Source organism: Ranitomeya imitator, chromosome 2 (genome assembly GCF_032444005.1).
Source record: "Ranitomeya imitator isolate aRanImi1 chromosome 2, aRanImi1.pri, whole genome shotgun sequence".
Lineage (NCBI taxonomy): Eukaryota > Metazoa > Chordata > Amphibia > Anura > Dendrobatidae > Ranitomeya > Ranitomeya imitator.
The window spans coordinates 288,542,548-288,769,662 of NC_091283.1; the positions used below are offsets into that span (position 1 = coordinate 288,542,548).

The window sequence follows — 227,115 nt, forward strand, 5'->3', positions numbered from 1 at the left end:
CGAAGTTAGGCTCTCGCCAGCCCGGAGGGTTAAATGTTGATTACAATCTTCTGTTATGTGTATCTTGATCTATCTTTATATGGTTCGTGCGGCTCACATTCGTATAGATATGTTTTTAAGTGGTGATTGGTTATATGTTTTGTTTTTTCCCCTGTGATGACCTCTATGGGTTATGTGAACTGGTATATAATGAATTGGCTTATATTGCCTGATATGCTTTTTTGTCCCCTGTCCCTTGGAGTTGATGGGTTTTCTATTAAATTTGGGGTATTCCCACTTATGGGTATTGATTACATAGCCATGGATATGGCGGTATATTAGATAAAACGGTTTATTTATATATTTAAACCTTTCTCCATGTAGTTATTTCCCATCAAGATGGGTTTGAGCTATTTTTAGTCTTTAACATGGGATTGGTTGTTATCTGTGGGAGCCGCTTTTATTATGTATAGTTGGGGGACCTTAATGTCTGTATATACCTTTCCGTAAGCCCTTATGTTTGTGGACATGCGCGCTTTGCGTTTGGGAGCTGTGCTGGTGGATCTGTTGTACACGGGCTCTGGTCTGCCTGGATGTGGGGTGGCGTCTAGCAGCCGGTGGGCGTGTCTTTCGGCTTTCCATGGCGGCGCTGCATGTTTTTTCATGTGATGCGTCGCTGTAGAGCCGGCGGACATGCGCACTAGGTTTGGGACTCTTTCCCTATGCGGTGTGCCAGGTGAGCCTTTGATGTCACGGATGGCCGGTCATGTAACTAACTTGGGGGCGGTTCGACAGATGTAGGTATGGAGCCTAGATTGGCTCTATTATATGGGGCAGGTAATGTATTGGCGCCGGTGGGCATGCCTTTCGGCTGTCCGTGGCGGCGCTGCATGTTTCCTCATGTTATGCGTTGCTATGGAGCCGGCGGGCATGCATACTAGGTTTGGGACTCTCGCCTTAAGCGGTGAGCCTCTGATGTCACGGACAGCAGGTAATATGATCAGCCTGGGAGGCGGTTCAAGTTAAGCAGGTAAAGAGCCTGGATTAGCACACACAAAATTTCAGCTCACCCTTCTTGAGTAATCTCCATAGGATTTAATCAGTCCGAGCACGGAAAGTGGACTAAGAACACCTAGTGTTCGAAACGCGTTCAGCTGTATCATGGTCGTCCTTCCGTTCATTGCATTTTGCTGATTTTTGACATGCAGTGTTTCCTCTCTTTTTTAAAATAATTTGGAATAAAAACTTTTGATTTTATACATTTTCCTGAGCTGGATTCCTTTTTCATTCTCATAGAGCCTGGATTGGCTTCACTGCATGGGGCTGGTTATGTATCAGTACCCCAGATTGGACCTTCATCACAGGCATGGATTGGTGGTTTATGAGAGACGTGATACAAGCTCAGTGATAGGCAGCTCGCGTATATAATGGCCCCCATGAGCTTTTTGATAGGCTTAGATGTGACAGGCAATGTTGTTTGTTTACGTTCCAACTTCTTACATGTGTTTACTACTATGATCACGAACAGTATTGTCCACAACGGGGGATTTTAGTAACATTGTAACATGTTTTTAATTATATATGTTTCACTGTGTACACATTTTTCTATTGTTATTATGATCACCAGATGTTATGAATGTAAATTTTGTGGGCGGACCTGTCAGGTGGTAGTTATCCACTTCCTATTTAAGGCCATCATGTTGACTATTATGTATGCTTGATAAAGACCCCCTGAGGTTGAAACGTTGCACCTATGGCACAATAGTGTTTATTGTCTTCACCTGGATTGAATGCTGTCCTTCACTTCAAAACTTTACAGGCTTGAGCTGTCTTGCATTGTGAGGGTTAAGAGTGCTTCTCTTTCCAAGCAGAGGTAGTAATGGCACCGAAGTGGGACGATGAGCCCTTCGATAAGCAATGCGGGAATGCGAATCGCGACACCAATGGATCAGCACCGGCATGGAAGGAAAGTATGAGTGTTTTTATTGTAAAGAGACCAAACACAAGAAATGAGAAGGTACAATTTTCGGTTAAAAAAACAACATTCTGAAGATGAAAAAGGCTTCTCCCCTCTGTGACTTCTCTGAAGTTTATTAAGAGTTAATTTCCATGTAAAATATTTCTCGCGTTAACATAGTAACATAGTTAGTAAGGCCGAAAAAAGACATTTGTCCATCCAGTTCAGCCTATATTCCATCATAATAAATCCCCAGATCTACGTCCTTCTACAGAACCTAATTGTATGATACAATATTGTTCTGCTCCAGGAAGACATCCATACCTCTCTTGAACCCCTCGACTGAGTTCGCCATCACCACCTCCTCAGGCAAGCAATTCCAGATTCTCACTGCCCTAACAGTAAAGAATCCTCTTCTATGTTGGTGGAAAAACTTTCTCTCCTCCAGACGCAAAGAATGCCCCCTTGTGCCCGTCACCTTCCTTGGTATAAACAGATCCTCAGCGAGATATTTGTATTGTCCCCTTATATACTTATACATGGTTATTAGATCGCCCCTCAGTCGTCTTTTTTCTAGACTAAATAATCCTAATTTCGCTAATCTATCTGGGTATTGTAATTCTCCCATCCCCTTTATTAATTTTGTTGCCCTCCTTTGTACTCTCTCTAGTTCCATTATATCCTTCCTGAGCACCGGTGCCCAAAACTGGACACAGTACTCCATGTGCGGTCTAACTAGGGATTTGTACAGAGGCAGTATAATGCTCTCATCATGTGTATCCAGACCTCTTTTAATGCACCCCATGATCCTGTTTGCCTTGGCAGCTGCTGCCTGGCACTGGCTGCTCCAGGTAAGTTTATCATTAACTAGGATCCCCAAGTCCTTCTCCCTGTCAGAACATGTTAAGAACATGAAAAAAGCTTCTTCCCCGTGTGACTGCTCTGATGGCTAAGAAGAGATGATTTCTTCTCAAAACATTTTCCACATTTTGAACATGAAAAAGGTTTCTCCTCTGTGTGAATTCTATGGTGGCTATCAAGATATACTTTTTTGTTAAAACATTTCCCACATTCTGAACAGGAAAATGGCTTCTCCCCTGTGTGAGTTTTCTGATGTGTGATAAGATTTGATTTATTGTTAAAACATTTCCCACATTCTGAACAGGAAAATGGCTTCTCCCCTGTGTGAGTTCTCTGATGTTTGATAAGACTTGACAGCTGGGTAAAACATTTTCCACATTCTGAACAGCAAAAAGGCTTCTCCCCTGTGTGAGTTCTCTGATGTGTGATAAAAATTGATTTATGGTTAAAACATTTTCCACATTCTGAACAGGAAAATGGCTTCTCCCCTGTGTGAGTTCTCTGATGTCTAACAAGAGTTGATTTCTCTGTAAAAAATTTCCCACATTCTGAACAGGAAAATGGCTTCTCCCCTGTGTGAGTTTTCTGATGTGTGATAAGATTTGATTTATGGTTAAAACATTTCCCACATTCTGAACAAGGAAATGGCTTCTCATTTGTGTGACTTCTCTGGTGTGTAACAAGATGTGATTTCTGGGTAAAACATTTCCCACATTCTGAACAGGAAAATGGCTTCTCCCCTGTGTGAGTTTTCTGATGTTTGATAAGACTTGATGGCTCGGTAAAACATTTTCCACATTCTGAACAGCAAAAAGGCTTCTCCCCTGTGTGAGTTCTCTGATGTCTGATAAAAATTGATTTATGGTTAAAACATTTTCCACATTCTGAACAGGAAAATGGCTTCTCCCCTGTGTGAGTTTTCTGATGTGTGATAAGATTTGATTTATGGTTAAAACATTTCCCACATTCTGAACAGGAAAATGGCTTCTCCCCTGTGTGAGTTCTCTGATGTGTAACAAGAGTTGATTTCTCTGTAAAACATTTTCCACATTCTGAGCATGAAATTGTCTTCTCACTTGTGTGACATCTCTGGTGTGTAACAAGATGTGATTTATGGCTAAAATATTTCCCACACTTGGAACAAGAAAATCTATTCTCCACTGTGTGAATGTTTTGATATTTAAGAAAAGACTGTTCGAGGGGAAAATTATTTACATATTCTGAATGTGAAAATGTCTTTGTTGCTTTATCAGTTTGTTTTTTAATGCTTATTTTGTGACTTAGATTTTCCTCAGAGGTCGGTAATGAATCAGAAGACAGGATCTGTTTCAAAGGATCAGATGGTAGATCTTTGCTGCGAAAGGATGATGGTATATCTGGAGTAATGGCATTCACTTCAATTGTATCCTGTGGGATCTCAAGATCATCTGATTTAAAAATTGAAGATGTCAGCTGTCCCTCTGATCTCCTGGTACAGTCATCTGCCAAGAATAAAACCAATTATTATTTTTGAATAAAATCCTTGAAACTTATATTAAAATAATAAATAAAATATTTTTTTAACATTTCTTCTTAAACTATCTGTAAACATGCAAGTTATGTTAAAAAAGTTTAATTATTCACGAAGACAATGACATTTCACAGTCTGATAGAAAACCTCATAGCATGAACCAGTAGAGCGTGGTGTTCGACTGTTTGTTCATTCTGCCTCCCAAAAGTAGGTGAAAATAACAACAATAAATACTTCTACTCATCTCACAAAAAACAAGCCCCACTCTGGTCCATCATCTGCCAGAGGAAAAACAGAAGTTTCCACATTATTAGTGGCTCAAAGGCTCTTGAAAAGCAACATGATTTCCATAAACCAATTCAGCAATATCTGCTCTCCCAAAGTCAAATCTTTCCCTCACTTCTGAGCCTTGCCGTGTGCCCCAACCACATTCAACATCCATGTATTTGGCAATACAATATTGAGAAGAACCCACTTCATTTACGGTGTGTCTCCTTTAGCACAATCTGGGCACTATGTGTAGGGTAATAAAATGGCAAATGTGCCATTTTCACTCTCCAACATCCACTTGGTGCTAATTTCCAGAAAGTGGCTGTGAAGTGTAAAAATAGTCACTACTCCTAAAGATTAATTCCCTTGGGGCTATAATTTCCAAAGCTGAGCCACTTTATTGGGTTCTCTACTGCTATGGTTTTCTATTTTGTCATATTAGGACTTCTGAAAATGATGTGTCACATTTTTTACTGGATCTGCTCCTGCAATGTCTGTTTCTGCCACCAGGTGCCACCTTATTCATTCTTCACGCAGCGCTGGTGATGCAGGAGATATAGCAACCAGAAACTCTGGATGGCACAGGCTCTGTCCTTCCAATAAGATTAGGTTGCCTGGGACCTGTAGTACCATCCAGTCTAGCAGTATGGGATTGCATGGTGTCCAACTGCAGTAATCTGCTTTCTATTCTCTTCATACAGGTATATAACTCATTCAACTACTGCAAAGATCCTGCATGTCTCCAGTCATTTCTATTCTATGTCAGAAAGCATATCTAATGGTATATAGTTTCTTCTTACTCTGCATTTCCCTTAATGCTGTAAGGTCATGTAACTTTGTCAAAGAGGTTTATGATCCATGTAGGCCTGCAAAGTTGTTTATTTGTCTCTTCATTTATTGTCTCCTGCTGTCTTAACTTGGTTGATTGTTTGCTAACAAGGTAAAATAGTGATAGATCTAAAGGTACCGTCACACTATACGATTTACCTACGATCACGACCAGCGATATGACCTGGCCGTGATCGTAGGTAAATCGTAGTGTGGTCGCTGGGGAGCTGTCACACAGACAGCTCTCCAGCGACCAACTATGCCGAGGTCCCTGGGTAACCAGGGTAAACATCGGGTAACTAAGCGCAGGACCGCGCTTAGTTACCCGATGTTTACCCTGGTTACAAGCGTTAAACTAAAAAAAAAAAAACAGCACATACTTACATCTGGTGTCCGTCAGGTCCCTTGCAGTCTGCTTCCCGCACTCAGTGACTGCCGGCCGTAAAGTGAAAGTGAAAGCACAGCCGCTGTGCTTTCACTTTCACTTTACGGCCGGCAGTCACAGTGCGGGAAGCAGAGACGGCAAGGGACCTGACGGACACCAGAATGTAAGTATGTGCTGTTTGTTTTTTTTTAGTTTAACGCTTGTAACCAGGGTAAACATCGGGTAACTAAGCGCGGTCCTGCGCTTAGTTACCCGATGTTTACCCTGGTTACAAGCGAACGCATCGCTGGATCGCATCGCTAGATCGCTAGATCGGTGTCACACACACCGATCTAGCGATGACAGCGGGAGATCCAGCGATGAAAGAAAGTTCCATACGATCTGCTACGACGTACGATTCTCAGCAGGATCCCTGAACGTCACGAATCGTACCGTCGTAGCGATCGAAATGTTATAGTGTGACGGTACCCTAAGAGCAAGCGTCCTCTATATTCAGACACAGCTTGGGGATGCATTTATGTAGGGATGGCATTTATCTACATTTATTCAAAGTACATTTTTCAAAGTATCTTGCAGTTATACATGGCAGTTAGAAAGGGCAAGAGACAGGTAAGACATTTAAACAAACCTGTTCCCAGTACATTTGGAATGCAACAAATACCATATGCATTTGTATCATTTATATTCTGGTTGTTGCATTCACACACACCCACCCACCGTGCATGCATTAACTCTTTACACTTCATCCACATCGGCCCCTCAGTCCTCTCCTCTACTATGTATAGCATTCACGCTCTTTTCACATTGCTAAACTCCACAGATCCATTCAGTCCCACCATTCAACAGAAGAGACGCTTTCACAAGTCTCTTAACCATCTGCTCACTCTTTCTATCCTCCTCCTAGTCGCAGGAGATCTCTCCCAACCCTGGCCCCTCATGTTATAGTAAGTCACACACCTCTACTGCTACATTCAGAAACCCCTCAAATCTCATTAACATTCCCTGTGTGTCTTTAGTCTCTTAATTGTGCCCTTTGGAATTCTCGCTCAGTGTGTAAAACTCTCCTTCTTCCATGACTTCTTCCTTTCTGATTCTCTTAACCTTCTGGCTCTTACCGAGACCTGGATCCAGCAGTCAGACACCACCGCTGCTGCCCTTTCATATGGTGGACTACACTTTTCTCATACCTCAAGATCGGACAACAGAGCAAGTAGAGGCGTTGGTCTGCTCCTATCACCCAAATGTACCTTTCAGGTTATCCCTCAAGTACCCTCACCTATCTTCCCTTCTTTTGAGGTCCATGTTTTCAGACTATATACATCCCCTCTCCATGTGAGTAGCGGTTGTGTATCATTCTCTGGGTCCCTCCCATCAGTTCCTGGATCACTTTGGCACCTGGCTTCCATATTTTCTCTCCTGTGACATCCCAACCCTCATCATAGGAAACTTTAACATCCCCATTACTTTTCCCCTCTCCCCATCTGCTACTCACCTTTTACCTCTAACCTCCTAGTTTGGCCTTTCGCAGCTTACTAACTCTCCTACACATGAAGACGGAAACTCCCTTGACTTGTTCTTCTCCCGGCTTTGCTCAGTGTATGATTTTCCAAACTCCCCTCTCCCATTCTCGGACCACAACTTTCTTTCATTCTCGGTTAAGAACTGCTATCCTGCTCAGGTCACCCCCACTTTCCACACTTATAGAAATATACAGGCCATTAACAGCCAAAATCTTATGAAGAACTTGCAGTCATCATTGGCCCCTATCTCCTTCCCCCATGTCCTGACTCTGAACTGAAGCATTATAATGAAACACTGCAAAGTGCCCTGGATGAAACCTCACCTATACATAGAACAACTCAGCACAGATGGCAACAACCTTGGCACGCGCTGCAAAAACGTTTCCTACAGCGGTGCTCCAGGTGCCCCGAACATCTGTGGAGAAAATCCAATCTATCCATTATAAGTTTATGCTTAAAACATACAACACTGCCGTTCACCTCTCCAAACAAACCTATTTCAACACCCTCATCACCTCCCTGTCCAATAACCCTAAACGTCTCCTTGACTCTTTTCACTTCCTACTCAACCCAAGAGTGCAGGCCCCAACCACAGATCTCTGCGCTGACGATCTGGCCAATTAATTCAAAGAAAAAAAATTGACCCTGTCTGACTGGAAATTTTCTCCCAATCCCCTCATACCATGCACTGTCCTCCCTCCCCCACTGCATCTAGCTCACTCTCTGATTTTGAACCAGTCACAGAAGACGTGATCAGGCTCCTTGCATCTGCTCGCCCTATTACTTGCACCAGTAACCCTATTACATCAAATTTCCTCCAGTCCCTTTCCGCAGCTGTCACCACTCACCTAACAAAAATATTCAACTTCTCGCTCTCTCTTTTGGTATCTTTCCCTCCTCATTTAACCCCTTCACCCCCGGAGCTTTTTCCGCTTTTTCATTTTCGTTTTTTGCTCCCCTCCTTCCCAGAGCCATAACTTTTTTATTTTTCAGTCAATATGGCCATGTGAGGGCTTATTTTTTGCGTGCCAAGCTGGCGTTTTTAATGATACCATATTGGTGTAGATACGTTCTTTTGATTGCCCGTTATTGCATTTTAATGCAATGTCGCGGCGACAAAAAAAACGTAATTTTGGCATTTTGATTTTTCTCGCTACGCCATTTAGCGGTCAGGTTAATCCTTTGTTTTTATTGATAGATCGGGCGATTCTGAACGTGGCGATACCAAATATGTGTATGTTTGATTTTTTTTTAAATTGTTTTAATTTTGATTGGGGCGAAAGGGGGGTGATTTGAACTTTTATATTTTTTTTATTTTTTTTATATTTTTAATCACTTTTTTTTTTTAATTTTGGCATGCTTCAATAGCCTCCATAGGAGGCTAGAAGCATGCATAACTCCATTGGCTCTGCTACATAGAGGTGAAGTACAGATCACCTCTATGTAGCAGAAATGCAGGGTTGCTTTGAACGCCAACCACAGGGTGGCGCTCAAAGCAATCGGCCATCAACAACCAGGGGATCTGCCAGCTGACGTAGTATTCCGTCAGCTGGCAGAAAGGGGTTAAGCATGCCATCATACATCCATTACTTAAAAAACCATCCCTGGACCAAAACTGTGCTGCTAACTATAGACCTGTCTCTAATCTTCCCTTCATCTCTAAACTCCTCAAATGCCTGGTCCACTCCCGCCTTATCCGCTATATCTCAGATAACTCTCTTTTTGACTCTCTTCAATCCAGTTCCCGCTCTTTACACTCTACTGAACCTGCCCTCACTAAAGTATCTAATGATTTACTAACAGCTAAATCTAATAGTCCCTACTCCATGCTAATTCTCCTGGATCTCTCTGTAGCATTCCACATGGTGGATAATCAGCTCCACCTCACTATGCTCTGCTCCATTGGCCTCTAGGACATCGTTCTCTCCTGGTTCTCCTATCTTTCTGACTCATCCTTCACTGTATCTTTTGCTGGTTCCTCCTCCTCTCATCTTCCCCATACTGTTGGGGTTCATCAAAGATCAGTCCTAGGCCCCCTCATTTGAATACTGCCCCTATTGGACAAACAATCAGTAGAATTGGTTTCCAGTACCATCTGTATGCTGATGACTCCTAGATTTACACCTCCTCTCCTGACATCACGCCTGCCTTTTTAGAAAACACTAGTGATTGTTTTACCGCTGTCTCCAACATAATGTCCTCCCTCTATCTGAAACTGAACCTGTCAAAAATTGAACTCCTTGTGTTTCCTCCCTCCACTAACCTACCTTTGCCTGACACTGCCATCTCCGTATGTGGTTCTACCATTACTCCCAAGCAATATGCCCACTGCCTTGAGGTGATACTTGATTCCGAGCTTTCATTCACCCCCCACATCTGATCACTGGCTCGCGCTTGTTTTCTGCACCTCAAAAACATTTCTAGAATTCGACCTTTTCTTACTTTCAATGCTGCAAAACTCTTAAGCTATGTGCACACGTCTAGGATTTCTTGCAGAAAATTCCTGAGAAAAACCAGAAATTTTCTGCAAGAAATCTGCATGCATTTTTTGCGCGTTTTTGCTGCGGTTTTGATGCGTTTTTTTCCGGACATTTCCCAATGCATTTTATCGTGGGAAATCCGCAAAAAAAACCTGCAAAATTAATGAACCTGCTGCGTTTTTTACCGGGATGCGTTTTTTTTCGCAGAAAAAAACGCATCATGTGCACAAAACATTCAGAATTCATTCAAAATGATGGGATGCATATTGTATGCAGTTTTTTTGCGGTTTTATAGCGTTTTTATCGCGAAAAAAATGCGAAAAATCAGCAACGTGTGCACACAGCCTTACTATTTCTCTTATTCATTCTCATCTGGACTATGGTCTCTACTAATCGGTCTTCCTCTTACCAAACTCTCCCCTCTCCAATCTGTCTTGAATGAAGCAGCCAGGATCATATTCCTCACCAACCCTTACATCGATGCCACTGCCTTGTGCCAGTCATTACACTGGTTACCCATCCTCTCCAGAATTCAGTATAAACTTATCACTCTCCCCCACAAAGCACTCCATGGCTCAGCACCACCCTACATCTCCTCCCTCGTCTCAGTCTACCACTCTACCCGTGCCCTCTGTTCTGCTAATCATCTGAGATTAACATCCTCAATAATCAGAACCTCCCACCCTCATCTTCAAGACTTTTCACTTGTTTTGCCAATTTTTTGGAAAGTGCTACCCAGGTTTATTCGATTAATCCCCAATACCCACAGTTTTAAACGTGCCTTACAAATGAATCTCTTCAGACTGGCCTACTGCCTCAACACAATAATCTAACTATCCCCTGTGTTGCCCTTTCAAAATTTTTACCATATCCAGGTTCTTCGTATCATGTTCTCATACTCTTTATTTATTTAATAGCCATCTGCGTCTGTACTGTTACATACTTAGACTGATAACCGGTTCATGCAGCTTTACATGAACAAAATGTTAAGTGCTGCGGAATATGTTGGGGCTATAGAAATAAAATTATTATTATTCCTGCTTCAGCCAATTGGAAAACCCCACACCCTACTAAAAATCAAAGCGTATTGCCAGAAGTTGCCAGGTACAGCCTTGTTCTCCTCTGTTTCAGTCATCTGTGCTCAGCTCCCGGCTTCTGTATTTGTTTCCTGTTGTGATCCCGGCCTGTTTACTGACTACTCTTGTATCTTCTAATTTTGTATTTTCTCTGCCCTCCTGGTTGTGACCTAGCTATCTGACTATGCTTCTTGCCATGTCACACCACAGAACAGCAAGTAAATTTAGATCTCGGGCAATATTTTCCATTAAATAAGTTTCTTTAAAAAGTATTAGACATTCAAGGAGGACTTTTTATAATATTGCAAATAAAATTTAGATCTCGGGCATCGCAAAGTCGACCTTTTTTTAAAGACTACTACGAAGTTACAGGCTCACATAACTGAGGCAGGCCAATTCCAGAACGACTCATACAATATAAAAAACTAAATAAACAGACATAGAACAAAAAAAACATGTTATATCCTTAACAACAATGTATGCATGAGGAGCAAGCTCCAATACTAAACAGGACTTGCACTCATTTATGGTGGACCATTGGAGCTACTATGAGTGCTGACCAGAAGAGTAGAGAAAGTATTAGTGCTCCCCCATTTCAGGAGAGATTGTGCAGTAATCTGAATTCCTTAGGATTATAAACATAATGAAATTTATGACGTGGAGTCAATCCATGAAACCAGGGCTCGAGTCAACACATCTCCTGCAGGTGAGAATAAATGTATATTACAGACATCAGCTATGCACAGCTTAGAGATATATCATGGCACAGGTGTAATGTTTTTATGTAGTTTCTCATGACCAATTCTGAAGTTAGCCCATTTTAAATTGAAAAGTCAGGATAAAGGGAAACTCTGTTGTTATTGTACAGCAAGTCACACTTGGCCTCACTGCACATTTAATGTTACCGATCACAAAAGTGAAGTTTGGCCAGAAAGAGTGGACCTGGTCTTGTAGGGGCCATATGAGCACATTCAGCAGCACAGGAGGGAGAGAAGGTAGATTCATCTAATAAGATCTCGGGGTTCTAGGAAGCCAACAGCATCATTACCATACACTTTCTCTTAGAGGCCATTTTAATATTTTTCTTCAAGTGATTTTCTAACTTGTCAGCACGTTCTACGGTCATTTGGCTTTTTAGTTTACAGATCTGTGCAGATAACGGTCAGCGTCTTCTAATCCCAGGGGGTAGGTGGAGCCTCCAGGTTGTAACTTCTATAGAAAAGGGCTTTCAATGACCAATGTCATTTGAACCGCTTTGGGCGGAGGAACATATTGTGGTCTAGAGGCAAAATGGTGATCACACGATTGTGATACGGCCGGACAACACCACCGATAAAGCAGCCACAGCCGGTGACTGAGAAGAATCTGTGACTTCTCTATATTTAGTGGTTACTACTCACCTGGCCAGTTATAAGTAGTAATCTCCTCTTTACACCGCTCATCATCTCTCATATAGGTCTCTGTAGTATTAATATTGATCAGATCTTCACCCTAAAATAAATATTGTAAAAGTCACAGACAGATTGAGAATTCACAGCTATCATCATCTCTAATCCTGCCATCTCCATTGTTCTCATTACACAAGTAAAAAAAATATATATAATATTGGTGGATAAAACAAGACTAAGCAAATAATATTGGTCGATAAAACAAGACTAAGCACAAGACCTTCACAACTATCTACACAACATATGGGAGATCTCATGACACCTTCTCTCCATCTACCTGATGATCCTGAGGAACATTGGGATCTTCTTGGTTACAGTCCTGTAGAAGAATAGGACGGGGACATCTCTCTGGTGTTGTCATCTTACTGGACAGATCTAGAGGAAACACATACAAGGACTGACTTCATTCTTTACATACAGATAATTATAGGCCGTATGTGTTTAGTCCTGTCTATTACCTGGTGATGTGAGGGGCTGGGGAACCTCCATCATGATGTCCTTGTACAGATCTTTGTGTCCTTCTAAATACTTCCACTCCTCCATGGATAAATAGACAGCGACATCCTGACTCCTTACAGGAACCTGACACATGCAATGATACCGTCATCCCCTGATCCCTTCATAGCGTTACTGTATAATGTCCCAGCATTCCCAGCAGTGTCACCTCTCCAGTCAGCAGCTCAATCATCTTGTAGGTGAGTTCTAGGATCTTCTGGTCATTGATGTCTTTGTGTATTATGGAGTGAGGTGGAAACCCCGTGATTGGGCTCAGGGGTCTTCCCCATCCCTCAGACACAGGGTCCTGACAGCGCTCACTAGAGGTCTTCTTCACTACTGTGTAATTCTGGTTATGGAGAGACACATTAATAAACCTCACTACAGACATTTCCAGAGTCCTCACCTCTCCAGTTCTGTCCATCTGTTATTCCCATAGATAAGAATGATGTAATGTGACGTCATCAGAATCTCTCACCTCTCCAGTAAGACGGAAGAGGATCTCTAGGGTGAGATGTAATATCCTCTCCGCCATCTTTTCTCTATCCATTTCCATTCTTGATGAGTAAATCAGGAAAATTCTCTTATACAGAAGATCTTCACTGAGAGGATCCGCTATTGTAGAGACCTGAATGAGAAGATGAGCCGATGTAACATCATACAAGTCCTGTGTAATAACTAGTGTTGAGCGATACCGTCCGATACTTGAAAGTATCGGTATCGGATAGTATCGGCCGATACCCGAAAAATATCGGATATCGCCGATACCGATATCCGATACCAATACAAGTCAATGGGACATCAAGTATCTCAAGGTATTCTCATGGTTCCCAGGGTCTGAAGGAGAGGAAACTCTCCTTCAGGCCCTGGGATCCATAGGGATGTGTAAAATAAAGAATTAAAATAAAAAATATTGATATGCTCACCTCTCCGGCGGCCCCTGGACTTCACACTGCTAACCGGGAGGCTTCTTTGTTTAAAAAGCGCGCCTTTCGGACCTGTGAATGACGTCCCGGCTTCTGATTGGTCGCGTGCCGCCCATGTGACCGGCACGCGACCAATCAGAGGCCGCGACTTCATTCGCAGGTCCTCAATTCCTATAATTAGCAGTTTTGTGAATGAGAATGACGTCGCGGCTTCTGATTGGCCGCGTGCCGGTCACATGGGCAGCACGCGGCCAATCAGAAGCCGCGACGTCATTCTCATTCACAAAACTGCTAATTCTAGGAATTGAGGACCTGCGAATGACGTCGCGGCCTCTGATTGGTCGCGTGCCGGTCACATGGGCGGCACGCGACCAATCAGAAGCCGGGACGTCATTCACCGGTCCGAAAGGCGCGCTTTTTAAACAAAGAAGCCTCCCGGATAGCAGCGTGAAGTCCAGGTGCCGCCGGAGAGGTGAGCATATCAATATTTTTTATTTTAATTCTTTACTTCCACATCCCTATTGATTCGATACCGATACCCGATATCACAAAAATATCGGATCTCGGTATCGGAATTCCGATACCGCAAATATCGGCCGATACCCAATACTTGCGGTATCGGAATGCTCAACACTAGTAATAACACAATTACTGGAGATAATAAGGGGAAACATATGAGGAGATTTATTATTTTACAGTATTTAGTTTTCTTCTTTACATCTACTAATAAACCCTATATATTTTAGGCTACAGACAACAAGCAGTTTCTTCCTCGGAGTCAGCAGCTGAATACGTTCCTCATAGACTCATCTTCCATAACACTAATTCTCGTCTCATTTACCGACACTGGAATCGGCATTAGCAATACTGCAGGAGATATTCATTACACGTGACAGGAGAAATAACTACTTCATGATGAGGACGACATCTTCATCTTCTACTACGGCTCTAGAAACATATTTGTCCAGAGTCGGTCACTGACTCGATCACCACGGCCATCTATATGAAGGTTTCCCGTCTTCTCCGCACTGTAATCTTCTATCACGTTAGATCTCAGGTCTGATTCACACACAGAAGTTTGAGGCTTTTAGAAAAGATGGTTTGTAAGAACCAAGACAAGAGTTATTTGATGATAATCTCTCAATGTACAGTGGGTTTTTTTCTGGATTTTTTTTTAGCATTTTCCTGTACGTTTCCATATATTACATGAAAAACACCAAAAAAAAACAATACTGTGTGAATATTACGCTGTGTAGGAGCCAATAAAGGAGCCACATACTATAAGAGTAATACATGTTTTTTTGGTTTCCATCTTTCGTAGTTGCGTCGTTTGTATCTATCAGCGGAAAAGGAAAAAAAACAAAACATTGTGATTCTTAAGGTACCGTCACACTGAACGATATCGCTAGCGATCCGTGACGTTGCAGCGTCCTGGCTAGCGATATCGTTCAGTTTGACACGCAGCAGCGATCAGGATCCTGCTGTGATGTCGTTGGTCGCTGCAGAAAGTCCAGCATTTTATTTCGTAGCTGGACTCCCTGCAGACATCGCTGAATCGGCGTGTGTGACGCCGATCCAGCGATGTCTTCACTGGTAACCAGGGTAAACATCGGGTTACTAAGCGCAGGGCCGCGCTTAGTAACCCGATGTTTACCCTGGTTACCAGCGTTAACGTAAAAAAAAAACAAAAACACTACATACTTACCTTCCGTTTTTTTAGAACACCTCATGAATACGCATATCACAGTAGTAATAATATAGATTTTAAATATTTAAATAACTGTGATTGCTTCTGGACATAATAAGGAATGTCGCAATATAGAACACAACAAAGAAAACACATACGACAAAAGACTTCCAAAAGTACAATGTATAAGCAAAATATAAATTTTATTATTAAAATCCAATACAGGTACCACACGGAGGAGGGGAACAGAACACCCACTCGCACGTGTTCAGAAAAAGACGCCCACAGTAACGCAATTATGAATAAACATACCCTGCCATGAATAATGGCATCCTTCTATTGCGCACTCAACCCAATAGGTCTAAAGCATAGTATACCCCATACACGGTATGATAGCCACATAAGTTGGAGCAGCCATAATAGCTGATAGTTACCTATGCAGTTAGTAAATACTGCGGGCGTCGTCCCCGACGCGCGTTTCGTAGCCTTTCTCAAGGGGTTACCTTCCGTGTCTGTCCCCGGCGCTGTGCTTCTCTGCACTGGCTGTGAGCGCCGGCCAGTCGGAAAGCACAGCGGTGACTCATTACATGAGTGTGTAGGTCAGCGTTTGCAAAGAGCATAATTTAAAGAGCCACCTTTTCCTTGTGCAGTATTAGTGCTGTACAAGATGGCTCTTTCAGCAACAAACGCCTGGGAGGGGGAGGGGGTTAAAGGTTCCCTTTCAACTTGCTCCAGTGCCGGCTTCGGCCTACACTCTGCTCCTACTGCAGACACTGGGCTCTAACACCGCCAGTTGGTGCCTGGAAGTGCTAGCTGCACAGAGAAAAACACCCACCAATGTGTCAGTGGGTTTCAGCAAAGCCAGCTGTTCCCCTGCTGTGTAGCCGGCAACGTGTCCTGCAAACGCCACGCAGACACCTGAACTGAAATTAAAGGGAACCTGCCCCCCCCAGGTGTTTCTATGTATAACAGCCACCTTGTACAGCAGTAATGCTGCATTTGTACAAGGTGGCTCAATTTTTCTCCTTGCACACGTCGAACTCAACACGTACAAAATGTGTCCCCTGAGACCATTACACCGTCCGTCAGGTGTGACTTTCCTTTTTAATGACACGCATCACCCCCCTTGGTAGCGCTGCCCGTCTTCTGACATCATTGGTTGGCTGGCTGCGCCTGTGCGTCTGCCCTGCCCGATCCAACGCCCCTCGTTGTTTTATTCTGACTGCGAGGGTGTGATTGATGGGCATGAGTAGTGCATATGTCCGCCTGTCTTCACTCATCTCCTTCCGCCTTCTTCAGACTGTGCGGCCTCATGGCCGCTGAATGCGATAAGGGATCAGCTGAGGCCGCTCAGTCTGAAGCAGGTGTAAGGACATGTGTGAGAGGTGAACATATTTACTGCGCAAGGCCATGAATCCCAGCCCCGCAGTGTGAATTAATGAAAAGACACTGCGGGTCTGGGATTTATGGGCATCGCTAACCGCACCGGCCGACATGAAATGAGGTCAGAAGATGGGCAGCGCTAACAGCGCATGGCCAAGGGAGAACACAACAGCGCAGACTACTGTACAGCAAATAACGACGCTCAGGAGGCTGTGCCCAGCACCAAGGTGTTATTTTTGACACCTGTGCTGTGTCTCATTAAAAAGGCAAGTCATGCCTCCAACACAGTTTGACTGTATAATGGGCTAAATTGTATACGTGTTTCATTCAGCGTGTGCAAGGAGCAAAATTTAAAGAGCAACCTTTTACTTGTGCAGCATTACTGCTGCACAAGGTGTGGCTCTTCTAGTTTGTAACACCTGAGGGGAGGTTAAAGGTTACCTTTGAAATTGGTTCAATTAGGCTTCGGCCTACACTCTGCTCCTCCTGCTGACCTTGGGCTCTAACACCGCCAGTTGGTGCCCAGAAGTGCTGGCTGCAGAGAGAAAAACACCCGCCAATGTGTCAATGGGGTTCAGCAACGCCAGCTGTTCCCCTGCTGTGTAGCCGGCAATGGGTCCAGCACAAGCCACGCTGGCACAATAACAGACATTTTCCTGCCTCCAGTGCAGGCTTCGACCTACACTCTGCTCCTCTTTGATTCCCTGGGTTTCAACACTGTCAGTTGTCACCTGGAAGTGTTGTCTACACAGAAAAAACACTCGCTCATTTGTCAGTGGGGTTCCGCAACGCCAGCTGTTCCCCTGCTGTGTAGTCGGCAACGTGTCCAGCACAAGCCACGCTGGCACAACAGAACAAAAGCTGCCACCAGTGGAGGCTTCGGCCTACACTCTGCTCCTCTCCTCCTCCTGCTGACCTTGGGCTCTAACACCGCCAGTTGTTGCCCGGAAGTGCTAGCTGCACAGAGCAAAACACCCGCCAATGTGTCAGTGGGGTTCAGCAACGCCAGCTGTTCCCCTGCTGTGTAGCCGGCAACGTGTCCTGCAAACGCCACGCAGACACCTGAACTGAAATAAAGGGACCCTGCCCCCCCCCCAGGCGTTTGTATGTATAACAGCCACCTTGTACAGCAGTAATGCTGCATTTGTACAAGGTGGCTCAAATTTTTTTCTCCTTGCACACGTCGAACTCAACACGTAAAAAATGTGTCCCCTGAGACCATTACTGCGTCTCCGAGGTGTGACTTTCCTTTCTAATGATACGCAGCAACCCCCTTGGTAGCGCTGCCCGTCTTCTGACATCATTGGTTGGCTGGCTGCGCCTGTGCGTCCACCCAGCCCGACACAACGCCCCTCGTTGTCTTATTTATTTTGACTGCGAGGGTGTGATTGATGGGCAGGAGCATATCTTCGCCTGTCTTCACTCATCTCCTTCCGCCTTCTTCAGACTGTGCGGCTTCATGGCCGTGGCATGCGATAAGGGATCACCTGACGCCGCACAGTCTGAAGCGGGTGTAAGGACATGAGTGAGAGGCGAACATATTTACTGCGCAAGGCCATGAATCCCAGCCCCGCAGTGTGAATTTAGGAAAAGACACTGCGGGTCTGGGATTCATGGGCATCGCTAACCGCATCGGCCGACATGAAATGAGGTCAGAAGATGGGCAGCGCTAAAAGCGCGTGGCCAAGGGATAACACAGGAGCGCAGACTCCTGTACAGCAAATAACGACGCTCAGGAGGCTGCGCCCAGCACCAAGGTGGGATTTTTTGACAGCTGTGCTGCGTCTCATTAAGAAGGCAAGTCACGCCTCCAAGACAGTTTGACTGTATAAGGGGCTAAATTGGATACGTGTTTCATTCAGCGTGTGCAAGGAGCAAAATTCATAGAGCAACCTTTTACTTGTGCAACATTACTGCAGCACAAGGTGTGGCTCTTCTAGTTTGTAACACCTGAGGGGGGGTTAAAGGTTACCTTTGAAATTGGTTCAATTAGGCTTCGGCCTACACTCTGCTCCTCCTGCAGACTCTGGGCTCTAACACCGCCAGTTGGTGCCCGGAAGTGTTGGCTGCACAGAGCAAAACACCCGCCATTGTGTCAGTGGGGTTCAGCAACGCCAGCTGTTCCCCTGCTGTGTAGACGGCAACGTGTCCTGCAAACGCAACGCAGACACAAAGCTGCCTCCAGTGCAGGCTTCGGCCTACACTCTGCTCCCCTGCTGACCCTTTGCTCCAACACCGCTAGTTGGGGCTCTAGGAAGACAATCTTGAATAGGTCCACATCCTGGTTCCAGTACCGTCAGCTGGTTCTCGGCAGTGTCTTTGTCATGGGTACTCTCTCTTGCCCAGCCTGGTTCCAGCACCGTCAGCTGGTCCTCGGTCGTGCCATTGGCTCTTGCACACTTGGCCAACGCATCCGGGTTCCAGTACCGTCAGCTGGCTCTCGGCAGTGTCTTTGTCACGGGTACTCCCTCCTGCCCAGCCTGGTTCCAGCACCGTCAGCTGGTTCCGGGTAGTGTCAAGGTCACTTACACGCCTATACGTTGTCCCGTCGTGTTGCGGTCGGGTTAGCCAACTCCATCGTGCCTCCAGTTTAGGAGCTTCCTATGTGGGCTGTGGGAATTGGCAATCAAGGCTGGTTCTGTAGTGCTAGTAGGCCAAGCTCCCCCTGTAGGACTGTTGGTGTTCGGTAACTGCGGCAGCCTCGCGGCCTAGCTGTTCTCTCTTCTCCTGTGGACCTTCTGGTCCACATCCTGCTTCCAGCACCGTCAGCTGGATCCGGGCAGAGCCTTTGGCTTAGGTGCCTCCTTCTGGGTATCCGAGTTCCGCCAACGCCAAGCGGTCCTTGGTAGTGCTTTTTAGCGCGGGTACCTCCTGCTTAGTAACCGGGTATCAGCACCGTCAGCTGGTCCTCGGTCGTGCCATTGGCTCTTGTACACTTGGCCAACGCATCCGGGTTCCAGTACCGTCAGCTGGTTCTCGGCAGTGTCTTTGTCACGGGTACTTCCTCCTGCCCAGCCTGGTTCCAGCACCGTCAGCTGGTTCCGGGTACTGTCAAGGTCACTTACACGCCTATACGTTGTCCCATCGTGTTGCGGTCGGGTTAGCCAACTCCACGGTGCCTCCAGTTTAGGAGCTTCCTATGTGGGCTGCGGGAATTGGCAATCAAGGCTGGTTCTGTAGTGCTAGTAGGCCAAGCTCCCCCTGTAGGACTGTTGGTGTTCGGTAACTGCGGCAGCCTCGCGGCCTAGCTGTTCTCTCTTCTCCTGTGGACCTTCTGGTCCACATCCTGGTTCCAGCACCGTCAGCTGGATCCGGGCAGAGCCTTTGGCTTAGGTGCCTCCTTCTGTTTATCCGAGTTCCGCCAACGCCAGGCGGTCCTTGGTAGTGCTTTTTAGCGCGGGTACCTCCTGCTTAGTAACCGGGTTCCAGCACCGTCAGCTGGTCCTCGGTCGTGCCATTGGCTCTTGCACACTTGGCCAACGCATCCGGGTTCCAGTTCCATCAGCTGGTTCTCGGCATTTTCTCAGCCTTCTTGTACCTTCTGCTACATTTCCAAGTTCAAGACCCTAAAGACGACGACCCGGAAGACCACCCCTAAGATGACGACGACACCAGAGACAACAACCACTGAGATGACGACGACCCTGGAGACGACGACCCTGAAGACCACCCCGATGATGACGACGACCCTGGAGACGACTACCCTGGAGACGACGACATGGAAGACCGAGAAGCAGAAGAACAAGAGGCTGCAGAACAAAGAGCAGAAGAACATTAAGCATAACACTTAATATCAGAGCAAAATAAATTATCTAAATTATATGCAGAAGAAGACTAAGCAGTGTATGGGGGTGAGTCCATTCCTCCTCGTGGTGCCCCTGGATAAAGCCTGATGCTGCAGGCCAAACTGAACGCGGACAAATGTTACTCTTTTGTGACAGGCAGAACGGAAGGTGTAATCTTCAAACTTTTATAGATAACAACTACGGGAATGCCTGTCACAAATAAGAATATGATGAAGAAGTAAAATATGAAGAAGAATAATAGTTGAATAAAAAGAATATGAAGAATTTAACAAAAAAAAAATAGGTAGAAGATGAAGAAGAAGATGAATAAGGTGAAGAAGAAGTTGATGTCAAAGATGCTGCTGCTGATGATGAAGAAGAATGTGTGGGAAAAGTAAATAAAAAAGGTGATGGGCGTGGAAGTAGTGAAACATCAATATCTGCCAAAATAAAAAATTCTTAACATAGTCAATATCTTTGTAACTCCGAACGTCTTTAAAAAAATTAAAATTCCTGCTATTCTATTTGATTTGGCTAAACCTCTATGCCTTTAATGTCTCCGCCACCTCCCCCAATACATCCTACAATATTCTTAGTTGTTTTCCTTCATGTAGAATGAACCTACAAGGAAAGAAAGGGTTTATTTTAATTCAGATATTTTCATCCCATTGACTTGCATTGGGATCGGGTATCAGTATCGGCGATATCCGATATTTTTTGAATATCGGCCGATCCAATCCGATAACGATACTTTCCGATATCGGAAGATATCACTCAACACTAGTCCTGAGTGCTGGCGCCAGTGTCAGGTATTAAGATGCGAGACTCGTGCGAGTTTCTCATGTGTGATACAGGCCTTAAATAAAGACACGCACACGAAATCTGCGTTAGGCCGGTGTCACACTTGCGAGTAACTCACACGAGTCTCTCGCCTCAATACCCGGCACTGCCGCCGGCACTTGGACCGCTGCGTTCAGCTGCCTAGAAAGAATAGGATAAGGGGATGGCAGTACAAAATGTAGCAGAAAAATAATGCAATATCGTAGAATAATCCGAGGACCACTAGTAGTCAATGACAAAAATTATTTTATTGAATAGATATTGCGACCAGTCATATACTGCACCAACGTTTCGGCCAGTGATGCCTTTGTCAAGGTGATTATCTACAAAATAATATGACATAATGAAAACAAGCCAAAATATTCACTAATATAGAGATCAAAAAATAAACTGGTCTATCATCCACCAGAAACACATTTTAGATAATGAAAAAATGCAATTGTGTATCAATAAATATACATACATACACAAACTTATAAGTGTGTGTATATCTGACCGCAGACATATGTAACTGGCATCCAGACATAGCAGAGCCTGTAGATTATCGCCAGAGATAACTCTCCAGCGATCACCTAAATTCTAGCACTCACGGTCGGCTGACCGTGAGAACCAGCCTAGTGTGACCGGAGATAACCCCCCGGTCACGTGCACGGCAGTTCTCGCGGTAAGCTAAGTTATCGCAAGAACTTACCGTCGCTTACCGCGAGAAGTGCAGTGGACGCGGGACTTCCGGCGGTGTGACAGGTAAGGCGGCATGTAAATTAGGAGACATGCGTAGTAAGCTGCCTTTATGCAGTTACTACGCATGTGATTAATCATTAGATGCGATTTTACCGCATCTAACGAATATCTATGGGAAATTTATGGTGCGGCGACAGAGCGTTGCCACATTGTAAACAGACATGCTGCGTTCTGAAAAGACGTGCCGCATGTCCGTTTACGTGGGTCTGCCGCATGCGTGTTTTAACGCATAGTGGAGACAGGATTTCAGGAAATCCCCTCAACTATGCTGTAACATCTGGACGCTGCGTTTTTGATGCTGCGGCTCTATGCAGCGTCAAACACGCAGCGTTTCCAGAACGTGGAAATACACCCTTATAAGGAGACAACACAAACCCCCCTAAATATAACATTTTTATAACAAACCCACAATTTGTTACTCTTTAGGGTAAATCCCTATCTCACCATTGGATTAGAGCTAGTGATGGGCGAGCACTAAAATGCTCGGATGCTCGTTGCTCAGGTTGGGCAAATTGGAATGCTCGGGTGCTCAACCTGAGCAACGAGCCCAATGCAAGTCTATGGGAAACCTGAGCATTTTTGCCGCAAACCCCCCGCGGTCTTTTTAGGGTCTAAAAATGCTGGAAATCAATGGGAACACTGCTCAAATGACATGGGATCATCATGGGGATGACCCCTGGAAGCATTACTGACTCCTACTTCACTGCTGTGAACAATGTCAGAGTGTTGTGCCAATTTTACAGGTGCACACTAAAACATACAAAAACGTAACCAAAATGGATTTTCCTGGGAAATATGTTAAGGAACATCCTTTCCAGGGTAATGACTTATATGTAAGGCAAAATAAATAGTCCCCACAAAAAATATACCTCCACCACTTGGGCTATGTTCACACGTAGCGTTTTTGATGCATTTTTCAACTTTAGCATTGCTTTCATCCAACACAAATGCATTCACTGGGAAATGTCATTTTAATATTTTACAACCTTATCTGGCCGTGTGGTGTGTGACACATCATCTGACACATCCTGTTTCATTTATGAAGGAAGGACTCAGTCACAAAGCCGATTTTTATAGGGCCATCAGGCGGCCATTACTATTCTTAAAGGTCGTCCTCACTATTCTTAGAGAGCCATCAGCCAGCTATGCTTTCTTGTTCCCATTATTAAACAGTGGGTCTCCTATCCTGTTATTGTCTATGCAGTGAGTGGCAGGGGTGCCAAAAATGAGGACACACCACAATACCCTTTTGACGAGACATACAGGAGGGCCTCATGAAAAAATGTTCCCATTATAAGAAAGTGGGTCTCCCATAGTGTTTGCCTATGCATTGAATGCAAGGCCTGCTTTGCCCCAAAGTTACACGCACCCCTATCACCCTTTGAACTGAAGTCCTGGATGGCCACATGAAACCAAAGTTCCCATTATTATGTATTTGGTACTGCCACACTGTTAGCCCTTGCGTTGAAACCAAGCTTTACCTTGCCACAAAGTCAGACGCACCCCAATAACCCTTTGAACCGACGTAGTGGATGGCCACATGAAACCAAAGTTCCCATTATTAGAAATTTTGTACTGCCACGCTGTTTGCCTATGCATTGAATGCAAGGCCCGCCTTGCCACAATGTTACCCGCATCCCAATAACCCTTTGAACCGACGTAGTGGATGGCCACATGAAACCAAAGTTCCCATTATTAGAAATTTTGTACTGCCACGCTGTTTGCCTATGCATCGAATGCAAGGCCTGCCTTGCTACAATGTTACCCGCATCCCAATAACCCTTTGAACTGACGTAGTCGATGGCCACATGAAATCAAAGTTCCCATTATTATTTATTTGGCACTGCCATACTGTTTGCCAATGCATCGAATGCAAGGCCTGCCCTGCCCCAAGGTTACACGCACCCCAATAACCCTTTGAAGTGACATTATTAGGAAGTTGGTACTTCCATTCTGTTTGACTATGCAGTGAATTGCAGTGTTAAGCCTCAAGAACCTCCGTCGGAAAATTGCAGTGGTTTTGGATGAAGAAACTGCAGTGGAAAATTGCAGTGTTGAGGATAAAGAGCCAGCAGTGGAGAATTGCAGTGGTGAGCCTGAAGAACCCGGAGTGGAGAATTGCAATGGTGAGGCCAAAGAACACCTGGCAGTGGAGAATTGCAGTGTTGAGGATGAAGAACCTGCAGTGGAGAAATTCAATGTTGAAGCTGGAAAACCTGCAGTGCAGAATCTCAGTGTTGAGGATGAAGACCCAAAAGTTGAGAATTGCATTATTGAAGCAGCTGACCAACGCTACAGTTCCCACTATTATGAACTGGGTCTCCCATACTGTTTGGCTATACAGTGAATGCAAGGCCTGCCCCAAATTTGCACGCACCCCTATCCCCCTTGGAAGAAACGTGAAGGAGGGCCTCATTAAAAAAAAAAAATTCTCATTACAAAGGAGCGGGTCGCCTATACTTGTAATAACCATATACTAAGGGTACCGTCACACAGTGGCATTTTGATCGCTACGACGGCACGATTCGTGACGTTCCAGCGATATAGTTACGATCTCGCAGTGTCTGACACGCTCCTGCGATCAGGGACCCCGCTGAGAATCGTACGTCGTAGCAGATCGTTTGAAACTTTCTTTCGTCGTCTAGTGTTCCGCTGTGGCGGCATGATCGCATGGTGTAACAAAGGTGTGCACGATATTGTATACGATGTGCGCATAGTAACCAACGGCTTCTATATCGCACATACGTCATGAAATTATCGCTCCAGCGTCGTACACTGCAAAGTGTGACAGCAGTCTACGACGCTGGAGCGATATTGTTACGATGCTGGAGCGTCACGGATCGTGCCGTCGTAGCGATCAAAATGCCACTGTGTGACGGTACCCTAAGTGTATGGGCTGACAAACATTTCACTCTGGGGGGGTACACATCAACATAATGTGTAAACTTTTTTTTACTGACATGAAAAACACCCTTTAACACAACAACGTGGTTGTTGCATCACGGACCACGTTCACCCTGGTGATCTAGTGGTGCTGGATGATGAGGATCAGGAGAAGGCGGAGGACGATGACAACAGCAAATAGGCAAAATCAGGAAGCGCATACCCATGTCTGGGTGTGAAGAGGTGCATGGTAATAGAGTTTCCAAAAAAAGACACTGGATTACAGTTTATGTTTCGCTGCTCTCACTCGGAGGTGTACAGAAGTCTGGCCCAACCCAGCCCTTGTTCATTTTTATAAGTGTCAGCCTGTAGGCATTTTTAGTTGAAAGGTGGATGTGCTTATCAGTTATAATTCCACAAGCAGCACTAAACACCTGCTCTGACAAAAAGCTAGCGGCAGGGCAGGCTAGGACCTCCAAGGTGTAGAGAGACAGTTCATGCCACGTATCCAGCTTGGATACCCAAGAACTATAATGCACAGAGGGATCACAGAGGACATTGGTTCGGTCAGCAAGACACTCCCTCATCATCTTCCAAAACTTTGCACTCCTTGTGAGAGTACTCTGTGCCTCAGGGCCTGTGTGATGGAAGGGTCTGAGAAAACTCTCCCAGAACTTTGCCAGAGTTCCCCCTGCCTCTCCTGGATTGGATACCCAATAATTAAAAGGCACAGAGGAATCACGGAGGATGTTTGTACAATCAGTAAGGTACTCCCTCAGTATCTTCCCAAACATTGCACTTCTTGTGACAGCACTCCTTTCCTCTATGCCAGCGCGATGGAAGAGTCGGAAAAAAATGTCCCAGAACTTTGCCATTGTTCCCCTGCCTGTGCTGGATAGTACTTCTGTCTCTCTCGCCTGTACTCTTTGGTTGTCTAACGAACTGTGACCTCTGCTGCCAGCGTTTTCAGATGGGAACTTTTTTAATAATTCCGCAACAAGGTCCTTCTGGTACTGCACCATTTTAGTAGACCTGTCTGCCTCTGGAATAAGAGATAGAAAATTCTCCTTGTAGCGTGGGTATGACACCCAAAATTTTGAGAATGCGAGGGTCACGGGAAAGGCAGCGTAACATAAACTCAGCCATTTGTGCCAGACTACTAACAGGCAAGACTTCTGTGTCCTCACCAAGAAGACGAATGACAATGCGCTCCTCTTCCTCTCAGTCCTCAGGCCATCCACGCTGAACAGACAGAATGACAGTTGTGCTTGTAGTACCGTCTAGAGCGCATGAAAGTAGCTCCTGTTATATCTCCTCCTCCTCATTGTCACCCAATCCACGTTGGGATGAGATGAGGCTGGGCAGTGTGTAATTACCCTGTATCGTTCCTTGCTCCATCTCATCAATCTACTCCTGCAATGCATCCTCTTTGATTGTGAGCAGAGAGCGTTTCAGAACACAGGGAAGTGGGCTGGTGATGTTTACAATGGCATCATCGTCGCTCACCATCTTGGTGCAACCCTCAAATGACACAATTTTTAGCCCACAGATAAGTGAGGCGTGTGATGGAGATACCACACTTTAAAATATCTGGCCTGTATTTTGTTTTAAAAGAGTAAAATAGTGTCTATAACTAGGCTAAGACACAGCAAAAGATACAGTGATACAGTGGGTACGGAAAGTATTCGGACCCCTTTACATTTTTCACTCTTTGTTCATTGCAGCCATTTGGCAAATTCAAAAAAGTTCATTTTTTCTCATTAATGTACACTCTGCACCCAATCTTGACTGAAAAACAAAATGTAGAAATTTTTGCAAATTTATTAAAAAAGAAAAACTGATATATCATATGGTCATAAGTATTTTGCTCAGTATTGAGTAGAAGCACCCTTTTGAGATAGTACAAACCATGATTCTTCTTGGGAATGATGCAAAAAGTTTTTCATACCTGGATTTTGGTATCCTCTGCCATTCTTCCTTGCAGATCCTCTCCAGTTCCGTCAGGTTGAATGGTGAATGTTGGTGGACAGCCATTTTCAGGTCTCTCCAGAGATGCTCAATTGGGTTTAGGTCAGGGCTGTGGCTGGGCCAGTCAAGAATAGTCACATAGTTGTTCTGAAGCCACCCCTTTATTATTTTAGCTGTGTGCTTAGGGTCATTGTCTTGTTGGAAGGTGAACCTTCAGCCAAGTCGGAGTTCCAGAGCACTCTAGAAGAGGTTTTCATCCATTATATCTGTACTTGCCAGCATTCATGTTTCCTTCAATGGCAACCAGTCCTTCTGTCCCTGCAGCTGAAAAACACCCCCATAGCATGATGCTACCATCACCATGTTTCACTGTTGTGATTGTATTATGCAGGTGATGAGCAGTGCCTGGTTTTCTCCACACATACTGCTTAGAATTATCACCAAAAAGGTCCATCTCCGTCTCATCAGACCAGAGTATCTTATTTATCATAATCTGGGAGTCCTTCCTGTGTTTTAGCAAACTCTATGCGGGCATTCATATGTTTTGCACTGAGGAGAGGCTGTCGTCGCGCCACTCTGCCATGAAGGCCCGACTGGTGCAGTGATAGTTGACTTTGTGGAACTTTCTCCTATCTACAACTGCATCTCTAGAATTCAGCGACAGTAATCTAGGGGTTCTTCTTTACCTCTCTCACCAGGACTCTTCTTCCACAATTACTCAGTTTGGCTGGACGGCCAGGTCTATGAAGACTTCTGGTGGTTCCAAACTTCTTCCATTTAAGGATTATGGAGGCCACTGTGCTCTTCAGAACCTTGAGTACAGCGGAAATTCTTTTGTAACCTTTGCCAGGTCTGTGTCTTGCCACAATTCTGTCTCTGAGCTGCTTGGCCAGTTCCTTTGACCTCATGATTCTCATTTGGTCTGTCATGCACTGTAAGCTGCGAGTATGACGCGAGTCATGGCAGTAAATATGTATACTACTTACTGTAAGTAAAGGGAAGTCAAACAATCCGAGGTCAAGTCCAGGAAATGGCGCAGTACTGCAAAGGGAAGTCAGAGTCAAAGTCCAACGCACGAGCCGAGCTTAGAAAAGCCGGAGAGACAAACACAGTTACCGGGAGCAGGCACAAGCAAAGTCAGGTCACAAGCAAAGGGTTAGAGTCCGGGAAGCAAATCAAATCAGGCAGGTTCAGGCACAGAGTGCAGAGGGATCAATGTTCCACAGGCAACAGCAAGTGTACGATGGACACTGGGGGGGGGAGGAACTAGCATGCTTAAATAGAATCCTGATTAAGGAAAATGAACACAGGTGATTGCAGCACAGACCCAGCACAGACTGACAGCCCCAGCACAAAGTATAAAAAAGACAGAGAGTGGAAACCGTGACAGTACCCCCCCTCTTCAAGGGGGGGCCACCAGACCCCCAGGTTTCCCAGGAAACCTCAGATGAAAGGCCTGGACCAACCGATCAGCCCATACAGAATGAACTGGAACCCAGGATCGTTCCTCAGGTCAATACCCCTTCCAAAGTACCAGATATTGAAGGGAATTCCGGACCATTCGGGAATCAACGATCCTCTGTTCCTCATATTCCAAGCCTCAGTCAATAGAAACTGGATAAGGCGGGGCAAAAATGACTGAACAGGGGGAATAAATTCCTTCAACAATTACTTGTGCAACACATTAGAAATACTGAAAGACCGAGGGAGCTTTAACTGGAACGCATCTGGATTGACCACCTCCAAAATTTCATATAGACCAATGAATCTAGGACCCAACTTTAGCGAGGGCACCCTCAACTTAATATTCTTAGAGGAAAGCCATACCTTATCTCCCACTCTCAAGGCGACTCCTGACGAGCGCCTCCCATTGGCCTTCCACTTCTGCCGATGCTGAGCCACCCCAATGTTCTTTTTAACCCTCCTCCAAACATCCCCCAGCTCTTGAATGGTGACATTCACCCAAGGACACCGAGAACTTATCCTGGAGAACTCATCAAAATGAGGATGAAACCTGTAATTACAGAAAAACGGTGAGGTCCCCATGGACTGATTAACCCGATTGTTAAAGGCAAACTCAGCCAGCGGAAGAAACGATGACCATTGACCAATTCTCCTGTTGATGAGCGACAAAACATTTTAAAATTTGCTCCAAAGACTGATTTGTCCTCTCTGTCTGACTGTTACTCCCAGGATGATAAGCATAAGGAAAAGGACAAATGAATCCCCAGTTTACTGCAGAAAGCCCTCCAAAATCTAGAGACAAATTGTACACCCCTATCAGATACAATATTTTGAGGAATTGCATGCAATCGTACCACATGAATAATAAACAGTGTGGAGAGAGTTTCACCATTGGGTAATCCAGATAATGGGACGAAGTGAGCTTGTTTACTGAAGTGATCGACTACCACCCAAATAGCAGTCATCCCCCCAGACCTTGGTAAATCTGAAATGAAATCCATGGACAAATGAGTCCATGGCCTTTCTGGAATTGGCAAAGGTGCCAATTCCCTGGCCGGCAATGCTGTACCTCAGCGCGTGCACAAGTTTCACAAGCAGACACAAAATCTCTAATATCCTTATACATGGCGGACCATCAAAAGTGTCTAGCAACTGCTTTCTGGGTGGCAGTGACCTTAGGATGACCACTCAACACAGAATCATGGAATTCTTGCAAATGGCGTAATCTGAGATGCACAGGGACAAACAGCTTGCCTTCAGGGATATTGGAAGGAGCCAAGTACTGAGCAGTACGAATCTCAGCTTCCAGCTCAGAGGAAACCATGGCCACAACACCACCCTGAGAAAGAATGGAGGAAGGAGGTTCTGGAAGAGTCACAGAATCAAGACTATGAGACAGGGCATCCGCCTTCACGTTCTTAGACCCTAGTCTGAAAGTAATAGAAAAATTGTATTGTGAAAAAAAACAAAGACTCAATATAAGCAAGATTTTTGTGATCCGTCACCACAGTGACTGGATGAACAGCTCCCTCCAAAAATGCCTCCACTCTTCAAAGGCCAATTTGACCAGAAGCAACTCCCGATTACCCACATCATAGTTTCTCGCAGAAGGAGAACATTTTTTAGGGAAGAAGGCACATGGTTGCAGGTTAGTTAAAGTCTCAAAGTCCTGAGACAACACAGCACCCACCCGACCTCAGAAGCATCTATCTCCACAATAAAAGGCCTCTGGAGGTCTGGTTGCACCAAAACAGGAGCAGACATAAAACATTTCTTTACATTTTCAAAAGCCCCAACTGCTTCCGACGACCAAACCTTTAGCTCTGCCCCTTTATGAGAGGTCCATAAGAGGCTTGACGATCTGAGAAAATCCTCTAATAAATTTTCTCTAAGGCTGGTTTCACATTTGCGTAGGGCAGAGCTGCGGAGGGCTGCACAGTTCCTCTGCTAAGCCCTGCCCACTGCCGCACCTCTTCCATTCAGCTCCGCCTACGTCAACATGCATCCTGCATACCTATTTTCAACATTGGGTACGCAGGCCATGCGAATGTATGTGGATGCCGCGTTTCCCGAGCACGCTCGGGTGTCCTCCGAGTATTTGTCAGTGCTCGGAGATTAAGTTTTCATCTCCGCAGCTGAATGATTTACAGCTACTAGCATAAGTACTTGTGGGGGTTGCCTGGTTGCTAGGGAATCCCCACATGTAATCAAGCTGGCTAACAGATGTAAATCATTCAGCTGCGGCAATGAAAACTAAATCTCCAAGCACTAACAAATACTCGGAGACCACCCGAGCATGCTCGGAAAATCTTAAGTAACGAGTATACTCGCTCATCACTATGTTCTATCAACGGCCACAATTTCAATAGGGCTTTCTAGCTTAACTGTCCCTAATCCTAACTTCAGAACCAGAAATTAATTCATAACTATGAAATTAGCAACAGATCCGCAGTAATAAGGGCAAATGTGAACAGACTCTGATCTTGAAAAAGAAGTTCTGCATTCAACACCTTATCAGAGGAGTAAAAGGGTACCTGTAATTCTGAGTGACATCCTCGACAATCACCCAGACTTGGGCTTTTCCCGATGGTTTGGTTGCTGCAGGTCGTGCCAAGCAATCCTTTAAGAAATGTCCAGCTTGGCCACAATAGAGACAAAGTCCAAGTTCCCGCCGGTCTCTCCTCTCCTTAATCCTAGAGTTTGCAGCACCAACCTCCATAGGTTCCACCTCAGGTGCCCAAGCCGGGCCAGTTGGACAAAATGGAGCCTCTTTTTGCAGCTCGTGTCTTTCCCGCATCCTCTGATCCATGCGGATAGCCTGAGTCATGGCCGCCACCAAACAACCAGGTGGAGCATGTAGAGCCTGACCGTCTTTAAGAGACACCGAAAGACCCCTGAGGAATTGGAATCTGAGAGCTGCGTCATTCCACAGATCTTCAGAAGACCACTGACGAAACCCAGTACAATAGTCTTCAGCTGTGCGGTTCCCCTGTGTCAGGTTCATAATCCTTGTCTCTGCCACCTTGACCCTGTCAGGTTCATCATAGATCTGTCCTAAAGCATCAAAAAAGACGTTCAGGAGCAAGAGAGGGTAGGGAAAATGCCCAGGTCTGGGGACCACCCAGCAAAAGAGACATTATAATTCCCACCCGCTGTGATTCATTCCCTGCTGACCGGGGGCGCAAGACAAACAATAATTTGCAACTCTAAAAACTCTGAACTGGGATTCTGAGGGGCAGTAAGAGTACCAGAATTGAGCATGAGAGGAAGCCAGTATGTTCTGTTCCAAGGCTAAATCCTGGACAGAGTCAGATTTGCTACCGGATTAAACAAAGTATTTTTCAGACTATAAGATGATCCGGACCATAAGACGCACCTAGGTTTTAGAGAAGGAAATTATGAAAAAAAAATTGAAGCAAAAAAATGGTCAATTCTGTACTGCAATATCCCCTATCCTTGTATATACGGTCCCCTCATCCCCATTCTGATACACATGGCCCATCATCCCTATCCTGGTATTCATGGCACCCTCATCCCTATCCTAGTATGCATGGCTCCCTCATCTCTATCCTGGTGTGCATGACCCCATCCTTATCCTGTAATGATTGGCCCCATCACAGTCCTGGTTCGATTGGTCTTATCCCTTTTCTGGTATAATTGGCCCCATGCCATTCCTGGAATGCATGGTCCCATCAGGAAAGATTTAAAAAAAAAAGTACAAAAAAAAAAACCCATTGCATTCACCTACACGGCGCTCACCAGGACCGTTCATCGCAGAGAGCGGTGAGTATCCATTCTTCTTCAGTAGCGCGCATTGTCCTGCTGCTGCCGGTGGTCACGTGTGCCGATACTTAACTTAATACGTGACCGGCGGCCGCAGGAGAAAGGCTCCAGTTGACACTGCGTGCTACTGAAGAGAAATGGAAACTCACCGCTCTCTGCAATGAACGGTCCCAGTGAGTATTCTGGCAGCTGTGTTCTGCTTGTGAACAGCGCATGACGTCCCTGCCATGCGCTGCTTACAAGCATTAAGCAGCTGCTGGCACCAGAGCAGGACACTGTGAGGGAGCGCCGTGTAGGTGAGTGTAATGTTTTTTGTTTGTTTTTTAATCTTTCCTGATGGGGCCATGGATACCAGGAACGGGATGGGGCCAATTATAAAAGTAAAAGGATGGGGCAAATCATACCAGGAACAGGATGGGGCCATTTATAGCAGGATGTTAGAAAAGTGAATATCCATTGCCCTCCACAGCCATGGGCGTGGAATGCAGTGCATATTCATTTCTCTTTAGCAGCGGGCACAGAAGCTAGCTGGAGCAGCCGGCTCAAGCCTTCTTTGACCCGATGCTCCGCCGAAACCGCTCCCCCACCTCCCCACCACAGCCAGAGCCCATACATCCAGACTATAGGAGGCACCCCCAATTTTCCTCCACATTTTGGGTGGGAAAAAAGTGCGTCTTATAGTCCGAAAAATACGGTATGTAACGGATCCATAGGTGGAAAACTGAAAAAATTTTAACGGTCAACCGTATTGTGATGTGAGTCACGGCAGTAATTATGTATACTACTTACTGTAGGTAAAGGGAGGTCAAACAATCCGAGGTCAAGTCCAGAAAATTGCGCAGTACGACAAAGGGAAGTCAGAGACGAAGTCCAATACACGAGCTGAGGTCAGAAAAGCCAGAGAGACAAAAAACAGTTACAGGGAAGAGGCACAAGCAAAGTCAGGTCACAAGCAAAGGTAAGAGTCCGGGAAGCGAATCAAGTCAAGCAGGGTCAGGGACAGAGGGATAAATGTTCCACAGGCAACAGCAAGTGTATGATTGACACTGAGGGGGGGAACTAGCGTGTCTAAATAGAACCCTGATTAAGGAAAATGAACACAGGTGATTGCAGCACAGACCCAAAAAGACAGAAACGGAGAGGAAATCGTGACAGTGAGATCTTATATAGACAGGTGTGTGCCTTTCCAAATCAAGTCCTATCAGTTTAATTAAACACAGCTGGACTCCAATGAAGGAGTAGAACCATCTCAAGGAGGATCACAAGGAAATGGACATCATGTGACTTAAATATGAGTGTCTGAGCAAAGGGTCTGAATACTTATGACCATGTGATATTTCGGTTTTTCTTTTTTAAGAAATTGGCTAAAATTAATACATTTCTGTTTTATTTACATCAAGAAGGGGTGGAAAATGTACATTAATGAGAAAAAAAATGAAGAGGCTCATCTCAGGTGCTGCCGTGGCCGGCGAGTAGAGCCCTAGAAAAGCCTTACCACGCCGGGCAGCCGAGGTCGGGTGGCTCGCCTCTCCTCCTCCACGTGGCTGCTCCCCTCTCCATGGCTCATGTGACTCAGGACCTCCTTCTCGTCCCTCTCGCGCCTCTTTGTGAGGTAAAGCGGGGTGGTGACGTGGCCGGGGTCCTCCCGAAGCTCCCCGGCGTCCTCGTCCCGTAGTGCTGCCGAAGTTAAAGAGTCCATGCGTGCCAGAAGTGACGTCGACGGCGCACTTCTGGTTCGCGTCCTGAGGTGTCCACGCTGGAACGCTCGCGCTGCTTTGCGATCCAGGGGCTCCGGTGCCTTAGCTGCTACAGGGGTCGTTCTTGGGATCCTCCTTGTGGACCAAGGAGAGGAGGGGCACACAATTGACCCTGGACCACGATGTCTTCATATCCTGGTCAGGAGCCTCCAGGTAAGACGCAGTGTCTCTGTGTGACAGTTCTGACCATGGACTGCGACAAACCTACAGCTGTGTCTGCATAGCCCAGCGTTCACCCTCCTACTGTGAGTAGCGGGGCTGGTCCTTCACTGCCTAGGCATTGAGAGCTATGGGTCATTTAGTATGCCTTCTCTCTCTATTAGGGAGAAGAGGTCTCTGCCCCAAAGAGCAAATCCAGCCGCAAGTGTGGTGTTTGATTCCAGGCTTCCTTCTGCTTACAAGAAGACGTTATGCCAACCTTGCACGAATGACATATTACGTGCTGAGCAGCCCTCCTTCCTGGACAGTATTAAAACGCTCATTAAGCAGGAGGTGCAAACCTTCATGGCAGCCCTTTCCCAGTCCCCAGTGCTGCACCCTTCTCTCCCTAAAAAGAGGAAAATGGCACCGGCTGAAACCGACTCAGACTCGGATGAAATTCATACCTCAGGGTTAGAGGATATTTGGGAAAATGAGGGCTCCACATCCACCCCTAAACCCGATAGTAAAATATACCATTTCTCTTCTGAGGATATGGAAGAGCTTGTTTCCATAGTGAGAAACATTATGGGGGTTGAGGAAGTGGAGCTGAAGCACTCAGTCCAAGATGAGATGTTTGGGGGGCTGAAACCCAGAGGTAAAAAAGGGTTTCCTATTCATGAAAATGTCCAAAATCTTATTTCCCAGGAGTGGGCCCCCCCAGGGAGGGGACTTAGCGTACCCTTGGAATTAAGAAATCGCTTTCCCCTTGAAAGTAACAATTCTAATTGGGAAATCCTTAAAGGTACCGTCACATTTAGCGACGCTGCAGCGATATAGACAACGATGTCGATCGCTGCAGCGTTGCTGTTTAGTCACTGGAGAGCTGTCACACAGACAGCTCTCCAGCGACCAACGATGCCGAAGTCTCCGGGTAACCAGGGTAAACATCGGGTTACTAAGCGCAGGGCCGCGCTTAGTAACCCAATGTTTACCCTGGTTACCATTGAAAAAGTAAAAAAAAAAAAAAAACACTACATACTTACATTCCTGTCGCATCCCCCAGTGTCAGCTTCCCTGCACTGTGTAAGCGCTGGCCGGAAAGCAGAGCGGTGACGTCACTGCTGTGCTGTGCTTTACGGCCGGCAGGCGCTGACACTGGGGGACGCAGGGAAGCTGACGCTGAGGGACGTGACAGGAATGTAAGTATGTCGTGTTTTTTTTTTACTTTTACAATGGTAACCAGGGTAAACATCGGGTTAGTAAGCGCGGCTCTACGCTTAGTAACCCGATATTTACCCTGGTTACCAGTGAACACATCGCTGGATCGGCGTCACACACGCCGATTCAGCGATGTCAGTGGGAGATCAGCGACCAAAATAAAGTCCTGATCATTCCCCAGCAACCAACGATCTCCCAGCAGGGGCCTGATCGTTGGTCGCTGTCACGCATAACGATTTCGTTAACGATATCGTTGCTACATCACAAAAAGCAACTATATCGTTAACGAAATCGTTATGCGTGAAGGTACCTTAAGGTAGACGTCCAGGTCTCTAAAGTAACCAAGTAGACGTCTCTCCCTTTCGAGGATTCTTCCCAATTAGAAGATCCTATGGATCGGAAGATAGAAAGCCACCTAAAAATGTCCTGGGAAGCCTCTACTAATTTGCTCAAAACAAATGTAGCTTCTACATGCGTCACCAGAGCCCTATTTCTCTGGCTTTGCAAGTTGGAAGAACACCTCTCTCAGGGGACCCCAGAGAGGAGATCCTGGACTCCCTACCCCTTCTCCAAAAGGCGACGGGCTTTTTAGCTGATTCCTCAGGAGAATCTGTTCGGGTGGCAGCAAGGTCCTTAGTCCTCGCTAATTCAGCTAGGAGAGCCCTTTGGCTGAAATCGTAGGGGGGTGACATCACCTCTAAAACTAAACTTTGTGCCATCCGCTTTCAAGGACACCATATGTTTGGGCCAGTCTTGGATGATATCCTTGAAAAAGCTTTGGATAAGGAAATAAAATAAATAGCTTCCCAAACAGAAAATTACTAGGAAGTGTTTTTTTTTGTCCCCCTCGTGAACATTCCTCCCAGAAGGAGTTCTGGGGAAAAGGTAAGTCTGGACGGTGGAGCTACCCAAAGGGGGGTAGAGGCAAGAACATTCTTGTTGCTCCACAACAGCAGACCCCGGACAAACAGTGACTCTCTGGTGAGGGGGGGGGGTCGACTCTTGCATTTTCTCGCCCAATGGCAGTCCATATCCACAAACCAGTGGATGCTCCACACCATACAATTTGGGCTGAAGTTGGAATTCGAGAGTACCCCCCCAGTGTCTGAGAATTACCCCGTTACAGACTCCAGATTTCCAGAATTCCTTACTCCATCAAGTACAGGATCACTTGCGAAAAAAAGTAATCTCACATGTACCCCAGCAAGAGATAGGCAGAGGCCATTATTCTCACCTATTCCTCATAAGGAAGCCCTCCGGAAAATGCAGGGTTATCATAAATTTAAAAACCCCTGAATCAGTTTATCAAATACCGGAGGTTCAAGATGGAGTCGATCAAAATGGCAATCCCTCTTATTGGACAAGACTGGGTGATGGCTACGATAGACCTGAGGGACGCTTACTACCATGTTCCGATCCATGATGGGGGATCACCCATTTCCAGTTCAATGCGCTCCTGTTCGGCATATCCTCAGCACTGAGGGTGGTCTGAAAGGTTATGAGCGAAGCAGTCATCTTCATCCATCTTCAGGGAATATGTATTGTTCCATATTTAGACGACTTCCTCATCGTCGCTCCATCGATATCTCGGCTGAATCGGGATGAGTCAAAAACCCTGGAGATCCTCGAATCCCTAGGCTGGATCCTGAATTTTCAGAAGCCAGACCTACACCCTTCCCCAAGGAAGAAATTCCTGGGGATTCTCTTAGATTCAGAAAAGAAGACATCCTTCCTTCCAGAGGATCGTCAGCGTGACCTTCGTCAGAGAATCTACAGATTCAAACAGCAAAGGTCACCAACCTTAAGAGAGTCCATGTCCATTCTGGGGTCCCTAACCGTGTATTCTGGCAGTGTCCTGGGCTCAGGCACATACACGAACCCTCAATCCCACGTCATTCTACTCTCACGGAAGTATCGGAACGTTCTGTCCAGGAAAATTCCACTTCCCGGACACGTGAAGTCGGCCCTCTCATGGTGGCTGAATTGCCGAAACCTGCAGCGGGCAGTGAATTGGGATCAGCTCCCCCTGAAAGTACTTTGTACAGATGCCAGTCAAAAAGATTGGGGAGCCGTGGTGGAGGAAGCATATTTCAAAGGACTGTGGTCCCCGGACATAAGATCCAGATCGTCAAACCTGAAAGAACTGAAGGCAGTGGAGGAAGCACTAAAAGCTGCTTCATCTCTCAACCAAAACCATCATATTCGTATCTACTCCGACAAAGCAACTGCGGTGGTCTACCTCTGTCACCAAGGTGGCATGAAATATGCCAGCTTAAAATGAATCGCGGCAAGGATATTTCTCTGGGCAGAGAAACACCTATTGTCCATCTCAGCAGTGCATCTGAAGGGTTTGGACAATATCCAGGCGGACTTCCTCAGCAGGAAGGACGTCCATCCTGAAGAATGGTGCCTGAACCAAGCGGTCTTCCTATCCCTGACCTCGAGATGGGGGAACCCAGAGGTCGAATTATTTGCAAATGCTCAAAATGCAAAATCAAAAACATTTTTCTCCCTCAGTCCTGCATACGGTGCTTGGGGGATAGATGCTTTCACCCATCCATGGATTTTCAACCTGGCTTACGGCTTCCCACCAATCCCTATGCTGGTGAAAATGCTGCAGAAGATCCAGTTGGACCAGGTCACGACAATCTTAATTGCTCCAATGTGGTCAGGGCAAAGATGGTACAGCGCTTTGATGGATATGGCCCAGGAAGGTCCCTTATTTCTGCCCCAAAAGACCAACCTCCTTTATCAGGGTTCCTTACTTTACCCAAACCTCAACAGATTGAACCTTGCGGCTTTGTTACGGAGGCCAGCATCCTAAAAGCCAGAGGTCTCTTGGACAGAGAAATCCACACTCTCCAAAAAAGCATAAAACCAGTAATCAATGCCATCTGTGGCAAAGTATGGAAGTTCTCTTCCTGGTGTCTTCCCAACGTCCCTGATCCCTTCCATCCCAACATTGCTCAGGTCCTAGACTTCTTCCAGAAGGGATTAGAGCTAGGGCTTACCCCAAGCACACTGAGGGTTCAGGTTTCTGCTCTTAGTTCCTTTTTTTACCAGGACCTGGCTGGGCACCGCTTGATCAAATGGTTTATGACCTCTGCAAGCAGAATACATCCTAGACTCCCTATCCATGTTCCCCCCTGGGATCTAAATTTAGTGCTCAACAGTCTAAGGTTCACATTGCGTTAAGTGCAGTCTGTTCAACGCATGTGTTAAACAGACTGCACAACAAAAGTGCCTTTTAAAGATCGCGTTATGCGATCGCTCGGTGACGGACCCTGAAACGCTGCAGACCGCGTCCTAGGGTCCGTCACAAAATAACAGCACATCGCTAATGCATGCCAATTATGACATACGCTAGCCATGCGCTACATAATGTCAGTCAATGAGTGCGCTAACTCATCCATTACATAGCGTTAGTGCCACTATGTAACGGATGCCGTCAGTGCATTGCCATCAACGCAATGTGAACCCTGCCTAACTTAAGGTCACATTTAAACCCTGGTCTTCAATATCTTTAAAAATCCTAACACTTAAGACTGTTTTCCTTGTGGCAATTACCATGGCTAGATGCATAGTAGAATTGCAAGCCCTGTCTGTAGAAGAGCCCTACCTATCTCTGAACTCTTTTGCGTTTGGATCTCTCTTTTATGCCCAAAGTTGTCTCAGACTTTCATAGGGGTCAGGATATTGTGTTGCCCTCATTTTGCCCAAAACCTTCCAATGCGAAGGAAGAAAATTTCCACACTCTGGATGTTCGCAGGGTGGTCCTCCATTACCTTGAACAGTCCAAGGTTTGGATGATTGAACAGAATCTTTTTATTAAGTTTTCAGGCCAAACTAAAGGAAAGAAAGCATCAAAAAGCACAATTGAAAACAGGATCAAACAGGCCATCTTTCTAGCATATTCGGTAAAAGATCTCTCTCCTCCTGCTTCGCTAAAGGCTCACTCCACTCGATCAGTCTCTACATCATGGGCAGCATGAGGGAACGCTTCATCTGAGTAGATATGCAGAGCCGCCACCAGGTCTTCTGTACATACTTTCACCAGACACTACAGACTAAATTTTGACAGGGATCTAACATTCGTTAGACGAGTTCTGCAAGCTGTGGTCCCTCCCTAAAGAAATCAGTGTTGGTATGACTCCAAGGTGACTGTCATGGAAGATGACTGGAGAAAATAGAATTTGTCTTATCGGAAATTCAGTGTCTAGGAACCTTCCACAACAGCACTAATTTCCTTCCCTATCTGATACTCCTTTAGGATGATTCCTGCATTTTGGGGGTAACTATACATGCTAGTGTGTCCATAAAAAACACTGGAGATAGCAGGAAGGGGAGGGTTATTTAACCTCTTTGTGTTTCCTGTCCCCCATAAGGGCGGGGAGACATCCTCCAAGGTGACTGTTGTGGAAGATTCCTAGAAACCGAATTACCGATAAGATTAATTCTATTTTTTTTTTTTTTACAGCAAAATAGTGTCACTAACTAGGGTAGTGCACAGCAAAAACAATTGAATAGAAGCCTCTAACACCACAATTTGTAGCCATCAGATAGATGAGGCGTGTGACGGAGACACCATGCATTCAAATATCTGGCCTGTATTTTTTTTTTGCCGGCCAGTAAAATTGTGTCAATAAGTAGGCTAAGACACAACAAAATCAATTCCATGGAGGCCTAAAATAGCACAATTTTGAGCACAATGATATGTGATCCGTGTGGCGGACAAAGCCCAGTGTAAAATATCTGTCCTGCAGCTAAATATTTTGGCCAGCAAAATGGTGTCACAAAATGTATAAGACACTCCAAAAAATGTTTACAGTACTACAAAAATATGTTAACAGTCTTAACAAGGAATTTAGCAAAAAAATCCGTATAACACCTTTTATATACACAACCTCCAAATACATAAGTGGGGGAAGATGACAAATGTTGGTCACCTCTGCTGTAAACTGAGTACCCTGGTCCGAGATAATCTCCCGGGGAAATCCAACCCGTGAGAAAACCTGGAGCAGGGCGGCCGCCACCGTCTCTGCCAGTATGTTAGGTAACGCAACCGCCTCTGGATACCGTGTGGCATAATCTACCACTGTCAATACCGGTTTTTACGTACCGGTAATAGGATTTTATGGAGCCACGACAGCACCCCTACGAGAGAGGGGATCTGCCCACCTTCCGGACAGGAACCTACAGAATTTAAAGGGGCGGTCCCCCTCATCACTCCAGTTTGTGTTTCAGAGTATAAGGGACACCGCCATTGAGTTAGTACATAAACATATATACTTAAACATTACTAAATACCATCACCTTCTAAAGAGTGATTTTTTAACAAGCACACTTTCCCCAAAGGGTGCAGAAACCAGTGAATAACTACGGGGGGGGGGGAAATGTGCGGGTGCTGTCGTGGCTCCGTAAAATCCTATTACCGGTACGTAAAAACCGGTTTTCCTATCGCCACGACAGCACCCCTACGAGAGATTTTCAAAGATCCATCACCTGGGAGGGACTACAGCACTAAGTACTGTACGGCCAAAAACTAAATTGGCCTCTGAAGATAAATCAAGGCGATAATGTCTATAAAAGGTGGAAGGAGATGACCAAGTTGCCGCCTTACATATTACGTCTATGGAGACGTCCGCTCTTTCCGCCCAGGATGAGGCCATGGCTCGAGTGGAGTGGGCCCTGATGCCATCTGGTGGTGTCTGGCCTTTAGCAGTATAAGCAAGATATATGGCATCTCTTATCCATCTGGCGATAGACGCTTTAGTTACACTCGCCCCTTTCCTTGGATTCTGAAAGGAAACAAACAGAGCCCTACTCTGCCTCCATGGTTCTGTTTTGTGTAAGTACTCTAATAGAACTCTTCTGACATCTAACATGTGATATTTCTGCTCCTCAGCTGAATTCGGATTGTCACAGAGAGATGGTAAAATTATTTCCTGACTTCTATGAAATTTGCAAGCCACTTTTGGTAGGTATGCTGGATCAGGTTTTAACACTACCCTGTCCTGAAAGACCATTAAATAAGGAGGATCTTTCGACAAAGCTTGTAAGTCACTCACTCTCCTAGCAGAGGTCAGGGCTACTAGGAAGGCTGTTTTTAAAGTAAAATTTTTTATGGAGACAGAATCTATTGGCTCAAAGGGGGGTTCTGTTAAGGCTACGTTCACATTAGCGTTTCGCGCCGCTGCGTCGGCGACGCAACGCACGACGCACGCAAAAACGCGCACAAACGCTGCGTTTTGCGACGCGTGCGTCGTTTTTTGACGAAAATCGGACGCAAGAAAAATGCAACTTGTTGCATTTTCTTGCGTCCGACGCTAGCGTCAAAAACGACGCACGTGTCGGAAAACGCAACGCGAAAAACGCATGCGTCCCCCATGTTAAACATAGGGGCGCATGACGCGTGCGTCGCCGCTGCGTCGCCCGACGCTATAGCGACGCACACTAGCGGAACGCTAGTGTGAACATAGCCTAAGGCGTCTAAAACCAAATTTAAATCCCATGGTGGTAATCTAGAAATATACACTGGGTTACTACGTTCAGAGGCCCTAATAAATCGGGAAACCCATCTATTTCCCGCCACATCGCTGTTATACAACGCTCCCAAAGCTGATACTTGGACTCTAAGGGTATTTACCGCCAAGCCCAATTCTCGGCCCTTCTGTAAAAACTCCAGAATAGCCGGAATAGGAACCTTGCCTGAAAAGGGATGTTGGTAGAATGCAAGGAACTTTTTCCAAGTTTTAGTATAGATTTTAGTGGTAACTTCTTTCCGGCTATTTAAAAGGGTAGATATGAGAGCCTCTGAAAACCCTCTTCTCCTCAATAACTCCCTCTCAAATTCAACGCCGTCAGATGCAGGGATTCCACATTGGGGTAAAGGAATGGACCCTGAGAAAGAAGCTCCGGGTTGTTCGGCAGTACCCAGGGGTCGGACACAGACATTGTCCTGAGTAGCGAGAACCATGCCCTCCTGGGCCAAAAGGGGGCAATCAGGATAACTCTCGCCCTCTCCTCCCTGATCTTCCTGAGGACTATAGGGATCAGACACATTGGGGGAAACGCATAAGCCAGAGGGAAATCCCAGTGTATTTGAAGGGAGTCTATTATACAGGGCTTGTCCGCCACCTGAAGAGAAGCGAACTTCCTGGTCTGTCTGTTCTCTCTCGTTGCAAACAGATCAATAACGGGCAACCCCCATAGGTCTACTATTTGTTTGAACACCCGTCGATTCAGAACCCATTCTCCCTGACGTAAAGAATGACGGCTGAGGTAATCTGCCTCTGTGTTGAGCTCTCCCCGAATGTGAACGGCTGATAGAGAGCGAAAGTGGGCTTTGGCTATTTCGAGTATGTCTGTGGCAGTGTTCATTAGGGATCTTGACCTTGTACCCCCTTGATGGTTGAGATACGCCACTACTGTTGTGTTGTCTGTCTGGATTCTTACATGTGAATCCTGCAGAGATGGAAGCAACCTGAGTAAGGCCTTCTTTACTGCCGTGAGCTCCTTCCAGTTTGAGGACTCTTGAGCCTCTAAGAGAGACCATTGCCCTTGAGTCCAGACATCTCCTATGTGAGCTCCCCAACCTATAGGACTGGCATCGGTTGTGACAGTGTTGTCTGGTACTATACTCCAGCGTACTCCTTTTCCTAAATGTCTTCTGTTCAACCACCATCTCAGACTGTGTAGAGTGGCGGTGGACAGCCTGAGTCTTCCGCCTAATTGCCCTTGAAGACTCCTTTCTGTATCCAAGACTTGGGCCTGCAACACTCGAGTGTGGAATTGAGCCCACTGGACGGCTGGTATGCAGGACGTCAGGGATCCCAGAAGGGACATAGCGTCTCTTAAAGTCAGATCTGGCTTTTTTGTTACCGTACTGACTTTGTGCACAATCCTCTGCTTTTTCTCTTCCGGAAGGAAACACTGTTGCACTTCCGAATCCAGCAGAATACCTAGGAAAGTCTGAGTCGTTGATGGTTCGAGTCTTGACTTTTCCATATTGACTATCCAACCCAAGTCCTGTAAGGAAGATATTACATGATTTAGGTGAGTACTACACTGGCAAAAAGAATTTCCCACTACCAGGAAGTCATCCAAGTAGGGTATAATTAACGTATCCTGTTCTCTGACATAGGCCATTACTTCTGCCATGACTTTAGTAAACACCCTCGGTGCCATAGATAGACCAAAGGGCATTGCCGCAAATTGAAAGTGTCTGACCTGGTCGTTTAAGCGCACCGCCATTCTGAGGAATTGTTGATGATCCTGGTGAATGGGCAGATGGTAATACGCATCTTTTAAATCCAGGACTGTCATATAACATCTGGGAAAGAGAAGTTTAGTTGCCGTTTTAATAGATTCCATCTTAAAGGCATGATACTCTAGATGTTTGTTCAATCTCCGTAGGTTTATGATGGTTCGAAAGGATCCATCTGGCTTGGAGATTAAAAATAAAGGGGAATAGAACCCTTTCCCCTGCTGATGTTTTGGAACCTCCACTATGACTTTCTTCCGTCTTAACATTTGGACCTCTTTTTCAAGGGCCTTTTGTTGGTCTAAGGAATCAGGGGCAGTCAAGATATAAAATTCAGAAGGTCTTTCCCGGAACTCTAATTTTAACCCTGAATTAATTATACCCAGAACCCAATTGCTCGAAGTTATTTTGGCCCACTGAGCATAGAAGTAATTTAATCTGCCCCCTACTGGAAGATCATTATTAACGATAATTCCTTCTTCTTCTTGAGGAAGATGTTGAAGCATTAAAGTCCGAACCTTTCTTTTTCGGGTCTGATGGTTCCCAGTCTCGGTTTTGGTAGGGTCTTCTGTATTGGAAGCGTCTCCTGAAGGTATTCCTAAAGGTAGGATTGAAAGCTTTAGGAAAACCTTTCTTCCTATCCTCAGCCTTAGCCAGGATATCATCCAATACCGGGCCAAACAGGTACTCACCCCTACACGGTATTGTACACAGTTTAGCTTTCGACTGGGCATCCCCTTTCCAGGTCTTAAGCCATGAGGCACGGCGAGCAGCATTTGAGAGACCTGCTGATCTTGCTGCCAATTTTAATGAATCCTCTGATGCGTCCGCTAAATACGCCACCCCTTCACGTATTTGCGAAAGGGAATTCAGCATCTTGTCTCTGGGCACCTTGGACTTCAGCTGTTCTTCCAGTTGGGATATCCACACCATGACGGATCTAGCTGTACATGTGCTACAGATAGCAGGTTTGAACGCCCCGGCAGTTGACTCCCATGTTTTTCTCAAAAACATGTCCGCCTTCCTATCTGACGGGTCTTTCAAAAGGCCCACGTCCTCCAGCGGCAAAGTACCGGCTTTAGATGTTGACGCCACCGCTGCATCCACTTTCGGGACTTTCATCCACTCCGCCAGCTCATTGTCATCAAAGGGATACCTTCTTTTGGCTGATGATGGAAGGAAACCTTTGTCTTGCTTATCCCATTCTCTCTTTATAAGAGTCTTGACCGTATCCACCACCGGAAAAGCCTTACGACTCCTCTGGCACAAGCCCGCAAACATTATGTCCTGTGCGGACCTTGGTTCTTTGCTCTCTGCAACACCCATGGTAGCTCGGACTCCTTTAACTAACATGTCCATGTTGTCTACCGAGAAACAAGGCCTTCCCTCTTCATCTGAGGAGGATGGGGATGAAGATCTGGAACATTCCCCTTCTTGCAGGGACAGACTAGATCCTGGCGATATGTCCCTGCCCGACCTTTCCTGGCGGCTGCCTCTAAGGGAATAGCTTATTTCCTCCCTGATGACCGCTCTAAGGTCTGATGACCGAAGGGGAGCTTCCTCTTCTAAGGTCTGAGATATGCAAGCCTGACACAGCCTTTTGGTGTAACTGTCAGGCATTGGAGTCATGCATAGAGCACATTGCTTGTGCTTAGATTTAGTGGTCTTTTTCCCCTAAAACAAAGCACAAATAACAGACCATATCAGCACCAGGTGTCTGATTTAACACTCACCATAAGGCTGATTCCGTGAATACCGGTTCTGGAGGAGTAGGATCCAAATGTGACGCTGAGGCGCTTGCACGCTGCTGCCCCCGTACCACGCTGCTGCTGCTTCTCCCCTGCGCTGTTCCGTTCCCTCTCCATGAGGGTGCTCGGCGTCCCCTACTGAGGACATGGTTGCGCACCTCCTACCATCAGCGTCGCTCTTTTACAGCGCTGCAGCGCTCCTCCCCCGGCTTACCCCGGAAGCGTATCAACTACTTCCGGGTTCACCAGCGCCGGTGTGGACGCTGCACACCGCGCTTCACCGCGGACCAGGACGGCACTGCCCGACTCCTGGGACGCGCTCCTTATGGCCAGACGAGGGGGGGGGTCTGCAAGCAGGACACCCCCGACGCTGCTTCCGAGCCCCCGATTCCGCCGTTCCTAGAAGATACCGCGCGGAGGCATGGAGGCCCGGGTAAGACTGCTGCTGCAGGCTCCCGCCGTCCGGACAGGAACCCAAACTGGAGTGATGAGGGGGACCGCCCCTTTAAATTCTGTAGGTTCCTGTCCGGAAGGTGGGCGGATCCCCTCTCTCGTAGGGGTGCTGTCGTGGCGATAGGAAAATATACCTTTTCCCTGACGGACTGGGTTTGGCTAACGGCCCTATCAGATCGACCGCTACTCGGCTAAATGGTTCCTCCACAATGGGGAGGGGGAGTAATTTGGCCCTGCATCAATCTCCCCTCTTGCCAATGCGCTGGCAACTGTCACAGGTCTGGCAGGACTGACGAACATCATAGGTTACCCCCGGCCAAAAGAAGTTTTGTGTCAGACGATGCCTGGTGCGACTGACGCCGAAGTGCCCGGCCAAGGGTATGTCATGAGAGATTCGCAGTAACTCCTGCCTATACTTCTTGGGAACTACCAGCTGTCGTTTTATAGTGGGGCTCGTCCCTGTGTGGTGCTGCTCTGTGATCCGGTAGAGGAGTCCCTGCTTCCATACAAACTGTTCCCCTTCCAGTACCCCTCTCCCCTCCTGTGCCTTCCCTCGATATCCCTCCAATGAAGGATTCTCAAGTAACTGCCTCTTAAATTCATCTGGGGTGGCCCAAGAAATGTGTCTGGCTATAGGAATACGTGTAGGGCTGGGATGTCTTACCTGGGCCTCCTCTGAGTGTGAGTCCGCCTCCGCAGCTCGAGCTTGTCTCCGGGTGGTCACAGGATATGTCTCAGCCAGTGGGGCAACCGAGAAGGCAGACAACATGGGCCCTAAGTCATTTCCCAGCAAGACGTCTGCAGGCAAATCCTCCATCAAGCTGACCTCAACAAGGCCATCCCTGACTCCCCAGTTCATGTGAATCCTGGCAGTGGGCAGTCGATGTATAGCTCCCCCTGCAACACGGACTGCCACTATCCGGTCCATCTTCTCTTGGTCCCGGACGAGATGAGGCTTCACAAGGGTCAAAGTTGCCCTGGAATCTCTTAGTCCCTGCATACCTTTCCCATTAAGCGACACGACCTGTCGATGCTGTTGTCGATTATCTGCCCGGGCTGCCTGCACGGGGTCTACTTCATGCAGCACTTCCTCCATCTCTTCCACCCCTTGGTTAGTCGTAGCCCCCCAATGCCAGGTCAGCTTCGCCTTGGTAGCAGTGTACAGCAGCCCGGCTAAAGGTAGCTGTTCCCGCCTTTGGCCACTGGGTATGCTGAGTCCGGTTGGGACATTGTCTTTGCAGGTGGCCCAGCTGACGGCAGGTGTGGCATCGCGCCCCAGGGGGACTGTGGTAGGCCGGGTTTCTAGCTGGTCCCCCTACAATCTTCGGTGGTTTGGGGCCCTCCAGGTCCATTGGCGGACCCCTAGTGACCATCTTTGATCCGGAAAACTGAGGCCTCCTGGCATCATGATGTTCATCGGCAAGATGAGCGACTTCCTCAAGAGTCGTTGGCCGCCTGTCCCGAAGCCATTCTTGTGTCTCGGGGGTTAGTCCATTAAAGAATCGTTCTAACAAGAAGAGCTGGAGGACGTCCTCCTTAGTGGTTGCTTGGCTCCCTTGTACACACTGTAGCAGTGACCGCCGTAATTTACAGGCCCATTCAGCATGGGTATCGGTTACGCGTTTTATAAGTCCGCGGAACTTTTGGCGGTATGCCTCTGGTGTCAGCGCATACCGGGCCAAGATCACTTCTTTGATCCACTCATAGTCCATACAGTCCTCATCAGGTACCTTGCGATAGGTGTCCGCTGCCCAGCCTGTCAGCTTGCTGGCCAGAATCTGAACCCGTTCCTCCGGCTTCACTTGATGAAGGGCACACTGCCGCTCAAAGTCCTGCAGAAAGCCATCAATATCTTCCTCTGCCTCCCCCAACTGTCGGAAGGCATTATACTGGATCTTTTTGTGGCTTACTGTTGAAGGTACCTGGTCGAAGGCCAGAGCTGCCCCTGATCGCTGACTCTCCTCTCTCTGCTCTGCCATCTCCATCTTGGCTAGCTCTATCCTGGTCCGCTCGGCCGTCTTTTCCTTCAGATCAGTACGCACATCAGCCATCACCTCTCGTATGATCTCTACTGCAGGGTTTGGGCCATAGAACACCAGTATGTTCTTTACCTCCCTCTGGAATTCAGTCTCCTCCACGTTCACATTGGGGGGCGCTGCACTGACGCGTTCCATGATGGCTGCTATCAAATCCGCTTTTGTTTTGTTGCTGGCGATCAACCCTCGGGCTTCCACCAGATCTTCTAATGTAGTCCTCTTTAACTTCTGGTAGTTGTTTTCCATTCATTCCTTTCCTCCTGTAGAAGGGGTATCATATCCCGCTGTCTGCCATCAGTGTAACGGGGTCTACCAATCTGGGGTACCTCTTTCAGTACCACCCCGTGTTTCCGGAGGTCTACTCTGCTTTGGCTGGAGTCTGAATGAAGGACGCTGGCTGGAATTGCTTGGTTACATGGGCGCATATAAAAGATCACTGCTTCGCCACGTATTTCCAGTCTGATAACACTTTACTCACAGGACACAGAATATATCACACAGATACAGAGGGTAGGCCAATAGAAAAGCGGCAGGCCAGAAATACATTACAATAGCCGAAGGTGGCCGGAGCCTGACGATATTTACTGTGGGAATTACAAAGGTGGGGGGAGGGGGGGCGGACAAAAGAGGAATATCGTGTCCTCTGCCCAGGGGCGCTGCCTGTTGGTTGATGCATTAGGGACATGCATATCACATGGAACCTATTATACATACATATAACTGCACAACATATTCTGGGTGCTGAGTGGTTCCGTAACACGTAACAGCAAGGTCTCTTATAGACCTGATGACGCTGTGCGGCCAGCCAATCACTGTAATGCCACAACCAACATGGCTACGGCATTACAGTGCGTGGCAGACAATCCCTGCATGCTGATTGACTCTCAAAAGAGCGCCAAACATGCAGGGTGGGAACCCGAGCTCCAGCCGAATAATCACGGAAATGCTCGCTGCTCGCCAAGTAACACGAGTGCAGCGATGCTCGGGCGAGTACAGAGTATGCTCGATCATCACTAATTAGAGCTGATACTATGAAGCTAAAGTGACTAAACAGACTTTCTGTCACCTCCATAAAGGGGCACTTTTCCGTGTTTGTCAGAACTGTCCGAGGATTATTAGATGATAGTTTCCCCCCAATTAGAAAGGACACCTGTAGATATTGGGGTCTTTACCTGCTAAAGTTCTAGTGTGGACCCTCCACCTGCAGAGCCGCACTCCACATAGAGAATAATGGAGCCTCCAGCACCGACCTCCACCCGCAGAGCCGCACTCCACATAGAGAATAATGGAGCCTCCAGCACCGACCTCCACCCGCAGAGCCGCACTCCACAGCGAAAATAATGGAGCCTCCAGCACCGACCTCCACTCGCAGAGCCGCACTCCACATAGGGAATAATGGAGCCCCCAGCACCGACCTCCACCCGCAGAGCAGCACTCCACATAGAGAATAATGGAGCCCCCAGCACCGACCTCCACATAGAGAATAATGGAGCCTCCAGCATCTACCTCCACCCGCAGAGCCGCACTCCACATAGAGAATAATGGAGCCCCCAGCACTGACCTCCATATAGAGAATAATGGAGCCTCCAGCACCGACCTCCACCCGCAGAGCCGCACTCCACAGAGAGAATAATGGAGCCTCCAGCACCGACCTCCACCCGCAGAGCCGCACTCCACAGAGAGAACAATGGAGCCTCCAGCACTGACCTCCACCCGCGGAGCCGCACTCCACATAGGGAATAATGGCGCCTCCAGCACCGACCTCCACCCGCAGAGCCGCACTCCACATAGAGAATAATGGAGCCTCCAGCACCGACCTCCATATAGAGAATAATGGAGCCTCCAGCACCGACCTCCACCCGCAGAGCAGTATGCCACATAGAGAATAATGGAGCCTCCAGCACCGACCTCCACCCGCAGAGCCGCACACCTCATAGAGAATAATGGAGCCTCCAGCACCGACCTCCACCCGCAGAACCGCACTCCACATAGAGAATAATGGAGCCTCCAGCACCGACCTCCACCCGCAGAGCCGCACTCTACATAGAGAATAATGGAGCCTCCACCCGCAGAGCCGCACTCTACATAGAGAATAATGGAGCCTCCAGCACTGACCTCCACCCAAGGAGCCGCACTCCACATAGAGAATAATGGAGCCTCCAGCACTGACCTCCACCCGAAGAGCCGCACTTCACATAGAGAATAATGGAGCCTCCAGCACTGACCTCCACCCGAAGAGCCGCACTCCACATAGAGAATAATGGAGCCTCCAGCACCGACCTCCACCCGCACTCCACATAAGAGAATAATGGGACCTCCAGCACCAACCTCCACCCGCAGAACCGCACTCCACATAGAGAATAATGGAGCCTCCAGCACCGACCTCCACCCACAGAGCCGCACTCCACATAGAGAATAATGGAGCCTCCAGCAACGACCTCCACCCACAGAGCCGCACTCCACATAGAGAATAATGGAGCCTCCAGCACCGACCTCCACCCGCAGAGCCACACTCCAATAGAGAATAATGGAGCCTCCAGCACCGACTTCCACCCGCAGAGCCGCGCTCCACATAGAGAATAATGGAGCCTCCAGCACCGACCTCCACCCGCAGAGCCGCACTCTACATAGAGAATAATGGAGCCTCCACCCGCAGAGCCGCACTCTACATAGAGAATAATGGAGCCTCCACCCGCAGAGCCGCACTCTACATAGAGAATAATGGAGCCTCCAGCACTGACCTCCACCCGAAGAGCCGCACTCCACATAGAGAATAATGGAGCCTCCAGCACCGACCTCCACCCGCAGAGCCGCACTCCTCATAGAGAATAATGGAGCCTCCAGCACCGACCTCCACCCGCAGAACCGCACTCCACATAGAGAATAATGGAGCCTCCAGCACCGTCCTCCACCCGCAGAGCCGCACTCTACATAGAGAATAATGGAGCCTCCACCCGCAGAGCCGCACTCTACATAGAGAATAATGGAGCCTCCAGCACTGACCTCCACCCAAGGAGCCGCACTCCACATAGAGAATAATGGAGCCTCCAGCACTGACCTCCACCCGAAGAGCCGCACTTCATATAGAGAATAATGGAGCCTCCAGCACCGACCTCCACCCGCAGAGCGGCACTCCACATAGAGAATAATGGAGCCTCCAGCACCGACCTCCACCCGCACTCCACATAGAGAATAATGGGGCCTCCAGCACCAACCTCCACCCGCACTCCACATAGAGAATAATGGAGCCTCCAGCAACGACCTCCACCCACAGAGCCGCACTCCACAGAGAATAATGGAGCCTCCAGCACCGACCTCCACCCGCAGAGCCACACTCCACATAGAGAATAATGGAGCCTCCAGCACCGACCTCCACCCACAGAGCCGCACTCCACATAGAGAATAATGGAGCCTCCAGCAACGACCTCCACCCACAGAGCCGCACTCCACATAGAGAATAATGGAGCCTCCAGCACCGACCTCCACCTGCAGAGCCGCGCTCCACATAGAGAATAATGGAGCCTCCAGCACCGACCTCCACCCGCAGAGCTGCACTCCACATAGAGAATAATGGAGCCTCCAGCACCGACCTCCACCCGCAGAGCCGCACTCCACATAGAGAATAATGGAGCCTCCAGCACCGACCTCCACCCGCAGAGCCGCACTCCACATAGAGAATAATGGAGCCTCCAGCACCGACCTCCACCCGCAGAGCCACACTCCACAGAGAATAATGGAGCCTCCAGCACCGACCTCCACCCGCAGAGCCGCACTCCATAGAGAATAATGGATCCTCCAGCACTGACCTCCACCCGCAGAGCCGCACTCCACATAGAGAATAATGGAGCCTCCAGCACCGACCTCCACCCGCAGAGCCGCACTCCACATAGAGAATAATGGAGCCTCCAGCACCGACCTCCACCCGCAGAGCCGCACTCCACATAGAGAATAATGGAGCCTCCAGCACCGACCTCCACCCGCAGAGCTGCACTCCACATAGAGAATAATGGAGCCTCCAGCACCGACCTCCACCCGCAGAGCCGCACTCCACATAGAGAATAATGGATCCTCCAGCACCGACCTCCACCCGCAGAGCCGCACTCCACATAGAGAATAATGGAGCCTCCAGCACCGACCTCCATCCGCAGAGCCACACTCCACAGAGAATAATGGAGCCTCCAGCACCGACCTCCACCCGCAGAGCCACACTCCATAGAGAATAATGGAGCCTCCAGCACCGACCTCCACCCGCAGAGCCACACTCCTCATAGAGAATAATGGAGCCTCTAGCACCGACCTCCACCCGCAGAGCCGCACTCCACATAGAGAATAATGGAGCCTCCAGCACCGACCTCCACCCGCAGAGCCGCACTCCACATATATGGATGTTCTGTGCACACAGGACCTGTGATGAGGATACAGTAGGGGAGGAGTCAGGGTCACATGATCAGGGGCCTCAGTGTATGCAGGACTCTGCTGTGCTGGTTGTCATGGTGCTGGATGAGGGGAAGTTTATGTGTGGGGTCAGGAGGGGTTTACAGTGTGGATGTAGCAGAGCTGTGTGTGTGCGAGGTGTACGGAGTGGAGCCGCACGTATACAGAGCGGAGCCATACATGGTGTACGATGTGTGGGATGATGGCAGTACTGTGGAAACATTATACAGTATGTAGGGATATGGTGGTATTATGAGGTGATCGGTGTATGTTACCAGGTATGTTATGGGGGGTTTACTACACTATACACTATGTGTGGGGGATGTTACACTGCACTGTTATGTCAATAAACGATTGGTCCTCATTAGTGATGAGCGAGTATACTCGTTACTCTAGATTTCCTGAGCACGCTCGGGGTCCTCCGAGTATTTTTTAGTGCTCGGAGATTTAGTTTTCATCGCCGCAGCTGAATGATTTACATCTGTTAGCCATCCTGAGTACATGTGGGGATTCCCTAGCATCCAGGCAACCCCCACATGTACTAATGCTGGCTAATAGCTGTAAATCAAGCAGCTGAATCAACAAAAACTAAATCTCCGAACACTAACAAATACTCGGAGACCACCCGAGCGTGCTTGGGAAATCTCGAGTAATGAGTATACTCGCTCATCACTAGCCTCATCAAATAGGGAGACACAAAACTAATATGTAAATCTAAAGTGCATCATCTGGAAGGGTCTTATCCCACAAAGACCGGTGACCACAGTGACAACATGAAGAGAATATCTGCACATAAAGAACATAACAGACACTGATAATGGATGATAAAATCAGGAGCTTCTAGTGGGAGAGACACAAGGACATTGTACCCAGAGCATGTGAGTAACGACATCCTGCACCACAATAGAGTCTCCCTACTTACAGAATACAGTGCTAGAAATGGAGACAGTAAGGCGAGATGCAAATATAGAAGACATAGAAGCAGCTGCCGAGCTCTGAAAATGGTGGAGGCCCAGAAAGCAGGAGAAGGATATAAGAAGATAACAAAGCGTTTTCAAGTTGCCCTTTCCTCAGTTCGAAATGTAACTAAGAAATAGCAGTTACCAGGAACAGTGGAGGTCAAGATAAGGTCTGGAAGACCAAGAAATATATTTCTAATATTTATGCGCCAGTAATGGGGAATCTCCACATACCTTCACTTGCGGAGCTGCACACCAGATATATGGCTGCTGTGTGGGCACAGGACCTGTGATGAGGTCACAGGAGGGGAGGAGTCAGGGGTCACATGATCAGGGGCCTCGGTGTACGCATTACTCTACTGTGCTGGTTAGGCCTCTTTCACGCTTCCGTCGGTGGTCGTCCTGAGTCAGAGTGCGGTGAACCGACGTATCGATGGACGTTGTAAAAATAGTGGAAAACGAGAGAGAGACTGACTTTTCCCCGGGATCGAATATGCTTCCAGGCGTGCTCAGATGTAAAAACTGCGTCCGTCACTGGATTCTGGCGTTTCACAGTGTCCATAGGCTCCCATTCTGTGGAACGACGTATGCTGCAGGAGGTGTCGGGGCACGTTTTTCCACTGCAGACAAAAAACGTTTCATGGAACGTTTTTTTCAAAAGACGGGCCGTCAAATTCTGCAGGATCCAGTGCACGATGGATCAAACGTGTGGCCATACGTCGCAATACGTCGCTAATACAAGTCTATGGGAAAATGCAGGATCCTACAAAAATTTTTGCAGGATCCTGAATTTCGACGTATTTTGATGGGAGCTGAAAGACGGAAGTGTGAAAGAGGCCTTATAATGTTACTGAATGAGCTGAAGCTTATGTGTGGGGTCAGGAGGGGTTTACAGTGTGGATGTAGCTGAGCCGTGTGTGTATGAGGTGTACGGAGTAGAGCCGTGTGTGTATGAGGTGTACGGAGCAGAGCCGTGTGTGTATGGGATATATGGAGCGAAGCTGCTTGTGTATGGTGTGGAGCTGCGTCTGTACGGGGTGTACAGTGCTGAGCCGTGCGTGTACAGTATGTACGAAGCAGAGTTGTTTGTGTACGGACAGAAGCCATGTTTGTACGGAGCGCAGCCGTGTGTGTACGACATGTACTGAGCAGAGCTGTGTGTGTACGACGTGTGCGGAGCTGAGCTATGTGTGTACGAAGCAGAGCTTTGTTCCATCATGTTTTGATTCATTTAATAAGTGGATTTTTTCTATAAAATAATGATTGGATTCATCTGAATATTACATGCATTGTTCTCCAATATTTCCTCTCTATTAATCCTATCGGTGTATTATCGTCTTGTGTCTTTTTTCTTCTTCCTAATATTATTCTGTGTTCCGCAGCTGCAGGGGAGAATGGCGAAAGTAATGACTATCATGAAGGAGAATCTTCTCCAGGCACAGGGAAGGCTGAGGCAGTTTCAGCCTGGGAACCCCATGCTAGTGCTTATCCGTACGGTGGAGAGCAAGTTGCTAGCTAAGAGGCAAGGCCCATGCGAGGTTGTGGAAAAACTGGGTGAAGTTAATTGCAAGGTCCACAGTGAAGGAAGCCGCACCAAGTCTATCATGTGGACTTGCTAAAACCTTGGCGAGACTGAGAATCGCTGGACGCCCCTTGCTTCAAGAGTGGCCGCAACCGCTTTCCAAGAAGCAAGTGAGGGCATTTCTTGGAATTGTGGAGCACTATCTGCTATTCATTTCGAGTTTCAGTATAACAACCGCACCATTGATAGATCTTCTTAAAGGCAGCTGTTAGAAAAAAATAACACTTTCTTACTTTTTTAAGTAAGAGCACAGTGAGGATAGAAGGGAAAGCAATATTGAATTGTGTGGATAAAACAAATCTTGTTTAATGTTCATTCAAAAAAATGATTACAAAAATAAAGAAAAGTTCATAGCGCACAAAAATAAGTATTAGGTTCTAGAAGAGAAAACAATCATTCATTGGTTCTTACATATGGGGTCTTGAGGCATAATGTGGTCTGGGTTGGAGATTCTATTAAGAGATCTGTCTGAACAGGAATTAGGTCGGTTTATATACTATTTTGACCCATTGACTTACATTGGTTTCTATTTTTCCTGTCTCATAACCACCTTTGGTGATTTGCTGCTATATTCGTAGTCTCTACCATATTAGAAGAACACTAGTAACTTATGGAATATGCTTATTAGTTATTTGTATATTACCTCATTTTGAAATACTTAAAGGGAACAGGTCACCCGCCCCAGGGTTTTTTTTTAACTAAAAGAGCCACCTTGTGCAGCACTAACGCTGTATTCTATCAAGGTGGCTCTTTTAGTTGGGGGTTGTATATCTAAGAAGAGGCAATTGTGTGGACTGAGACAAATATTATTTTGCTGACACCTGGGGTATGAGGATATAAATTCCCGGTTTCCTATAAGGGAATGGAGAAACAGTCCAGTATAGGATTTCTGGGGTTTAATGAAGCAATACCGGGAGTAATAAACCATTGTTCCATATGTGGATGGATTTCTTGAGTGCGTTCCTTTAATATAAGTTTCCCTTTCCAAGCATAGCGTGATATTTATCCTGGATTATAATTCTGTTATCATTGGGGGAGAATTGTCTATCCAATATAGTGCCAACAACTTTCTGGCTAGAATAATATTCTTGAGCTATTGCCATATGGGAGTCTGGGTCTACGTCCTCTCCCAGAAGTCCTAGGATATAGATTTTAGGTTCCAACTAAAGCGATCCCCCCTTCCAGTAGTCGCCAATATTCTCACATCCCCACATCATATGCATCAGGTGGGAGTCATTGTGACCACATCTAGTGCATGTGTCATCCGTTCATGCTCCAATATTAAATAAAATACTTGGGGATCTATATTCCCTATGCATGAGGAATTTGGGACATTCTTTGTGACTCCGACATGTAAAGTTTAGGTGTCAAATGCAGCATTTTCCCCCATTGCTCCTCAGATAAGGGACCCACATCCTCCTCCCATTTTGTCTTAACTATCAAACATAGGTCCAGTAACTGCCTATAAATAAGGAATATTAGACCTTTTGTATCCACGGCTGTAGAAATGGTATCTATTGTGAGATATCTATAAATCAGTATGGCGTTTATTCTTATTTGCAGATACTGGTAAAACACCCTATACGGAAGGTTTAAATCGGCCTTTATTTGTTCATAGATCTTGAATAATCCATTCCTCAAGATTTGTGATACACCTGAGAGACACCTGTAAAAAGGCTTGAGTTACCTGCCATGCGGGTAGTGTCCTACCAACAACAGAGAGAAAGTGAGGACCTTGTGTGAGGCCTAAGGCAGCAAGGGACTAGAACACAGAGCAGAGAGGAAGGCGTCCAACCCCACCTGACTAGGGGGATTCCTGAATCGCTTCCAAGCCGGCCGGACCATACCAGTACCAGTGATCCGTTACCCTGGACTGTGGCTGCCTTACACCAGTAAAAAGGTAAAGAGACTGCTCCTTGTGTCCTCTAGTTCTTTCTACACCATCTACCATATGTCCCTACTACACCGGGAACCCTGAGGACCTCAGCTTCACCTGTGGGAAGCCATACCATCCTTGCTGCAGTGCCATCACTCCCCAGAGGACCCCTTTAGGCAGCGTCGGTCAACTCTGACCGAATACCACAGGTGGCGTCACAAACATTTCTTATTCTATAAACCCCTTTAAAATCCTTTACTTTAATTTGGACATCCAGGGTCACGGACCGGGTCGCTGCCACCGTGACCACCCCTTTAACGACGACCGGACCCGGTACCGAGTAAACCCTAGGCCTGGGGGGCGCTTCAGAACCATGGAATACATAGTGAGTAATGTAATACAGCCTGATATTACAGTAATATAATGTGAACTCAACTTATATGTCTTTCTAAGATCTCATATGAACTAAGACATTCTATATAGTGGGTGAGAGGGATATAAAACTCTATTAAGCTATAGTTAATTATATTCTTAAAGAAACAACCAAACATCTGCAAACTGTCTCTCTCATCACATAAGACAAGTTTCATTTCAGGAGCTCATATGATTGACAGGTTCCTTTCCCATCTGTGTTTATCACATCAAGTTCCTGATCCACTGAAAGTCTTCTGCAACGTGCTGGAGCGCTTTGTGGCAACGGTGGAGCAGGTGGCCAGTCAGATATATGGATTCTGGGAATGTCCAGGGCATCATAGAATGGGCTCATTTACATTGAAAAAACGTGTGACAGATCATGTCTATTGGACTCTCAGAATCTGAGCCATGATTGTCTAGTGTACGGTACATCCTATCGATCTCTAGCTCCTTATCAATAGAATCACCAAGGATATTATTGAATAATGTGACCAGTGGTTGCATAATCGCTTGTATATTGATGCTTTCAGGTATAACCCTTTATCCAGATGTTATTATGATTTTCTTTGTCATCAACCATATTCTACAGACGGTTCATTTGCTAGCTATGAAGATCCAGTGTTGTTAAAAATCGTTATTGCGCAAAAATATCTAATCAAGACTTAACCAGGTGCGTTATTCTTAAAAGAAAAATGTCATGATTTTCTGAAGAAAGTATAGTGGTTTATTGACTAGTCCACAGAAAAACCAAATTGCAGAAAACATAAAAGGTAGATGAAACAATTACAAACAGAGTGTCCATGTGTAGATATCAGCGCTTTTCTTGTTACTCATCTTTAAAAGGTAGAATGGTAAAAGTCATCTGTCTGTGTGAAGTCATCATGGCATGGAGTAGCTAACAGCTGTTGTTCCTCGTGTCTTGTCCCATGTCCATGGAGAATGATGGTGAAGGAAGGGAGGTGACCGTCCCACGTGACAAAAGGCCCCCCACCCTCCTTAGAGACGTTATTTATATGGTTTCTACAGATCACGTGTCTTCTGTATATGGAGTTAACTTATACTCTGCGCTACATACACAGAAATAGCTTTTCATAGTGTCAGCAAGAAACCATGTGCTCGGTACAGAATAAAAATAAGAATAATTAATATTTAACAATTCCCCCTTTTGAGGGTGACAGACATTGATTGGAACCCTCAAATTAAAATATTAATAAAATCTACTTTCTTCTTTGGCAAAATGATGTAATAAATAATATTATTAATAATAATATCGTTATATGTTATCAATAATATAATGATATGTAAATTCATGTTATGGTAGGCCGTGACTAATATTCATATAAAATATATATTATACTTCCCTATATTTACTTGAAGCATCTCAGGTCTGATGTCATCTGGTCTTCATATTGATGTCTTCTTGGTTCTTTTAAACAATCTTTATTATAAGTCTTTTGAAATAGGATGATAGCATGTAGATATGTAGAGACCGTGTGTCATGTGTCAATCAAAGTCCATAAATTCAAATGTTGATAAGAAAACAAAGTCCATAGATGAAATGTAGCTTTAATATCTGTGCAGTGTCACCTTTAGAGACCTGGACTTACGTTGGCTCGCCTTGGAAATCATCTGGAATCCTCATATCATCCGTGCTGGTCTTGGGACACGTGTGACGTCTTTGGTCAGCACAGCAAGGGTTACATTGACTCTTCCTTGCTAAACATAGCACCATAACCAGTCCTTAGTGCACAGGACACATGTCAGGGTTGTAGCGTCCTGACAATTACCTGAGTGTTCACCAGCTTTCATGGAAGTCTTATAGGTGATAGGAAACCACTGGAACGTAATAACACAGTTCATCTTTGATACTGTACTCATAGTCAGTGATGGATGCTGTAGTTGTGAATGGTGACACGAATTGTATTTGACACAGTCTATTATTACTCAGAAATCATAGCATTGTTACCTTGTGGAACTTCTGGATAACGGCTTTTCTTCTTGTAACTTTTAAGAATCAATTGAATTTAGAAAAATATAAAATCTTTATTAACGTCTTTAGTATCTTGATTGAAGTCTTCATTCCCTATTCTATACCAAATCTGGTAATTTCCCTAACTTATAATATCACAGCGTACCATAGCAATCAATAATATCCATATAATTATTAAATGATATTAAAATGGAGTTTATATTTGGAAAAATAAAATAATAATAATATATGATATATTATTAACCATATTCTTCATGTGATTGGACATTTTTATGTCATAGGTGTAATTTCTTTTTGAACCCATAGCTGTCAGTGTGTCTTTTATGTAACAAGTGCTGATATTTAGTATTAAAACTTTATTAATTTATGTTCAGTAGACCAATAATATGTAAGTATGTATAGCCATGAACCAAAATAAGTATATATATATGAATAAATTAATGAATGAGTGAAAGAATTGTTGTATTTAACTCAGAATTGAAATTTTCTTATATAATGAAACCATATGATCACTATATTTGATCAAGCAATATTCTTGTATTAGACATTACTTTATGAAATATAGATTTTTTCTTGAGATAAAAAAATAAAAATGAAAAATAGAAAAATAAAAATGAGAATAAAAAATAAAAATAAGAATAAGGCCTTTATATGTTGATGACAAATGCTGAGGCAGGGGCGTAACAACTGCGGTCGCAGGGGTCGCGACTGCGACGGGGCCCGCAGCGCTTTCAGGGCCCGTGCAGTCCAGAAAACAAGTACGGTAGCAGGGGAAACAAAGGACTAGGAGACAAGTCACGCACGCATCCTGCTGGCCACGCCCACAGCTTCCCCAGACTTTCAGCAGTGTGGGGCGAGTGGGCGTGTCCGTGAAGGACATGTGACCTAGCAGAACGGCTGGGCTGTCACTGACTGAAGCTGGAGAGATGGAAGAAGGCAGCAGCTGGTGAGTGATGTGCTGCTTACACCTGACACACACACACACACACACACACCTACCTGTTCTATGTGCACACACAGGACCTATGATGAGGTCACTGGAGGGGAGGAGTCAGGGGTCACATGATCAGTGGCCTCAGTGTATGCACTATGCAGGACTCTGCTGTGCTTGATTGTCATGGTGCTGAATGAGGGGATGTTTATGTAACAGAGCCGTGTGTGTACAAGGTGTACAGAGCGGAGCTGTGTATGTGTGTAGTGGAGCAATGTGTACGAGGTGTACGGAGCGGAGTCAGGTGTGTACGAGATCTACAAAGCTGAGCCGAGGGTGAAAGAGGTGAGCGGATTCGTGTATGTATGGGGTGTATGGAGTGGTGCTGCGTGTTTAAGAGGTGTATAGAGCGGAGCCGCGTGTGGACGGGGTGGACGGAGCGGAGAAGCGTGTGTGTGAGGTGTATGGGGCAAAGCTGCGTGTGTACAAGGTGTAAGGAGCGGAGCTGCGTGTGTACAAGGTGTACGGAGCGGAGCCGCGTGTGTACAAGGTGTAAGGAGCGGAGCTGCGTGTGTACAAGGTGTACGGAGCAGAGCCGCGTATCTACAAGGTGTACGGAGCAGAGCCGCGTGTGTACAAGGTGTACGGAGCAGAGCCGCGTGTGTACAAGGTGTACGGAGCAGAGCCGCGTATGTACAAGGTGTACGGAGCAGAGCCGCGTATGTACAAGGTGTACGGAGCAGAGCCGCGTATGTACAAGGTGTACGGAGCAGAGCCGCGTGTGTACAAGGTGTACAGAGCAGAGCCGCGTGTGTACAAGGTGTACGGAGCAGAGCCGCGTGTGTACAAGGTGTACGGAGCAGAGCCGCGTGTGTACAAGGTGTACGGAGCAGAGCCGCGTGTGTACAAGGTGTACGGAGCAGAGCCGCGTGTGTACAAGGTGTACGGAGCAGAGCCTCGTGTGTACAAGGTGTACGGAGCAGAGCCGCGTGTGTACAAGGTGTACGGAGCAGAGCCGCGTGTGTACAAGGTGTACGGAGCAGAGCCGCGTGTGTACAAGGTGTACGGAGCAGAGCCGTGTGTGTACTGGTTCTCGGAGCGAAGCCGTGTGTGTACGGGCTGTACACGGCTGTGGGCAGAGCCCAGCATGTGCACTGTGGGGGAGTATTGTGTGTACTCGCCAGCATCAGAATGTGCAGTGCGCATGCTCCGGAGCTGACCAGTACACCGAATACACCCCCACACTGCACAGGTCCGGAAATGACGCACTGCAGCGTCATACCAGGAAGAAACAGCACACAAATTTCAAATGGCGGGAGTGCGCTTGGAATTAGAGCGAGGGAGGACATATTACTATAGGGACATGTTAGTTATAAAATCATTTTTCTCAGCGAGTACAGGGCAGTATTAGGTCAGACTATACAACATTGCAACACAACTATAGTGTGCGAAATGAATAGGGAAAATGTGAATTTCGGTGGGAAATATTTTGGCGAAGGGGGGGGGGCCCATTTGAAAGTTCGCATCGGGGCCCCTCACTTTGTAGTTACGCCACTGTGCTGAGGTTATGTCTCAGTAACACATTCCCTTAATATTTTCCTCATGTAGATGTTGTCATAACCTTGGATCACCAAAATATTGAAATTATGCAACTTTGCATATAATACCCTTCATTAGAGGAAAAAATGACTTTTATAATATTTAATGTTATTGTACCCAATAATACCCTATTAATATTTCTTCTTTATTAAAATGTGAGAAAAAGAGGTATTGATGAAATGTGATGATGTGATCAGGATCAAAAACACATTTCCCCCTTAATATCAAAAAATATTATTTTATGAAAAAATTAATTTGTAAAAACCCAAGTGAAAAATCATTATTTTTATAACTGTCATATCAGCTTGTGCCATATATTTGTTTGAAGATGTGTACTCATCTATGTAACCATAAAAAAACACTGAATATGAAAAAAATTATAATCTGGAAAATGTTATTGTACTTATTCACTAATAATCACTAAAGAAATATATGTTGAATAATAATATTTAAATATATCTTAATATTCTAATAATTTAACTGAATCTTATTTTCTCATTAACACAAGGTGTTTTTTTTTTTTTTTTTTTTTTTCTTTTCTTACATACCATAAATCATGAGGCCTCAGTCAAACTGTGCATACACATTCCACATTCCACATACAACGCTCTGGTCACTCTTACATCACATCTCATGTCAAATTCACTCAGCAGCTGCTCATATGTTCTCTCACCTGTCACATGTGACTCACATAGACGTTCACAATACATTTCACATACAAAGAATAAAAAACATGTATATTAACCCAAAATATTGTATCCTAATTATCAATCAATGAGCATTGTAATCTATTAAATTTAGTATTCTAATATTTCTTTGAATATTCCCCAAATATTATCTAACAGTATCAGTATGTTTTAAACTATAGAAAGGACTGGACTCATTTACAAGAAACTTGAGTTGAATGTTCTAACGCTATTTCGGTACAAGCCTGTAACTAAGACCCTTTGAATGTAAGGCTAAGGAAAATTCCTAAAATTAAAAAACAAGGCTATATGATATTCCTTAACTCACAGCTGTCACGTCATGCACCATGCAGTGGAAAAAACATAATGTTACAGAAAAATATGTAGTACACACATTTTAGGTTTTTAGTAATTATTTTAAGTGTTAAATATATATATATATATAAATCATGCAGTTAATATAGCTTCCTGTGTGAATAAGACATAAATTCATGAAACAGGTATTTTTTGTTCAATCCTCGCTTTGAAAGTAAAATTCTAAGGGAAAATGAAAGATAAAGGTTAATTTCATATTTATTTCAAAACAAAATAATTTAGATATCTTATACATATGTATATATTTAATAAATGTATTTAATTGTAATTCTAAATATTTTTTACTGGAGTATATTTTAATTATTTCACTATATATATATAAAAATGCAGTTAATATAATTTCTACTTATACAAATATGCTACAGTATTTACTGTATATTATATTAATATATGTAACTGCAGAATTATATTGAAATAGAATAATTACATTAATAAATAATACATTGTATAACTCATCATATAATATAATTAATTTTTAGCCAATTCCTATCCCAAAATTTGGCTGTTTGTCGATAATCTGCTGAAATGCTAAATTTAGTAAGGTCAGTTTTAACCCTATGGACTCTTTGAAGAGCTGCTGTGATAATGGAGTGTTCAGCTGAGCTCCCCCTGGGATACTCACCTGCTTCCGTCTGTCAGTCTCCGCCATCTTTAGAGACAGATCTGAGCCTTCAGATTTTAAATCTTTCAGAGAAATTTCTTTAATAGACTCCTGAATCTTTTCATAGGGTTTGTAACAAATATGTAATTTCCTTCGTACTTCATAGATGTGATTTTGGATCAGTTTTGGAGATTTTGATTTTGGCTTTTGATAAGCTTGAATTCTGCCTGGTTTCAAAAACTTAGTAAAATGTGTTTTCCTTTCAAGATTCTCGTGTTTTCTAGAAAAATCAAGGGATTTTGCACATTCGTATAAAGAATTTTTCTGTGTAGCAATTGCACGAGATACAGGATTTAAGAATTTAAACTTGTTTACAAAACAATTTATCATGGATTGTTGATTCAAATTCGTACAGACCAATTTATAAATCCTTTCAAAAATGGCCATAAAAGTAAACGTACATTCTTCCCGGCCAATCTTCAATTTTAAAAGAATATCAAGATCTGGATAATTTTCTTTCAATCCACAGAAAATCAAAATTCTTAATCTTTCTACATCAGTCATCTTTTCGTGGAACTCATCAGTCTGCATTTTTAGTGAGAGTCTTCTGGAGAAGATTACCGGAAGCCAAATTTTAAACAAATTATTTCTCTGCACATTAGTCAAATCAAACTTATCAGCAAAACTCTCAAATATCTCTGAATTTCTGCACACATGGATTTTGTCATCATATGCAGGAATGATTTTGCATAATTTTAGCAGGATTTTCCTAGATTTAAGTTGGAGTTGGGCCTCTGAGTCGTCTATTTTTAGTGGCCCTTGTACATCTGTCCCTCGTAGATCATCTTTGTCAATTGTCATGTCTCCTTCACTTCCTCCATCTTGTTTTTCATCTTGTGTCACAAAGTCAATGTCACTTTGGGTGGTCATCGTCATCACAGATACGTGTGTCACATCTTCCTCACTCTTCCCATTACAGTCAATCTTGGGAACATCATTCGTTTCCTTAGAAATTCTTTCTACACTGTCTTTTTTGGACTTCTCTGTCACAAACTCGTTAAATACATAAACCATATGTAAAATATTTTTAAGTTGCTCTTTTTCTTTTTTCTTAGACATTAGCTTAGAATCTAAATTCAAATTCGAATTCGCTATTCTGCATTCTGCAAATAAATTAGACCAAAATATTTCTAAGCTAGATCCGTACAAACTTACAAATTCTATCTGACTTGATTTAGCATATGAATTTATCAAATCCATTTGTCTTACCTTGAAATCTCAGCTTGTAATCCCTTTGCTTTTACAACGCTGGGCTCCGGACTTCAGCACGGCTATTTTTAGCACATCTATCTTCAGCACTACCAGTGCTTGCCGTCAATCCGTCTGACACCTGTTAAAGTCTTCGTAATTCGTAGGTTCTTGTATGAGTTCTTTGTGACTTGAAGTTTTGAAGTGGAATTCCTGAATACTTGCACAATCTAGCGGAACTCTTCTGTCTTCCCCCGTGTGCAAGAAGAAGGAAATTCACGCAAAAATAGCACAAAAAATCAAAACTGGCTGGCTAGGCCAAATGTTAAAAATCGTTATTGCGCAAAAATATCTAATCAAGACTTAACCAGGTGCGTTATTCTTAAAAGAAAAATGTCATGATTTTCTGAAGAAAGTATAGTGGTTTATTGACTAGTCCACAGAAAAACCAAATTGCAGAAAACATAAAAGGTAGATGAAACAATTACAGAGTGTCCATGTGTAGATATCAGCGCTTTTCTTGTTACTCATCTTTAAAAGGTAGAATGGTAAAAGTCATCTGTCTGTGTGAAGTCATCATGGCATGGAGTAGCTAACAGCTGTTGTTCCTCGTGTCTTGTCCCATGTCCATGGAGAATGATGGTGAAGGAAGGGAGGTGACCGTCCCACGTGACAAAAGGCCCCTCACCCTCCTTAGAGACGTTATTTATATGGTTTCTACAGATCACGTGTCTTCTGTATATGGAGTTAACTTATACTCTGAGCTACATACACAGAAATAGCTTTTCATAGTGTCAGCAAGAAGCAATGTGCTCAGTACAGAATAAAAATAAGAATAATTAATATTTAACAAGTGTTTGTTTATGAGCATTTTTATGGTCCAAAACTTGTACATCATCCTCTAATCTCTGTACTTTGTCAGTAAGCTGTGACAGGTGTGGCATAGCGACTGGTCATGTGATTAATGGGCGGTATGTATCGCAGAGGTGGGTGGCCCTGTGATGGAAGCCTGGGTATGTTTTGCTCAAGCAGGTCTACTGCTGAGGGATTTGTTTCCATTGGGAAGGCTTCCAGGTGGTTGGAGAGATGGGTGGGTTCAGTCACCTACAAACCCACCCTAAGAGGCGTGTTTGAACACCTAAGATGGTTTTGTGTTGAAGGACCTGTGGTGATGTCACACTCACCTGACTGGCCATGTGACAGGTGACAGGTATCTGGGTGTGGTTACACTTATATAAAGAGGTGTGTGTAGCCCATGTGGTGAGGTGTTTGGGAGTCTGTCAGGGTGGACAAACTTCCATGTGTCCTGGCTGGACGCTGCAGAGTGGCCTGTGTGTTGGACGGTTCTACGTGGGGACAGGCGTCCTGAACAACACACAGAGACCATCTTTAGGCTGGAGAGCCTACGTGCTGGACATGGCACAGCCTGAATGCTAAATGCTAAAGGCTACGTTCACATTTGCGTTGTGCGATGTTGCATCGGAGACGCAACGCACAACGCAAACAAAAACGCAACAAAGCGCACGCTAAAACGCTGCGTTTTGCGACGCATGCATCCTTTTTTGCTGAAATTTGGACACAAAAAAAATGCAACTTGCTGCGTCCTCTGCGCCCCACGCTTGCGGCAAAAAAAACGCATGTGTCGCAAAACGCAGCACAACGCACGTCCATGCGCCCCCCATGTTAAATATAGGGGCGCATGACGCATGCGTCGCCGCCGCCGCTGCTCCCGACGCAACCACGCAAAACGCTAATGTGAACGTAACCTTACAGGTCTGAGAAAGAGCGGAGCTCTACTATGGACACTGAGGACTTTTATGCTATGTCTGTCTGATGTAAGACTGCTTACCCTTGTGTTGCTGACTTAAATGGTTTATGGAGTGAATAAACCTACATGTACGCTGAAGAGAATGTGCCTCCTGTTTCCTCCTATGCATCCGAGCGAGTACAACCCCTACAATTGGTGTTTCGAATTCGGGCAACAATCCAAGGAGCACATGTTGCAGCGCTGGCTGGTCTGAGCCAGAAGAGTGGACGGTCTTGACAAGTGCAGCGCCCCAGAGATCTGGTCGTTGCAGTAACGTAGCTCTGCCACTAAGGGGAGTGATGGTACGTCTGATGGCACTAAAGGAGTTCTTCTGACCAGGTATCACTAAGCACACACTACACTTCACACTCCGGCCACTAGGGGGAGCAAAAGGCTTATTTATTGGGCCACTTCTCACATTGGTAAAACTAGGGTCGGACAGGAAGTTAGGCAAAACGAGCCTGGGAGAGTTCCAGGGAGGATCTGTCAGACCTGGGAAATCTGGCAGGTACCTAGCGAAAGGACAGATGGTTACGGGACCGCGCCTGCACTACCTTGCGGCAGTACCCTAAGAAAGAGACAAGAAAGGAAGGATATTGTGGAGCAGTGTAAACGAGATCAGCACAGAGGAGATCCAGTAGGAGTCGGGCCGAGAGAGAGAGAGGCAACATCTTACTGAGGCGCATAGTCGGTGGCCGGAGCACCGAAGAAGTAACAGTCTCCACGCATTACTTCAAACAGCGGCAGGACAGTTAATTACAGGCTGGCTGTCTACCATACAACACCTAAGAAGGACATAGGAGGCAACGTGGGAGAGGTGCGACACTAGGGTTCCAGAATACCTCCAGGCCTACCTGTCCTAAGGGTGCGTCCTAGCCATAGCATATCTGGGGGACGGAGAGAAAGAAAGATCTAAAACGGACGAGAACAGCAGTTGTGAGGACTATCTTGAATGCTCAGCAGGGAAGCACTACAACACACAGGCGCTAGTGGGTAGACACTGATATCCACCTGAAAAGAGATCTCTGGATGTGCCCTCGGACCGGCCGGTCTCAGACAGCCCTGTTGAAAGTGCCCTGGATTGAGGAGCCTGAAACATTCAGTAAAAGGTAAAGAAACTGAACCCTGTGTCCTCGTTATTCCTCCCACTATGCACCAACACCCCTTTATTGGACGCCCCTTAGCAGGGTCACGGACCGGGTCCAGCCACCGTGACAATCCCAGAACTGAGATAGAAAGGACCGGTACTGAGTGACTTGTGGCCCTGTGTCTGGGGGCGCTCCACAACCGTGAGTAAATACTAATCGGGATCCGTGAGAACTGTTGTTCGTGGGATACCTTCGAGGAGAAGAGAGGTATCCGATAACCTGTGCGGCACCAACAGGTAACGGATGGAGATCCGTGTTATGCTGATTGGGATCAGTGAGAAAATGTGTTTGGGCTGTAAAGCTGTGAACGGATGGAGATCCGTGGTGTGCTGACCGGGGTCAGTGTGAAACAAAGAAAGAGACATTGTGTCTGGGGCACCTCTGAGCCCAAGAGGTGCCCAGGAACCCGTGCAGGTTGCCAGCAGATAATGGTCTGAAAACTGTGTGTTGTGCTGATTGGGATCAGTGATTTTTTTTGTAACAGACAGGAGTCTGTGCTATGCTGACCAGGGGTCAGTGAGAGACTGAGTTTTTTTTTTCCTGAGAGTCAGCTTGCTGTGGCTTGGTGAGGTCACGAAGTTTGCTGTGGATTGGCGGGTCCACGAAGGTGACAAGCGGCTTGCTGTGGATCGGCGGGTCCACGAAGGTGACAAGCGGCTTGCTGTGGATCGGCGGGTTCACGAAGTCTGCGGTGCAGAGCCTTGTGAAGTGTAGCTGCAGTTGCAGCAAAAAGGGGGAAAAAAAAAAGGACATTGCTGATTTAGGTTGTGCAGACTCTTAAAGGGCCAGTGCCAGGCCAGAGTCACATTGGTGTGCTGTGCGTACTGGGGCTTGAGAGTTCGGTGGGAAGTCCACAGGGTGTACCCCAGAGTGGGGTGGTGTCCCTAAAAGTGGGGTGGAGTCACAAAACAGAGCGGTGACCCCAAATAATTATGGTTGGCCAATAAGGGGCTGCGTCTCCAAAGGGGGTAGTTGCCCAAAAGGGGGTGAAGTCCCTAAAGGGGGTGGTGGCCCTAAAGGAGAAAATAGCCCACAAGGGGGTGGTGGCCCTAAAAGGGGCGGAATCTAAAAAAGGGGTGTTAACCCAAAAGGGGTGGAGTCCAAAAAGGGGGCGGCGACCCAAATAGGGGTGGCGGCGAATGCGCTGATGGACTGTTGCTGGGTTCAGTGTTCGAACAGCGCATGTCCAGAATATTGTACTGACTTTCCATCTGACAAGATGTCACAGAGTTGTTCTGTAGAAGTCAATGGAGTGTGCGTAACTGGACTTCTGGACTCAGGGAGCCTGGTGACGCTGGTGAGCGCCACACTTCCTGTCTATCTGATTCCCGGAAGGAAGATGGAAGTTCACTGCATTCATGGGGTCACTAGGGATTATCCGGTGTCCAGGGTAATCATTGAGATGCCCACGTTTATTGCCAGCCATGATGTACCTGTAGTCCCAGACTTACCATTCCCTGTTGTAATAGGCCAGGACTTTGAAAGGTTTTGGGACTTGTGGGAGGAAAGGGGAGTGTCTGATTGCTCAGAACGGAGTCACAATGACTCTAAGGGAGCCCCACCACAACAGGCGGCTGTAGTAATTCCGGATTGTGTGATGTGTGAAAAGGAGATAGCGACACCTAAGGTCGATAGTCCAGAGTTCCGGGTGACTGGAAGAAAGTGTGGGTCTGACACGTGTTTAAATGGGGAATTGCTGTTCCAGGATGATAGAGTGAGAGGGGTGACTCCTATTCATACTGTGACTCGAGCACAAAGGGAAAGGAGTGCAGTAAGGAGGAGCCAAGTAAAAATCACAGATCTTCATCACGTCGCGGGGGCCGCAGAAAGGCGGGACAAGTTATACCTTCTGAGAAGAAAGATGATGAGGAAAAGACAGGGTCAGGTACAGATAACGTTATTGTCCTTGATGAGGGGGTCACTTTATCTCTGAAAAACCCTAGCACTGAGGTAGTTAGTGATGGGTTGGGGTTAGAACAGACCTGTAGTAGATCCACATCTGCAATGCCCAGAAAGGGTGAAGTGGCTCAGTGTGACGAAGGCTCCAGAGTACCTGATGGTGAAAAGATGGAGAACTCTGAAGTTACCAAGAGTCAAGAGGTGTCTAAGAGTAAACAGACAGAGAGCCCAGGAGACACCATAGAGGTGGATGCAGAAACAGGTGGAACTTTGAAGAGGCAGAGTGTGGGTGGGCAAGAGACCCCATCTGAAAATCTAATTAAAGAGGTGATGGTGCGACATGTGCTGGCCAACAGAGAGCACGACCATGAGATAGAGCTGCTTAAAGAAATAGTTGAGCGAGAAAGGGTCCTGAGAGAGGTGATTGAGCACAGAGTGGGTGAGCTAGAGAAGGAAGTCTCTCAGCTCAGAGGTCACCTGTCAGCATGTCAAACCATAAATAAGGCCATATTAAAAGATATGGAGGTGCTCAGAGAGGCCCAAGAGAAGAATCAGCAGGAGCTTCTCCAGAGAGAAGATGAGCGTCGCTGCTTGGTAGAGGAGCAAGATAAAGTTCGCCAAGAGCTCAAGACAAAGCAGACTAATCAACAACCTCAGAAATCCACGGATGACCGGGAAATCAAACTATTGCGCTCTCCCGATCTGATCTCTATGAAGGAGCTTGAGCTGGAGAGGCTGACCAAAGAAGGGGCCTCCACGGAGGAAGAAATCCAGCAAGGGAAGTGCCTCGCAGATGGCCAAACAAAGGACATCTAGGTCTTGGAAAACTGCGCTGACGCTAAAGACGAGGAGGTCCAACGATATGACCAAGAAGGTGAGACTTCGATTTTCAAGTGCGTAATAGATGTACCCGAAGACATGCAAAAAGGGTGTGCAAGTGAGGAGGTGCATGAAGCTTTTAAAAAGGCAATCGAAGTGTATAGGGTGCACTGGGCACCTGAGACTCATCAACTGGTCATACTGTCGACTAGGGAAGTCACAGTGAAGCAGGTGGCTGTCCTGTGGGAGATGCATCTACAATGCCTCCGCACAAAACAAATGATCATGTTGAAGAATAACGAAGCCGCTCGACGTCTGGAGCTAGCAAGAGAAGCTCGAAGTTGGTTGGGTATTGTAGAAGATGTCGTGCAAGTGCCCAGAGGTCTGGTGAGGAAAGTCATTGGAAGATTTGGCAAGGTGATGCAAGAGTTGGTGAATAGGTCCGGTGTTATGAGAGTGAGCATTCCGGCTGATGATGAAGCCCAGGTCGTGGGTGAAGATGGGATGGTTCCATTCCTGGTCGTCGGATCCATGGAGAGCCTTGGGAATATCCGAATGCTCATGGGGTATCGCGTGGTATACCTGAAACAGATAGAGCAGCTAAGACGTGAGAGGGAGCAAATCAATATAGAGCTGCAAGGATTGGCAAACAGATTGCCACCACCTTCAACTCGCAGTATAGAGAGACGAAGAGGTTCTCTGAAGACTGGAAGTCCTCAAGCTGAAGTTAACAGAAGATATAGAGATAAAGGGAAGAACTGCTCTCCGAAGAAAGACAATAGGAGAGATCAACAACAGAGAGGGAACCGACGGTGGCCAGATGGAGGAATTAGAAATAGTGACTCCTCAGTTAGTTCAGGGCTCAGTGACCTAAGCAGGAGATCCTGTAGCAGAGGAAATGACAAGGGGTCATCTTTATCAAAGGGGGTGACGGAAATGGTTGACGAATGCCGACGAAAGGGTTCAGTAACAGGCCCTGACTTTGACAGACGGTTTGACTGTCAGGGATGACTGAGAAGGATCTCTGGTCGGGTAATAGAAAGTGCCAAGCCCCACGGCTTTAGGCAGAGGGGGGAATATGTGGCATAGCGACTGGTCATGTGATTAATGGACGGTATGTATCGCAGAGGTGGGTGGCCCTGTGATGGAAGCCTGGGTATGTTTTGCTCAAGCAGATCTACTGCTGAGGGATTTGTTTACATTGGGAAGGCTTCTAGGTGATGGGAGAGATGGGTGGGTTCAGCCACCTACAAACCCACCCTAAGAGGCGTGTTTGATTACCTAAGATGGTTTTGTGTTGAAGGACCTGTGGTGATGTCACACTCACCTGACTGGCCATGTGACAGGTATCTGGGTGTGGTTACACTTATGTAAAGAGGTGTGTGTAGCCCATGTAGTGAGAGTGTTTGGAAGTCTGTCAGGGCGGACAAACTTCCATGTGTCCTGAACAACACACAGAGACCATCTTTAGGCTGGAGAGCCTACGTGCTGGACATGGCACAGCCTGAATGCTTACAGGTCTGAGAGAGAGCGGAGCTCTACTATGGACACTGAGGACTTTTTCGTCTGATGTAAGACTGTTTACCCTTGTGTTGCTGACTTAAATGGTTTATGGAGTGAATAAACCTACATGAACGCTGAAGAGAATGTGCCTCCTATGCATCTGAGCGAGTACAACCCCTACACAGGCTAGAAGTGAGGGAACGTATTTAAGTTTTGTATGTGGTCTCCGGCCTTTGTATATATTGCTCTATGTTTTGTTTAATAGGGATAGATGCAATATGGTATACAAATCGATTATGGCATTCCCCATATCAGAAACCCCTGTGGCTTGGAAGGAGAGGAAGTAAATTTCCCTGTGAAGCAAACATTGCTCAGTATGTGGGCTTCGGTGAGAACACAAGGAGATTTGTTGCGCTATTTTCTTGTCAAACCGATAATAAGAAAGGAGAAATTGCTGGACTTACAGGCTTGAGCTGTCTTGCATTGTGAGGGTTAAGAGTGCTTCTCTTTCCAAGCAGAGGTAGTAATGGCACTGAAGTGGGACGATGAGCCCTTCGATAAGAAATGCGGGAATGCGAATCGCGACACCAATGGATCAGCACAGGCATGGAAGGAAAGTATGAGTGTTTTTATTGTAAAGAGACCAAACATAAGAAATGAGAAGGTGCAATTTTCTGTTAAAAAAAACAACATTCTGAAGATGAAAAAGGCTTCTCCCCTGTGTGACTTCTCTGAAGTTTATAAAGAGTTAATTTCCATGTAAAATATTTCCCGCATTAAGAACATGAAAAAATATTTCCTCTGTAACTTTGCCTACAATTGAACTGAATGTTTTGGAAAAGGGCCTTTCATTTTGCCCCACAAATTTACCTGACTCGTTTGAACTTGAGACCGATTTATTTGCTTTCTTTAGGAGGTGTCGCTTAACATCTTTTTTTTCAGATAAAAAACAAGATGCAATGAGCCCGGTTGATGTTGGGAATATTGATGTTTTTTCTCTACAGGGCGTTGGTCTATATAGTAAAAGTGAGTTCCAGCCACCTACTAAAACCTATGTAGTTGAGGCATTTATCCAGTTGGTTGAAAAAGAATTTGAGACACTAAGAAGGGCACACAGAAATCGTGGTCAACATAACCTTACCATAGATGAGAAGAGAGCTCTAGACAATCTCTCTAATAACACATCCATTACAGTCAAGGCCGCCGATAAAGGTGGGGCGGTGGTTGTGATGGATACTGTAAAATATAAAGCAGAGAAAGTATGCCAATTGGCCGACACTGATGTCTACTGTAAATTGACAGGGGACCCTACGCTGCGTTTCCAGAGAGAATTACAGCTTATAGTCAATGAGGCCTTGACTGATGGCCTGATTGACTCTAAGCTGTCTGAATATTTGATTACTAATTGTCCTGTTAGGCCTGGTGGCACTACATTGATGATGTGTTTGTAGTTTGGGAGGGGCAACTTAGTGAACTCTTGGATTTTCACCATGAGTTAAATAACATTTTTCCGGAACTCAGCTTCACAATTACACATTTTCAGGAACAGGTACAATTCCTAGATACACTGGTGTACAAGGTTGGGTCCTCTTTGAAAACTGATTTATATATGTGAAGAGCACAGATAGGAACAGCTTATTACAATTTAATAGCCATCATCTGAGGAATATGGTTGAGTCGTTACCTTGGAGCCAGATGCTTAGAGTGAGAAAAATAGCCACTGACTATTGACTCCAGATTAGATGAGATGTGCCATAAATTTTTGAATAGAGTTTACCCTGAAAATGGAATTAGAAAACATGTGGAGAGGGTGAAGGCGACATCGAGAGCTGTTGTAAGGGAAAAGAAAATCAGGGTTAGAGATAAGCGGATCCCCTTTGTGTCCACCTTTAGTACAGCCAGTGGGCATGTGAAGAATATGATTTTGAAACATTGGCATATCTTACATCAGGGTTTACCTGACATTGAAGAATTTACCCTGCCACCGATTTTGTCCTACAAAAGAGGACATAATTTAAATGATAAATTAGTCAAATCTGACATTGGTCCTACGGTGGTTAGTTTACAGAGGACTTTGGGTCCCCCGAAATGTGGAAATTTTCCCTGTTTAGGATGTGCGTGTTGTGGGAATATGATAAAGGGAGATTTTTTCAATCATCCTCGCACAGGCCAGAGGTTTTCCATCAGGGAGAGGTACACTTGTACCTCAAGTTTTGTTATTTATCTTATTGTCTGTCCTTGTGGACTTACATATGTGGGGGAGACCACCATGGAAATAAAGGCACGCATCAGCAAACACAAAAGTACCATTAGAACTAAGATGGTGGATTTACCGATACCTAAACATTTCATTGAGAGTGGACACACAGTCAGTCAGCTACGGTTTAGGGTGATTGATGGCGTGCCTCCTCTTCGTAGGGGTGGTGACAGGGTTAAATTATTAAAAAAGAAAGAACTTAGATGGATATCGAAGTTGGGCTCTCGCCAGCCGGAGGGTTAAATGTTGATTACAATCTTCTGTTATGTGTATCTTGATCTATCTTTATATGGTTCGTGCGGCTCGCATTCGTATAGATATGTTTTTAAGTGGTGATTGGTTATATGTTTTGTTTTTTTCCCCTGTGATGACCTCTATGGGTTATGTGAACTGGTATATAATGAATTGGCTTATATTACCTGATATGCTTTTTTGTCCCCTGTCCCTTGGAGTTGATGGGTTTTCTATTAAATTTGGGGTATTCCCACTTATGGGTATTGATTACATGGCCATGGATATGGCGGTATATTAGATAAGACGGTTTATTTATATATTTAAACCTTTCTCCATGTAGTTATTTCCCATCAAGATGAGTTTGAGCTATTTTTAGTCTTTAACATGGGATTGGTTGTTATCTGTGGGAGCCGCTTTTATTATGTATAGTTGGGGGACCTTAATGTCTGTATATCTTTCCGTAAGCCCTTGTTTGTGGACATGCGCGCTTTGCGTTTGGGAGCTGTGCTGGTGGATCTGTAGTATACGGGCTCTGGTCTGCCTGGATGTGGGGTGGCGTCTAGCAGCCGGTGGGCGTGTCTTTCGGCTTTCCATGGCGGCAATGCATGTTTTTTCATGTGATGCGTCGCTGTGGAGCCGGCGGACATGCGCACTAGGTTTGGGACTCTTTCCCTATGCGGTGTGCCAGGTGAGCCTTGGATATCACGGATGGCCGGTCATGTGACTAACTTGGGGGCGGTTCGACAGATGTAGGTATGGAGCCTTGATTGGCTCTATTATATGGGGCGGGTAATGTATTGGCGCCGGTGGGCGTGCCTTTCGGCTGTCCGTGGTGGCGCTGCATGTTTCCTCATGTTATGCGTTGCTATGGAGCCGGCGGGCATGCACACTAGGTTTGGGACTCTCGCCTTAAGCGGTGAGCCTCTGATGTCACGGATAGCAGGTAATATGATCAGCCTGGGAGGCGGTTCAAGTTAAGCAGGTATAGAGCCTGGATTGGCTTCACTGCATGGGGCTGGTTATGTATCAGTACCCCAGTTTAGACCTTCGTCACAGGCATGGATTGGTGGATTATGAGAGACGTGCTACAAGCTCAGTGATAGGCAGCTCGCGTATATAATGGCCCCCATGAGCTTTTTGATAGGCTTAGATGTGACAGGCAATGTTGTTTGTTTACGTTCCAACTTCTTACATGTGTTTACTACTATGATCACGAACAGTATTGTCCACAATGGGGGATTTTAGTAACATTGTAACGTGTTTTTAATTATATATGTTTCACTGTGTACACATTTTTCTATTGTTATTATGATCACCAGATGTTATGAATGTAAATTTTGTGGGCGGACCTGTCAGGTGGTGGTTATCCACTTCCTATTTAAAGCCATCATGTTGACTATTATGTATGCTTGATAAAGACCCCCTGAGGTTGAAACGTTGCACCTATGGCACAATAAAGTGTTTATTGTCTTCACCTGGATTGAATGCTGTCCTTCACTTCAAAACTTTACAGGCTTCAGCTGTCTTGCAATGTGAGGGTTAAGAGTGCTTCTCTTTCCAAGCGGAGGTAGTAATGGCACCGAAGTGGGATGATGAGCCCTTCGATAAGCAATGCGGGAATGCGAATCGCGACACCAATGGATCAGCATCGGCATGGAAGGAAAGGATGAGTGTTTTTATTGTAAAGAGACCAAACACAAGAAATGAGAAGGTACAATTTTCGGTTAAAAAAACAACATTCTGAAGATGAAAAAGGCTTCTCCCCTCTGTGACTTCTCTGAAGTTTATTAAGAGTTAATTTCCATGTAAAATATTTCCCGCGTTAAGAACATGAAAAAAGCTTCTTCCCTGTGTGACTGCTCTGATGGCTAAGAAGAGATGATTTCTTCTCAAAACATTTTCCACATTCTGAACATGAAAAAGGTTTCTCCTCTGTGTGAGTTTTCTGATGTGTGATAAGATTTGATTTATGGTTAAAACATTTCCCACATTCTGAACAGGAAAATGGCTTCTCCCCTGTGTGAGTTCTCTGATGTGTGATAAGACTTGATTTCTGGGTAAAACATTTTACACATTCTGAACATGAAAATAGCTTCTCCCCTGTGTGAGTTCTCTGATGTGTGATAAGACTTGATTGCTGGGTAAAACATTTTCCACATTCTGAACAAGGAAATGGCTTCTCATTTGTGTGACTTCTCTGGTGTGTAACAAGATGTGATTTCTGGGAAAAACATTTCCCACATTCTGAACAGGAAAAAGGTTTGTCCCCTGTGTGAGTTCTCTGATGTGTGATAAAAAATGATTTATGGTTAAAACATTTTCCACATTCTGAACAGGAAAATGGCTTCTCCCCTGAGTGAGTTCTCTGATGTCTAACAAGAGTTGATTTCTCTGTAAAACATTTCCCACATTCTGAACAAGAAAATGGCTTCTCCCCTATGTGAGTTTTCTGATGTGTGATAAGATTTGATTTATGGTTAAAACATTTCCCACATTCTGAACAGGAAAATGGCTTCTCCCCTGTGTGAGTTCTCTGATGTGTGATAAGACTTGATTTCTGGGTAAAACATTTTACACATTCTGAACATGAAAATAGCTTCTCCCCTGTGTGAGTTCTCTGATGTGTGATAAGACTTGATTGCTGGGTAAAACATTTTCCACATTCTGAACAAGGAAATGGCTTCTCATTTGTGTGACTTCTCTGGTGTGTAACAAGATGTGATTTCTGGGTAAAACATTTCCCACATTCTGAACAGGAAAAAGGCTTGTCCCCTGTGTGAGTTCTCTGATGTGTGATAAAAAATGATTTATGGTTAAAACATTTTCCACATTCTGAACAGGAAAATGGCTTCTCCCCTGAGTGAGTTCTCTGATGTCTAACAAGAGTTGATTTCTCTGTAAAACATTTCCCACATTCTGAACATGAAAATGGCTTCTCCCCTATGTGAGTTTTCTGATGTGTGATAAGATTTGATTTATGGTTAAAACATTTCCCACATTCTGAACAGGAAAATGGCTTCTTCCCTGAGTGAGTTCTCTGATGTCTAACAAGAGTTGATTTCTCTGTAAAACATTTTCCACATTCTGAGCATGAAATTGTCTTCTCACTTGTGTGACATCTCTGGTGTGTAACAAGATGTGATTTATGGCTAAAATATTTCCCACACTTGGAACAAGAAAATCTATTCTCCACTGTGTGAATGTTTTGATATTTAAGAAAAGACTTTTCGAGGGAAAAATTATTTACATATTCTGAACGTGAAAATGGCTTCGTTGCTTTATCAGTATGTTTTTTAATGCTTATTTTGTGACTTAGATTTTCCTCAGAGGTCGGTAATGAATCAGAAGACAGGATCTGTTTCAAAGGATCAGATGGTAGATCTTTGCTGCGAAAGGATGATGGTATATCTGGAGTAATGGCATTCACTTCAATTGTATCCTGTGGGATCTCAAGATCATCTGATTTAAAAATTGAAGATGTCAGCTGTCCCTCTGATCTCCTGGTACAGTCATCTGCCAAGAATAAAACCAATTATTATTTTTGAATAAAATCCTTGAAACTTATATTAAAATAATAAATAAAATATTTTTTTAACATTTCTTCTTAAACTATCTGTAAACATGCAAGTTATGTTAAAAAAGTTTAATTATTCACGAAGACAATGACATTTCATAGTCTGATAGAAAACCTCATAGCATGAACCAGTAGAGCGGTGTTCGACTGTTTGTTCATTCTGCCTCCCAAAAGTAGGTGAAAATAACAACAATAAATACGTCTACTCATCTCACAAAAAACAAGCCCCACTCAGGTCCATCATCTGCCAGAAGAAAAACAGAAGTTTCCACATTATTAATGGCTCAAAGGCTCTTGAAAAGCAACATGATTTCCATAAACCAATTCAGCAATATCTGCTCTCCCAAAGTCAAATCTTTCCCTCACTTCTGAGCCTTGCCGTGTGCCCCAACCACATTCAACATCCATGTATTTGGCAATACAATATTGAGAAGAACCCACTTCATTTACGGTGTGTCTCCTTTAGCACAATCTGGGCACTATGTGTAGGGTAATAAAATGGCAAATGTGCCATTTTCACTCTCCAACATCCACTCGGTGCTAATTTCCAGAAAGTGGCTGTGAAGTGTAAAAATAGTCACTACTCCTAAAGATTAATTCCCTTGGGGCTATTATTTCCAAAACTGAGCCACTTTATTGGGTTTTCTACTGCTATGGTTTTCTATTTTGTCATATTAGGACTTCTGAAAATGATGTGTCACATCTTTTACTGGATCTGCTCCTGCAATGTCCGTTTCTGCCACCAGGTGCCACCTTATTCATTCTGCAGGCAGCGCTGGTGATGCAGGAGAGATAGCAACCAGAAACTCTGGATGGCACAGGCTTTGTTCTTCCAATAAGATTAGGTTGCCTGGGACCTGTAGTACCATCCAGTCTAGCAGTATGGGATTGCGTGGTGTCCAACTGCAGTAATCTGCTTCCTATTCTCTTCATACAGGTATATAGCTCATTCAACTACTGCATAGATCCTGCATGTCTCCAGTCATTTCTACTCTATGTCAGAAAGCATATCTAATGGTATATAGTTTCTTCTTACTCTGCATTTCCCTTAATGCTGTAAGGTCATGTAACTTTGTCAAAGAGGTTTATGATCCATGTAGGCCTGCAAAGTTGTTTATTTGTCTCTTCATTTATTGTCTCCTGCTGTCTTAACTTGGTTGATTGATTGCTAACAAGGTAAAATAGTGATAGATCTAAGAGCAAGCATCCTCTATATTCAGACACAGCTTGGGGATGCATTTATGTAGGGGTGGCATTTATCTACATTTATTCAAAGTACATTTTTCAAAGTATCTTGCAGTTATACATGGCAGTTAGAAAGGGCAAGAGACAGGTAAGACATTTAAACAAACCTGTTCCCAGTACATTTGGAATGCAACAAATACCATATGCATTTGTATCATTTATATTCTGGTTGCTGCATTCACACCCACCCACCGTGCATGCATTAACTCTTTACACTTCATCCACATCGGCCCCTCAGTCCTCTCCTCTACTATGTATAGCATTCACGCTCTTTTCACATTGCTAAGCTGCACAGATCCATTCAGTCCCACCATTCAACAGAAGAGATGCTTTCACAAGTCTCTTAACCATCTGCTCACTCTTTCTATCCTCCTCCTAGTCGCAGGAGATCTCTCCCAACCCTGGCCCCTCATGTTATAGTAAGTCACACACCTCTACTGCTACATTCAGAAACCCCTCAAATCTCATTAACATTCCCTGTGTGTCTTAGGTCTCTTAATTGTGCCCTTTGGAATTCTCGCTCAGTGTGTAAAACTCTCCTTCATCCATGACTTCTTCCTTTCTGATTCTCTTAACCTTCTGGCTCTTACCGAGACCTGGATCCAGCAGTCAGACACCACCGCTGCTGCTGCCCTTTCATATGGTGGACTACACTTTTCTCATACCCCAAGATCGGACAACAGAGCAAGTAGAGGCGTTGGTCTGCTCCTATCACCCAAATGTACCTTTCAGGTTATCCCTCAAGTACCCTCACCTATCTTCCCTTCTTTTGAGGTCCATGTTCCCAGACTATACATCCCTTCTCCATGTGAGTAGCGGTTGTGTATCATTCTCTGGATCCCTCCCATCAGTTCCTGGATCACTTTGGCACCTGGCTTCCATATTTTCTCTCCTGTGACATCCCAACCCTCATCATAGGAAACTTTAACATCCCCATTACTTTTCCCCTCTCCCCATCTGCTACTCACCTTTTACCTCTAACCTCGTAGTTTGGCCTTTCGCAGCTTACTAACTCTCCTACACATGAAGACGGAAACTCCCTTGACTTGTTCTTCTCCCGGCTTTGCTCAGTGTATGATTTTCCAAACTCCCCTCTTCCACTCTGGGACCACAACTTTCTTTCATTCTCGGTTAAGAACTGCTATCCTGCTCAGGTCACCCCCACTTTCCACACTTATAGAAATATACAGGCCATTAACAGCCAAAATCTTATGAAGAACTTGCAGTCATCATTGGCCCCTATCTCCTTCCCCCATGTCCTGACTCTGAACTGAAGCATTATAATGAAACACTGCGAAGTGCCCTGGATGAAACCGCACCTCCTATACATAGAACAACTCAGCACAGATGGCAACAACCCTGGCACGCGCTGCAAAAATGTTTCCTACAGCGGTGCTCCAGGTGGCCCGTACATCTGTGGAGAAAATCCAATCTATCCATTATAAGTTTATGCTTAAAACATACAACACTGCCCTTCACCTCTCCAAACAAACCTATTTCAACACCCTCATCACCTCCCTGTCCAATAACCCTAAACGTCTCCTTGACTCTTTTCACTTCCTACTCAACCCAAGAGTGCAGGCCCCAACCACAGATCTCTGCGCTGACGATCTGGCTAATTAATTCATAGAAAAAAAATTGACCCAGTCTGACTGGAAATTTTCTCCCAATCCCCTCATACCATGCACTGTCCTCCCTCCCCCACTGCATCTAGCTCACTCTCTGATTTTGAACCAGTCACAGAAGACGTGATCAGGCTCCTTGCATCTTCTCGCCCTATTACTTGCACCAGTAACCCTATTACATCAAATTTCCTCCAGTCCCTTTCCGCAGCTGTCACCACTCACCTAACAAAAATATTCAACTTCTCGCTCTCTCTTTTGGTATCTTTCCCTCCTCATTTAACCCCTTCACCCCCGGAGCTTTTTCCGCTTTTTCATTTTCGTTTTTTGCTCCCCTCCTTCCCAGAGCCATAAGTTTTTTATTTTTCCGTCAATATGGCCATGTGAGGGCTTTTTTTTTGCGAGACGAGATGTACTTTTGAACGATACCATTAGTTTTACCATGCCATGTAACAGAAAACGGTAAAAAAAATTCCAAGTGTGATGAAATTGCAAAAAAAAGTGCAATCTCACACTTGTTTTTTGTTTGGCTTTTTTGCTAGGTTCACCAAATGCTAAAACTAATCTGCCATTATGATTCTCCAGGTCATTACGAGTTCATAGACACCTAACATGTCTAGGTTATTTTTTATTTAAGTGGTGAAAAAAATTCCAAAGTTTGATTAACAAAAAAAAAAAAATTGCGCGATTTTCCGATACCCGTAGCGTCTCCAATTTTCGTGATCTGGGGTCAGGTGAAAGCTTATTTTTTGTGTGCCGAGCTGGCGTTTTTAATGATACCATTTTGGTGTAGATACGTTCTTTTGATTGCCCTTTATTGCATTTTAATGCAATGTCGCGGCGACAAAAAAAACGTAATTTTGGTTTTTTGATTTTTCTCGCTAAGCCATTTAGCGGTCAGGTTAATCCTTTGTTTTTATTGATAGATCGGGCGATTCTGAACGCGGCGATACCAATTATGTGTATGTTTGATATTTTTAAAATTTATTTTGATTGGGGCGAAAGGGGGGTGATTTGAACTTTTATATATATATATTTTTAAAATATTTTTAATCACTTTTTTTTTAAATTTTTTGGCATGCTTCAATAGCCTCCATAGGAGGCTAGAAGCATGCATAACTCGATCGGCTCTGCTACATAGAGGTGAAGTACAGATCACCTCTATGTAGCAGAAATGCAGGGTGGCTTTGAACGCCAACCACAGGGTGGCGCTCAAAGCAATCGGCCATCAACAACCAGGGGATCTGCCAGCTGACGTAGTATTCCGTCAGCTGGCAGAAAGGGGTTAAGCATGCCATCATACATCCATTACTTAAAAAACCATCCCTGGACCAAAACTGTGCTGCTAACTATAGACCTGTCTCTAATCTTCCCTTCATCTCTAAACTCCTCAAATGCCTGGTCCACTCCCGCCTTATCCGCTATATCTCAGATAACTCTCTTTTTGACTCTCTTCAATCCAGTTCCCGCTCTTTACACTCTACTGAACCTGCCCTCACTAAAGTATCTAATGATTTACTAACAGCTAAATCTAATAGTCCCTACTCCATGCTAATTCTCCTGGATCTCTCTGTAGCATTCCACATGGTGGATAATCGGCTCCACCTCACTATGCTCTGCTCCATTGGCCTCAAGGACATCGTTCTCTCCTGGTTCTCCTATCTTTCTGACTGATCCTTCACTGTATCTTTTGCTGGTTCCTCCTCCTCTCATCTTCCCCTTACTGTTGGGGTTCATCAAAGATCAGTCCTTGGCCCCCCCTCATTTGAATACTGCCCCTTTTGGACAAACAATCAGTAGAATTGGTTTCCAGTACCATCTGTATGCTGATGACTCCTAGATTTACACCTCCTCTCCTGACATCACCCCTGCCTTTTTAGAAAACACTAGTGATTGTTTTACCGCTGTCTCCAACATAATGTCCTCCCTCTATCTGAAACTGAACCTGTCAAAAATTGAACTCCTTGTGTTTCCTCCCTCCACTAACCTACCTTTGCCTGACATTGCCATCTCCATATGTGGTTCTACCATTACTCCCCAGCAATATGCCCACTGCCTTGAGGTCATACTTGATTCAGAGCTTTCATTCACCCCCCACATCTGATCGCTGGCTTGCGCTTGGTTTCTGCACCTCAAAAACATTTCTAGAATTCGACCTTTTCTTACTTTCAATGCTGCAAAACTCTTAAGCTATGTGCACACGTCTAGGATTTCTTGCAGAAAATTCCTGAGAAAAACCTGAAATTTTCTGCAAGAAATCTGCATGCATTTTTTGCGCGTTTTTGCCGCGGTTTTGATGCGTTTTTTTCCGGACATTTCCCAATGCATTTTATCGTGGGAAATCCGCAAAAAAAACCGCAAAATTAATGAACATGCTGCGTTTTTTCCCGGGATGCGTTTTTTTTCGTGGAAAAAACGCATCATGTGCACAGAACATTCAGAATTCATTCAAAATTATGGGATGCATATTGTATGCAGTTTTTTGCGGTTTTATAGCGTTTTTATCGCGAAAAAAAAACGCGAAAAATCAGCAACGTGTGCACACAGCCTTACTATTTCTCTTATTCATTCTCATCTGGACTATGGTCTCTACTAATCGGTCTTCCTCTTACCAAACTCTCCCCTCTCCAATCTGTCTTGAATGAAGCAGCCAGGATCATATTCCTCACCAACCCTTACATCGATGCCACTGCCTTGTGCCAGTCATTACACTGGTTACCCATCCTCTCCAGAATTCAGTATAAACTTATCACTCTCCCCACAAAGCACTCCATGGCTCAGCACCACCCTACATCTCCTCCCTCGTCTCAGTCTACCACTCTACCCATGCCCTCTGTTCTGCTAATGATCTGAGATTAACATCCTCAATAATCAGAACCTCCCACCGTCGTCTCCAAGACTTTTCACTTGTTTTGCCAATTTTTTGGAAAGTGCTACCCAGGTTTATTCGATTAATCCCCAATACCCACAGTTTTAAACGTGCCTTACAAATGAATCTCTTCAGACTGGCCTACTGCCTCAACACAATAATCTAACTATCCCCTGTGTTGCCCTTTCAAAATTTTTACCATATCCAGGTTCTTCGTATCATGTTCTCATACTCTTTATTTATTTAATAGCCCTTTGCGTCTGTACTGTTACATACTTAGACTGATAACCGGTTCATGCAGCTTTACATGAACAAAATGTTAAGTGCTGCGGAATATGTTGGGGCTATAGAAATAAAATTATTATTATTCCTGCTTCAGCCAATTGGAAAACCCCACACCCTACTAAAAATCAAACCGTATTGCTGGAAGTTGCCAGGTACAGCCTTGTTCTCCTCTGTTTCAGTCATCTGTGCTCAGCTCCCGACTTCTGTATTTGTTTCCTGTTGTGATCCCGGCCTGTTTACTGACTACTCTTGTATCTTCTAATTTTGTATTTTCTCTGCCCTCCTGGTTGTGACCTAGCTATCTGACCATGCTTCTTGCCATGTCACACCACAGAATAGCAAGTAAATTTAGATCTCGGGCAATATTTTCCATTAAATAAGTTTCTTTAAAAAGTATTAGACATTCAAGGAGGACTTTTTATAATATTGCAAATAAAATTTAGATCTCGGGCATCGCAAAGGCGACCTTTTTTTAAAGACTACTACGAAGTTACAGGCTCACATAACTGAGGCAGGCCAATTCCAGAACGACTCATATAATATAAAAAACTAAATAAACAGACATAGAACAAAAAAAACATGTTATATCCTTAACAACAATGTATGCATGAGGGGCAAGCTCCAATACTAAACAGGACTTGCACTCATTTATGGTGGACCATTGGAGCTACTATGTGTGCTAACAGAAGAGTAGAGAAAGTATTAGTGCTCCCCCATTTCAGGAGAGATTGTGCAGTAATCTGAATTCCTTAGGATTATAAACGTAATGAAATTTATGACGTGGAGTCAATCCATGAAATCAGGGCTCGAGTCATTCCAACACATCTCCTGCAGGTGAGAATTATTTTTATTATTATTATACATTTTTATAGCGCCATTTATTCCATGGCGCTTTACATGTGAATACGGGGCAAATATAGACAAATACATTAAACATGAGCAGATAACAAGGCACACGAGTACATAAGGAGGGAGGACCCTGCCCGCGAGGGCTCACAGTCTGCAGGGGGTGGGTGAGGATACACTAGGAGAGGGAAGAGCTGGCTGTACGGCTGTTCAGTAGGTTGAGGATCACTGCAGGCTGTAGGCTTGTCGGAAGAGATGAGTCTTCAGGTTCTTTTTGAAGGTTTCTATGGTAGGCGCAAGTCTGATGTGTTGGGGTAGAGAGTTCCAGAGTATGGGGGAAGCACGGGAGAAGTCTTGGATGCGGTTATGGGAAGAAGAGATGAGAGGGGAGTAGAGAAGGAGGTCTTGGGAGGATCGGAGGTCGCGTGTAGGTAGGTACCGGGAGACCATGTCACAGATGTATGGCGGAGACAGGTTGTGGATGGCTTTGTATGTCAGTGTGAGGGTTTTGAACTGGAGTCTCTGGGCGATAGGAAGCCAGTGAAGGGCTTGACACAGGGGAGAGGCTGGGGAATAGCGGGGGGACAGGTGGATTAGTCGGGCAGCAGAGTGTAGGATGGATTGGAGTGGTGCCAGAGTGCTAGAGGGGAGTCCAGAGAGTAGGAGGTTGCAGTAGTCGAGGCGGGAGATGATAAGGGCATGCACTAGCGTTTTTGCAGTGTTGCGGTCAAGGAAAGCACGGATCCGGGAAATATTTTTGAGTTTGAGACGACAGGAGGAGGCAAGGGCTTGGATATGTGGCTTGAAAGAGAGGGCAGAGTCGAGGATCACCCCGAGGCACCGGGCGTGTGGGACTGGGGAAAGTGAGCAGCCATTGACATTGATGGATAGGTCTGGTGGAGGGGTAGAGTGAGATGGGGGAAAGATGATGAATTCTGTTTTGTCCATGTTCAGTTGTAGAAAGCGAGCAGAAAAGAAGGCTGAAATGGCAGACAGACAGTGCGGGATTTTGGTAAGCAAGGAGGAGAGGTCAGGTCCGGAGAGGTAGATCTGCGTGTCGTCAGCGTAGAGATGGTACTGCATACCGTGGGATTCTATGAGCTGTCCCAGGCCGAAAGTGTAGATGGAGAAGAGTAGGGGTCCTAGAACAGAGCCTTGAGGAACACCGACTGACAAGGGGCGAAGTGAGGAGGTGGTGTGGGGGAGGGAGACACTGAATGTTCGGTCTGTCAGATATGACGAGATCCAGGAAAGGGCCAAGTCTGTGATGCCAAGGGATGAGAGGATTTGTAGCAAAAGGGAGTGGTCTACAGTGTCAAAGGCAGAAGACAAGTCCAGGAGAAGGAGGACAGAGTAGTGTCGCTTGCTCCTGGCAGTTAGTAGGTCATTGGTGACTTTAGTTAGGGCAGTTTCAGTTGAGTGATGGGAACGGAAGCCTGATTGTAACCGATCAAAGAGGGAGCAGGAGGAGAAGTGGGAGGACAGTTCAAGATGGACGTGTTGCTCCAGCAATTTGGAGGCATAAGGGAGAAGAGATATTGGGCGATAGCTAGACACAGAGGATGGGTCGAGGGAGGGCTTTTTGAGGATGGGTGTGATCTTGGCATGCTTGAAGGATGAGGGAAAGACACCTGTTGTGAGTGAGAGGTTGAAGAGGTGTGTTAGGGTTGGGATGAAGACCGTGGAAAGGTTAGGGATGAGGTGGGATGGGAGCGGGTCAAGCGTGCAGGTGGTGAGGTGTGATCTTGACAGGAGGGTGGAGAGCTGATCTTCTGTCATGGTGGAGAAGCTGGTTTTGGAGGAGCAGGGTTGAGCAGCTAAGAGGGGCAGTGGGCGCTGTGGGCCAAAGCTTTCTCTGATCGTATCGATCTTCTGTTTAAAGAAAGAGGCGAAGTCATCAGCAGAAATGAGGGGGGAGGGAGGAGGTGCGGGGGGACGGAGTAGAGAATTGAAAGTGTTGAAAAGCTGTTTAGGGTTGTGGGACAGGGAGGATATGAGGGATGAGAAGTAAGTTTGTTTTGCGGCAGTGAGCGCAGACTTGAAGCTGGCGAGGGACTGCTTGTATGCAGTGAAGTGGTCGGCAGAGTGGGATCGCTTCCATCTCCGCTCAGCAATCCTGGAAGCCCGTCTCAATTCTTTGGTCAGGCTGGTCAGCCAGGGCTGCCTGTTAATTGTACGAGTTTTACTATGCATGAGTGGGGTGGCCGAATCGAGTGTTGTTGTTATTGTGGTGTTATAAAAAGTGGCAGCAGCATCTGTGTCATGAAGGGAAGCTATGTCTGTGAGAGGGAGAAGGGACTCAGAGAGTGATTGTAAGTTGAGATGTTTGAGATTTCTGCGAGGGTGAGTGAGTTTGTGGAGTGGGGGTTGCACACTAGGAGAGGAGAGGGACGAGAATGTCAGTAGGTTGTGGTCAGACAGGGGGAGGGGTGTGTTAGTGAGGTTAGTAAGGGAGCAGAGGCGGGTGAAGATGAGGTCCAGCGTGTGGCCATCTTTGTGAGTGGCCTCAGAGGACCATTGAGTGAGGCCAAAGGAGGCAGTCAGTGATAAAAGTTTAGAGGTAGCTGAGGTGAAAGTGTCAATGGGGACATTGAAATCACCCATGATGATAGTGGGGATGTCAACAGAGAGGAAATGAAGTAGCCAGGTGGTGAAGTGGTCGAGAAAGGTGGAGATGGCTAGTTCTGGGGGGCGGTAGATGACAGCCAGCTGGAGGTTGGAGGGGGAATAGATGCGGCCAGAGTGCACCTCAAACGAGGGAAGAGTAGCGGAGGGTGGTAGCGGGATTGGAGTAAAGGAGCAGGTGTCGGACAGGAGCAAGCCAACTCCTCCACCGCGTTTGTTGCTGGGGCGAGGGGTGTGAGAGAGGTGGAATCCGCCATAGGAGAGCGCAGCTGGAGAGGCCGAGTCAGAGGGGGTGAGCCAGGTTTCAGTGAGGCCGAGGAAGGAGAGTTTGTTGGTGATGAAGAGGTCATGGATAAATGGCAGTTTGTTGCAGATGGAGCGTGCGTTCCATAGTGCTCCAAGTAGGGGGAGCAGGGGAGTGGGGGCTGGATGAATGGGTATGAGGTTGTCGTGGTTGGGAAAACGTGCGGAGGATCGTGGCAGGGGGTTAGAAACGAGTGTGGGGATGAATTGGGGAGGGCCGGGATTTGGGGATATGTCACCAGCAATGAGGAGTAACAGACAGATCATTAGAAGGTGGGAGCAGGATAGGACATGATGCGGCCGTGTGTGTCTGGATAAAAAGGATTGTATGTGGAGGAACAGTTCTGAGGGGAAGGTGAGATGGCTGGGGAGTATGGAGGAAGAAATGACTATTTCCTTATTAGGTGGAGGGATTGCAGGAGATTGTAAGAAGGAAAGTAGTATGGCGGTGAAAGAGAAAAGAAACCGAAACATTGTAGTGGTTGGTATTCTGTTACCTTCCAGTCAATTCCAGTCCAATTCAGTCTAATTCAGAATCATAATTAAAAAGATGTAATTGAAAAGATGGAAGTTAAAAGATGATTTGCAGCAGACTGAGTCTATAGCAGACTCCTGCATGTGAATATATCCCCAGTTAAGGGCAATCAGGTGTGAATGAGGGGGTGGCTGGGTATGGGAGACCAGATGTAGAGAGTTAAGCAAAGGTCATAAAGTGAGGGAGGGGTAAGACTGACCACTCAAAGAGATGCCAGGATCACACAATGAGAGACATGAAAACAGAATAAATGTATATTACAGACATCAGCTACGCACAGCTTAGAGATATATCATGGCACAGGTGTAATGTTTTTATGTAGTTTCTCATGACCATTTCTGAAGTTAGCCAATTTTAAATTAAAAAGTCAGGATAAAGGGAAACTCTGTTGTTATTGTACAGAAAGTCACACTTGGCCTCACTGCACATTTAATGTTACCGATCACAAAAGCGAAGTTTGGCCAGAAAGACTGGACCTGGTCTTGTAGGGGCCATATGAGCACATTCAGCAGCACAGGAGGGAGAGGAGGTAGATTCATCTAATAAGATCTCAGGGTTCTAGGAAGCCAACAGCATCATTACCATACACTTTCTCTTAGAGGCCATTTTAATTTTTTTCTTCAAGTGATTTTCTAACTTGTCAGCACGTTAACGGTCAGCGTCTTCTAATCCCAGGGGGTAGGTGGAGCCTCCAGGTTGTAACTTCTACAGAAAAGGGCTTTCAATGACCAACGTCATTTGAACCGTTTTGGGCGGAGGAACATATTGTGGTCTAGAGGCAAAATGGTGATCACACGATTGTGATACGGCCGGACAACACCAACGATAAAGCAGCCACAGCCGGTGACTGAGAAGAATCTGTGACTTCTCTATATTTAGTGGTTACTACTCACCTGGCCAGTTATAAGAAGTAATCTTCTCTTTACACCGTTCATCACCTCTCATATAGATCTCTGTAGTATTAATATGGGTCAGATCTTCACCCTAAAATAAATATTGTAAAAGTCACAGACAGATTGAGAATTCACAGCTATCATCATCTCTAATCCTGCCATCTCCATTGTTCTCATTACACAAGTAAAAAAATATATATATAATATTGGTGGATAAAACAAGACTAAGCAAATAATATTGGTCGATAAAACAAGACTAAGCACAAGACCTTCACAACTATCTACACAACATATGGGAGATCTCATGACACCTTCTCTCCATCTACCTGATGATCCTGAGGAACATTGGGATCTTCTTGGTTACAGTCCTGTGGAAGAAGAGGACGGGGACATCTCTCTGGTGTTGTCATCTTACTGGACAGATCTAGAGGAAACACATACAGGGACTGACTTCATTCTTTACATACAGATAATTATAGGCCGTATGTGTTTAGTCCTGTCTATTACCTGGTGATGTGAGGGGCTGGGGAACCTCCATCATGATGTCCTTGTACAGAGCTTTGTGTCCTTCTATATACTCCCACTCCTCCATGGATAAATAGACAGCGACATCCTGACTCCTTACAGGAACCTGACACATACAATGATACCGTCATCCCCCGATCCCTTCATAGCGTTACTGTATAATGTCCCAGCATTCCCAGCAGTGTCACCTCTCCAGTCAGCAGCTCAATCATCTTGTAGGTGAGTTCTAAGATCTTCTGGTCATTGATGTCTTTGTGTATTATGGAGTGAGGTGGAAACCCCGTGATTGGGCTCAGGGGTCTTCCCCATCCCTCAGACACAGGGTCCTGACAGCGATCACTAGAGGTCTTCTTCACTACTGTGTAATCCTGGTTATGGAGAGACACATTAATAAACCTCACTACAGACATTTCCAGAGTCCTCACCTCTCCAGTTTTGTCCATCTGTTTTTTGTCCATAGATAAGAATGATGTAATGTGACGTCATCAGAATATCTCACCTCTCCAGTAAGCTGGAAGAGAATCTCTAGGGTGAGATGTAATATCCTCTCCGCCATCTTTTCTCTGTCCATATCCATCCTTGATGAGTAAATCAGGAAAATTCTCTTATACAGAAGATCTTCAATGAGAGGATCCGATATTGTAGAGACCTGAATGAGAAGATGAGCCGATGTAACATCATACAAATCCTGTGTAATAATACAATTACTGGAGATAATAAGGGGAAACATATGAGATTTATTATTTTACAGTATTTAGTTTTCTTCTTTACATCTACTAATAAAACCTATATATTTTAGGCCACAGACAACAAGCAGTTTGTTCCTCGGAGTCGGCAGCTGAATACGTTCCTCATAGACTCATCTTCCATAACGCTAATTCTCGTCTCATTTACCGACACTGGAATCGGCATTAGCAATACTGCAGGAGATATTCATTACACGTGACAGGAGAAATAACTACTTCATGATGAGGACGACATCTTCATCTTCTACTACGGCTCTAGAAACAGATTTGTCCAGAGTCCGTCACTGACTCCATCACCACCGGCCTCTATATGAAGGTTTCCCGTCTTCCCCGCACTGTAATCTTCTATCACGTTAGATCTCAGGTCTGATTCACACACAGAAGTTTGAGGCTTTTAGAAAATATGGTTTGTAAGAACCAAGACAAGAGTTATTTGATGATAATCTCTCAATGTACAGTGTTTTTTTTTCTGGATTTTTTTTTTAGCATTTTCCTGTACGTTTCCATATATTACATGAAAAACACCAGAAAAAAAAAACAATACTGTGTGAATATTATGCTGTGTAGGAGCCAATAAAGGAGCCCCATACTATAAGAGTAATACATGTTTTTTTGGTTTCCATCTTTCATAGTTGCGTCGTTTGTATCTATCAGCGGAAAACGAAAAAAAAAAACATTGTGATTCCTAAGGTACCATCACACTGAACGATATCGCTAGCGATCCGTGACGTTGCAGCGTCCTGGCTAGCGATATCGTTCAGTTTGACACGCAGCAGCGATCAGGATCCTGCTGTGATGTCGTTGGTCACTGCAGAAGGTCCAGCACTTTATTTCGTCGCTGGACTCCCTGCAGACATCGCTGAATCAGCGTGTGTGACGCCGATTCAGCGATGTCTGCACTGGTAACCAGGGTAAACATCGGGTTACTAAGCGCAGGGCCGCGCTTAGTAACCCGATGTTTACCCTGGTTACCATCGTAAAAGTAAAAAAATAAACACTACATACTTACCTTCTGCTGTCTGTCCCCGGCGCTCTGCTTCTCTGCACTCCTCCTGCATCCTGTGTCAGCGCCGGCCAGCTGGAAAGCAGAGCGGTGACGTCACCGCTCTGCTTTCCGGCCGCTGCGCCGGGGACAGACACGGAAGGTAAGTATGCAGTGTTTGTTTTTTTTACTTTTACGATGGTAACCAGGGTAAACATCGGGTTACTAAGCGCGGCCCTGCCCTCAGTAACCCGATGTTTACCCTGGTTACCGGCATCGTTGGTCGCTGGAGAGCTGTCTGTGTGACAGCTCTCCAGCGACCAACAGCGACGCTGCAGCGATCAACATCGTTGTCGGTATCACTGCAGCGTCGCTAAGTGTGAAGGTACCTTTAAGGTACCGCCACACATAACGATATCGTTAACGATATCGTTGCTTTTTGTGACGTAGCAACGATATTGTTAAGGAAATCGTTATGTGTGACAGCGACCAACTATCAGGCCCCTGCTGGGAGATCGTTGGTCGCTGCAGAAAGTCCAGAACTTTATTTCGTCGCTGGACTCCCTGCAGACATCGCTGAATCGGCGTGTGTGACGCCGATCCAGCGATGTCTTCACTGGTAACCAGGGTAAACATCGGGTTACTAAGCGCAGGGCCGCGCTTAGTAACCCGATGTTTACCCTGGTTACCAGCGTTAACGTAAAAAAAACAAACACTACATACTTACCTTCCGTGTCTGTCCCCGGCGCTGTGCTTCTCTGCACTGGCTGTGAGCGCCGGCCAGCCGGAAAGCACAGCGGTGACGTCACCGCTCTGCTTTCCGGCTGACCGTCGCTGACAGTGCAGAGGAAAGCAGAGCGCCGGAGGACAGACACGGAAGGTAAGTATGTAGTGTTTGTTTTTTTTACGTTAACGCTGGTAACCAGGGTAAACATCGGGTTACTAAGCGCGGCCCTGCGCTTAGTAACCCGATGTTTACCCTGGTTACCAGGGGACTTTGGGATCGTTGGTCGCTGGAGAGCTGTCTGTGTGACAGCTCTCCAGCGACCAAACAGCGACGCTGCAGCGATCAACATCGTTGTCGGTATCGCTGCAGCGTCGCTTAGTGTGACGGTACCTTTAGAGTATGTTTCCACGGTCAGGATTGCATCAGGATTTGACACAGGTAAAATCTGCACCTGAGGTCACTGGCAGGCCACCTGCGTTTTTTCATGCGTTTTTTAATGCGGATTTGTGTGTATTGTAAGCTAAATAATGATATACAAAAAAAAAAGAATTGTGATGTCATTTCTTGTCCAACCTCTTCATTTACATACTCCATTGAAGAATAATGTTTAGACACACAGATAGATATATAATAGATAAATAGATTAGATCTATAGATAGATTAGATAGAGCTAGATAGATAGATAGATAGATACAATAGATGGATATATATGAGATACTGTAGATAGATATGATAGATATACCGTATATAGATAGATATATCTATAAATAGCTAGATAGATAGATCTATCTATAGATAGATATATTTATAGATAGATAGATATATCGGTAGATAATAGATAGATATGATAGATAAATAGATATGATAGATATGATGGATAGATAGTAGATAGATATGTTAGATAGATAATAGATATGATAGATAAATACCAAGCCCGCTGTTTAGTAATAAACATAATAAAATGTTAATAAAGAGTTAGGCCGGGATCACACATGCGAGAAACTCACACGAGTCTCTTCTCAATACCCGGCACTGCCGCCGGCACTCGGGACCAGAGCGTTCAGCTGCATAGAAGTACATACAGCCGCACACTCTGGTCCCGAGTAGTGTTGAGCATTCCGATACCGCAAGTATCGGGTATCGTCCGATATTTGCGGTATCGGAATTCCGATACTGATTTCCAATACTTACCGCAAATCGGATACCGGAATCGGAAGTTCCCAGAATTCAAACTGCACGCAGCAGCCAATGAGGAATGATTGGAAGTGTGGGCAAATCCTGTTTAGCATGGTGGGCATGTAACTACTGGCAAGGCTGTGATTGGCTGCTGAAATGATGTCATGATGCACTATAAAAAACGCTGCCGCCATTTTGCGCTCACTCTGCTGTGAATTCAGTTAGGGACAGGACGCTGTGTTCTGACTGAGGGCCAGTTGAGATAGCGAATTGCTTCATTACGCTTTTCCCAGGCTAATTTAGCAACCGCTGTGTGTTCACCTTGCTTTTGCCTTGCAGCGCTGTTTTAACAGCGTTCTGCAAGGTCTCTGTGTGTGTGTGTGTGTGTGCAGCTCACTCTGTAGTCTGTGTGCAGCCATAGCCGGTTGTATTCAGCTCAGGGAGGTTCACACTGCCTCATACTGTTCTATCCATTGTCCTTTTTTGCTAATAGTGCAGCCTGCTGCACATTTTTCAAAAATTTCCTATTAGTGGCTTTCCAACCGTATCCAGCTAAATTGTGGAAAAACACTACATAGGATAACCTAGAGGAGGGTTTTTGGGCCTTGCAGCGCCGTTTACGGCTGTCTGCACGGTCTCCGTGTGAGTGCAGCTCGCCCTGTAGTCTGTGTGCAGCCACAGCCGGTTGTATTCAGCTCAGGGTGCGTCACTGCCTCATACCGTAAAATAAATTGTCCTTTTTTGCTAATAGTGCAGCCTGCTGCACATTTTTTCAAAAATTTCCTATTAGTGGCTTTCCACCCGTCTCCAGCTAAATTGTGGAAAAACACTACATAGGATAACATAGAGGAGGTTTTTTGGGCCTTTCAGTACCGTTTACGGCTGTCTGCACGTTCTCCGTGTGAGTGCAGCTCGCCCTGTAGTCTGTGTGCAGCCACAGCCGGTTGTGTTCAGCTCAGGGTGCGTCACTGCCTCATACCGTAAAATAAATTGTCCTTTTTTGCTAATAGTGCAGCCTGCTGCACATTTTTTCAAAAAATTCCTATTAGTGGCTTTCCACCCGTCTCCAGCAAAATTGTGGAAAAAAACTACATAGGATAACCTAGAGGAGGGTTTTTGGGCCTTGCAGCGCCGTTTACGGCTGTCTGCACGGTCTCCGTGTGAGTGCAGCTCGCCCTGTAGTCTGTGTGCAGCCACAGCCGGTTGTATTCAGCTCAGGGTGCGTCACTGCCTCATACCGTAAAATAAATTGTCCTTTTTTGCTAATAGTGCAGCCTGCTGCACATTTTTTCAAAAATTTCCTATTAGTGGCTTTCCACCCATCTCCAGCAAAATTGTGGAAAAACACTACCTAGGATAACCTAGAGGAGGGTTTTTGGGCCTTGCAGCGCCGTTTACGGCTGTCTGCACCGTCTCCGTGTGAGTGCAGCTCGCCCTGTAGTCTGTGTGCAGCCACAGCCGGTTGTATTCAGATCAGGGTGCGTCACTGCCTCATACCGTAAAATAAATTGTCCTTTTTTGCTAATAATGCAGCCTGCTACACATTTTGTCAAAAATTTCCTATTAGTGACTTTCCGCCCGTCTCCAGCTAAATTGTGGAAAAACACTACATAGGATAACATAGAGGTTTTTTGGGCCTTGCAGCGCCGTTTACGGCTGTCTGCACGGTCTCCATGTGAGTGCAGCTCGCCCTGTAGTCTGTGTGCAGCCACAGCCGGTTGTATTCAGCTCAGGGTGCGTCACTGCCTTATACCGTAAAATAAATTGTCCTTTTTGGCTAATAGTGCAGCCTGCTGCACATTTTTTCAAAAATTTCCTATTAGTGGCTTTCCACCCGTCTCCAGCAAAATTGTGGAAAAACACTACATAGGATAACATAGGAGGGTTTTTGGGCCTTGCAGCGCCGTTTACGGCTGTCTGCACGGTCTCCGTGTGAGTGAAACTCGCTCTGTAGTCCGATCTGCTCCAAAAAAATAAAAGTAAAGTTCACCAAACACACCACTTAACAGTTGTGTAGGCCACATTAACTAATAATAAAGTCTAGTCCACACTTTAGAAAATTAGTGTTTCTTATACCTGTTAGGAGGAGCTGTTCAGGAATAAGCACACTAAGGCCTTAGTACTTTTCTGCTTATCTTTATCTGTCAACCAAGATGAAGAGGGCAGGGAGTAAGGCACGTGGGTGTGGGCACGGAGCAGGGAGAGGACGTGGTGATTCTGTGCCTGCTGCGGGCACCGGTGACTCATCATCACCCAGTTTCAGCAGGGAACAGTCCTTCATGCGCAGCTTTGTAGGAGAGCGCCGTACACCGCTGCTGCGTGAAGATCAAATTGAAGCCGTTGTCGGATGGATGGCAGCTAACGCATCGACTTCAATTAGTGCCACATCATCTCAGGCACAGAGCACTGGAGACCAGCCATCTGTCTCTTCACCACCTGCCAAATTGGCCAGGCAGTCAGAGAGCCCAGGACAGGAGCCATCTCTACTTCTGTTCTCTAAATCTCTTGGCTTGGAAACAGGGGGCCAGCCAAGCAGCATTGGAGAAATGGAAGAAGAGGCAGTGTGCAGTGATGCCCAACAGCTTTGTCTCTCTGACTCTGAAGAGGCGGGTGGGCCAGTGCCTCCGGTCACCACAGCGCAGTACGCATCTGATGATGAAACTCAGGTGCCGCTTTCTGGTGCGTACTGTGCTGCAGAGACTACCCATGAGGAGCAGTTGGTGGCAGAGGGTAGTGGAGATGATGAGGTCCTTGACCCATCATGGCGTGAGGTACAGGAAGGTGGTGGGAGCAGCTCTGAGGAAGAGATTCCTCGTACGGGCCAGAGAGGGAGGGGGAAGACTGCGGAGCCTGTAGCCTCTACTTTGGCACCCGTTAGGAGCTTGTCTCTTCCAAAAGCCAAAAAGGGCGCTCCCAAGACTTGCAGTGCCTGGTCCTTTTTTGACACAGTTGCAGATGACATTTGCTTTGTCAAATGCAAGCTGTGTCATCAGAAAGTCAAAAGAGGGAAAAGTGTCAGCAACCTCAATACCACATACCACAAATATGTGGAAACATGTGCTGACCAGGCACGCGGTGGAGTTACAAAAACACACTGAAGACCTAGGCCAACCAACAGCGGCAGCTACCACCTCTTCAGCTCGTGTTGCCTCTTCCTCCAGCTCACACACAGCTGGTTCGGCTTCCTCCCAGGATCGCCATGGAAGAACCTCTGGCACTGTTGTCCAGAGACCTAGTGTAATTCCACCCACAGCACCACGTTCCCAGTCATCCTCACACTCCCAGCCTAGTCTACAGCCATCGGTAGTACAGGCATGAGAGAAAAGGTGTCCATTCTCGGCAAACCACCCCTGAGCACAGGCTCTGAATGCAGGCTGGTGGAGACTGACAGCTTCCGTGACTTGATGGCATTGGCAGTCCCACAGTACAAGGTGCCCAGCCGCTTTTATTTCAGCAGGCAAGCCGTCCCTGCCCTGCACAAGCATGTGGAGGGACACATAAAACACACGCTACTGAACGCCGTCAGTAGCAAGGTCCACCTCACCACCGATGCGTGGACCAGTCAACATGGACAAGGGCGATACCTTTCCCTCACTGCCCATTGGGTTAATGTTGTTGAGCCGGGTACAGATCGTGCGAGTGGCGCAGGACGTGTCCTGCCCACTCCAAGGATTGCAGGAATCCAGTCTGTACGCATTGACTCCTCCTCATACACAGGTTCCTCAGAATCATCGCTGCAGGAGCCGTCACAGTCCATCTCCACATGGACCCGTGAACGTTTACCTGTTACGACCGACATGAGCACAGCCGTGGCCAAACGTCAACAGGCCGTCTTGAAATTAGTTTCTTTGGGGAATCGAAGCCACACAGCGCAGGAGCTCTGGAATGCCATCAAGCAGGAGAGCGATGTGTGGTTTGTGCCAGCGAATCTCCAGCCAGGCATGGTAGTGTGTGACAATGGCCGAAATCTGGTGGCAGCTTTGGCCCTTGGCAACCTCACTCACATCCCATGTCTGGCACATGTGCTCAATTTGGTTGTGCAGAGTTTTCTGAGGGACTATCCGGATCTTGATGCACTGCTGCACAAGGCCCGCCTAGAGTGTGCTCACTTGCGGCGTTCCAGCATGGCAAGATCGCGCATTGCTGCTCTGCAGCGCCGATTCCGCCTTCCGGAACATCGCATCATATGTGACCTACCTACAAGGTGTAATTCCACGTTACATATGTTGGAGCGGTTGTGTGAGCAGCAGCAAGCAGTAATGGAGTACCAGCTGCATCAGGCGCAAAGAAGTCGCACTCCGCGCCGTTCAGACTTCATAACCACAGAGTGGGCCACTATGAAGGACGTCTGCCAGGTTTTGCGTCCCTTTGATTATTCCACGCTGATGGCAAGTGCAGATGATGCACTAGTCAGCATGACTGTCCCCCTTATCTGCCTGCTTCAACAAACACTGCAAGCGCTAAGGGATGATGTTGTGGAAGAGGTGGAGGATGAGGAGTCACCATTTCCATCAGCTTCTGGACAGTCAGCGCCACGTGGTTCCTCACAAAGGCCTAGGCAGGGGACACTTTGTGAGGAGGATGAGGAGGAGTCAATGGAGGAGGTAGACCTCCGTCCAGAGGAGGGAGTTACACAATTGTCCAGTAGTCAGTGTGTACAGCGAGGGTGGGGTGATGAAGAGCGGGCAGAGATCATGTCTCAAGCAGGGGACAGCGTTTCTGGGCCAGGTGGCAGTCTGCAGCACATGGTTGATTTCATGCTGCAGTGCCTGAGAGACGACCGCCGCATCGACCACATTCTCAAAATGTCTGATTGTTGGGTGTACACCCTCCTCGATCCTCGCTACGGGGACAACGTCCAAAACCTCATCCCAGTGTTGACCCGGGAGCGTAAAATGCGGGAGTACCAAGACACACTGGTGAATTCCATCATCTTCTCCAGTCCAACTGAGAGGAGTGCTGCTAGTGCTTTACAAAGCAGCTCAGTGCGTCAAGGCAGTGGAGGAGGCTCTGCACAAAGAGGGAGCAGAAGCAGTGCCTCTGCCCAAGGCAAGACCAGTATGGCCAAACTGTGGCACAGTTTTGTGTGCCCGCCCCAAATGTCTACACCATCACCGGCAGCTCCAGTCAGCAGGAGGCAACGGTTCCGTCAGATGGTGACAGACTACATGTCTTGCCCTCTTACTGTACTCCCAGACGGCTCTTCCCCTTTCAAGTTTTGGGTCTCTAAGCTGGATACATGGCCAGAGCTAAGCCAGTATGCATTGGAGGTGCTGGTTTGCCCTGCGGCGAGTGTCTTATCGGAACGTGTCTTTAGTGCCGCAGGTGGTGTACTAACAGACCGTCGCATGCGACTATCCTCCGATAACGTTGACCGGCTTACTTTTCTGAAAATGAACCAGGCCTGGATCTCGCAGGAATTTGCCACTCCTCTGCCTGATTAATTGGGTGTCATCCAGGTCTCCTGATGTGTTCATCTTTCTACCACCTGAACTGCAATTCCTGGGCTCGAACACCGCCAGTTGAGGCTCAGAAGTGCATTACTGCTGCACAAGGTGTGGCTCTTCTAGTTTGTAACACCTGAGGGGGGGGGGTTAAAGGTTACCTTTGAAATTGGTTCAATTAGGCTTTGGCCTACACTCTGCTCCTCCTGATGACCTTGGGCTCTAACACCGCCAGTTGGTGCCTGGAAGTGTTGGCTGCACAGAGAAAAACACCTGCCATTGTGTCAGTGGGGTTCAGCAACGCCAGCTGTTCCCCTGCTGTGTAGCCGGCAATGTGTCCTGCAAACGCCACGCAGACACAACAGACCTAAAACTGCCACCAGTGCAGGCTTCGGCCTACACTCTGCTACTCTCCTTCTCCTGCTGACCCTGGGCTCTAACACCGCAAGTTGGTGCCCGGAAGTGCTGGCTGCACAGAGAAAATCACCCGCCAATGTGTCAGTGGGGTTCAGTAACGCCAGCTGTTCCCCTGCTGTGTAGCCGGCAACGTGTCCAGCACAAGCCACGCTGGCACAATAACAGACATTTTTCTGCCTCCAGTGCAGGCTTCGGCCTACACTCTGCTCCTCTTTGATTCCCTGGGTTTCAACACTGTCAGTTGTCACCTGGAAGTGTTGTCTACACAGAAAAAACACTCGCTCATGTGTCAGTGGGGTCCCGCAACGCCAGCTGTTCCCCTGCTGTGTAATCGGCAACGTGTCCAGCACAAGCCACGCTGGCACAACAGAACAAAAGCTGCCACCAGTGGAGGCTTCGGCCTACACTCTGCTCCTCTCCTCCTCCTGCTGACCCTGGGCTCTAACACCGCCAGTTGTTGCCCGGAAGTGCTAGCTGCACAGAGCAAAACACCCGCTAATGTGTCAGTGGGGTTCAGCAATGCCAGCTGTTCCCCTGCTGTGTAGCCGGCAACGTGTCCTGCAAACGCCATGCAGACACCTGAACTGAAATTAAAGGGACCCTGCCCCCCCTGGCGTTAGTATGTATACCAGCCACCTTGTACAGCAGTAATGCTGCATTTGTACAAGGTGGCTCAAATTTTTTTCTCCTTGCACACGTCGAACTCAACACGTAAAAAATGTGTCCCCTGAGACCATTACACCGTCCCCGAGGTGTGACTTTCCTTTCTAATGATACGCAGCAACCCCCTTGGTAGCGCTGCCCGTCTTCTGACATCATTGGTTGGCTGGCTGCGCCTGTGCGTCCGCCCTGCCCGATACAACGCCCCTCGTTGTCTTATTTATTTTGACTGCGAGGGTGTGATTGATGGGCAGGAGCAGTGCATATCTTCGCCTGTCTTCACTCATCTCCTTCCGCCTTCTTCAGACTGTGCGGCTTCATGGCCGTGGCATACGATAAGGGATCAGCTGACGCCGCACAGTCTGAAGCGGGTGTAAGGACATGAGTGAGAGGCGAACATATTTACTGCGCAAGGCCATGAATCCCAGCCCCGCAGTGTGAATTTAGGAAAAGACACTGCGGGTCTGGGATTCATGGCCATCGCTAACCGCAGCGGCCGACATGAAATGAGGTCAGAAGACGGGCAGCGCTAAAAGCGCATGGTCAAGGGATAACACAAGAGCGCAGACTCCTGTACAGCAAATAACGACGATCAGGAGGCTGCGCCCAGCACCAAGGTGGGATTTTTTGACAGCTGTGCTGCGTCTCATTAAGAAGGCAAGTCACGCCTCCAAGACAGTTTGACTGTATAAGGGGCTAAATTGGATACGTGTTTCATTCAGCGTGTACAAGGAGCAAAATTCATAGAGCAACCTTTTACTTGTGCAGCATTACTGCAGCACAAGGTGTGGCTCTTCTAGTTTGTAACACCTGAGGGGGGGTTAAAGGTTACCTTTGAAATTGGTTCAATTAGGCTTCGGCCTACACTCTGCTCCTCCTGCAGACCCTGGGCTCTAACACTGCCAGTTGGTGCCCGGAAGTGTTGGCTGCACAGAGCAAAACACCCGCCATTGTGTCAGTGGGGTTCAGCAACGCCAGCTGTTCCCCTGCTGTGTAGCCGGCAACGTGTCCTGCAAACACAACGCAGACACAAAGCTGCCTCCAGTGCAGGCTTCGGCCTACACTCTGCTCCCCTGCTGACCCTTTGCTCCAACACCGCTAGTTGGGGCTCTAGGAAGACAATCTTGAATAGGTCCACATCCTGGTTCCAGTACCGTCAGCTGGTTCTCGGCAGTGTCTTTGTCACGGATACTCCCTCCTGCCCAGCCTGGTTCCAGCACCGTCAGCTGGTTCCGGATAGTGTCAAGGTCACTTACACGCCTATACGTTGTCCCGTCGTGTTGCGGTTGGGTTAGCCAACTCCATGGTGCCTCCAGTTTAGGAGCTTCCTATGTGGGCTGCGGGAATTGGCAATCAAGGCTGGTTCTGTAGTGCCAGTAGGCCAAGCTCCCCCTGTAGGACTGTTGGTGTTCGGTAACTGCGGCAGCCTCGCGGCCTAGCTGTTTTCTCTTCTCCTGTGGACCTTCTGGTCCACATCCTGGTTCCAGCACCGTCAGCTGGTTCCGGGCAGAGCCTTTGGCTTAGGTGCCTCCTTCTGGGTATCCGAGTTCCGCCAACGCCAGGCGGTCCTTGGTAGTGCTTTTTAGTGCGGGTACCTCCTGCTTAGTAACCGGGTTCCAGCACCGTCAGCTGGTCCTCGGTCGTGCCATTGGCTCTTGCACACTTGGCCAACGCATCCGGGTTCCAGTACCGCCAGCTGGTTCTCGGCAGTGTCTTTGTCATGTGTACTCCCTCCTGCCCAGCCTGGTTCCAGCACCGTCAGCTGGTTCCGGGTAGTGTCAAGGTCACTTACACGCCTATACGTTGTCCCGTCGTGTTGCGGTCGGGTTAGCCAACTCCATCGTGCCTCCAGTTTAGGAGCTTCCTATATGGGCTGTGGGAATTGGCAATCAAGGCTGGTTCTGTAGTGCCAGTAGGCCAAGCTCCCCCTGTAGGACTGTTGGTGTTCGGTAACTGCGGCAGCCTCGCGGCCTAGCTGTTCTCTCTTCTCCTGTGGACCTTCTGGTCCACATCCTGGTTCCAGCACCGTCAGCTGGTTCCGGGCAGAGCCTTTGGCTTAGGTGCCCCTTTCTGAATATCCGAGTTCCGCCAACGCCAGGCGGTCCTTGGTAGTGCTTTTTAGTGCGGGTACCTCCTGCTTAGTAACCGGGTTCCAGTAACGTCAGCTGGTCCTCGGTAGTTCCATTGGCTCTTGGACCTTCGGGTAGCCATCCGAGTTCCAGTTCCATCAGCTGGTTCTCGGCATTTTTTCAGCCTTCTTGTACCTTCTGCTACATTTCAAAGTTCAAGACCCTAAAGACGACGACCCGGAAGACCACCCCTAAGATGACGACGACACCAGAGACGACAACTACTGAGATGACGACCCTGAAGACCACCCCAATGATGACGACAACGACTCCGGAGACGACGACCCTGGAGACGACGACATGGAAGACCGAGAAGCAGAAAAACAAGAGGCTGCAGAACAAAGAGCAGAAGAACATTAAGCATAACACTTAATATCAGAGCAAAAGATATTATCTAAATTATATGCAGAAGAAGACTAAGCAGTGTATGGGGATGAGTCCGTTCCTCCTCGTGGTGCCCCTGGATAAAGCCTGATGCTGCAGGCCAAACAGAACGCGGACAAATGTTACTCTTTTGTGACAGGCAGAACGGAAGGTGTAATCTTCAAACTTTTATAGATAACAACTACAGGAATGCCTGTCACAAATAAGAATATGATGAAGAAGTAAAATATGAAGAATAATAATAGTTGAATAAAAAGAATATGAAGAATTTAACAAAAAAAAATAGGTAGAAGATGAAGAAGAAGATGAATAAGGTGAAGAAGAAGTTGATGTCAAAGATGCTGATGATGATGAAGAAAAATGTGTGGGAAAAGTAAATAAAAAAGGTGATGGGCGTGGAAGTAGTGAAACATCAATATCTGCCAAAATAAAAAATTCTTAACATAGTCAATATCTTTGTAACTCCGAACGTCTTTAAAAAAATTAAAATTCCTGCTATTCTATTTGATTTGGCTAAACCTCTATGCCTTTAATGTCTCCGCCACCTCCCCCAATACATCCTACATTATTCTTAGTTGTTTTCCTTCATGTAGAATGAACCTACAAGGAAAGAAAGGGTTTATTTTAATTCCGATATTTTCATCCCATTGACTTGCATTGGGATCGGGTATCGGTATCGGCGATAACCGATATTTTTTGAATATCGGCCGATCCAATCCGATACTTTCCAATATCGGAAGGTATCGCTCAACACTAGTCCCGAGTGCTGGCGCCAGTGTCAGGTATTAAGATGCGAGACTCGTGCGAGTTTCTCACATGTGTGATACCGGCCTTAAATAAAGACACACACACGAAATCTGCGTTAGGCCGGTGTCACACTTGCGAGAAACTCACACGAGTCTCTCGCCTCAATACCCGGCACTGCCGCCGGCACTTGGACCGCTGCGTTCAGCTGCCTAGAAAGAATAGGATAAGGGGATGGCAGTACAAAATGTAGCAGAAAAATAATGCTATATCGTAGAATAATCCGAGGACCACTAGTAGTCAATGACAAAAATTCTTTTATTGAATAGATATTGCGACCAGTCATATACTGCACCAACGTTTCGGCCAGTGATGCTTTTGTCAAGGTGATTATCTACAAAATAATATGACATAATGAAAACAAGCCAAAAAATTCACTAATATGGAGATCAAAAAATAAACTGGTCTATCATCCACCAGAAACACATTTTAGACAATGAAAAAATGCAATTGTGTATCAATAAATATACATACATACACAAACTTATAAGTGTGTGTATATCTGACTGCAGACATATGTAACTGGCATCCAGACATAGCAGAGCCTGTAGATGATCGCCGGAGATAACTCTCCAGCGATCACCTAAATTCTAGCACTCACGGTCGGCTGACCGTGAGAACCAGTAAGCTAAGTTATCGCAAGAACTTACCGTAGCTTACCGCGAGAAGTGCAGTGGATGCGGGACTTCCGGCGGTGTGACAGGTAAGGCGGCATGTAAATTAGGAGATATGCGTAGTAAGCTGCCTTTATGCAGTTACTACGCATGTGACTAATCATTAGATGCGATTTTACCGCATCTAACGAATATCTATGGGAAATTTACGGTGTGGCGACAGAGCGTCGCCGCATTGTAAACAGACATGCTGTGTTCTGAAAAGACGCGCCGCATGTCCGTTTACGCGGGTCTGCCGCATGCGTGTTTTAACGCATAGTGGAGACAGGATTTCAGGAAATCCCCTCAACTATGCTGTAACATTTGGACGCTGCGTGTTTGACGCTGCGGCTCTACGCAGCGTCAAACACGCAGCGTTTCCTGAACGTGGAAATACACCCTTATAAAGAGACAACACAAACCCCCCTAAATATAACATTTTTATAACAAACCCACAATTTGTTACTCTTTAGGGTAAATCCCTATCTCACCATTGGATTAGAGCTAGTGATGGGCGAGCACTAAAATGCTCGGATGCTCATTGCTCAGGTTGGGCAAATTGGAATGCTCGGGTGCTCAACCTGAGCAACGAGCCCAATGCAAGTATATGGGAAACCTGAGCATTTTTGCCGCAAACCCCCCGGGGGTCTTTTTAGGGTCTAAAAATGATGGAAATCAATGGGAACACTGCTCAAATGACATGGGATCATCATGGGGATGACCCCTGGAAGCAGCGTCGGACTGGAGCAACTTGGGCCCACCAGAGAAAATCATTCTTGGGGCCCACTGTGTAGCTACATAGAAATAGATACAAGACCACCAATTGTGCGGTAAAAAGCCCTAATATCAGGGTATAATATAAGGTAGTTCACGTCTTAATAATGTAGCAAGGGTTGGGGTAGCCCCCTCACAGAATATAATGTAGCCCCCCAGGGCCGTATTTAGAGTTTCTGCTGCCCTAGGCACTTTTAGCGCTGCCTCCCCTTTTGGTGAGTATGACACTATTGGCAGTGACTTTGGCAAGAATCGCTGACGTGAAAGTCGCATTTTGCAGCATATTGGGCAGTTTTTCTGCATCTGTCGCGTAACGGATCACTTACGGTTTGCGGCACTTGCCGTGATCTGGCAAATGTGGTACCATACCTCCCAACTTTTGAAGGGAAAGACGTATAACGTTTGCGGCGCGCGTAGTGCGCCGCGGCAAATTTTAGTCTTCGCCTCTGATCAGACCCATTTCACAACTAGTCACACCCATATCCACGTCCCAACTGCAGCCATTTAGCACTGCTGATCACACTGTTTTATATACAATAATTATAAGCAAACAAAAATATGGCCACACAGTGCTCCATACTGTATAATGGCCACACATGATACTGCATACTGTATAATAGCCACACACAGTTCTTCATACTGTATAATGGCCACACATGATGCTCCATAGTGTATAATGGCCACACATTGCTCCATACTGTATAATGGCCAGACAGTGCTCCATACTGTATAATGACCACCAACACATAGTGCTCCATAGTGTATAACGGCCACACAGTTCTCCATACTGTATAATGGCCACACATGATGCTCAATACTGTATAATGACCACAAATGATGCTCCATACTGTATAACGGCCACACATGATGCTCCATACTGTATAACGGCCACACATGATGCTCAATACTGTATAATGACCCCCCCCTCCTGTATGCATGGCTCATCTCCCTCCTATCCCATATACATAGCTCATATTACCCCCTCCTGTATGCATGACTCATATCTCCCCATGTATGCATGGCTCATATTCCCCACCCCCTATGCATGGCTCATATCCCCTCCCCTGTATGAATGGCTCATATTCCGCCCCTGTATGCATGGCTTATATTCCCCCCTGTATGCAAGGCTAATAGTCCGCCCCTGTATGCATGGCTCATAGTCCGCCCCTGTATGCATGGCTTATATCCCCCCCTGTATAGCTCATATTCCCCCCTGCATGGCTTATATTCCCCCCTGCATGGCTCATATTCCCCCCTGCATGGCTCATATTCCCCCCTGCATGGCTCATATTCCCCCCTGCATGGCTTATATTCCCCCCTGCATGGCTCATATTCCCCCCTGCATGGCTTATATTCCCCCCTGCATGGCTCATTTTCCCCCCTGCATGGCTCATATTCCCCCCTGCATGGCTCATATTCCCCCCTGCATGGCTCATATTCCCCCCTGCATGGCTTATATCCCCCCCTGTATGGCTCATATTCCCCCCTGCATGGCTTATATTCCCCCCTGTATGCAGGCTTTTCTCTCCGCACCCGCTCGGCGCGCCTGCTTATGTCCTCCTTCCTCCCCCCTGTCCCCCCGTCCCTCATACTCACCTGTCCGACTGCACGGCCGTGCCGACATCCCTCCCTCGCGCTCTGTCCCGACTCCTGGCGGCGGCGCCGGCGCAGCACCTTCTTCCTGCTTGAGCGGTCATGTGACACCGTTCATTAAGATCATGAATATGCGCATATTCATGATCTTAATGAGCGGTGTCACGTGACCGCTCGTTCAGGACGAGCTGCAGTGCAGACGCTGAGACCATCGCTGGAGCAGGGTGAGTATTCAAGGCGGCGGCGGCGGCGGCGGGGGAGGGGGCCCTGGAGCGGGGGGAGGCCCCGGAGCGGGGGGAGGCCCTGCCAGCAGGTGTCAGTGCCAGGGCCCACCGGAGGATTCTCCGGTTCCCCGGTGGGTCAGTCCGAGCCTGCCTGGAAGCATTTCTGACTCCTACTTCACTGCTGTGAACAATGTCAGAGTGTTGTGCCAATTTTACAGGTGCACACTAAAACATACAAAAACGTAACCTAAATGGATTTTCCTGGGAAATATGTTAAGGAACATCCTTTCCATGGTAATGACTTGTATGTAAGGCAAAATAAATAGCCCCCACAAAAAATATACCTCCACCACTTGGGCTATGTTCACACGTAGCGTTTTTGATGCATTTTTCAACATTAGCATTGCTTTCATCCAACACAAATGCATTCACTGGGAAATGTCATTTTAACATTTTACAACCTTATCTGGCCGTGTGGTGTGTGACACATCATCTGACACATCCTGTTTCATTTATGAAGGAAAGACTCATAGTCACAAAGCCGATTTTTATAGGGCCATCAGGCGGCCATTACTATTCTTAAAGGTCGTCCTCACTATTCTCAGAGAGCCATCAGCCAGCTATGCTTTGTTGTTCCCATTATTAAACAGTGGGTCTCCTATCCTGTTATTGTCTATGCAGTGAGTGGCAGGGGTGCCAAAAATGAGGACGCACCACAATACCCCTTTGACGAGACGTACAGGAGGGCCTCATGAAAAAATGTTCCCATTATAAGAAAGTGGGTCTCCCATAGTGTTTGCCTATGCATTGAATGCAAGGCCTGCTTTGCCCCAAAGTTACACGCACCCCTATAACCCTTTGAACTGAAGTCCTGGATGGCCACATGAAACCAAAGTTCCCATTATTATGTATTTGGTACTGCCACACTGTTAGCCCTTGCGATGAATTCAAGGTTTACCTTGTCACAAAGTCAGACGTGTTATGTTTGCTAATGACAGGTGTTATGAAGGCAATCCAGAAACACAGTGTGCTTAGCGATCAGAGCGCACACAGTGATCTGACAAATACCCAAAAATACAAGAACGAGCTCTGAGACGTGGAAACTCTGTAGACTGCACACCTGATCCTATCCTAAACACAACTAAAAGCGGCTGTGGATTGCGCCTAACAACTACCTAGGCAACTCGGCACAGCCTAAGAAACTAGCTAGCCTGAAGATAGAAAAATAGGCCTGACTTGCCCCAGAGAAATTCCCCAAAGGAAAAGGCAGCCCCCCACATACAATGACCGTGAGCAAGATGAAAAGACAAAACGTAGGGATGAAATAGATTCAGCAAAGTGGGGCCCGATATTCTAGGACAGAGCGAGGACAGTAAAGCGAACTTTGCAGTCTACAAAAAACCCTAAAGCAAAACCACGCAAAAAGGGGCAAAAAAAACACCACCGTGCCGAACTAACGGCACAGCGGTACACCCTTTGCGTCTCAGAGCTTCCAGCAAAACAAAAGACAAGCTGGACAGAAAAAAAGCAACAAAAAAGCAAAAAGCACTTAGCTATACAGAGCAGCAGGTCACAGGAACAATCAGGAGAAGCTCAGATCCAACACTGAAACATTGACAAGGAGCAAGGATAGCAGCATCCGGCGGAGTTAAGTAATGAAGCAGTTAACGAGCTCACCAGAACACCTGAGGGAGGAAGCTCAGAAGCTGCAGTACCACTTGTGACCACAGGAGTGAATTCAGCCACAGAATTCACAACAGTACCCCCCCCTTGAGGAGGGGTCACCGAACCCTCACCAGAGCCCCCAGGCCGACCAGGATGAGCCGCATGAAAGGCACGAACAAGATCGGAAGCATGAACATCAGAGGCAAAAACCCAGGAATTATCTTCCTGAGCATAACCCTTCCATTTAACCAGATACTGGAGTTTCCGTCTAGAAACACGAGAATCCAAAATCTTCTCCACAATATACTCCAATTCCCCCTCCACCAAAACCGGGGCAGGAGGCTCAACAGATGGAACCATAGGTGCCACGTATCTCCGCAACAACGACCTATGGAATACATTATGTATGGAAAAGGAGTCTGGGAGGGTCAAACGAAAAGACACAGGATTGAGAACCTCAGAAATCCTATACGGACCAATAAAACGAGGTTTAAATTTAGGAGAGGAAACCTTCATAGGAATATGACGAGAAGATAACCAAACCAGATCCCCAACACGAAGTCGGGGACCCACACGGCGTCTGCGATTAGCGAAAAGTTGAGCTTTCTCCTGGGACAAGATCAAATTGTCCACTGCCTGAGTCCAGATCTGCTGCAACCTATCCACCACAGAATCCACACCAGGACAGTCCGAAGACTCAACCTGTCCTGAAGAGAAACGAGGATGGAACCCAGAATTGCAAAAAAATGGAGAAACCAAGGTAGCCGAGCTGGCCCGATTATTAAGGGCGAACTCAGCCAATGGCAAAAAGGACACCCAATCATCCTGGTCTGCAGAAACAAAACATCTCAGATATGTTTCCAAGGTCTGATTGGTTCGTTCGGTCTGGCCATTAGTCTGAGGATGGAAAGCCGAGGAAAAGGATAGGTCAATGCCCATCCTACCACAAAAGGCTCGCCAAAACCTCGAAACAAACTGGGAACCTCTGTCAGAAACAATATTCTCAGGAATGCCATGCAACCGAACCACATGCTGAAAGAACAAAGGTACCAAATCAGAGGAGGAAGGCAATTTAGCCAAGGGCACCAGATGGACCATTTTAGAAAAGCGATCACAGACCACCCAAATGACTGACATCTTTTGAGAAACGGGAAGGTCAGAAATGAAATCCATCGAAATATGTGTCCAAGGCCTCTTTGGGACCGGCAAGGGCAAAAGCAACCCACTGGCACGAGAACAGCAGGGCTTAGCCCTAGCACAAATCCCACAGGACTGCACAAAAGTACGTACATCCCGTGACAGAGATGGCCACCAGAAGGATCTAGCCACTAACTCTCTGGTACCAAAGATTCCAGGATGACCAGCCAACACCGAACAATGAAGTTCAGAGATAAGTTTATTAGTCCACCTATCAGGGACGAACAGTTTCTCTGCTGGACAACGATCAGGTTTATTCGCCTGAAATTTTTGCAGCACCCGCCGCAAATCAGGGGAGATGACAGACACAATGACTCCTTCCTTGAGGATACCCGCTGGCTCAGATAAACCCGGAGAGTCGGGTACAAAACTCCTAGACAGAGCATCCGCCTTCACATTTTTAGAGCCTGGAAGGTACGAAATCACAAATTTCGAAGCGGGCAAAAAATAACGACCAACGGGCCTGTCTAGGATTCAAGCGCTTGGCAGACTCGAGATAAGTCAAGTTCTTATGATCAGTCAATACCACCACGCGATGCTTAGCTCCTTCAAGCCAATGACGCCACTCCTCGAATGCCCACTTCATGGCCAGCAACTCTCGATTGCCCACATCATAATTACGCTCAGCGGGCGAAAACTTCCTGGAAAAGAAAGCACATGGTTTCATCACTGAGCAATCAGAACCTCTCTGTGACAAAACCGCCCCTGCTCCAATCTCAGAAGCATCAACCTCGACCTGGAACGGAAGAGAAACATCTGGCTGACACAACACAGGGGCAGAACAAAAACGACGCTTCAACTCCTGAAAAGCTTCCACAGCAGCAGAAGACCAATTAACCAAATCAGCACCCTTCTTGGTCAAATCGGTCAATGGTTTGGCAATGCTAGAAAAATTACAGATGAAGCGACGATAAAAATTAGCAAAGCCCAGGAACTTTTGCAGACTTTTCAGAGATGTCGGCTGAATCCAATCCTGGATGGCTTGGACCTTAACTGGATCCATCTCGATAGTAGAAGGGGTAAAGATGAACCCCAAAAATGAAACTTTCTGCACACCGAAGAGACACTTTGATCCCTTCACAAACAAAGAGTTAGCACGCAGGACCTGAAAAACCATTCTGACCTGCTTCACATGAGACTCCCAATCATCTGAGAAGATCAAAATGTCATCCAAGTAAACAATCAGGAATTTATCCAGATACTCACGGAAGATGTCATGCATAAAAGACTGAAACACAGATGGAGCATTGGCAAGTCTGAACGGCATCACTAGATACTCAAAATGACCCTCGGGCGTATTGAATGCAGTTTTCCATTCATCTCCTTGCCTGATTCTCACCAGATTATACGCACCACGAAGATCTATCTTAGTGAACCAACTAGCCCCCTTAATCCGAGCAAACAAGTCAGATAACAATGGCAAGGGATACTGAAATTTAACAGTGATCTTATTAAGAAGGCGGTAATCAATACACGGTCTCAGCGAACCATCCTTCTTGGCTACAAAGAAGAACCCTGCTCCCAGTGGTGATGACGATGGGCGAATATGTCCCTTCTCCAGGGATTCCTTCACATAACTGCGCATAGCGGCGTGTTCGGGCACGGATAAATTAAATAATCGACCTTTAGGGAATTTACTACCAGGAATCAAATTGATAGCACAATCACAATCCCTATGCGGAGGTAGAGCATCGGACTTGGGCTCTTCAAATACATCCTGATAATCAGACAAGAACTCTGGGACCTCAGAAGGGGTGGATGACGAAATCGACAAAAATGGAACATCACCATGTACCCCCTGACAACCCCAGCTGGATACCGACATGGAATTCCAATCCAATACTGGATTATGGGTTTGTAGCCATGGCAACCCCAACACGACCACATCATGCAGATTATGCAACACCAGAAAGCGAATAACTTCCTGATGTGCAGGAGCCATGCACATGGTCAGCTGGGCCCAGTATTGAGGTTTATTCTTGGCCAAAGGTGTAGCATCAATTCCTCTCAATGGAATAGGACACCGCAAAGGCTCCAAGAAAAACCCACAACGTTTAGCATAATCCAAATCCATCAGATTCAGGGCAGCGCCCGAATCCACAAACGCCATGACAGAAAACGACGACAAAGAGCATATCAAGGTAATGGACAGAAGGAATTTGGACTGTACAGTACCAATGACGGCAGACCTAGCGGACCGCTTAGTGCGTTTAGGACAATCAGAAATAGCATGAGTGGAATCACCACAGTAGAAACACAGACCATTCAGACGTCTGTATTCCTGCCGTTCAACTCTAGTCATAGTCCTATCGCACTGCATAGGCTCAGGTTTAACCTCAGGCAGTACCGCCAAATGGTGCACAGATTTACGCTCGCGCAAGCGTCGACCGATCTGAATAGCCAAAGACAAAGACTCATTCAAACCAGCAGGCATAGGAAATCCCACCATGACATCCTTAAGAGCCTCAGAGAGACCCTTTCTGAACAAAGCTGCCAGCGCAGATTCATTCCACTGAGTGAGTACTGACCATTTCCTAAATTTCTGACAATATACTTCTATATCATCCTGACCCTGGCACAAAGCCAGCAAATTTTTCTCAGCCTGATCCACTGAATTAGGCTCATCGTACAGCAATCCGAGCGCCAGGAAAAACGCATCGACAAAACTCAATGCAGGGTCTCCTGGCGCAAGAGAAAATGCCCAGTCTTGAGGGTCGCTGCGCAAAAAAGAAATAATAATCAAAACCTGTTGAATAGGATTACCAGAAGAATGAGGTTTCAAGGCCAGAAATAGCTTACAATTATTTTTGAAACTTAGAAACTTAGTTCTATCTCCAAAAAACAATTCAGGAATAGGAATTCTTGGTTCTAACATAGATTTCTGATCAATAGTATCTTGAATTTTTTGTACATTTATAACGAGATTATCCATTGAAGAGCACAGACCCTGAATATCCATGTCCACACCTGTGTCCAGAATCACCCAAGTGTCTAGGGGAAAAAAAAAAAGTGAACACAGAGCAGAGAAAAAAAAAAAAAATGATGTCAGAACTTTTTCTTTCCCTCTATTGAGAATCATTAGTCGGGCTCCTTGTACTGTTATGTTTGCTAATGACAGGTGTTATGAAGGCAATCCAGAAACACAGTGTGCTTAGCGATCAGAGCGCACACAGTGATCTGACAAATACCCAAAAATACAAGAACGAGCTCTGAGACGTGGAAACTCTGTAGACTGCACACCTGATCCTATCCTAAACACAACTAAAAGCGGCTGTGGATTGCGCCTAACAACTACCTAGGCAACTCGGCACAGCCTAAGAAACTAGCTAGCCTGAAGATAGAAAAATAGGCCTGACTTGCCCCAGAGAAATTCCCCAAAGGAAAAGGCAGCCCCCCACATACAATGACCGTGAGCAAGATGAAAAGACAAAACGTAGGGATGAAATAGATTCAGCAAAGTGGGGCCCGATATTCTAGGACAGAGCGAGGACAGTAAAGCGAACTTTGCAGTCTACAAAAAACCCTAAAGCAAAACCACGCAAAAAGGGGCAAAAAAAACACCACCGTGCCGAACTAACGGCACAGCGGTACACCCTTTGCGTCTCAGAGCTTCCAGCAAAACAAAAGACAAGCTGGACAGAAAAAAAGCAACAAAAAAGCAAAAAGCACTTAGCTATACAGAGCAGCAGGTCACAGGAACAATCAGGAGAAGCTCAGATCCAACACTGAAACATTGACAAGGAGCAAGGATAGCAGCATCAGGCGGAGTTAAGTAATGAAGCAGTTAACGAGCTCACCAGAACACCTGAGGGAGGAAGCTCAGAAGCTGCAGTACCACTTGTGACCACAGGAGTGAATTCAGCCACAGAATTCACAACACAGACGCACCCCAACAACCCTTTGAACCAACGTAGTGGATGGCCATATGAAACCAAAGTTACCATTATTAGAAATTTTGTACTGCCACGCTGTTTGCCTATGCATTGAATGCAAGGCCCGCCTTGCCACAATATTACCCGCATCCCAATAACCCTTTGAACTGACGTAGTCGATGGCAACATGAAATCAAAGTTCCCATTATTATTTATTTGGCACTGCCATACTGTTTGCCAATGCATCGAATGCAAGGCCTGCCCTGCCCCAAGGTTACACGCACCCCAATAACCCTTTGAAGTGACATAGTGGATGGCCACATGAAACCAAACTTCCCATTATTAGGAAGTTGGTACTTCCATTCTGTTTGACTATGCAGTGAATTGCAGTGTTTAGCCTCAAGAACCTCCGTCGGAGAATTGCAGTGGTTTTGGTGAAACTGCAGTGGAAAATTGCAGTGTTGAGGATGAAGAGCCAGCAGTGGAGAATTGCAGTGGTGAGCCTGAAGAACCCGGAGTGGAGAATTGCAATGGTGAGGCCAAAGAACACCTGGCAGTGGAGAATTGCAGTGTTGAGGATGAAGAACCTGCAGTGGAGAAATTCAATGTTGAAGCTGGAAAACCTGCAGTGCAGAATCTCAGTGTTGAGGATGAAGACCCAAAAGTTGAGAATTGCATTATTGAAGCAGCTGACCAACGCTACAGTTCCCACTATTATGAACTGGGTCTCCCATACTGTTTGGCTATACAGTGAATGCAAGGCCTGCCCCAAATTTGCACACACCCCTATCCCCCTTGGAAGAAACGTGGAGGAGGGCCTCATTAAAAAAAAAAATTCTCATTACAAAGGAGCGGGTCGCCTATACTTGTAATAACCATATACTAAGTGTATGGGCTGACAAACATTTCACCCTGGGGGGGTACACATCAACATAATGTGTAAACTTTTTTTTACTGACATCAAAAACACCCTTTAACACAACAACGTGGTTGTTGCATCACGGACCACGTTCACCCTGGTGATCTAGTGGTGCTGGATGATGAGGATGAGGAGAAGGCGGAGGACGATGACAACAGCAAATAGGCAAAATCAGGAAGCGTATACCCATGTCTGGGTGTGAAGAGGTGCATGGTAATAGAGTTTCCAAAAAAAGACACTGGATTACAGTTTATGTTTCGCTGCTATCACTCGGAGTGGTACAGAAGTCTGGCCCAATCCAGCCCTTGTTCATTTTTATAAGTGTCAGCCTGTAGGCATTTTCAGTTGAAAGGTGGATGTGCTTATCAGTTATAATTCCACCAGCAGCACTAAACACCTGCTCTGACAAAACGCTAGCGGCAGGGCTGGCTAGGACCTCCAAGGTGTAGAGAGACAGTTCATGCCACGTATCCAGCTTGGATACCCAAGAACTATAATGCACAGAGGAATCACAGAGGACATTGGTTCGGTCAGCAAGACACTCCCTCATCATCTTCCAAAACTTTGCACTCCTTGTGAGAGTACTCTGTGCCTCAGGGCCTGTGTGATGGAAGGGTCTGAGAAAACTCTCCCAGAACTTTGCCAGAGTTCCCCCTGCCTCTCCTGGATTGGAGTTGTGTCTCTCTCGCCTGTACTCTTTGGTTGTCTAACGAACTGTGACCTCTGCTGCCAGCGTTTTCAGATGGGAACTTTTTTAATAATTCCGCAACAAGGTCTTTCTGGTACTGCACCATTTTAGTAGACCTGTCTGCCTCTGGAATAAGAGATAGAAAATTCTCCTTGTAGCGTGGGTATGACACCCAAAATTTTGAGAATGCGAGGGTCACGGGAAAGGCAGCATAACAAACTCAGCCATGTGTGCCAGACAACTAACAGGCAAGACTTCTGTGTCCTCACCAAGAGGACGAATGACCATGCTCTCCTCTTCCTCTCTGTCCTCAGGCCATCCACGCTGAACAGACAGAATGACAGTTGTGCTTGTAGTACCGTCTAGAGCGCATGAAAGTAGCTCCTGTTATACTCCTCCTCCTCATTGTCACCCAATCCACGTTGGGATGAGATGAGGCTGGGCAGTGTGTAATTACCCTGTATCGTTCCTTGCTCCATCTCATCAATCTACTCCTGCAATGCATCCTCTTTGATTGTGAGCAGAGAGCGTTTCAGAACACAGGGAAGTGGGCTGGTGATGTTTATAATGGCATCATCGTCGCTCACCATCTTGGTGCAACCCTCAAATGACACAATTTTTAGCCCACAGATAAGTGAGGCGTGTAATGGAGATACCACACTTTAAAATATCTGGCCTGTATTTTGTTTTAAAAGAGTAAAATAGTGTCTATAACTAGGCTAAGACACAGCAAAAGATACAGTGATACAGTGGGTACGGAAAGTATTCGGACCCCTTTACATTTTTCACTCTTTGTTCATTGCAGCCATTTGGCAAATTCAAAAAAGTTCATTTTTTTCTCATTAATGTACACTCTGCACCCAATCTTGACTGAAAAACAAAATGTAGAAATTTTTGCAAATTTATTAAAAAAGAAAAACTGATATATCATATGGTCATAAGTATTTTGCTCAGTATTGAGTAGAAGCACCCTTTTGAGATAGTACAAACCATGATTCTTCTTGGGAATGATGCAACAAGTTTTTCATACCTGGATTTTGGTATCCTCTGCCATTCTTCCTTGCAGATCCTCTCCAGTTCCGTCAGGTTGAATGGTGAATGTTGGTGGACAGCCATTTTCAGGTCTCTCCAGAGATGCTCAATTGGGTTTAGGTCAGGGCTGTGGCTGGGCCAGTCAAGAATAGTCACATAGTTGTTCTGAAGCCACCCCTTTATTATTGTAGCTGTGTGCTTAGGGTCATTGTCTTGTTGGAAGGTGAACCTTCAGCCAAGTCGGAGTTCCAGAGCACTCTAGAAGAAGTTTTCATCCATGACATCTGTACTTGCCAACATTCATGTTTCCTTCAATGGCAACCAGTCCTTCTGTCCCTGCAGCTGAAAAACACCCCCATAGCATGATGCTACCATCGCCATGTTTCACTGTTGTGATTGTATTATGCAGGTGATGAGCAGTGCCTGGTTTTCTCCACACATACTGCTTAGAATTATCACCAAAAAGGTCCATCTCCGTCTCATCAGACCAGAGTATCTTATTTATCATAATCTGGGAATCCTTCCTGTGTTTTAGCAAACTCTATGCGGGCATTCATATGTTTTGCACTGAGGAGAGGCTGTCGTCGCGCCACTCTGCCATGAAGGCCCGACTGGTGCAGTGATAGTTGACTTTGTGGAACTTTCTCCTATCTACAACTGCATCTCTAGAATTCAGCCACAGTAATCTAGGGGTTCTTCTTTACCTCTCTCACCAGGACTCTTCTTCCACAATTACTCAGTTTGGCTGGACGGCCAGGTCTATGAAGACTTCTGGTGGTTCCAAACTTCTTCCATTTAAGGATTATGGAGGCCACTGTGCTCTTCAGAACCTTGAGTACAGCAGAAATTCTTTTGTAACCTTTGCCAGATCTGTGTCTTGCCACAATTCTGTCTCTGAGCTGCTTGGCCAGTTCCTTTGACCTCATGATTCTCATTTGGTCTGTCATGCACTGTGAGCTGCGAGCATGACACAAGTCATGGCAGTAAATATGTATACTACTTACTGTAAGTAAAGGGAAGTCAAACAATCCGAGGTCAAGTCCAGGAAATGGCGCAGTACGACAAAGGGAAGTCAGAGTCGAAGTCCAACACACGAGCCGAGCTTAGAAAAGCCGGAGAGACAAACACAGTTACCGGGAGCAGGCACAAGCAAAGTCAGGTCACAAGCAAAGGGTTAGAGTCCGGGAAGCAAATCAAATCAGGCAGTTTCAGGAAGAGGGATTAATGTTCCACAGGCAACAGAAAGTGTACGATTGACACTGGGGGGGGGGGGGAGGAACTAGCATGCTTAAATAGAATCCTGATTAAGGAAAATGAACACAGGTGATTGCAGCAGAGACCCAGCACAGACTGACAGTCCCAACACAAAGTATAAAAAAGACAGAAAGAGTGGAAACCGTGACAGTACCCCCCCTCTTCAAGGGGGGGGGCCACCAGACCCCCAGATTTCCCAGGAAACCTCCGATGAAAGGCCTGGACCAACCGATCAGCCCATACAGAATGAACTGGAACCCAGGATCGTTCCTCAGGTCAATACCCCTTCCAAAGTACCAGATATTGAAGGGAATTCCGGACCATTCGGGAATCAACGATCCTCTGTTCCTCATATTCCAAGCATCAGTCAACAGAAACTGGATAAGGCGGGGCAAAGATGACTGAACAGGGGGAATAAATTCCTTCAACAATTACTTGTGGAACACATTAGAAATACTGAAAGACCGAGGGAGCTTTAACTGGAACGCAACTGGATTGACCACCTCCAAAATTTCATATAGACCAATGAATCTAGGACCCAACTTTAGCGAGGGCACCCTCAACTTAATATTCTTAGAGGAAAGCCATAACTTATCTCTCACTTTCAAGGCGACCCCTGACGAGCGCCTCCCATCGGCCTTCCACTTCTGCCGATGCTGAGCCACCCCGATGTTCTTTTTAACCCTCCTCCAAACATCCTCCAGCTCTTGAATGGTGATATTCACCCAAGGACACCGAGAACTTATCCTGGAGAACTCACCAAAATGAGGATGAAACCTGTAATTACAGAAAAACGGTGAGGTCCCCGTGGACTGATTAACCCGATTGTTAAAGGCAATCTCAGCCAGCGGAAGAAACGATGACCATTGACCAATTCTCCTGTTGATCAGCGACAAAACATTTTAAAATTTGCTCCAAAGACTGATTTGTCCTCTCTGTCTGACTGTTACTCCCAGGATGATAAGCATAAGGAAAAGGACAAATGAATCCCCAGTTTACTGCAGAAAGCCCTCCAAAATCTAGAGACAAATTGTACACCCCTATCAGATACAATATTTTGAGGAATTGCATGCAATCGTACCACATGAATAATAAACAGTGTGGAGAGAGTTTCACCATTGGGTAATCCAGATAATGGGACGAAGTGAGCTTGTTTACTGAAGTGATCGACTACCACCCAAATAGCAGTCATCCCCCCCCAGACCTTGGTAAATCTGAAATGAAATCCTTGGCAAATGAGTCCATGGCCTTTCTGGAATTGGCAAAGGTGCCAATTCCCTGGCTGGCAATGCTGTACCTCAGCGCGTGCACAAGTTTCACAAGCAGACACAAAATCTCTAATATCCTTATACATGGCAGACCACCAAAAGTGTCTAGCAACTGCTTTCTGGGTGGCAGTGACCCCAGGATGACCACTCAACAGAATCATGGAATTCTTGCAAATGGCGTAATCTGAGATGCACAGGGACAAAACAGCTTGCCTTCAGGGATATTGGAAGGAGCCAAGGACTGAGCAGTACGAATCTCAGCTTCCAGCTCAGAGGAAACCATGGCCACAACACCACCCTGAGAAAGAATGGAGGAAGGAGGTTCTGGAAGAGTCACAGAATCAAGACTATGAGACAGGGCATCCGCCTTCACGTTCTTAGACCCTAGTCTGAAAGTAATAGAAAAATTGTATTGTGAAAAAACAAAGACTATCGGGCCTGTCTAGGTGTAACCGCTTGGCAGACTCAATATAAGCAAGATTTTTGTGATCCGTCACCACAGTGACTGGATGAACAGCTCCCTCCAAAAATGCCTCCACTCTTCAAAGGCCAACTTGACCAGAAGCAACTCCCGATTACCCACATCATAGTTTCTCGCAAAAGGAGAACATATTTTAGGGAAGAATGCACATGGTTGCAGGTTAGTTAAAGTCTCAAAGTCCTGAGACAACACAGCACCCACCCGACCTCAGAAGCATCTATCTCCACAATAAAAGGCCTCTGGAGGTCTGGTTGCACCAAAACAGGAGGAGACATAAAACATTTCTTTACATTTTCAAAAGCCCCAACTGCTTCCGACGACCAAACCTTTAGCTCTGCCCCTTTATGAGAGGTCCATAAGAGGCTTGACGATCTGAGAAAATCCTCTAATAAATTATCTCTAAGGCTGGTTTCACATTTGCGTAGGGCTGCACAGTTCCTCTGCTAAGCCCTGCCCACTGCCGCACCTCTTCCATTCAGCTCCGCCTACGTCAACATTCATCCTGCGTACCTATTTTCAACATTGGGTACGCAGGCCATGCGAATGTATGTAAATGCCTCGTTTCCCGAGCACGCTCGGGTGTCCTCCGAGTATTTGTCAGTGCTCGCAGATTAAGTTTTCATCTCCGCAGCTGAATGATTTACAGCTACTAGCATAAGTACTTGTGTGGGTTGCCTGGTTGCTAGGGAATCCCCACATGTAATCAAGTTGGCTAACAGATGTAAATCATTCAGCTGCGGCAATGAAAACTGAATCTCCAAGCACTAACAAATACTCGGAGCCCACCCGAGCATGCTCGGAAAATCTTAAGTAACGAGTATACTCGCTCATCACTATGTTCTATCAACGGCCACAATTTCAATAGGGCTTTCTAGCTTAACTGTCCCTAATCCTAACTTCAGAACCAGTCCCGCATCTATGAAATTAGCAACAGATCCGCAGTAATAAAGGCAAATGTGAACAGACTCTGATCTTGAAAAAGAAGTTCAGCATTCAACACCTTATCAGAGGAGTAAAAGGGTACCTGTAATTCTGAGTGACATCCTCGACAATTACCCAGACTTGGGCTTTTCCCGATGGCTTGTTTGCTGCAGGTCGTGCCAAGCAATCCTTTAAGAAATGTCCAGCTTGGCCACAATAGAGACAAAGTCCAAGTTCCCGCCGGTCTCTCCTCTCCTTAATCCTAGAGTTTGCAGCACCAACCTCCATAGGTTCCACCTCAGGTGCCCAAGCCGGGCCAAATGGACAAAATGGAGCCTCTTTTTGCAGCTCGTGTCTTTCCCGCATCCTCTGATCCATGCGGATAGCCTGAGTCATGGCCGCCACCAAACAACCAGGTGGAGCATGTAGAGCCTGACCGTCTTTAAGAGACACGAAAGACCCCTGAGGAATTGGAATCTGAGAGCTGCGTCATTCCACAGGACCTCAGAAGACCACTGACGAAACCCAGTACAATAGTCTTCAGCTGTGCGGTTCCCCTGTGTCAGGTTCATAATCCTTGTCTCTGCCACCTTGACCCTGTCAGGTTCATCATAGATCTGTCCTAAAGCATCAAAAAAGACGTTCAGGAGCAAGAGAGGGTAGGGAAAATGCCCAGGTCTGGGGACCACCCAGCAAAAGTGACATTATAATTCCCACCCGCTGTGATTCATTCCCTGCTGACCGGGGGCGCAAGACAAACAATAATTTGCAACTCTAAAAACACTGAACTGGTCCTTTTCTCCTGAAAACTTGTCAGGGAGTGCAATAGCAGGTTCAGAGGGGCTGAACGAGACATCAGATGGTACAGGAGCCTCAAAACCAACCTATCATCAAATATCTGCAGATAAGGGTTCTGGATGGATAGGGCCTGAAGTTCCCCCAATCTTTTGGCTGATGTAATGGACACTAAAAAAAACGCTTTTAGGGAAAGATTAGCAATATTTATATCCCTCTCTATATCAAAGGGCTCTTTGCATAATACATTAAGGACCAAATTAAGGTCCCAGGGAGGGACAGACTTCCTGATTAGAGGTTTCAGCCTCGAGACCGCTCTAGCGAACCGAGCGATCCAAGGGTGGGCAGCAAGGGAAGAGTCATAAAATACACTGAGGGCTGCAATTTGAACCCTCAAAGTACTCGGTTTGAGCCCCTTCTTGAACCCCTGTTGTAGGAAATCAAGAATCCTGGGTATGTTAGGGTGATCAACATCGATTGTTGTGTCTCCACAAAAACTGCAGAATTTCTTCCAGGTTCTGAGGTATATTGCTGAAGTCACCGGCTTCCTACTTGCTTGTAGAATAAAAATCACTTCTTCTGAAAGGCCTCTTGCCCTTAGGATCTGCCGTTCAGGATCCAAGCTGCTAACCGCAGCTTCTCTGGGTTCTGATGAAGGATCGGACCCTGAGAAAGTAAGTCCCCCCTGACTGGAAGGTGATAAGGACTGTCCACTGCCAGCTTCTTTAGAAGGGGGAACCAGCTCCTTCCGGCCCAGAAAGGGACCACCAGGATCACCCGAGCTCTGTCCTCGCAAATTTTCCTGGGTACCCTTGGTACTAATGCCAGAGGGGGAAAGGCGTATAGCAGACCCGAGCTCCACGACTGAGAGAGGGCATCTACCCCTGCTGGATTCTCCTGAGGATTTAGTGAGAAAAAGGTTCCTATTTTTGCATTCCTCGGGCCCCCTTGATGGCGAAGGAAAGCTACCGCCGTCGTGTTGTCCGATAAGATCTTTAGATGTTTGTTCTTTAATAGGGTCCGGGCTGAACACAAAACCTTCCAAACCGCCTGTAGCTCTCTGTGGTTTGAGGAATTGTTGCTCTCTTCCGAATTCCATTGTCCCTGGTAGTATCTTCCGAGTACCTGGCCGCCCCAACCTTGTTGACTTGCGTCCGTAGTTACCGTGACTGCCGGGGTCTGGATCCATGGGACCCCCACCTGAAGGTTCTCTGACACTGTCCACCATTGTAGGGATCTCCTGACTCGATAGGATAGGACAAACTGTCTGTCCAACGAAGACTGTCTTCTGTCCCATGTTGTTAGAACCGCTCTTTGTAATTGACGGGAATGGAATTGGCTCCAGCTGACGCATGGGATACAGGCTGTCATCAGGCCTAGGATTTTCATTGCATCTCTTATTGTCACCCGAGTTCTTGCAAACTGTCAAACCTTCTTTATCAGGTCTGACCGCCTTCTGTCTGGAAGAAAAGACTTCCTGATCTTCGAGTCTAGTATTACACCTAGAAACGGTCTCCTTGATCTTGGGGTTAAGTGTGATTTCTCCCAGTTCAACACCCAACCTAGTTTCTGCAGTGTGGAGATCACCAATTGAGAATCGATCTTGAGTTGGCTCACTGAGTCTGCCACTAACAGGAAATCGTCTAGATATGGTATTATAATGATATCTCGCTTCCTTAGGTAAGATTCGATCTCTATGATGAGTTTTGTAAAAACTCTTGGAGCCGATGCCAGTCCAAATGGAAGGCAACGGAATTGATAGTGGAAGACTGAACCCTCTTTCTCTATCGCGAACCTTAGGTACTTTTGATGTTGTGAAAAAATTGGAACGTGATAATACGCACTTTTTAGATCCAAAGTGCACATTACCACGTCCTTCCCTAATAGGGGAATTGTGGAGCGAATGGACTCCATCTTGAATCTCCTGTACGACAGCCATCTGTTTAGCGGCTTGAGGTTTATGATGGTTCGGGATTCTCCTGACGGTTTTATTATAGAGAAAAGACCCGAGTAGTGACCTGTTCCTATTTGGTGAGGAGGTACGGGAGATATTGCCTCCATCCGGAGGAGATCCTGAATGTCTGACCACATTGGTGAGACTGAAGAGAAACGGGCGTTGGAAATGAAAAATCTTTCTGGAGGACGAGATACGAACTCTATCCTGTACCCCTGAGATATAACCTGAAGGACCCACGGATTTGAGGTAATTTTTTCCCACTCTCCCAGGTAATTCAACAACCGACCCCTATCCTGGTGGCGTCATTTCCTTCGGAACTCAGACCTAGGATTTGAGGGACCTGGATCCCTATTCCGGTTCCTATTTTCTCCCCCTTTCTGATAACTCCATCTCCCTTGTTTACCCTTACCCCTATAGTCTGATCTCTGACTGTAATAGGGTCTACGAAAGGGCTGGAATTTTTTCTTTTTCTCTTCTGGAAACCCCTTCTTTTCATCAGAAGCTTTCTCCAAAATGTCATCTAATACGGGCCCAAAAACTCGGCCCCCTGAAAAGGGAATGGAACATAGTTTGTTCTTAGAAGGAACATCTCCCGACCAGCTTTTTAACCATATGGCCCTACGGGCTGCATTAGATAGCGATTGCCCTCTGGCTGTGAACCTGACAGATTCTGCCGTAGCATCTGCAAGAAACCCCGTGGCTAGTTTAAGTAAAGGGATAGCATTGATGATAGTCTCCCTAGAAGTTTTGGCTGACAATTGATCCTTTAAATCGTCAACCCATAGATGCATGGCTCTCGCCACAGATGTCGCCGCAATATTTGTGCGGATCACTGTAGCCGAACTTTCCCAAGCTTTCTTAAGGAGACCATCTGCCTTTCTGTCCATGGGCTCCTTTAAATTCGAGGAGTCCTCGAATGGTATGGCAGTTCTCTTAGACACTTTCGCTAGTGGGATGTCAATTTTTGGTATATCTTCCCAGTCTTTGACCTCCTCATGGTCAAAGGGAAGACGAAGTCTAAAGTCTCTCGGGATCGATATCCTCTTCTCTGCCTCCTCCCACTCTTCCAAAATCATTGAGCTGCGGGAAGAGGTGAAGAAGGGGTCAGTAGCTGCAATCTCTGAGCAAAAGCCGAGACTGAACTCGGACTCACCGAATGTGGGCATTAACCGGAAAGACTTTTGAAGTCTGCGAACGCAGCCCCCCCGAACATCTCATCTTGCACGGAGAGAGAGGTCGAAGGTTCTTCAACCTGCATAGTTTGCTTGACCGCACCCAGCAGTTCGTCAATATCGTTGGAAGAGAATAGATACTTTTTCCCCTTATGAGGAGGATCTCTACATACTTCCTCCTCTTCCTCTATATCAGATTCGGATGGACTGTCCTCAGATGACGAATCTGACTCTCTCTGCCTCTTCCTAGACCTGGGAGGATCCTGGAACTCAGACTGGATCGGCTGGGAGGCAGATAGGATAGATATAGAAGCCTGCACCTCTTCTCTAACCATTGCTCTCATGCTTGTTATTAGAGAGGCCTGTTCCTCTCCTACAATACGAGCGGTGCAGGACTTCAGAGAGGCTTCTGCCATGAGGCATTAAGCTTTGTGGCACATATTGGACATCTCTTAGTTCTGCCCGTCTTCTTATCCCCAGATGAAGGACGCCCCTGGAATAGACAAAGGGACCCCTACTAGTACCTTTAATGGGGCTATAGGGAGCGCACATCTTAGTGGGGACTCACATGCGTCAGGGAATCCTGCTTCCCCGGGACCTCCACGCTGACAGCAGGTATAGCACTTGGATCCATTACAGCTGCTGCGGTGCCTAGCGCTATCTAGCCACACTTACCTTAAATCCTTTTGCTTGTGTCCCAGCACTCCCACAGGAGCGTTGAGGAAGACCGCCCCCTTGCTGCCGCCGTGACCCGGAAGTGACGCGGCAGCGGTGAACCGGAAGTTCAATGCCCGTTTACCGCCGAGGAACACATGGAGTCCAGCGTTCTCTCCAGCGCTCTGCCGTACCTGCCTCTCCCCGCACCGGAATGTCTGCGAAGGGATCACCTTGCAGAGACCACGCGCAGGTACGCTGGGGTAGCCATCTGAGGTCGAGAGCCCCCCCCAGGGAAAGCGACCTCCTCACCAGGAGCAGCACTGCACTGGCGTCGCTGAGGGACCCGATTACTTGGGTGTCGGCGATACAGAGATTAACCTGTGGAAAGGAAGAGGCTGAGCCCCCCCGATTCGCACGCTCTGTAGGGACAGCGATCTCTCGTCGTTCCTATCCACAGTGGGACAGGAAAAACACTGAAGGGTGGAAGGGGGAGGGTCCTTTTAAACTCTCGTGTTTCCTATCCCACTGCAGATAAGAAGGACGTCCTCCATGGTGCTGTCAGGTGGTGACCTGGAAAGAGAAATTCTGAGGGGCAGTAAGAGTACCAGAATTGAGCATGAGAGGAAGCCAGTATGTTCTGTTCCAAGGCTAAATCCTGGACAGAGTCAGATTTGCTACCTGATTACACAAAGTATTTTTCAGACTATAAGATGATCCGAACCATAAGACGCACCTAAGTTTTAGAGAAGGAAATTATGAAAAAAAAATTGAAGCAAAAAAATGGTCAATTCTGTACTGCAATATCCCCTATCCTGGTTTATACGGTCCCCTCATCCCCATTCTGATACACATGGCCCATCATCCCTACCCTGGTATTCTTGGCACCCTCATCCCTATCCTAGCATGCATGGCTCCGTCATCTCTATCCTGGTGTGCATGACCCCATCCTTATCCTGTAATGATTGTCCCCATCACAGTCCTGGTTCGATTGGTCTCATCCCTTTTCTGGTATAATTGGCCCCATGCCATTCCTGAAATGCATGGTCCCATCAGGAAAGATTTAAAAAAAAAAACAACAAAAAAAACATTACATTCACCTACACGGCGCTCACCAGGACCGTTCATCGCAGAGAGCGGTGAGTATCCATTCTTCTTCAGTAGCGCGCAGTGTCCTGCTGCTGCCGGTGGTCACGTGTGCCGATACTTAACTTAATACGTGACCGCCGGCCGCAGCAGGAAGGCTCCAGTTGACACTGCGCGCTACTGAAGAGAAATGGAAACTCACCGCTCTCTGCAATGAACGGTCCCAGTGAGTATTCTGGCAGCTGTGCTCTGCTTGTGAACAGAACATGACGTCCCTGCCATGCGCTGCTTACATGCATTAAGCAGCTGCTGGCACCAGAGCAGGACACTGTGAGGGAGCGCCGTGTAGGTGAGTGTAATGTTTTTTGTTTGTTTTTTAATCTTTCCTGATGGGGCCATGGATACCAGGAACGGGATGGGGCCAATTATAAAAGTAAAAGGATGGGACAAATCATACCAGGAACAGGATGGGACCATTTATAGCAGGATGCTAGAAAAGTGAATATCCATTGCCCTCCACAGCCATGGGCGTGGAATGCAGTGCATATTCATTTCTCTTTAGCAGCGGGCACAGGAGCTAGCTGGAGCAGCCGGCTCAAGCCTCCTTTGACCCGATGCTCCGCCGAAACCGCTCCCCCACCTCCCCACCACAGCCAGAGCCCATACATCCAGACTATAGGAGGCACCCCCAATTTTCCTCCACATTTTGCGTCTTATAGTCCGAAAAATACGGTATGTAACGGATCCATAGGTGGAAAACTGAAAAAATTTTAACGGTCAACCGTATTGTGACGTGAGTCACGGCAGTAATTATGTATACTACTTACTGTAGGTAAAGGGAGGTCAAACAATCCGAGGTCAAGTCCAGAAAATTGCGCAGTACGACAAAGGGAAGTCAGAGACGAAGTCCAATACACGAGCTGAGGTCAGAAAAGCCAGAGAGACAAAAAACAGGTAACAGGGAAGAGGCAAAAGCAAAGTCAGGTCACAAGCAAAGGTAAGAGTCCGGGAAGCGAATCAAGTCAAGCAGGGTCAGGCACAGAGGGATAAATGTTCCACAGGCAACAGCAAGTGTATGATTGACACTGAGGGGAGGAACTAGCGTGTCTAAATAGAATCCTGATTAAGGAAAATGAACACAGGTGATTGCAGCACAGACCCAAAAAGACAGAAACAGAGAGGAAATCGTGACAGTGAGAACTTATATAGACAGGTGTATGCCTTTCCAAATCAAGTCCTATCAGTTTAATTAAACACAGCTGGACTCCAATGAAGGAGTAGAACCATCTCAAGGAGGATCACAAGGAAATAGACATCATGTGACTTAAATATGAGTGTCTGAGCAAAGGGTCTGAATACTTATGACCATGTGATATTTCGGTTTTTCTTTTTTAAGAAATTGGCTAAAATTAATACATTTCTGTTTTTTTTTACATCAAGAAGGGGTGGAAAGTGTACATTAATCAGGGGTATCCTGGACTCCCTACCCCTTCTCCAAAAGGCGACGGGCTTTTTAGCTGATGCCTCAGGAGAATCTGTTCGGGTGGCAGCAAGGTCCTTAGTCCTCCCTAATTCAGCTAGGAGAGCCCTTTGGCTGAAATCGTAGGGGGGTGACATCACCTCTAAAACTAAACTTTGTGCCATCCGCTTTCAAGGACACCATATGTTTGGGCCAGTCTTGGATGATATCCTTGAAAAAGCTTTGGATAAGGAAATAAAATAAATAGCTTCCCAAACAGAAAATTACTAGGAAGTGGTTTTTTTGTCCCCCTCGTGAACAGTCCTCCCAGAAGGAGTTCAGGGGAAAAGGTAAGTCTGGATGGTGGAGCTACCCGAAGGGGGGTAGAGGCAAGAGCATCCTTGTTGCTCAACAACAGCAGACCCCGGACAAACAGTGACTCTCTGGTGAGGGGGGGGGGTCGACTCTTGCATTTTCTCGCCCAATGGCAGTCCATATTCACAAACCAGTGGGTCATCCACACCATACAATTTGGGCTGAAGTTGGAATTCGAGAGTACCCCCCCAGTGTCTGAGAATTACCCCGTTACAGTCTCCAGATTTCCAGAATTCCTTACTCCATCAAGTACAGGATCTCTTGCGGAAAAAAAAGTAATCTCACATGTACCCCAGCAAGAGATAGGCAGAGGCCATTATTCTCACATATTCCTCATAAGGAAGCCCTCCGGAAAATGCAGGGTTATCATAAATTTAAAACCCCTGAATCAGTTTATCACATACCGGAGGTTCAAGATGGAGTCGATCAAAATGGCAATCCCTCTTATTGGACAAGACTGGGTGATGGCTACGATAGACCTGAGGGACGCTTACTACCATGTTCCGATGCATCCGGATCACAGGAAGTTCCTCAGGATCGCAGTCTCCCACAACCGGGGGATCACCCATTTCCAGTTCAATGCGCTCCTGTTCGGCATATCCTCAGCACTGAGGGTGTTCTGAAAGGTTATGAGCGAAGCAGTCATCTTCATCCATCTTCAGGGAATATGTGTTGTTCCATATTTAGACGACTTCCTCATCGTCGCTCCATCGATATCTCGGCTGAATCGGGATGAGTCAAAAACCCTGGAGATCCTCGAATCCCTAGGCTGGATCCTGAATTTTCAGAAGCCAGACCTACACCCTTCCCCAAGGAAGAAATTCCTGGGGATTCTCTTAAGATTCAGAAAAGAACACATCCTTCCTTCCAGAGGATCGTCAGTGTGACCTTCGTCAGAGAATCTACAGATTCAAACAGCAAAGGTCACCAACCTTAAGAGAGTCCATGTCCATTCTGGGGTCCCTAACCGTGTATTCTGGCACATACACGAACCTTCAATCCCACGTCATTCTACTCTCACGGAAGTATCGGAACGTTCTGTCCAGGAAAATTCCGCTTCCCGGACACGTGAAGTCGGCGCTCTCATGGTGGCTGAATTGCCGAAACCTGCAGCGGGCAGTGAATTGGGATCAGCTCCCCCTGAAAGTACTTTGTACAGATGCCAGTCAAAAAGATTGGGGAGCCGTGGTGGAGGAAGCATATTTCAAAGGACTGTGGTCCCCAGACATAAGATCCAGATCGTCAAACCTGAAAGAACTGAAGGCAGTGGAGGAAGCACTGAAAGCTGCTTCATCTCTCAACCAAAACCATCATGTTCGTATCTACTCCGACAAAGCAACTGCGGTGGTCTACCTCTGTCACCAAGGTGGCATGAAATATGCCAGCTTAAAATGAATCGCAGCAAGGATATTTCTCTGGGCAGAGAAACACCTATTGTCCATCTCAGCAGTGCATCTGAAGGGTTTGGACAATATCCAGGCGGACTTCCTCAGCAGGAAGGACGTCCATCCTGAAGAATGGTGCCTGAACCAAGCGGTCTTCCTATCCCTCACCTCGAGAAGGGGGAACCCAGAGGTCGAATTATTTGCAAATGCTCAAAATGCTAAATCAAAAACATTTTTCTCCCTCAGTCCTGCGTACGGTGCTCAGGGAATAGATGCTCTCGCCCATCCATGGATTTTCAACCTGGCTTAAGCCTTCCTACCAATCCCTATGCTGGCGAAGACGCTGCAGAAGATCCAGTTGGACCAGGTCACGACAATCTTAATTGCTCCAATGTGGTCAGGGCAAAGATGGTACAGCGCTTTGATGGATATGGCCCAGGAAGGTCCCTTATTTCTGCCCCAAAAGACCAACCTCCTTTATCAGGGTTCCTTACTTTACCCAAACCTCAACAGATTGAACCTTATGGCTTTGTTACGGAGGCCAGCATCCTAAAAGCCAGAGGTCTCTTGGACAGAGTAATCCACATTCTCCAAAAAAGCAGAAAACCAGTAATCAATGCCATCTGTGGCAAAGTATGGAAGTTCTCTTCCTGGTGTCTTCCCAATGTCCCTGATCCCTTCCATCCCAACATTGCTCAGGTCCTAGACTTCTTCCAGAAGGGATTAGAGCTAGGGCTTACCCCAAGCACACTGAGGGTTCAGGTTTCTGCTCTTAGTTCCTTTTTTGACCAGGACCTGGCCGGGCACCGCTTGATCAAATGGTTTATGACCTCTGCAAGCAGAATACATCGTAGACTCCCTATCCATGTTCCCCCCTGGGATCTAAATTTAGTGCTCAACAGTCTAAGGTTCACATTGCGTTAAGTGCAGTCTGTTCAACGCATGTGTTAAACAGACTGCACAACAAAAGTGCCTTTTAAAGATCGCGTTATGCGATCGCGCGGTGACGGACCCTGAAACGCTGCAGACCGCGTCCGAGGGTCCGTCACAGAATAACAGCACATCGCTAATGCATGCCAATTATGACATACGCTAGTGATGCGCTACATAATGTCAGTCAATGAGTGCGCTAACTCATCCATTACATAGCGTTAGTGCCACTATGTAACGGATGCCGTCAGTGCATTGCCATCAACGCAATGTGAACCCTGCCTAACTTAAGGTCACATTTAAACCCTTGTCTTCAATATCTTTAAAAATCCTAACACTTAAGACTGTTTTCCTTGTGGCAATTACCACGGCTAGATGCATAGTAGAATTGCAAGCCCTGTCTGTAGAAGAGCCCTACCAATCTCGGAACTCTTTTGCGTTTGGCTCTCTCTTTTATGCCCAAAGTTGTCTCAGACTTTCATAGGGGTCAGGATATTGTGTTGCCCTCATTTTGCCCAAAACCTTCCAATGTGAAGGAAGAAAATTTCCACACTCTGGATGTTCACAGGGTGGTCCTCCATTACCTTGAACAGTCCAAGGTTTGGATGATTGAACAGAATCTTTTTATTAAGTTTTCAGGCCAAACTAAAGGAAAGAAAGCATCAAAAAGCACAATTGAAAACTGGATCAAACAGGCCATCTTTCTAGCATATTCGGTAAAACATCTCTCTCCTCCTGCTTCGCTAAAGGCTCACTCCACTCGATCAGTCTCTACATCATGGGCAGCATGAGGGAACGCTTCATCTGAGTAGATATGCAGAGCCGCCACCAGGTCTTCTGTACATACTTTCACCAGACACTACAGACTAAATTTTGACAGGGATCTAACATTCGGCAGACGAGTTCTGCAAGCTGTGGTCCCTCCCTAAAGAAATCAGTGTTGGTATGACTCCAAGGTGACTGTCATGGAAGATGACTGGAGAAAATAGAATTTGTCTTATCGGAAATTCAGTTTCTAGGAACCTTCCACAACAGCACTAATTTCCCTCCCTATCTGATACTCCTTTAGGATGATTCCTGCATTTTGGGGGTAACTATGCATGCTAGTGTGTCCAGAAAAAACACTGGAGATAGCAGGAAGGGGAGGGTTATTTAACCTCTTTGTGTTTCCTGTCCCCCATAAGGGCGGGGAGACATCCTCCAATGCGACTGTTGTGGAAGGTTCCTAGAAACCGAATTACCGATAAGATTAATTCTATTTTTTTTTTTTACAGCAAAATAGTGTCACTAACTAGGGTAGTGCACAGCAAAAACAGTTGAATAGAAGCCTCAAACACCACAATTTGTAGCCATCAGATAGAGGAGGCGTGTGACGGAGACACCATGCATTCAAATATCTGGCCTGTATTTTTTTTTTGTCGGCCAGTAAAATTGTGTCAATAAGTAGGCTAAGACACAACAAAAACAATTCCATGGAGGCCTGAAATAGCACAATTTTGAGCACAATGATATGTGATCCGTGTGGCGGACAAAGCCCAGTGTAAAATATCTGTCTTGCAGCTAAATATTTTTGGCCAGCAAAATGGTGTCACGAAATTGTATAAGACACTCCAAAAAATGTTTACAGTACTACAAAAATATGTTAACACAGTCTTAACAAGGAATTTAGCAAAAAAATCCGTATAACAACTTTTATATACACAACCTCCAAATACATAAGTGGGGGAAGATGACAAATGTTGGTCACCTCTGCTGTAAACTGAGTACCCTGGTCCGAGATAATCTCCCGGGGAAATCCAACCCATGAGAAAAGCTGGAGCAGGGCGGCCGCCACCGTCTCTGCCAGTATGTTAGGTAACGCAGCCGCCTCTGGATACCGTGTGGCATAATCTACCACTGTCAATATATACCTTTTCCCTGACGGACTGGGTTTGGCTAACGGCCCTATCAGATCGACCGCTACTCGGCTAAATGGTTCCTCCACAATGGGGAGGGGGAGTAATTTGGCCCTGCATCAATCTCCCCTCTTGCCAATGCGCTGGCAACTGTCACAGGTCTGGCAGTACTGAAGAACTTCATAGGTTACCCCAGGCCAAAAGAAGTTTTGTGTCAGACGATGCCTGGTGCGACTGACACCAAAGTGCCCAGCCAAGGATATGTCATGAGAGATTCGCAGTAACTCCTGCCTATACTTCTTGGGAACTACCAGCTGTCGTTTTATAGTGGGGCTCGTCCCTGTGTGGTGCTGCTCTGTGATCCGGTAGAGGAGTCCCTGCTTCCATACAAACTGTTCCCCTTCCAGTACCCCTCTCCCCTCCTGTGCCTTCCCACGATATCCCTCCAATGAAGGATTCTCAAGTAACTTCCTCTTAAATTTATCTGGGGTGGCCCAAGAAATGTGTCTGGCTATAGGAATACGTGTAGGGCTGGGATGTCTTACCTGGGCCTCCTCTGAGTGTGAGTCCGCCTCCGCAGCTCAAGCTTGTCTCCGGGTGGTCACAGGATATGTCTCAGCCAGTGGGGCAACCGAGAAGGCAGATAACATGGGCCCCAAGTCATTTCCCAGCAAGACGTCTGCAGGCAAATCCTCCATCAAGCCGACCTCAACAAGGCCATCCCCGACTCCCCAGTTCATGTGAATCCTGGCAGTGGGCAGTCGATGTATAGCTCCCCCTGCAACACGGACTGCCACTATCCGGTCCATCTTTTCTTGGTCCCGGACGAGATGAGGCTTCACAAGGGTCAAAGTTGCCCTGGAATCTCTTAGTCCCTGCATACGTTTCCCATTAACCGACACGACCTGTCGATGCTGTTGTCGATTATCTGCCCGGGCTGCCTGCACGGGGTCTACTTCATGCAGCACTTCCTCCATCTCTTCCACCCCTTGGTTAATCGTAGCCCCCAATGCCGGGTCAGCTTCGCCTTGGTAGCAGTGCACAGAAGCCCGGCTGAAGGTAGCTGTTCCCGCCTTTGGCCACTGGGTATGCTGAGTCCGGTTGGGACATTGTCTTTGCAGGTGGCCCAGCTGACGGCAGATGTGGCATCGCGCCCCAGAGGGACTGTGGTAGGCCGGGTTTCTAGCTGGTCCCCCTACAATCTTCGGTGGTTTGGGGCCCTCCAGGTCCATTGGCGGACCCCTAGTGACCATCTTTGATCCGGACAACTGAGGCCTCCTGGCATCATGATGTTCATCGGCGAGATGAGCGGCTTCCTCAAGAGTCGTTGGCCGCCTGTCCCAAAGCCATTCCTGTGTCTCGGGGGTTAGTCCATTAAAGAATCGTTCTAACAAGAAGAGTTGGAGGACGTCCTCCTTAGTGGTTGCTTGGCGCCCTTGTACCCACTGTAGCAGTGACCGCCGTAATTTACAGGCCCATTCAGCATGGGTATCGGTTACGTGTTTTATAAGTCCGCGGCGGTATGCCTCTGGTGTCAGCACATACCGGGCCAAGATCACTTCTTTGATCCACTCATAGTCCATACAGTCCTCATCAGGTACCGTGCGATAGGCGTCCGCTGCCCAGCCTGTCAGCTTGCTGGCCAGAATCTGAACCCGTTCCTCCGGCTTCACTTGATGAAGGGCACACTGCCGCTCAAAGTCCTGCAGAAAGCCATCAATGTCTTCCTCTGCCTCCCCCAACTGTCGGAAGGCATTATACTGGATCTTTTTGTGGCTTACTGTTGAAGGTACCTGGTCGAAGGCCAGAGCTGCCCCTGCTCGCTGACTCTCCTCTCTCCGCCCTGCCATCTTCATCTTGGCTAGCTCTATCCTGGTCCGCTCGGCCGTCTTTTCCTTCAGATCAGTACGCACATCAGCCATCACCTCTCGTATGATCTCTACTGCAGTGTTTGGGCCATAGAACGCCAGTCTGTTCTTTACCTCCCTCTGGAATTCAGTCTCCTCCACATTCACATTGGGGGGCGCTGCACTGACGCGTTCCATGATGGCTGCTATCAAATCCGCTTTTGTTTTGTTGCTGGCGATCAACCCTCGGGCTTCCACCAGATCTTCTAATGTAGTCCTCTTTAACTTCTGGTAGTTGTTTTCCATTCATTCCTTTCCTCCTGTAGAAGGGATATCACATCCCGCTGTCTGCCATCAGTGTAACGGGGTCTACCAATCTGGGGTACCTCTTTCAGTACCACCCCGTGTTTCCGGAGGTCTACTCTGCTTTGGCTGGAGTCTGAATGAAGGACGCTGGCTGGAATTGCTTGGTTACATGGGCACATATAAAAGATCACTGCTTCGCCACGTATTTCCAGTCTGACAACACTTTACTCACAGGACACAGACTATATCACACAGATACAGAGGGTAGGCCAATAGAAAAGTGCAGGCCAGAAATACATTACAATAGCCGAAGGTGGCCGGAGCCTGCCGATATTTACTGTGGGAATTACAAAGGTGGGGGGTGGACAAAAGGGGAATATCGTGTCCTCTGCCCAGGGGCGCAGCCTGTTGGTTGATGCATTAAGGACATGCATCTCACATGGAACCTATTATACATACATATAACTGAACAACATATTCTGGGTGCTGAGTGGTTCCATAACACGTAACAGCAAGGTCTCTTATAGACCTGATGACGCTGTGCGGCAAGCCAATCACTGTAATGCCACAACCAACATGGCTACAGCATTACAGTGCGTGGCAGACAATCCCTGCATGCTGATTGGCTCTCTAAAGAGCGCCAAACATGCAGGGTGGGAACCCGAGCTCCAGCCGAATAATCACGGAAATGCTCGCTGCTCACAAAGTAACACGAGTGCAGCGATGCTCGGGCGAGTACAGAGTATGCTCGCTCATCACTAGTGTTGAGCGATACCGTCCGATACTTGAAAGTATCGGTATCGGATAGTATCGGCCGATACCCGAAAAGTATCGGATATCGCCGATACCGATACCCGATACCAATACAAGTCAATGGGACACCAAGTATCGGAAGATATCCTGATGGTTCCCAGGGTCTGAAGGAGAGGAAACTCTCCTTCAGGCCCTGGGATTCATATTAATGTGTAAAATAAAGAATTAAAATAAAAAATATTGATATAATTACCTCTCCGGAGGCCCCTGGACATCACCGCTGGTAACCGGCAGCCTTCTTTGCTTAAAATGAGCGCGTTTAGGGCCTGAGAATGACGTCGCGGCTTGTGATTGGTCGCGTGGCGGTCACCTGAGCGACACGTAACCAATCAGAAGCCGCGACGTCATTCTCAGGCCCTAAACGCGCTCATTTGAAGCAAAGAAGGCTGCCGGTTACCAGCGGTGATGTCCAGGGGCCTCCGGAGAGGTAATTATATCAATATTTTTTATTTTAATTCTTTATTTTACACATTAATATGGATCCGATACCGATTCCCGATACCACAAAAGTATCGGAACTCGGTATCGGAATTCTGATACCGCAAGTATCGGCCGATACCCGATACTTGCGGTATCGGAATGCTCAACACTACTCATCACTAATTAGAGCTGATACTATGAAGCTAAAGTGACTAACAGACTTTCTGTCTCCTCCATAAAGGGGCACTTTACTGTGTTTGTCAGAACTGTCCGAGGATTATTAGATGATAGTTTCCCCCCAATTAGAAGGGACACCTGTGGATATTGGGGTCTTTACCTGCTACAGTTCTGCTGTGGACCCTCCACCCGCAGAGCCGCAAACAACATAGAGAATAATGGAGCCTCCAGCACCGACCTCCACCCGCAGAGCCGCACTCCACATAGAGAATAATGGAGCCTCCAGCACCGACCTCCACCCGCAGAGCCGCACTCCACAGAGAGAATAATGGAGCCTCCAGCACCGACCTCCACCCGCAGAGCCGCACTCCACAGAGAATAATGGAGCCTCCAGCAGCGACCTCCACCCGCAGAGCCACACTCCACATAGAGAATAATGGAGCCTCCAGCACCGACCTCCACCCGCAGAGCCACACTCCACATAGAGAATAATGGAGCCTCCAGCACCGACCTCCACCCGCAGAGCCGCACTCCACAGAGAATAATGGAGCCTCCAGCACCGACCTCCACCCGCAGAGCCGCACTCCACAGAGAATAATGGAGCCTCTGACACCGACCTCCACCCGCAGAGCCGCACTCCACATAGAGAATAATGGAGCCTCCAGCACCGACCTCCACCCGCAAAGCCGCACTCCACATAGAGAATAATGGAGCCTCCAGCACCGACCTCCACCCGCAGAGCCGCACTCCACAGCGAGAATAATGGAGCCTCCAGCACCAACCTCCACCCGCAGAGCCACACTCCACATAGAGAATAATGGAGCCTCCAGCACCGACCTCCACTCGCAGAGCCGCACTCCACAGCGAGAATAATGGAGCCTCCAGCACCGACCTCCACCCGCAGAGCCGCACTCCACAGAGAATAATGGAGCCTCCAGCAGCGACCTCCACCCGCAGAGCCGCACACCACATAGAGAATAATGGAGCCTCCAGCACCGACCTCCACCCGCAGAGCCACACTCCACATAGAGAATAATGGAGCCTCCAGCACCGACCTCCACCCGCAGAGCCACACTCCACATAGAGAATAATAGAGCCTCCAGCACCGACCTCCACCCGCAGAGCCGCACTCCACATAGAGAATAATGGAGCCTCCAGCACCGACCTCCACCCGCAGAGCCGCACTCCACATAGAGAATAATGGAACCTCCAGCACCGACCTCCACCCGCAAAGCCGCACTCCACATAGAGAATAATGGAGCCTCCAGCACCGACCTCCACCCGCAGAGCCGCACTCCACAGCGAGAATAATGGAGCCTCCAGCACCAACCTCCACCCGCAGAGCCACACTCCACATAGAGAATAATGGAGCCTCCAGCACCGACCTCCACTCGCAGAGCCGCACTCCACAGCGAGAATAATGGAGCCTCCAGCACCGACCTCCACCCGCAGAGCCACACTCCACATTGAGAATAATGGAGCCTCCAGCACCGACCTCCACTCGCAGAGCCGCACTCCACAGCGAGAATAATGGAGCCTCCAGCACCGACCTCCACCCGCAGAGCCACACTCCACATAGAGAATAATGGAGCCTCCAGCACCGACCTCCACCCGCAGAGCCACACTCCACATAGAGAATAATGGAGCCTCCAGCACCGACCTCCACTCGCAGAGCCGCACTCCACATAGAGAATAATGGAGCCTCCAGCACCGACCTCCACCCGCAGAGCCGCACTCCACATAGGGAATAATGGGGCCTCCAGCACCGACCTCCACCCGCAGAGCCGCACTCCACATAGGGAATAATGGAACCTCCAGCACCGACCTCCACCCGGAGAGCCGCACTCCACAGAGAGAATAATGGAGCCTCCAGCACCGACCTCCACCCGCAGAGCCACACTCCACATAGAGAATAATGGGGCCTCCAGCATCTACCTCCACCCGCAGAGCCGCACTCCACATAGGGAATAATGGAGCCTCCAGCACCTACCTCCACCCGCAGAGCCGCACTCCACATAGAGAATAATGGAGCCTCCAGCACCGACCTCCACCCGCAGAGCCGCACTCCACATACAGAATAATGGAGCCTCCAGCACCGACCTCCACCCGCAGAGCCACACTCCACATAGAGAATAATGGAGCCTCCAGCACCGACCTCCACCCGCAGAGCCGCACTCCACAGAGAGAATAATGGAGCCTCCAGCACCGACCTCCACCCGCAGAGCCACACTTCACATAGAGAATAATGGAGCCTCCAGCACCAACCTCCACCCGCAGAGCCGCACTCCACATAGAGAATAATGGAGCCTCCAGCACCGACCTCCACCCGCAGAGCCGCACTCCACATAGAGAATAATGGAGCCTCCAGCACCGACCTCCACCCGCAGAGCCGCACTCCACAGAGAGAACAATGGAGCCTCCAGCACTGACCTCCACCCGCGGAGCCGCACTCCACATAGGGAATAATGGAGCCTCCAGCACCGACCTCCACCCACAGAGCCACCCTCCACAGAGAATAATGGAGCCTCCAGCACCGACCTCCACCCGCAGAGCCGCCCTCCACATAGAGAATAATGGAGCCTCCAGCACCGACCTCCATATAGAGAATAATGGAGCCTCCAGCACCGACCTCCACCTACAGAGCCGCACTCCACATAGAGAATAATGGAGCCTCCAGCACCGACCTCCACCCACAGAGCCGCACTCCACATAGAGAATAATGGAGCCTCCAGCACCGACCTCCACCTGCAGAGCCGCACTCCACAGCGAGAATAATGGAGCCTCCAGCACCGACCTCCACCCGCAGAGCCGCACTCCACAGAGAGAACAATGGAGCCTCCAGCACTGACCTCCACCCGCGGAGCCGCACTCCACATAGGGAATAATGGAGCCTCCAGCACCGACCTCCACCCGCAGAGCCACCCTCCACAGAGAATAATGGAGCCTCCAGCACCGACCTCCACCCGCAGAGCCGCACTCCACATAGAGAATAATGGAGCCTCCAGCACCGACCTCCATATAGAGAATAATGGAGCCTCCAGCACCGACCTCCACCCGCAGAGCCGCACTCCACAGAGAGAATAATGGAACCTCCAGCACCGACCTCCACCCGCAGAGCCGCACTCCACAGAGAATAATGGAGCCTCCAGCACCGACGTCCACCTGCAGAGCCGCACTCCACATAGAGAATAATGGAGCCTCCAGCACCGACCTCCACCCGCAGAGCCGCACTCCACAGAGAGAACAATGGAGCCTCCAGCACTGACCTCCACCCGAATAGCCGCACTCCACATAGAGAATAATGGAGCCTCCAGCACCGACCTCCATCCACAGAGCCGCACTCCACATAGAGAATAATGGAGCCTCCAGCACCGACCTCCACCCGCAGAGCCGCACTCCACATAGAGAATAATGGAGCCTCCAGCACCGACCTCCATATAGAGAATAATGGAGCCTCCAGCACTGACCTCCACCCACAGAGCCGCACTCCACATAGAGAATAATGGAGCCTCCAGCACCAACCTCCACCTGCAGAGCCGCACACAACATAGAGAATAATGGAGCCTCCAGCACCGACCTCCACCCGCAGAGCCGCACTCCACAGCGAGAATAATGGAGCCTCCAGCACCAACCTCCACCCGCAGAGCCACACTCCACATAGAGAATAATGGGGCCTCCAGCATCTACCTCCACCCGCAGAGCCGCACTCCACATAGAGAATAATGGAGCCTCCAGCACCGACCTCCACCCGCAGAGCCGCACTCCACAGAGAGAATAATGGAGCCTCCAGCACCGACCTCCACCCGCAGAGCCGCACTCCACATAGAGAATAATGGAGCCTCCAGCACCGACCTCCACCCGCAGAGCCGCACTCCACAGAGAGAACAATGGAGCCTCCAGCACTGACCTCCACCCGCGGAGCCGCACTCCACATAGGGAATAATGGAGCCTCCAGCACCGACCTCCACCCGCAGAGCCACCCTCCACAGAGAATAATGGAGCCTCCAGCACCGACCTCCACCCACAGAGCCGCACTCCACATAGAGAATAATGGAGCCTCCAGCACCGACCTCCATATAGAGAATAATGGAGCCTCCAGCACCGACCTCCACCCACAGAGCCGCACTCCACATAGAGAATAATGGAGCCTCAAGCACCGACCTCCACCCGCACAACCGCACTCCACAGAGAGAATAATGGAGCCTCCAGCACCGACCTCCACCCGCAGAGCCGCACTCCACAGAGAATAATGGAGCCTCCAGCACCGACCTCCACCCGCAGAGCCACCCTACACAGAGAATAATGGAGCCTCCAGCACCGACCTCCACCCGCAGAGCCGCACTCCACATAGAGAATAATGGAGCCTCCAGCACCGACCTCCACCCGCAGAGCCGCACGCCACATAGAGAATAATGGAGCCTCCAGCACCGACCTCCACCCGCAGAGCCGCACTCCACATAGAGAATAATGGAGCCTCTAGCACCGACCTCCACCCGCAGAGCCGCACTCCACATATATGGATGTTCTGTGCACACAGGACCTGTGATGAAGATACAGTAGGGGAGGAGTCAGGGTCACATGATCAGGGACCTCAGTGTATGCATGACATAGGGTATACGTGAGTTCCGTGACCTGGAAAAAATTCCCCCAATCCTCTTAAACAGGCCCTCTTTCATACATAATAACCTAAAGAATAAACTTCTATCATACGTAAATCAACAGACTGAGACATATGTTGGATTTAATTGGCCACAGCAGCCATTTTATTAAAATAAATGATAACAGAACTTTTATGACAACCCAGAATAGGAGGGGCGGTCCTCGAAGCCCCAAAGTTATAAACCTCAGCATCCCAAATTCCATAATATTCAGCTCAGGATAAGTCTTACCCCCAGCCATAAAGCACCAGCTCAGGGATAGATAACAACCAATCCTGGTCCTCTGAACCCACCCCCATGCCAGGGGCCCATAAATCCACCTCACGCGGGATAACCGAACCGCGCCTTGTTAAATTCTCTCATGGGGGGTCCAGGACCTCTCAAGATCCCCCCCCCCCATTGTACCACCACTTACCATTTCCACCGACGTCGAGGACCTCCACCCCCGCCAAACTGCCGTGACAATACCTTAACAGTATACACAGACCAAAAAAAAAAACAAGTCCATTTAGGTACCTCTTAAAACAATGCTCAAAAAACCCTCGCGGGCCAAATTCACCCCCTTTACCCTAGCCAAAAAGGGAGGGCGGGCGGGCGGGAGATTCCTCACTTGTCACGCAGGCACCTAAAATGGATTCCTGCGTGAGGAGCGTGCCCCCTTTTATGTGCCCCCTCTCCACAGTCCCTTAGTCCCACCTCCTCACATTCAAAAATTGCCATTAACCCTCCCCTCATATCCTGATTAACCCTTACCTCACTACCTCATCTGAACTGCTCCAGCTCCCTAGGTCCCACGTAACCCCATCTAGGCGGCCTCCCCTTAAGTGCCGTGGGCCCCCCGGTACGGCCTTTCTGGACTCTGCTGTGCTGGTTGTCATGGTGCTGGATGAGGGGAAGTTTCTGTGTGAGGTCAGGAGGGATTTACAGTGTGGATGTAGCAGAGCCGTGTGTATGCGAGGTGCAGGTACGGACTGGGGATGAAATTCAGCCGTGGCATTTGAAATCACACAGGCCCTTGTTGTCCCCGTCCTCAAGCACTAGATGGGATATATTACTAATATTACCCTGGATAGAGGAAAGGAAGATTTAGTACAAGACCAATATTTCTAATGATACCCATGGCATGCTGGTGTAAGTGATGGAGTCAGCGACTTTCTGCTCCATCACAACTCTTAACAGTATGGGTGTCTTGAGAACACCAATTCTGTTAACAAGGTTGCACACAAGGCAGCCCACAACTAGACAGGCCCTTCTGGCATTTGCCAGAATTGCCAGTCCGCCCCTGGCGAGGTGTACGGAGTGGAGCCACACGTATACAGAGCGGAGCCATACATGGTGTACGATGTGTGGGATGATGGCGGTACTGTGGAAACATTATACAGTATGTAGGGATATGGTGGTATTATGAGGTGATCTGTGTATGTTACCAGGTATGTTATGGGGTGTATACACTATACACTATCTGTGGGGGATGTTACACTGCACAGTTATGTCAATAAACGATTGGTCCTCATTAGTGATGAGCGAGTATACTCGTTACTCGAAATTTCTCGAGCATTCTCGGGGGTCCTCCGAGTATTTTTTAGTGCTCGGAGAATTAGTTTTCATTGCCGAAGCTGAATGATTTACATCTGTTAGCCATCCTGAGTACATGTGGGGATTCCCTAGCATCCAGGCAACCCCCACATTTACTAATGCTGGCTAATAGCTGTAAATCAAGCAGCTGAATCAAGAAAACTTAAATCTCCGAACACTAACAAATACTCGGAGACCACCCGAGCGTGCTTGGGAAATCTCGAGTAATGAGTATACTCGCTCATCACTAGCCTCATCAAATACGGTGACACAAAACTAATATGTAAATCTAAAGTGTCTCATCTGGAAGGGTCTTATCCCACAAAGACCGGTGACCACAGTGACAACATGAAGAGAATATCTGCACATAAAGAACATAACAGACACTGATAATGGATGATAAAATCAGGAGCTTCTAGTGTGAGAGACACAAGGACATTGTACCCAGCGCATGTGAGTAACGACATCCTGCACCACAATAGAGTCTCCCTACTTACAGAATACAGTGCTAGAAATGGAGACAAGGAAGGCGAGATGCAAATATAGAAGACATAGAAGCAGCCGCCGAGCTCTGAAAATGGTGGAGGCCCAGAAAGCAGGAGAAGGATATAAGAAGATAACAAAGCGTTTTCAAGTTGCCCTTTCCTCAGTTCGAAATGTAACTAAGAAATAGCAGTTACCAGGAACAGTGGAGGTCAAGATAAGGTCTGGAAGACCAAGAAATATATTTCTAATATTAATGCGCTAGTAATGGGGAATCTCCACATACCTTCACTTGCAGAGCTGCACACCACCTATATGGCTGCCGTGTGGACATAGGACCTCTGATGAGGTCACAGGAGGGGAGGAGTCAGGGGTCACATGATCAGGGGCCTCGGTGTACGCATTACTCTACTGTGCTGGTTAGGCCTCTTTCACGCTTCCGTCGGTCGTCCTGAGTCAGAGTGCGGTGAACCGACGTATCGATGGACGTTGTAAAAATAGTCGAATAGTCGGATTCGAATATGCTTCCAGGCGTGCTCAGATGTAAAAACTGCGTCCGTCACTGGATTCTGGCGTTTCACAGTGTCCATAGGCTCCCATTCTGTGGAACAACGTATGCCGCAGGAGGCGTCGGGGCACATTTTTCCACTGCAGACAAAAAAAGTTTCATGGAACGTTTTTTTCAAAAGACGGGCCGTCAAATTCTGCAGGATCCAGTGCACGACGGATCAAACGTGTGGCCATACGTCGCTAATACAAGTCTATGGGAAAATGCAGGATCCCACAATTTTTTTGCAGGATCCTGAATTTTCAAAAATCGACGTATTTCGATGGAAGCTGAAAGACGAAAGTGTGAAAGAGGCCTTATGTTAATGAGCTGAAGTTTATGTGTGGGGTCAGGAGGGGTTTACAGTGTGGATGCAGCTGAGCCGTGTGTGTATGAGGTGTACGGAGTAGAGCCGTGTGTGTATGAGGTGTACGGAGTAGAGCCGTGTGTGTATGAGGTGTACGGAGTAGAGCCGTGTGTGTATGGGATATATGGAGCGAAGCTGCCTGTGTATGGTGTGGAGCTGCGTCTGTACGGGGTGTACAGTGCTGAGCCGTGCGTGTACAGTATATACGAAGCAGAGTTGTTTGTGTACGGACAGAAGCCATGTTTGTACGGAGTGCAGCCGTGTGTGTACGACATGTACTGAGCAGAGCTGTGTGTGTACGACGTGTGCGGAGCTGAGCTGTGTGTGTACGAAGCGGAGCATTGTTCCATCATGTTTTGATTCATTTAATAAGTAATTTTTCTATAAAATAATGATTGGATTCATCTGAATATTACATGCATTGTTCTCCAGTATTTCCTCTCTATTAATCCTATCGGTGTATTATCGTCTTGTGTCTTTTTTCTTCTTCCTAATATTATTCTGTGTTCCGCAGCTGCAAGAGAGAATGGCGAAAGTAATGACTATCATGAAGGAGAATCTTCTCCAGGCACAGGCAAGGCTGAGGCAGTTTCAGCCCGGGAACCCCATGCTAGTGCTTATCCGTACGGTGGAGAGCAAGTTGCTAGCTAAGAGGCAAGGCCCATGCGAGGTTGTGGAAAACTGGGTGAAGTTAATTGCAAGGTCCACAGCCGCGTTGAAGGAAGTCGCACCAAGTCTATCATGTGGACTTGCTAAAACCTTGGTGAGACTGAGAATCGCTGGACGCCCCTTGCCTTGGAGCCAGTCCCAAAGCCACAGTGGACGATGTCACTGTTGCGGAGACTCCAACGCCCACCCAGAGGCAACAGTGTCGGGAGCTGCTGCAGCAGAACTATGACCTGTTCTCGGAGCTGTCAGGGCATACTAAGATAGTAGATCATGACGTGTTGACAGAACCGCATGTCTGAGTGAACCTCAAGCCCTATAGAATTCCAGAAGGACGTCAGGAGGTGATTTCAAATGAGGTGAAGAGGCTGCTAGATCTCGGGGTGAGAGAGGAGTTGAAAACTGGATAATCGAGTCCAATCGTCCTTGTGCCAAAGCCTGATAAATGGCGGTTCTGCAACAACTACCGCAAGCTGAATGAAGTCTAAAGATTTGATGCATACCCAATGCCTTATGTGGACAAGCTCATTGAGAGACTTCGTCCCGCAAGGTACATTACAACCCTAGACGAAGGGCTATTGGTAAATCCTCATGTCTCATATTGTCAAGGAGAAGATGGCCTTCTCGACACCTGATCGGTGTTTTCAATACACCAGAATGCCCTTCGGTCTGCAGGGGGCCCTGGTAACCTTCCAGAGGGCGATGAATTGGATCCTGACTCTGCATAAGTATGCTGCAGCATACCTCAAATGACATTGAGGTCTTTAGCTCTTACTGTCATCTGCCAAAAGTACAGACGGTTCTGGATGCTTTAAGAAATGCGGGGTTCACCATAATTCCGAAAAAATATGCCAAGTACCTAGGCTATGTCATCGGGAGGGGCGAAATTATGCTACAATTAAACAAGATCAAGGCAATTCAAGAGTGGCCGCAACCGCTTTCCAAGAAGCGAGGGCTTTTCTTGGAATTGTGGAGTACTATCGGCTATTCATTCCGAGTTTCGGTATAACAGCCACGCCATTGATAGATCTTCTTAAAGGCAGCTGTTAGAAAAAAATAACACTTTCTTACTTTTTTAAGTAAGAGCACGGTAAGGATAGAAAGGAAAGCAATATTGAATTGTGTGGATAAAACAAATCTTGTTTAATGTTCATTCAAAAAAATTGATTACAAAAATAAAGAAAAGTTCATAGCGCACAAAAATAAGTATTAGGTTATAGAAGAGAAAACAAGCATTCATTGGTTCTTACATATAGGGTCCTGAGGCATAATGTGGTCTGGGTTGGAGATTCTGTTAAGAAATCTGTCTGAACAGGAATTAGGTCGGTTTATGTACTATTTTGACCCATTGACTTACATTGGTTTCTATTTTTCCTGTCTCATAACCACCTTTGGTGATTTGCTGCTATATTCATAGTCTCTACCATATTAGAAGAACACTAGTAACTTATGGAATATGCTTATTAGTTATTTGTACATTACCTCATTTTGAAATACTTAAAGGGAACAGGTCACCCGCCCCAGGATTTTTTTAACTAAAAGAGCCACCTTGTGCAGCACTAACGCTGTATTCTATCAAGGTGGCTCTTTTAGTTGGGGGTTGTATATCTAAGAAGAGGCAATTGTGTGGACTGAGACAAATATTATTTTGCTGACACCTGGGGTATGAGGATATAAATTCCCGGTTTCCTATAAGGGAATGGAGAAACAGTCCAGTATAGGATTTCTGGGGTTTAATGAAGCAATACCGGGAGTAATAAACCATTGTTCCATATGTGGATGGATTTCTTGAGTGCGTTCCATTAATATAATCTTCCCTTTCCAAGCATAGCGTGATATTTATCCTGGGTTATAGTTCTGTTATCATTGGGGGAGAATTGTCTATCCAATATAATGCCAAAAACTTTCTGGCTAGAATAATATTCTTGAGCTATTGCCATATGGGAGTCTGGGTCTACGTCCTCTCCCAGGAGTCCTAGGATACAGATTTTAGGTTCCAACTGAAGTTGGATCCCAATTACAGATAGTACAAGAGCGATCCCCCCTTCCAGTAGTCGCCAATATTCTCACATCCCCACATCATATGCATCAGGTGGGCGTCATTGTGACCACATCTAGTGCATGTGTCATCCGTTCATGCTCCAATATTAAATAAAATACTTGGGGATCTATATTCCCTATGCATGAGGAATTTGGGACATTCTTTGTGACTCCGACATGTAAAGTTTACGTGTCAAATACAGCATTTTCCCCCATTGCTCCTCAGATAAGGGACCCACATCCTCCTCCCATTTTGTCTTAACTATCAAACATAGGTCCAGTAACTGCCTATAAATAAGGAATATTAGACCTTTTGTATCCACGGCTGTAGAAATGGTATCTATTGTGAGATATCTATAAATCAGTATGGCGTTTATTCTAGATAGTGTACCATACACATGACTTATTTACAGATACTGATAAAACACCCTATACGGAAGGTTTAAATCGGCCTTTATTTGTTCAAAGCTCTTGAATAATCCATTCCTCAAGATTTGTGATACACCTGAGAGACACCTGTAAAAAAAGGCTCGAGTTACCTGCCATGCGGGTAGTGTCCTACCAACAAGGGGGACAGAGAGAAAGTGAGGACCTTGTGTGAGGCCCAAGGCTGTAAGGGACTAGAACACGGAGCAGAGAGGAAGGCGTCCAACCCCACCTGACTAGGGGGATTCCTGAATCGCTTCCAAGCCGGCCGGACCATACCAGTACCAGTGATCCGTTACCCTGGACTGTAGCTGCCTTACACCAGTAAAGAGGTAAAGAGACTGCACCTTGTGTCCTCTAGTTCTTTCTACACCATCTACCATATGTCCCTACTACACCGGGAACCCTGAGGACCCCAGCTTCACCTGTGGGAAGCCATACCATCCTTGCTGCAGTGCCATCACTCCCCAGAGGACCCCTTTAGGCAGCGTCGGTCAACTCTGACCGAATACCACAGGTGGCGTCACAAACATTTCTTATTCTATAAACCCCTTTAAAGTCCTTTCCTTTAATTTGGACATCCAGGGTCACGGACCGGGTCGCTGCCACCGTGACCACCCCTTTAACGACGACCGGACCCGGTACCGAGTAAACCCTAGGCCCTGGGGGCGCTTCAGAACCATGGAATATATAGTGAGTAATGTAATACAGCCTGATATTACAGTAATATAATGTGAACTCAACTTATATGTCTTTCTAAGATCTCATATGAACTGAGACATTCTATATAGTGGGTGAGAGGGGATATAAAACTCTATAAAGCTATATTTAATTCTATTCTTAAAGAAACAACCAAACATCTGCAAACTGTCTCTCTCATCACATAAGACAAGTTTCATTTCAGGAGTTCATATGATTGACAGGTTCCTTTCCCATCTGTGTTTATCACATCAAGTTCCTGATCCACTGAAAGTCTTCTGCAACGTGCTAGAGAGCTTTGTGGCAACGGTGGAGCAGGTGGCCAGTCAGATATATGGATTCTGGGAATGTCCAGGGCATCATAGAATGGGCTCATTTACATTGAAAAATCGTGTGACAGATGTTTATTGGACTCTCAGAATCTGAGCCATGATTGTCTAGTGTACGGTACATCCTATCGATCTCTATCTCCTTATCAATAGAATCACCAAGGATATTATTGAATAATGTGACCAGTGGTTGCATAATCGCTTGTATATTGATGCTTTCAGGTATAACCCTTTATCCAGATGTTATTATGATTTTCTTTGTCATCAACCATATTCTACAGACGGTTTATTTGCTAGCTGTGAAGATCCAGTGTTTGTTCATGAGCATTTTTATGGTCCAAAACTTGTACATCATCCTCTAATCTCTGTACTTTGTCAGTAAGCTGTGACAGGTGTGGCATAGCGACTGGTCATGTGATTAATGGGCGGTATGTATCGCAGAGGTGGGTGGCCCTGTGATGGAAGCCTGGGTATGTTTTGCTCAAGCAGATCTACTGCTGAGGGATTTGTTTACATTGGGAAGGCTTCTAGGTGATTGGACAGATGGGTGGGTTCAGTCACCTACAAACCCACCCTAAGAGGCGTGTTTGATTACCTAAGATGGTTTTGTGTTGAAGGACCTGTGGTGATGTCACACTCACCTGACTGGCCATGTGACAGGTATCTGGGTGTGGTTACACTTATGTAAAGAGGTGTGTGTAGCCCATGTAGTGAGAGTGTTTGGAACTCTGTCAGGGCGGACAAACTTCCATGTGTCCTGAACAACACACAGAGACCATCTTTAGGCTGGAGAGCTTACCTGCTGGACATGGCACAGCCTGAATGCTTACAGGTCTGAGAGAGAGCGGAGCTCTACTATGGACACTGAGGACTTTTTCGTCTGATGTAAGACTGTTTACCCTTGTGTTGCTGACTTAAATGGTTTATGGAGTGAATAAACCTACATGAACGCTGAAGAGAATGTGCCTCCTATGCATCCGAGCGAGTACAACCCCTACACAGGCTAGAAGTGAGGGAACGTATTTAAGTTTTGTATGTGGTCTCCGGCCTTTGTATATATTGCTCTATGTTTTGTTTAATAGAGATAGATGCAATATGGTATACAAATCGATTATGGCATTCCCCATATCAGAAACCCCTGTGGCTTGGAAGGAGAGAAAGTAAATTTCCCTGTGAAGCAAACATTGCTTAGTATGTGGGCTTCGGTGAGAACACAAGGAGAGTTGCGCTATTTTCTTGTCAAACCGATATTAAGAAAGGAGAAATTGCTGGACTTACAGGCTTGAGCTGTCTTGCATTGTGAGGGTTAATAGTGCTTCTCTTTCCAAGCAGAGGTAGTAATGGCACCGAAGTGGGACGATGAGCCCTTCGATAAGAAATGCGGGAATGCGAATCGCGACACCAATGGATCAGCACCGGCATGGAAGGAAAGTATGAGTGTTTTTATTGTAAAGAGACCAAACATAAGAAATGAGAAGGTACAACTTTCTGTTAAAAAAAACAACATTCTGAAGATGAAAAAGGCTTCTCCCCTATGTGACTTCTCTGAAGTTTATAAAGAGTTAATTTCCATGTAAAATATTTCCCGCATTAAGAACATGAAAAAATATTTCCTTTGTAACTTTGCCTACAATTGAACTGAATGTTTTGGAAAAGGGTCTTTCATTTTGCCCCACAATTTTACCTGACTGGTTTGAACTTGAGACCGATTTATTTGCTTTTTTTAGGAGGTGTTGCTTAACATCTTTTTTTGCAGATAAAAAACAAGATGCAATGAGTCCGGTTGATGTTGGGAATATTGATGTTTTTTCTCTACAGGGCGTTGGTCTATATAGTAAAAGTGAGTTCCAGCCATCTACTAAAACCCATGTAGTTGAGGCATTTATCCAGTTGGTTGAAAAAGAATTTGAGACACTAAGAAGGGCACACAGAAATCGTGGTCAACATAACCTTACCATAGATGAGAAGAGAGTTCTAGACAATCTCTCTGATAACACATGCATTACAATCAAGGCCGCCGATAAAAGTGGGGCGGTGGTTGTGATGGATACTGTAAAATATAAAGCAGAGATAGTACGCCAATTGGCCGACACTGATGTCTACTGTAAATTGACAGGGGACCCTACGCTGCGTTTCCAGAGAGAATTACAGCTTATAGTCAATGAGGCCTTGACTGATGGCCTGATTGACTCTAAGCTGTGTGAATATTTGATTACTAATTGTCCTGTTAGGCCTGGTGGCACTACATTGATGATTGTAGTTTGGGAGGGGCAACTTAGTGAACTCTTGGATTTTCACCATGAGTTAAATAACATTTTTCCAGAACTCAGCTTCACAATTACACATTTTCAGGAACAGGTACAATTCTTAGATACACTGGTGTACAAGGTTAGGTCCTCTTTGAAAACTGATTTATATGTGAAGAGCACAGATAGGAACAGCTTATTACAATTTAATAGCCATCATCCGAGGAATATGGTTGAGTCGTTACCTTGGAGCCAGATGCTTAGAGTGAGAAAAATAGTCACTGATTATTGACTCCAGATTAGATGAGATGAGCCATAAATTTTTGAAAATGGAATTAGAAAACATGTGGAGAGGGTGAAGGCGACATCGAGAGCTGTTGTAAGGGAAAAGAAAATCAGGGTTAGAGATAAGCGGATCCCCTTTGTGTCCACCTTTAGTACAGCCAGTGGGCATGTGAAGAATATGATTTTGAAACATTGGCATATCTTACATCAGGGTTTACCTGACATTGAAGAATTTACCCTGCCACCGATTTTGTCCTACAAAAGAGGACATAATTTACATGATAAATTAGTCAAATCTGGCATTGGTCCTACGGTGGTTAGTTTACAGAGGACTTTGGGTCCCACGAAATTTGGAAATTTTCCCTGTTTAGGATGTGCGTGTTGTGGGAATATGATAAAGGGAGATTTTTTCAATCATCCTCGCACAGGCCAGAGGTTTTCCATCAGGGAGAGGTACACTTGTACCTTAAGTTTTGTTATTTATCTTATTGTCTGTCCTTGTGGACTTACATATGTGGGGGAGACCACCATGGAAATAAAGGCACGCATCAGCAAACACAAAAGTACCATTAGAACTAAGATGGTGGAATTACCGATACCTAAACATTTCATTGAGAGTGGACACACAGTTAGTCAGCTACGTTTTAGGATGATTGATGACGTGCCTCCTCTTCGTAGGGGTGGTGACAGGGTTAAATTATTAAAAAAGAAAGAACTTAGATGGATATCGAAGTTGGGCTCTCGCCAGCCGGAGGGTTAAATGTTGATTACAATCTTCTGTTATGTGTATCTTGATCTATCTTTATATGGTTCGTGCGGCTCGCATTCGTATAGATATGTTTTTAAGTGGTGATTGGTTATATGTTTTGTTTTTTTCCCTGTGATGACCTCTATGGGTTATGTGAACTGGTATATAATGAATTGGCTTATATTGCCTGATATGCTTTTTTGTCCCCGCTCCCTTGGAGTTGATGGGTTTTCTATTAAATTTGGGGTATTCCCACTTATGGGTATTGATTACATAGCCATGGATATGGCGGTATATTAGATAAGACGGTTTATTTATATATTTAAACCTTTCTCCATGTAGTTATTTCCCATCAAGATGGGTTTGAGCTATTTTTAGTCTTTAACATGGGATTGGTTGTTATCTGTGGGAGCCGCTTTTATTATGTATAGTTGGGGGACCTTAATGTCTGTATATACCTTTCCGTAAGCTCTTATGTTTGTGGACATGCGCGCTTTGCGTTTGGGAGCTGTGCTGGTGGATCTGTAGTACACGGGCTCTGGTCTGCCTGGATGTGGGGTGGCGTCTAGCAGCCGGTGGGCGTGTCTTTCGGCTTTCCATGGCGGCGCTGCATGTTTTTTCATGTGATGCGTCGCTGTGGAGCCGGCGGACATGCGCACTAGGTTTGGGACTCTTTCCCTATGCGGTGTGCCAGGTGAGCCTTGGATGTCACGGATGGCCGGTCATGTGACTAACTTGGGGGCGGTTCGACAGATGTAGGTATGGAGCCTAGATTGGCTCTATTATATGGGGCGGGTAATGTATTAGCGCCGGTGGGCATGCCTTTCGGCTGTCCGTGGCGGCGCTGCATGTTTCCTCATGTTATGTGTTGCTATGGAGCCGGCGGGCATGCATACTAGGTTTGGGACTCTCACCTTAAGCGGTGAGCCTCTGATGTCACGGATAGCAGGTAATATGATCAGCCTGGGAGGCGGTTCAAGTTAAGCAGGTAAAGAGCCTGGATTAGCACACACAAAATTTCAGCTCACCCTTCTTGAGTAATCTCCATAGGATTTAATCAGTCCGAGCACGGAAAGTGGACTAAGAACACCTAGTGTTCGAAACGCGTTCAGCTGTATCATGGTCGTCCTTCCGTTCATTGGATTTTGCTGATTTTTGACATGCAGTGTTTCCTCTCTTTTTTTAAAATAATTTGGAATAAAAACTTTTGATTTTATACATTTTCCTGAGCTGGATTCCTTTTTCATTCTCATAGAGCCTGGATTGGCTTCACTGCATGGGGCTGGTTATGTATCAGTACCCCAGTTTGGACCTTCATCACAGGCATGGATTGGTAGATTATGAGAGACGTGATACAAGCTCAGTGATAGGCAGCTCGCGTATATAATGGCCCCCATGAGCTTTTTGATAGGCTTAGATGTGACAGGCAATGTTGTTTGTTTACGTTCCAACTTCTTACATGTGTTTACTACTATGATCACGAACAGTATTGTCCACAATGGGGGATTTTAGTAACATTGTAACATGTTTTTAATTATATATGTTTCACTGTGTACACATTTTTCTATTGTTATTATGATCACCAGATGTTATGAATGTAAATTTTGTGGGCGGACCTGTCAGGTGGTAGTTATCCACTTCCTATTTAAGGCCATCATGTTGACTATTATGTATGCTTGATAAAGACCCCCTGAGGTTGAAACGTTGCACCTATGGCACAATAGTGTTTATTGTCTTCACCTGGATTGAATGCTGTCCTTCACTTCAAAACTTTACAGGCTTGAGCTGTCTTGCATTGTGAGGGTTAAGAGTGCTTCTCTTTCCAAGCAGAGGTAGTAATGGCACCGAAGTGGGACGATGAGCCCTTCGATAAGCAATGCGGGAATGCGAATCGCGACACCAATGGATCAGCACCGGCATGGAAGGAAAGTATGAGTGTTTTTATTGTAAAGAGACCAAACACAAGAAATGAGAAGGTACAATTTTCGGTTAAAAAAACAACATTCTGAAGATGAAAAAGGCTTCTCCCCTCTGTGACTTCTCTGAAGTTTATTAAGAGTTAATTTCCATGTAAAATATTTCCCGCGTTAAGAACATGAAAAAAGCTTCTTCCCCGTGTGACTGCTCTGATGGCTAAGAAGAGATGATTTCTTCTCAAAACATTTTCCACATTCTGAACATGAAAAAGGTTTCTCCTCTGTGTGAATTCTATGGTGGCTATCAAGATATACTTTCTTGTTAAAACATTTCCCACATTCTGAACAGGAAAATGGCTTCTCCCCTGTGTGAGTTTTCTGATGTGTGATAAGATTTGGTTTATTGGTAAAACATTTCCCACATTCTGAACAGGAAAATGGCTTCTCCCCTGTGTGAGTTTTCTGATGTGTGATAAGATTTGATTTATTGTTAAAACATTTCCCACATTCTGAACAGGAAAATCGCTTCTCCCCTGTGTGAGTTCTCTGATGTATGATAAGACTTGATGGCTGGGTAAAACATTTTCCACATTCTGAACAGCAAAAAGGCTTCTCCCCTGTGTGAGTTCTCTGATGTGTGATAAAAATTGATTTATGGTTAAAACATTTTCCACATTCTGAACAGGAAAATGGCTTCTCCCCTGAGTGAGTTCTCTGATGTATGATAAGAGTTGATTTCTCTGTAAAACATTTCCCACATTCTGAACAGGAAAATGGCTTCTCCCCTGTGTGAGTTCTCTGATGTGTGATAAGATTTGATTTATTTTTAAAACATTTCCCACATAATGAACAAGGAAATGACTTCTCATTTTTGTGACTTCTCTGGTGTGTAACAAGATGTGATTTCTGGGTAAAACATTTCCCACATTCTGAACAGGAAAAAGGCTTGTCCCCTGTGTGAGTTCTCTGATGTGTGATAAAAACTGATTTATTGTTAAAACATTTTCCACATTCTTAACAGGAAAATGGCTTCTCCCCTGTGTGAGTTCTCTGATGTATGATAAGACTTGATGGCTGGGTAAAACATTTTCCACATTCTGAACAGCAAAAAGGCTTCTCCCCTGTGTGAGTTCTCTGATGTGTGATAAAAATTGATTTATGGTTAAAACATTTTCCACATTCTGAACAGGAAAATGGCTTCTCCCCTGAGTGAGTTCTCTGATGTCTAATAAGAGTTGATTTCTCTGTAAAACATTTTCCACATTCTGAGCATGAAATTGTCTTCTCACTTGTGTGACATCTCTGGTGTGTAACAAGATGTGATTTATGGCTAAAATATTTCCCACACTTGGAACAAGAAAATCTATTATCCACTGTGTGAATGTTTTGATATTTAAGAAAAGACTTTTTGAGGGGAAAATTATTTACATATTCTGAATGTGAAAATGGCTTTGTTGCTTTATCAGTTTGTTTTTTAATGCTTATTTTGTGACTTAGATTTTCCTCAGAGGTCGGTAATGAATCAGAAGACAGGATCTGTTTCAAAGGATCAGATGGTAGATCTTTGCTGTGAAAGGATGATGGTATATCTGGAGTAATGGCATTCACTTCAATTGTATCCTGTGGGATCTCAAGATCATCTGATTTAAAAATTGAAGATGTCAGCTGTCCCTCTGATCTCCTGGTACAGTCATCTGCCAAGAATAAAACCAATTATTATTTTTGAATAAAATCCTTGAAACTTATATTAAAATAATAAATAAAATATTTTTTTAACATTTCTTCTTAAACTATTTGTAAACATGCAAGTTATGTTAAAAAAGTTTAATTATTCACGAAGACAATGACATTTCACAGTCTGATAGAAAACCTCATAGCATGAACCAGTAGAGCGTGGTGTTCGACTGTTTGTTCATTCTGCCTCCCAAAAGTAGGTGAAAATAACAACAATAAATACTTCTACTCATCTCACAAAAAACAAGCCCCACTCTGGTCCATCATCTCCCAGAGGAAAAACAGAAGTTTCCACATTATTAGTGGCTCAAAGGCTCTTGAAAAGCAACATGATTTCCATAAACCAATTCAGCAATATCTGCTCTCCCAAAGTCAAATCTTTCCCTCACTTCTGAGCCTTGCCGTGTGCCCCAACCACATTCAACATCCATGTATTTGGCAATACAATATTGAGAAGAACCCACTTCATTTACGGTGTGTCTCCTTTAGCACAATCTGGGCACTATGTGTAGGGTAATAAAATGGCAAATGTGCCATTTTCACTCTCCAACATCCACTCGGTGCTAATTTCCAGAAAGTGGCTGTGAAGTGTAAAAATAGTCACTACTCCTAAAGATTAATTCCCTTGTGGCTATAATTTCCAAAACTGAGCCACTTTATTGGGTTTTCTACTGCTATGGTTTTCTATGGTTTTCTATTTTGTCATATTAGGACTTCTGAAAATGATGTGTCACATTTTTTACTGGATCTGCTCCTGCAATGTCTGTTTCTGCCACCAGGTGCCACCTTATTCATTCTGCAGGCAGCGCTGGTGATGCAGGAGATATAGCAACCAGAAACTCTGGATGGCACAGGCTCTGTCCTTCCAATAAGATTAGGTTGCCTGGGACCTGTAGTACCATCCAGTCTAGCAGTATGGGATTGCATGGTGTCCAACTGCAGTAATCTGCTTCCTATTCTCTTCATACAGGTATATAGCTCATTCAACTACTGCAAAGATCCTGCATGTCTCCAGTCATTTCTATTCTATGTCAGAAAGCATATCTAATGGTATATAGTTTCTTCTTACTCTGCATTTCCCTTAATGCTGTAAGGTCATGTAACTTTGTCAAAGAGGTTTATGATCCATGTAGGCCTGCAAAGTTGTTTATTTGTCTCTTCATTTATTGTCTCCTGCTGTCTTAACTTGGTTGATTGTTTGCTAACAAGGTAAAATAGTGATAGATCTAAGAGCAAGCATCCTCTATATTCAGACACAGCTTGGGGATGCATTTATGTAGGGGTGGCATTTATCTACATTTATTCAAAGTACATTTTTCAAAGTATCTTGCAGTTATACATGGCAGTTAGAAAGGGCAAGAGACAGGTAAGACATTTAAACAAACCTGTTCCCAGTACATTTGGAATGCAACAAATACCATATGCATTTGTATCATTTATATTCTGGTTGCTGCATTCACACACACCCACCGTGCATGCATTAACTCTTTACACTTCATCCACATCGGCCCCTCAGTCCTCTCCTCTACTATGTATAGCATTCACGCTCTTTTCACATTGCTAAACTGCACAGATCCATTCAGTCCCACCATTCAACAGAAGAGACGCTTTCACAAGTCTCTTAACCATCTGCTCACTCTTTCTATCCTCCTCCTAGTCGCAGGAGATCTCTCCCAACCCTGGCCCCTCATGTTATAGTAAGTCACACACCTCTACTGCTACATTCAGAAACCCCTCAAATCTCATTAACATTCCCTGTGTGTCTTAGGTCTCTTAATTGTGCCCTTTGGAATTCTCACTCAGTGTGTAAAACTCTCCTTCTTCCATGACTTCTTCCTTTCTGATTCTCTTAACCTTCTGGCTCTTACCGAGACCTGGATCCAGCAGTCAGACACCACCGCTGCTGCTGCCCTTTCATATGGTGGACTACACTTTTCTCATACTCCAAGATCGGACAACAGAGCAAGTAGAGGCGTTGGTCTGCTCCTATCACCCAAAAGTACCCTCACCTATCTTCCCTTCTTTTGAGGTCCATGTTGTCAGACTATATACATCCCTTCTCTATGTGAGTAGCGGTTGTGTATCATTCTCTGGGTCCCTCCCATCAGTTCCTGGATCACTTTGGCACCTGGCTTCCATATTTTCTCTCCTGTGACATCCCAACCCTCATCATAGGAAACTTTAACATCCCCATTACTTTTCCCCTCTCCCCATCTGCTACTCACCTTTTACCTCTAACCTCCTAGTTTGGCCTTTCGCAGCTTACTAACTCTCCTACACATGAAGACGGAAACTCCCTTGACTTGTTCTTCTCCCGGCTTTGCTCAGTGTATGATTTTCCAAACTCCCCTCTCCCACTCTCGGACCACAACTTTCTTTCATTCTCGGTTAAGAACTGCTATCCTTCTCAGGTCACCCCCACTTTCCACACTTATAGAAATATACAGGCCATTAACAGCCAAAATCTTATGAAGAACTTGCAGTCATCATTGGCCCCTATCTCCTTCCCCCATGTCCTGACTCTGAACTGAAGCATTATAATGAAACACTGCAAAGTGCCCTGGATGAAACCGCACCTCCTATACATAGAACAACTCAGCACAGATGGCAACAACCCTGGCACGCGCTGCAAAAACGTTTCCTACAGCGGTGCTCCAGGTGCCCCGAACATCTGTGGAGAAAATCCAATCTATCCATTATAAGTTTATGCTTAAAACATACAACACTGCCCTTCACCTCTCCAAACAAACCTATTTCAACACCCTCATCACCTCCCTGTCCAATAACCCTAAACGTCTCCTTGACTCTTTTCACTTCCTACTCAACCCAAGAGTGCAGGCCCCAACCACAGATCTCTGCGCTGACGATCTGGCCAATTAATTCAAAGAAAAAAAATTGACCCTGTCTGACTGGAAATTTTCTCCCAATCCCCTCATACCATGCACTGTCCTCCCTCCCCCACTGCATCTAGCTCACTCTCTGATTTTGAACCAGTCACAGAAGACGTGATCAGGCTCCTTGCATCTTCTCGCCCTATTACTTGCACCAGTAACCCTATTACATCAAATTTCCTCCAGTCCCTTTCCGCAGCTGTCACCACTCACCTATCAAAAATATTCAACTTCTCGCTCTCTCTTTTGGTATCTTTCCCTCCTCATTTAACCCCTTCACCCACGGAGCTTTTTCCGCTTTTTCATTTTCGTTTTTTGCTCCCCTCCTTCCCAGAGCCATAACTTTTTTATTTTTCCGTCAATATGGCCATGTGAGGGCTTATTTTTTGTGGGACGAGATGTACTTTTGAATGATACCATTAGTTTTACCATGCCATGTAACAGAAAACGGGAAAAAAATTCTAAGTGTGATGAAATTGCAAAAAAAGTGCAATCTCACACTTGTTTTTTGTTCGGCTTTTTTGCTAGGTTCACCAAATGCTAAAACTAATCTGCCATTATGATTCTCCAGGTCATTACGAGTTCATAGACACCTAACATGTCTAGGTTATTTTTTATTTAAGTGGTGAAAAAAAATTCCAAAGTTTGCTTAAAAAAAAAAAAAAATTGCGTGATTTTCCGATACCCGTAGCGTCTCCAATTTTCGTGATCTGGGGTCAGGTGAAAGCTTATTTTTTGCATGCCAAGCTGGCGTTTTTAATGATACCATTTTGGTGTAGATACGTTCTTTTGATTGCCCGTTATTGCATTTTCATGCAATGTCGCGGCGACAAAAAAACCGTAATTTTGGCATTTTGATTTTTCTCGCTACGCCATTTAGCGGTCAGGTTAATCCTTTGTTTTTATTGATAGATCGGGCGATTCTGAACGCGGCGATACCAAATATGTGTATGTTTGATTTTTTTTTAATTGTTTTATTTTGATTGGGGCGAAAGGGGGGTGATTTGAACTTTTATATTTTTTTTTATTTTTTTTATATTTTTAATCACTTTTTTTTTTTAAATTTTGGCATGCTTCAATAGCCTCCATAGGAGGCTAGAAGCATGCATAACTCCATTGGCTCTGCTACACAGAGGTGAAGTACAGATCACCTCTATATAGCAGAAATGCAGGGTTGCTTTGAACGCCAACCACAGGGTGGCGCTCAAAGCAATCGGCCATCAACAACCAGGGGATCTGCCAGCTGACGTAGTATTCTGTCAGCTGGCAGAAAGGGGTTAAGCATGCCATCATACATCCATTACTTAAAGGGACACTGTCACCTGAATTTGGAGGGAACAATCTTCAGCCATGGAGGCGGGGTTTTGGGGTTTTTGATTCACCCTTTTTCTTACCCGCTGGCTGCATGCTGGCTGCAATATTGGATTGAAGTTCATTCCCAGTCCTCCGTAGTACATGCCTGCACAAGGTGCAATCTTGCCTTGCGCAGGCATGTACTACGGAGGACAGAGAATGAACTTCAATCCAATATTGCAGCCAGCATGCAGCCAGCGGGTAAGGAAAGGGTGAATCAAAAACCCCAAAACCCCGCCTCCATGGCTGAAGATTGTTCCCTCCAAATCCAGGTGACAGTGTCCCTTTAAAAAACCATCCCTGGACCAAAACTGTGCTGCTAACTATAGACCTGTCTCTAATCTTCCCTTCATCTCTAAACTCCTCAAATGCCTGGTCCACTCCCGCCTTATCCGCTATATCTCAGATAACTCTCTTTTCGACCCTCTTCAATCCAGTTCCCGCTCTTTACACTCTACTGAACCTGCCCTCACTAAAGTATCTAATGATTTACTAACAGCTAAATCTAATAGTCCCTACTCCATGCTAATTCTCCTGGATCTCTCTGTAGCATTCCACATGGTGGATAATCAGCTCCACCTCAATATGCTCTGCTCCATTGGCCTCTAGGACATCGTTCTCTCCTGGTTCTCCTATCTTTCTGACTCATCCTTCACTGTATCTTTTGCTGGTTCCTCCTCCTCTCATCTTCCCCTTACTGTTGGGGTTCATCAAAGATCAGTCCTAGGCCCCCTCATTTGAATACTGCCCCTATTGGACAAACAATCAGTAGAATTGGTTTCCAGTACCATCTGTATGCTGATGACTCCTAGATTTACACCTCCTCTCCTGACATCACGCCACTAATCCCTGCATCAACTGGTGCGCCCACAAGGCGGTAATCAGAGGAGTGCTGATGGGAATAGCTTCCAAAGAAAAAAAAGGAGTCTAGGAAAAGAATTCAAGACCTATCAAACAAAATTCGGACATTAGAAAATAACCTACTCAATAATACTATACCCCCCAGAATACCCAAAATGAACTTTCTAAACTAAGAACAGAACTCAGAGAGACTTTATTCTCGCCATATGACAATATTGTAAAAATGTCAAACTACAAATTTTACACATCCCATAACAAACCAACCAAGTATATGGCTAACAAAATAAAAAAGAATAGAATCAACAGTAGAAAACACTAGTGATTGTTTTACCGCTGTCTCCAACATAATGTCCTCCCTCTATCTGAAACTGAACCTGTCAAAAATTGAACTCCTTGTGTTTCCTCCCTCCACTAACCTACCTTTGCCTGACACTGCCATCTCCGTATGTGGTTCTACCATTACTCCTAAGCAATATGCCCACTGCCTTGAGGTCATACTTGATTCCGAGCTTTCATTCACCCCCCACATCTGATCACTGGCTCGCGCTTGTTTTCTGCACCTCAAAAACATTTCTAGAATTCGACCTTTTCTTACTTTCAATGCTGCAAAACTCTTAAGCTATGTGCACACGTCTAGGATTTCTTGCAGAAAATTCCTGAGAAAAACCTGAAATTTTCTGCAAGAAATCTGCATGCATTTTTTGCGCGTTTTTGATGCGTTTTTTTCCGGACATTTCCCAATGCATTTTATCGTGGGAAATCCGCAAAAAAAAACCCCGCAAAATTAATGAACATGCTGCGTTTTTTACCGGGATGCGTTTTTTTTGCGGAAAAAAAACGCATCATGTGCACAAAACATTCAGAATTCATTCAAAATGATGGGATGCATATTGTATGCAGTTTTTTTGCGGTTTTATAGCGTTTTTATCGCGGAAAAAAAAAACCGTGAAAAATCTGCAACGTGTGCACACAGCCTTATTATTTCTCTTATTCATTCTCATCTGGACTATGGTCTCTACTAATTGGTCTTCCTCTTACCAAACTCTCCCCTCTCCAATCTGTCTTGAATGATGCAGCCAGGATCATATTCCTCACCAACCCTTACATCGATGCCACTGCCTTGTGCCAGTCATTACACTGGTTACCCATCCTCTCCAGAATTCAGTATAAACTTATCACTCTCCCCCACAAAGCACTCCATGGCTCAGCACCACCCTACATCTCCTCCCTCGTCTCAGTCTACCACTCTACCCGTGCCCTCTGTTCTGCTAATGATCTGAGATTAACATCCTCAATAATCAGAACCTCCCACCCTCGTCTCCAAGACTTTTCACTTGTTTTGCCAATTTTTTGGAATGTGCTACCCAGGTTTATTCGATTAATCCCCAATACCCACCGTTTTAAACGTGCCTTACAAATGAATCTCTTCAGACTGGCCTACTGCCTCAACACAATAATCTAACTATCCCCTGTGTTGCCCTTTCAAAATTTTTACCATATCCAGGTTCTTCGTATCATGTTCTCATACTCTTTATTTATTTAATAGCCCTCTGCGTCTGTACTGTTACATACTTAGACTGATAACCGGTTCATGCAGCTTTACATGAACAAACTGTTAAGTGCTGCGGAATATGTTGGGGCTATAGAAATAAAATTATTATTATTCCTGCTTCAGCCAATTGGAAAACCCCACACCCTACTAAAAATCAAAGCGTATTGCCGGAAGCTGCCAGGTACAGCCTTGTTCTCCTCTGTTTCAGTCATCTGTGCTCAGCTCCCGGCTTCTGTATTTGTTTCCTGTTGTGATCCCGGCCTGTTTACTGACTACTCTTGTATCTTCTAATTTTGTATTTTCTCTGCCCTCCTGGTTGTGACTTAGCTATCTGACCATGCTTCTTGCCATGTCACACCACAGAATAGCAAGTAAATTTAGATCTCGGGCAATATTTTCCATTAAATAAGTTTCTTTAAAAAGTATTAGACATTCAAGGAGGACTTTTTATAATATTGCAAATAAAATTTAGATCTCGGGCATTGCAAAGTCGACCTTTTTTTAAAGACTACTACGAAGTTACAGGCTCACATAACTGAGGCAGGCCAATTCCAGAACAACTCATACAATATAAAAAACTAAATAAACAGACATAGAACAAAAAAAAATGTTATATCCTTAACAACAATGTATGCATGAGGGGCAAGCTCCAATACTAAACAGGACTTGCACTCATTTATGGTGGACCATTGGAGCTACTGAGTCCTGACCAGAAGAGTAGAGAAAGTATTAGTGCTCCCCCATTTCAGGAGAGATTGTGCAGTAATCTGAATTCCTTAGGATTATAAACATAATGAAATTTATGACGTGGAGTCAATCCATGAAATCAGGGCTCGAGTCATTCCAACACATCTGCTGCAGGTGAGAAGAAATGTATATTACAGACATCAGCTACGCACAGCTTAGAGATATATCATGGCACAGGTGTAATGTTTTTATGTAGTTTCTTTATGACCATTTCTGAAGTTAGCCAATTTTAAATTGAAAAGTCAGGATAAAGGGAAACTCTGTTGTTATTGTACAGAAATTCACACTTGGCCTCACTGCACATTTAATGTTACCGATCACAAAAGCGAAGTTTGGCCAGAAAGACTGGACCTGGTCTTGTAGGGACCATATGAGCACATTCAGCAGCACAGGAGGGAGAGAAGGTAGATTCATCTAATAAGATATCAGGGATCTAGGAAGCCAACAGCATCATTACCATACACTTTCTCTTAGAGGCCATTTTAATATTTTTCTTCAAGTGATTTTCTAACTTGTCAGCACGTTCTACGTACACGGTCATTTGGCTTTTTAGTTTACAGATCTGTGCAGATAACGGTCAGCGTCTTCTAATCCCAGGGGGTAGGTGGATCCTCCAGGTTGTAACTTCTATAGAAAAGGGCTTTCAATGACCAACGTCATTTGAACCGTTTTGGGTGGAGGAACATATTGTGGTCTAGCGTCAAAATGGTGATCACACGATTGTGATACGGCAGGACTACACCACCGATAAAGCAGCTACAGCCGGTGACTGAGAAGAATCTGTGACTTCTCTATATTTAGTGGTTACTACTCACCTGACCAGTTATAAGTAGTAATCTTCTCTTTACACCGTTCATCATCTCTCATATAGGTCTCTGTAGTATTAATATGGGTCAGATCTTCACCCTAAAATAAATATTGTAAAAGTCACAGACAGATTGAGAATTCACAGCTATCATCATATCTAATCCTGCCATCTCCATTGTTCTCATTACACAAGTAAAAAAAAATAATATTGGTGGATAAAACAAGACTAAGCAAATAATATTGGTCGATAAAACAAGACTAAGCACAAGACCTTCACCACCATCTACACAACATATGGGAGATATAATGACACCTCTCTATCTACCTGATGATCCTGAGGAACACTGGGATATTCTTGTTTACAGTCCTGTAGAAGAAGAGGACGGGGACATCTCTCTGGTGTTATCATCTTACTGGATAGATCTGGAGGAAACACATACAGGGACTGAATTCATTCTTTACATACAGATAATTGTAGGCCAAGTGTATTTAGTTCTATTACCTGGTGATGTGAGGGGCTGGGGAACCTCCATCACGACGTCCTTGTACAGATCTTTGTGTCCTTCTAAATACTCCCACTTCCCCATGGAGAAATAGACAGCGACATCCTGACACCTTACAGGAACCTGACACATAGAATGATATCATCATCCACCCAATCCCTTCATAGCGTTACTGTATAATGTCCCAGCATTCCCAGCAGTGTCACCTCTCCAGTCAGCAGCTCAACCATCTTGTAGGTGAGTTCGAGGATCTTCTGGTCATTGATGTCTTTGTGTATTATGGAGTGAGGTGGAAACCCCGTGATTGGGCTCAGGGGTCTTCCCCATCCCTCAGACACAGGGTCCTGACAGCTCTCACTAGAGGTCTTCTTCACTACTGTGTAATCCTGGTTATGGAGAAACACATTAATAAACCTCAGTACAAACATTTCCAGAGTCCTCACCTCTCCAGTTCTGTCCATCTGTTATTCCCATAGATAAGAATGATGTAATGTGACATCATCAGAATCTCTCACCTCTCCAGTAAGCCGGAAGAGGATCTCTAGCGTGAGGTGTAATATCCTCTCCGCCATCTTGTCTCTGTCCATATCCATCCTTGATGGGCAAATCAGAAAAATTCTCTTATATAGAAGATCTTCACTGAGAGGATTCGATATTGTAGAGACCTGAATGAGAAGATGAGCCGATGTAACATCATAATAATCCTGTGTAATAATACAATTACTGGAAATAATAAGGGAAACATATGAGATTTATTATTTTACAGTATTTCGTTTTCTTCTTTACATCTACTAATAAAAATTATATATTTTAGGCCACAGACAACAAGCAGTTTCTTCCTCGGAGTCGGCAGCTGAATACGTTCCTCATAGACTCATCTTCCATAACGTTAATTCTCGTCTCATTTACCGACACTGGAATCGGCATTAGCAATACTGCAGGAGATATTCATTACACGTGACAGGAGAAATAACTACTTCATGATGAGGACGACATCTTCATCTTCTACTACGGCTCTAGAAACATATTTGTCCAGAGTCCGTCACTGACTCCATCACCACCGGCTAGTTTTTTTTTAATGCAGATTTGTGTGTATATTAAGCTAAATAATGATATACAAAAAAAAAAAAGAATTGTGATGTCATTTCTTGTCCAACCTCTTCATTTACATACTCCATTGAAGAATAATGTTTAGATACACAGATAGATATATAATAGATAAATAGATTAGATCTATAGATACGGTAGATTAGATAGATAGAGCTAAATAGATAGATCTATCTATCATATCAATCTATCTCATGTATATCCACGGTAGATAATAGATAGATAGATAGATATGATAGATAAATAGATATGATGGATAGATAATAGATAGATATGATAGATATGGTAGATAATAGATATGATAGATAAATACCAAGCCCGCTGTTTAGTAATAAACATAATAAAATGTTAATAAAGAGTTAGGCCGGGATCACACATGCGAGAAACGCACACGAGTCTCTTCTCAATACCCGGCACTGCCGCCGGCACTCGGGACCAGCTGCATAGAAATACATACAGCCGCACACTCTGGTCCCGAGTGCCGGCGCTAGTGTCGGGTATTGAGAAGAGACTCGTGTGAGTTTCTCACATGTGTGATACCGGCCTTAAATAAAGACACACACACGAAATCGGCGTTAGGCCGGTGTCACACTTGCGAGAAACTCACACGAGTCTCTCGCCTCAGTACCCGGCACTGCCGCCGGCACTTGGACCGCTGCGTTCAGCTGCATAGAAAGAATAGGATAAGGGGATGGCAGTAGAAAATGTAGCAGAGTCCTCAGAAAAATAATGCAATATCGTAGAATAATCCGAAGACCACTAGTAGTCAATGACTAAAATTCTTTTATTTATTAAATATTGTGACCAGTCATATACTGCACCAACGTTTCAGTCAGTGAGGCCTGTGTCAAGGTGATCTACAAAATAATATGACATAATGAAAACAAGCCTAAATATTCACTAATAATAATAATAACTGGTCTATCATCCACCAGAAACACATTTTAGATAATGAAAAAAATGCAACCGTGTATCAATAAATATACAGACATACATACACAAACGTATAAGTACGTGTATATCTGACCGCAGACATATGTAACTGGCATCCAGACACAACTCTCCAGTGATCACCTAAATTTTAGCACTCACGGTCGGCTGACGGTGAGAACCAGCCTAGTGTGACCGGAGATAACCCCCGGTCACGTTCACGGCAGTTCTCGCGGTAAGCTAAGTTATCGCAAGAACTTACCGTAGCTTACCGTGAGTAGTGCAGTGGACGCGGGACTTCCGGCAGTGTGACAGGTAAGGCGGCATGTAAATTAGGAGACATGCATAGTAAGCTGCCTTTATGCAGTTACTACACATGTGACTAATCATTAGATGCGATTTTACCGCATCTAATGAATATCTATGGGAAATTTACGGTGCGGCGACAGAGCGTCGCCGCATTGTAAACAGACATGCTGTGTTCTGAAAAGACGTGCCGCATGTCCGTTTAAGCGGGTTTGCCGCATGCGTGTTTTAACGCATAGTGGAGACAGGATTTCAGGAAATCCCCTCAACTATGCTGTAACATCTGGACGCTGCGTGTTTGATGCTGCAGCTCTACGCAGCGTCAAACACGCAGCGTTTCCTGAACGTGGAAACACACACTTATAAGGTGTCAACACAAACCCCCCTAAATAACACATTTTTATAACAAACCCACAATTTGTTACTCTTTAGGGTAAATCCCTATCTCACCATTGGATTAGAGCTATTGAGGGGCGAGCACTAAAAGGCTCGGACGCTCGTTGCTCAGGTTGGGCAAATTGGAATGCTCAGGTGCTCAACCTGAGCAGCGAGCCCAATGCAAGTCTATGGGAAACCTGAGCATTTTTTGCGCGACCCCCTAAAAATGATGGAAGGGTCTTTTTAGGGTCTAAAAATCATGGAAATCAATGGGAACACTGCTAAAATGACATGGGATCATCATGGGGAAGACCCCTGGAAGCATTTATGACTCCTACTTCAATGCTGTGAACAATGTCAGAGCGTTGTGCCAATTTTACAGGTGCACACTAAAACATACAAAAACGTAACCAAAATGGATTTTCCTGGGAAATATGTTAAGGAACATCCTTTCCAGGGTAATGACTTGTATGTAAGGATAGCCCCCCCAAAAAATATAACTCCACCACTTGGGCTATGTTCACGCGTAGCGTTTTTGATGCGTTTTTCAACTTTAGCATTACTTTCATCCAAGACAAATGCATTCACTGGGAAATGTCATTTTAACATTTTACAACCTTATCTGGCCGTGTGGTGTGTGATACATCATCTGACACATCCTGTTTCATTTATGAAGGAAGGACTCATAGTCACAAAGCCTATTTTTATAGGGCCATCAGGCGGCCTTTACTATTCTTAAAGGTCGGTCCTCACTATTCTTAGAGAGCCATCAGCCGGCTATGCTTTGTTGTTCCCATTATTAAACAGTGGGTCTCCTATACGGTTATTGTCTATGCAGTGAGTGGCAGGGGTGCCAAAAATGAGGACGCACCACAATACCCCTTTGATGAGACGTACAGGAGGGCCTCACGAAAAAATGTTCCCATTATAAGAAAGTTTGTCTCCAATAGTGTTTGCCTATACATTGAATGCAAGGCCTGCTTTGCCCCAAAGTTACACGCACCCCAATAACCCTTTGAACTGACGTCCTGGATGGCCACAGGAAACCAAAGTTCCCATTATTATTTATTTGGTACTGCCACACTGTTAGCCCATGCATTGAATCCAAGGTCTACCTTGCCACAAAGTAAGATGCACCCCAATAACGCTTTGAACCGATGTAGTGGATGGCCACATGAAACCAAAGTTCCCATTATTAGAAATGTTGTACTGCCACGCTGTTTGCCTATGAATTGAATGCAAGGCCCGCCTTGCCACAAAGTTACACGCATCCCAATAACCCTTTGAACTGACGTAGTCGATGGCCACATGAAATCAAAGTTCCCATTATTATTTATTTGGCACTGCCATACTGTTTGCCAATGCATCGAATGCAAGGCCTGCCCTGCCCCAAAGTTACACGCACCCCAATAACCATTTGAAGTGACATAGTGGATGGCCACATGAAATCAAAGTTCCCATTATTAGTAAGTTGGTACTTCCATTCTATTTGACTATGCAGTGAATTGCAGTGTTAAGCCTGAAGAACCTCCGTCGGAGAATTGCAGTGGTTTTGGATGAAGAAACTGCAGTGGAGAATTGCAGTGGTGAGCCTGAAGAACCTGGAGTGGAGAATTGCAATGGTGAGGCCAAAGAACACCTGGCAGTGGAGAATTGCAGTGTTGAGGATGAAGAACCCGGAGTGGAGAATTTCAATGGTGAGGCCAAAGAACACTTGGCAGTGGAGAATTGCAGTGTTGAGGATGAAGAACCTGCAGTGGAGAAATTCAATGTTGAAGCTGGAAAACCTGCAGTGCAGAATCTCAGTGTTGAGGATGAAGAGGGCCTCATTAAAAAAAAAAAAATTCTCATTACAAAGGAGCGGGTCTCCTATACTTGTAATAACCATATACTAAGCGTATGGGCTGACAAACATTTCATCCTGGGGGGGTACACATCAACATAATGTGTAATCTTTTTTTACTGACATCAAAAACACCATTTAACACAACAACGTGGTTGTTGCATCACGGACCACGTTCACCCTGGTGATCTAGTAGTGTTGGATGATGAGGATGAGGAGAAGGCGGAGGACGATGACAACAGCAAATAGGCAAAATCAGGAAGCGTATACCCATGTGTGGGTGTGAAGAGGTGCATGGTAATAGAGTTTCCAAAAAAAGACACTGGATTACAGTTTATGTTTCGCTGCTATCACTCGGAGGTGTACAGAAGTCTGGCCCAATCCAGCCCTTGTTCATTTTTATAAGTGTCAGCCTGTAGGCATTTTCAGTTGACAGGTGGATGTGCTTATCAGTTATAATTCCACCAGCAGCACTAAACACCTGCTCTGACAAAACGCTAGCGGCAGGGCAGGCTAGGACCTCCAAGGTGTAGAGAGACTGTTCATGCCACGTATCCAGCTTGGATACCCAATAACTATAATGCAATGAGGAAACACAGAGGACATTGGTACGGTCAGCAAGACACTCCCTCAGCATCTTCCAAAACTTTGCACTCCTTGTGAGAGTACTCTGTGCCTCAGGGCCTGTGCGATGGAAGAATCTGAGAAAACTCTCCCAGAACTTTGCCAGAGTTCCCCTGCCTCTCCTGGATTGGAGTTGTGTCTCTCTCGCCTGTACTCTTTGGTTGTCTAACGAACCACAACAAGGTCCTTCTGGTACTGCACCATTTTAGTAGACCTGTCTGCCTCTGGAATAAGAGATAGAAAATTCTCCTTGTAGCGTGGGTATAGCAGTGTCACCAACCAGCAATGCATGACACCCAAAATTTTGAGAATGCGAGGGTCACGGGAAAGGCAGCGTAACAAACTCAGCCATGTGTGACAGACTGCTAACAGGCAAGACTTCTGTGTCCTCAACAAGAGGACGAATGACAATGCTCTCCTCTTCCTCCCTGTCCTCAGGCCATCCACGCTGAACAGACAGAATGACAGTTGTGCTTGTAGTACCGTCTAGAGCGCATGAAAGTAGCTCCTGTTATATCTCCTCCTCCTCATTGTCACCCAATCCACGTTGGGATGAGATGAGGCTGGGCAGTGTGTAATCACCCTGTATCGTTCCTTGCTCCATCTCATCAATCTACTCCTGCAATGCATCCTCTTTGATTGTGAGCAGAGAGCGTTTCAGAACACAGAGAAGTTGGCTGGTGATGTTTATAATGGCTTCATCGCCGCTCACCATATTGGTGGAGCCCTCAAATGACACAATTTTTAGCCCACAGATAAGTGAGGCGTGTAATGGAGATAACACACTTTAAAATATCTGGCCTGTATTTTGTTTTAAAAGAGTAAAATAGTGTCTATAACTAGGCTAAGACACAGCAAAAACAGTTCAATGGAGCAACAAAAATGACACAATTTTTAGCCCACAGATAGGCGAGTCGTGTGACGGAGATACCAGACTTTAAATGATCTGTCCTCATTTTTTTGGGGGTTTTACAACAAAATTGTTTCAATAAGTAGGCTAAGACACAGCAAACAAAATTCAATGGAGCCCTCAAATAGATGAGCCATGTAACGAAGTTACCCCACTTTCAAATATCTGGCCTGTATTTATTTTTAACAGCAAAACTGTGTCAATAACCAGGCTAAGACACCGCAAAAAAAGTTCAATGTAGGCCTGAAATTATTATTATTATTATTATTATTATTATTATTTATATAGCACCATTGATTCCATGGTGCTGTACATGAGAAGGGGTTACATACAAGTTACAAATATCACATACACTAAACAAACTAACAATGACGGACTGATACAGAGGGGCGAGGATGCCACAATTTGTAGCTCACAGATAGATGAGGCGTGTGACGGAGATACCGCACTGTAAAATATGTGTCCCGTATTTTTATTTCTTTACAGGAAAATAGTGTCAAAAACTAGAGTAACACACAGCACAAACAGTTGAATGGAGGCCTCAAATGCCACAATTTGTAGCCCACAGATAGAGGAGGCATGTGACAGAGATATCACACTGTAAAATATGTGGCCTGTATTTTTTTTTTTTTTTACAGGAAAATAGTGTCAAGATCTAGGGTTTCAACATACAACAAAAACAGTGGAATGGAGGCCTGAAATGCCACAATTTTTAGCCCACAGATACAGTGGGTACGGAAAGTATTTGGACCCCTTTACATTTTTCACTCTTTGTTTCATTGCAGCCATTTGGTAAATTCAAAAAAGTTCATTTTTTCGCATTAATGTACACTCCGCACCAAATCTTGACTGAAAAACAAATGTAGAAATTTTTGCAAATTTATTAAAAAAGAAAAACTGATATATCATTGTGACGGGGTCTATTGTGCTGTAGTACCTCTTTCAGCACCCCCCGTGTTTCAGGAGGTCCACTCTGCTTTTGTTGGATTCTGAATGAAGGACGCTGGCTAGAATTTCTTGATTACATGGGAGCATATAAAAGCTGACTGCTACTCCACGTATTTCCAGTCTAAAAGAACACACTTTATTTACAACACACAGCCATTTTCAGGTCTCTCCAGAGATGCTCAATTGGGTTTAGGACAGGGCTCTGGCTGGGCCAGTCAAGAATGGTCACATAGTTGTTCCGAAGCCACCCCTTTATTATTTTAGCGGTGTGCTTAGGATCATTGTCTTGTTGGAAGGTGAACCTTCAGCCAACTCTGAGTTCCAAAGCACTCTAGAAGGTTTTCATCCATGATATCTGTACTTGCCGGCATTCACGTTTCCTTCAATGGCAATCAGTCCTTCTGTCACTGCAGCTGAAAAACACCCCCATAGCATGATGCTGCCATCACCATGTTTCACTGTTGGGATTGTATTGGGCAGCTGATGGCAGTGCCTGGTTTTCTCCACACATACCGCTTAGAATTATCACCAAAAAGTCCATCTCATTAGACCAGAGAAATTTATTTCTCATAATTTGCCCTTCCTGTGTTTTAGCAAACTTTATGCGGGCATTCATATGTTTTGCACTGAGGAGAGGCTTTCGTCGGGCCACTCTGCCACAAAGGCCCGACTGGTGGAGGGCTGCAGTGATAGTTGACTTTGTGGAACTTTCTCCTATCTACCAACTGCATCTCTAGAATTCAGCCACAGTAATCTAGGGGTTCTTCTTTACCTCTCTCACCAGGACTCTTCTTCCACAATTACTCATACTGAGTTTGGCTGGACGGCCAGGTCTATGAAAACTTCTGGTGTTTCCAAGCTTCTTCCATTTAAAGATTATGGAGGCCACTTTGCTCTTCAGAACCTTGAGTACAGCAGAAATTCTTTTGTAACCTTGGCCAGGTCTGTGTCTTGCCACAATTCTGTCTCTGAGCTGCTTGGCCAGTTCCTTTGACCTCATGTTTCTCATTTGGTCTGTCATGCACTGTGAGCTCTGAGTATGACGTGAGTCATGGCAGTAAATATGTATACTACTTACTGTAAGTAAAGGGAGGTCAAACAATCCCAGGTCAAGTCCAGGAAATGGCGCAGTAGGACAAAGGGAAGTCAGAGACAAAGTCCAACACATGAGCCGAGCTTAGAAAAGCCAGAGAGACAAAAACAGTTACCAGGAGCAGGCACAAGCAAAGTCAGGTCACAAGCAAAGGGTCAGAGTATGGTAAGCGAATCAAATCAGGCAGGGTCAGGCACAGAGCGCAGAGGGATCAATGTTCCACAGGCAACAGCAAGTGTACGATTGACACTGGGGGGGAGAGAGGAACAAGCATGCTTAAATAGAATCCTGATTAAGGATTCCTGATTAAGGAAAATGAACACAGGTGATTGCAGCACAGACCCAGCACAGACTGACAGCCCCAACACAAAGTATAAAAAAGACAAAGAGTGGAAACCGTGACAGTACCCCCAGATTTCTCAGGAAACCTCCGAAGAAAAGGCCTGGACCAACCGCTCAGCCCATACAGAATGAACTGGAACCTAGGATCGATCCTCAGGTCAAAGTACCACATCTTGAAGAGAATTCCGGACCATTCGGGAATCAATGATCCTCTGTTCCTCATATTCCAAGCCTCCCTCAACAGAAACCGGATAAGGCGGGGCAAAGATGACTGAACAGGAGGAATAATTTCCTTCAACGATTACTTGTGGAACACATTAGAAATATGGAAAGACCGAGGGAGCTTTAACTGGAAGACGACTGGATTGAACACCTCAAAAATTTCATACAGACCAATGAATCTAGGACCCAAATTTAGCGAGGGCACCCTGAACTTAATATTCTTAGAGAAAAGCCATACCTTATCTCCCACTGTCAAGGCGACCACTGACGAGCGCCTCCTATCGGCCTTCCACTTCTGCCGATGCTGTGCCACCCCAATGTTCTTTTTAGCCCTCCTCCAAACATCCCCCAGCTCTTGAATGGTGACATTCACCCAAGGACACCGAGAACTTATCCTGGAGAACTCACCAAAATGAGGATAAAACCTGTAATTAGAGAACAACAGCGAGGTCCCCGTGGACTGATTAACCCGATTGTTAAAGGCAAACTCAGCCAGCGGAAGAAACAATGACCAATTCTCCTGTTGATCAGCGACAAAACGTTTTAAAATTTACTCCAAAGACTGATTTGTCCTCTGTCTGACTGTTACTCCCAGGATAATAAGCAAAGGATAAGGACAAATCAATCCCCAGTTAACTGCAGAAAGCCCTCCAAAATCTAGAGACAAATTGTACACCCCTATCAGATACAATATTTTGAGGAATTGCATGCAATCGTACCACGTGAATAAAACAGTGTGGAGAGGAGTTTCAGCATTGGGTAATCCAGATAATGGGACGAAGTGAGCTTGTTTACTGAAGTGATCGACTACCACCCAAATAGCAGTCATCCCCCCAGACCTTGGTAAATCTTAAATGAAATACATGGACAAATGAGTCCATGGCCTTTCTGGAATTGGCAAAGGTGCCAATTCCCTGGCCGGCAATGCTGTACCTCAGCGCGTGCACAAGTTTCACAAGCAGACTCAAAATCTCTAATATCCTTATGCATGGCGGACCACCAAAAGTGTCTAGCAACTGCTCTCTGGGTGGCAGTGACCCCAGGATGACCACTCAACACAGAATCATGGAATTCTTGCAAAAGGCATAATCTGAGATACACAGGGACAAACAGCTTGCCTTCAGGGATATTGGAAGGAGCCAAGGACTGAGCAGTACGAATCTCATCTTCCAGCTCAGAGGAAACCATGGCCACAACAACACCCTGAGAAAGAATGGAGGAAGGAGGTTCTGGAAGAGTCACAGAATCAAGACTACGAGCCAGGGCATCTGCCTTCATGTTCTTAGACCCTGGTCTGAAAGTAATAGAAAAATTTGAATTGTGAAAAAAACAAAGACCATCGGGCCTGTCTAGGTGTAACTGCTTGGCAGACTCAATATACGCAAGATTTTTGTGATCCGTCACCACAGTGACTGGATGAACAGCTCCCTCCAAAAAATGCCTCCACTCTTCAAAGGCCAACTTGACCGGAAGCAACTCCCGATTACCAACATCATAATTTCTGTCAGCAGGAGAACATTTTTTAGAGAAGAAGGCACATGGTTGCAGGTTAGTTAAAGTCTCAGGACTTTGAGACAACACAGCACCCACCCGACCTCAGAAGCATCTACCTCCACAATAAAAGGCCTCTGGAGGTCTGGTTGCACCACAACAGGAGCAGACATAAAACATTTCTTTACATTTTCAAAAGCACCAACTGCTTCCGGCGACCAAACCTTTAGCTCCGCCCCTTTATGAGAGGTCCATAAGAGGCTAGACGATCTGAGAAAATCCTCTAATAAATTTTCTCTAAGGCTGGTTCCACATTTGCGTAGGGCAGAGCTGCGGAGGGCTGCACAGTTCCTCTGTTAAGCCCTGCCCAGTGCCGCACCTCTTCCATTCAGCTCCGCCTAGGTCAGCATGCATCCTGCGTACCTATTTTCAACATTGGATACGCAGGCCATGCGAATGTATGTGGATGCCTTGTTTCCCGAGAATGCTCGGGTGTCCTCCGAGTATTCGTCAGTGCTGGGAGATTAAGTTATCATCTCCGCAGCTGAATGATTTACAGCTACTAGCCAGCATAAGTACTTGTGGGGGTTGGCTGGTGGCTAGGGAATCCCCACATGTAATCAAGCTGGCTAACAGATGTAAATCATTCAGCTGCGGAGATGAAAACTAAATCTCCAAGCACTAACAAATACACGGAGACCACCCGAGCATGCTCGGGAAATCTGAAGTAACGAGTATACTCGCTCATCACTATGTTCTATCAATGGCCACAATTTCAATAGGGTTTTCTAGCTTAACTGTCCCTAATCCTAAGTTCAGAACCAGTCCCGCATCTATGAAATTAGCAACAGATCAGCAGTAATAAAGGCAAATGTGAACAGACTCTGATCTTGAAAAAGAAGTTCAGCATTCAACAACACCTTATCAGAGAAGTAAAAGGGTACCTGTAAGTCTGAGTGACCTCCTCTATAATCACCCAGACTTGAGCTTTCCCCGATGGCTTGTTTGCTGCAGGTCGTGCCAAGCACTGAAATGTCCAGCTTGGCCACAATAGAGACAAAGTCCAAGTTCCCGCTGGTCTCTCCTTTCCTTAATCCTAGAGTTTGCAGCACCAACCTCCATTGTTCCACCTAAGGTGCACAAGCCGGACCAGTTGGACAAAATGGAGCCTCTTCTTGCAGCTCCTGCATCCTCTGATCCATGCGGATAGCCTGAGTCATGGCCGCCACCAAGCAATCAGGTGGAGCATGTAGAGCCAGAGCATCTTAAAGAGACACTGAAAGACCCCTGAGGAATTGGAATCTGAGAGCTGCGTCATTCCACAGGACCTCAGAAGACCACTGACGAAACTCAGTACAATAATCTTCAGCTGTGCGGTTCCCCTGTGTCAGGTTTATAATCCTTGCCTCTGCCACCTTGACCCTGTCAGGTTCATCATAGATCTGTCCTAAAGCATCAGCAATAGAGGGTAGGGAAAATGCCCAGGTCTGGGGACCACCCAGCAAAATTCCCACACGCTGTTGATTCATTCCCTGCTGACCGAGGCACAAGGCAAACAATAATTTGCAACTCTAAAAATTCGGAACTGGTCCTTTTCTCCTGAAAACTTGTCAGGGAGTGCAATAGCAGGTTCAGAGGGGCTGAACGAGACATCAGATGGTACCGGAGTCATAACAGCGGTCTGAAAAGAGGGATTCTGAGGGGCAGTAAGAGTACCAGAAATCTGGCCCTGTAACTGAGCATGAGAGGAAGCCAGTATGTGCTGTTCCAAGGCTAAATCTTGGATGGAGTCATATTTGCCAGCTGATCACACAAAGTATTTTTCAGACTATAAGATGCTTCGGACCACAAGACGCACCTAGGTTTTAGAGAAGGAAATTATGAGAAAAAAAATTAAAGCAAAAAATTGGTCTATTTTGTACTGCACTATCCCCTATTTTGGTATATACGGCCCCCTCATCCCCATTCAGATACACATGGCCCATCATCCCTATCCTGGTATTCATGGCCCCCTCATCCCTATCCTAGTATGCATGGCTCCCTCATCTCTATCCTGGTGTGCATGACCCCATCCATATCCTGGTATGATTGGCACCATCACAGTCCTGGTTCTATTGGTCTCATCCTTTTTCTGGTATAATTGGCCCCATCCCATTCCTGGTATGCATGGTCCCATCAGGAAAGATTTAAAAAAAAACATTACATTCACCTACACAGCGCTCACCGGGACCGTTCATCGCAGAGAGCAGTGAGTATCCATTCCTCTTCAGTAGCGCGCAGTGTCAGCCAGTGGCTTTCTGCTGCTGCCGGCCGTCACGTGTGCCGATACTTAACTTAATACGTGACCGCCGGCCGCAGCAGGAAGGCTCCAGTTGACACTGCACGCTACTGAAGAGGAATGGAAACTCACCGCTCTCTGCAATGAATGGTCCCAGTGAGTATTCTGGCAGCTGTGTTCTGCTTGTGAACAGCGCATGACGTCCCTGCCATGCGCTGCTTACAAGCATTAAGCAGCTGCTGGCACCAGAGCAGAATACTGTGAGGGAGCGTCGTGTAGTGAGTGTAATGTTTTTTTGTTTTTTTTTCATCTTCCCTGATGGGGCCATGGATACCAGGAACGGGATGGGGCCAATTATAAAAGTAAAAGGATGGGACCAATCATACCAGGAACGGGATGGGGCCATTTATAGCAGGATGTCAGAAAAATGAATATGCACTGCCCTCCACGTCCATGGATGCATATTTATTTCTGTTTAGCAGCGGGCACAGGAGTTAGCCGGAGCTGCCGGTTCAAGCCTCCTTTGACCCGATGTTCCGCCGAAACCGCTCCCCCACCTCCCCACCACAGCCAGAGCCCATACATCTGGACTATAGGAGGCAAAAATACGGTATGTAACAGATCCATAGGTGGAAAACTGAAAAAATTTTAACGGTCAATCGTATTGTGACACGAGTCACGGCAGTAATTATGTATACTACTTACTGTAGGAAAAGGGAGGTCAAACCATCCGAGGTCAAGTCCAGGAAATGGCGCAGTACGACAAAGGGAAGTCAGAGACGAAGTCCAACACACGAGCTGAGGTCAGAAAAGCCAGAGAGACAAAAACAGTTACAGGGAAGAGGCAGGAAGCGAATCAAGTCAAGCAGGGTCAGGCACAGAGCGCAGAGGGATCAATGTTCCACAGGAAACAGCAAGTGTATGATTGACACTGGGGGGAGGATCTAGCGTGTTTAAATAGAATCCTTATTAAGGAAAATGAACACAGGTGATTGCAGCACAGATTCAAAAAGACAGAAACAGAGAGGAAATCGTGACATTGAGATCTTATATAGACAGGTGTGTGCCTTTCCAAATCAAGTCCTATCAGTTTAATTAAACACAGCTGGACTCCAATGAAGGAGTAGAACCATTTCAAGGAGGATCACAAGGAAATGGACAGCATGTGACTAAAATATGAGTGTCTGAGCAAAGGGTCTGAATACTTATGACCATGTGATATTTCGTTTTTTCTTTTTTAAGAAATTGGCTAAACTTTACAATCTACATTTCTGTTTTTTACATCAAGATGGGGTGCAGAGTGTACATTGATGAGGAAAAAATGAACTTTTTTGAATTTACAAATGGCTGCAATGAAATAAAGATTGAAAAATGTAATGGGGTCTGAATACTTTCTGAACCCACTATAGATGATGCTTGTGACGGAGATACCGAACTAAAATAGTGTCAAGATCTAGGGTAACACACAGCAAAAACAATTGAATGTAGGCCTGAAATGCCACACAATTTTTAGCCTACAGATGGCTAGTCGTGTGACAGAGATACCATACTGTAAAATATGTGGCCTGTATTTCTCCAGTCACCTTCCACGACAGTCACCTTGGAGGATGTCTCCCCGCCCTAATGGGGGACAGGAAACACAAAGAGGTTAAATAACCCTCCCCTTCCTGCTATCTCCAGTATCCTCCAATGAGGCATGACGAGGTTCATCTCAGGTGCTGCCGTGGCCGGTGACTGGAGCCCTAGAAAAGCCTTACCACGCCGGGCAGCCAAGGTCAAGTGGCTCACCTCTCCTCCACGTGGCTGCTCCCGTCTCCATGGCGCATGCGACTCAGGACCTCCTTCTCGCCACTCCCGCGCCTCTTCGTGTGGCAGCGGGGCGGTGACGTGTGGCCAGGGTCCTCCCAAAGCTCCCTGGCGTCCTCCTCCCATAGTGCTGCCGAAGTCTCAGAGTCCATGCACGCCAGAAGTGACGTCGACGGCGCACTTCCGGTTCGCATCCTGAGGTGTCCACGCTGGAACGCACGCACCGCTTTGCGGTCCAGGGGCTTCGGTGCCTTAGCCACTACAAGGGTCGTTCTTGGGATCCTCCCTGTGGACCAAGGGGAGGAGGGGCACACAATTTACCCTGGACCACAATGTTTTCATATCCTGGTCAGGAGCCTCCAGGTAAGATGCAGTGTCTGTCTCTGTGTGACTGGTGACAGTTCTGACCATGGACTGCGACAAACCTCCAGCTGCGTCTGCATAGCCCAGCGTTCACCCTCATACCGTGAGTAGCGGGGCTGGTCCTTCACTGCCCAGGCATTGATAGCTATGGGTCATTTAGTATGCCTTCTCTCTTTTAGGGAGGAGAGGTCTCTGCCCCAAAGAGCAAACCCAGCCGCAAGTGTGGCATTTGGTTCCAGGCTTCCTTCTGCTTACAAGAAGACGTTATGCCAACCTTGCATGAATGACATATTACGTGCTGAGCAGCCCTCCTTCCTGGAGAATATTAAAACGCTCATTAAGCAGGAGGTGCAAACCTTCATGGCAGCCCTTCCCCAGTCCCGTATCCCCCTCTCCCTAAAAAGAGGAAAATGGCACAGGCTGAAACCGACTCAGGCTCGGGTGAAATTCGTACCTCAGGGTCAGGGGATATTTGAGAAAAAGAGGGCTCAACATCCACCCCTAAACCCGATAGTAAAATATACTATTTCTCCTCTGAGGATATCGAAGAGCTTGTTTCCATAGTGAGAAACATTATGGGGGTTGAGGAAGTGGAGGTGAGGCACTCAGTCCAAGATGAGGGAGGGGACTTAGCATACCCTTGGAATTAAGAAATCGCTTTCCCCTTGAAGATGACAATTCTATTTGGGAAATCCCTAAGGTAGATGTCCAGGTCTCTAAAGTAACCAAGAAGACGTCTCTCCCTTTCGAGGATTCTTCCCAATTAGAAGAAGATCCTATGGATCGGAAGATAGAAAGCCACCTAAAAATGTCCAGGGAGGCCTCTACTAATTTGCACAAAACAAAAGTAGCTTCTGCATGCGTCGCCAAAGCCATATTTATCTGGCTTTGCAAGTTGGAAGAACACCTCTCTCAGGGGACCTCCAGAGAGGAGATCCTGGACTCCCTACCCCTTCTCCAAAAGGCGACGGGCTTTTTAGCCAATGCCTCAGGAGAATCTGTTCGGGTGGCAGTAAGGTCCTTATTCCTCGCTAATTCAGCTAGGAGAGCCCTTTGGCTGAAATCGTAGGGAAGGTGACCACCTCTAAAACAAAACTTTGTGCCATCCGCTTTCAAGGACACCATGTGTTTGGGCCAGTCTTGGATGATATCCTTGAAAAAGCTTCGGATAAGGGAAAAAAAAATAAATCGCTTCCCGAACAGAAAATTACTAGGAAGTGTTTTTTTTTTGTCCCCCTCGTGAACAGTCCTCCCAGAAGGAGTTCAGGGGAAAAGGTAAATCTGGACGGTGGAGCAACCCGAAGGGGGGGGTAGAGGCAAGAATATCCTTGTTGCTCAACAACAGCAGACCCCTGACAAACAGTAACTCTCTGGTGGGTGGTCGACTTATGCATTTTCTCGACCAATGGCAGTCCATATCCACAAACCAGTGGATCCTCCACATCATACAATTTGGGCTTAAGTTGGAATTCGAGAGTCCCCCCACAGTGTCTGAGAATCACCCCGTAAGTCTCCAGATTTCCAGAATTCTTTACTCCTACAAGTACAGGATCTCTTGCGAAAAAAAGTAATTTCACATATACCCCAGCAAGAGATAGGCAGAGAGCATTAAGATACCGTCCTACTAAGCGACGCTGCAGCGATACCGACAACAATGTCGATCGCTGCAGCGTCGCTGTTTGGTCGCTGGAGAGCTGTCACACAGACAGCTCTCCAGCGACCAACGATCCCGAAGTCCCCGGGTAACCAGGGTAAACATCGGGTTACTAAGCGCAGGGCCGCGCTTAGTAACCCGATGTTTACCCTGGTTACCGTTGTAAATGTTAAAAAACAAACACTACATACTTACATTCCCGGTGTCTGGTCACATCCCTCGCCTTCAGCTTCCCACACTGACTGAGCGACGGCCGGAAAGCACAGCGGTGATGTCACCGCTGCACAGCGTGCTTTATGGCCGGCCGGCGCTCAGTCAGTGCGGGAAGCTGAAGGCGAGGGACGTGACCAGACACCGGGAATGTAAGTATGTAGTGTTTGTTTTCTTACATTTACACTGGTAACCAGGGTAAATATCGGGTTACTAAGCGCGGCCCTGCGCATAGTAACCCGATGTTTACCCTGGTTACCAGTGAAGACATCGCTGGATCGGCGTCACACACGCCGATTCAGCGATGTCAGCAGGAGATCAGCGACAAAATAAAGTTCTGATCTTTCCCCAGCGACCAACGATCTCCCAGCAGGGGCCTGATCGTTGGTCGCTGTCACACATAACGATTTCGTTAACGATATCGTTGCTACGTCACAAAAAGCAACGATATCGTTAACGATATCGTTATCTGTGACGGTACCTTTATTCTCGCCTATTCTTCATAAGGAAGCCCTCCGGAAAATGCAGGGTTATCATAAATTTAAAAACCCTGAATCAGTTTATCAAATACCGGAGTTTCAAGATGGAGTCGATCAAAATGGCAATCCCTCTTATTGGACATGACTGGGTGATGGCTACGATAGACCTGAGGGACGCTTACTACCATGTTCTGATCCATCCGGATCACAAGAAGTTCCTCAGGTTCGCAGTCTCCCACAACCGGGGGATCACCAATTTCCAGTTCAATGTGCTCCTGCATGGCGTATCCTGAGCACCGAGGGTGTTCCCAAAGGTCATGAGCGAAGCAGTCATCTTCATCCGTCTTCAGGGAATATGTGTTGTTCCATATTTAGACGACTTCCTCATCGTCGCTCTATCGATATCTCGGCTGAATCGGGATTTGTCAAAAACCTTGGAGATCCTCGAATCCCTAGGCTGGATCCTGAATCTTCAGAAGTCAGACCTACACTCTTCCCCAAGGAAGAAATTCCTAGGGATTCTCTTAGATTCTGAAAAGAAGACAGCCTTCCTTCCCGAGGATCATCAGCGCGACCTTCACCAGAGAATCTACAGATTCAAACAGCAAAGTTCACCGACCTTAAGAGAGTCCATTTCCATTCTGGGGTCCCTGACCGTGTATTCTGGCGGTGTCCTGGGCGCAGGCACATACACGAACCCTCAATCCCACGTCATTCTACCCTCACGGAAGTATCGGAACATTCTGTCCAGGAAAATTCCGCTTCCCGGACACGTGACATCGGCGCTCTCATTGTGGCTGAATTGCCGAAACCTGCAGCGGGGGGTGAACTGGGATGAGCTCCCCCTGAAAGTACTTTGTACAGATGCCTGCTGAAGAGGTTGGGGAGCCGTGGTGGAAGAAGCATATTTCCAAGGACTGTGGTCCCCGGACATAAGATCCAGATCGTCAAACCTGAAAGAACTGAAGGCAGTGGAGGAAGCACTGAAAGCTGCTTCATCTGTCAACCAAAACCATCATGTTCGTATCTACTCCGACAACGCAATTGCGGTGGCCTACCTCCGACACCAAGGTTGCACGAAATATGCCAGATATGCCTGCTTAAAGGGAACCTGTCACCTAAATTTGGCGGGACTGGTTTTGGGTCATATGGGCGGAGTTTTCGGGTGTTTGATTCACCCTTTCCTTACATACTGGCTGCATGCTGGCTGCAATATTGGATTGAAGATCATTCTCTGTCCTCCGTAGTACACACCTGCGCAAATTAATCTTACCTTGCGCAGGCATGTACTATGGAGGACAGAGAATGAACTTCAATCCAATATTTCGGCCCGCATGCAGCCAGCAGGAAAGGAAAAGGTGAATCAAACACCCGAAAACTCCGCCAATATGACCCAAAACTGGTCCCGCCAAATTCAGGTGACAGGTTCCCTTTAAAAGTAATCGCGGCAAGGATATTTCTCTGGGCAGAGAAACACCTATTGTCCATCTCAGCAGTGCATCTGAAGGGTTTGGACAATATCCATGTGGACTTCCTCAGCAGGAAGGACGTCCATCCGGGAGAATGGTGCCTGAACCAAGCGGTCTTCCTATCCCTGACCTCGAGATGGGGGAACCCAGAGGTCGATTTATTTGCAAATGCTCAAAATGCAAAATCAAAAACATTTTTCTCCCTCAGTCCTGCGTATGGTGCTCGGGGGATAGATGCTTTCGCCCATCCATGGATTTTCAACCTGGCTTACGCCTTCCCATCAATCCCTATGTATGTGAAGACGCTGCAGAAGATCTAGTTGGACCAGGTCGCGACAATCTTAATTGCTCCAATGTGGTCAGGGCAAAGATGGTACAGCGGTTTGATGGATATGGCCCAGGAAGGTCCCTTATTTCTGCCCCAAAAGACAAACCTCCTTTATCAGGGTCCCCTACTTTACCCAAACCTCAACAGATTGAACCTTGCGGCTTTGTTACTGAGGCTAGCATCAAAAAAGCTGGGGGTCTCTCAGACAGAGTAATCCAGACTCTCCAAAAAAGCAGAAAACCGGTAATCAATGCCATCTGTGGCAAAGTATGGAAGAAGTTCTCTTCCTGGTGTCTTCCCAACGTCCCTGATTTCTTCAATCCCAACATTGCTCAGGTCCTAGACTTCCTCCAGAAGGGATTAGAGCTAGGGCTTACCCCAAGCACACTGAGGGTTCAGGTTTCTGCTCTTAGTGCCTTTTTTGACCAGGACCTGGCTGGGCACCGCTGGATCAAACGGTTTATGAACTCTGCAAGCAGAATACATCCTAGACTCCCTATCCATGTTACCCCCTGGCATCTAAATTTAGTGCTCAACAGTCTAAGGCCAGGTTCATATTGCGTTAAGTGCAGTCCGTTCAACGCATGCGTTAAACAGACTGCACAACAAAAGTGCCTTTTAAAGATCGCGTTATGCGATCTCGCGGTGACGGACCCTGAAATGCTGCAGACCACGTCCGAGGGTCCATGACAGAATGATGGCACATCACTAATAAATGCCGATTATGACATGCATCAGCAATGCGCTACATAATGACAGTCAATGCGTGACAGTCAATGCGTGCGCTAACGTATCCATTACATAGCGTTAGTGCCACTATGTAACAGATGCCATCAGTGCATTGCCATTAACGCAATGTGAACCCTGCCTAACTTAAGGTCACATTTGAACCCCTGTCTTCAATATCTTTAAAAATCCTAACACTTAAGACTGTTTTCCTTGTGGCAATTACCACAGCTAGATGCATAGGAGAATTGCAGGCCCTGTCTGTAAAAGAGCCCTACCTATCTCAGAACTCCTTTGAGTTTGGATCCCTCTATTATGCCCAAAAGTTGTCTCAGACTTTCATAGGGGTCAGGATATTGTGTTGCCCTCATTTTGCCCAAAACCTTCCAATGCAAAGGAAGAAAATTTCCACACTCTGGATGTCCGCAGGTTGGTTCTTCATTACCTGGAAAAGTCCAAGATTTGGATGATTGACCAGAATCTTTTTATTCAGTTTTCAGGCCAAAATAAAGGAAAGAAAGCAGCAAAATACACAATTGCAAACTGGATCAAACAGGCCATCTTTCTAGCATATTCGGTAAAAGATCTCTCTCCTCCTGCTTCGTAAAAGGCTCACTCCACTCGATCAGTCTCTACATCATGGGCAGCATGAGGGAACGCTTCATCTGAGTAGATATGCAGAGCCGCCACCTGGTCTTCTGTACATACTTTCACCAGACACTACAGACTAAATTTTGACAGGGATCTAACATTCGGCAGACGAGTTCTGCAAGCTGTGGTCCCTCCCTAAAGAAATCAGTGTTGGTATGACTCCAAGGTGACTGTCATGGAAGATGACTGGAGAAAATAGAATTAGTCTTATTGGTAATTCGGTTTCTAGGAACCTTCCACGACAGCACTAATTTCCTTCCCTATCTGATACTCCTTTAGGATGGTTCCTGGATTTTGGCGGTAACTATGCATGCTAGTGTGTCCAGAAAAAACACTGGAGATAGCAGGAAGGGGAGGGTTATTTAACCTCTTTGTGTTTCCTGTCCCCCATTAGGGCGGGGAGACATCCTCCAAGTTGACTGTCGTGGAAGGTTCCTAGAAACCGAATTACCGGTAAGATTAAAAACAGTTGAATAGAAGCCTCAAATGCCACAATTTGTAGCCATCAGATAGATGAGGCGTGTCATGGAGACACCATGCTTTCAAATATCTGGCCTGTATTTTTTTTTTGTCGGCTAGTAAAATTGTGTCAATAAGTAGGCTAAGACACAACAAAAACGATTCTATGGAGGCCTGAAATAGCACAATTTTGAGCACAATGATATGTGATCCGTGTGGCGGACAAAGCCCAGTGTAAAATATCTGTCCTGCAGCTAAATATTTTTTGGCCAGCAAAATGGTGTCACGAAATTGTATAAGACACTCCAAAAAAATGTTTACAGTACTACAAAAATATATGTTAACACAGACTTAACAAGGAATTTAGCAAAAAACATCCATATAACAACTTTTATAAACACAACCTCCAAATGCATAAGTGGGGGAAGACGACAAATGCAAAATATTTACGATTAAAACATGATAATCTTCATTGATAATTGTAAAAGATAAATAAAAAAATGTCGAATCAAGATTCTGGAACCACAAAAAGAAGAACACAGAGGCGAGGGGACACAGGGTAAAGTACCCATGAAATATTGCACCAAAGGTATTACATGAATGATGAAAAAGACTTTTCAATCACAAAATAGAGCTACTGAGGAGGCAAGTATCCACTAATGTATAACAAGTCAAGTGCAAAGTGCATATTGTAAACATCAAAAAAAGTAAACTATACACCTGAGTGCCCAATATGAAAACAAAAATATAAAAAAAAAATCATCTGCTCATTCCATGGTAATATAAAAACATACCCACTATTTACTCTCAAAAACACAGGTAAGTACCTCTTAAAAGTAATTGAATAAATACCAATTCATGCATTAAAAAGTGCACAGTGCATGAATGAAATAAATTGTAAACAGGAGACCGATGTAAGGGTATGAAAAAACTTGTGCAAAATCGCTATTGTATAAAAAGAATGTCACTGTGAATATTGGTTAGTAAAATGAATGAACAATGCTAAATGATGTAGGGAATACCTATAAAGTGTTTTCATGTAATACCTTTGGTGTAATATTTCATGGGTGCTTACCCTGTGTCCCCTCGCCCCTGTGTTCTTATTTTTGTGGTTCCAAAGCTTGATTCGACATGTTTTATTTATCTTTTACAAATATCAATAAAGATTATCATGTTTTAATCGTAAATAATTTGCATTTGTCGTCTTCCCCCGCTTATGTATTTGAAGGCTCTGTATATAAAAGTACTACAAAAATGGCAGAATTTTCTGCACTCAGATGTGATGGCTGGTACGAGCAAACCCCTTTAAGGGCAGTCCCACACGTCCAGATAATTCCGATACCAGAAAAAAATCGGTACCGGAATTATCCATGTCCGTGTGCCCTACGTTTCTGTGGTACATCAGTGTGGCACACGTGCGCCCGTGTGCCCACTGGGTACCACACGCACGGTGCTGGGTACCACACGTACCAGCATCTGGTGCTGAAGCTGCAATTCATATGTTCCCTGCAGCAGCGTTTGGGGCCGCCGATTACAGTAATGAATATGCGGCTCCACCCCTTTGGGAGGAGGATCCGCATATTCATGATTTTAATCGGCGGCCCCACGTGACCGCATACAGGAGAAGCTGCGGCCAGAAGAGGACGCTGCGGCGAGGGATCCGCAAGCTAGGTGAGTATTTTAATCAAAGCGGGGGGAGCGCACATGGGGTGGGAGGGGGGTGGGGACCTGGATCTGCAATTTAAACACTAATATTCATATTTTCCCTGCAGCAAATGCTGCTGCAGGGAAAATATGAATCGCGGCTTCAGCACCGGTGGGGGGGACAGCGCTTAATGTAGCGCTGTCTCCTGCACGGAACACTGACTGCACACGGACAATGTCCGTGTGCGGTACGTGTTTTACACGGACCCATTGACTTTAATGGGTCCATGTAATCCGTGCGCTCCCACGAACACTGACATGTCTCCGTGTTTGGCACACGGAGACACGGTCCGCAAAAAATCAATGACATCTGAAAAGATGCATTGATTTTTATGTGTCTACGTGTGTCAGTGGCTCCGGTACGTGAGGAAACTGTCACCTCACGTACCAGAGACACTGACGTGTGAAACGCCTAAAATAACTGGATTTTCACGCTGTACTATGAAAGGATCTGGCTGTATTCTGCAGTGTCAACAAGCAAATGCTGAAAAAACATGTGCTCTGGATTGCTTTTGAAGAAAATAATCAAGATTGAGATGCAAAAAAAATACCGGATTACTCACCGGTAATGCTCTTTTATAGAGCCCACGACAGCACCCACTATAGAGAGGGGATCCGCACCTAGGAACAGGAAACCTACAGAGATAAAAGGGGCGGTCCCCCCCTTGCTCCTCAGTTGTTTTACAGAGAATAGGAGGAACTGCCGCCAGGTTTTTGTTAATAGGCTCAGGTATATATATCTATAATATAACGCTGGGAGGGTCACTCTGTCCGAAGCCTTTATAGACTGCGCAGGCGCAAGCGCCGGCGCAGTCTGGCCCCCACAGAGTGACGCTCCCAGGAGATCGCGGTATGCGTAAGCACTGAACGCATACCGCGATCTCCACCGGAGAGTCAGGGACCGTGGACGCGCCAGAAGGGAGGGTAAGTATACTCACCTGTCCTCCGTTCCAGCGCTGCGTGCGGCTCCGTCTTCCGGCTCCTCTGCTGTGACAGAGTCCAGTCACAGGCAGAGGAGCCGGAGTGTGTGTTCAAGAAAATGGCGCCAGAAAGCGCGGACTGCGCAGGCGCCGATTCCTGCTGCCGGAATCGACGCCTGCGCAGTCCGCGCTTTCCGGCGCCATTTTCTTGAACACACACTCCGGCTCCACTGCAGGTGTGTCTTCAAGAAAATGGCGCCGGAGAGCGCGGACTGCGCAGGCGCCGATTCCTGCTGCCGGAATCGGCGCCTGCGCAGTCCGCGCTTTCCATTTTCTTGAAGACACACCTGCAGTGGAGCCGGACGATAGGTGAGTATGGTATTTTTTTTTTTTTTATATGGCAGCAGCATACAGGGACATATAATACAATAGTGGCGCAGGATGGGAGCAGCACATGACAGAACGGGCGCAGGATGGCAGCAGCACATGACAGAACGGGCGCAGGATGGCAGCAGCGCATGACATAACGGGCGCAGGATGGGAGCAGCGCATGACAGAACGGGCGCAGGATGGCAGCAGCACATGACAGAATGGGCGCAGGATGGCAGCAGCACGTGACAGAACGGGCGCAGGATGGCAGCAGCGCATGACATAACGGGCGCAGGATGGCAGCAGGATGGGAGCAGCACATGACAGAACGGGCGCAGGATGGCAGCAGCACATGACAGAATGGGCGCAGGATGGCAGCAGCACATAACAGAACGGGCGCAGGATGGCAGCAGCACATGACAGAACGGGCGCAGGATGGCAGCAGCACATGACAGAACGGGCGCAGGATGGCAGCAGCACATGACAGAACGGGCGCAGGATGGCAGCAGCGCATGACAGAACAGGCGCAGGATGGCAGCAGCACATGACAGAACGGGCGCAGGATGGCAGCAGCACATGACAGAACGGGCGCAGGATGGCAGCAGCACATGACAGAACAGGCGCAGGATGGCAGCAGCACATGACAGAACAGGCGCAGGATGGCAGCAGCGCATGACAGAACGGGCGCAGGATGGCAGCAGCGCATGACAGAACGGGGGCGCAGGATGGGAGCAGCACATGACAGAACGGGCGCAGGATGGCAGCAGCACATGACAGAACAGGCGCAGGATGGCAGCAGCGCATGACAGAACGGGCGCAGGATGGCAGCAGCGCATGACAGAACGGGGGCGCAGGATGGGAGCAGCACATGACAGAACGGGCGCAGGATGGGAGCAGCACATGACAGAACGGGGGCGCAGGATGGGAGCAGCACATGACGGAACGGGCGCAGGATGGGAGCAGCACATGACAGAACGGGTGCAGGATGGCAGCAGCGCATGACAGAACGGGCGCAGGATGGCAGCAGCACATGACAGAACGGGCGCAGGATGGCAGCAGCACATGACAGAACGGGCGCAGGATGGCAGCAGCACATGATGGAGACCATATACCAATATAAATGCTCGCCACCAGGGCGTAGAACGGGTTCAATAGCTAGTATATATATATATATATATACACACACACTTACAAACTTATACTATATCTTTCTATTATTTACACATCACCACAACTGTACCACGTGCAACTATATAAAGAAAAGGGAGGGATGTGAATGGGTGCTGTCATGGGCTCTATAAAAGAGCATTACCGGTGAGTAATCCGGTATTTTCTATTCGCCACGACAGCACCCACTAGAGAGATTTACAGAGACTATAGATTGGGTGGGTTTACTGAGTCAAGGACCGATACCCCAAAGGTTAGATCAGAAGCAGAAGATAGGTCTAATCTATAGTGCTTATAGAATTATGCTTATAGAATAGTGCTTATAGAATACTGCTTATAGAAAGGTATTAGGCGAAGACCAAGTTGCAGCCTTACATATAAGGTCTAATGGCACGTTCGCCCTTTCTGCCCAGGAAGTCGACAAGGCTCTTGTAGAATGTGCTCCTACATGCATTGGAGGATCTCTTCCTCTAGCTTTATACGCCAAGATTATGGCATCTCTGATCCAGCGAGATAACGTGTTCTTTGTGACTCTGGATCCTTTGGTTTTACCCTGGAAAGACACACAGAGAGCCCTACTCCTCCTCCAGTCCCTAGTTCTCTCTAAATAGGCCAGAACAGTCCTTTTAACATCTAGGGTATGAAGTCTTACTTCTTCTGGAGTTGAGTGGTCTTTATAAAAAGTAGGTAATAAGATCTCCTGGGATCTATGAAAACTAGTGGCTACCTTAGAGAGATAACATAGGTCCGTTTTCAAAACTATTCTGTCTGATGTCACAGATAAAAAAGGAGGATCTATTGATAATGCATGGAGATCGCTCACTCTTCTAGCAGATACCAAAGCTACTAATAATACTGTTTTCAACGAGATATCTTTTAATGAGTCAGGTAGAGGCTCATTACATATTGCACACTGCTTGTGCCTAGTCTTTCCCGTCCGTTTAGCCGGCTGCTGGGTTGTTTGATCGCCCTGGGGTGTAGAACGGGACGACTTTTTCACTGATTTATCAGTGGAGTCACTCACTTTCGAGTGTCCACTGCCTTCCTTTCTAGCATCACCACTAGGCAGGATTAAATCCTCCAGTGGACGCTTGATATTCTCCTGAGACCACATGTTGCGCACAGACTAATGTCCTATCTGCTCTAAATAGTGTAGGCTATTTGAGGAAACACACCCCCTCCTTTTTTTTTTTTCATACCTGACCATGGGGAGTCAGATCGGAGTAGCGGTGTGTGACGCTGGTGTGGGCCATGGCCAGCAGTGGACGCAGCAGAAGTATGAACCCGTCAAGTATGCTGCCCCATTCTCCACCGTCGTCTATCGCCAGGGCATCGCATCCACCGCTGCAATGGCGTCCATACCAGAACACCAGACTGACCTCGCGCCCCCGGAAGTTCAGCCATCTACTTCCGGGACGCCGACCATACCGCGCATGTGCACGCTCCATCTCTTCCATGCGGCTGAAGTTACCGCTACTGAGCCCGCCGCTGCAGCGCTATCCGTGCTGCACCACCACCTTGAACAGAGGGGTAAGCCTCACAGTGACTACTTACCGGCTTATAGCCGAAGGGACGTCTGCAGCCATGCGGTGAAGCGATACAACAGTGTCCCAGCAGGGAGACTGTTGACAATCCGGCATCCATACTGATGGGATCAGAAGAGGGGGGAGCCAACAGGAACATACCCCCGTCTCTGATACTCACTCTGGAGCCCCTGCCGCTCAACAGAGACGTTCAGGCGGCAGTCCAGGCGAGCTTTCCTCTTCCTAAACTTGCAGAGATTCTCTCTGAGGGTTTCCCACCAGGAACAGGAAACCAACTGAGGAGCAAGGGGGGGACCGCCCCTTTTATCTCTGTAGGTTTCCTGTTCCTAGGGGCGGATCCCCTCTCTCTAGTGGGTGCTGTCGTGGCGAATAGAAAGGTATTCCTGGCCACTGATACCTGGGGCTAGGTATATACGGTCAATATATTTAATAGGCAGCAGCAGCAGCCAGTAATGGAATGGACCCTCTTGATGTATGCAGTGATATCTATATACCCACATACAGTGCCTGCAGGCCTTGCACTGATGTGTATAGAGCCACATACACTCCCCTGCCTACCTAGCACTGCAATCTATATACTCCGTAATTAGTCCTTAGAAGGACTGTTGGTTTAGCTGGATTTGTGGATTCAATTATGGTAGACCCACACTAACTATGAAACCCCCAAATCTGACCCTATCTCGGCAGCAGCTCTCCCTACACTGTCTGATTCCAGAGCTGAAAATCGCTGAGCGAGGCGACGCAAGTGTAACGGGGTCTACCAATCTGGGGTACCTCTTTCAGTACCACCCCGTGTTTCCGGAGGTCCACTCTACTTTGGCTGGAGTCTGAATGAAGGACGCTGGCTGGAATTGCTTGGTTACATGGGCGCATATAAAAGATCACTGCTTCGCCACGTATTTCCAGTCTGACAACACTTTACTCACAGGATATATCACACAGATACAGAGGGCAGGCCAATAGAAAAGCAGCAGGCCAGAAATACATTACAATACCTGCAGGTGGCCGGAGCCTGCCGATATTTACTGTGGGAATTACAAAGGTGAGGGGGGCGGACAAAAGGGGAATATCGTGTCCTCTGCCCAGGGGCGCAGCCTGTGCACTGATGCATTAGGGACATGCATCTCACATGGAACCTATTGTACATACATGTAACTGCACAACATATTCTGGGTGCTGAGTGGTTCCGTAACACGTAACAGCAAGGTCTCTTATAGGCCTGATGACGCTGTGCAGCCAGGCAATCACTGTAATGCCACAACCAACATGGCTACGGAATTACAGTGCGTGGTAGAAAATCCCTGAATGCCGATTGGCTCTCTAAAGAGCGCCAAACATGCAGGGTCAGAATAATCACGGAAATGCTCGGTGCTCGCCAAGTAACACGAGTGCAGCGATGCTCGGGCGAGTACAGAGTATGCTCGCTCCTCACTAATTAGAGCTGATACTATGAAGCTAAAGTGACTAACAGACTTTCTGTCACCTCCATAAAGGGGCACTTTTCCGTGTTTGTCAGAACTGTCCGAGCATTATTAGATGATAGTTTCCCCCCAATTAGAAGGGACACCTGTGGATATTGGGGTCTTTACCTGCTACAGTTCTAGTGTGGACCCTCCATCTGCAGAGCCGCACACAACATAGAGAATAATGGAACCTCCAGCACCGACCTCCACCGCAGAGCCGCACTCCACATAGAGAATAATGGAGCCTCCAGCACCGACCTCCACTTGCAGAGCCGCACTCCACATAGAGAATAATGGAGCCTCCAGCACCGACCTCCACCCGCAGAGCCGCATTCCACATAGAGAATAATGGAGCCTCCAGCACCGACCTCCACCCGCAGAGCCGCACTCCACATAGAGAATAATGGAGCCTCCAGCACCGACCTCCACCCGCAGAGCCGCACTCCACATAGAGAATAATGGAGCCTCCAGCACCGACCTCCACCCGCAGAGCCGCATTCCACATAGAGAATAATGGAGCCTCCAGCACCGACCTCCACCCGCAGAGCCGCATTCCACATAGAGAATAATGGAGCCTCCAGCACCGACCTCCACCCGCAGAGCCACACTCTTCATAGAGAATAATGGAGCCTCCAGCACCGACCTCCACTTGCAGAGCCGCACTCCACATAGAGAATAATGGAGCCTCCAGCACCTACCTCCACCCGCAGAGCCACACTCTTCATAGAGAATAATGGAGCCTCCAGCACCGACCTCCACTTGCAGAGCCGCACTCCACATAGAGAATAATGGAGCCTCCAGCACCTACCTCCACCCGCGGAGCCGCATTCCACATAGAGAATAATGGAGCCTCCAGCACCGACCTCCACCCGCAGAGCCGCATTCCACATAGAGAATAATGGAGCCTCCAGCACCGACCTCCACCCGCAGAGCCGCACTCCACATAGAGAATAATGGAGCCTCCAGCACCTACCTCCACCCGCAGAGCCGCATTCCACATAGAGAATAATGGAGCCTCCAGCACCGACCTCCACCCGCAGAGCTGCATTCCACATAGAGAATAATGGAGCCTCCGGCACCTACCTCCACCCGCAGAGCCGCCCTCCACATAGAGAATAATGGAGCCTCCAGCACCGACCTCCACCCACAGAGCCGCACTCCACATAGAGAATAATGGAGCCTCCGGCACCTACCTCCACCCGCAGAGCCGCCCTCCACATAGAGAATAATGGGGCCTCCAGCACCGACCTCTACCCGCAGACCCGCACTCCACATAGAGAATAATGGAGCCTCCAGCACCGACCTCCACCCGCAGAGCCGCACTCCACAGCGAGAATAATGGAGCCTCCAGCACCGACCTCCACCCACAGAGCCGCACAACACATAGAGAATAATGGAGCCTCCAGCACCGACCTCCACCCGAAGAGCCGCACTTCACATAGAGAATAATGGGGCCTCCAGCACCGACCTCCACCCACACTCCACATAGAGAATAATGGAGCCTCCAGCACCGACCTCCACCCGCAGAGCCGCACTCCACATAGAGAATAATGGAGCCTCCAGCACCGACCTCCACCCGCAGAGCCGCACTCCACATAGAGAATAATGGAGCCTCCAGCACCGACCTCCACCCGCAGAGCCGCACTCCACATAGAGAATAATGGGGCCTCCAGCACCGACCTCCACCCGCACTCCACATAGAGAATAATGGAGCCTCCAGCACCGACCTCCACCTGCAGAGCCGCACTCCACATAGAGAATAATGGGGCCTCCAGCACCGACCTCCACCTGCACTCCACATAGAGAATAATGGGGCCTCCAGCACCGACCTCCACCCGCACTCCACATAGAGAATAATGGAGCCTCCAGCACCGACCTCCACCCGCAGAGCAGCACTCCACACAGAGAATAATGGAGCCTCCAGCACCGACCTCCACCCGCACTCCACATAGAGAATAATGGAGCCTCCAGCACCGACCTCCACCCGCACTCCACATAGAGAATAATGGGGCCTCCAGCACCGACCTCCACCCGCACTCCACATAGAGAATAATGGAGCCTCCAGCACCGACCTCCACCCGCAGAGCCGCACTCCACATAGAGAATAATGGAGCCTCCAGCACCAACCTCCACCCGTAGAGCCGCACTCCACATAGAGAATAATGGGGCCTCCAGCACCGACCTCCACCCACACTCCACATAGAGAATAATGGAGCCTCCAGCACCGACCTCCACCCGCAGAGCCGCACTCCACATAGAGAATAATGGAGCCTCCAGCACCGACCTCCACCCGCAGAGCCACACTCCACATAGAGAATAATGGGGCCTCCAGCACCGACCTCCACCCGCACTCCACATAGAGAATAATGGAGCCTCCAGCACCGACCTCCACCCGCACTCCACATAGAGAATAATGGAGCCTCCAGCACCGACCTCCACCTGCAGAGCCGCACTCCACATAGAGAATAATGAGGCCTCCAGCACCGACCTCCACCCGCAGAGCCGCACTCCACATAGAGAATAATGGAGCCTCCAGCACCGACCTCCACCCGCACTCCACATAGAGAATAATGGAGCCTCCAGCACCGACCTCCACCCGCACTCCACATAGAGAATAATGGAGCCTCCAGCACCGACCTCCACCTGCAGAGCCGCACTCCACATAGAGAATAATGGGGCCTCCAGCACCGACCTCCACCCGCACTCCACATAGAGAATAATGGAGCCTCCAGCACCGACCTCCACCCGCAGAGCCGCATTCCACATAGAGAATAATGGAGCCTCCAGCACCGACCTCCACCCGCAGAGCCGCATTCCACATAGAGAATAATGGAGCCTCCAGCACCGACCTCCACCCGCAGAGCCGCACAACACATAGAGAATAATGGAGCCTCCAGCACCGACCTCCACCCGCAGAGCCGCACTCCACATAGAGAATAATGGAGCATCAAGCACCGACCTCCACCCGCAGAGCCGCACTCCACATAGAGAATAATGGGGCCTCCAGCACCGACCTCCACCCGCAGAGCCGCACTCCACATAGAGAATAATGGAGCCTCCAGCACCGACCTCCACCCACAGAGCCGCACAACACATAGAGAATAATGGAGCCTCCAGCACTGACCTCCACCCGCAGAGCCACACTCCACATAGAGAATAATGGAGCCTCCAGCACTGACCTCCACCCGCAGAGCCGCACTCCACATAGAGAATAATGGGGCCTCCAGCACCGACCTCCACCCGCAGAGCCACACTCCACATAGAGAATAATGGAGCCTCCAGCACCGACCTCCACCCGCAGAGCCGCACTCCACATAGAGAATAATGGAGCCTCCAACACCGACCTCCACCCGCAGAGCCGCACTCCACATAGAGAATAATGGGGCCTCCAGCACCGACCTCCACCCGCAGAGCCACACTCCACATAGAGAATAATGGAGCCTCCAGCACCGACCTCCACCCGCAGAGCCGCACTCCACATAGAGAATAATGGAGCCTCCAGCACCGACCTCCACCCGCAGAGCCGCACTCCACATAGAGAATAATGGAGCCTCCAGCACTGACCTCCACCCGCAGAGCCGCACTCCACATAGAGAATAATGGAGCCTCCAGCACCGACCTCCACCCGCAGAGCCACACTCCACATAGAGAATAATGGAGCCTCCAGCACCGACCTCCACCCGCAGAGCCGCACTCCACATAGAGAATAATGGAGCCTCCAGCACTGACCTCCACCCGCAGAGCCGCACTCCACATGGAGAATAATGGAGGCTCCAGCACCGACCTCCACCCGCAGAGCCGCACTCCACATAGAGAATAATGGAGCCTCCAGCACCGACCTCCACCCGCACTCCACATAGAGAATAATGGAGCCTCCAGCACCGACCTCCACCCACAGAGCCGCACTCCACATAGAGAATAATGGAGCCTCCAACACAGACCTCCACCCACAGAGCCGCACTCCACATAGAGAATAATGGAGCCTCCAGCACCGACCTCCACCCGCAGAGCCGCACTCCACATAGAGAATAATGGAGCCTCCAGCACCGACCTCCACCCGCAGAGCCGCACTCCACATAGAGAATAATGGAGCCTCCAGCACCGACCTCCACCCGCAGAGCCGCACTCCACATAGAGAATAATGGGGCCTCCAGCACCGACCTCCACCCGCACTCCACATAGAGAATAATGGAGCCTCCAGCACCGACCTCCACCTGCAGAGCCGCACTCCACATAGAGAATAATGGGGCCTCCAGCACCGACCTCCACCCGCACTCCACATAGAGAATAATGGAGCCTCCAGCACCGACCTCCACCCGCAGAGCCGCATTCCACATAGAGAATAATGGAGCCTCCAGCACCGACCTCCACCCGCAGAGCCGCACTCCACAGCGAGAATAATGGAGCCTCCAGCACCGACCTCCACCCGCAGAGCCGCACTCCACATAGAGAATAATGGAGCCTCCAGCACCGACCTCCACCCGCACTCCACATAGAGAATAATGGGGCCTCCAGCACCGACCTCCACCCGCACTCCACATAGAGAATAATGGAGCCTCCAGCACCGACCTCCACCTGCAGAGCCGCACTCCACATAGAGAATAATGGGGCCTCCAGCACCGACCTCCACCCGCACTCCACATAGAGAATAATGGAGCCTCCAGCACCGACCTCCACCCGCAGAGCCGCATTCCACATAGAGAATAATGGAGCCTCCAGCACCGACCTCCACCCGCAGAGCCGCACTCCACAGCGAGAATAATGGAGCCTCCAGCACCGACCTCCACCCGCAGAGCCGCACAACACATAGAGAATAATGGAGCCTCCAGCACCGACCTCCACCCGCAGAGCCGCACTCCACATAGAGAATAATGGAGCCTCCAGCACCGACCTCCACCCACAGAGCCGCACTCCACATAGAGAATAATGGGGCCTCCAGCACCGACCTCCACCCGCAGAGCCGCACTCCACATAGAGAATAATGGAGCCTCCAGCACCGACCTCCACCCACAGAGCCGCACAACACATAGAGAATAATGGAGCCTCCAGCACTGACCTCCACCCGCAGAGCCACACTCCACATAGAGAATAATGGAGCCTCCAGCACTGACCTCCACCCGCAGAGCCGCACTCCACATAGAGAATAATGGAGCCTCCAGCACCGACCTCCACCCGCAGAGCCGCACTCCACATAGAGAATAATGGAGCCTCCAGCACTGACCTCCACCCGCAGAGCCGCACTCCACATAGAGAATAATGGAGCCTCCAGCACCGACCTCCACCCGCAGAGCCACACTCCACATAGAGAATAATGGAGCCTCCAGCACCGACCTCCACCCGCAGAGCCGCACTCCACATAGAGAATAATGGAGCCTCCAGCACTGACCTCCACCCGCAGAGCCGCACTCCACATGGAGAATAATGGAGGCTCCAGCACCGACCTCCACCCGCAGAGCCGCACTCCACATAGAGAATAATGGAGCCTCCAGCACCGACCTCCACCCGCACTCCACATAGAGAATAATGGAGCCTCCAGCACCGACCTCCACCCACAGAGCCGCACTCCACATAGAGAATAATGGAGCCTCCAACACAGACCTCCACCCACAGAGCCGCACTCCACATAGAGAATAATGGAGCCTCCAGCACCGACCTCCACCCGCAGAGCCGCACTCCACATAGAGAATAATGGAGCCTCCAGCACCGACCTCCACCCGCAGAGCCGCACTCCACATAGAGAATAATGGAGCCTCCAGCACCGACCTCCACCCGCAGAGCCGCACTCCACATAGAGAATAATGGGGCCTCCAGCACCGACCTCCACCAGGACTCCACATAGAGAATAATGGAGCCTCCAGCACCGACCTCCACATAGAGAATAATGGAGCCTACGGCACCGACCTCCACCCGCAGAGCCGCACTCCACATAGAGAATAATGGGGCCTCCAGCACCGACCTCCACCCGCACTCCACATAGAGAATAATGGAGCCTCCAGCACCGACCTCCACCCGCAGAGCCGCACTCCACATAGAGAATAATGGAGCCTCCAGCACCGACCTCCACCCGCAGAGCCGCACTCCACATAGAGAATAATGGGGCCCTCCAGCACCGACCTCCACCAGGACTCCACATAGAGAATAATGGAGCCTCCAGCACCGACCTCCACATAGAGAATAATGGAGCCTACGGCACCGACCTCCACCCGCAGAGCCGCACTCCACATAGAGAATAATGGAGCCTCCAGCACCGACCTCCACCAGGACTCCACATAGAGAATAATGGAGCCTCCAGCACCGACCTCCACATAGAGAATAATGGAGCCTCCGGCACCGACCTTCACCCGCAGAGCCGCACTCCGCATAGAGAATAATGGAGCCTCCGGCACCGACCTCCACCCGCAGAGCCGCACTCCACATAGAGAATAATGGAGCCTCCAGCACTGACCTCCACCCGCAGAGCCGCACTCCACATAGAGAATAATGGAGCCTCCAGCACCGACCTCCACCCGCAGAGCCGCACTCCACATAGAGAATAATGGAGCCTCCAGCACCGACCTCCACCCGCAGAGCCGCACTCCGCATAGAGAATAATGGAGCCTCCAGCACCGACCTCCACCCGCAGAGCCGCACTCCACATAGAGAATAATGGAGCCTCCAGCACCGACCTCCACCCGCAGAGCCGCACTCCACATAGAGAATAATGGAGCCTCCAGCACCGACCTCCACCCGAAGAGCCGCACTCCACATAGAGAATAATGGAGCCTCCAGCACCGACCTCCACCCGCAGAGCCGCACTCCACATAGAGAATAATGGAGCCTCCAGCACCGACCTCCACCCGCAGAGCCGCACTCCACATAGAGAATAATGGAGCCTCCAGCACCGACCTCCACCCACAGAGCCGCACTCCACATAGAGAATAATGGAGCCTCTAGCACCGACCTCCACCCGCAGAGCCGCACTCCACAGAGAGAATAATGGAGCCTCCAGCACCGACCTCCACCCACAGAGCCGCCCTCCACATAGAGAATAATGAAGCCTCCAGCACCGACCTCCACCCGCAGAGCCGCCCTCCACATAGAGAATAATGGAGGCTCCAGCACCGACCTCCACCCGCAGAGCCGCACTCCACATAGAGAATAATGGAGCCTCCAGCACCGACCTCCACCCGCAGAGCCGCACTCCACATAGAGAATAATGGAGCCTCCAGCACCGACCTCCACCCGCAGAGCCGCACTCCACATAGAGAATAATGGAGTCTCCAGCACTGACCTCCACCCGCAGAGCCGCACTCCACATAGAGAATAATGGAGCCTCCAGCACCGACCTCCACCCGCAGAGCCTCACTCCACATAGAGAATAATGGAGCCTCCAGCACCGACCTCCACCAGCAGAGCCGCACTACACAGAGAATAATGGAGCCTCCAGCACCGACCTCCAACCGCAGAGCCGCACTCCACATAGAGAATAATGGGGCCTCCAGCACCGACCTCCACCCGCAGAGCCGCACTCCACATAGAGAATAATGGAGCCTCCAGCACCAACCTCCACCCGCAGAGCCTCACTCCACATAGAGAATAATGGAGCCTCCAGCACCGACCTCCACCCGCAGAGCCGCACTCCACATAGAGAATAATGGAGCCTCCAGCACCGACCTCCACCCGCAGAGCCTCACTCCACATAGAGAATAATGGGGCCTCCAGCACCGACCTCCACCCGCAGAGCCGCACTCCACAGAGAGAATAATGGAGCCTCCAGCACCGACCTCCACCCGCAGAGCCGCACTCCACATAGAGAATAATGGGGCCTCCAGCACCGACCTCCACCCGCAGAGCCGCACTCCACATAGAGAATAATGGAGCCTCCAGCACCGACCTCCACCCGCAGAGCAGCACTCCACATAGAGAATAATGGGGCCTCCAGCACCGACCTCCACCCGCAGAGCAGCACTCCACATAGAGAATAATGGAGCCTCCAGCACCGACCTCCACCCGCAGAGCCGCACTCCACATAGAGAATAATGGAGCCTCCAGCACCGACCTCCACCCGCAGAGCCGCCCTCCACATAGAGAATAATGGAGCCTCCAGCACCGACCTCCACCCGCAGAGCCACACTCCACATAGAGAATAATGGAGCCTCCAGCACCGACCTCCACCCGCAGAGCCGCACTCCACATAGAGAATAATGGAGCCTCCAGCACCGACCTCCACCCGCAGAGCCACACTCCACATAGAGAATAATGGAGCCTCCAGCACCGACCTCCACCCGCAGAGCCGCCCTCCACATAGAGAATAATGGAGCCTCCAGCACCGACCTCCACCCGCAGAGCCGCACTCCACATAGAGAATAATGGAGCCTCCAGCACCGACCTCCACCCGCAGAGCCGCACTCCACATAGAGAATAATGGAGCCTCCAGCACCAACCTCCACCCGCAGAGCCGCACTCCACATAGAGAATAATGGAGCCTCCAGCACCGACCTCCACCCGCAGAGCCGCACTCCACATAGAGAATAATGGAGCCTCCAGCACCGACCTCCACCCGCAGAGCCGCACTCCACATAGAGAATAATGGAGCCTCCAGCACCAACCTCCACCCGCAGAGCCACACTCCACATAGAGAATAATGGAGCCTCCAGCACCGACCTCCACCCGCAGAGCCGCACTCCACATAGAGAATAATGGAGCCTCCAGCACTGACCTCCACCCGCAGAGCCGCACTCCACATAGAGAATAATGGAGCCTCCAGCACCGACCTCCACCCACAGAGCCGCACTCCACATAGAGAATAATGGAGCCTCCAGCACCGACCTCCACCCGCAGAGCCGCACTCCACATAGAGAATAATGGAGCCTCCAGCACCGACCTCCACCCGCAGAGCCGCACTCTGCATAGAGAATAATGGAGCCTCCAGCACCGACCTCCACCCGCAGAGCCGCACTCCACATAGAGAATAATGGAGCCTCCAGCACCGACCTCCACCCGCAGAGCCGCACTCCACATAGAGAATAATGGAGCCTCCAGCACCGACCTCCACCCGAAGAGCCGCACTCCACATAGAGAATAATGGAGCCTCCAGCACCGACCTCCACCCGCAGAGCCGCACTCCACATAGAGAATAATGGAGCCTCCAGCACCGACCTCCACCCGCAGAGCCGCACTCCACATAGAGAATAATGGAGCCTCCAGCACCGACCTCCACCCGCAGAGCCGCACTCGACATAGAGAATAATGGAGCCTCCAGCACCGACCTCCACCCGCAGAGCCGCACTCCACATAGAGAATAATGGAGCCTCCAGCACCGACCTCCACCCGCAGAGCCGCACTCCACATAGAGAATAATGGAGCCTCCAGCACCGACCTCCACCCACAGAGCCGCACTCCACATAGAGAATAATGGAGCCTCTAGCACCGACCTCCACCCGCAGAGCCGCACTCCACAGAGAGAATAATGGAGCCTCCAGCACCGACCTCCACCCACAGAGCCGCCCTCCACATAGAGAATAATGGAGCCTCCAGCACCGACCTCCACCCGCAGAGCCGCCCTCCACATAGAGAATAATGGAGGCTCCAGCACCGACCTCCACCCGCAGAGCCGCACTCCACATAGAGAATAATGGAGCCTCCAGCACCGACCTCCACCCGCAGAGCCGCACTCCACATAGAGAATAATGGAGCCTCCAGCACCGACCTCCACCCGCAGAGCCGCACTCCACATAGAGAATAATGGAGTCTCCAGCACTGACCTCCACCCGCAGAGCCGCACTCCACATAGAGAATAATGGAGCCTCCAGCACCGACCTCCACCCGCAGAGCCTCACTCCACATAGAGAATAATGGAGCCTCCAGCACCGACCTCCACCAGCAGAGCCGCACTACACAGAGAATAATGGAGCCTCCAGCACCGACCTCCAACCGCAGAGCCGCACTCCACATAGAGAATAATGGGGCCTCCAGCACCGACCTCCACCCGCAGAGCCGCACTCCACATAGAGAATAATGGAGCCTCCAGCACCAACCTCCACCCGCAGAGCCTCACTCCACATAGAGAATAATGGAGCCTCCAGCACCGACCTCCACCCGCAGAGCCGCACTCCACATAGAGAATAATGGAGCCTCCAGCACCGACCTCCACCCGCAGAGCCTCACTCCACATAGAGAATAATGGGGCCTCCAGCACCGACCTCCACCCGCAGAGCCGCACTCCACAGAGAGAATAATGGAGCCTCCAGCACCGACCTCCACCCGCAGAGCCTCACTCCACAGAGAATGGGGCCTCCAGCACCGACCTCCACCCGCAGAGCCTCACTCCACATAGAGAATAATGGGGCCTCCAGCACCGACCTCCACCCGCAGAGCCGCACTCCACATAGAGAATAATGGAGCCTCCAGCACCAACCTCCACCCGCAGAGCCTCACTCCACATAGAGAATAATGGAGCCTCCAGCACCGACCTCCACCCGCAGAGCCGCACTCCACATAGAGAATAATGGAGCCTCCAGCACCGACCTCCACCCGCAGAGCCGCACTCCACATAGAGAATAATGGAGCCTCCAGCACCGACCTCCACCCGCAGAGCCGCCCTCCACATAGAGAATAATGGAGCCTCCAGCACCGACCTCCACCCGCAGAGCCACACTCCACATAGAGAATAATGGAGCCTCCAGCACCGACCTCCACCCGCAGAGCCGCACTCCACATAGAGAATAATGGAGCCTCCAGCACCGACCTCCACCCGCAGAGCCACACTCCACATAGAGAATAATGGAGCCTCCAGCACCGACCTCCACCCGCAGAGCCGCCCTCCACATAGAGAATAATGGAGCCTCCAGCACCGACCTCCACCCGCAGAGCCGCACTCCACATAGAGAATAATGGAGCCTCCAGCACCGACCTCCACCCGCAGAGCCGCACTCCACATAGAGAATAATGGAGCCTCCAGCACCAACCTCCACCCGCAGAGCCGCACTCCACATAGAGAATAATGGAGCCTCCAGCACCGACCTCCACCCGCAGAGCCGCACTCCACATAGAGAATAATGGAGCCTCCAGCACCGACCTCCACCCGCAGAGCCGCACTCCACATAGAGAATAATGGAGCCTCCAGCACCAACCTCCACCCGCAGAGCCGCACTCCACATAGAGAATAATGGAGCCTCCAGCACCAACCTCCACCCGCAGAGCCGCACTCCACATAGAGAATAATGGAGCCTCCAGCACCAACCTCCACCCGCAGAGCCACACTCCACATAGAGAATAATGGAGCCTCCAGCACCGACCTCCACCCGCAGAGCCACACTCCACATAGAGAATAATGGAGCCTCCAGCACCGACCTCCACCCGCAGCGCGCACTCCACATAATAATAATAAACAATAATAATCTTAATGTAGCGCCAACATATTCCGCAGCGCTTTACAGTTTAACAGTTTCAAACACAACAGTCACAAGTAACAATGTTAACAATACAATAATTAAAGCGAAATAAAAACGACCCTGCTCGTGAGAGCTTACAATATACAATGAGTTGGGGGAGATACAAAGTACAGGTGTGTATTTACAATGATGTATTTACAGTGATGGTCCAGCCATCTTTAGGGGGTGGGGGATAGATGGAGATAGTGAATTGGCTACACACACACACAAACATAACATGATTTTGATTACTGAATGTGATAGGCCGCTCTGAACAAATGTGTTTTGAGCAAGCGCCTAAAATTATGCAAATTGTGGATGGTCCTAATATCTTGGGGTAGAGCATTCCAGAGGATTGGCGCAGCGCGGGAGAAGTCTTGGAGTTGGGAGTGGGAGGTACGGATTAGTGCAGAGGTTAGTTGAAAGTCATTTGCAGAGCGCAGCGGTCGGTTAGGCCGATAGACAGAAATGAGGGAGGAGATGTATGGGGGTGCCGCACTGTGGAGAGCTTTGTGGGTGAGAACAAGTACTTTGAATTGTATCCTGTAATGAATATGCAGCCAGTGTAATGACTGGCGAAGAGCGGATGCATCTGAGTAACGATTAGCCAGATGGACGACCCTGGCTGCTGCATTAAGGATAGACTGGAGAGGGGAAAGTCGAGTAAGGGGGAGGCCAATTAGTAGAGCATTACAGTAGTCCAGGCGGGAGTGGATCAGGGCGACAGTGAGGGCTTTTGTTGTTTCCATGGTGAGAAAAAGGCAGATTCTAGAGATGTTCTTTAGGTGTAAGCGGCACGAGCGGGCAAGAGATTGTATATGGGAGGTGAAGGAGAGATCGGAGTCAAACATAACACCCAGACAGCGTGCTTGCTGCCGGGGTGTTATTATGGTGCCACCCACGGAGAGGGAAATGTCAGATTTAGGGATATTAGTAGATGGCGGGAGCAGAAGAAGTTCAGTTTTGGAGAGGTTGAGTTTCAGATAGAGAGCGGACATGATGTTGGAGACTGCAGACAGACAGTCAGTGGCTTTCTGTAGTACAGCGGGGGTAAGGTCAGGGGATGACGTGTATAGTGGTGTGTCATCGGCATAAAGATGGTACTGAAAGCCAAATCTGCTGATAGTCTGTCCAATTGGGGCTGTGTAGAGGAAGAAGAGAAGGGGGCCAAGGACTGAGCCCTGGGGTACCCCGACAGCGAGAGGAAGAGGAGATGAAGTGGAGCCAGAGAACAGAACACTGAAGGAGCGGTCAGAAAGATAGGAGAACCAGGAGAGAGCAGTGTCCTTAATGCCTAGTGACTGGAGCCTAGAGTAGGAGAGGGTGGTCAACAGTGACGAAAGCTGCAGAAAGGTCGAGAAGAATGAGCAGAGAGTGGTCACCGTTACATTTTGCTGTCAGAAGGTCATTGGTCACTTTGATGAGTGCAGTTTCTGTCGAATGTAGGGGGCGGAAACCGGACTGTGAAGGGTCTAGGAGGGAGTGAGTGGAGAGGTAACGGGTAAGGCGGGAGTATATCAGTCGCTCCAAGAGTTTTGAGATGAAGGGGAGATTTGAGACTGGTCTGTAGTTGTTTGTAAAGCAAAAAAAGAATATCCAGCTCAACGAGACAGTGAAAAGTAAAAACTTGGTACTTTATTCACTTCATGTATGTACGGGACCAGCTGCTTCGAAAGCATCACCAAACCAGGGATTCAAGCTTCAGGAGGCTAATTTGCATATTCCAGGTGCCTTCTGGGAGAAGCGAAGTCTCCCTAAGCTAGAAGATCGTTGGGTACAGCCGGGACCAGCTGCTTCGAAAGCATCACCAAACCGAATTTTTGCCTGTAGGACATTATTGCAAGAGAGCTTGGCTGAGTAGATTACACAAGAAGGAAAACACACAGCAAGTCAGCAGGATCTAGGAGCAACATGGCAGATGTGACAACCTACATGGTGAGCTGCAGCATGTGCTACATGTTCACAGATCGACCAGAAGAAGAATCCAATTTCACCTGTCAGAAGTGTAGACTAGTGGCCCTTTTAGAAGAAAAGGTGCGGGGTCTGGAAGAAAGAATAGCAACTTTGAAACTCATCAAAGAGAATGAAGACTTTCTAGACAGAACAGAAGCATCTCTACTGGTCACAGAAGGTGCAAAAAGTGTCAGAGAACCTCCGAAAGCAGATGAGTGGAAGCATGTGACCAAAAGAAGCAAGAAGACCATGGAGAAATCACCAACCACACAACTGAAGAACCGATATCAAATCTTTGTAGAGGATGAAGATGGCACACCTAAGAATGAAGCAATACCAGCAAGCAAAAAAGAAAAGGGCACACAGCAACAAGTGACAGCAAAAAGTACAGCCAAGAAGCAACGAAGAGTGGTGGTGGTGGGAGACTCACTACTGAGAGGCACCGAAGCAGCCATCTGCAGACCGGACATAACTGCAAGAGAAGTATGCTGCCTTCCAGGTGCGATGATCAAGGATGTGACCGATAGGATACCAAAGCTCTTCAGCTCCAAGGACGTCCACCCATTTCTTCTGATACATGTTGGCACCAATGACACGGCAAGGAAGGACCTACCGACAATCTGCAAGGACTTTGAAGAGTTGGGGAAGAAAGTAAAGGAACTGGATGCACAGGTAGTTTTTTCTTCTATCCTTCCAGTAGACGGGCATGGCACCAGGAGATGGAACAGGATCCTTGATGCAAACAACTGGCTAAGACGATGGTGCAGACAACAAGGATTTGGATTCCTGGACCACGGTGTGAATTACTGGTATGATGGACTCCTCGCCAGAGACGGACTACACCTCAACAAACCTGGGAAACACACATTCGCCAGAAGACTCGCTACACTCATCAGGAGGGCGTTAAACTAGAAGAAGAGGGGACGGGAAGAAAAACATTAGACTCGAACAAAGACGACCCAGGAAAACATACTCAGAATGGAGGTAAGAACATTTCTAAAACAATCCACAGTGAGGAGATTGGAACAAAACAAAATCCTCTAAACTGCATGCTCGCAAACGCCAGAAGCCTGACAAACAAGATGGAAGAACTAGAAGCAGAAATATCTACAGGTAACTTTGACATAGTGGGAATAACCGAGACATGGTTAGATGAAAGCTATGACTGGGCAATTAACTTACAGGGTTACAGTCTGTTTAGAAAGGATCGTAAAAATCGGAGAGGAGGAGGGGTTTGTCTCTATGTAAAGTCTTGTCTAAAGTCCACTTTAAGGGAGGATATTAGCGAAGGGAATGAGGATGTCGAGTCCATATGGGTTGAAATTCATGGAGGGAGAAATGGTAACAAAATTCTCATTGGGGTCTGTTACAAACCCCCAAATATAACAGAAAGCATGGAAAGTCTACTTCTAAAGCAGATAGATGAAGCTGCAACCCATAATGAGGTCCTGGTTATGGGGGACTTTAACTACCCGGATATTAACTGGGAAACAGAAACCTGTGAAACCCATAAAGGCAACAGGTTTCTGCTAATAACCAAGAAAAATTATCTTTCACAATTGGTGCAGAATCCAACCAGAGGAGCAGCACTTTTAGACCTAATACTATCTAATAGACCTGACAGAATAACAAATCTGCAGGTGGTTGGGCATTTAGGAAATAGCGACCACAATATTGTGCAGTTTCACCTGTCTTTCACTAGGGGGACTTGTCAGGGAGTCACAAAAACACTGAACTTTAGGAAGGCAAAGTTTGACCAGCTTAGAGATGCCCTTAATCTGGTAGACTGGGACAATATCCTCAGAAATGAGAATACAGATAATAAATGGGAAATGTTTAAGAACATCCTAAATAGGCAGTGTAAGCGGTTTATACCTTGTGGGAATAAAAGGACTAGAAATAGGAAAAACCCAATGTGGCTAAACAAAGAAGTAAGACAGGCAATTAACAGTAAAAAGAAAGCATTTGCACTACTAAAGCAGGATGGCACCATTGAAGCTCTAAAAAACTATAGGGAGAAAAATACTTTATCTAAAAAACTAATTAAAGCTGCCAAAAAGGAAACAGAGAAGCACATTGCTAAGGAGAGTAAAACTAATCCCAAACTGTTCTTCAACTATATCAATAGTAAAAGAATAAAAACTGAAAATGTAGGCCCCTTAAAAAATAGTGAGGAAAGAATGGTTGTAGATGACGAGGAAAAAGCTAACATATTAAACACCTTCTTCTCCACGGTATTCACGGTGGAAAATGAAATGCTAGGTGAAATCCCAATAAACAATGAAAACCCTATATTAAGGGTCACCAATCTAACCCAAGAAGAGGTGCGAAACCGGCTAAATAAGATTAAAATAGATAAATCTCCGGGTCCGGATGGCATACACCCACGAGTACTAAGAGAACTAAGTAATGTAATAGATAAACCATTATTTCTTATTTTTAGTGACTCTATAGCGACAGGGTCTGTTCCGCAGGACTGGCGCATAGCAAATGTGGTGCCAATATTCAAAAAGGGCTCTAAAAGTGAACCTGGAAATTATAGGCCAGTAAGTCTAACCTCTATTGTTGGTAAAATATTTGAAGGGTTTCTGAGGGATGTTATTCTGGATTATCTCAATGAGAATAACTGTTTAACTCCATATCAGCATGGGTTTATGAGAAATCGCTCCTGTCAAACCAATCTAATCAGTTTTTATGAAGAGGTAAGCTATAGACTGGACCACGGTGAGTCATTGGACGTGGTATATCTCGATTTTTCCAAAGCGTTTGATACCGTGCCGCACAAGAGGTTGGTACACAAAATGAGAATGCTTGGTCTGGGGGAAAATGTGTGTAAATGGGTTAGTAACTGGCTTAGTGATAGAAAGCAGAGGGTGGTTATAAATGGTATAGTCTCTAACTGGGTCGCTGTGACCAGTGGGGTACCGCAGGGGTCAGTATTGGGACCTGTTCTCTTCAACATATTCATTAATGATCTGGTAGAAAGTTTACACAGTAAAATATCGATATTTGCAGATGATACAAAACTATGTAAAGCAGTTAATACAAGAGAAGATAGTATTCTGCTACAGATGGATCTGGATAAGTTGGAAACTTGGGCTGAAAGGTGGCAGATGAGGTTTAACAATGATAAATGTAAGGTTATACACATGGGAAGAGGGAATCAATATCACCATTACACACTGAACGGGAAACCACTGGGTAAATCTGACAGGGAGAAGGACTTGGGGATCCTAGTTAATGATAAACTTACCTGGAGCAGCCAGTGCCAGGCAGCAGCTGCCAAGGCAAACAGGATCATGGGGTGCATTAAAAGAGGTCTGGATACACATGATGAGAGCATTATACTGCCTCTGTACAAATCCCTAGTTAGACCGCACATGGAGTACTGTGTCCAGTTTTGGGCACCGGTGCTCAGGAAGGATATAATGGAACTAGAGAGAGTACAAAGGAGGGCAACAAAATTAATAAAGGGGATGGGAGAACTACAATACCCAGATAGATTAGCGAAATTAGGATTATTTAGTCTAGAAAAAAGACGACTGAGGGGCGATCTAATAACCATGTATAAGTATATAAGGGGACAATACAAATATCTCGCTGAGGATCTGTTTATACCAAGGAAGGTGACGGGCACAAGGGGGCATTCTTTGCGTCTGGAGGAGAGAAGGTTTTTCCACCAACATAGAAGAGGATTCTTTACTGTTAGGGCAGTGAGAATCTGGAATTGCTTGCCTGAGGAGGTGGTGATGGCGAACTCAGTCGAGGGGTTCAAGAGAGGCCTGGATGTCTTCCTGGAGCAGAACAATATTGTATCATACAATTATTAGGTTCTGTAGAAGGACGTAGATCTGGGTATTTATTATGATGGAATATAGGCTGAACTGGATGGACAAATGTCTTTTTTCGGCCTTACTAACTATGTTACTATGTAGAAGCAGAGGATAAAAACATCAGCACAATAAGGATAAGAACACTATCTATCTACGCGTTTCAGGTGGCAAAGCACCCTTAATCATGATATGATATCATGATTAAGGGTGCTTTGCCACCTGAAACGCGTAGATAGATAGTGTTCTTATCCTTATTGTGCTGATGTTTTTATCCTCTGCTTCTACATGAAGTGAATAAAGTACCAAGTTTTTACTTTTCACTGTCTCGTTGAGCTGGATATTCTTTTCTTTTTTTGCTTTTTGGATTCCCCACGCCTTGACACAGCGTTTCCGTGCTCCGAGTTGAACTGTTACTATGGTGAGCTGCATTTTCTTTTTCGTTACTATGTAGTTGTTTGTGCAGGATGGGTCGAGGGTGGGTTTCTTTAATAATGGAGTAATGATAGAGTGTTTGAAGGAGGAGGGGAAAATGCCAGAGGAGAGAGAGAGAATAAAGATTGCAGTTAGGTGAGTTGTGACGACTGGAGAGAGAGACTGGAGGAGATGTGAGGGAATGGGGTCGGTGGTGCATGTAGTCGGACGAGAAGAGGAGAGGAGCCTGGAGACTTCTTCTTCTGTGATGGGATCGAATGTGGTGAGTGAGCCAGGGGAAATGCAGGGAGGGATGGGAGCCACTGAACTTGGTGATTGGGAGCGGATTTCCTGACGGATATTGTCTATTTTCTCTATAAAGTGGGAGGCAAGGTCATCAGCACAAATATCTGTGATAGGGGCTTGTGCATTTGGCCTGAGGAGGGAGTGAAAGGTGTCAAAAAGTTTCTTGGGGTTATTGGATAGTGAGGAGATCAGGGTGGTGAAGTAGGTCTGTTTGGAGAGGTGAAGGGCAGAATTATAGGTCCTCAACATATATTTTAAGTGTATGAAGTCTTCTGGTGTGCGTGTTTTCCTCCATAAGCGTTCAGCACACCTAGAGCATCGCTGGAGAAATCGGGTTTGCGATGTGAGCCAGGGCTGTTTCACTCTGTGTTTGAAAATTCTGAGTGTGAAGGGAGCTACTTGGTCAAGGGTGCTTCTAAGAGTGTTATTGAAGTGATGTACAGCCAGATCAGGACAGGAAAAAGAAGAGATTGGGGACAATGATGAGTGCAGGGAGTCTGAAAGTGTATGAGGGTTGATGGCATGTAGATTTCTGACTGAATGGTAGGTAGGAGGGTGCTGGGGTGAGTGAGGATTTGTGAGTGTGAAGGAGAGAATGTTGTGGTCAAAGAGGGGAAGCGGTGAGTTATCTCGGTAGGGGATTGAGCAGACCCAGGCGAAAACCAGGTCCAGGGTGTTGCCGTCTTTGTGTGTTTCAGAGGTTGAGAGCTGTGAGAGGCCTAGAGAAGTGGTTAGTGATAGAAGCTGGGATGCAGATGTGGAAGTGAGGCTGTTTATGGGGATGTTGAAGTCTCCCAGGATAAGGGTAGGTAGTTCTGAGGACATGAAGTGCGGCAGCCAGGCAGAGAAACGACATCCTGCACCACAATAGAGTCTCCCTACTTACAGAATACAGTGCTAGAAATGGAGACAGTAAGGCGAGATGCAAATATAGAAGACATAGAAGCAGCTGCCGAGCTCTCTGAAAATGGTGGAGGCCCAGAAAGCAGGAGACGGATATAAGAAGATAACAAAGCGTTTTCAAGTTGCCCTTTCCTCAGTTCGAAATGTAATTAAGAAATAGCAGTTACCCGGAACAGTAGAGGTCAAGATAAGGTCTGGAAGACCAAGAAATATATTTCTAATATTAATGCGCCAGTAATGGGGAATCTCCACATACCTTCACTTGCAGAGCCGCACACCGACCAGATGGCTGCTGTGTGGGCACAGGACCTGTGATGAGGTCACAGGAGGGGAGGAGTCAGGGGTCACATGATCAGGGGCCTCGGTGTAATGTATGCATTACTCCACTGTGCTGGTTAGGCCTCTTTCACGCTTCTGTCGGTCGTCCTGAGTCAGAGTGCGGTGAACCCGACATATCGATGGACGTTGTAAAAATAGTGGAAAACGAGAGAGAGAGACTGACTTTTCCCCGGGTTCAAATATGCTTCCAGGTGTGCTCAGATGTAGAAACTGCATCTGTCACTGGATCTGTCTCCCCACAATGCACCTTCCAGGTCATCCCACCATCTCCATCACTCTCAGGCTGCCGTCACACTAGCAGTATTTGGTCAGTATTTTACATCAGTATTTGTAAGCCAAAACCAGGAGTGGGTGATAAATACAGAAGTGGTGCATATGTTTCTATTATACTTTTCCTCTATTTGTTCCACTCCTGGTTTTGGCTACAAATACTGATGTAAAATACTGACCAAATACTGATAGTGTGACGGCAGCCTCACTCCCTTCTTTTGAGGTCCACACCATCAGACTCTTCCGTCCCCTCTCCCTCGGAATAGCGGTCATTTACCGGCCCCCAGGCTCACCCACCCACTTCCTGGACCATTTCTCTGACTGGCTACCGCACTTCATGTCCTCAGAACTCTCAACCCTTATCCTAGGAGACTTCAATATCCCCATTAACAGCCCCACTTCCACATCTGCATCCCAGCTTCTATCACTAACCACTTCGCTCGGCCTCTCACAGCTCTCAACCTCTGAGACACACAAGGACCGTAACACCCTTGACCTGGTCTTTGTCCGGCTGTGTTCAATCTCCTACCTAAACAGCTCACCACTTCCCCTCTCTGACCACAACATTCTCTCCTTCATGCTCACAAATCCTCGCTCACCCCAGCACCCTCCTACCTACCAATCAGTCAGAAATCTACAAGCCATTAACCCTCATACACTTTCAGATTCCTTAGGCTGGGTTCACATTGCATTAGGGCAATCCGTTAAGCGCATAGCGCTAGCGGATTGCGCTAACGCAATGATTCTAGAGGGTCGGCGTTCACCCTCCCCGCTAGCACAGATCCCCGATCTACGCTAGCAAGGAACGGGCCTCGGACGCACCTCGGACGCTGCAAGCAGCGTCCGAGGTCCGTCACAAAAGAACGGCACATCGCTAGCGCGTGCCAAAAATGGCATGCGCTAGCGATGCGCTTCAGCTAAAAATAACATTGCTGTCAATGGGTGCGCTAACGGACCCGTTGCACGGCGTTAATTGCGACATTTTCGCCGTGCAACCTAGTCCGTTATCCTAATCACCACAAAAAATGCAGAAAAAATCCCATAAAAATATAAACTTTATTAATATGCAATAAAAAAGTGTACCAGAACAGATACAGAGGACACAAATATGGAGACAAAGGAACTCAAGTGATAATACATAGAACAAATGGCCCAAGATCCCACCCATAGACAAAGCATACCATACTCCAATAATGAAGGATATCCATCCATAAATATGGGCAGAGTATGTGTATACATACAATTATAATGCTGGTACCATGACCCGATATCCAACTAGGCAACAACAATGTAGCAGGGCAGAGTGACACATATTACCTGGTATGCCTGGCAACGGGGGACCCAGAGCCCACCCCGACGCGCGTTTCGGAGCCACAGACCGGCTCCTTCCTCAGGGGGCGCGGCATTTTCGCCGTGCAACCTAGTCCGTTAGCGTTAACCCATTAACGCAATGTGAACCTAGCCTTACACTCATCACTGTCCCCTATCTCCTCTTTTTCCTGTCCTGATCTGGCTGTACATCACTACAATGACACTCTTAGAAGCACCCTAGACCAAGTAGCTCCCCTCACCCTCAGAACCTCCAAACACAGAGTAAAACAGCCCTGGCTCACATCACAAACCTGATTTCTCCAGCGATGCTCTAGGAGTGCTGAACACCAGAAGACTTCATACACTTCAAATTTATGTTAAAAACCTATAACTCTGCCCTTCACATCGCCAAACAGACCTACTTCACCACTTTGATCTCCTCACTATCCAACAACCCCAAGAAACTTTTTGACACCTTTCACTCCCTCCTCAGGCAAAAAGCTCAAGCCCCTATCACAGACATATGTGCTGATGACCTGGCCTCCCACTTTATAGAGAAAATAGACAATATCCATCAGGAAATCCGTTCCAAGACACCAAGTGCAATGACTCCCATCCCTCCCTGCATTTCCCCTGGCTCACTCTCCGCATTTGATCCCATCACAGAAGAAGAAGTCTCCAGGCTCCTCTCTTCTTCTCGTCCGACCACATGCTCTACCAAACCCATTCCCTCTCATCTCCTCCAGTCTCTCTCTCCAGTCGTCACTACTCACCTAACTACAATCTTTAATCTCTCACTCTCCTCTGGCATTTTCCCGTCCTCCTTCAAACACTCTATCATTACTTCATCACTAAAGAAACCCACCCTTGACCCATCCTGCACAAACAACTACAGACCGGTCTCCAATCTCCCCTTCATCTCTAAACTCTTGGAGCGCCTAGTCTACTCCCGCCTTACCCGTTACCTTTCCATTCACTCCCTCCTAGACCCTTCACAGTCCAGCTTCCGCCCCCTACACTCGACAGAAACTGCACTCATCAAAGTGACCAACGACCTCCTGACAGCAAAATGTAATGGTGACCACTCTCTGCTCATTCGTCTCGATCTTTCTGCAGCTTTCGACACTGTTGACCACCCTCTCTTACTCTCTAGGCTCCAGTCACTTGGCATTAAGGAAACTGCTCTCTCCTGGTTCTCCTCCTATCATTCTGACCGTTCCTTCGGTGTTCTGTTCTCTGGCTCCACTTCATCTTCTCTTCCTCTCAGTCGGGGTACCTCAGGGCTCAGTCCTTGGCCCCCTTCTCTTCTCCCTCTACACAGCCCCAATTGGACAGACCATCAGCAGATTTGGCTTTCAGTACCATCTTTATGCCGACAACACACAACTATATACATCCTCCCCTGACCTTACCCCCGCTGTACTACAGAACGCCACTGACTGTCTGTCTGCAGTCTCCAACATCATGTCCGCTCTCTATCTGAAACGCAACCTCTCCAAAACTGAACTTCTTCTGCTCCCACCATCTACTAACCTCCCTAAACCTGACGTTTCCCTCTCCATGGGTGGCACCATAATAACACCACGGCAGCAGGTGCGCAATCTGGGTGTTATGTTTGATTCCGATCTCTCCTTCACATCCCATATACAATCTCTTGCCCGCTCATGCCGCTTACACCTAAAGAACGTCTCTAGAATCCGCCCTTTTCTCACCATAGAAACAACACAAACCCTCACTGTCGCCCTAATGCACTCCCGCCTGGACTACTGCAACGCTCTATTAATTGGCCTCCCCCTCACTCGACTTTCCCCTCTCCATTCAATCCTTAATGCAGCAGCCAGGGTCGTCTATCTAGCTAATCGTTACTCGGACGCGTCCACTCTTCGCCAAACATTACACTGGCTGTCCATTCATTACAGGATACAATTCAAAGTACTTGTTCTCACCCACAAAGCTCTTCACAGTGCAGCACCCCCTTACATCTCCTCCCTCATTTCTGTCTATCGGCCTAACCGACCTCTTCGCTCTGCAAATGACCTTCGACTAACCTCTGCACTAATCCGTACCTCCCACTCCCGACTACAAGACTTCTCCCGTGCTGCGCCAATCCTCTGGAATGCTCAACCCCAAGAAATTAGGACCATCCACAATTTGCATAGTTTTAGGCGCTTCCTCAAAACACATTTGTTCAGAGCGGCCTACCATGTTCCCTGTTATGACCTGGTGGTTAGGACAATAATGGACCTGGTGGTTAAGAGCACACGGAAAGACCTGATAGTTACAATAATACAGGACAAGCTCTGGGAAGTGGGAACTCTGCTGACCGCAATCCCTAATCCTATCACACACACTAGAAATAGCCGTGGATTGCTCCTAACGCTCCCTATGCAACTCGTCACAGCCTCAGAACTAGCTAGCCCTAAAGATAGAAAAATAAAGCCTACCTTGCCTCAGAGAAATTCCCCAAAGGAAAAGGCAGCCCCCCACATATAATGACTGTGAGTTAAGATGAAAATCACAAACACAGAGATGAAATATATTTTAGCAAAGAGAGGCCAGACTTACTGAACAGACAGAGGATAGGAAAGGTAACTTTGCGGTCAGCACAAAAACTACAAAAAAAAACACGCAGAGTGCGCAAAAAGACCCTCCGCACGACTCATGGTGCGGAGGCGCCACTCTGCATCCCAGAGCTTCCAGCAAGCAAGACAAAAAAAATCAAAATAGCAAGCTGGACAGAAAAATAGCAAACAAGTGAAAAACAAGCAGGAACTTAGCTTCTGCTGGAGTAGACAGGTCACCAGAACGATCCAGGAGCGAACTAGAAAAATACTAGAACATTGACAGGTGGCATGGAGCAATGATCTAAGTGGAGTTAAATAGAGCAGCCAGCCAACGAGTTAACCTCGTCACCTGTGGAAGGAAACTCAGAAGCAGCAGCTCCACTCACAGCCACCAAAGGAAGTCCATGGACAGAACTAGCCGAAGTACCATTCATGACCACAGGAGGGAGCTTGACAACAGAATTCCCAACAGTACCTCCCCTTGAGGAGGGGTCACCGAACCCTCACCAGAGCCCCCAGGCCGACCAGGATGAGCCAAATGAAAGGCAGCATGAACATCAGAGGCAAAAACCCAGGAATTATCTTCCTGACCATAACCCTTCCACTTGACCAGGTACTGGAGTTTCCGTCTCGAAATACGAGAATCCAAAATCTTCTCCACCACATACTCCAACTCCCCCTCAACCAACACCGGGGCAGGAGGATCAACGGATGGAACCATAGGCGCCACGTATCTCCGCAGTAACGACCTATGGAACACATTATGGTTGGCAAAAGAAGCTGGAAGGGCCAAACGAAATGACACAGGATTAAGAACCTCAGAAATCTTATACGGACCAATGAAACGAGGCTTAAACTTAGGAGAGGAAACCTTCATAGGAACATAATGAGACGACAACCAAACCAAATCCCCAACACGAAGTCGGGGACCCAACATCATAATTGCGTTCAGCAGGCGAAAACTTTCTAGAAAAGAAAGCACATGGTTTCATCACCGAGCCATCAGAACTTCTTTGCGACAAAACAGCCCCTGCTCCAATCTCAGAAGCATCAACCTCAACCTGAAACGGGAGCGAAACATCTGGCTGGCACAACACAGGGGCAGAAGAAAAACGACGCTTCAACTCCTGAAAAGCTTCCACAGCCGCAGAAGACCAATTGACCACATCAGCACCCTTCTTGGTCAAATCAGTTAACGGTTTAGCAACACTAGAAAAATTAGCGATGAAGCGATGATAAAAATTAGCAAAGCCTAGGAACTTTTGCAAGCTCTTCACAGATGTCGGCTGAGTCCAATCATAAATGGCCTGGACTTTAACAGGGTCCATCTCGATAGTAGAAGGGGAAAAAATGAAACCCAAAAATGAAACCTTCTTAACTCCAAAGAGACACTTTGACCCCTTCACAAACAAGGAATTCGCACGAAGGACCTGGAACACCATTCTGACCTGCTTCACATGAGACTCCCAATCATCCGAAAAGACCAAAATATCATCCAAATATACAATCAGGAATTTATCCAGGTACTCTCGGAAGATGTCATGCATAAAGGACTGAAATACTGATGGAGCATTGGAAAGCCCGAATGGCATAACCAGGTACTCAAAATGGCCCTCGGGCGTATTAAATGCTGTTTTCCATTCATCGCCCTGTTTAATACACACAAGATTATACGCCCCTCGAAGATCTATCTTGGTGAACCAACTAGCCCCTTTAATACGAGCAAACAAATCAGACAACAGCGGCAAAGGATACTGAAATTTGACTGTAATTTTATTAAGAAGGCGGTAATCAATACAAGGTCTCAAAGAACCATCCTTCTTGGCCACAAAAAAGAACCCTGCTCCCAACGGTGATGACGACGGGCGAATATGACCTTTCTCCAAGGATTCCTTTATATAACTCCGCATAGCGGCGAGTTCTGGCACAGATAAATTGAACAGTCGGCCCTTAGGAAACTTACTACCAGGAATCAAATTAATTGCACAATCGCACTCCCTATGAGGAGGTAGGGCACTGGACTTAGGCTCATCAAACACATCCCGGTAATCCGACAAAAGCTCCGGAACTTCAGAAAGAGTGGAAGACTAAATTGACAAAAATGGAACATCACCATCTACCCCCTGACAACCCCAACTGGACACAGACATAGATTTCCAATCCAATTCTGGATTATGGACCTGTAGCCATGGCAACCCCAAAACGACCACATCATGCAGATTATGCAACACCAAAAAGCTCCAAGAAAAAACCACAGCGCCTAGCAAACTCCAAGTCCATCAAATTCAGGGCAGCGCCTGAATCCACAAATGCCATAACAGAATAGGATGACAAAGAGCAAATCAGAGTAATGGACAAAAGAAATTTCGACTGTACCGTACCAATGGTGGCAGACCTAGCGAACCGCTTAGTGCGCTTAGGACAATCGGAGATAGCATGAGTGGAATCACCACAGTAAAAACACAGCCCATTCCGACGTCTGTATTCTTGTCGTTCAGCTCTGGTCAAAGTCCTATCACATTGCATAGGCTCAGGACTATGCTCAGATAATACCGCCAAATGGTGCACAGCCTTACGCTCACGCAAGCGTCGATCGATCTGAATGGCCAAAGACATAGACTCATTCAGACCAGCAGGCATGGGAAATCCCACCATGACATCCTTAAGGGCTTCAGAGAGACCCTTTCTGAAAATTGCTGCCAGGGCACACTCATTCCACTGAGTGAGCAGAGACCACTTTCTAAACTACTGACAATATATCTCTACCTCATCCTGACCCTGACACAGAGCCAGCAAGATTTTCTCTGCCTGATCCACTGAATTTGGTTCATCATAAACCAATCCAAGTGCCAGAAAAAACGCATCTACATCACGCAATGCAGGATCTCCTGGCGCAAGGGAAAATGCCCAGTCTTGAGGGTCGCCACGTAACAAAGAAATAATGATTTTCACTTGTTGAACAGGGTCACCTGAGGAGCGAGGTTTCAAAGCAAGAAACAATTTACAATTATTTTTGAAATTCAGAAACTTAGATCTATCCCCAAAAAACAAATCAGGAATTGGAATCCTAGGCTCAGACATCGGATTCTGAACCACAGAATCTTGAATGTTCTGTACCCTTGCCGTGAGATTATCCATCCAAGAGGACAGACCTTGAATGTCCATATCTACACCTGTGTCCTCAACCACCCAGAGGTAAAGGGGAAAAGAGAGACAAAACACACTGCAAAAGAAAAAAAAATGGTCTCAGAACTTCTCTTATCCCTCTATTGAGATGCATTAATACTTTGGGCCACCTGTACTGTTATGACCTGGTGGTTAGGACAATAATGGACCTGGTGGTTAAGAGCACACGGAAAGACCTGATAGTTACAATAATACAGGACAAGCTCTGGGAAGTGGGAACTCTGCTGACCGCAATCCCTAATCCTATCACACACACTAGAAATAGCCGTGGATTGCTCCTAACGCTCCCTATGCAACTCGTCACAGCCTCAGAACTAGCTAGCCCTAAAGATAGAAAAATAAAGCCTACCTTGCCTCAGAGAAATTCCCCAAAGGAAAAGGCAGCCCCTCACATATAATGACTGTGAGTTAAGATGAAAATCACAAACACAGAGATGAAATAGATTTTAGCAAAGAGAGGCCCGACTTACTGAACAGACAGAGGATAGGAAAGGTAACTTTGCGGTCAGCACAAAAACTACAAAAAAAAACACGCAGAGTGCGCAAAAAGACCCTACGCACCGACTCACGGTGTGGAGGCGCCACTCTGCATCCCAGAGCTTCCAGCAAGCAAGACAAAAAAAATCAAAATAGCAAGCTGGACAGAAAAATAGCAAACAAGTGAAAAACAAGCAGGAACTTAGCTTTTGCTGGAGTAGACAGGTCACCAGAACGATCCAGGAGCGAACTAGACCAATACTAGAACATTGACAGGTGGCATGGAGCAATGATCTAAGTGGAGTTAAATAGAGCAGCCAGCCAACGAGTTAACCTCATCACCTGTGGAAGGAAACTCAGAAGCAGCAGCTCCACTCACAGCCACCAAAGGAAGTCCATGGCTAGAACTAGCCGAAGTACCATTTATGACCACAGGAGGGAGCTTGACAACAGAATTCACAACAGTTCCCTAATCAGTTATTTTGTTTGTGTGTAGCCCATTCACTACTTCCATCTATCCCCCACTCCCTGAAGATGGCTGGACCATCATTGTTAATACATCATTGTAAATACACACCTGTACTTTGTATTTCCCCACCTTATTGTAGATTGTAAGCTCTCACGAGCAGGGTCGGCTTGTGTTGCTTTAATTATTGTATTATTAACATTGTTACTTATGACTGTTGTGTTTGAAGCTGTTAAACTGTAAAGCGCTGCAGAATATGTTGGCGCTATATAAATAAAGATTATTATTATTATTATATTAGTGTTAATTAGACTTCCCACTGTTCCTAATCCCCCAAAATACCTTCTAACACTCCCCTCTTACTTCTAACCTGTGTTGAAGTTCTTTTCCCAAACCATAGTTCTATTCCCTTTTCCATGTTAATGAGATGTGATTGACACTGGGATATCTAGAAGAGATTTTCCAGTTAGACATGTTAAAAGTCCATATAATAGTCATAAACACTCTATCTCGTAATAGAGATTTAGACTGAAATTGGATGATTTGGAATGGAGTAGATGGTCACCACCACATTATGGGTGTCAGGTCTGAGCATTCCTACATGAACAGTTTCCTGGAAAGTGGATTGGTCATCATGGCCCAGTTCAGTGGCCACCAAGGTCTCTCAATCTGACCGCCTTAGACTTATCTTTGGGGTCATCTGAAGGCAATTATCTATGCTGTGAAGATTTGAGATGGGCATCGGAAACAATGGATAATGGAAGCCTGTGCTAGCATTTCTTCTGCCATGTTGCTATTAGTGTGTCAAGAGTGGGAGAAGAGTGTTACATTGACAATCCAACACAATGGGCAGCACTTTGGACACATTTTAGAAGTGGTCATACACGTGTAAATAACTCATGAAAGAATAAAGTTATGTTAAAACCAAGCACACCATTGTTTTTCTTATGAAATTCTCAATAAGTTTGATGCGTCACATGACCCTCTTCCCATTTAAAAAATTAAAGTTGAATCCAAAATGGCTGACTTCAGAATGGCCACGATGGTCACCACCCATCTTGAAAAGTTTTCTCCCTTCCATATACTAATGTGTCACAAACAGGAAGTTGATATCACGAACCATTCCCATTTTATTTAGGTGTATCCATATAAATGGCCCACCCTGTATATTCCAGTATAACACATCTGTTGGATTACATTCTCATGTTCCTGTCCTATTATTGTGTATATAGTCTCCTTGTAACTGTGTAAGTCTAGTCTTAGGTCCTGTGGTAGCATGTAATATTATGTTAGTGTCGTGTATAAAGTGTAGCTCAATACTGCAATTTACACTATAGCCCATGCAAATGTTTCCGGTAATATCTACTGAATCGTCCAGTGTGTCTTTATCTATGTTTTGTAGACTAGATCCTCTTCGTTTCCTGAACGTAGAGTTCTTTTGAAAGGTTCATTCATTTCACTAGTATTCATTCCATCATGTCTTCTGCGTAGATCACAGTTAAAATAGTACAAAGTAGCAGAAATGTGATTCCCATGAGATAGTAGCTTTTCCTGGGAAATGTCTTCTTCTCCTGAAGGATTGGTGTTGAATCCCTTCCATCAACGACATGAGGTTTAATATTCCAGCTCTAATTGGAATCCATTTCTTCCTAAAAGAAATGCAGTATCATTATTTTGTAACATACAATTTGCATTGGTCCCAATGGTTTTGATTATCTCAAAGGGACCTTCCCAGCTACTTTCCCATGGTCCACTCTTCCTGAAAGTTTTAATCATCACTAGAGGCCCTTTCTTGAATTTGGATTCACATGGTAGCTCCATTCTCTGCATTCTTGATGCAGCATGTGGAAGAATAGTTTTCAAGTTTTTCTGCACCAATTGGAACCATTTGGACCTTGCAACAGCATCTCTTTGAGGTGTGAGCAAAAATGGTTCATGTGGAAAACTCAATGGCATTTTTCTCCCTGTCATTAGCTCAAAGGGAGTAAATTGAGTTGTGGAAGAAGTTGTTCCTCTCATACTCAACAGTACAAAAGGTACTGCATCAACCCAAGTATTGCCTTTGTCCAATAACATCTTGGCAATTCTGTATTTTATTGTTCTATTCATCCTTTCCACAATACCAGCAGACTGTGGATGGTAAGGTAAATGGAATTGTTGTTGTACCCCTAGACTAGTACAAACCGCTTGCATGATCTTTCCTGTAAAGTGATTTTCTCGATCAGAGGAGATCATTCTTGGGATCTTCAAATACAAAATACATGATTAACTAATGCTCTAGCTGAAGACAAAGCATCATCCTTCCTGACAGGCAAAATTTCCACTCATTTAGAAAAAAACATCTACCACAACCAGTGCATACCTGAGACCATTTTTACCTGAAGGTAACGGTCCAATGTAGTCGATTTGTAACGTACACCATGGACCATCTGCAGGTGCAGTTCGGAGTAGTGGCAGTTTCTGCCCTTTTAGTCTTGGATTAATTTGGGCACAAATGAGACATGATTGAACAATACTTTGTACAGTCTCTTCCCAATAAAATTTCTCTCTGAGAAAGCCTAACAATTTCTGTTGGCCCAAATAACCCAAACTTTCATGATTATATCTTGTCAACTCATCCTGTAGATGTTTTGGCACAACAGAACGCAACTTCCCATTTAAGTCATCATGACACAAAACCCGGTTTTCACAAACAAAGGGAGGTTTCGGATCAACCAGGGAAGCAACAAGAGATGTGTCTTTTTCTTGTTCTTCCGCAAAAGAAGGGATATGAGTGTCTGTTCTTTGAACTGCTGAAACCTCAAGCCTTTCAACCATTTCTTCTCCTGTCAGGGTTGCCTCTTTGGCTAACACATCTGTGGTTGCATTTCCAACAGATAACTCATCATCAGTTTTTATGGGCAGAGACTTTGACAATAGCAAAACCATTAGGGTTTTTTGATGCTATCGCAAAAATTGTTTTCAGCATGTCACTATATGCAAGAGTTTTATTAGAAGAATCTACGTAGCCTCTTTTTTCCCAAACTGGTAAATAATCTGTCAGTGATCTAACAACATGGGAGACATCACTGTAGATTACAATGGGACACTGATCACCAGCTTTGTTCAGCTGTTGTACCATTTTTACAGCTTCTAGCTCTGCCCTTTGAGCTGAAAAATGACTCAGTAATTTGTGATTCAGAACCTGACTTCTTTGGGGATAAAAAATGGCATATCCTGAATAATTGTGCCCATCTGAATAGAATCTGGAACCATCTGCAAACATTGGTTCATCTGTTACCACTGCCTTCCGTCAGAAAAGCAATGAACTAGGATCCTGAAAAGACTGTAAACAATCATGAGTTTGTCCTTCATATTGCATTAACTGACGAAGAACATATTTGGCTTTATAATCTACCTCAATTTGTTTGGGAGACAATGACAATAATCAATGAGCATATCTCTGATGTGACACACCTGGGATATACAGTACAGACCAAATGTTTGGACACACCTTCTCATTTAAAGATTTATCTGTATTTTCATGACTATGAAAATTGTACATTTACACTGACGGCATCAAAACTATGAATTAAAACATGCGGAATTATATACTTAACAAAAAAGTGTGAAACAACTGAAAATATGTCTTATATTCTAGGTTCTTCAAAGTAGCCACCTTTTGCTTTGATGACTGCTTTGCACAGTCTTGGCATTCTCTTGATGAGCTTCAAAGGTAGTCACCGGAAATGGTTTTCACTTCACAGGTGTGCCCTGTCAGGTTTAATAAGTGGGATTTCTTGCCTTATAAATGGGGTTGGGACCATCAGTTGTGTTGAGCAGAAGTCTGGTGGATACACCGCTGATAGTCCTACTGAATAGACTGTTAGAATTTGTATTATGGGAAGAAAAAAGCAGCTAAGTAAAGAAAAACGAGTGGCCATTATTACTAAAGAAATGAAGGTCAGTCAGTCCGAAAAATTGGGAAAACTTTGAAAGTGTCCCCAAGTGCAGTTGCAAAAACCATCAAGCGCTACAAAGAAACTGGTTCACATGAGGACCGCCCCAGCAAAGGAAGACCAAGAGTCACCTCTGCTTCTGAGGATAGGTTTATCCGAGTCACCAGCCTCAGAAATCGCAGGTTAACAGCAGCTCAGATTAGAGACCAGGTCAATGCCACACAGAGTTCTAGCAGAGTTCTTCCTTTCCTGGGGTGGGCCTCATGTGTGCCAGTTTTTTTTTGTCTGTACTGTATTGCAACAGGCCTCGAAAATCTGGATAATACCTTTGCCAACACCTGATGGAAAACACTAGGCAACAAATGTGCTCCTTGAGGTAACCTGCAAAACAGTTATTGCTCATCCAAGAAAGTAAATACAAACTTGTACTGACAACTCTTTTCAAGAGGTATACTGAAAAAACATTACTGATGTCCAGTACAGAGAAGTGTTTTGCCTTTGCATTCAGCATTGCCATCATGTCATGAGAATCTGCAACAGTGGGTGCTACATTGGGAGTATGTTTGTTAAACATCCGCAAATCCAATATCATTTGATAAGAACCATCAGATTTCAAGACACACCACAAAGGATTGTTACTGACAGAATTAGCCTTTCGGATGACACCTTGATCTAACAATTCCTGTATGATCTTTGACATAGGCTCAATTAATTCTGGAGGTAATTTATACTGACGCTGTGGAGGAGGATCTCGCCCTTCCACATTTACAACATCCTTCATTGTACCAACTTCATTCTTGAACTGAGCCCAAAGGGAAGGAAAAAGCTGTACAAATTCTGTCAATACCTCGTCACTACCAGATTCAGGCCACAAATGATCTGTTGACACAACATCATTTAAGCAAATACTTCCAACATGGCTATAATCACTAGGGTCAATGACTACAGGTTTACAACTATTAGAATCTTTCCAGATCACTTGATTTCCTAGATCGACTACCCATCCAAATTTCTGCATAAAATCTGTGCCAAGTACCGTATATACTCAAGTATAAGCCGACCCGAGTATAAGCCGACCCCCCTAATTTTGCCACAAAAAACTGGGAAAACTTATTGACTCGAGTATAAGCCTAGGGTGGAAAATGCAGCAGCTACCGGTGAATTTCAAAAATAAAAATAGATGATCCATACCGTTCATTATTGCCCCATAGATGTACCATAGAAAGGTGTGCCATATAGTGCTCTGCACCGTTCATTATCGCCCCATAGCTGTGTCATATAGTGCTCTGCACCATTCATTATTGCCCCATAGCTGTGCCATATAGTGCTCTGCACCATTCATTATTGCCCCATAGCTCTGCCATATAGTGCTCTGCACCGTTCATTATTGCCCCATAGCTGTGCCATATAGTGCTCTGCACCATTCATTTTTGCCCCATAACTGTGCCATATAGTGCTCTGCATCGTTCATTCTTGCCCCCTAGCTGTGCCATATAGTGCTCTGCACCATTCATTCTTGCCCCATAGCTCTGCCATATAGTGCTCTGCACCATTCATTTTTGCCCCATAGCTGTGCCATATAGTGCTCTGCACCATTCATTTTTGCCCCATAGCTGTGCCATATAGTGCTCTGCACCATTCATTCTTGCCCCATAGCTCTGCCATATAGTGCTCTGCACCATTCATTCTTGCCCCATAGCTGTGCCATATAGTGCTCTGCACCGTTCATTATTGCCCCATAGCTGTGCCATATAGTGCTCTGCACCATTCATTCTTGCCCAATAGCTGTGCCATACAGTGCTCTGCACCATTCATTATTGCCCCATAGCTGTGCCATATAGTGCTCTGCACCGTTCATTCTTGCCCCATAGCTGTGCCATATAGTGCTCTGCACCGTTCATTCTTGCCCCCTAGCTGTGCCATATAGTGCTCTGCACCATTCATTCTTGCCCCATAGCTCTGCCATATAGTGCTCTGCACCATTCATTCTTGCCCCATAGCTGTGCCATATAGTGCTCTGCACCATTCATTTTTGCCCCATAGCTGTGCCATATAGTGCTCTGCGCCGTTCATTATTGCCCCATAGCTGTGCCATATAGTGCTCTGCACCATTCATTCTTGCCCCATAGCTGTGCCATATAGTGCTCTGCACCATTCATTCTTGCCCCATAGCTCTGCCATATAGTGCTCTGCACCATTCATTCTTGCCCCATAGCTGTGCCATATAGTGCTCTGCACCATTCATTTTTGCCCCATAGCTGTGCCATATAGTGCTCTGCACCATTCATTCTTGCCCCATAGCTGTGCCATATAGTGCTCTGCACCATTCATTCTTGCCCCATAGCTCTGCCATATAGTGCTTGCACCATTCATTCTTGCCCCATAGCTGTGCCATATAGTTCTCTGCACCATTCATTTTTGCCCCATAGCTGTGCCATATAGTGCTCTGCACCGTTCATTCTTGCCCCATAGCTGTGCCATATAGTTTTCTGCACCATTCATTCTTGCCCCATAGCTGTGCCATATAGTGCTCTGCACCGTTCATTATTGCCCCATAGCTGTGCCATATAGTGCTCTGCACCATTCATTCTTGCCCAATAGCTGTGCCATATAGTGCTCTGCACCATTCATTCTTGCCCCATAGCTGTGCCATATAGTGCTCTGCACCATTCATTCTTGCCCCATAGCTGTGCCATATAGTTCTCTGCACAATTCATTCTTGCCCCATAGCTGTGCCATATAGTGCTCTGCACCATTCATTCTTGCCCCATAGCTGTGCCATATAGTGCTCTGCACCGTTCATTCTTGCCCCATAGCTGTGCCATATAGTGCTCTGCACCGTTCATTATTGCCCCATAGCTGTGCCATATAGTGCTCTGCACCATTCATTCATAGCTGTGCCATATAGTGCTCTGCACTGTTCATTATTGCCCCATAGCTGTGCCATATAGTGCTCTGCACCGTTCATTATTGCCCCATAGCTGTGCCACATAGTGCTCTGCACCGTTCATATTTCCCCATAGCTGTGCCCCATATAGTGCTCTGCACCGTTCATTATTGCCCCATAGATGCTCCTTATAAAGCTGTGCCATTGCTGCTGCTGCTGCTGCAATAAAAAAAAAAAAGCCATACTCACCTCTCTTGCTTGCAGCTCCCGGCGTCCGGTCCCGGCGTCTCTCTGCACTGACTGATCAGGCGCCGCGCACACTATATGCGTCATCGCGCCCTCTGACCTGAACAGTCAGAGCGCAGAGACGCCGGGAAGACAGAGCGGCGCCAGGAAGATAGAGCGATGCCCGGCGTGTGGAACGCGGACAGGTGAATATAAAATACTCTAATAAAAATATGTACCTAAGTACATATGGGTACGCGCTAGATATATAGCCGAAAAAAAGAGAGAAAAAGCTGCTCCTAAATAAATGAATATAGAGTCCAGATCGGCAATCAATAAACGAAGTTTAGCAGCTTCTAAGTATGTCCACAGGAGTCTATGATAACACCAGGGGTAGGTAAATATACATAGATGTTTCCTACCTCCTGTCTCGAGTCGATGAAGAAAAGAGCCGCGATGCTGCCGCTGTAGTTCCAGAGAAATCCAGGTACGGACAGTGCGTGGTACAGATCCAAACTGGTGGCTGCCCCGGCCGGTAGCAGCCACCCAAGACTATCCCCGGGCTGGGACAGAGTCCTGAGGTGCCGGACGCCGCGTGAAGTGAGAGCGGTAAGTCCGGATGCCGTGCAGGACCTACGTGACGTGGCTAGTCACGTGATCGTGAGCGAAGCCCGGGAGTGAGGTACGGAGCATTGTGAGGGTCACCTAACCTACGCATTTCGGAGACTATAAAATACTCACCTAGTCCTGGCGCTCCTGACGCTGCCCCTGCCTGTCACACTGTCTCCGGGTGCCGCAGCTCTTCCTGTCAGCGGTCACTGGCACCGATCAGAGGAATGAATATGTGGCTCCACCCCTATGGGGAGTGGAGTCCATATTCAGTTCTCTAATGAGTGGTCCCACATGACCGCTGACAGGAAGAGCTGCGGCACCCTGAGACAGTGTGACAGGCAGCGTCAGGAGCGCCAGGACTAGGTAAGTATGCCTCAGCGCCCTCTCCCCCTCACCCGCCGACCCTGCCGCCCACCGTGACTCGAGTATAAGCCGAGAGGGGCACTTTTAGCCCAAAAATTTGGGCTGAAAATCTCGGCTTATACTCGAGTATATACGGTATATTTTCCGAATCATGACAATACCAAATGTCAATTCCTGTTTTGAAAGAACTAGGTATTTCCAATGTCACATTGGTAACTAAGGTTGCTTTAGTTCCACCTTTTCTACTAAAACCAACAATTGTACAAACTGGTGAATCTGGTTGTAGCTTTAAATCAAGATTTGTAACACTTAATTGGGCTCCTGTATCAATAAGAAATACAACATTCTGTCCTGCTAAATTTCTTTTGACAAATGGTCTTCCACAGTCATCCAATGTAACAAGTCACAAATTCCAATGGATGGGGTGTAGGAGTAGTCTGTGATTGTTAGAAGATGGAGGAGATGGGAGAAGACCAGTGTCCTTTTTAAAACCACTTGGAATTCTATTTCTGGACTCTGTCTCCTTCACGGTCATCTCTCTGATCTGTCTGATTAATGGTGCATACGGTGACTGCGTTTGTCTGTTGTCAGTGAGAGTGGGTGCAGAAGAATGTAATAGAGGTGCAGAAGAATGTAATGGAGGTGCGGAAGGTTTGGTGGATGATTTTGGCATGAGTCTGTTTTCCCTTCCAAGCTTTCCTGTTCCTTGTGTACCTGTCTCTGATTCTGCTCTCAAGAATTTTCTGCACTGCCACTTTAAATGTCCAGGTATACCACAAAAATAACACTGGATATTGTTCCTTTGTGTAGTATTTTTACCACTATGATCAATGTAATCTCTGCTCTTGGATGTTATTGTGGGTCTAGGTTTCAGCTGACTGTCTTTCTCATGAACTGCAGCTATTTTAGCCTTGACCTAAATTTTGTTTCACGGATCTCCTTACTTTGTCAATAAACACTGTTGCTTCTTGCAATGATGGCTGAGCATTAGCCAATTGCTCTGAGGCAGGATCTAAATATTTGAACTTTTCTACAAAAAATCTGATCATGGAATTTGGCTCCTGATGAGGCCTAAGATCCATCACCATCCTATAGGCCTGTTCAAATTTTACCAAAAATGCAAATCTGTCATCATTAATATTAGTTTGTAGACTTTATTATTATTATTATTATTATTTATTGTTATAGCGCCATTTATTCCATGGCGCTTTACATGTAAAAACAAGTACAATAATCTTAAACAATACAAGTCATAACTGGTACAGGAGGAGAGAGGACCCTGCCCGCGAAGGCTCACAATCTACAAGGGATGGGTGAGAATACAGTGAGGATAGAGCTGGTCATGTGGCGGTTTGGTCGATCGGTGGTTACTGCAGGTTGTAGGCTTGTCGGAAGAGGTGGGTCTTCAAGTTCTTTTTGAAGGTTTCGATGGTATCAAACAATTTAGACAATTTAAGTAATCCCCGTCAGACTTTTGTATGTCACCTTGTGTGTCAGTATGATCAATGTCTTGTGTGATAGTACATGCTTTATGTATTTGTGTTTCAGTTTTCTCAAATTATTGTACACTCGGACCATGTGTGTGACATTTTG

The 227,115-nt window shown here is 46.7% G+C and overlaps 3 protein-coding genes and 2 long non-coding RNA genes across 5 annotated transcripts; 2 read left to right on the forward strand and 3 right to left on the reverse strand.

Moving 5' to 3' along the window:
* Positions 1-1,573: 1,573 nt before the first annotated feature.
* LOC138663220 (uncharacterized) lies at positions 1,574-4,364 on the forward strand. The gene is made up of 2 exons (XR_011318130.1): positions 1,574-1,996; positions 4,082-4,364. It is a non-coding gene; the product is annotated as an uncharacterized lncRNA (long non-coding RNA).
* Positions 1,942-41,497, reverse strand: LOC138663217 (oocyte zinc finger protein XlCOF22-like). The gene is made up of 8 exons (XM_069749379.1): positions 41,006-41,497; positions 33,059-33,151; positions 13,288-13,437; positions 12,979-13,158; positions 12,773-12,896; positions 12,592-12,689; positions 12,267-12,357; positions 1,942-4,278 (listed from the first exon to the last, which is right to left on the reverse strand). Exons 3-8 carry the CDS (start codon positions 13,363-13,365, stop codon positions 2,840-2,842), a joined length of 2,010 nt encoding a protein of 669 aa, XP_069605480.1. The 5' UTR covers positions 13,366-13,437; positions 33,059-33,151; positions 41,006-41,497; the 3' UTR covers positions 1,942-2,839.
* Positions 41,498-60,000: 18,503 nt separating this feature from the next.
* On the forward strand, positions 60,001-77,846 carry LOC138663219 (uncharacterized). The gene is made up of 3 exons (XR_011318129.1): positions 60,001-60,086; positions 75,761-75,958; positions 77,564-77,846. It is a non-coding gene; the product is annotated as an uncharacterized lncRNA (long non-coding RNA).
* On the reverse strand, positions 75,902-141,903 carry LOC138663216 (zinc finger protein 182-like). The gene is made up of 7 exons (XM_069749378.1): positions 141,853-141,903; positions 90,069-90,218; positions 89,758-89,937; positions 89,552-89,675; positions 89,371-89,468; positions 89,045-89,135; positions 75,902-77,760 (listed from the first exon to the last, which is right to left on the reverse strand). Exons 1-7 carry the CDS (start codon positions 141,898-141,900, stop codon positions 76,070-76,072), a joined length of 2,382 nt encoding a protein of 793 aa, XP_069605479.1. The 5' UTR covers positions 141,901-141,903; the 3' UTR covers positions 75,902-76,069.
* A 9,934-nt stretch (positions 141,904-151,837) lies between these two features.
* On the reverse strand, positions 151,838-209,191 carry LOC138663218 (oocyte zinc finger protein XlCOF8.4-like). The gene is made up of 8 exons (XM_069749380.1): positions 209,141-209,191; positions 175,461-175,553; positions 162,799-162,948; positions 162,490-162,669; positions 162,283-162,406; positions 162,106-162,203; positions 161,789-161,879; positions 151,838-153,529 (listed from the first exon to the last, which is right to left on the reverse strand). The coding sequence occupies exons 3-8, from the start codon at positions 162,874-162,876 to the stop codon at positions 152,850-152,852; spliced, it is 1,251 nt and encodes a 416-aa protein (XP_069605481.1). The 5' UTR covers positions 162,877-162,948; positions 175,461-175,553; positions 209,141-209,191; the 3' UTR covers positions 151,838-152,849.
* Between the last annotated feature and the right edge of the window lie 17,924 nt (positions 209,192-227,115).

Bases quoted from the DNA above. Each gene is read 5' to 3' on its own strand.
- LOC138663217 (XM_069749379.1), bottom strand. From the start codon at position 13,365: ATGGAAATGGATAGAGAAAAGATGGCGGAGAGGATATTACATCTCACC. The intron at 12,897-12,978 runs GTGACACTGCTG...TGCATGTGTCAG, and splicing joins TTGAGCTGCTGACTGGAGAG to GTTCCTGTAAGGAGTCAGGA. The intron at 12,358-12,591 runs GTAGATGGAGAG...TATTTATTTTAG, and splicing joins ATGTTCCTCAGGATCATCAG to GGTGAAGATCTGATCAATAT.
- LOC138663216 (XM_069749378.1), bottom strand. From the start codon at position 141,900: ATGTCCACACGGCAGCCATATAGGTGGTGTGCAGCTCTGCAAGTGAAG. The intron at 89,469-89,551 runs GTAATAGACAGG...TGTTTCCTCTAG, and splicing joins CCAGCCCCTCACATCACCAG to ATCTGTCCAGTAAGATGACA. The intron at 89,136-89,370 runs GTAGATGGAGAG...TATTTATTTTAG, and splicing joins ATGTTCCTCAGGATCATCAG to GGTGAAGATCTGACCCATAT.
- LOC138663218 (XM_069749380.1), bottom strand. From the start codon at position 162,876: ATGGATATGGACAGAGACAAGATGGCGGAGAGGATATTACACCTCACG. The intron at 162,407-162,489 runs GTGACACTGCTG...TCTATGTGTCAG, and splicing joins TTGAGCTGCTGACTGGAGAG to GTTCCTGTAAGGTGTCAGGA. The intron at 161,880-162,105 runs GTAGATAGAGAG...TATTTATTTTAG, and splicing joins GTGTTCCTCAGGATCATCAG to GGTGAAGATCTGACCCATAT.